The sequence below is a fragment of the Euprymna scolopes genome, chromosome 7 (genome assembly GCF_053919585.1).
Source record: "Euprymna scolopes isolate OS-2025 chromosome 7, ASM5391958v1, whole genome shotgun sequence".
NCBI lineage: Eukaryota > Metazoa > Mollusca > Cephalopoda > Sepiida > Sepiolidae > Euprymna > Euprymna scolopes.
This window is the reverse complement of record NC_136488.1, coordinates 33448678-33677403: the sequence shown is the minus strand read 5'-3', so window position 1 is coordinate 33677403 and position 228726 is coordinate 33448678. Positions and strand designations below refer to the sequence as shown.

At 34.0% G+C, this 228726-nt stretch overlaps 1 protein-coding gene across 4 annotated transcripts; it reads left to right on the top strand.

The window, feature by feature from the left end:
* Nucleotides 1–44605: 44605 nt before the first annotated feature.
* Nucleotides 44606–209291, top strand: LOC145279670 (chromobox protein homolog 5-like). 4 transcript variants are annotated; one of them, XM_080130930.1, is made up of 4 exons: nucleotides 44640–45046; nucleotides 106584–106881; nucleotides 123382–123420; nucleotides 208846–209291. In XM_080130930.1, exons 2-4 carry the CDS (start codon nucleotides 106605–106607, stop codon nucleotides 209073–209075), a joined length of 546 nt encoding a protein of 181 aa, XP_079987056.1. In that variant the 5' UTR covers nucleotides 44640–45046; nucleotides 106584–106604; the 3' UTR covers nucleotides 209076–209291. The 4 variants fall into 4 exon arrangements, with proteins under 4 accessions (XP_079987058.1, XP_079987056.1, XP_079987060.1 ...); XM_080130931.1 differs by having other exon boundaries at nucleotides 44647–44923; XM_080130932.1 differs by lacking the exon at nucleotides 123382–123420 and having other exon boundaries at nucleotides 44606–45046.
* The last annotated feature ends 19435 nt before the right edge of the window (nucleotides 209292–228726 follow it).

Here is a 228726-nt window from a genome sequence, read left to right as displayed (position 1 = left end):
CTTAACACGTTTGTAAAGTTAAGCCTAACAACACGTTTGTTATAATTGACCATCTTAATACGTTTGTGATAATTGGCCCTCTTAACACGTTTGTAATAATTGACCCTATAAACACGTTCTTAATAACTGCCCTTCTAAACATGTTTGTATAAATTGACCTCCTGAACACATTTGTAAGAATTAAGACTCTCAACATATTTATTGTAATTGACCTTCTAAACACGTTTGTAAAATTGATCTTCTAGACATATTAGTATTAATTTACCCCTCAAACACGTTCCAGGTCAGTTTTAAATTCATAATGTTTATATATTATAAATTATAAATTGTACTTTAATCTGTATCTTATGGGTAAGACGATGATAAAGAAAATCCCAAACATTTTTGTATATTCGCTCATTAATCACGATAGTATATAGAAAACTTCCGAGAGTAACATAATCATTATTTATCTAGCATATAAAATTACTTTGTCGGATTTTCTTAAATACGATATAAGCTTGACAAATCATGTTTTGTTTGTGGCTAAACTATTTTCAGTTGTTATTGTTGTACCGTGTTGTTTTTAAGATAATTACGTACTTTTTTTTTTAATTATTTGATTCGATCCATATGACTGCTTATATGAAACACTTTTAAATAATCACCTAAAAATCAGTAAGGAGGATTACTCCTTTCGAATTAAATGATATAATTGTTGCTAGTCTTAAGTTTGAAAAAAAAAATGTGCGAACAATTCAAATTAAAAACTAAAATGACTTTATTCTATATTGAGCAGCGCCGGATATCAACAGCTAGTATCATTATTCTTAAGACATTTATTGTCATATTTATTGATAACATTTATTTACAATTCAAAATAGCCACTGATTGTTTTTACGACAGACTTTAATCTCTTATCAGTTGAAATTTTTGACTTTTTCCTCGTCTATTCGTTAAAGTTGAACAATAGTGTCATAACGTATCCTTACGTACTTATTTATTTTTTAAATATTTAGTTCGGTCCGGAGAACTGCTAAAATAAAACCTTTTTAAATAATCACTTAAAAAATAAAAATCAACAAATTTCCTTTCAAAGTGAACAATAGAATAAAAATTTGCAAATTAAAAACTAAAATTACTTCATTGTATCCTGGGCAACGCCGGAGATGTACAACTATTATTATTATTATTATTTACTCACTAGGAGTAGTCACACAGGTCATCATAAAATATTTATCTTTAAGAACGACTTCTGACGTTCTCTGGGGCCTGAGTGACAACAAGTCTCCCCAAATTTCCAGTACGCTGCACCTTTTTCGATAAGCTTTGCAGATTAATTTGCGTTATCATAACAGCCGCTTATCATTGATTTTTCGTTGGCAGCGACCATTGGTATTCACTGGAATTTGGGTGGCAAAAAGCCTTCCCAGGGTCCCAGTCCTCTTTGCACTCACCCAGCGCAAGTCTGGCTAGTGCTCTCTCTCCTCGATTTTTCCATCCTCCTTGACGCTCCCTGATTATTTGGTGCGGTGTTAGTTTATGGTAACATACCCATACAAAAATAATAGGGAAGGCAAGGGCCCGGGGGGGTAGATTATAATTGTACCGTTTCAGTTTTAATGATTCCATGCGACGTTCCTTTGTGTTTTAGATCTCTAGCAGTTTCTGTATGTTCGGCTTGTGCCTGTAGTTCATGTGTGTTAGTCTCTGCATTTAAGGGTTTTCCTTAATATTTAAGCTGTTTTCATTACTATTATCCGTTGTATCTTATCAGCCATTATTATTATTATTATTATTATTATTATTATTATTATTATTATTATTATTATTATTATTACATTGATTGTCATATTTTACATTTATTTGTCATGCAAAATGGCTACTAATTGTTTTTAACTATAGACCTAAATCTCTTTGTAGTTTACGACTTTTTCACCATCTATACATAAGATTCTTTCATGTCTACCACACTTTCGTATAAAGTACTAAAATTTAGCTATCAAATATGAACCGAATAAAAAAGTCCATAAGATTAATACATGGACTTAATAAAGGCTACATAAACATTAAAAATTCCACAGAAAATTTTCTTGTATGAGTTGTGCGTCAAATTGGCTGTGTGCCTGGGTTCTTCAGTCTCGTAAGATTATGAAGTTGTAGCAAAAACCTGGGTAAGTAAATATGGAAGCTTATGTAATGAATACGAGTAAATGTGGGTTCTTCCTCACAAGAATATGATTGGTTGGTGTGAGACATAAATGCCAATTGATAGACCAGTTTGGAGAGATTTCGAAAGGTACTCTATAAGCCTCACCCTTAAGGATGTACCAGCTTCGATCAAAAACACCCATTTAGTAAGGCAACTTATTAGATTATTAGATGCTTAAAGAAATAAACGTTAAGATGAACAACATCTTGAAATTTGGTATATAGCCTTTTTGTCATATATATATCAGCAGTTCAGCCCGGCTTTGCTCAAGCCCTATGTACCGTTCATAATTTTATGTGCATATGTACATATATATATAAAAATGTTTGACTCATGCCCAGGTAATCTACATCTAAATTTTCAAGTGTTTAAACCCAAAATTGGCGGAGGAGTTTGGTAGAGTCTGCAAAAATCAACTCTTTCAACTTTGACCTCTTGGCAGCCAAAGTTTCGCTCAAAAACTGATTAAAAAGCTTGCTGCAGGTCTGAATACCCTAAAAATGTAAAATTTCAGTCACTGACTAATTTTGTAGAGACTTCAAAGGTCACATCTTTTGAACTTTGACCCCTTGGCAACCAAATTGTCGGCCAAAAACCGATTAAAAAGCTAATGTAAAATTTCAAATGTTTGGACCAAAAATTGGCTGAGAGGTCAATTTTTTTTAAAAACTTTGACCCCAATTTTGACTCCCTTAACGTTGAACTTTGATCCCCTTAACAGCCAAATTTCTGACCGAAAACTGATTAAAACGATTTTCCCAAATCTCAATACCCCTTGTCAAATTTCGATTCTGTAGACTGAAAATTGACGGAGTAGTTTTGTAGGGAAATGTACATACACAGACACACAGACACACACAGACAATTTCTCTTTTATAGATATACTAGCAGTTCACCCCGCTTGCTCGGGCCCTATGAACTGTTCATAACATTATGTGCATATGTATATATATATTAAAAAGTTTGACTCGTGTCCAGGTAATTTATATCTAAAATTTCAAGTGTTTAGACCCAAAATTTGCGGAGGAGTTTCGTAGAGTCTGCAAAGTTGACCTCTTGGCAGTCAAATTTTCGCCAAAAAAATGATTAAAACGCTTCATGCATGTCTAAATACGCTTTTTGTAAAATTTCGAATGTTTAAACCCAAAATTGAATGAATAGTTTGCTAGAGACCACAAAGGTCAAATCTTTTGAACTTTGACCCCTTGGCAGCCAAATTTTCGGCCAAAAACAGATTAAAACACTTTCCCTATGGCTGAATACACTTTATGTAAAATTTCAAATATTTACACCAAAAATTGGCTGAGAGGTCAAAATTTTTTAAACTTCGACCTCAATTTGACACCCTTAAAATTCATTGTTTTGGGCTAAAATCAAATTAAAAAGTTTGATCCATGTCCAAGTAATCTACATCTAAAATTTTAAGCATTTAGACCCAAAATTGGCGGAAGAGTTTTGTATAGTTTCCAAAGATCAAATCGTTGAACTTTGACCCCTTCACAGCCAAATTTCTGGCCGAAAACCGATTAAAATATCCCTTATGTCAAATCTCGATTCTGTAGAATGAGAATTGACAAAGTAGTTTTGTAGGGAAATGCACACATACACACACACACACACACACACACACACATACTCATACTCATACACATACACACACAGACAATTTAACTTTTATAGATATACTAGCAGTTCGGCCCGGCTTTGCTCAGGGCCTATAAACTGTTCATAACTTTATGTGCATATCTATATATTAAAAAGTGTGTATATGTACTGTAATGCCTTTCTATATAATAGGCTTTCTTAACTACTATAGAGAAAAGTTAGTAGAGACTGCAGAGGTAAAAAAAATTAAACTTTGACCCCAATTTTGACCACCTTAACATTTATTCTTTTGGGCTCAAATCAAATTAAAATGTTTGACCCATGTCCAAGTAACCTACATCTAAAATTTCAAGTATTTAGGTCCAAGGGTCTGCAAAGGTCAACTATTTCCACCATAACCTTTTGGCAGCGAAACTTTCGCCCAAAAACTGATTAAAAAGCTTGCTGCATGTCTGAGTCCCCTTTACATAAAATTTCAAATGTTTAGACCCAAAATTGGCTGAATAGTTTGCTAGAGACCGAAAATGTAAAATCTTTTAAACTTTGACCCCTTGGCAACCAAATTTCCAGCCCAAACCCAATTAAAAAGCTTGCCCGATGTCAAACTTTCAAAAATTGGCCGATTAATTTGAAAGATACTGCAAAGGTCATATTTTTTTTAACTTTGAACTCAATTTTAACCCCTTAGCATTCAAATCAAATTATAAAGTTAGATCCATGTCCAAAGAACCTATATCTAAAAGTTCAAGTGTTTAGACGCAAAATTGGCCGAGGAGTTTGGAAGTGTTTTCAAAGGTCAAATCGTTGAACTTTGACCCCCTTAACGGCCAAATTTCTGGCCGAAAACCGATCCAAAAATTTTCCTAAATCTCAATGCCCCTTATGTCAAATCTCAAGTCTGTAGACCGAAAATTGATAGAGTTATTGTGGAAGGAAATATACACAGACAGACAGACGAACATACATACGTACACACACACGCACATTTTCACTTTTGTAGATAGATAGATAGATAGATAGATAGATAGATAGATAGATAGATATTGATGAATTCTCTTCGTGAATATTTCTGAATATTTCCAATATTTTTGTATAAATATTAATATGGGCAGAAACAATTGTCTGTCAATAGAGTGTTTTTGAAGTCAAATATGGAGTATGTGCTCGAATAACTAAGATGTATATGATACTAGACAACCTGTGACCCGTTGGGTCAGTATGTTATATTAGCTATGGAATTCATATATGATCGTGACACTTGTGACGTAAAGAAAATAGTTTTGTTTTTTGTTTTTTTACATAAAAGAAACATTTCTATGAAAGTATATTAAAATGAAAAAAGAATATATATAGATTTCTATGAGTCGTTCTGTTTATTATAATTGATTATTTTTGAAAAAAAAATTTACAGTTACAGAATTATAAGTGGTTGGCCATACTTATAGGTAAATGTGCACTGAACAGATACCATAATACTTATTATAGTTAAATTCAAATTTTGATATATCTGCTTTTTTTTCCCATCGTTCATTTCTGTATTACGTTTGAGTTATGTTAAATACTAATTTCGAAATAATAACGTTAATGTTTCAGCGTCGCAATTGTTCTTTTGTTTTGTTTTTTTGTTTTTTTGTTTTTTCGCGTTTAAATTATCCAAATAAACAATTGTTAACACTATCTGCTTTTTTTTACATCGTTCACTTCTGTATTACATTTAAGTTATTTTAACCCCCACTCTTCCCATGTTAAATAATAATTTCGAAATAATAATATTTCAGTGCGCAGGTCATGCGCGCATGCGCAACCGGATGTCATAAAACGGAAAGTGGGTTACATACATCGTTACAAGGTCATTTGAGTTTTATAATTATATAGATTGCATTAGAAGTTCTATTTGTACACTATTAAACTACTATGATTTTGTCTTGAATAAAGTTATAATATATATATATGTGTGTGTGTGTGTGTGTGTGTGTGTGTGTGAGAGAGAGACAGAGACAGAGACAGAGAGCGTGTGAGAGAGATATCAGTAGGAAAGAATCCCAGCAGAGTGCTTGATTATTACGAAAATTCAAAAACCACATCATATTTATCTATACATGTATTACATAAAGTTAGAACAACACCGTACCGTCGGTTTCAAATTCGATAAAAAGGAATAGCGCCTGATCATCCGGTTTCCCTTTGTCGGATTTGAAATCGACAGTATCAATGTTGTTCTAATCTGTGTGTGTGTGTGTGTGTGTGTGTGTGTGTGTGTGTGTGTGTGTGTGTGTGTGTGTGTTTGTTTATATAATAGGGGGAGGACATTCTATCTCACTTAAAGAAAAGTGTTTAAGAATACATTCTTTCGGCTTTCATAGCTAAAATTGTTTATTTTTCAAATATGATAAGAAAACAAAAGTATTGTCGACACTTTTATAATAATTCTTCCTGATGTTTTTATTATCTATTATTTCAAGAGAAATAGCATCATAATTTGCAGTAAATTTTACAGATTGCTGAAAAAAAAACACTGTGGAATTTTCATGGAGTCCCTCTAATCTATTGTTATTAATGATGTAGGGGAGACAGAGTATACCTTCGTAATATTGTTTGCAAAACAGAGAATAAAATATTTATTGTTTTTTTTTTGTTCCGTTTTTTCTCCAATTGTTTTAATTGTTTGTTATTGAAAAATATCCATTTTAAATTATGTTTCTATCATTAACACAATCGATACAAATTTGATTATTGAGTATCAAACAACAGAATCGATTTATCCAATCAATTATTAGTGTTGCGTAATCGACCAATTACAACTTAATTGCTGATGATTTACAGAAATGCGCTGATCGATATTTAAAATGATAATTGGGATGAGAAAGGAAAAATAATAAAATAATTTAAAAAAAAAAAGAAATACATACTTTATATCACTGTTATATTTCTCCTTAGTGTGACTGTCTGTTCATTCCACTTTTTCTAGGACACTACTGTGCTGATCTAGCTGAAATTTTGTATAGACATTTGTTATGATAAAGTGCAGCGAACAATGTATCATGGCATCCGTGTGATGCACAGTTAAGAACTATTAGTGATTAATATGAATTAGTAACCACAATACCATGTTTACTCTAGAAGTTTGGCATGAAGCACGTAGAACGAGCTCATTATAAGAACGGAAAATACTGGGCCGATCTAGCTGAAATTTGGTATGCACTTTTGCTATGATGGTGTGCAAAGAATTAAGTATTGTGGTATCTGTTCGACGCACAGTCATATTGTTCATTATATGCATAACACATAGGCGTATCTTCATTTTTTATGTGTAATTGTGGATAATAATCGTGTATCCAAGTTGGAGACGGGTTAGTGCTGATTGCTCGAATGTCGCTATATTAATGTTCCCATTCTTTGATGTCTGGTTGTATATTATGGAAAGTCGTGGAGCAGTATTTTATTTCAATATAAATTTTGGAGCAAAGAAAACTTATATGCGTTTCTGGGAAAATTCACACAATCTCCAGGCATGAATTCAAGCAAAAGTTAGAAATATTCAGGAAATTACCAAAACCGTAATTGGCGAAATAGGGGTGAAACTTGGTTCTCAGTTTGACTGTATATTGTATGGTTTTCATTAGTCAACAAATTCTGAAGACGGGGTGTTCATGTAACTGCTTGAATTTGTTGAAGAAACCAAACGAAATTGAATACGATAAATTTATCCTACATTACGAGGGGCGTGCAATATGTAATGCCTCTGACCCACTTCCAGTTGTCTGATCTAGCTGAAATTTTGCATCTGCAATGATTTATATCTCTACGGCTTATGTGGCAAATTACAGCTCTGAACTAATTGTGGTTTCTGTTTTATAGCTGTTTGAACTGAGTCAGGTGTGAAATGAAGCCTGTTGAATGTATGAATGTAGAGCAGTGATCCGGTTTTTGTATTTGAAAGGACGAACACCACAGGAGACTTTTAATGAAATGAAAGAAACTTATAGTGATAATGCCCCATCATATGATCTTTAAAACGCTGGCATTGTGAATTCAAACATGGCCGGAAGTCTGTGGAAACAGTTCCCAGACCTGGTCGCCCCCCTTCTGCCATTAATGAGGAATCTGTCCGTCAATTTGGGGTTGCCATTTTGGAAGATCGGCGCATTACTATTCGCCAAATAGCTCAAGATGTCAAGATTAGTACAGGGTCTGTGGAAACTATCATTCATGGCCATTTGCATATGCATAAGGTGTCTACCAGATGGATTCCCAGGTTGCTCACACCATTCCAGAAGCGAGAACTCGTCGAGTGCTCGAGGATGAATTTGGAGATGTGCCAAGAAGATAAGTCTGATTACACAGGATGAAACCTGGGTCCATCACTATGATCCAGAGACCAAAGCCCATTCAATGCAATGGAAGCACTTGGACTCACCACCTCCAAAAAAGGCAAGGGTGCAACCCTCCGCTGGCAAGGTCATGCTCACACTCTTCTTGGACCAGGACGGAGTAATGATGACAGATTTCCTGGCAAAGGGTACCACAATTACAGGAGCCTATTATGCTTCGCTTTTGAGGAAATTAAGGGAAGCTATCAAAATCAATAGGCGGGGCAAGATCAGAAAAGGTACCCTCCTCCTGCAGGACAACGCTCCAGTCCACAACTCGCATGTCGCCAGATCAGAAACACGGGCTTTTGGTTATGAAATCCTTCCCCATCCTCCCTACTATCTTGACCTTGCACCCTCTGACTTTCACCTCTTCCTCGCTATGAAGCTGTTTTTGAAAGGAAAGCGTTTCCCAGATGATGCAGCCTGGATTTCTGGAGTCACGTCGTGGTTGGAGGACCAACCTGGGGTGTTCTACAAAAACGATCTCCAGAGCTGCATCAAACGATGGGAGAAATGCATAACTCTGTGTGATTCCTATGTAGAGAAAGACTAATAACTGTGCCAAGTTTCTTTGCTCTACTGCTATGGGAAGTGGGTCAGGGGCATTACTTATTGAACGCTCGCAGCCGGCATTGAACAATCAGATGCATTTTTCTGAATTTATTAGAATTGCCGTTTTGATCCACCATGAATGCATAAAAAGCCAAATTTTTTGCTTCAATATAAATTCTGAGCCAGGACAAAGCATCTTTATGACAACTCTCATCCCCTCTCTTCTCTCACACAGTCATTATCATCCACACCTTGGGAGGTGACGGTGGTCGTAGTTACTGACATGGACTCACTATCTGGGCGTTTCAAGGTTGAATCCAGTTCGTTCCACAAAAATCAATTTCATTTAAGATGTTCGCAACCTTCGCGTAATCTCTCCCGTAAGTATCTCGTCTTTCTAGAAAGAATTCTGACTAGAAAAATATTTGGGAAATCAATGCCGAGGATAAAATTTTGGAATGCATACGATATGATGATGGTGACGATGATGATCAACATAAGTTTGTTTTTTTTTTTTTTTTTGTTGTTGTTGTTGTTTGTCATTCTTAAACAAGTTATCTTGGATGATTCTAGGTTTGTTTGTTTGTTTGTTTTTGTATTGATTTTCACAATAAATCGTTTATTCATTTGAGGGATCAAATCAAGTTTGCAAGCATCCATAATAAAACTGGTTTTATGAACCCAACAGGACTCAGCTCGTAGGATACTAAGTCGTTCCATTTCACCTCAACCTATTCTGTTTTAGAAGGAATCTTGGAATTTTCTAAAAGGATATGCAAGCCACAATGGACTCCACAGAAGGAAGTACCGTGCATCGGTAATAATGTTCCTGATTCAACCATATATCTGTGTAAGATGATGATGATGATGATGATGATGATGATGATGATGATGATGATGATGATGATCCACATTTGGACACTAACACAAGCACAAATATACAATTACTTAACTCTTTCACAACTTGATAATATCGGCGTCACACACACACACACAGACACACACACACACACACACACACAAGTGTTGGGAAATGGGGTAGAAAAAGAAAAAGAAGTATGACAAAAACTGGCTCACCCCCAAGAATCTTCTCCCACAACTGGGGCCCTAAAAGTTCACAGGATTGCCGTACAGCGTCTCTTTGTTAGTATTCATCTGACTGAAATCATCCCTCTGTAGAGTTGTTAATAGGATATAACTAGCAATGCTTTTTCACCTATAGTTCAAAGCAATTAGTTTGAACGTGAACGTAATGGTCCAGGCCATCTCTTGAATTCGGTTCAGCAAGTTAAGTGTTTGGTTTTTATTTATGACTAAATGGTATAGAACCAACTGTCTGTGTGTTTGTTTTCGTATTATTTGGATTCTTTGGACAACGGTTTTTATTTTGAGCGTTAATTTCACAACGTTTCAGTCGATGTAACCTCCGACCTTCTTCAGGTGTATCTTTGTCAAAATCAGGAATCTTCACGGAATTTGAATGGAACCCTTTATTTAATCCACTGGTGTAGCAAGCTCTCATTCCGTCAGCCATGACTAAGTAGATGTCCTAAGTAATTCGCAATTGTATTTTGAGTGTCGTCTGCATTGAGAATTGAATTTTCAACCTCCAGAAGAGTGTAACTTTACAACTGAATTTTATTAAGTACTTTATCCATTACGCCATGCGTCCTTACGGAAGAGTGGTCCAAAGAATACAAATAATGCGAATCATCATCTCAGAAATTTAGAAATATTATTTTTGTTTGTTTTGTTTTTGTTTTTGTTGTTGTTGTTGTTTTGGTTTTTTTGGTTTTTATGTTTGTTTTGTTGTATTTTGTTTTTTGTTTTGTTTACATATATGTATTTTTTTACTATCGGGGAGATAAAATACGCTTAAATATATTTTAATTGGTGCAGATTTCGTATTTATTTTTACAGAACCAATTCTCTACTGAATATTATATTGTGCCTAATATAGAGTGCTGATTCCAAAAGTTAAACAAAAATGACTTGAGTGCTATGCGATAGAATCGAAACCAAAACATTTAGCGCTCCAGCCGCGTTCCCTATTCGTTTGAACTATCAGTAGACAGATAAGAAAAATTTCAAATTAACCCACTTCAAGCTATGAATGAATTTGCGCATGCGCAAAAGTAATAATAATATGTAGGCAAGTTGAAATGAACATTTTGCATTTTTACTTGCCGGCATATTTATGCATGAGTTATTGATCGATCCAAACAAAGAGTTTACTCATTAAAGCTTCTGGGTTTGACCTTACTCCTGATCTAAAATGGAATACGTACATCAAATCTGTTGCCAAAGTTGCTGGGGAAATGGTGGGATTCTTCTATCGATCCAGTAGATGCAATGCTGATGCAATACTCTACTTATATAAGAGCCAGGTTCGTCCAAGAATGGAGTATTGCTGTCACATCTGGGCATGAGCTGCTAGGAAGATCTTATCTTGCCTTGACAGAGTTCAGAATAGACGTTGTAGCCTAGTAGGGGATGCCCTTTTCTCTTCTCTGCAACCTCTTTCTTTCAGAAGAGACGTTGCGAGCCTGTCTCTGTTTTATCGTTATTTTCATGGCAATAGCTCACCTGACTTCTAATCTATGGTCCCCCTTGCCAAACATTTACGAGAAACACTCGTTTGACTGTAAACACTACCAATAATTTCCCCCACTGTTTATCTGTGCCTAAACCTAAATGTAGATTCCATTAACAAAGCTTCTTTCTTAGAACGGCACACCTGTGGAACTCTCTTCCGTTTGCTTGCTTTCCAGCTGACTACAATATAGTCGTCTTCAAGTCCAATATAAACAAGCTCCTGATCAGCCGTTCTCCTTAAGTAATCCAATTTTACCAAATTTACAAGTTTAACGATTACTATGATATTGTCCTTTTGACCACTGTACACTCTTTAACTCTTATCCTGGAGTGGCCTCTTGGCCTTGATAAGTAGTGATTCCTTTGAAAAAAAACCTTGGCGTATGATTACCATTTCCTGTTAATTTCAGTGTTATATGACCAGTAGTTTAATGGTTTATCAGTTAAATATTTACACACATACATACATACATCTACTGTTTTATTTATATATATTAATTTATTGTAAAATCTTTTCTTACAGTATTTTCACTATTTCTTGCGTGTCTTTAAGGCTAAATGAAATATCTGGTTTTGTTTCTTTTTTGTTTGTTTTTAATTATTCTTACCACATTATGTATACCAAATACCACATTCTGTCTACTTATTTTCCAAAACCGTTATTTTCTTTTGCGGGAAGGAAATCTCGAGAAACTAAGGTCGTCATGGAACAAGGTAAAAACCAATCAATAAACGCATTAGATTAATTTGAATAATAAAACCCATGTATGAAATAAAATTGAAAGAGAAAGACAGAAGGGAGGCAAAATGACAATATTATTTCGTAAATAAACCGATTTATATTCAAAACGAAAATTGTCCGACTTTTTTTTTTCTATCTACAATTTCTGATGATCGGAAAGAGGTTAAAAAAAATTTAAATGCAACTCTCAAAATACAAAGTTCTTTATTTCATTTATATATGCATTTCAGAAAGATTTTGCGATGAAACTATTTTTTTTAGAATTCACTAGAGATGCGTTTCTGGGTTAGATGTTAATTTGTTTACAATAGAATTAAAACAAATAATTCAAACAATGTTTTTATGTATAAAGTAAAGTTAACGAAAATGTCTGTATTATTTGGATTATTCGGACCTCTGTTCTCATCTCGAATGTTATTCGCACAACGTTTCGGCGGATGTAACCTCCGCAAGGACCCGTAATGTAACAAATTAAGTACTTGGTAAAATTCAGTTTAAGTGAAACTCTTCTGGAGGTTGAAATTTCAATCCTCAGTGCAGACCATACTAAGAATGCAATTACGAATTAAATAAGATTTCTACCCGACTATGGCTGACGGGACGAGAATATACTACCTTCGTGGATTAAACTCTGGAAAAAAAAGTTTTTAAAAAAAATGTTATCTTTGTCGTCGAGGACAACCTGTATTTTTCTCTTACTTAAGAAGGGTTTAATTACGTTATGTATTCTTCCAGTGATACCATATGATCTGATTTTCCCGAGAAAACCTGAAATGAATTGAAATATAATATTTATGCGTATTTTACGACTTGGCAATGCCGGGCGGCCTGCTAGTTATTTATATATTTAAAAATCATGGGCTACATAATAAGAGTTTTGCATAGGCACAAGGTCATCGTCAAGATAAATCTATGAAATCATTCAGTTCTTAAAGTATTCTAATTCACTGAAAATCCGCATGTTGCTTGCCGACGTCATCATGCGTATGTGCATTCAATGAGCAAGACTAATTTCGTTAGCTACAACAAAAGCAATCTATAGTTATTCGATTAGTTCAGACAACAACTGAAAGGTCAAGGGGGGGATATTTATGTTTTAATCATATTACTTAATTTGATTTATTGAACCCTCTTAAACGTGCGCTCTTAGTTTAGTCGTTTCTATTTGTCTATTTTATCCAAGAAATCCTGGGAATATGTGGAAAGTGGAAACCTTCGTTAAGTTTCGAAAGACAATGGATACCCCCTGTAAGGGTAGCTGCGCATGTAACTATAAGGCAAAGGTTGCACAATCCCCGACCACACCTCTCTTGAATCGACACTGCTTGAGTCTCGTGACAAGAAGTCCAGGACGATTAGAAACAATGTGGAGATCAGTGAAGAGCACATACAGTACCTGGAAATCCTAAATGGTCACTCATTTTAGTACTGGCCAGGCTCAGCGCTGCTTAACTTCGGTGATGTAACGGGAACCGGTGTGTCAACGTGATCATACCGGAAATATGGGGGTGCTATAATTATTCGCTTTGTCTGGTTACGGTTCTTACGATTCCACAAAGTTAATCCCTTCATGACCCCTTGTCTGAAATATTTCCTGTTTTCCAACAATATATCTATAGAACAGATTCTCAACCAGAGGTAAATTTACCGCTAGATGGCAAAAAAAAATTATATAGTCGGGGGGGGATAATTGAAGCAACTTATAATTAAAAAATAATTATTTCTTTTCAGATTGTGTCTAAAAAATGTAATACAAATTAATTTCATAATTTTTTATTTAGAAAAAAAGTTTGATTTTCTTTATTTTTGTGATACGAATGTATAATACTGTTTTTATACAAAACCTAATGCCTTAAACAATAAAAAAGTTTGATTTTGACTTCCTTGTTTTTCTGTCACTTTATGATGAATATGAATTTTTGTATGGGAGTGAGGGGGTAAATGGGGATATCCATAAAAGCTAGGGGTCAACGATGCAGGAAAGGTTGAGAATGGCTGATCTACTGCATCAGGTGATGTTATTTTTTTCTCCCAAGCAACAATACCCCTTATAATTTATACATTAATCTAAGAATGCAGCATAATATTATAAACTATAACTACTGGTACTTATCCAGTTTACGACACAATCTCTGGCAACTTTGCGTCGGCATCTTCCAGCAGATTATCTAAGCAACTGCAAGATGCCGATTAGCCAATCAGCTGTTGGAAGACAAATGTTAATGAAATTGTGAAATCATTGGCTTTCTTATTTTTCTGTCACTTTATGATGAATATGAATTTTTGTATGGGAGTAGAGAGTAAATGGATAAATCCATAAAACCGAGCGGTCACTGATGGAGGAAAGGTTGAGAATGGCTGCTCTAGAATAAGTACTAGCCAATTGTTACCAGTAGAGTAAACCTAATTGTAACGTTAACCCCTATAACATTTTCAATAACAAAATGCTTTTTATGCATGCGGTTGTTTATACATTATCATGTTTTATACGCTTTCCTTTTCTCTTCACCATCGCTGTTTCTCTTCACCATATTTGATGAGTGGTCACCAACCGTCTCATCTATTTAATTACAAGAATAAAACCTTTTTATGCCTGAAAAACATAAGGAAGACGTCCGCTGAGTTTTCTTCGAGGTTTTTATTTGGAGAGAATTTACTCCGAAGACAAAGACTAATGTTATCATAGCTAATTGTTGACTTCTTTAATTTATTTTCTAACTTAACAAAATAAGTAATGCAGACGGACAGACGTCGAAGATTCATATTTTCTACATTATTGAACGTGTCTCGGTCGGATGGCTGCTTGATAGAGACTAACTGAAAAAACTTCGTTTCTTACGCTCGCAAACGTGACGTCATTCATCATCGTTTGATTGTTTTGTCTACGGCGCTTGATCGCTACCTCGTACCTCAATTTCATGTCACCGTCTTTGGGAACGACTCTGTATACAGATTAAGGTCATCCTGACAGGCACCAAATGTGAATCTTGTTAAAATTCACACTAGCTTACTTAATCGCTAGTGACGTATTTCTGATATTTTTATTAAATATAAACTAAAAATAAAAATGCATCTATATATAAATGATAATAAACTTTAAAGAATAAGAAAAATAGAATAATTAACATTTTTTCTGATTGGTCTAAAAGTTTTGGTTATTTGAAGCCGCCATAAAAAAGAAGTAAAAGAACTGCCATCTGTTAGCATATCTAGAAAGCAATCGTTCGTTTTGGAAATTAGAAGAGCATCGTCACCTCCTCCCATCCCCCACCCCCGGGCAGCTATACTCTGGTAAGTTGGCCCATTATATTCTACTTTTTTTTTTTTTTTAATTTTTCAAATTGGATCCAATTTTTTTTTTTTTTTTTTTTTTTTTTTGCGGTGCATTGGTTTATTAACAATGAAGATACAGAACAGTAAAGAATGGATTTCTACATAACACCGTTGTTCCAGCGCGGTTCGTGACTGCATAAGTGCCGAAGCGTGTTAAGGTCCTTTCCTGATCCTGGTGAACTTGAAGAAAGAATCTGATGAACTTTAATCATCCTTCTAGTATAAGGGAGTACCTGGACAGATAAAAACCAAGTGTATTAAGTTTTGAAGGCCTATCTAATCTCTTGAAAGTATTCACAAAACCTACAATCCTTATCAATATTTAGCATTTTTCTTTCTTTCTTTTTTTCTGCACACTTTGTAAAACAGAAGGATTAGTAATTAGTGCACCAGCACAGATGTTGCAATAAGACTCCATGCACAGGCGAATGGCAGTTTTATTATGATTTAGGACACTAGCAAATATGAAAAGTTCTCCAGATCAATAGAGGGGTCTACTTTGCAGCAGACTTGTTAGCATCTTCTATGTTCTTATTCAAATTCATTTTGCTAGAGAATGATCGATCAAAAAGTTTGATCAGCTTCTCAGGTGCTATTTGCCATAATATTCTGTCGTTGGAAAGATTTTTCATACTTATGTTGAAGGAAGGAAAAAATAATGGAAATCTGGGGAGATTTGTTGTCATTTAAACTTCAGATATGGCGACTGTTTTTACCAATGAGAGAGAGCACAGCAAATGATTTGTATGAGAAGTACTTGTTTGTATAAAAATCTAATAATTATTATTATTTTACCAAACAAAACCTAAAACGCCTGCAACGGAGATAGAGTAAAAACAGCCGGTATACTAACAAAAGATATACACTTGTATATATTTGATAGAATGAGTGAGAAAATAATTTTAGGAGAGGGACTAATAAAAAGATTGGCCACTTACAAAAATCACATACATGTGTGGGGTGGGTGTTCTTTCGATGCTAAACTGACAGTCATATTCTCAAAATGCCATAAAATAAATCCTATTCAGTCTTTGAATGATTGTCAAGGGCACAGCATCTTTTTTATCACCCATTTCTTTTTTTTTAACTTAATCGCTTTTTTCCAATGTTATCGAACCCAGGAGTATTTTTCAATTCACTCTGGAGGCTTTTTTTTTATTGCTCAGAAAAACAAGAACCGGTCTTATTCTAAGTCTATCTATCTAATTTTGTTTATATGGAATCCCCCCCTCTCTCTCTCTCTCTCTCTCTCTCTCTCTCTCTCTCTCTCTCTCTCTCTCTCTCACACACACACACACACACACACACGCACACTCTTGTCTCATTCTCTCTCTCTCTCTCTCTCTCTCTCTCTCTCTCTCCCTATCTCAATATATATATATATATATATATATATATATATATATATATATATATATATATATAATGTGAGAATTGTATAACTGTTTCCACAGTAAAATAACGTCGTAGCTCACAAGAACCATTAAAGTCAACAAACCGGAAGTTCAAGAGTTGAGTTTCGCACTTATTTGGGTTCATCAGCTAGACAAATCCAAACTCGGAATTTGAATCCTGAGTCGGTTGCATGTGAGGCGAGTTCTCTGCCACCTAAGCAAATACTCAACACACAAGAAAATCTATTAACTAACAAAGATCAAGCAAAATCGGCTCGGTTTCTAGCTGGTTAGAGGGCCACATGCTTTGTTCGAGATGAAGTATGTTCATTCCATAGTCGTATTTCGCTAAAGGCACTCGAGGATAAGGGTTAATTAATGTAAGGTGGTAGTGTAGTAATCGTTGATTGTGTAAATTGGGTAGACAACAAGAACTTGGTTATATTGGATTTGAAAGCTACCACGTTGTATTCAACTGGGAAGCAGGCCAGCAGAACAGGGTTCCACAGGCGGACAGTTCTGAGAAAGAAGCTTTGTTCATGGAATCTGCATTTAGATTTTGGCTCAGTTAGAGAGTAGCGATAATCTTATATAATGGTCATAGTTAGTCAAGTATTTTTTGTGAAAGTTTGGCAAAGGGAACCATAGATTGGAGTTGTCAAGCACTTGCCATGAAAATAAAAATAGAGCAGAGGCAGGCTCGCAACATCTCTTCTGTGGGAAAGAGGTTGCAGGGAAGAGAAAAAGGCATCAGCTACTAGGTTTCAAAGCCAGGGATAGGCAGGATAGGATTCGCGGAGCAGCTCCTGCTCAAATGTGGCAACACTACTCCATTTTAGGGTGTACCTGGCTCTTATACAGATAGAGGATTGCATCGGCAGTGAAATACCTACTAGAGTGGTAGAGTGATCCAACCATTTTTCCTGTGATCTTGGCAACAGATTTGATGGGTTCCATTTCAGATCAGTAGTGAAGGTCAGTCCCAGAAGCTTGTCAAGACATGCTGTTTCCCCAAGACAAAAGCCATTCATTTTAATTGCGGTGTGATGGGGGTCAGAGCGATTATGATGAAAGGAGAGAAGCTTGGTTTTCGATGCATTAAAATTAACACATTTTTACCCATTTCACTATGTTCTAAGATCAAAAGGGAGAGAATCGGAAAGATTTTAGTCATTGCTGGTCTTTGAAGTGTTGCCATAGATTGTGTTGTCGTCTGCATGAATGTCTATGAATGATTCAAGAATGTGATTTAGGAGATCATTAATGAAGATTAGAAAGAGAGTTAAGTCAAGATCTATTGCTCTAGAAACGAAGCCCCTGTCGAGAAATCCTGTGTGATATAACAGTTAGTACACCAGCTGTAGATCTCGCAGAACAGAAACCATATTGCATGTCACTGAGCAAGTTATTTCTGCTGAGGTGGTTTACCATTTATCTTGTGAAAAGTAATAAATTATCAACTGAAAAAACTTGATATTTGGAACTTGGAAAACTATTATATTACACTATATATATAACTATTATTATTATAGAACTATTATATTACATATATATATATATATATATATATATATATATATATATATATATATATATATATATATATATATATATGAGAAATTTAAGCCCAAATAAAAGAAATATAGGTACATATGAATTCATTTGTCAAGGAGAAACATTAAATAGAAAGAGGGATTATAAACGCTCTTTTCTCATTTTTTTAATTTTACCTATTATCCCTGTTTTTTGTTTGTTTGTTTTTTGAGGGGGGGTTACCACATTCAGTTGGAGTTTTTGTTCGTCATTTAAATAATTTTTGCATCCAAACTCTAGGTTTTTAAATATCCTAAACTTCCACAGCCCATTTTTGGCTTTCACAGTATATGATTTCCTTTATTACATCTAAATCTATACAGCACTGAAATCCCTAATTACTGGTGATTTTGAACGCTGAAGAATCCTACAACACGAATATCAGAACTTAAATCCCTCCTGACACATAAACTTCCCAGCATTTTTACCTGTACCTAGTGGACCAGATTTTCAGGGATCTACTTAATGGATCATATCCTAATTTCATTTTGGTCTACTGTCCGAAAAATATGACTCCCTTCACTATTTGCCAGATATGTATATGTTAGTATATATATACTATTTATATGTATATATAGCCCTAAGGTTTTTATATACTTTTATATGTTTTTTTTTTCATCGCTCATATGCCTATATGTTGTTTCATCTCTATTCCTTTATCTACTATGTCATATTATTATATTTCGTTTTTGACACTTTTCTCCATTTTCTACCTTAAAACACCCCGATGCCTTTTTCTATTAGAATTTCATCCCATTTTTATCGCCCTCCATTGCTCCCCTCTAACCTGAAGAACCCCCCCCCCCCCAGTTATATAACTACCACACTATCTCCTTACTTTTTGTTTTGTTTTTTCTTCATCATTTACGTTTTATATTTCATTTATCTTCCTTCTGTTTTATTTTACATTTCCATTCTAATGTACCCTAAGCTAGATGTCACATTTCCCTATATCTGTAACTTAGCTTCCTTCTCTTCTGATGAGAAGCATTAAGCTTCTAAGTGCCTAGATATAAAGAGTGTCTATAACCCCTTTTTCTGTTTCATGTTTTTTTCCTTATTGAATTGAAAAATTAATTCATATAAAATGAATAGAATGATAAAGAAAACAACACTACAGCTTTATTTTAAAACTTTTATTGAAAAAAATCAATTCAGATAACTTGATTATGTAGTAGAGTTGACATCTATTCAATGTAAGCGCCTTCAGCCTAAATCACCGCCTTGATACAGGTCTGGAACTGGGAGCATGCTCTTCCGGCCGGCCAGCCAGCGGGAGCTCAATAAATACTCAGTGGATAGCAGCGATCAAGCTGGCTTTAATGTTGTGGTAGGTCATGTTGGTGATGTTCTTAACATATAACCAAACGAAGTAGCCAGAGGATTAAGGTCGGGCGAGGAAGGGGGCCAGTGAGAAAAGGGTACAAAGTCGTAGCGTTCTTTCTGAAACAAAGACTGGGTCTCTTTGGACTTGTGGGCTGGTGCTGAGTTTTACTGCCACACCCAGGATCTGTCAACGGCCACCTGATTGCACCAGGGGATCACCATACTCTTCAGCACATCCAGGTACACTTTGGTGTTGACTTTCGAGCCGATTTCGAAGATGTGAAGTTGCCTGATGTGGCCCTCACTCGTAACCACACCAAAGACCATAACCACGGCCGGAAACTCAATCTCTACACCAATCATCATCGGCTTTCATTTTTTTCTTTTACCCCTTTTCCTTTTTCTTCTTCTCCTTGAATTAGTTTTCTTTCTCTCCTTTTCGTCATGTAAGAATATCTTCTAAAAACCGGAATGATCGGTCCAGCATTATGAACCCATAATTGTGCGTTATTTTCTGTGTCAAGCTTACATCCGGGTCGTTTAACTGTTATGTACTTCCATTTCCTGTCATAAATAATTTTACCAAGAATTCTTCATAAGTTTTGCTTTCAGTTTCAACTTCCGGGCTTCACCGGGCGTCCCTGCTAGCTTAGATAAATACTTTTGCAGTTTAAACAAAAGATCTACAATAATATCAGAGCGTCTCCATTTACGCTAAACATCTACAGAATGCCAACATCAATATATTACATATGAATGAGTCCCCTGTGGAAGTTCCACAGGTCTCGCTAGTATCAAATGAATGTTATAGTTAAGTTATAGATTTGCAGGTACTGGCATAAATTGAAATTCCATTATATGAAAATTAGTCATCTAATATATAAACGACTATAAGTCTGTCTGTCTCCATATTTTTCAAACTCTATCTCTACTTAAGCTAAAAGTCGCAGAGCTAGGGGCCTCAAATGATTAGATTTTTTACGGACCGTTCGTTTATGGGTCTTTAGCAGGTTAAAATAATTTTTAAGGAGTCAAAAGAAATCAAAATTTAAATAATCGTTATACATTTTGCACATTCATCTTAGTTTATTTTTAATCAGTTCATACGCGTGTCACGTTACTACAGTGGTAACGTGACCAGCTTTGAATGTTACAGTTTTGCTTTCGGTTTTGATTCTAGCTGATGGCACCCAAATAATTTTTTTTTACTTTTTAAATCACGACTCTGTAATAATATATACGAAATCTGGACAAATTAAAATATCATATTTTAGCGTATTTTATGATTGGGCAAAGCCGGGCGATCCCCTTTATCTAGTATAAGTTTTTAGTGCAAAGTGTTCATGAAATGGAGCAAAAAAAAAAGAAATGTGAAAAAAGTAAATTAAAAATTGAAGATTAAAAATTTAGATGAAATGATATGGAGTGGTTAGATGAAATGATCATAAGAGTCAATGTTCTTATGAGAAGAAATTGGATTTACAATGTTTACAAATATATAAAAAAATCCAAAAAGTGTAGAACGCTCTCGTTTGCAAGCAGTCGAGGAAGAAAGATTATTTCAAATTGTTAAAAATTATTTTCCTTTATGGATTATGCGACTGGCATAACGAATGCTTCCATGGCTAGCTATGATTTTGTAATGACGGAAAACTAGTTTCAAAGATACAACAGAAGTAAAAAAAAAAAAAGAAAAAAATTACAACAGAAGTATAAAAAGAGTTATGTCATTGTGACCCAGACATGTTATCTTTGAAATAATTAGACTATACGTCAAAAATTGTGCATCCGAACAAATGCGTAGGCGTGAAGGTTTTCCACTGAACGGAAGTGAAATAGACAGCAAGCGTGATTTCAGAATAGATAGAAGAAAAATAATTGAAAATTATTGACACTAATGTAGATATTACCTTAATAGCAATACTAATACAAATACTACTACTACAACTAATAATAATAATAATAATAATAATAATGATAACAACAACATACAAGCTAAAATTAATTATAATAAAATTAAAGACATTTGCAAAATATAGATAGTTTCAAACAAATCTTAGCATTAGAAAGAATAGAATTTAAATAAATCTTATTTTTATAATATTTAAAAAAGTTTACAAAATTATTTTAAGATTATAATTAAATGTACAAATATTAAAGGAAGCTAGAGAGTCTAAAAAGTGAATGTTTCCAGATTTTATTTATTCTTTATTAAAGTCGTTAAAATGTCCCTTGGTTACTATCTATATTTATATTATTAAATGAAGATATGTGATTAGAGATTCTTAGCTTAATTACAGTAGAAGTAGATCCAATGTATGTGTATATTCTGAGCGGAGTCTGGCTATTTTTGCTGGAATGGTGATTTCTATAATGATTCTGGGTGGGGAAAGAAGGTAAATCATAATTATTGAAAGAACTAGAAAAGAGATACTAATGGGATACGTAAGGAGAGATGAGTTGTCGGTATTCCTATTATGGGGATTATCAGGGAAAATGCTATTACTATTCATACTGTTAGTGTTGTTACCTGGTGGGATAGTTGGTACAATCAAAGTTGGTAGTTGATTGACTAGAGATTGGAGGTTGCGAATGATTTGTAGTGTTTATTTGAGGTGACTTTAGTTGGTATCTCAGTTATGGTGCAGGAATAAAAAGCATTTTTATGGATCCAGTTATTACAAGCACGCTTTTTTTTTGGCAATTACAATTAGTCCTAGGAAATAAGGGGAAAGGAATTACCTTTGTTGCTTTAGTTTTCTTAATATTTGATGAGATTAATGTCTATGCTAAGTTAGGCATTGTTGTGTAAGAAATCTTAATGGAATTTTTATTAAGTATAGTGCTGTATCTATGTATGTATGTAAATGATTTTTCTAAAATACTGAAAAATTCGTTAGAGATATTTGTTTTGACATTAGAGCTGAGAGGGGGGTTAAACCAGATATTCTTTTTCCTCAATCTTTTTCGTGGGCGAGAGTTATAGCTAGAGTGATGGTTAGTGTTGTTGGGGAATTAAAATTATTATTGTTATTAAATTTAATATGATGGTTAATAGGATGGATAGTCTTAGACATTCGAAGTTAAACGACAAGTTGTGGGGTTATTATGGTTATACTTAATCTTCTCAGTATATTCTAAGTTCCTTAGGGCATTATTGGAGTTTTGTTCGAAAGTTTTTATCAGCAGAGAGCCTAGAAATTCGAGTAAGGAGAGATGGTATTATAGATTTATTGATTGAATGAGGGTGATTAGAGAACTTGTGAACATATAAAAGTCAGGGGTTTGGCTTATGATACGAACTGCATGATTTGAAGTTAAGGTTTAGAGAAATGTCTAATAAGTTAAAAGTTTTCTTGCCAGGTTCAATAATAATAGAAATATATATAAAAGCTAATATTTTATAAAAGGAACTTTGTCTATGCATGTGTGTGTGTGTGCGTGCGTGCGTGCGTGCGTGTGCATGTGTGTATGTGTGTGATTTCGTTTCCTATGGACTAAAAGATGGCTGGGCCGATTTTTATAAAATTTCACACAAAGGTACTCTATGTGCTTGGCAGTGTTCTCAGATAGATTTTGTATCAGAATGTATTCAATAAGTATCAATAATTGATTATCGAAATAATCCAATGAAAGGAAGAACAGGCGATTTTGACCAAAGTTAACACCTTACACAGCCTAACATCGCAAGTGCATTTGAGAAGTTTTATTACCACACAAGCCGAAAGGCCCGACATATAAAATCAACAATAGGTTCTTTGATATGACAGGGGCGCGTTTGAAATTAATCTTTCTGTTTAAAGCACAATTGCAACATGCTACTTTACTTTTTCATTTTAAACTTAAATTCAAGCCAGTATCAACACATCATAAGCAGTAAGGCTAGGCATATAAAATCAACAGTATCTTCTTTGATATGACAGGGGTGCGTTCGAAATGAATGTTTCTGTTTAGAGTACAATTGAAGAATGATCTTTAACTTTCATCTTAAATTTTAATTCTAGTCATTACTTATAAAAAACAGTAGGTTCTCTATGGTGCAATGTAGACTACAATGTATGGTGAACTAAGTTATTGTGGGAGGCATGTGAAGCTTCCTCCCCGTGCACCGCGATGAGTCCCCAACTAGAGCAGGCAATCAATCGATTTGATTGAAAAATGGGTGATTTCACCAATTTTGATAACAATAAAAATATGGGAGTGAAACATTCATTGATCATTATTCAATCCCGGGCAACAATGGGTCTCCCTGCTAGTATATATATATATATATATATATATATATATATATATATATATATATATATATTAGTCCTAGCGCGAAAGAGCAGGACACAAAATGTTTTAAATAATAATAATAGAATAATAATAACAAAGACTTTCGCTGGCGAGGACTACTATTGAGCATAACCAGTTATACAGTCCTTTTGAAATTTTCATCTCTATTTTTCTCGTTATGTACTGAATATTTGTTAATGAAACCTATATAAAATATGCTCCTTGTTAAATTGTAAAGATTTTCTATTCCAAAAGAAGTTTTAAAAAATTTAGTCTAAAAAAGTTATTTTAAAGTTTTTGTTAAAAAAATGTCAGATTTTCTCATTATTCAGACATGTATGACAAAGAGGGAGTTACAAAAAAGAGTTGTGGTGTGAGGAGAAATACAAACTGAAAAAGAGAGAATATTCAGACCTGTAATAATACAAAGAGGGTGTTGCAAAAATGAGTTGCGGTGTGAAGAGAAATACAAACTGAAATAGAGAGTAGGAGAGTTTTTATAAATACATGCAAAACCACATTCATTTTTTTAAATCAAAATTAATAAATTAAATAAAATATAATCTTAAAAAGATACGATAGAAGTTAGAAAAGCATTTCATCCAAGGCATAAAAATTGTTAAACAAAATGTTTTTACTATAGGCTTTAAAAATAAAGATACAAGATTCAATTTGGAATTTATTTATCTTCAAAGTGCACTTTTATACATATTACAAAGTAAGGTATTAAATTTTTATACCTTATTTTGTAAAATTTATAAAAGTGCACTTTGAAGATAAATAAATTCCAAATTGAATCTTGTATCTTTATTTTTAAAGCCTATAGTAAAAACATTTTGTTTAACAATTTTTATGCCTTGGATGAAATGCTTTTCTAACTATATATATATATATATATATATATATATATATATATATATATATATATATATATATATATATATATATATCTTTTCCATTCGCCAAGCAGTCTTTTTTATTTCAGCTTGCATGTTGTATAAAATGGCGCTCAAAAGTTGTTGTTCAGCCATTTTCCTCTTAAGCGCTTTCTATCGGTGCATCCGATTATCATCAGGAGCAATTGTTGTTGTTATCGTTTTCTTTTTCTTTTCCTTTGAGGCTTGGTGTATTTCTTTTTTATTGGTTATAAAGGTGGGTGCCGGAAGGTTAGGGGCGAATTATTTTATTTTTAATTTCGAGTTTCTTATTTTATAGCAACTTAGTCATGACGCACAGGAAACTTATTGGCCTATACTGAGAGGGAGATCACCTAAATTCTTAAATACTGATGAGATTTTCCAAGGTGTTGGGAAGCATTTCTCCTTAAGACAATGCTTAGATAGCTTTTTAAATATGTTTTGTTTGTTTAGTTTTGGTTGAAGCTTTTTGAGCACTATAATTGGAATAGACAATAAGTGCACAAATGGATGGCTCTAGTCTTGGGGAGGCTCCATGTTTTGACAAGTTTCTGGGTTTGTCCTTTACTCCTGATCTGAAATGGAACACGTACATCAAGAGTGTTGCCCAAGTCATTGGGAAAATGGTGGGATCCTTCTACCGCTCCAGAAGATATCTCACTACTCATGCAATTCTCTATCTGTATAAAAGCCAAGTACATCCAAGGATGGAGTACTGCTGCCATATCTGGGCTGGAGCTGCTAAAAACAGCCTATCCTGCCTTGACAGAGTACAAAATAGACTTTGTGGCTTAGTGGAGAATGCTCTTTTCTCTTCCCTGCAACCTCTTTCTCACAGAAGAGATGTTGCGAGCCTGTCTTTGTTTTATCGTTATTTCCATGGCAAGTGCTCGTCTGAGCTCCAATCTCTAGTATCTCCCTTGCCAATCTTTCACAAAAAATACCCATCTAGCTGAAACCACTGTCAGCAATTTTCCCCACTCTTTATCTGTGCCTAAATCAAAACTTGGATTCCATGAACAAACCTTCTTTCTTAGAAGTGCACACCTGTGAAACTCTGTTCAGTTTGCCTGTTTCCCACCTGACTACAACTTGGATGTCTTCAAGTCCGACATTAACAAATTCCTGATAAACCGCCCCCTTTAGTAAGACACTTTATCAAATCTCCATTACTAGCAATTACTATGATATTATCCCATTGATTACTGTACACACAATAACCCTTTTCCCCAAGTGGCTTCCGGGCCTTTATAAGTGGTGACTACTATGTAAAAAAAAATATATCAGTGTGGGAACTGTACACACAATTATTCACAAGGAACTGAAGATGTGGAAGATTTGCCTGAAGTTTGAACTTTTTGAGAGAAATGCAATTGAAGTTCAAATTTTACAATCTTCTGGGTTAGATAAGAGAGCTTGATATAAATATCTCTCGTTTATACGATTCTATTGGACAGCTATGAAACCACAAAGTTTGAGGTGTTCGATCACTACTGGCAGGAGTACATCACAATTCATTCTTGCTGCAACATGTGCTCTCTACAGCAAACTCTCCTCTTGAGTTGTCTTAGCTGGTTTGGTCATACTCTTCGTAATGATTTTAGCCACAAAGCCGTTGAACCAGTCCCTCATCAAGGCTGGAAAAAATGACACAGAGATCAGCTGAAAACCTTGCTCAGAATTTTGAGACAGGGTGATCCTGGGCTCTCGTTCCTATGGGATTCACTGCTAGCACTGTGATTGGCTATTGTGGTGGACCATTGCACTTGATCAGCATTCGTTCAGGATGCTATAAATTCCTTGAGTGTAGTCAGCTCAACGGCTCCAGGGTGAATGTCAAAGTAAGTACAAGTAAGACAGATATGAATACGGCCTGTTTCTCATTATTGCTACTGAGTATAGTTTGCTGGATATCAAGTATATCATTTTGGATGGAAGATGCTGGTTTATATGAGTTTACAAATGCATGGAAGTCTGTCATCATATTGGCAAGCAAACTCGTAAACAAAATTCAAGTGGTAATGTTAAGATGAACATGACTATATATATATATATATACTAGCAGGCTGCCTGGTGTTGACTGGTCATGAAATACACGTAAATATGTTTTAATTAAACTACATGCAAGTATTGTTTTTTCTAAACGGTTCACTTCTTGTAAGTAATAAAAAAAATACTTGAGCTGAGATTGAAACCAAAACCTAAAGAACGAGAATCAAGTACGATAACCATTAGGCCAGCTTAACACAATCATAAAAAGTGTTTTCAAACCTACTTATTCTTAACATAACGAATATGTCATGTGAACCATTTATGCATATGCATTCATGAAACACTTAAAAAAAGCAAAACATCTGATGATTCCTCCCACGTTCTAATTTTTCAATTTTGACTCCTTAGCAGCCCTTTTTTCTTGATGAAAACCAATTAAAAAGTTTTCCACATGTCTGAATACCCTATATACCTAATTTCACGCCTGTAGATCAAAAATCGTTGAGTATATAGGTTGAGAAGTATCCTCACACACATTCTCACTGATATATATATATATATATATATATATATATATATATATATATATATATATATATATATATATATATATATTAGTGTTGGGACGATTAATCAGAATCGGAATCGGGAATGGAAAAAAGAAAAAACAGAAGTTTTGGGAGAACCAAAATTGGAAAAATCTGTGCCTTGTTTCCGATGCCTTAAACGATTCTTTGAACTGTCTTTTTTATTTGATTTTGCTTAAAACAAAATCTTCAACTGTTGCTAGTAATGATAAAATAAAAAATATTTATTGATTTTAAACTACCAGTCAAATAAAACTAAGTTGCTAGAATCTGTGTTAAATAGAGAAGTAGTCAACCATCTCAGCAAAAATAACCTTTTTGGTGACATGCAATATGGTTTACATTCTGCTAGATCTACAGCAGATGTGCTTACAGTTATATTTCATAGGATTAGTGAATCTCTCAACAAAGGCTTCCTTTCTAGGGCAATTGCTCTTGGCATATCAAAGGCCTTTGATAAGGTATAGCATAATTGTCTACTTCACAAGATCTCCAGCTATGGTGTAGCTGGAAATGTCTTCTCAATTATTAAATCATTTCTCTCTGATAGGTTCATAAGAGTAGTAGTTGATGGACAGAAATCAGAAGCTCTCAATATTAATGCTGGAGATGCTCAGAGGTCCATCCTGGACCCAACTCTCTTCCTGATCTACATTAATGATTTTCCAAATCACATCCTTACATCATTCATAGATATTTATGCTGATGACACTACCATCTATGGTAGCACATCAAAGATTGTAAATGACCGAGTTGTCTCTGATTCTCTCTCCTTTGATCTTGAGCATGTGGTACAATGGGGAAGAGGTGATTGGTTACTTTTAATGCATCTAAAACCAAGCTTCTATCTTTACATCATCAATGCTCTGATCTCCATCTACCATCAATTGAAATGAATGGCTCTCATCTTGGGGAGGCCTCAAGTTTTGACAAGCTTCTGGGTTTGACCTTTACTCTAGATTTGAAATGGAACACATTCATCAAATCCGTTTCCGAGATCACTGGAAAAATGGTGGGATCCTTCTATCAATCCAGTAGATATCTCACTGCTGATGCAATTCTCTGCATAAGAGCCAGGTACGTCCAAGAATGGAGTACTGTTGCCACATCTGGGCTGAAGCTGCTAGGAAAACCTTATCCTGTCTTGATAGAGTTCAAAATAGACTTCGTTGCCTAGTAGGAGATGTCCTTTTCTCCTCTCTGCAACCTCTTTCTCATAAAAGAGATGTTGCAAGCCTGTGTCTGCTTTATCATTATTTTCATGGCAAGTGCTCGCATGAGCTCCACTCTATGGTCCCTCCTCGCCAAACTTTCACGAGAAACACTTGTCTAGCGGAAAACACTATCAATAATTTCCCCTACTCTTTATCTGTGCCTAAACCTAAACGTAGATTCCGTGAACAAAGTTTTGTTCTTAGGACGGCACGCCTGTGGAACTGTCTTCCATTTGCCTGCTTTCCAACTGACTACAATATGGTCGTCTTCAAGTTCAATGCAAACAAATTCTTGATGAGCCGTTCCACTTAAGTTAATAAATTTACCGAATCTCCACTACAAACGATTACTAGGATTCTGATACTGTACACTCTTTAACCCTTATCCTCGAGTGGTCTCTGGACCTTAATAAGTGGAGACTCCTATGTAAAAAAAACAACAACAAAAATGACACATGACGGTTCTTATCCATGACATTCTTTATTTAGTCAATTAATTCTGTTCTGACTTCCTTACTCCTCCCACCCTTTCATCATCCCTCACAGACTTCCTGCCTTACTTGAATCTTTTATGCCACTCAAAAACTGATGTTCGATTCATGCAAGATAGTCCAAAAACAGTCTGAAGTATTCTATACGTTTCTGTGGTATTTTTTCAAGCTTAAAACAAAATATTATTGCACATCATTCTTCTAAAGTATCCTCACGTCCAGATTGCATTTTTGAAATTCACCAGCTGTGACAATCAGACTTTAATATAGTGTATTCCAATTCCTGCTGTAGCTATTCATTTGAACCTGAGATCATATAAATTAGTCAGTCATTTCATAAGATGTATAGCAATATACTGAATTTCCAAGAGTCTACGACAATTTTAAATGCCTGTACAAAAAAAAAATGTCTGGAAACTTATTTAATGCACCTAGTAATTACTCTTGAAAGAAAAAAAGACCTAGTTATTTCGCTTTTTATTTAAATCCAACAAGGAATAAATAAACGGGGTAATCTTTTTCTCACTCATCCTTCACACCCCTCTCCTGGAGTCCCAGAACCCTGAGGAAGAGAAAAAAATAAGAACGTTCATCAACTATTGAAATATTTTGTTCTATCTTTAAAAACTTTTTTTAGGGTCTTTTTTTTCCATTGTCTTTGGGGGATTCTGTTGTTCTGTTTCTTTCTTAATGGTAACATTAATGTCTGCCTAAGAAAGACTTCGCCTTCTTTAACGTTCAACGAAAACAACAATGAAATAACTTAAAAAGGAAAATTCCAAGTAATTGACCAAGAAAAATCAGTTTCTTTCAAATGGATAGGACACGTCGGATATCGGTAAACAAAATATCATTTAAAGACAAAAATATGTTTAAGGCAAGAAATGAATGAACTGAAATAAAAACTATCTGACCCTTGACAATTCATTTTTTTATTTTCATTTCACATTTTTGATTCAATGTTGTTTTTATGGCTAAATCTCATGAAACCTAAAACCGATAAAACAAAGTAAATAATTGCAACACATAACAGTAGTCAATGATTTCTAGAGACAAAGAAAGATTACCTTTTTAATTTCAAAATGATCGCAAGGTTTTGATGAGAGGAAAACCATTTGAATGAAGCTAGGCTCAAATATGTAAGAAGTATAAAAAGTATTTTGCTAAAGTCTGACTCAAATAAGAAGTGGATAAGATATTTGGCTAGTAATATCTAATTCAATGATGCAAGTAGGAAAAACATTTGGATAACATCTCGTTGAACTATGCAAGCAGTTTCAAATACATTTGGTTAAACCTGGTTGAACCATGTAAACAGGTTAAAAGACATTCGGCTAAATTTGACTCAAAAAGGTAAAAAGAAACACATTAATCCCTACAGTCACTTACCTTGAAAATGCTGCTGTCAAACCTAACATAGTTATATGGAATGTCAGAGAGAGTAGCAACCTTAATTTAAGTGAGTTTCCCTAATTATGGAGGTCTGAACAGAGCTGAAAGGGAGAAACAGATCAAATATCAAGGTCTCAAGTATGATATGAAAAGAAACTGGAATCTTACGGAGATATCAATCATACCAGTTATTATAGATGCCACAGGACTTATGAAGAAGAACCTGAAGTCCTACCTAACTAATATTCTGGTGAAACAAATGCAAAAGAGATCCAGACAATTGCACTTAAGGGAACAATGAGGATACTAAAAAGATTTAAGTGTAAAAATGAACAGATATTTCACTACTCAACTCTCTATGTAGAGTGTTTCCGTATGCATGGTCTCTAATTCACAATAGCCCCTTACGTCTGAGTGGAAATTTTCCTTGCTTGGGTTAAAAATGATTTTTTTTAATTTTAATCAAGAAACTTCTTACAGAAAAACTTTCTTAACCTAGAGCGTTCTTGGACACTAAACTCTCATTAAATCTCAGCTTTTATTTTTGGTCTTGAAACTTGATACTCAAAAATAACAAAGTTAACACCTTACACAGCATAACATCACAAGTGCATTTGAAAAGTTTTATTACCATGCAAGCCAAAATACTCGACATATAAAATCAACAATAGGTTCTTTGATATAACAGGGTTGCAGTCAAAAGGAATGTTTCTGTTTAAAGCACAATTGAGCCATGATACTTGACATTTACATTTTAAACTTCAATTCAAGCTATTATCATCGCACAACCAGTAAGGCCAGGCATATAAACTCAACAGTAGTTTCTTTGCAATGACAGGGACACTTTCGAAATGAATGTTTCTGTATAAAGCAACATTTAAAGTATGGTGCTTGATTTTTACATTTTAAACTTTAATTTAAGCCATTATATATAAAAAATAATTTTATAAAATCAACAGCAGGTTCTCTACAGTGTAATATAGGCCACAATATATTGTAAACTAAGTCACTGCAAGAAGCATGTGAAGCTTCCTCCAGATGCACCACTTTTTGATGACAATAAAAATATGGGAGGATGAAACATTTATTGATTATCATTCACACTTAGGCAACGTCGCTAGTATATATATATATATATATATATATATATATATATATATATATATATATATATATAGTGTGTGTGTGTGTGTGTGTGTGTGTGTGTGTGTGTGTGTGTGTGGATGGACTCGTGAGGTAACAGGCACCATGATAAAGAGGAGAGCAAGTGCAGTCACCAAAGGCAGAGATGATGAAAAAACAGACGATCTGTTGGTTTGCATGAAGGAGACCATTACAAGAGTAAAGCAGGATAACCCCGCCAAAGGAGACTGGTGTGTGCAGGGAGACGAACTGAATTTGTGGGTGGATGCGAGCTCTCTGGCGATTGGTGTGCTGCTGGAGAAGAATGGAACTGCAATTGAGAACGCCTGCTGGTTGCGACCATCAAATGATGCTTATATCAACCTGGCAGAGCTCAATGCAGTGATAAAAGGCATCAACCTGGCACTCCAGTGGAAAGTCAGGAAATTACGCATACACGCTGATTTGCTATGCATGTACCACTAGATATCGGACACACTGACAGGCAAGACTAGGGTGCGCACAAAGGTGGCCACCAAGATGCTGATCCGACAGAGGTTGGAGACCATAAGAAAGCTGGTAACAGAGTACAATCTGTTTGTGGATGTGATACTTCTGGCTTCAAACTGCAACCTTGTTGATAGGCTCACTCAAAAGCCAGAGAGATAGTATGATGCCATGAAGGAGGAGGCTGAGCTAGTACCATTACTATGTGCTGTTTCTATTGAGGCAGCAGACAGGGAGATACACCACAATAATCACAATAGTCAGAGAGATACACCACAACAGTGGGCACTCCGGAGTGAAACAGACATGCTACTTTGTGCAACTGACCAATCTGTCAGTGTCCAAAAGTGCAGTAGGAGCAGTGATCAAGGAATGTCAATCGACCCCATCCCAGCTAGATGATGGAAGGGTCACTAACAATAAAAATATGGAGTGTGAAACATTCATTGATCATCATTCAATCTCAGGCAATGTCAGATCACCCTGCTAATATATATATATATATATATATATATATATCATTCAACCACGGTAGTGGTTGAATATATGCTTAAGTCCGAAATTGAATGAATCGAGACACATTCAAACCCCCACCACTAATTCCGTTCGCAACCAAATTTCAAACAGGTTATATAGTTTGATAGAACACCTCATTAGCTACAGTTTGAAAAAAAGATTTCGAAAATTGGTTCAGTAGAAAAAAAGTTACAACAAAATATGTGGGTTCACAAACAGGAGAGTAAGTACATAAGTGACTAACGCTTTTTTTTATTTTGCATAACTTTTTTTTTGTATATAAATATTTTTTACTGCGATTTTGCCAATATGACATGTTAGCGTAACGGTTAGAGTACCGGGGGTTGGTGGAAAGATTTTAGGTTCAATCCCGTGTATCGTTTTTTTTTATAATTAAAAAACCGAACTTTAAAAGAGGATTCAACATACAGTTCCATAGTAAAGGTGATAAAATCCCACTTTGGGGGTTCATTTAACTACTTCCCTTTTAACAGTTGCCCTCAGTAATTCTACTTGAACTGTTCTGTGCCTCACCATATACTCAATCCATCGGATGAGTACTGGTAACACATTGAGTTCTCGTAGCAACTTGAACATACTACTGAAGGGTATGTTGTCAAAAGCTCCAACAATATCTAAAAAGACACCGAGTGCCATCTTCTTTTTTGTTAGTTTACGCTCTATACAGATCACGAATTCATGAACCGCAGTCTCGGTAGAGACCCTGGCTCGGAAATACTGTGATTGAATGATAAATATTGCATAAATGTGTGTTTGAGAGCTAATTTTTTTGACAATCATTAATAGATATTATAAATTTATATATTAATACAATAGCAATGCCTGGAAAAATCATGGATTATATGGAAAAATGCGCGCATGAAAAGTAATATTCTTAAGATTTTATTAAACCTGGAAAAGTAAAGGACAAGAAATTCAACCTGTAAAAGTAAAGAACAAGATATTCTAGTAAAGTAAAAAATAAGAATTTTTCAGACTTAAAATATTGCAGCTAAAAAATGAATTAAATGATCCTAATTATGATATAATAAAATTATTAATTTTTATGTAAATTATAAAATTATTAATTCCATCTACTAACTAACTAATGAATTAATTTTATTCAAACAATTTTCACTATATAAATATATGCAAATAATAGGGGGGAAATAAGTTCAATCCAGCGACTGACACCCTTTCTAACTCAACAATAAACAACAACATATGCAAATAATAAATAAAATATTTATCAATATTTAAATTTTATTTTTGTGCATTTTTCCATATAATATAATCTTGTTTGTGTGCGTCCAGAATGGTTTCTACCAAATTAATCTGTCAATTTTTGGTCTGCAGACTTGAAACTTAATATATAGTGGATTTGGACATGTGAAATAAATTTGACTTGGTTTTTAGCTGATAAAAATTCTGCTAAGGAGTCAAAATTGAAAAATTGCAACTTAGAAGGCATAATTCCACTTAATTTGTATTTTCTATGCATGCGCAAATATACATTTATACATTTAACTGCATTAATTTTTAAAGTTTTGAGATTCATGTAGCCTCCGGTTAGATGGTTGTGAATACCATTGAAGAGTTAAATGTTTGAGTTTTGATTCTAGCTAATATTTTTTTCAACTTTTCAAATCCCTACTATATATTGCATACAATATAATAATCAATATAGAATTGGTTCTATAATTATAAATATGAACTTTGTATAAAATAAAATATTATATTTAAGCATTTTATGATCCTGCAACAGTGTGTGGCCAAATTGTCCAGCAGGGACAATGATGTCAGGTTTTAATGTGAGGGAAATCCAGCTTCATAAAAGTATCACTCTGAATTTGGATTTAAGTAAAATTGCCTTAGTCTAGAAGGATTTCTCCTTCACTGTCCAAAGACAGAATGGATGAGTGTGAGAACAGATACTATACTTTGAATTATTTATTTACAGAAAATATAAAAAATTTACATTCAAACAAATTAAGCCCAATGGCATCAAAAGTGTAATGGGTGTTGCTGGTCATCCTTGGTCTAAAGTGTAGATTCACGAGAGCAGAAAGGTGAAACCAAAACAAAAAATATTATTATCGAAGTCAAGTCAACCCAACAACAACTGTAACCCAATTGCTTCCATCTGCATGACTTAACATGAACAGTACCATTTTTATGACCCAACATGGTACTAAACACTTCTGTTAACACGACCCAACATGGCCCCAAACAATTCCATCGACATGACACAATTTGATCCTGAACAATTCTGTCAACACAACCCAACAAAATGCAAACAATTCCGTTGATACGACCCACCATGGTCCCAAACAATTCCGTCAACACAATCCCGAACAACTCCGTCAATGCGACCCAACACACTACCAGAGCAACCTCAGCTGTTACTTGATGAATGACTCTGGTGTCGTATTTTCTACAAGGTGGAACAATAAAATTATCACCCTAGAAAAGACGACATGATTCCATTTCAGTTTGATGAAAATTAGTTTTCCTTTTTTGTTGCATACCATTTACTAGTTGGCCAGTTGTGTACAAATCCCAAGAGCGATGGGAGCCTTCTATAATGTCTGAAAATGACACAATGTTCAATGAACAAGATCAGAGGTACGCCATAGTACAACTCATGCTCTGTACCAATTCAAGTTATGATAACAGGACCATAGCCAGCATCCTCAAAATGGATTGCTGGATTGCTACAAATAACAGGGACATGTACAGGGTGATTAAAACAAAGTTCCGGCCACGGTTATGGTCTTTGGTGTGGTTTCAAGTAAGGGCCGCATCATGCCACCTAATATCTTCAAAGTCGGTTTGAAAGTCAACACCAAAGTGTACCTGGATGTGCTGAAGAGTGTGGTAATCCTTTGGTGCAATGAGGTGACCGCTAGCAGATTCAGTGCCGACCCATAAGTCCAAAGAGACTTAGGCTTGGTTTCAGAAGGAGTGCTACAACTTTGTAGCCTCCTTTTTCAACCTGAACCCGTTGGACTACTTCGTTTGATCATACATCGAGAACATCACCAACATGACCTCCCACAACACTAAAGCCAACCTGATCGCCGCCATCTGCCAAGTATTCATCGAGCTCCTGCTAGCACTGTGGAAAAGGCATGCTTCCAGTTCTGGACCCATATTGAATTGATGATTGAGACTGAATGTGGCTACATTGAATAGATGTCAGTTCTACTACATAATCAAGTTATCTGAATTGATTTTTTCAATAAAAGTTTTAAAATAAAGCTGTAGTGTTGTTTTCTTTTGGGCGACACTTTTATCGTTCCGCCTACTGCTGTTGGATAATTTCATTTTCACTGTAGGTAGGCCCAGTTACGACACTGACACAATCCTTGAGCACTTGCATGCATGTCCATCACATAAAGTGATAAAAAGGCCTATCTTACTTGTAACTAAAATCATTTCAATCACGACAATACTACATTTGCACTTTGATTCACGTCCTGAAAACCACCGCACCCACACAACATTCCATCTCAGCCTTGAAGTTCATCACATCAGACCTATTTTGGATTGATTGGCAGCAATTCCTGCTCACCATCCACAGGTACTCAAAGTATCCAATTGTCGATGAAATGTCAACACCAGTAATCAGCAAATCAGTGACAGATAAAATGTTTTGGTTGTCCAGAAGAAATCATGATGAACAATGGTCCACAGTTCTCTGGACACGCTTTTTAAAGCTTCATCAATTCCTGGAACATCAGGTACATTACAAGCTCATCTCACTATGCCAGAATCAGTGGCTTCATAGAGAGATATGTGAGACATATTGAATCAACAATAAAAAAAAAAACATGCAAAAAAGAGAGAACTTACATCCAGCTTGCTTTTCTACAGAATAAGGCAACACCAATAGACAGCAAACTACCATCACCAGTAGAAATATATTTTGGAAGACCTATACCAACCACCTTGCGCAGCCGATCAGAACCAGGAAAGGAAGAACATTGCAAACAGTTAAATTGAAGATCAGCAAGTATTATGACCATTATAGGAAAACCAGAAAATTACCAACATTTTTCCTAGGTCAGTTTATACACGTACGAAATAAACTCAACAGCACATGGCACCCTTGAACAATCATCAAGAATGACGAGGGACCTAGAAGTTACACAGTAGATTTGCCTAATGGAACTACACTCTGTCACAATCACACCCATTTGTATGCCATTCCAATTCCGATGGCAAAAAAAGGTTCACTTTGATATCACTGGACCTGACATCATACCGGACACGATAAGACCAAAAGAGATTGATGTTGGAGACAAAATCACCAAACCCAACATAACCATATAGAACTGCACTAGACAAAACAAATACGGCCCACTTCAAACTAAATCGGGCAGAACTATAAGAACATCATCGCAGTACAAAGACTGATCTTATCCCATCAATCATAACACCATCGCACGCTATAAATCAAAGACAAAGCAAACAACAAATATGCAATATAAGAACGGGGGGAGGGGTATAGTACCGCAGATACTAATTGCCTTCGATTGCCTAGGATTGAATGTAAACCTTACCGGCCTAACGCGCTCTCCTGAATAAAGTTGCTATCATGCTTGCTCTATCGTTCAACTGATTTTTTAACTAAATACTAACAACTATCACTTCAATGTACATATCCATGATGAAACAAAAATATCATATTCCAAAAATCACGTGAGTTGATTGAGTAGTTTTATTTTTAAATAAAAAGATCAAATTTCATCAGTAACTGAAACTGAAGAGCGTCTGTCTTGTCTGCCATTTTGAAAACAATCGAAAATACAAAGGGAGATAACTCAATAATTCAAATTTGCAAGATTAATGTTGTAATGCCTACGAATTCCTATTAAAATTAAAACTGATTTTCTTATTTAAAAATAAAACTATTTGATCAATTTACATAATTTTTGAAATATGATATTTTAATACATACGTCATGGAGAGTTTTCCTTCTTTTTGTTTATTTAAATATAGGGAGAATCTTGGACAAGAACCTTGGATTTGTTTTAATTATGAAAATATTTTGGTACAATCTACTTATATAGAATTATACTTATTTAACAAAAAAAATTTTTTTTTTTAACAAATAGCCCAAGCAAACATTTCTTTAATAATTGAAATGTTATGTTTTATATTTTTAAAAATATTTTTTTAAATAGTTAAATAAATCATTAATTGTTAGCCAAATATATTTATATTACAACGTAACAAACAATCATTAACAAATAATAAATTAAAACTGCTTTTATAAATATATGAAATAAAAAGTTCCACTGAAAGTTACGCAGTCTAAAATAATTGACTATTATTATTATTATCATTATCATTATTACTATTATTATTATTATTATTAAAAAATGGTGCTTTTTTTTAACAAAGGAGTCACCACTTATCAATGCCTGGAGGCCACTCGAGAATAAGGGTTAATAAGCATATTGTTAGTAGTCTAAATTTGGTAAATTGGATTACTTAAGGGGAACGGCTCATCAAGAACTTGTTTACATTGGACTTGAAGATGACCATATTATAGTCAGCTGGTGTCTACTTAATTCTTATGTCACAGTAATGAACATATCCAAAAATATATCGATACTCTATGGCTGACTGGGGTAGCTTCCGTACATTCATATCTGATCTACCTCTGCATTCCATGTTTTAAAAGGATGTATCCTCTATAGTATCAGACCTGACCGAATGGTTAATTGTAGGCATAGACCGATTCATACCATCCAAAAAATTCCAATAAAAACCTAACAGCCAGTCATGGTTCTCCCCTGAATGTGCTGCTGCCATCGCGCACAGAAATCACTTTTACCCATTGCTACCAACGTAATAGATGTACTGAGACTAAAGCTGCTTTCAGGACTGCTAGCAACCACTGTAAAATAGTATTAAAAAATGCAAGAGAGCTATATGCTCAGTCTGTTAAATCCAAAGTAGCTGAGCAGCGGCTTGGTTCCCACCAGTTTTGGCAAATAGCAAACAGAATCCTGAACAGAAGCGTCCGTTCTATCCCAACCATCATCAATGGACCTGAGATCATCTCGTCAGCATCAGCATCAGACAAGGCCAAACTATTTGCCAAGAACTTTGCAGCTAATTCTACCCTATGCGACGAAGGCCAGCAACTCCCCGTATTTCCACCTATAACAATCAACACGCTATGCAACATACAAATATCTGTGCATGAGATTGCCAAGCTAATCAAGAACCTTGATTCCAGTAAAGCAACTGGCCCTGTTGTAAAAACTGAAACTAGAACTTGCCACCATACTTATAAAGCATTTTAAGCGTTGTCTTAAGGAGAAGTGCTTCCCAACACCCTGGAAAACCTCATCAGTATGCGCTATATTTAAGAATTCAGGTGATAAGTCATCAGTACAGACCAATAAGTCTCCTGTGTGTCATGAGTAAGCTACTGGAATCCATATTAAATAGAGATGTAGTCAATCATCTCAGCAGAAATAACATTCTTAGTGACATGCAATATAGTTTCCGTTCTGATAGATCTACAGCAGATGTGCTAACGGTTATATCTCATAGGATTAGTGAATCTCTCGACAAAGGCTTCCTTTCTAGGGCAATTGCTCTTGACATATCAAAGGCCTTTGATAAGGTATGGCATAATGGCCTACTTTACAAGATTTCCAGCTACAGTACAACTGGAAATGTTTTCTCAATTATTAAATCATTTCTCTCTGATAGGCTCATAAGAGTAGTGGTTGATGGGCAGAAATCAGAGGCCCACAGTATTAATGCTGGAGTCCCTCAGGGGACCATCCTGGGCCCAACTCTCTTCCTGATCTACATTAATGATCTTCCAAAACACATACTTAAATCATTCGTTGACATCTATGCTGATGACACGACCATCTATGGCAACACATCTAAGGGCGTAAATGTAAGTTCTCTGATTCTCTCTCCTCTGATCTTGAGCGCGTGGTACAGTGGGGGGAAGAGATGGCTGGTTACTTTTAATGCATCTAAAACAAAGCTCCTATCTTTACATCATCAACGCTCTACTCTCCATCTGGCATCAATTGAAATGGATGGCTCTAGTCTTGGGGAGGCTCCATGTTTTAAGCTTCTGGGTTTGTCCTTTACTCCTGATCTGAAATGGAACACGTACATCAAGTCTGTTGCCCAGGTTGCTGGGAAAATGGTGGGATCCTTCTACCGCTCCAGAAGATATCTCACTACTGGTGCAATTCTCTATCTGTATAAAAGCCAAGTACGTCCAAGGATGGAGTACTGCTGCCATATCTGGGCTGAAGTTGCTAAAAACAGCCTATCCTGCCTTGACAGAGTACAAAATAGACTTTGTGGCTTAGTGAGAAATGCTCTTTTCTCTTCCCTGCAACCCCTCTCCCACAGAAGAGACGTTGTGAGCCTATCTTTGTTTTATCGTTATTTCCATGGCAGGTGCTCGTCTGAACTCCAATCTCTGGTCCCCCCTCGCCAATCTTTTACGAAAAACACCCGTCTAGCTGAATCTACTGTCAAAAACTTTTCCCACTCTTTATCTATGCCTAAATCAAAACATAGATTCCATGAACAAAGTTTCTTTCTTAGAACAGCACGCCCGTGGAACTCTGTTCCGTCTGCCTGCTTCCCTCCTGACTACAACATATCTGGGCTGAAGCTGCTAAAAACAGCCTATCCTGCCTTGACAAAGTACAAAATAGACTTCGTGGCTTAGTGAGAAATGCTCTTTTCTCTTCCCTACAACCTCTCTCCCACAGAAGAGATGTTGCGAGCCTGTCTATGTTTTATCGTTATTTTCATGGCAAGTGCTCGTCTGAGCTCCACTCTCTAGTCTCCCCTCGCCAATCTTTCACAAAAAACACCCGTCTAGCTAAAACCACTGTCAGCAATTTTCCCGATTCTTTATCTGTGCCTAAATCAAAACTTAGATTCCGTGAACAAAGCTTCTGTCTTAGAAGTGCATGCCTGTGGAACTCTCTTCCATTTGCCTGTTTTCCACCTGACTACAACTTGGATGTCTTCAAGACCGACATAAACAAATTCCTGATGAATCGCCCCCTTAAGTAAGACACTTAATCAAATCTCCAATACTAACGATTACTACGATACTATCCCATTGATTACTGTACACGCAATAACCCTTATCCCTGAGTGGCTTCTGGGCCTTGATAAATGGTGACCTCCATGTAAAAAAAAAAAAAAAAAAAATTATGAAAAACGATAAGGTAGAAAATTAATTATCTATAAAAACAGTTTTTGAAGACAATTATCGAAAATTGAATTTTGCTAAAAACTAAACCGAAGAGTTAGAATGATAACAAGGGACAACATTACTTTGTAAAAACTAAAAAGGCTGATTTAGCATAAATCAATGTTCGCTTATTGCTTTTGAAAATTGTGTTTATTAATAATTCATTTTCTACCTTGTCGTTTTTCATAGTTTTTGGATATATTCATTCGAAGTAGGCACCATTGGGGTTTTTTTTTTGTGTGTTTTTGGGTTGTTTTTTTTTAATTACATTTTTACCCCAAACAAGACACATTGTCACTTTGATGTAGGGGGCTACTATCAGGGACATAAGCTACAGAGGTATTATGTAGGGAGTTGGACAGCAAGATGTCTGTTCACATTACACTTGAACTTCTGCATGTCAGTACAGTTAGGAAAGCAGGGATCCGGAAGGGAGTTCCAAAGTCTAGCAGTTCTGGGGAAGAAACTACTGGAGTAGAAAGTTCTCTTCTATCTAGAGATCTCTACTGTGAAGGGGTGGGATTTAGCTGCTTGTCGGGTTTATCGGAGGTATTTACGTCGAGGGGGTAAAAGTGCTTGCAGTTCATCATTAAAATACTTGTAGAACAGGCAAAGAGATGCAACATTTCGTCGATGGGACAGAGGCTGAAGCTTAGATAACAGTTCAGGACCTATCAGGTTAGCGACTCTCTTTTGAACCCTGTCTAGGAGCAAGAGACTATTAGCAGATATATCAGCCTTAATGTGACAACAGTACTCCATACAAGGGTGAATGGTGGCCTTATAGAGGTACAGGATACTTTCAGGCGTTAGTAGTTTTCTAGCACAGTAGAAACAGCCTAGCTTCTTCGCAGCAGTCCTCATGTTCCCTGTGAACGTTAGAGGAGTTTAAAAGAGGTACTTTCAGGTAATGAGTCTTTGGCCATTGCTATTGGTGGTAGAGAAGATTCCTTGTAATTATTGAAGGAAGGTTTAGTCTTTATTTTACTTGATTTTACTTGAAATTAATTATTAATTAATTAATTTAATTAATCAAATTAATGATTGGTTTTACTTGCTTTTACTTGAAATTAATGAATAATTGAGATTACTTGAAATACTTGAAATTACTTGGTTTTACTTGAAATTTAATATTTCTATTTTTGAATTTCGTTCTAATAACGAAGCACCGAAAAATGTTATTATTTAAGTGATTATTAAGATAGAGTTGACCCATCAATTTTTAAATAAATCGTTTTGAGCAAAAACAATATTACGTACTCCATTGCCGTGTCGAAAATAGTAATATATCCAAAAATTACGAAAATTCATCAAACAGAACAACTGCTATTGTGTTTTCAGTAAAAAAAAAAGTCTATCGTTATAAACAATATTGCACACCATGAACAAGTCATCTAAAATGTTCATTCCAAGTTATGTGCCCTGTGCATGAACTCTTTATACTATCTACTTTATAACGTCTTAAAAATGCAATTATACCTGTAGAGGACTAGGATATATAAATCCAAATCCCGTTACAAAAGAAAATAATGAAATGAATGGAATGAAGGAAACAAAAACTCAATTGCTGGATGAAAAAAACGTGTCGTTTATTTTCTGCTGAAAAGTGAATGTTTTAGGTATAACACGTGTTCATGTCCACGTTCGGGTGTAACCATCGTTTGTTGCGGGACTGGTAGTATAGAAAGAAATGGAAATGTGTTTTCATCTCACGTTCGGGTCACTATCGTTTGTTCACGCATGGAAAAAGGAGTGAGTAATGTAGTGGAAATGGGAATGACAGTCCAGTGTGTAGACAAAGAAAAATATAGAGGGTTGACATCAGTAAAGCTGCGCGCCATGTTAGCAGTCAGCTATGCAAAGGTATTCTAAGGCACAAGTTGTATATGTAAAGAGTGAAAGAGTGAGAATGTCAATCCAGTTCATGGAGAGAGAAAGCGTATAAAGTGTATGTACTGTCTGTTAGCTTTTACTCCTATGCGAGCCTTTTCTAGTCTCACACAAAAACACACATTCACATTTCAAGCTATATTACTTGTTATATACATACGCGCACACAAACATATGCGCCCACGTCCACACACGTACATATATTCACATTCACTTACATACACTCACATTCATGTGTATATACACACACGCTAACGTACACACATGTACTCACATACACACACGCATGGACAACGTCACTTCCGCTTTCAAAGGAAATCCACACATGCACAAAAGACCACCAGAAACAAGTATAAAACAAAGAACAATAAGCGGCTCCTTCTTTTAGGACCAGCTCTCGGGCTGAGAGGTTCAACGAACCGTCGCCTCCCTTTTGGGAGGTGTGTACCTCACTCCACTTACTACTATGTGGGACAAAAAGCTAACAGACCGTACGTACACATTCTCACTCTTTCTCTCTCTATCTACTACTGGTCCCTGAGAACACCTTCGCGTAGCTGACTGCTAACTGATGTCAACTCTCCATTCTTTGTCTTTGTCTACACGCTGGACTATCAATCTCATTTTCACTACGTTACTCCTTTCTCTTCCCACGCGCGAACAAACGATAGTGACCCAAACTTGAGATGAACACACATTTCCTTTTCTTTCTACAACACCAGTCCTGCAACGAACATTGGTTACACACGCGCGGACATGAACACATGTTATATCTGAAACATTCATTCTTTCAACAGTAAATAAACGATGTTTATCTTATCCATCAATTGAGTCTTTGTTTCCTTCAATTCCATTCGTTTCATTATTCTTTTCTAACGGGATTGGGATTTATATATCCTAGTCCCTTACACCCCACATAGTAGCAGGTGGTGTGAGGTGCGCGTGCCAAAAGGGCATGCTGTTGGTCCGTCGACCGTTCAGCTCGGAAGCTGGTCCGAAAAGAAAGAAGCTGGTTATTGCTCTTGCTTTTATAGTTGTTTCCAGTGGTCTTTTGCGCATGTGTGGATTTCTTTCAAAGGGGAAGTGACGTTGTCCGTGTGTGCGTACGTATGCGAGTATGTGAGTACATGTGTGTACATTAGCGTGTGTGTGTATACACGTGAATGTGAGTGTATATACGCAAACGTGAATATATGTACGTGTGTGGACGTGTGCGCGTATGTTTGTGTGCGCGTATGTAAATGATAAGTAATATAGCTTGAGATGTGAATGCGTGTTTTTGTGCGAGACTAGAAAAGGTTTCCCGTAAAAATTACTTTTAACTATAAATAACTTTTTACTCGATCAATTTTCGTAATTTTGGGATATATAACTATTTTCGACATGGCAATTATGTACGTCATATTGTTATTGTTTTTGCTTAAGACGACTTTTTTTTTTAATGACCTGTCGATTCTATCTTATTTATCATTATTTAACATCGGTTCACAATTTTCTGTCGAAATTTTTTCACTCTAAATAATTTACGTGACTAAAATATAATTTACTAAATAAATAACTTAAGTACCGAGAATTAACATTTTTCTAAACGTGTGTACTTCATGCTATAACGATTTGAATGATCGATTTTGCTTGATTATTAATAATGTTTAAATCGATGTATATAGTATCGTCATTGACGACTGGCTAATAGCCAGAAGAGAGAGTCGCTTATTATGCTCTGGTAAACACTTTCGCCATGTGGTTCAAACCGGAAGTGTGTATCAGGCATCTATGGCTGCGACTTCCGGTTTTTTAGTTGCGGACGGCGGTCTTTTCTATCGGCTTCCGCTTTTACTTACGTAATATACAAAAAAGAGGAAAAAAACGAACAAACTTTGTTTCATTTTTTTGTTTGTTTGTTTACGATTATCTGATCAACTTGATTGTTCGTCGTTAAATACCTAGGTGCACCAGGGGTGCTGAGAATCTTTACAAGACACAAAGGAAACATCGCTCGTTTATAGGTAAATAGACCTCCTCCTCCGAGAGAGGGCGGAAATAATAGGTAAAAAAGCAGACTTGTTACTTCAGTTGTAATTATTATTATACATATTTATATTTATATACATTTAAGTGCGACAAGAGAGAGAGGAGACAAATTTGAAAATCAACAGCGAAAACCAAAAAGGTAAATAATGGTATATCTATTAGTATTCCTTCCTCCTCTCACGTTTCTCTTCTTAACATAGTAGTTTTAAAATGAGTATTTATTATTATAACCAGAAAAAAATGTCTACACGTTTTTCTATCTCTCCATTCATTAAATAGCGCCCGAAAAAAGTCTGTTTAATTCTTCATTCATTAATGTCTATTGTTTGGACACCACGTGTCGATGTGGTCCTCTATCGACGTTTAAAAAAACGAAAATCGTTATAGAAGAAAGCTTATTTAACTGAGTAATACTAAGAAACTTCTATACCACCCCCCTAAAAATATTAAGGTAGGAACAAGATAGGTAACAAAGCCCCCTATCCTCTCATCCTTATATTAAGAATAAATTTCTAAATGTTATTTAGAAATCCATTCTTAACAGTAGGAGGGCGGGGGCCTTTCTTAACTTCATCAAAATACTTTCGTTTTTTTTTTGTTTTTTTTTAATCATTACTTTTTTTTTATTCTACATAACAAAACGACTAGAAAATGGGAAAATAAAAAAAATTCATGAATTTTTGTTAAATCCTATTTCAGTCACGTAAATTATCGTACTTATATAATCAATCTGTTATCACGTTATATTTAAAAGTGGGTACTCAATGATCGGTGCTGAAATAATAACGTTATTTAAAAAGCCATTCTTAACATGAGGAGGCGAGGGTGTTTTGTACCTATTCTGTACTTTAACCTTACAATTGAATTTTAAAAAAACATAACTTTAATTAAACGTGGAAATACGATTTATAAAATAGCGCGGATCACTCTCTGCATTAGCACTTAAAAGGTTATGAGTTAAATTCAATTTTTACGATATTTTTGTTTATTAAATGAAAGTACAGAATAAGTTACAAAACAGTAAAACACCCCCCGCCATGTTAAGAATGGCTTTCTAAATAACATTATTTCAGCCCGGATGCATAAGTACCGGTATAGTCGCCGTCTTATTAATTCAAATTAAAAACTGGAGACTTTTTATTTTGGAAAAAAAAAGGGGGGGGGTCCCTAAACTAGAAAATTGTTATGTGCCCCAGATAGTTTTACATATTCGATGAAATTACCTGTAACTGGATGATTTTAATGTTTACTAAAACGCGTTTTTAAGTAAAAATAGCAAACTAAATAATTTAGGTGACTGAAATAGGAAGTTATTACGCTCTAATCTCCAGAATGTATACGATTGATTTTTAAATATTTCTTCGGATATCGCCCCCCCCCCCAAGTTTTTCTTTTGTTTTTCTTTTTCTCAAATTAATTCTATTCTCATCATTTCTCAATTCATCCGGTTTAAGAACCATTTTATTTAGTGCTAGTGCACTTTGCACTTATTGATCCGCGTTTTTTTTTTAATAGTATTTTCAAGTTTAATTAAAGCTTTATGATATCTGTTTTTATTTAATTGTGAGGTTAAAATACAGAATATGTATAAAACACTCTCCCCTCCTCATATTAAGAGTGGCTTTCTAAATAACGTTATTATTTCAGCACGGATCAATTAGTGCACTAGTATCACAGTTTTAACTATTAAATGCCAAAAATATATTACTCAAAAAATTAAAAAAAAAACATCTAATTGTTGGAAGATTTAAAATCTTATTTCTTAATAATCAAAAAAAAGCGTTTAACATTAATTTTTACTATTAATCGTCTCGTCAATTATTGAATTAAACTGATCTTGCATTAGCATCGTATATTTTGGCCTTCGGGACAAGATCACAGTGTAGTATCTGTTCTTCAGATGCTGCATTTCAATTTCTTGTTCTCTGTCAATGGAGGAGATATCCTTCACGACTGAGACAATTTTTATTTTTATTCCTTTTCTCCACGTTAAAAAACGACCCTGGTGTCTAACACTGTCCCGTGGGGAGGCAATGTAAATAGGAACATCGTATATTTATCTTCACGTTAATCCGTTTTAGTAAATTTAAAAATATGCATGAATTAATAATTAATTTAAAAAAAAAAAAAAAAGGTTTCGAAGTATTTGAAATTAGGATTGATTTTTTTTTTTTTTTTTTTTTTTGTGTGTGTGTGTGTGACTACTATTCTCATCTTTGGTTGTTATGTTTACGTTTTGGCCGATGTAACCTCCGATTTTCTTCAGGTGCATCTTTTAGTTTACTAGCAGGTTCACAAATTCAGAAAGACGCACCTGAAGAAAGTCGGATGCTGCATCGGTCGAAACGTTGTGAATGAATGTAACAATCGGGATTATAACAATAATATAAATTATCATCAATCCTCATCTAAAAAAGTTCCGGAATTTAATATCGTCTTTTATTTCGTTTTAAAATAATTTAAACTCCTGTATATTTGAGAAATAATACCAGATTCTTAATTTTTAAATATTAAACAAAAATCCATTTTTTTTTTTTTTTTTTTTTTTTTTTTTTTTAAATTTTATGAAATACGCTTAATATTTTATGAAAATCGTAGCTGTTTTTTCTTTTTATATTTATTGTTCTTTGATAACATTTAAACAAAAAATCATTCGATTCTTAAAATATTTTAGTGTTCCCCCCCCCCATAATTTATCTAATTGCGGCAAATTTAAAATAATCCATTTAAAATCTGTTAAAATACGATAGAAAACGCGATTCTTATAAAAGCTGATGAGAAGCGTCGAAGCGAATATTTATCATTTTGATTAATGTAGAAATCATTTATTTCGCTTTTTATTTTTTTAATTTAAAATAACCAAATACCAAACGATCGTATTTTCATAAAGAAATATTTACTTATTTCTCAATCTTATGACGTCATTGTTAGTTTGTTTTGTTTTTTTATGTATTCAAAATGTCAACGTGACATTTTGAAACTTTATGCACTTTTAAACAAGAAAAGCCTTTGCGGTCACCACTGCTTGATTAATAACAAACTTCAGAAATCTATAGATTTCGAACAGAAATCAATATTTGATCTTGGAAATTGTTCAGTTTATCAATTTTTGTTAGTTTCTTTGGTTTTAAAGGGAATTGAATCGAGAGATAGTAGATTTTAAAGGGAATTTCATTTAAGTGCAAAAATTCGGAAAATTTGCCACCGAGAAGTGGGGTAGTGGTATTTTTTTTTTTTTTTAGACTTCTTCTGAAGGTAGTTAGACACAAGGTCAGGTCAGGCATTGTAATGTCAGCGCACTTGGTGAAGTGCACTCTAGTCTACTGAAAATGCTGCAGCAACCCTGTCCGCAGTCGCTGATAAGGAAACCTCCGACAATTAGAGGTTAAAGCCTAGGAGGATTATCCTAGGACTGAGCAGAATCCAACCTCATCTTGTGACAAATAACACATTTGTTTGAGGACAGGGGGCTAATAAGTGTACGTTTAGATGTGTACAAAATTACTGATGCATTTTTTTTTTTTTTAGATATTATACAGTAATAAGGTGTTTTAAATTAGTACCGAGCGACATTTTTAAAGATTTCCCATCCCATAAACTTACTGTTAACTCCAGATAACAGTGAAACACCAGTTTTCAACAGACTACCAAAGTTAAGCAATATTGGGCTTGGTTAGTCTTGAAATAGGTAGATACTTACATGCATCCCACACAGCATGATGTGGCACAAGGTGGGGAGTGTCAAGCCATTGCCCCTAAGAAGGAGCACTCTGGCTTAGCAAAAATTGCCTGGACAGCCCTGTTGGCATTCTCCGATAAGGACGCCTCAGGCAGTAAGCCATGAACTTACTCCACCTGAAAGCTAGGTGGCAAGGCCTAGAAGGGTGTACCTCTTAAGTACTAACCAGGCGGCTATCTCAATCCAACAGGTACTGGCCAGTTTCTGGCCTTGCGTTTGTCAGGCTGATTGTCGAAAATGGATTATATTTCTACCCACATCTCTGAACAACCAAAGCAGCGAGGAGTCCCACTCTACTCAAATGAGAAGCATGTTAAAAAAAAGTACTGAGATAGGTAACTGGTTGAATTTATTTATCTCTCTCCCATAGCAGGAAGATGTGACACAAGGTTGGGAAAGTTTCACCCCAAACAAGGCGCAGTGCCACTGACATAAGGGACTACTATTTGGGACCAAATTTGAAGGGATACTATGTAGGGAGTTGGGCAGCGATTACACTTAAACATGTCAGTACAGTCAGAGAAGTAGAGATCCAGGAGGGAATTCTGAAGTCTAACAATTTGAGTAGACAGTTTTACAGCATCTAAGGATCTCTAGTGTGTATGGGTGGAATTTTGCTGCTGGTTGAGTTTGTCAAGAATATCTACGTCATGGGGGAGTGCAAGAGCTATGTTCCATTAAAATTCTTGTAAAACAGGCACTGAGATGCCACATTTCAACAATGAGACAAAGGTTTGGTTGCTAGTGCAGGATCTATCAGGTTGGCGACTCATTTGTGAAGCCTGTCTAGGACAGAGAGAGAGACTATTGGCAGATGTACCAGCCAAGATGTGGTAACAATATTCCGTGCATGGACAAATAATGGCTTTGTAGGGGCACGGGATACTCATGTGTGAGTAACCTAGCACAGAACAGAGCCAGTTTTTATTTTTATTCTCAATCCAGATAGCCTCTTTTTGGGAGCAATATTTTCCCCTGTATTAATAATTGATCTTATATCTAACTCTGCCCTCGTGGGGAGATGAGCAATAGAGACAGGTTGGAAATACCGAAGTCTAAAGATGGTTTTTCATCAATAACCAGACACTGATTATAGCTTTTTTTTTTCTTTTTACCTATTTTAAAAGTTTTACATTTATTAGTGTATTAATTTCTAACTATTAAAGCAACATCTGCTTATTAATACAACTTTGTCAGTTTAGTCACAATGGGAGGTAAAAGAAATTAAGTAATGCCCTGAAAAACGCGCATTCATCTTATCAACAATAACATTTAACACTGTATACCAGAAGCAAAGAATTTACAATTGAAATACATTCAGTGCTTTTTTGTATTTTTATTCATAACCTTTTCATCCTTGGTTTGATTAGAAGAGATTGAACCATTTTGATTAAATAAAATCTGGTTCAATTATAATCTACCATGCTAGAAAACTACTCGCATCTGATAGTATCCTGTTTCTCTACAAAGCCACCATTCACCCATGCATGGAGTATTGTTGCCACGTTTTGGTTGGTGCATCAACCTCTTACGGTACACAAGAGTCTTCAACCTCATAAGTCCCATACTATCAAATAAACTTCAACTACTGTGTTTGTTTTACAAGTATTTTAATTGAATGTACTGTGATAAACACCTAGCACTTGTGCACCCACAACACAAATGCACCAATTAATCCAATAAGCAAAATCACACCCCTTCACTGTATAGGTCCCTAGATGCCGGAAAGCTAATACTTCCTTCCCTTGAACTGCTAGACCTTGAAATTCCCTTCTGGTCTCCTGCTTTATAGACTGCAGAAATTTAAATCTAATGTGAACAGACAACCCGCTGCTCAACTCCCTACATTGTGTTCTTGTAGATATGATCTTAAATAGTAACTCGTTACTTGCAAATAGGACTTTGCCTTGTTTGGGGTGAATAAGAGTTTTAAAATAAAAAATATTACTGTTTCTTTTGAGAAACTCGTCTTTTTGGTTTGTGAGTACATTTTGGGTATGATGTCATAATACTTTGTTTTGCCAAAAATTTACTAAAGTGTAAATTCTTGATCATAAGATATGTTTATTTTGGAAATGTTTATTTTTCTTTTATTGAGTAGCCATATATTGATTTTCACTATTACTGAATGTAATTCCTATTTTACAGGTGTTCAGAATAATTCTGATAATATTTTTTATATTCTCTTGTTTTGGAACCAGTGGTAAATTGCAACAGATGTTTCTCTGGGTTTAATAGCTGGAAACCAAAGACAACTGGAAAGCATAAGAATATTGGAAGAAAGTATAGTTGAAGCTCAGTTTGATGTAATTATTACATTTTTACCCCAAACAAGGCACGTTGCCGCTTTGACGTAGGGGACTACTATCAGGAACATAAGCTACAGGGGTACTATGTAGGGAGTTGGGCAGCAAGATGTCGGTTCACGTTACACTTGAACTTCTGCATGTCAGTACAGTTGGGGAAACAGGAACCTGGAAGGGAATTGGCTTGGTTTCTCTGGTTACAGGCGCAGCTGGTAGCCTCACGCATAGCTTTTCTATATCCCATTCCCAACCTGTCTCCCAGATCATCAGGATCAGTAAGTCCCACTTCTAGACCTATTTCTGAGGATTGTATAACAAATGCCCATAGCCCACTCAGAAATGTTGATCACGCAGTGATATTGATAGACATCATCTTACACTCTTGACCTCAAGTTGAAGAGATATTGCTCCAAATGACACAGCACATGTTCCTACATGGAAATTTTAAAGCAAACCTCACTCTTCCCAGTAGTTCACTTTTACTTATGTACCTGCCATCACTGAAAGGGGTTTGTGTTCTGCTGATTTATCCGACGTAAGTCCAGTACAAATAAGCAAAAGTATATCGAAGCTACAAAGAAATATAAGAGTGAAATAGCTGCAAGAAAGAGAAGGCATGCTGAAATCACCAGAAACCGTATTGAGCCGTAAAAATTAGGAACTCTTGATTTCTTGGAAATTTATAACCGTGTAGTAAATAGGCAATCCACAATCCAATCCAACAACCTTGAGGTTGTTCGCACGGCAACCAAGAAGGCTAACCTACTTGTCCAACAGTTTGCTTCTAACTCCACTTCAGACCCAACAAGCCAATCGTTCTCAAAATTCCCTTGGTGGACAAGCCACACTTGATGATCTGAAAAATCACTCTTTCCCATGTTCGTGATATCAAAAAAAAAAAAAAAAAAAAAAAAAAAAAAACGCCTACACACCTTGAAGGCATGTGAGCCTGATCTCATTCCTGCTATATTCTTAAAAAAATACTCTGCTGAGGTTGCCCCAGTTCTCTCCAAACTTAACAAATGCTTTACTGATTCTTGCTTTCCTGACTGGAAAATTGCTTCTGTGGCACCACCTTTCTTTGGTGTAGGAACTGACCCATTCAATTATCCTTCCTTTTTTCGCCAAAATCTTTTTTTAATCAAGCACTAGTCCATCACCTCATAGATAGTAAACTTCTTTCCAACCAACAGTATGAATTTAGATAAGCTTGTTTTACTGCAGATATCCTAACAGTAATTTCTGAACGTATAGAATATACACTGGATAAGGCAGGGAATATACATAAGACCTTTGACAGGGTCTCATATGAAGGTCTTCTCACAAAAATTTAATCATGGTATTATTGGAAAAATACTTGATATAATCAAATCCTTCTTAGATAAGAAAAATTTAGGTTAGCCTCTATGGTTGCACATCAAAACGTGGTATAAATGCAAGTGCGCCTCAGGGTTTAATCCTTGGATCTTTATTATTCCTCATATTTATTAATGACCTCCCTGATAGGATCGTCTCAGAATTGGGTATATTTGCTGATCACCTCATGCTTTGCAACAGACATGAGGCAAAAACGAATGACTACATATCTAAAGCAATGGCTGAAACCTTAGAAAAACAACTCGTCTGTAGTATATAACGAGGATGTAAATTAATAACATCATTTCATGCTGCCAAAATTAAGTTTTTTAACAATTACAAGAAACCTTCTCAACCACTACATGAAAGGTTTTCGTTCAAACTCCTCAGCTTAACATTCACAAGTAACATGAATTGGAACAAGTACATTGCCAAGGTTCCTGTGAGGAAGGTGGGCTCTCTGTACCGTACTAGAAAATTACTCTCACCTGAGAGTATTCTGTATCTCTATAAAGTCATTATTCACCTAGGTATTGAGTATTGTTGCCACATTTGGGCTGATGCATTTGCCACTGGTCTCTCTCTCTCTCTCAGACAGGGTTAAAAAATAGTTGCCAACCTATTAGGTCCTGCACTATCAGTCAAACTTCAACCTCTGTCCTATCGCTGAAATGTTTTGTGTCCTTTTGCCTGTTTTACAAGTATTTTTATTTATTTTTTATTTTTTTATACAGTGATCACCACTTATCAAGGCCCGGAAGCCACTCAGGGATAAGGGTTATTGCAAGTACATTACGTTAGTGAGGAGATTTGCTGAAGTGTTTACTTAAGGGGGCGGTTCATTAGGAATTTGTTAACATTTTAATAGAATGCACTCTGATCTCCAAGCTCTTGCACCTCCATCACATAGATACCCTTGACAAACCCAACAAGCAGCAAAATCTCACCCCTACACTGTAGAGATCCTTAGATGATGGAAAGCCTTATACTCAAATAGTTTCTTCCCTCAAACTGATAGATTTTGGAATTCCCTCCCAAGCCCCTGCTTCACTGACTGTACTGACATGCAGAAGTTCAAGTGTAATGTGAACAGACATTTTGCTGCCCAAGTCCCTACGTAGTATCCTTGTAAATTTGGTGCCAGATAGTAGCCCCTTACGTCAAAGTGACATAGTGCCTGACATAGGGATGAAATAAGAGTTAAAAAAAAATGTAACAGAGATAATGTTTTGGAATTTTTGAGATGAGGATTGATGATTTGGATTTTTTTGGACTACTGTTTTCATCTAGATTTTTCTTTTAACATTTCAGCCAATGTAACCTCCAAATCTTAATCGAAAAAAAACATTCCAAGAAAACTTTTAAAAAGCCAAGGAACTTCTCAAAGTAAACGCTTGTTAGATCTTGGAAAACTCTGGTTCTTCTCGGAAGTAATTGCACAACGCAACAAACAATAGTTGGTTTCCATACAGTCCATACTAAAGTTTCACGTGTCATGATGACCAAGTTTCCTCGAACTGTAGTGGCGTGTTTTCAACAAGTTGTGTCGTAGCATCACAGTTATATAGTTGAAAAGCCAAATTTGGAATTGGCACCTTCAATCTGATTTCCTTATGAGAATTTCTGGGACCTTTTTTTAAAAACTTATTAATTAAAAAAAAAGAAAACATAAAAATTTTAAAAACAAATGTTTCAACATTTTTAGTGTTCTCTTTCCAGTTTAATATTTTCTCATTATGATTATCATACGTATTTAACGTACTATTTTTTTCTTATTAAAAATGAAACCATTGTTTCATTATTTAGTTTAGACAAACTATTTTAGATCTATTTAAAGAAAATATTTTTTACTTTGTATCTCTATGCCAAATTCATAAACTGTTTAAGTAGATTAAAAAGATAAAATATTTTCATTTGATAGGTGACCTTTTGGATAAAGCGTTTGTTTTCAGTTCCAATATTTTATGCATCTTTCAGCTTTCGAATCTCCCTTAAACCGAAATAATACATGTTTCTATTCATAATCCATTTCATTCTAATAATTAATTTTTTTGTTTTAATTGAATTTAAATTTATTATAATTATTTTTTTTTACTACAAAATGTACTGACTGAATGTTGCCAGGAATTCAATTCGTTTTGTAATTTTTTTATTCAATAAATTGTAACAAACGGTGTTAGTCAGTAACATCCTACTACAAAAAAAAAAAAAAATGTAAATTGACTAGTTTTGAAAAAGTTTTTATTCTTTATATCTTTATATCTTCAAAAATGTAAATTGGCTAGTAAAAGTCATAGTGTTATTTTTGTCCAACTTTTAAAATAAGGATTTTTGTCAAAGTTAATGACATTTATGATACATCTTATGCGTTTTGTACTTTATATGCATCGGTAATCATTTTAACTACCTATATGGAAGTGCATCACAAGCCTATGTGATCGGATTTGTGATGTTTAAATGTTATCAGATTTTATCGGGTTGTTTATGTTAATATCACAGTTTCACTCTGCTATGGATGAAAATAACTTGTGTTCACCTAATCGTGTACAGTTGATAATATTGTCTACTAGAAAATGTGACCTGTTGAATCATCAAATTGGTTCGTGTTGGATTATGTGAATCCGTAAAGTAGTTTGCAAAGCCAGTTCAATCCTGAAAAAAAAAAAAGTAGACCTAATACAAAACAATTATTCACTTTCTGTGCACTTATCTTCTCTCCAACTATAGGTTAAATACTATTGCCTATTCTTTATAATGGATTATTCCAATCTTTTGTTTTCTGCTTAGTTTTATTACCTTCGACTTTTGGTAAACACTATATGCAAAATGAATGGTCAATCCCCAGAATATAAAAACATTTGGATCCCTCCCTTCATTTAAAAATTCACCAAAATTCAGAAAATCAATTTTAATGAAATTTTCAGTATTTATTAATTAACAATCACAGAATATGATGATATTAAAAAACACATAAATTTATTTTTTTATATACAGGGTGTCCATAAAGTTCGTGTGCACTTTGAAAAATTTATAACTTTATTTATATTTGCGATAGAAATAATCTGTAAAAAATGTTATAAAGTTTCATGTATCTAGTTTTAAGTATATATTGAATAATTTTTCACCGCAAAATTCGTAACAATTTTTAGATAAGTAAAAAATCTTTTGTCTTTCAGAATCAATTTGATCCCATGGCTTCAATTGAGGAAAAAGTAAACTGTGTCCTTTGGTTCGCTGAATTGAAATCTACTATTGCTGTACAAAGAAAGTTTAGAATTCAATACAATAAAAAAGGGCCTCATAGGAACACCATTGTTAAATGGATTAAAAAATTTAAAGAGACAGGCTCTGTCCATGATAAACCACGGTCTGGAAGGCCATGTGTCAGTGACGAAAGTGTTGCTTCCATAGAAGAATCCTTTACTGCAAGTCCAAGAAAGTCTGTAAGACGGGTATCATTGGAGCTCGGGCTTCCAAAGTCTACTGTGCATAAGATTCTGCGGGCAAAACTTCATATGAAAGCTTACAAAATTCAATTACATCAACAGTTAGAAGAAGATTATTATGCACGGCTAACTTTCTGTCACCAGTTCAATGAAAAACTTTGCAATGGTGATGCATTTGTGAGTAATTTACTGTTTTCTGATGAAGCAACATTTCACATTAGTGGCAAGGTCAACAGGCATAATTGCCGAATTTGGGGAACTGAAAACCCAAATTAAACTGTTGAACATGAAAGGGACTCTCCTAAAGTTAATGTGTGGTGTGCTTTGGGAATAAATTGAATCATAGGGCCATATTTTTTTGAAAATCGTGTTATTAACAGTGACAGCTACTTAGATATGTTGCAGAATTACTTTATTCTGCAACTTGAACAATTAAACTTGAAAGATGATACAGTGTTTCAACGACATGTTAGATATTTTTTTTATGGGGACATGTGAAAACAATTGTGTATGCAACCAAACTTAGTTCATTGGAAGATTTGAAAGATAGAATAACTAATGTGATTTCAGGCATTACTATTAATCATTTGGCAAATGTTTTTTGTGAACTGCAAAATCGTATTATTACCCTTTGTATTGCTAATGATGGAGGGCATGTGGAAAGTTAAATAAAATTTCAATAAAAGCTTAAAAAATATAGATTTACTTCTTTCAAATCCATTTTACAGATTATTTCTATTGCAAATACAAATAAAGTTATAAATTTTTTTTAAGTGCACACGGACTTTATGAACACCCTGTATTTCATATATATTATGAGAAAAAAGCCCCTGTTAATGAAATCAATATAGTTTGAAGAAAAATTTTCTGAACTAATAATATAATTGAATTAAACATTTTTTTTAATCAATATTTTCACAAAAATGTGTGTGTGATTTTGATAGATTTTCGGGAAATCTTAAAAACCAACATTCAATAAAATTACTGCAGTAGACATTTTGTACTAAAAACAAAATTTTGCAGAAGTTTTATTTTAAATTCTAAACATTGATAAGCAGACATCTTTAATTTCAGAATTTACAGGTATATAAAGTTAAATGAATTTTTTTAGATAAAAATAAAATCATAATTGTGTATATTAAAAATATTTTAATTAGAATTTCATTTTTTATTAAAACAAATAGGGCAGTCCAATTAACTTTTTTATCTTCAAAAATGAAAAATAAAGTATAATTTTTCAATTTTTATAAAGTATTACAAAACCATTTTTCTTCTATAATTAAAAATAAAATGAAGTATTATTGCATACAATTTTTGCATATTGATAATCTTTTTACTTTTTTGAGACATGCATGCAAATATTGTTTTTTCTAAACAGTTCACATCTTGTAAGTAAAAGCAAAATAAAAAAAAATAAAGATGCTCTAGCTGAGATACACCAAAACCTAAAGACAATGAGTCAAATATGATAACCATTGGGCCAGTTTGACACTATCTTTTAAAAATTGTTTTCAAACCTACTTATTCTTAACATAAAGAATCTGTCTCCTAAACCATTCACGCATGCGCATTCATGAAATAGTTGACAAACAGATAAAAATTTGATGGGCCGCACATAGCAATTTTCAATTTTGATCCTTTAGCAGCCCTTTTTTCTGGAGGAAAACCGATGAAAAAGTTTTCCACATGTCTGAATACCCGTTATACCAAATTTCAAGTCTGTAGACCAGAAATTCGTTCAGTATATAGGTTGAGAAGTGTCCTCACACACACATTCTCACTTTTAAAGATATATATAGATTTAAAATATTTTACTTGTATGTTGTGTTACTTGTCTATATTATGACCACCTGATTATAAAGTCATCCTTGATATCTTGCATACCTTTTTCTGGATAAAACAGTTCATCCGAAATGTAATTATTTGCAACAAATGTGCAACAATCTTCATCCTCTAAAACAATTGCATCATAAAACATAAAAAAAAAAGTGCTATTCTTTGATACGATTGTGATGCATTGAAAAATGTAAGTTTTCTTTTGTTTTGACTGTAAATCAATCCTAATACTGGAGTTTTGCCGTTTTAATATTTAAGCCAAAAAATATTTTCTAATTAAAACTTTAATGCATTTATAATCACTTTCAAATTTTGAATGGCAGTCATTTTTTTTTCTTTAAGCAACGTTTAATAGATTTTTTTAGAATTGTCCAATCTATTCGTAATCGTTTAAAATTAAAAAATAGTTGAAGTCATTGGCTAGTAGAAAATAATTTTGGGCTTGAATTAAGTCAAGTATTATGGTTGGTTTGTGTTTGTAAACCAAAGGAAACATCTATATATATAAAAGCGAAAATGTATGTGTGTATGTTTGTGTGTGTCTGCTAAAAACTTTTGACAGACATGACGAAAATTCACAAACTCTGTATCATATCGAAGCCCCATCCTTCGCTTGAAAAATTGGCCAAAAACGTTCATTTTTTTCACCCCAAAATCAACAATTTTCGACAGGGGGTGGGGTCAACAAAAACGGTCTTCTCGTGACAACGAGCGGTTCTACACATGCGGCAGATGACGTCATGACCTGATTTACTTTAAATAGTTGAAAAACTGAACAAATTTCATGTACGTCGCGTTAGGTCAGTTGATTAGCGTGTTGGTTCGTTATCTAAACGTTTTGGGTTCGAATCGTGGTATGAGATGTCTTTTTTCTTTCTTTTTTTTTTGATTTTTTAAATTTAAATATTGAACCAGTGTTATTTAAGCCATTTTTCACGTAACGTTCGTTTTTCTGTTTTTTTTTTTTTTTTTTTTTTTTTTCTTTTTTTTTTTTACTTCGTTTATCCACCCACGACCACACACCCAAAAACACCCGGGTACCCACCGATTTTTTTTTTTTATTTTGATATCGAAACAGGCATTTCTAAGCCATTTTTCACGTGTTCGTTTTTGTTTTCATCGTTCGTTTGCCTTATGTTAGTTTTTTTCCGATGTTTTGATACCCCCCCCCTGCTTAATTAAAACGTTTTCTTTTTTTACTTCGCTTATAACAAACAAACCTACATCGTAACACTCGACGACTTCCAGGCGCGCACCTGTCAATTTGGTTCTTACTTAAATAAATTCAAACCTCTTTCAGTAACTCATTCTAGCTGGCCGATTTTATTTTCAAACTTCGCCTCAGGGCTTCGGGTTCGATCCTACACCAAACACCCGGGCAACGCCGGGTACCCCTCGCTAGTGAATTTTTAAATATAATTCTTTTATAATCAAAGAAAAAAAAAAATTATTTGAAAGGAGTCTTTAAGATTCACAAACCTTAAAATGACAAGAAATAATTTAGTTTACAAACATATATATATATTAAATGGAAAGAAATTATAACTAAACCCCCTCCCCCTTCTATTGAAGTGATCTTATATCTATTCTGAATGACTGGTTCTCTGGATCTGAATTCAAACCATCATTTCTTATATATGAGGATTTCAAATGATGCTGGGATTTTACCGGATTGTTAAGTGTTGAATCTGAGGTAAGTTTTGATTTTTATTATTTTATTTTCCACTGATTGCTGCTAATCTGCCTTTTTTGAAATTGGAAACAACTTGACAATGAGAGTTTTACAGTCATTTTTTTTTTATTTTGGTAAAATTCTCATTAATTGTAAAACGTTATTAGCAGAGGAGAGACAGTTTATTTTCTTTGAAACTGAAATATTTACTTTTGTGATAGCTGTTATAACTTTGGTCAATAGGTACCTCCAAAACATGCCACAGAATCCCACTCATCAGGCTTTTATGAAATTTTCAATAACTTACTCGATTTTGAATTAATTTATATTTAAAATGCAGTTTTTGTAAAATATATAAGGGAAAATATTTTTTGGTGCGGGTTCACTCTCTCCATATTTCATTTTATGAAATCGAAACAAAATATATTCGAATTGAGCAAAATTTCAAAATAGAAAGTTGAAAATGTCAAACATTTTAAACATTAAATTTTTTTTTACTTATCTTGAACTCATTAATAGGAAATGGAAATAAAGTCAATTTTATTATATTTTGTTAAAAAATTACAGTATTTCTCAGTAATATATAATATAGTTGAACTGCAAAGAAAAAATATTCTCGAAAATAATTAAATTTTAAAAGATTTAAATAATTTAAATTTGATAATTCAAAAATGGTTAATTTTAAACATAGAATTTAGAGTACATTTTTACAATTTTATAAAATTATATTTTTATATATATAAAAGTAAAAATGTGTGTTAGTGTATGCACTTTTTCTGAATGTCTGCAAAAGGCTTTTTTCGGGGGGGGGGGGCGCTCGTTCGGCTCATGTCTTAAAACTTTATGCTGTCTAAATCATAATATCTACGAGTTAAGAACGGGAGTCGTGTCTATCTTTAATCTGTCCGACTTTTACACGCTATTTTCAAGATTTTTTTCGATCGCCACGTCTTCGTTAACGCTTTTCAGTATAAAAAAAGGTGAATGCTGGGGCGGGGGAAACAAACTGGCTTGCAGCGCCAAAAGGTCAAACATCACGCGACTTAATTTTCTCGCACCTGTCAATTTCACTTTATAAACATTAAATTAAGACGGCTTTCACTTCCTCTCCCCTCGTGGCCGAGATGGTTAGGTGCCTAGGTTTTTTTCCCTTTCGTTTCCACCTTCGCGTCAAGGCTTCAGGTTCGAGCCTACCTTCCTACTAAAACTTTTTTTTCTTTTACACCTCCAAACACCCGGTCAACGTTTTTTTTTGTTGTTTTTTAACAGGGTTGTTTTGACCCCCCTCCCCAACACACACCTCCAAACTCCCGGGTAACACCTGATACCCCTGCTAGTATTTATATAAAAGGCAAAAGCAGTGCGCGCATTTTTGTCTGTCCAGTAAGGCTTATTTTGCCACGGTTTTCCGGGGGGAGGAGGGGGTACTATGCCTTAGAACTTTTTATATAACCCCTAGGTCATAATATCTACAATATAGGGAGGGGATGGCGTGTCTAGATTTATTTTGATCGACTTTTATAAAATTTGTGCTATTCCGTTCTGTCGCATGTTAGTTGGTGTTTTTCGTATAAATAAAGTGAAACTAATCGCAGAGAAGGCGGTTCATCAGCTTTCTTGCCAGGGACGTCTAGAAAGTAATCAGCTTTGATCAATCCGGTGAAAATCCGTCATATCAGACAATTGCTATTCATTTGGACACTCCACTTTTTATGGGGAGCTGATTTTCCCCCAACATCTTGAGGAAACAAAACTAAAAAAAAATGCCCCGCAGCCAGTTAAGTGCGGGATTTCATTCCCCTATGGCGTGATGTTTGACCTCATTAAATTGACGCACCGATGTGAACTCATTCAAATTTTTAATCATTTAATTTCAACCATTCTCACTTCTCTGCCTTCTTAGCATCGTGGTAAGATGTCAGACTTTCTTTTTCTTTTTTTCGCCTTTGCCTCAAGTCTTCGGGTTAGAGCCTACCTGCCTACCAAAACTTTTTTTTTCTTTTACACCTCCAAACACCCGGGCAACGCCAGGCATCCCCGCTAGTATAATATAAAAATGATTACAGGGTGGAACGATAACTGTTGCCCTAAAGAAAACTACACTGCAGCTTTATTTTAAAACTTTTATTGAAAAAATTTATTCAAGGTAACTTGATTATGTAGTAGAGCTTACATTTATTCAATGTAGTCACCTTTAGCGTCAATCACAGCCTTGATACGGGTTCAGAAATGAGAGCATGCCTTTTCCACAAGCACCGGTGGGAGCTCAGCAGATGTCAGCGATCAGGCTGGCTTTGGTGTTGTGGGAGATCATGTTGGTGATGTCCTCTACGTATGACCAAATGAAGTAGTCCAGCGGGTTCAGGTCGGGAGAGGAAGGGGACCAGTGAGAGAAGCGTACAAAGTTGTAGCACTCCTTCTGAAGTCAAGCCTGGGTCTTTTTGGACTTATGGGTCAGTGCAGAGTCCTGCTGCCACACCCAGGGTCTGCCAGCAGCCACCTGATTGCATCAGGGAATCACCACACTCCAGCACGTCCAGGTACATTTTGGTGTTGACTTTCAAGCCGACTTCAAAGTGTGAGGTGGCACAATGTGACCCTCACTTAGAACCACACCAAAGACCATAGCAGTGGTCAGAAATTTTTTTCATCACTCTGAGCACATCCGTGTTATTTGTGGCAATCCAGCGATACATTTTGAGCGTGCTGGCAATGGTCTTGTTGTCATAACTTAGATTGGTAAAGAGCATGAGCTGTAACAGCAGCATATCTCTGATCTCACTCCTTGATCATTGTGTCACTTTTAGACATGATAGATAACTAATGTAAATGTCTCCTCTCATCACCTAGGACATAAGCTAACCAACCCTCCTCTCTATTGTTTCAGAGTGTAGAGTGAACAGCATTCTTTAGTGGAACTTGCTCCTCTCGCTCTTGGGATTTGTACACAACTAGCCAATGGTCTGCAACAAAAAAAAAAGAAAAACAGTTTTCATTAAACGGAAATGGAATCATGTCTTTTCTAGAGTGATAATTTTATCGTTCCATCTTAAATTGTCAATTTTAAAATAGCAAATTCAACACCAAATTTTAAAATATTTAATTGTAAATACCTTTGTTAATTATTGTTGGTAAAAATTACTTTCAATGCTTTTTTACCATGACCTCCTAACTGTAATCTCTGAACATATATACCATTCACTAGACAAAACGGGAGGGTAGAGTAGTAGCCCTCGATATATCTAAGGCTTTTGACAGGGTGTGGCACGATGGTCTTCTAAGGAAAATTAGATCATATGGTATCATGTAAATGCGGGAGTGCCTCAGGGGTCTATCCTTGGGCCTTTATTATTCCTGATATTTATAAATGACTTCCCTGATAAAATTGTTTCGGAGATGGGTATATTTGCTTATGACACCACACTCTATAACAGGCACAAGAAGAAAACAAATGAACACATATCTAAGGAAATGGCAGAAACACTAGAGGATGACCTCAAATCTGTAGTGGAATGGGGACAAAAATGAATGGTCACATTCAATGCCACCAAGACTAAGCTTGTCTCCTTCAATAATTACAAGAAACCTTCTCTACCACCAACAGAAATGGCCAAGAACACATTACCCAAAATTACTTCCTTTAAACTCCTCAGCCTAACATTTACAAGGAACATGAACTGGAATAGATACATTGAGAACATTGCCAAGGCTGCTGCGGGGTAGGTGGGCTCTCTCTACCATGCTAGAAAACTACTTACGCCTGAAAGTATCTTGTACCTCTATAAGGCCACCATTTTCCCATGTATGGAGTACTGTTGTCACATTTGGGCTGGTGCATCTACTACTTGTCTCCCACTCCTGGATAGGGAGAGTTCAAGAGTTGCCAACCTGATAGGTCCTGAACTGTCTAGGTTTCAGCCTCTGTCCCCATTGACAAAATATTGCATCCTTCTGCCTGATCTACAAGTACTTTAATGGTGAATGCTCTGATGAACTACAAGCACTTGTACCCCCACGACATGAATACCCTCGACAAACAGCTAAATCCCACCCCTTCACAGTAGAGATCCCTAGGTGTAAGAAGGCCTTCTACTCCAATAGTTTCTTCCACAGAACTGCTAGACTTTGGAATTCCCTTCCGGGATTCTGCTTTCCCAACTGTACTGACATGCAGAAGTTCAAATGTAATGTGAACAGACATCTTGCTACTCATCTCTCTTGATAATACCCCTGCAACTTATGTCCCCGATAGTAGCCCTCTATTTCAAAATGGCATTGTGCCTTGTTTGGGATGAAAATTGAATGAATAAATAAATTTTTTTTTTTTTTAAATATACAGAAACTATAAAATATCGAAATTTACATGTTAGCTTGTCATGTGCATACCTGGTAAAGCCATCTTGGAGCATATTTGTGTATAGTCAAGAACCATTTCATCCAAGGCATGAAAATTGTTAAACAAAATGTGTTTACTATAGGCTTTAAAAATAAAGGTACAAGATTCAATTTGAAATTTATTTATCTTCAAAGTGCACTTTTATAAATTTTACAAAATAAGGTATAAAAATTTAATTTAAATTGAATCAAAAAATTACCTTGGATTTATTCTATGTAATGTACATTCTGTTGCACTTTTGAAAAAAAAAATCATTGAAAATTTTATATCTATATCATTAATTGCTAATGTTTTTAAATGCATCAAAATGTACATTACATAAAATAAATCCAAGGTAATTTTTTGATTCAATTTAAATTAAATTTTTATACCTTACTTTGTAAAATTTATAAAAGTGCACTTTGAAGGTAAATAAATTTCAAATTGAATCTTGTACCTTTATTTTTAAGGCTTATAGTAAAAACATTTTGTTTAACAATTTTCATGCCTTGGATGAAATGCTTTTCTAACTTGTATCTTATCTTAAGATTCTATTATAAAACTCTCCTTCTCTCTATTTCAGTTTGTATTTCTCCTCACACCACAACTCATTGTTTGCAACCCCCTCTTTGTAATACAGGTCTGAATAATGAGAAAATCTGAATTTTTTTTTTTTTTTAACAAAAACTTTAAAATAACTTTTAGATTAAATTTTTTAAAACTTCTTTCAGAATAGAAAATCTTTAAAATTTAATAAGGAACATATTTCATATAGGTTTCATTAACACCTATTCAGTACATAACGAGAAAAATAGAGATGAAAATTTCAAAAGGACTGTATAACTGGTTACGGTCAATAGTAGTCCTCACCAGCGAAAGTCTTTGTTATTCTATTATTATTTAAAACATTTTGTGTCCTGCTCTTTCATGTGAGGACTAATAGTCAAGAACCATACCAACATTAAATATGAATTATGTCCATATTTGATATATGTTTGGAAATAAGCAATATGTGTTTAAATCGTTGGCACCTTTTTAATGTATAAGAAAAATATTAGCATAAATATTTTAAATTAATAGCTATCAGGTTGACAGGCAACTTCTTGCGGTTTTTAACTTTTAAATACAGATAGAATGTATCGATTCAAACAAAAAATTATTGGTCAAAATAAACACCATCAGAATCAACACACTTTTGCCAACGCAAAACAAATGTATTTATGCCAGTAAAAAATTATTCTGGTGGCAATGAAGTTGTTTTTTATATCGCTTAGGTATTTTTTTAGCATTTTTCATGCGGAAAGTTGCCGAGGTGCTTGAAAAAGTGATAGTCAGTAGGTGAGAGATCTGGAGAATATGACGGATGAGGCAGTTTCGTAATCTAATTTATTCAACTTCTGCAGGGTCGGTTTAGCAACGTGTGATCAGGCATTTGTTATGGAGGAGAATTGGGCCTTTTCTGTTGACTACTGCTGGGTATTGTTGTCATCGAAGTTTCTGATGCATTTCATCCATTTGTTGACAATACTTCACTGTAATGATTTCGCCTGCATTCAAAAATCTAAGCAGTTAGCATGACCTTCTTTTGGTGCAACTCTGGCTTTGGGAATTGCTGTGGAGCTTCATCGGTGTCTAACCACTGAGCTAAGCATAGCCGGTTGTTGTAAAGAACCCACTTTTCATCACAAGTCACAACTCGGTCAAGCAACGGGTCGTTCTTGTTTTGTAAAAGAAGGGAAGATGGCACTTTGAAACAGTGTTTCTTTTAGTTTTCCGATTTATGAGGCACCCATTTATCAAGTTTTTTGTCTTTCCAATCTCAAGTGGTTTGAAATCGTATATTTTACGTCTAATTCAGAAGCTCTTTTTAAAAAATAAATATTAGATCAGGGTTAAGGTTTCGCATGAAGCAGATTTCATTTTTTTCCATCATATTTTCCCTTTTGGCAATGGTTTCAATCATTTGTTTGATTAAAAATTCGATAATATGCGTAAACGCTTACTTTCTTAAATGGTCTTATGATTTTGACCAGGACTGAATATATATATATATATATATATATATATATAAAATTTTGGTAGCAAGTCATTATTTAGACACATTTGATTGAACACGACAGAGTTATTCCTTTTTCCTATCTTTCTGGATATCTTTTCCATTTGCCGAGTGGTCTTTTTGATTTTGGCAGGCATGTTATATAGAATGGCACCCAAAAGTTATTGTTCAGCCATATTTTTCTCAAGCGCTTTATTGGTGCATCCAATTATCATCAGGAGCAATTGTTGTTGTTTTCTTTTTCTTTGAGGCTTGGTGTATTTATAATTTTTTTATTTTAAAAATTTTTATTAAAAAATTCCGGTTTATGCATATCATTGTTTCACATATATGCCATACAAAAGTTCTTTCTGATTGATGTTTACCATATCAAAAAATATTCTGTTATTCTGAACAGCCAAGTTCGTTTGCTTATTTTAAAACTGGTAAACATTAATCAGAAGGGACATTTTTGGGCATTCAAGTAAAGCAGAACTGTCCGCACTAACCAGAAATAAACCATCTTAAACAATAACAGCGTTAACTTGATCCAATACAAAAATAAAATAAATATATTAAAACAATAAAAAAACAATACTACTTATGTGGAGAACTTTTTGGAAACCTATTTCTTAACATGTGAAGAGGGTGTTTTTCTAACTAGTCTGTACTTTCACCTAACAACTTAATAAACAATGCAAAACGAGTGATTTGTGCCATAATCATTGAAGGACAACTGAAGTTTTTTTTTGTTGTTGTTTTTTTTTTTCTCTCTCTGTTTCACTGGGGAAGGGGTTGAGGGAGCTACTTCAAATAGACAAATGTAATTGGTGTCAAGCAAAGAAATACCAACTGTATAAAGAACTCTATGGTTGATACATGCAGCTCTCTCTTTTATTAAAATTAAATTGATATTGAATACGTACGTTTACTTAAATAAATCGCCATGATTAACAAAGTGAAAAACACTACATGAAATTATTACATTTTCTTGAGGATATTATTTAAGAAGTATATGGTATAAAGAGCATATATTTGGATATAGCATTGTACAATATGTATTGATTAGGCAGGCAATATTCCATATTCTGTATCTTTTAACAATATGAGATTTTGAAAGTAGTATATGTTTATGACATTACTTTAGTTCTGCCACCAGAATTGAATATCTCAGCATTTTTATCAACTCATAATTAAGTGGCAGCTGGAATTGTTTTAAAAATAGGTATAATAATCATTATAATATATAGAATAATATTGAATGTTCACATTTACTGTTTTTTAATTCAGTTTTATTTGATACTTAAAAAAAAAAAAAAAAAATGGTCCATCAGCGCAATTTTGCTATTATAAATGATGCAATGTTCACTTTTCACGCCTCAAAAAGTTAAGCCGAAATTCAATTAGAAATGTTTGAATATAAACAGCAATCATTTCTCTTCTCAGATAATAATGGATCTCTTGGTCAATTCCATAGCAGTTTCATGTTTTGCTGAAAGCTCATAGTTGCTGCCACTTGTTCCTGAAATGTTCTTGGGATTGCCACCAAAATACTTGCAGCAGAAACTTGTTGACATAATGGTTGAAGCTTGTTAATAAGTTAATTTATTATATATTGAAATTTACATATTGGCTCATTCCATGGAAAGTGGTTCAAAATCAGAATTTTAAATCCAATATTTTCTAACATTGTTTTTTTTTTTTTTTTTTTTTTAATTTTTTTTTTTTTTTTTCTGAAAAATAACACCCTAAGCTACAAAAAATAAAAAATTCCAATTCTGATCTTTTGTGTTGTCTGTGCTAAGGCTATAAACATCGGCTATTTATTGCAGTCAGAAAATGAAAGAATTGCCTATTTTTCAGGCATTTATTTTTACTAATAAATAACATAGAATTATGTTTAATTATATTTTTCATGATTGAGACCTATATAGATTTCAAAATAATTGGGGCCCTGAATTTCTGTTCATCATTTTGACATTAAATTTTTATAAATTTAGTCCTGTGTCTATGTAACACGTGTGATGCTTAATCAACATTTTTTGTTCCTTATTCTTCAATAAAACCCCCAAGAAAAAAATCCTTTCTGTTTATAAGCTAGTATATTACTGCAAACAAAATAATAGCAAAAAAAAAAAAAAAAAAATCTAGCTATTTTTTTCTTGAAAGACCATTTTGAATTTGTGTAACACACGTGATGTCACATGTGTTGCATGCCAAAATATCACTTCAAAATCTTCAATAATCAATGGATTTAAACTTAATAAATAACATACTCACACAATGCTATAAAAGATTTATTTAAGAAATTTCAGGTTGAAAATGATGAAGCACATCCTGATTTCTTCTAATATCTACCATTCCTACTGGAACTGGTGGTTTTCCAATCACATTCTCGGGCCGGTATGCAATTATATCAACTTTATCTGGCCAAAAAGTCATTAGCCTTTTCTGGAATACTTCATTACTAATACCTCTATATCAGTATATATAATTGATAAAACTTCACTAGGAAATGAACTTTCTATTCAATTTTTTTTTTTTGCTTTTTTTTTTTTTTTTTTTTTTTTTTATTACATTTTCACCCCAAACAAGGCAAATTGCCACTTTGGTGTAGGGGGCTACTATCAGGGGCAACAACTACTGGGGTACTATGTAGGGATTTGGGCAGCAAGGTGTCGGTTCACGTTACACTTGAACTTCTGCACGTCAGTACTGTTGGGGAAGCAGGGACCTGGAATGGAATTCCAGAGTCTTGCGGTTCTGGGGAAGAAACTATTGGAGTAAAAAGATCTTTTACATCTAGGGACCTCTACAGTGTGGGGGTGGGATCTAGTAGCCTGTCGGGTTTGTCGAGGGTGCTCGCGTCGTGGGGGCACAAGTGATTGCAGTTCATCAGAGCATTCACCACTAAAATACTTGTAGAACAGGCAGAGGGATGCAACATTTCGTCGATGGGACAGAGGCTGAAGCTTAGATGCCAGTTCAGGGCCTATCAGATTTGCGACTCTCTTTTGAACCTTGTCAAGGAGCGAGAGACTAGTAGCAGATGCACCAGCCCAGATGTGGCAGCAATACTCCATACATGGGCGAATGGTGGCCTTATAGAGGTACAGGATACTTTCGGGTGTTAGTAGTTTTCTAGCACGGTAGAGAGAGCCTACCTTTCTTGCAGCGGCCCTGGCAATGCCTTCAATGTAATTGTTCCAACTCATGTTTCCTGTGAACGTTAGGCCAAGGAGTTTGAAAGATGGACTCTCAGATAAAGGGTCGTTGGCCATTGCTATTGGTGGTAGAGAGGGTTTCTTGTAATTATTGAATGAAACTAGTTTAGTCTTGGCAGCATTGAACGCGACCAACCACTTTTGTCCCCATTCCACTACAGATTGGAGGTCTTCCTCTAGTGTTTCTGCCATTTCTTTAGAAATGTGTTCATTCGTCTTCCTGTCGTGTCTGCCATAGAGTGTAGTGTCATCAGCATATATACCCATCTCAGAGGCAATGTTGTCGGGGAGGTCATTTATGAATATCAGGAACAATAGAGGTCCAAGGATAGAACCCTGGGGCACTCCCGCATTTATATCATATTGTTTAGATGTGCGACCGTCGAGGACTACCTGGATTTTTCTCTTATCTAAGAAGGATTTAATTATGTTAAGTATTCTACCAGTGATACCGTAAGATCTAATCTTCCTGAGGAGACCCTCATGCCATACCCTGTCAAAAGCCTTAGATATATCTAGAGCTACCGCTCTGCCTTCCCCCGCTTTGTCCAGTGATTGGTATATACGTTCAGAGATCACGGTGAGGATGTCTGCTGTGGAACGGGCTTGTCTAAATCCATATTGTTTGTCAGTCAGTAGTTTAGCATCTGTAAGATGATGGACTAGAGCATGGTTAATTATGGTCTCAAATATTTTGGCAAAAAGTGGGAGGAGGCTAATGGGGCGATAATTTGATGGGTCTGTCCTTTCGCCAGAATTCTTGAATACTGGTACAACAGAAGCAGTTTTCCAACAGCCCGGAAAGCAAGCTTCATTAAGACATTTGTTGTAGAGTTTGGAGAGAACTGGAGCTACTTCGGCTGAACACTTTTTTAATAGCACAGCTGGGATAAGATCGGGTCCACATGCTTTTGAGGTGTCAAGGTTTTTTATGATAGCATGCACCTGAGCAGGGGTGGTTTTCAGATCGTCTAGTGTGGCGTCTGTCCGCATAGGAAAGTCAGGTAGGGGGTGGTTGGAAGGGTCCAGTGTGGAGTTTGAGGCAAACCGACTGGCAAGCATGTTAGCCTTGTCGGTTGCTGAGGAGACAACCTCGTGATTGTTGGTTAGTGGGGGAATTGTTGATTGCCCATTATTTACTACACTGTTGTAGATTTTCCAGAAGTCTCGAGTTCCTAGTTTTTGTGCTTCGATGCGCTTTTTAGTGGTTTCCGTAAATTCTCTCTTAGCTGTCGCTATTTCTTTCTTAACGTTATTTCTAGCTTCTATATACTTCAGTCTGTTTGAACTGGACTTATGTCGGTTAAACCTACGGTATGCATGCTGCTTTTGAGTAATGGCAGTTGCACAAGTCGACGTAAACCATTGGGGAGAGTGGGGCTTACTATAAAATTTCCGCATGGGAACATGCGCTTCGATTGCAGTTTTGAACCAGTCAGTGGTCTCGTTTGCACACTGTTCAGCAGGGAGAGAGAAAATATTTTTCCATGGAGCATCTCTAATTAGTTCCCTGATGGCTTCCCAGTCAGCCTTATTATAATATCTCGTTGTTTTGAGCACTGGCTCTTCAGTTTTGGGACTAGAGTTTAGGGCGATTTCAACCATTATCACTGCATGATCAGCGTTCCCGAGTGGGCTGTGGGCCTTCGCTATGCAGTCATCGGGAACTGTGGTCAAAAACAGATCTAGAAGTGATGCGTGTTGTTCTTCCTGGTCAGGGAAACGGGTTGGAAACGTAACAATTTGTGATAGGGAGTGAGATATAGCGAAGCTATGGGTTGTGCTGCCCGCTGCATCTGTGTGAGTAGAGAATCCAAGCCAGTTTTTGTGGTGGACATTAAAGTCACCAAACACATGTATTTGTGCGCTAGTGTCGAGGGACAGTGCCGTGTCTATGCTGTCAGATACTTTGTTTATTATGGAGCAGTCCTGAGTCGAGGGAGAGCGGTAGAGAAAATAATAGTAGCTAATACTGTGTTGCACGTTTAGTCTAAAGCACATAAAGGCTTGATCATCTGTTTCTAGGTTTGTTTCTCTAGTCAAGGGAAGGGTATTACGAATGTAAACTCCAAGTCCGTGCATATGTCTGTCAGAGTCCTTACGGCAGAGTGGGAGATATCCAGGCATGTTAAAGTGGTTAGAGGGAATGGAGGAGTGTAGGTTAGTCTCACTTAGTGCTAAGATATCCGGGGTATTTGTTAAGAGAAATGCTTCAACATCAGCTAAGTTAGTTCTAAGCTCACGGATATTTGTGAATGAGAGCCTCAAGGGAGGAAGCAAGTTGAATTTGTTTGTCCCTAATCCTGGTTTAAGCTTATTTTTAGATTGTACTGTCGTCATATTTTTTTTTTAAGAGTTTCGGTAAGGGGGAGCTAAACAAGAGGTTATGCGGACCTTCAGACATCCATCACAAGTAGACCATCAGCTGACCTTTCTCCAATTAGGATTGTGGCCTCAGGAAAGCCCACCGGGGATGAGTGCAGGGTCCCTTTCCATGCGCGTCATGGCACTGCAAACAACCCGATATTATTCAACTGTTGATGGAGCAGCCGCTCTAAGCGCTACCAAAGAGTTAGGCCGCCTGTACTACCAGTCGGGAACAGCAGCCAGGAACTGTCAATCCGGTACCCTCAACCCTTTAGAAGAAGGTCAACCCAATCTAACCGCTCAGGCATATCTTATACTCAAGCACTCCCAAATGTTCAGTTATAGGGGTGGGGCATGCTGGGAATGGGGAAGACGGCGTTCATTGCCCTAGCCAGGAAACAAGATCTACCGCTGGGTGTTTCTGTCGAATCACTGAGATAGTGTCTCTGCGCTTGACTAATTGAACATTTAAAAAAAAAAAAAAATTGATGCTAAAATAGGACATTACCAAACATATCTATTTTCTAAATTAACTCATATATATATATAAAAACCCACCCAATATTTTTGCTGATGAGGAGACTGTTTCAAAAAACTATATGATAAAATTATTGTCCAAGACTTATTTTATCTTAATAAAAACATTGTTTCCGAAATGATCGTACAATTTATTGATTTTGTTTGTTTTTCCTTATGAAACCGATTTTTAATTTTAATTATAAATTATCAATCTTACTCAGTAAATATAAAACAATGAAATCTGAATAAAACTTTTTATTCAAATGTTAGAACATTGTAAAGTTGAGGCTTTCTAGTACAAAAATAAATCAAGATAGAAACTTCATTCAAAAGGTATATAATTGCCAATATACATTTTTTGTAATCACACACTTGTAATGTTTTCTAAATAATTAAAAATTAAAAAAATGTATAAGTCATTGCTGTAAACCACTTTGTATGCATTTACATGACGGTAGCGTACATTGCAGTCATGTAAATTCATAACAAAATTTCTGTTTACAAAGTGGTTTACAGCAATGGACTATACATTTTTTGATTTCTATTTTTAATTATTTAGAAAACATTACAAGTGTGTGATTATAAAGATAAACAAAAATGTATAATTCATTGGTGTAAACCACTTTGTAAACAGATGTTTTGTTATGAATTTACATTAAAAAAAAAAAAAATCATGCTTGCTATCATGATACATGCGTGCAAAGTACTTAACCAATGTATTTTAAATTTTATAACAAAAGCAATTGTTTTATTTGTCGATAATTGCAAACAGCAGCATTTGGCAACCAGTAGTTTTCAACTTTGTTGATATTAAATGTTTGTATTTTAAATAGGTCCTTGTCTAAAAGTTAAAAATAAATTATCAAAGAAAAAATTAAAATTTTTCTTTTCATCACATGTTAAAATATTCAAAGGTTGAGAAAATAAATTTATCAACTGTGTGGAAAACTAAGTTGACTTGTCGAATTTTTTTTTTTTTTTATATATATATATACACTAAGTCACCAACGTGGATTATTACTGCTTTGCTCCCGCTTTAAAAAATGAACGCTGTCTGAAAAATGTCTACTCCAAAATTATTTTCAAAAAACTACTTGATATATTTTTATGATACATGAAAAAATAAGTGTTTTCACACTAACCTGTGCATGTTTAAAATCTTTTCAATGAAAATTATTTATGCTATAAAGCCTGAACTTTAAGGCACGGTATGGTCCAAACCAAATGACCAATCTGCTTAGGACAAAAACTAAGAATAAGAAAATACTTTATTCTGATTGGTTGCTAAATTTGAGTATTTTCCCCCTTCATGGAACTTTAGAAATTGATGAGATTTTGCATGGTTAACACACATGACGCTACCGTGTAGCACTAGGTGTGTCAGAAACCGGCATTAAAAATGCATGGGGAAAAAAATTGAATAATCCGACCTCCTATCTTTCCAAGCTTACCTATAATTACTTGAAAAATATAATTCCAACCCTAATTTTTTTTTTTTTTTTTTTTTTTTTTTTTTCAATTAAAGGAGCAAAGACCGAATTTAAAAAAAAATAACAGGTTTAATAGCAAATTATGCAATATTTGTGTTTTTAAATCAGTTTTCTTTAAAAAAAAAAAAAATTTAAAGAAAATCAACAAATTTGAACTTGCTTCAATAAAATAAAATAATTTTTTAAAACCACTATTTCAAAAACCCACCATTACGTAAGCATTGTTACATTGTTAGCGAAATGCCGGAAGTGATGTTTGTTCTTGTTTTGAAATATGGATGGATAGAAGGATGTAAAAACCACACGTTCGCATTACCGTCTAGCCTTGTGCATGAAGAAATATGTGTCACCATAGTTTAAACTAGTCAAATTTTACTTATCAGTTTTTGCCTTTAAAAAAAAAAAAACGAGTCAAGGAATTTTTTTTTTTCTTTTCTTAAAGAAATACACGAGTTTTTGATTTAATACATTTTATTTCTTCTTTATGGAGTGAATTTTTTTTTTAATATCTAAAAAAAAACATTGAATAAAATAGAAATAATTGTTGTAATTAAACAAAACTTTCTGTGCAGTATAAGAATATTATAAAGTTTCACTTAAAAAAAAATTCAACGTGTTTTTTTTTTTTTTGTTTTTAGGTTTTAAACTTCGGACTTTATGGGTAAATTTGCAAATAACTGTTTGTTTTTTTTTTTTAATTAGCTTTTATTTATTTATTGATCTTTTTTCTTCAATTTGTGATATATAAATTTGAGGTGAGAAAATTTTCATTTTAATAGACATTTAAAAATGGGGAGAGGGTGAATTTAAAAAAAAAAAACCTTGTCTAGAATAATATGTTCGGTTTATTGGAAAGAGCATAAAATTTCACATTGAACCTAAAAATATCGTAAAAATCGAACCAATAGAAAAATTTTGATAGATTTTTAAAGTGAAAAAATTGAAAAAAAAAATAACTCGTAAAATTCAATTGATTTCATTATGTAAACAAAATGACTACATAAAGGCACGCAGGCATTTTGTAAACACTGTTTTTGAAAAAATAAAAAAATATTTGTATTTTTTAAACGACTTGAATAGTTTTTTTTTTTGTTGTTTTTTTTTTTTAAGTATATTCCATAAAGAAAATAAACAACCCACTTTAAAAAGAGAAATTACAAGTTTTTTATATTTTATTCGCAGTTTCGTGTTAGGGGTGTCAAAAATTCCCCCCAAATTCTGACACACCAAGTGTAGCACACATGACAATAAATACCTTAATTCTCAGGGGTTCAGTGAATAAAAATTTACTAAAAGACTATTGTAATAATTAGAAGACTCCATAAAAATTTAGAAAAACACATTTTTAGAAAAAAAAAAAAATAGTAAAGGCACAATATGCACAGTTTATTTAAAAATGTTTAAAATATCCTTCTGATCTAAATGTAATGCATGTGACGCTAGAAACAAGATTATTATATTAAAAAAAAATGGCCATAGGTATATATTTTTTTTGTTTTTATGTACTACATGAAAGAGTAATGGCTTAAGACTAAACAAGCCAAAAAGAAAAGAGTGAAGTATTATAAAAACGATTTTAAATAAATGTTATCGCTGAAAACCCTTGGGAACGGTGACATGGAATGGCCCTGTGTCTGATATCTAATTAGTAATTTATCTTAATAAAATATTATCTAAACCAGAAAAATAAAAGCATAAGTAATGAGGAACAAGAGTATGACTGAAGAATGCTTTATTTTCAGTTTGCACATCATTGCAATTTATTGTACAATCTCTCAACATGAAAAGTGAAGGATGAAGTAATAATTTTCTTTGGCAGTGATTTAAAGTAGAAAATAATAATGTTAATTTGATAGGAAGAAAAAGGAGGGAAATTTTCCATATGCTTATTCCTCAAATTCAGTGCAGTTGTAAAAATCTACATCTTAACAATGAGTCATCCCTGTTATTTAATAATACTGCTTGCCAGTCGGTTTATCTCAAATTCCACACTGGACCCAGCACACCACTCCTTCCCCAACTTTCCTTTGCGGACAGACGCCACACTAGACAATTTGAAAATCACCCCTTCTCAGGTGCATGGTATCATAAAAAACCTAGACACCTCAAAAGCATGTGGCCCAGATCTCATCCCGGCTGTGCTAATAAAAAAATGCTCTGCTGAGGTTGCTCCAGTTCTCTCCAAACTTTATAATAAATACCTTAACAGATCTTGCTTTCCCAACTGCTGGAAAACCGCTTCTGTGGTACCAGTCTTCAAGAATTCTGCTGAAAGAACTGACCCACTAAATTATCGCCCCATTAGCCTCCTCCCACTTTTCGCCAAAATATTTGAGTCATTAGTTAATCAAGCCCTAGTCCAACACCTAACAGTTGCTAAACTCCTGACCAACAAACAATATGGATTCAGGCAAGCCCGTTCAACAGCAGATATCCTAACTGTAGTCTCTGCGCATATATACCGTTCACTGGACAAAACGGGAGGGTAGAGCGGTAGCCCTAAGGCTTTTGATAGTGAAGGCACGATGGTCTTCTAAGAAAAATTAAATCATATGGTATCACCGGAAGAATACATAATGTAATTAAACCCTTCTTGAGTAAGAGAAAAATCCAAGTTGTCCTCAACGGTCGTACATCCAAACAATATGATATAAGTGCGGGAGTACCCCAGGTCTATCCTGGGACTATTCCTGATATTCATAAATGACCTCCCTGATAAAATTGTTTCGGAGATGGGTATATTTGCCGATGATACCACCCTCTATATCGCATGAGGCAAAAACAAATGAACACATGTCTAAAGAAATGGCAGAAACACTAGAGGATAACCTCCAATCTGTAGTGGAATGGGGACAAAAATGGACGGTCACATTCAATGCTGCCAAGAGTAAGCTTATTTCCTTCAATAACTACAAGAAACCTCTTCTACCATCAATAGCAATGGCCAAGAACACACGCCCATGTATGGAGAGCTGTTGTCACATTTGGGCTGGTGCATCTGCTGCTTGTCTCACACTCCTGGACAGTCGCCAACCTGATAGGTCCTGAACTGTAATCTAGGCTTCAGCCTCTGTCCCATCGGCAAAATGTTGCATCCCTCTGCCTGTTCTACAAATACTTTAATGGTGAATGCTCTGACAAACTGCAAGCACTTGTACCTCCTCGACGTGACTACTCCCGACTAACCCGACAAGCAACTAAGTCCCACCTCTTTACAGTAGAGATCCCTAGGTGCAAGAAAGCCTTTTATTCCAATAGTTTCTTCTCCAGAACTGCAAGTCTTTGGAACTCCCTCCCGGGATACTGCTTTCCCAACTGTACTGATATGCAGAAGTTCAAGTGTAATGTGAACAAGCATCTTTCTACTCATCTCTCTTCATAATGGCCCCGCAAATTATGTCCCCGATAGCCTCCTACTTCAAAGTGGCACTTGCCTTGTTTGTGGTGAAAAGAAAAATATGGTGTAGATGATGCATGTCCCTTGTTGACAAGTAAAACTTGTCTTCGTTTACAATATAATTAATATTAGTATCATTTAGGACAACAAAATTTGCTGATAAATTGGCATTAGAAAACCTATTAATCGGTTGATTATCAAAGGCCGATTAATTGGTAATCGGCCTTTGATAATTGAAAATATTTAAGCTTACCACCTTCATCAGTTGAGAGTGAGAGGTTCTTTAGTACAGGTCGTAATGTGTATTAACCTATGAGCCACAGGCAGCCCTAAGAATGGAGAAACTGTAGTGTTTTTATATTCCAACTTACAACTGAGGAGACTATGAGAGCAAAGCAGGCAAACAGCAAGAATAGAAGAGGAAGTAGAACAACAGCAGGTGCAGAACTTCAACTTAGTTATTCGCTTAAAGAATTATTTGTACTTCGTAGTTGGTTTATAATTTTTTTTTTTTCTTATCATATTTAATTATATTCATTTAAGAATTGGAAATTGTACTTTGCATTTTGTCATTTTATTAAATGAAGGCAAAAAGCCATAATAGTGGTGAGACACTCAACGAATGTTAAGGTAAATTAGCAGTTACTATGTTAATGTGCCAAAGCTATCTGATGAGTCACTTGGCAATGCTGAAATGGTTTAAATTTAATAGGAAAGAGAAAAAGTAATTAATCGGCTGATTAATTGGCAAATCAGTCAATTAACAATTAATCGGCAAATTGGCCGTTTACTGATTAGCTGCCGATTAATCGTTACACCTTTAATATATATATATATATATATATATATATATATATATAGTAATTTATAAAATATATATGGTGATTAAGCTACACTGAATATTCTGCGTTTCATCCAACTATACTATATATATGTATATGTATGTGCATTGTTGTGTGCACATAGGTATATTTATATGTATAAAAAAAAAAAAAAAAAAAAAAAGGAGAGCGGCCACCTAAAACCACTAACCTAGTTCTAAAACAGATCCTTTGTTTGATAAAATGCATGCCCATTGGCTGGTAGGAAGGGGCGCGGTGGATACTAGAAAGCTGATTGGCCGACTAGAAATCCTCAACATATATAAAAACAAGAAGCAACGACAGAATTCGCGCATAAGCCTGACGAATCCTATAGTTGGATGAAACGCAGAATATTTAGTGTAGCTTAATCGCCATATATATTTTATAAATTACTAACTAGCTCTACCTACGTATTGAGCACTTTTGAAGTAAATACTTAAAGTTTACGCATAAATCTATACTTTCGTATATTAAATTTATGCAAATAAATGAAGTAGTTTATATATATATATATATATATATATATCATCTGCTATGATGTATACTGTGAACAGACAGGAATATTACTTTATATAACTTTTCTGCAAAAAATATTAAAATAATTTGGTGGGAGTCAACTGCCTTTGTAGAAGGCTAGAATGACTTTGAAATTGCATTAAATTTATATGCAAAACTGATCTAAATTTTGCTTCAGGGTGTTGAGATGTAACCACCTAAAAAAATATTATTTGTAGATTCCATGAACAAAGCTTCTTTCTAAGGAGTGCATGCCTGTGGAACTCTCTTCCGTTTGCCTGTTTCCCACCTGACTACAACTTAGATATTTTCAAGTCCAACATGAACAAGTTCCTGATGAACCACCCCCTTAAGTAAGACACTTTATCAGATCGCCATTACTAGCTATTATGATATTATCCCATTGATTACTGTACACGCAATAACCCTTATCCCCGAGTGGCCGCCGGACCTTGATGAGTGGTGACTTCCTTGTAAAAAAAAAAAAAAAAAAAAAAAAAAAATTGATGGCTAGAAAGTCATTTCTTATTAGAATTAAAGTTTGAAAGTCTATTATTTGAACCATATATATATATATATATATATATATATATATATATATATATATATATATATATATATATAAAGCAAAAATGTGTGTATGTCCAAGAAAGGATTTTTTTCGGCAGCTTCTCGAGGCCGTCGCTCATTTTTAAAACTTTTTATATCACGTCAAAATCATACTATCTATGAGGTATGAACTGAGGTCGCGTGTGTATTTAATTTGCCCGACTTTGAAAATCTAAATATTCAACATTTTTCGATTGCCGCGTGTAAATTCGCCTTTTTCGTATAATAAAAGCGAAACTAATACGAAGGTTGTTACATTGTTCCCAGCATGATTCGCCAGGAATGTCCAAAAGCAATCGGCGTTGATCAATGCGGTTTTTTCCTTTATATCAGACAATTGCTATTCAATTTGGACAATCCCCTTACAATGGGGAGCTGGTTTCCCCTCCTCCCATCATCTTGAGGAAGCCCAAACTGTCCCGCAGTAAATGAAAAAATGATCCCGCAGTGAAACAAACGCCAAAAAACTGCCCCATCATCGTAACGCTCCCGGGTTGACCTCATTAAGCGGCGACCTGTCAATCAAACCTCCTTGACTTGACTCCCTTTAATCACTCTTACATTAACATTGTCGCCGTAGCACAGGTGTTCAGGCTCAGTCTATAGCCCTCAAGGCTCCAGGTTCAAGCCCACATGCCCCCCCCCTCTTTTTAAAAAAATTTTTAAATTGCTATCGTTAAGTTTCCTTTTTGTTCTGATTCCCCCACCACCACCACCAAACACACACCTACAAATACCCGGGCAACGCCGGGTACCCCTCGCTAGTTGTTTTATAAAAGACAAAACTTTTTGATGATTTATTTATTTGAAGAATACATTTTGTTTTCTTTTTCCAAAATATTGTAAGTAGTTTGTTTTCAATTTAATTATGTATTATCTATATAGTAAGTATATATCCTGTGATAATAGGTATTTATTTGCTTCTCTACGAAAGCAAAATGTGACACATGGTCGTTTTTTGTGGTGGGGGGGGCAGCTCCCCTAAAAGAGGCACTCTTTTTTTTTACACAGTGGTCACCACTTATCAAGGCCCGGAAGCCACTCAGGGATAAGGGTTATTGCAAGTACATTACGTTAGTGTGAAGATTTGATGAAGTGTTTTCTTAAGGGGGCGGTTCGTTAGGAATTTGTTAATGTTGGACTTGAACACATCCAAGTTGTAGTCAGGTGGGAAGCAGGCAGACGGAACAGAGTAGGCAAAAATGAAATTACCTTAGTACAAAAGGGTTTCCCCTCTATTGAATAAGGACAAATTAGTGATAATAGCTCTAAACATTTAAGAACATTTTGTTCACAAATTGAAATAACAATTTTGTTTAGAGCTGCTAATGCTGCCTGATAACTTATTTGCTGATAATACATGCAGCAAAAAAAAAAAATTTACAAGAATTAACAGATTTTTCCAGTCAGATTTTCTTGGTGTGTCTTGTTTATGAAATTTCTAGACAAATATTTATGATAATTACATGGAAAACAAATTTCAAAACTTGTTTCACTGATTTAAACATTAAAAAGAAATTCAAAAATGGAAATTTAGTGAACCACTGTGGTCAAACTTTAATAACTGATTATAGTCAAACTAGGAGGTCCACCAGGCTTTGTCATCTCATCCTTGTAAGAAATGGTTAGGTTATTGCTAATTGCCTGAAGTCCTTTACCAGAGAAACCAATCGAGCTGCCCAAACATTTTTTTATAGACCAGAGTGCTCTTCTTCTAGTGTGCTGGATTTTACCTGATTTTCCTGACAGTCATATCTTTCCATCATGAGCAAGAGATAAATACCAACAGTGTATGATGTTTTTTGTCTGGTTTCATCCTACTGTTGGCATTGGTTTCTCCAATTTTTTCTAGAATCTGTTATTTACAGGAGGGACCACAAGAAGGTTGCCAACAGGCATAAATGACAGTTGTGCTATGTAACTGACTGAATTCCAACTTGACACACCCAAGTTTTCAGTTCTGTCGTTATCCATTTCGCAATGCAACCTCATTTAAAGTTATATAATTTCTTTCATCTTTCACTAAAAGATGAAGTTATATAAAGGATTCAATTAAAGAATTCAATTCCTTTTACGTAAGAGTCTTGCTTTATGCTAAGCGAAAACCTCTCCTTTACCAGAGTGCACCACTAATAAGAGAACATATATATATTTTGTTTCAATTGACACTATTGTAGTGTTCTTTGAAATATAAATATGGTTTTATTTAATTGAGCTCTCTGGTCGGGTGCCTTGTACAAAAAACACCACACTAACCTGTATCATTATCTGTATATCAAATATATGAAGTAAAAACATGTCTGATTCTTAAACTGTTATGATTAATAACTTTCTTTCTACAAAACACTGATTCTGGTTTGCCCGTCTTTTTTGCAAAGCGTTAGTCCATGTTATTAAGTGTATTTGGTTTTAATTTCTTTTTTTATTAATACTATCTGAAATAATGACCTAGATAGCAGTAGCCAGCACAAATATTAAATGTTTAGCATAGCAAGATATAACTAGTTGAAATTCCAATCCTAAGTCTCAGCATTTACTCTTTTCATTTTTGTTATTTACTAGTGATACATGATTTCCTTAAAAATATAATAGTATAAAGTAGTAAAACCAATGTATTTCTGTTTCTTTGTAAAAAGTTATTTTAATATTTTATTAGCTTTATTTATTAAAGTTGTCCCCATAAATCATCAAATTTTACCCAATTTACACCATTACTGTACATTCATTAACCCTCAACTTCGAGTGACCTTTGAGCCTTGATAAGTGGTGACTCCCGAGGGGAAAAACAATTTTTTTTTTTTAATTTGACTTTTCGGAAATTCAGTGATAATCTTAGATTATCTTCCATTGATAATCTTTAATATAAATCTCACCTGTCTGTTTAAATGTATGTATGTTTGCCTAAAACTTTCGGCAGGGGCCACAGATTTTCACGAGATTGGTATCATTTTGAACCTGTACCCTTCGGATGACAAATATCGAAAAATTAGATAAAAACATTAATTCCTTCACTGGGCACTTTTCTGGGGGGAGGGGTCGCTTTTTTCGCCCATATTTTTGAAAGTCATCCCCTCTTTTCGATTGACTAGTCTTAATTTAAACCTTCGCCACTTCCGGTTTGGCGATGGATGTAATTTTCACATTTTTTTCCTCCTTCACAGTATGGGTTCAAGCCCGCCTACCTACTACCAATTTTTTTTTTTTTTTTTTTTTTTTTGCCGGGCACCCAGGCTAGTTTAAAATAAACCGTAAAAGTAACATCGTTATAAAAAAAAATCTTTTATGTTTGTATGTGTGTGAAAAGGATTACTCCAATGGGCATAGGCGCTTAGAATAATTAACTTTCAATAATGTTCAGGGTTTTTTTATTTTATATATATATATATATATATATATATAAATTTTTTTTTTACTGTTTAAAATTTTATTTATTATGATACAATTACATGTTGCCATCAGAACTGTGAAGTCTGTAACTAAAACGTTTGGTTTTGATTCTAATGATTTTATATATTTATAGCATTTTTATTTTGAAAAGGACCGTCCATGTTTTTCAACTATTTTTCTTAACTAATGAGCAAAGCTAAATAATTCAAATCGATAAAAGTGATAAACAATGAAATCGGTTCTGAATTTTTGAGATGAGGTATGAATGTTTGTATTGTTTTGATTGCTTGGACAATTATTCTCATCTTTCATCTTGGGTTTGTTTCGGTCGTTGAAACCTATGACCTTCGTTGGGTGTAAAATCTGGGGGGTTTTTCAACGAAGGAAAAGAGGTTAGCTCTGTATTGTAAGAAATTGGACTGTGGGTTTGAGGGTGTGTCCGCAAAGTATATAAAAAAAAAAAAAAAAAAGGTCAATCCTCTGAGGTCACTAGGGCACCCCTTAAAACTTTCAGGATTCAATTTTGAGTTGAATCCTTATGCTAATTGTCAATATTAGTGAAAAAAATGTTTTACGAAATCGTGGATAGACAAGTTACATGTGTTTTCATAAAAACGGATAATGAGAATTATTGTCCGCACAATGAAAACAATACAAACAATGAAATCAGACTTGTGAAATGAACAGACCAAATATTTATTTCCTCCAAATTATGATTTCCAGAAATGTTAAAAGCTCCAACTTTGCAAAATTTCTCAGATGTAATTCCGAAATCCTGTTCACCATCTTGTTTGTCTCTATATTAAGGAAATATTTTACTTTTTATTTTATTTATGATATTAGAATTATATAAATTAAAGAGTAAAAAAAAATCTAATTGTAGAAATGGGGTTTGCGGTTGTGAAATGCTGGATAATGGGTGATTCCAGGAAGGCCATATATACAGCAACAGGACTCGGCTCAGTGTCATCAGTTCCAATGTCTACATGCCTCCCCAAAAATCACATGGTTGTAATCCTATGGATTATTGTTTGAGCACAATTTATAATGACACAATCATACACTTTAGAACATTATGGATGACCTGACTGCCAGGATCAAACTGAAATCAGTTTTGTATCCTATCAAGGCAAGGAGGAGTGCTCGGAGCAGTGCCTCAATAGATGTGACAGCAGTACTCCATCTGAGGACATACCCGATTCTTATGTAGGTAGTGCATTCCATCTCAAATCAGATACTTTCTAGATTGGTAGAATGATCCAACCATTTTTAAAACAACCTTAGGAACAGATTAATTTAAGATTGGAAGTGAAAGTCAGTCCTAAGAGTTTATTAAAACAATGCTGCCTCAAGGAGGAAAATGAAGAATCTTAACGTTGGAGATGAAAAGTGAAGGATGACTTCAGAGGTGTTCAAAATAACAAGCTACTTTTTTTTTCTTCATTGCAACGCATGCTTTTGATCTGAAAAGAGTCTACAAGATCAACAATGCTCTTTGAAATGCTGCCATAGACAGTTGTCATCTGTATAGATGTCAACAAATATGATTTGGAAGATCATTGAGGATCAGGTAGTCAAACCCAGAATAGATCCTTAAAACACATTGGTGTTGATATGCTTCAGACTTTTGTTCATCAGCAACTATTTTTTATAAACTTTTCAGAGAGAAGTGATTTAATAGTTGTGAAGACATTGCCAGATTTTCCATATGTCAGCCTCTAGGAAAGACTTTTGGATATGTTGAGTTCTATTGCTCTACAAAGCCTCATCAAAAGATTCATGCTTCTATGCAATATTAAAGTCAGATGATTTTGTAGAATGAAGTCTATATTGCTTGTTACTAAGTAGATTACTTTTGCTTAAGTGATTAACTGAACTTTTCTGCATCGCATAAACTATGTTCCTCTCTTTATTGCAGATTATAATTTTGTTAATAACTTAATATAGATTTGAAAAATATTTTGGTAGCTTACTTTCTTAGGAGTACTCTATCAGTGTGCAAAAATATTTTGGTAGCTTACTTTCTTAGGAGTACTCTATCGGTGTGCAAAATTTCAATTTTGTATGATTAATATTATTGAAGGTATCAACAAAATTATGATTTGCAATAAAGCGAGAAACTGTTTATAGACGCCTCCCAGGCACATCAGTTTGAAGCTGTGGTCGATATTAGGTCCAGCCAATTGCGATTCCAGCGGCCGGCATCTTGCTTCACCGCGCTGAGCCAGGTTTTCATCTGATCACTGCGTCATTTCTTCCAACTATGGAGTGAGACTGGGTTGATAGTGGCATGGATGAAATCATCTGGTTGCTGGCGCAGAATGTGACCAAACTATTGGAGACGTCTCCAAAGGAGGGTCTGTTTGAGGGTTGGTATCCAGCAGTGCAAATGGATGAATGAATGGTGGTGATTGGGACGAATTGGTGTCGGCAAACCTGAAGGATGCGGCGTAGACTTTGAGGAAAATTGGTTGTAAATCTTTTGGAGAGAATCCAGCCGCTAGTAATTTTGTCTTTGTCGCGTTGATTTTCATTCTTACCTTGAAGCAAAAGTCTGCATATGAGTAATGACTGAATGTCAAAAGTTTTTGCCTAGGATAGCTATATCATCAGCATCATCATAAGATAGCTATATCATCAGCATAGTTAAGATCAGAGATGCATAGGTCATGGCTCACCATGACACCTGGGAAATTGACTAGAGAGTTGGAGATGATCCAGTCGATAGCATAGTTAAAGACTGTGGGTGACAGAACACAGCATTGAAGGACTTTCGAGTGTATTTCAAAGAAGTTAAACTCTTGACTGTATGTGTGGGCCTTTGTGTGTGTGGATAGGTAGACAGCGTTGATCAAGTTCAACAGTTTCGGTGGGATGCCATCTGCCTGCATTATCTGCCAGAGCTTCATGGTTGATTGAGTCAAAGGCAGCAGCAAAGTCAGTGAAGCACACAAGTATTTTCTGCTGAAAGCTTCAGCAATGTTCAAGGATTTGCCGCAGCGTAAAACTCTGATCTGTGCGGTCATGGCCTAGCCGAAACCCATATTGGTTGGTTTTGGTGTCAGGTTCTCTCTGAAACCTCTTCAGTAATATAGAAGCAAAGATTTTGGCAGCAACATCAATGAGGCTTATTCCACGGTAGTTACTGCAGCAGCATTTGTCTCCCTTTTTGAAGAAAGGGAGCAGAACCACGTCACTCCATGGACATATCTTTTGCAAGTTTTGTCCAGTAAGCATTTTGATCAGCCCTTGCAGACTGGGCAGCTGGTGGAAGTCGTCGCATTCAGAGCAGCGAGCTTATTTTGTTGGCAAGCTCGATGATGTGGCCAAAGATCCAGTCTTTTGCATGCCGTCTGGATGCCGTTCATTCACACTGTTTTTGAAGGACTGCCAGATATCCTCAGCTGTGGACACTTATGAGATGACTGACCAATTTTTATGATTTCAGGTTTAAATGAACAGTTACAGCAGGAATTGGAATACATCCTAGTAAAGCTTGATTGTCACAGCTGATGAAGTTGTTCAGATGAGGACACTTTAAAAGAACGATATGCAATAAAATTCTGTTTTAAACTTGGAAAAAATGCCGCAGAAACATGAAACGCTTCAAACTGCTTTTGGACCATCTTGCATGAATCGAGCATCAGTTTTTGAGTGGCATAAGAGATTCAAGGAATGCAGGGAGTCTGTGACAGATGATGAGATGTGTGGGAGGAGTACACAGTGGGTTCACAAGCGGACATATGGAATTTTTGCAACTTCCCCAAATGACTATAAAACTTAGAAAAGTGCAAAGTTCAGTTTCTGTAGTATCAAAAAATGGTATTATTTATCTTCTAAAAATGATTATTGATCAAGATATGCCAGCTGGAAGCTTGCGAATTTTGATCGTTCACAACCTTGCGATAACATAAAAATTACCAAGCAGCAACTTTGGGTGTACCTGAGTAATTGTCAAAAATTTCTTCCAAAACCTCTGTACATGTCCCATAAGTCCCCGAAATATAAGGCCAGATGTCTAAAATTGAATTAAATGCGAAAAGTTGGATCTATGGTCAGCTATTGGGCCTCTTTTGTGGGATTTTCCGGAAAATTTATGACACAGATTAACAGTTTTTTCCTTAAAAAAAGCCCGAAATTTGACCCCGATCTGTACACTTTCACCGACGATTGCAAAAAAAGCCCGAGATAAAAAAATTTATGCTTCACATATAAGAATCTAGACAAATAACACTATCATAATCCAATTGGACAAAAAAATTCATTCTCAGGCACCATATTAATTCTGACGTAATAAAAAATATTGAGGATACCCAATTATTGTAATTTTGTGTATCCAGCAAAAATCGTCAAACGCATATATTCATATAACTAATCAAATTCTTTTCCACATATATGACCCAAACCACTTTTCCTATGTTTTTGGGGTGTAGAATCCAAATCTGGCCTTTAAAACACCTGAAACTTAACTGTTTTCATGATAAATCCAAATTCTAGCACATCATATGGTGAATTGGTATGGGAGAATCCTTCGCATGCATCTTCCTCGTCTTGTCGCCCAGTGATGCTACTGATGGGAAACGAAAACAGAGAGAACCTTGATATCGTTACAGACATCCAGAAAGAGAGAAAGGATTGTGAATTCATTGTCCAACATCACAGCAAACCGGTGAATATCAAGGTCGATGCAACTATGTCTATGATTGATGGTAAGATGCATAGTCTTATATCTGGTTTGGGTGGGCCATTTTGTTGCTTGTGTACATACAGTAAAGAACAATGTCATGATTCTGTCTGTATCACCACTGGTTTCAAAATTGATCGTTCCTTGGAACAAACACTAGCCCTCTGTGAGAAAGGAATCCATCTTCCAGAAAACCGAAAGGTTGGTGATTATGATGATCGCAAAGGTATCACCCAGGATCCTATTACCATCGAAGATATCAACAACTTGCATCCTCTCCATAATTTGCTGAGATGCTTTGGATGGATCTTCAAGATTTGTTATCATGCCACTGCAGGACATTATTCATGGTCAGAAGCAAAGATGGACGTATCCAACCGTATCGCTAGAGCATTGGCATTTCTAAAACAAGCGAAGGAACAGATCCAGACCAAGGTAAAGGAAGAGACATCAATCACCATGGAGAAACCTGATCCAACAGGTCACGGGGGTACGTCTACGACAGGAAATGTGGCGTCACTTATACTCAATACTAGCAACAGAAGGTTGTTGACTGATGGAATTGATAACACCGAATTGAAGTTAAAGATTGACCGCATTATACTTCGTATGGCGGTTATTCTAACGATAAACAACTCGAACAAGAACGTCAGGGTTGCTGAATTTCAGGAGTTTTGCCGTGAAACATACCTTCTTGTCAATAAGATATCGTGGATTCAAATCAGTCCAAGTGCACACGTTGTTCTTGGTCACAGTGCGGAACTTATTGAACAGAACGACGGCAAAGGTTTGCTGAACTTTACGGAGTGTGGCATCGAAGCAAATAACAAATTCCTGAGGCAGTATCGAATGAACTATGCACGGAAAACAAGTCAATTTGACAATTTATCCGATTGTATTAACAGACTGTGGGATAAAAGCGACCCTATGGTGTTGAAAGTATGTGAACGACTACAGTGCACTCATTGTAAAGGAGCAGGTCACACAATACGAAGCTGTGATGAGTTGAAGGAAGCACTTCATCAATGCAACAGCGAATATGAAGCACTAGTTGCCTTCTTGTCTTACTGATTCTTTTTATTTAGGGTCTATTTTGTTCCAAGTTACGTTATTGATCATTCTATTCATAGTTCATTATGTTTTTCAATATTGAATTACAGTGCGTATCGAATTGTTATTACATAGCTGCGGATTTATTATGAACTTTCTTGCAAATTCTGTTCAAAAACGCATTCTTAGGCCTTTTACGTCGAAAAATCTGTTTCCCGGAATGTTGACCCGATTTCTCAAAATTAGGGGTTGAGGCACCCAGACTCCCAAAAATTTGAAAATTATACATGTAAAATTGACTTCTCTACATTCCACGCCTTGTACGGTTCTAACAAGCCCAAAATGGCCTCCGTATCAGTATTATTTAACAAGTTCTGTCAAAAAACGTGTTTTTTGGATTTTGGCCAGATCGCCCAAAATCAGGGGTTTTGGCCCCTTTGACCCCCCAAAATTTCAAAAATTTTAGAGAAATGTTTTTTTCTGTCTTCTACTCCCTCATTCGGTTCTAACAAACCCTAAATGGCCCCTACATCGATATTATTTGACAAGTTCTGTCAAGAAACTCGTTTTTTTGGATTTTGGCCAGATTGCCTAAAATCCAGGCTTTCGGCCCCCTTGACCCCCCAAAATTTCAAAAATTTTTGGGAAATGTTTTTTCCTGTCCTCTACTTCCTCATAAGGTTCTAAAAAGCCCTTATGGCTATAAATGAAGTAGTTTTTTCTAATTTATAGTTAAATGTCCGCTTGACCCCCCCTCTGGGCCCACTGTGGAGTAAGGAAGTCGGAACACCAGAGTTGATTGGCTAAATAAAGAATTTCATGGATAAGGATCGTCATGTGTCTGTAGAAACAATAAGTGCACAGTTTGATGTCAGTGTGGGAACTGTACACACAATTATTCATGAGGAACTGGAGATGTGGAAGATTTTAACAGTTTTCCCCAAGGGTGCTCAGAAAAAGACCAAAAAGAAAGACATTATGGGCGTCAAGACAGTTCCTCACCCTCCCTATAGTCCAGACCTTGCTCCCTGTGACTTTTGGTTATTCCCTAAGCTCAAGGAAAACCTTAAAAGCTGTCGTTATGAGACAAAGATGGAAAAGACTTGACACAAGAGGACTTCCATAGGGCCTTCTAGAAGTTGTTGGAATGGTACAAGAAGTGTATTGCAGCTGGAGGAGATTACTTCGAAGGAGACTAGAGTTTCATGTGTGTACTTTCAATAAAAGTGCTAATACAAGAAATCTGGAAACTTATTTAAGGCACCTCGTAGATGTAACATCATCGATTTTACAAATGATTAAAGCAAGATGGTCACAGCTGCATTTGCAAAGCCTTCAATTTTCTATGGTGGCGGTAAACGATATGAAAACTTTTTTTTAGTTACTAAAAGAAAACTGAGAGAAGAAAAAGTGAAAAATGCATGTACTTTTAGTATTAAACTCACCTGGGTGCCCAGCGTTGCCCGGGCTGTTTGGAGGTGTGTGTTGAGAAAAAAGAAAAAAGAAAAAGTTGTGGCAGGCAGGCTAGAACCCGTGGTGTGAAATTGCAAGTGCAAAAAAACAAAAAAAAATAGTAGTAAGCAGGCTCAAACCCATATCATGCCAGAGGAAAAAGAGGTGAAAAAAAAAAACTGTCTTACCGATGTGCCTACCGTGGTTATGACATCACGGGCGGTCGAAATAATGTCATTTATGCGACATGGATGTGACATCGGAAAAAAACACAAAAAAAGCTAATGTAAGGCAAACGAACGATGTTAAATGTAAAAATCGAAAAAACAAAAAAGAAATGGCTTAAATAAGCCTGTTTCGATATTAAAATTTAAAAAATCGGTGGGTACCCGGGTGTTTTTGGGTGTGTGGTCGGAGGTAGATAAGCGAAGTAAAAAAAAAAACAGAAAAACGAACGTTACGTGAAAAATGGCTTAAATAACACTGGTTCAATATTTAAATTTAAAAAATCAAAAAAAAAAAAAAGACATCTCACACCAAACCCAAAACGTTTAGATAACGAACCAACGCGCTAACCAACTGAGCTAACGCGATGTACATGAAATTTAGTCAGTTTTTCAACTATTTAAAGTAAATCAGGCCATGACGTCATCTGACGCATGCATAGAACCGGTCGTCGTCACGAGAGGACGGTTTTTGTTGACGACTCTCCCCCCCGCCCTCGGATTGAACCTGTAATCTTATGATAACGACGCTGTCATTTAATCCATTGCGCTATGGACGCGTATGCGAATGTAGGTCGGTTTTTATGTTTAAACAAATTTGAGGTACGTCTTTTGCGCGTGTTGATGCATGCATAGAGGCCATCTTACGATTTTTTTCCCACCCCTCATGGTAGAAAAGGGTCTGGTTGAGGGTGAAGGAATTAATGTTTTTGCCCAATTTTTCGATATTTGTCATCCAAGATGTCGAGCTTGAAAATGATACTAATCTCGTGAAAATCTATCACCTCTGTCGAAAATTTTTGCGAGACATACAAACGCACACACACATTTTGGCTTTTACATATATATATATATATATATATATATACACACACACTAGCGGGGGGTACCCGGCGTTGCCCAGGTGTTTGTAGGGGGAGGGGGTAAGTAATAACCCTGTTAAAAAAAATTGGATAAACCAAAACAAAAAAATCAGAAAAAAAACCCTGCAATCTTAAGATAACAACGTTGTGTGTAGGGGGGGGGTGAAGAAAAAGTGTTTATAGGTGTAAAAAAAAAAGAAAAAAAACGTTTTGGCCGGAAGTTGGGCTTGAACCCGAAGCTTCGAGGGTCCGCGGAAAACAAAAGTTTGACACGTTACGCGTACGCCAAAGAGACAAACAGATAAGTAGTGACAAAACCAGCACGTTAAACTAACATGAATGTTTTCTAGGTCAAACATGACGTCATGGTCGCAATAGTTGTGGAAAAGGCAAAATGAAGGAAGGATTTTTTGCTATGCCCTCTCTGTACAAAACTGATGATTTTAGGGTGAAGGAATTAATGTTTTTGGCCAATTTTTCAATATTTGTCGGGCAAAGGTTGGAGCTTTAAAATGATACCTATATGGCAAAAATCCGTGGCCCGTGTCAAAAGTTTTTGCGAGACATACAAACACTCACACACACACACACACACACACACACACACACACACACACACAAACATTTTCGCTTTTATATATATAGACTAGCGGGGGGGGTACCCGACGTTGCCCGGGTGTTTGTATGTATGTGTGTGTGTTTTTTGGTAAATCGTTGGCCAGGTGTTTGTTTTAAAAAAAAAAAAAAAAAAAAAAAAAAAAAAAAAAAAAACAAGCCTTGACACGCAGTTGGAAAATAATAAAGTGTGAAAAAAAAAACGTGCGACGTTTAACGGCAGGTGCCCGTTTTTGACGAGTTAATAACGTCAACTTTGAGTGCGGGACAGTGTTTTATTTACCACGAGTCTGTTCACTTCTTTTTTATAAGAAAAAGCTTAATGCACATGCAGCGATCGAAAATTGTTGAATATTTATCTTTTCAAAGTCGGGCAAATTAAATAGACAGGCGACTCTTGTTGTTAACTCGTAAATATTATCATTTAGGCATGATATAAAAAGTTTTAAGAAGTTGTGAGGGGACCGATCGGTTCTCGAAAAGAAGCCTTTCTTGGACATAAACGAACACACACACACACACACAAACATTTTCGCTTTTATATTTATAGATGTTTGGTTGATTACAAAACCTGCTAAGTATTTTAACATTATGGAGTTCACAGTAAGAGAAGTCTAAAAGATAAAATAATAAAACAGTAAAATAATTTTTCTGAATTTTTGAGATGAGGATTGTTCAATCATTATTTGGATTATTGTTCCCCTCTTGAGCATTATGTTTCGGTTGCTGTAATTTCTGATCATCTTCAGTTAATCTGTCCACAAGGACCCAAGACATAGTGGATAAACTACTTTATAAAATTCAGTTGTAAGTTACACTCTTATTGAGGGTAAAGGTTCAAGTCTCAGGGTGTGTGATACTCAAAATACAATTACGAATTACTTAGGACTTTTACCCAATCATAGTTGACAGGTCGGAAACATGACTCTGTATGAGAAATCAAGCCAAGTTTTATAAGGTATGCATAAAGTCACCAAACGCCTGTCTTTGGGTGTTACTAAGGAGAGTGCTGCATCTATAGTATGAGGCATGATCGATTAGGGTACAGTCCTGACTTGAGAGGATGGTAGAGAAAATATAAGTAACTCACATAATAATGAAAGTAAAGTCGAACGCACATAAAGGCCTGATCATCCAATTCAAGCCATTGCTCTCTAGTTAAGGAAAGAGTGCTGGTAGCATGCTACTCCAGTGGATTAAATAACTAGGTCCGTTCAAAATTCCATGCAGATTTCAGAGATTAGCAAGATACATCTGAAGAAAATTGGCAGTTACATTGACTGTAACGTGAAAATAGCACAATATAAGAACAGTAGTTTCAAGAATCAGAGAGAGCAAGATAAGTTAAAAAGATAAAACGAGAAAAAAGAATTTACCCCCCCCCCCCATTCTCCTCAGAAGAGTCTGTGTCCGTGATGAGACTATTCAGTTGATAGACTTCTACCAACGAATGGAAATTAGAAAATGTCTTGAAAAGAAGGACTGTGCAACAGTCAAAGGTTAGATGAAAAAAACAAATTATTACTTGCAAACATGTAAAAAAAATTTACTACTTGCAAAACATATTTTTTATTCAAATGAAACTATCAAAAAATGCAAATAAGTGTTTTTGAATTTCCAATGCTGAGACTCAAATTGAGCAGGTCGCATAAATGTTACAAGTCTTTTTTGGATCTTATCTAAGAGTGATCAACTAATAGTCAATGCATCAGCCCAAAGGTGGCAACAATATTCAATCCATGGGCAACTCGTGGCTTTATAGAGTTATAAGATACTTGCGGTTTAAGTAGTTTATTAATTCTAACATGATAGAGGAAGCCAACCTTCTTTGCAGCAGCCTTGGAAATGGCGTTTATTTGTTTCAATTCATATTACTCATGAATGTTACATACCTGTTGAAATGTAATAGAAAATTGACTCTCCTAGGTCTTTAATGTGAATCTCTTTAAGCGGTGTGTTTTCCACATAGATCTTTTTCCAAGCTCTGGAGGAGCACTTGGCACATTTGTCCAAGCCAAACCTCATTCCATTATCCACTTTAGAGAAGGTATGTACAATCTGAAAGAGTCAACTTGGTTTAGTGTCTGAGCTGGCCTATAATTTAAGGAATAAAGAAGGAGAAATAGAAGTCATTTGAACCTTTGTCTGAGAATAACTTATTGGCTAATGAAAACATTAATTTATAGACAGGAATGGCAATAAATTAAAATGATTAGCTAGCTAAACTTAGCACTACATGTATATATAAAAACACTTAACATGAATTCCATGCATTTTAGTCTGAGTCTTCACAAGGATTAACCACAAAAAATTTTGTTTAGCTTAATGACCATGTATTTTCATACATTACATAGGCTGATAAACTGGGCATTACACATGTCTAAAAGATTGTTCAAGTTTATGCAGGTTTCATGCTTATTCTGGTATAGCAATTATACAACAAATTAAAATCTTCTACAATTTTAAAATTCATAAAACTATCTTATTGCCATTTGTATAGCTTGAATATTGTTTTATGTTTAAAAATGTTCAACAAGACATTTAAAGAAAAAAATATGAAGAATAAGAATTTAAAGAGAAATAAAATTGAAATAAGTCAAAATCTGGTCAAAAGATAGGGAGGGGAGATGAGGATTGGAAGATTGAAACATAAAACCCATAAACCAAAGAAAGAAAACATATGCAAATTTTAGCAGTAAAATACCAAATCAATGTTTTTCTTTAAATTTCATAAAATAGAAGATAAAATTTTCATTTTAGTTTTGTGTATATGTTTTTATAATTTGAATAGAAACTTAGCATTTGGGGTGACGTCTTTTTTTAGTGACTAGGGTTACAGTCCAGTTCTAGATTTTTAAAAAAAATTTTTTCTTTCTCTTTTTATGTAGTTTATGGTTTTGTTTTTTTTTGTTTTTTGTTTTTTGACAAAATGGTAACTTTTTGAAGAAATATTGTTTTTGTTAAGTTTTTTTTTTCTTTTAATATACTCAACTTTTGAACTTTTATTCTTGTAATAAATGACTGCCTAGCTGCAAATGATTAAAAAAAAAAAAATTCTAGTGATTATGTGTGAATACTCTAAAAAATCTTTGTGAAGAAAAGAAAAAAACAAAAAATAATTTAGAGTAGAGAGGGGATCAGTTTCGCATATAAATTTAATGTAAAGATCCCATATTTCCTGACCACTTTTGCCTTTTAGAGCAGTTAACACTACAAATTCTTTTGAAATGTTTTCAAGTTGAAAAGTTAGTATAAAAATTTCCCTACCATTAACTCATGGTTTGAGTATGACAAGCCCACCTCCTAAAAATGGCTTCTTTTTAAATATGTCCCTGAATTTGAGTGATAAATTCTTCCCTCTAAAAAAAATCTTTACCACTAACTCTAAGTCTGAATGTTTCCACCCCATCATCATCATGACGGGCTCCTTGCCCGGACCAATGTGACTCTTCCTCTCCAGAGTTTCCTGTCTTCCATCAGTTGCCTCAGATCTTCAGGTTCACAGTTGGCGTCGTGTGCTATTTGTTGGATGTACGTGGATCTAGGTCGTCCTCTGCTTGTGTGTCCGTGTCGTGGAGTCCATAGCAATACATCACTCACCAATTCATGCTTGCTCCTCAGACAATGACCGGCAAATCGTAGGCGTCTTTCTCTAATGGTATTAGATATGGCAGGTAGATTGCCATAAAGTTGCTGCTTCGTGGGATGATTTTGCCAAGATATATTTAATATTGTTCTTAGCATACGGATTTATGTGTCGTCTAGTTTTCTTTCCAATCTTTTGGTGAGTGTCCAGGTTGTAGCACCGTAAACAAGGACAGACTCTACGACTGCCCCGAAGAAGTGCCTTTTCAGTTCGTCAGCCAGTCTCGAAGTCCATACTGAATGTAGCCCATCCAATGCGATCCATGCTTTTGAGATGCGAATTCCGATATCTCTCTCTCTGGAAACTATGTTGCTGCCCAGATACGTAAACTCAGCGACTTCTTTCAGTGTTGATCCAACCAAAGCCCTGATCTCTCCTTTCACATTGAAAGTCATAAACTTTGTCATCTGCATTTATGTGGAGACCAATGTCATTTCCACCCCAACAGAAAAAAAAAACCTTTTCAATCCTTTAGTTTGAGTGGCAAGTTCTCATCCTACAAAATCTCTCTTAAAATCACACAATCTTCTAAAACAAAACTCATATCTCTTCATCAAAAAATGTTAAAATAGATTAACTGCCATTAACTTCAACCAGACTTACAAAACTGTTTAAACGTTGTCTTAAGGAGAATTGCTTCCCATCACCCTGGAAAATCTCATCAGTATGCCCTGTATTTAAGAATTCAGGTGATCGTTCATCCCCCTCTCAGTACAGGCCAATAAGTCTCCTGTGCGTCATGAGTAAGTTGCTGGAATCTGTGTTAAATACAGAAGTAATCAACCATCTCAGCAAAAATAACCTTCTTAGTGACACACAATATGATTTCCGTTCTGCTAGATCTACAGCAGATGTGCTTACAGTTATATCTCATAGAATTAGCGAATCTCTCGACAGAGGCAACCTTTCTAGGGTAATTCCTCTTGACATATCAAAAGCCTTTGATAGGGTATGGCATAAAGGTTTACTTCACAAGATCTCCAGCTATGGTATAGCTGGAAATGTCTTCTCAATTATTAAATCATTTCTCTCTGATAGGCTCATAAGAGTAGTAGTTGATGGACAAAAATCAGAAGCTCACAGTATTAATGCTGGAATCCCTCAGGTCCATCCTGGGCCCAACTCTTTTCCTGATCTACATTAATGATCTTTCAAATCACATCATTACATCAGTCGTAGATATTTTTGCTGACAACACTACCATCTATGGTAGCACATCTAAGACAGTAAACAACCAAGTTCTCTCCGATTCTCTCTCCTCTGATCTTGATCACGTTGTACAATGGGGAAAGGAGTGGCTGGTTACTTTTAATGCATCTAAAACCAAGCTTCTATCTTTATATCATCGTTCTGATCCCCATCTGGCATCTATTAAAATGAATGGCTTTCGTCTTGGGGAGGCCTCAAGTTTTGACAAGCTTCTGGGCTTGACCATTACTCCTGATCTTAAATGGAATACATACATCAAATCTGTTGCCAAGGCCACTGGAAAAATGGTCAGATCCTTTTATCGATCCAGTAGATATCTCACTGCTGATGCAATTCTCTATCTATATAAGAGCCAGATATGTCCAAGGATGGAATACTGTTGCCACATATGGGCAGGAGCTGCTAGAAAAGACTGGTCCTGCCTTGATGGGGTTCAAAATAGACTTCGTAGCCTGGTGGGAGATGTCCTTTTCTTTTCCCTGCAAACTCTCTCACAGAAGAGATGTTGCGAGTTTGTCTCTGCTTTATCGTTATTTTCATGGAAAGTGTTCGACTGAGCTTCAATCTATGGTCCCCCCTCCCCAAACTTTCACAGGAAACGCTCGTCTAGCAGAAAACACTATCAATAATTCCCCCCACTCTTTATCTGTGCCTAAACCTAAACATAGATTCCATGATCAAAGCTTCTTTCTTAGAACTGCACGCCTGTGGAATTGTCTTCCGTTTTCCTGCTTTCCAGCTGTCTATAATATGGTTGTCTTCAAGTCCAACATGAACAAGTTTCTGATGAGCCGTTCCACTTAAGTTAACAAATTTACCAAACTTCCATTACTATCGATTACTATATTGTCCTTTTGACTGCTGTACACTCTTTAACCTTTATCCTTCAGTGGCCTATCGGCCTTGATAAGTGGTGACGCCTATGTAAAAAAAAAAAAAAAAAAAAAAAAAAACTGCCCTAAAAACCCAGAAATGTATTATTTTACATCCAATTTTTGTTAAACTAATCACCGACTTCAGGTTCTAAAATTTTTTTTTCTGTTAAGTTTCAAGGTGTTTACACATAATTGCCTTAAAAAGGGGGGAGAATCACATTTTGGGATAAATAGTGGTTAAATTAGCAAGAGTATAATGCCAAATATATTTTGCAATAGTTTCATTATTAAACAGTCCTAGTATTTTTGTTTCTTGTACATAAAATGCATTACAATTCAACTTTTGAATTCTTTCTTTTTTAATGGACACGTGGAAATTACAATGGTATTGCAACAAAATTGTGTGCATTTATTAGAAACCATTAATTTCTGTAGATTTTCAGGCATATTTTGATTCCTTGCACAAAAGTACACTAATTTGACAACTTCTATTGCTTTATCTTGTTTTAACAGAAAGATAACATTTTTACTGAAAAAGTAGGCTTAAAAAATGGAACAAAACACGTCTGCTCATAAAGACGGAAAAATATCCAATGTGAAACACAGTCATAACTTCTTTGGAGTCAGATTTTAAAAATTAAAGATTCTTTCTTCGATCATCAAGCTCTTTATATATTAGGGCTATGACAAGAGAATATTCTTTTCATTTTGTCTCGCTAGTATATATATCAGTTAATCTTGTATGTTTTTAGACAGCGATGTGGTTCTCGATTGATTAACTGTGTCTGTCTTAGATATATACTAGAGAGTCAAAACAATAAAAAGAATATTCTCTTGTCATAGCCCTAGTCATTATTGAGATATTTTAAACCATTTAAATGTTTGGTGTATTGCTATTAAAAAAAGGTTAAGAACCATTACAGTAGACTGCATTTATTGGAATGGATTCAACATCAGGCTAATCCCATGAATAGAATAATATTAGTTTATAAGTAGTGTACTTTTCTTTTGCAGGATGATACTAGAACAAAAGAAACAAAAATTGTTTTAAAAAATTTCAAAATTCAAATCATTTCCATTCTGTGTTTTACAAATGTTGTTGTACTATATTTTAAAAATCTTTTATAACACAAATCGTAAACTTTCTTTATTGGTCCCCCGACAAAAGAAAGGTGAACCTGTAAATTCATCCTTGTCCGTTTGCACTTTTCTCAATAACTACATCTTGGATTTTTTTCTTTAATTTTTGCACAAACATTAAACATGATATGAGTAAAAAAGTAGAAAAAAAAAAAAAAAAACGGATTTTCCAGGAAAACTCCGGTTGCCTAGAGGTGTCTGTCGGGTTAAAATGGCTAAAATTGAGATTTTTGTGCTTATTAAAAAAAAAATTGATGTCTTAGATTTTTATAAAACTTTCTGAAAAGTTGTAACTAACTGATTTCTATATAATTTTGTTTGCCTATACTTCGCGATAACTCTTGGGTGTGCCCCAGGGGCTGTTTTAGGACTAATAAAAATACTCCATTTTTGGGACTATTTTACCATATTTGTCCAAAATTTTCTGTGTATGTTTATTTAGCAGTTTTGCATGGTGCTGAACTGAAATTTATATATGTTAAGGCCTTGGGAACTTTGGGGGCTAAAGGAGGGAGGGGGTGCAAATGATGGACTTAGTCATTTCTTTTTTTATATAATGCAGAACTCAAATTTACCTATGTTAAGGCCTAAAACTGCACCGTTTGTTCATTTTCACCAGAATTTGATGTCCCTCTGGGCTCTTTTGGGGCTAAATGGGGGGGATGGGGGCAAGTGCTGAATTTTGTCTTTTTTTTTTTTTTTTTTTTCATGCCTCGTTCACTGTGCACTTACGGGGAGGGGGGGCGTGCATGGTTCACTTGTCCAAATCTAAAACAATCTTCCAGGTTTTCATGATGAGTTTCATAATATTTAGAAACTTTTTCTTATAATACTGTTTGAATTGCTTAATAGTATTTAGGATATTAATTAATTTCTTTTTTTTTTTTCTTTTTTTCTTCCCCAGGTATTCCAAAGCAAGGGGTAACCGAAACTCCCAAAAGCCAAGAAATGCAGATTGGATTCCTAAGCATGAAATCCTGTTGTCTGTCCATAATGTACTGGTTGGAGAAAATTGTGGATGATGCAAACAGTATAGTCAAATCTAGATGATACTGACACGTGACCCGATACATTTTCCGTCACAAGTATTGTATCTAAATCCGTTGATCCTGGAACAGTTTCATATAAGGCAGAAGAACATAAAATTACAAATTTAAGGGAAAAAAACTTTTTTTGAACTTGTATCTGCTAAAACTTCAGTTTTCTTTAAGCGAATGCAATCTGATTGTAATTGTCCCAACAAAAGTCATAGATGTTGGAGCCTGCTGGGATTTCAACATTATTTCGTCTTCAGCTGATTATTCAGTCTTCAAATGTTTGTGTGTTGTACGGCATTCATCCTAGTCAGGTTGAACCAGCTTCCTCCTAAGGAGGAAGTGTCAAGGGATATTAAATTCAGTTAGTCCTCAGTCATTACAGGTAACTGGGGTCTTCAAATGGTTAGAGGATTATGATGAAGCATGTTGGGTCACCTGTATCATGACAAAATGCATGGTCAAACCAACACTGTTTCATATGCGGATGGCGTCTCGTGTGATTGGAGAAAGCTTTTCTGTCTGGTGAGCATGTACTACAAAAGAACAAATTAAAAACAGAATTCAAACAATTCATCAGAACTATTGGTTCATCTTTTAGAAGATTACTGCATGAATAATAGTGCTTTTTTTAATAGTCATTTTTCGTTTGAGTCTGGTTCAAAGTTTTAATAGAATAAAAATTTGATATAATAGTGGAACCACTCTGGAAAATAAATATAAGAGGTATGTGTGAACTGCTTTTAAACTTTTAGACCTAATAATGTGAAATTTGATAGATATGCTCTTCTGCCTGCAAGCATTGTCATTACAAAAATTTTAATGTTTTTCTTCATATAAAAGAGTCCTGAGGGCACGAAGCTATTTCAAATTCCTGACTGAATTTTTTTTGTAGAGGTCAACAAAGCTGACTTGAAAATTTTTATTCTGTCTTGTTGATAACTTGTACACAATCCAGCCTTAGTATCATCCAAAATCCACTTGGAGACAACCTGTTATTTAACTGTTATTCTTCGTACTAGCAAGATTCTAGCAATCTCATAAATACTAATTCTGAGAATGGGAAAGCCAGAAAATCTGCTCTTGAGATTATGACAACCACTAACAGCACTTCTCTTCTCAGAGTGGAATGGGTAGGGGAGTGAAGACCAATAGTTGCAATTTTTCCTAGTCTTTTATTTTTATTATTTTTTAATTTAAGGTGTTATGTGCTGTAAAACAAATAAACCAAACACTTCAAAGGCCATAAATGATGTTCTCTCTGATTCTCTCTCCTCTGATTTTGAGCACATGGTGCAATGGGGGGAAGAAGGTGGCTGGTTAATTTTAATACATCTAAAACCAAGCTTCTATCTTTCCAACATCAACGCTCTGATCCCCATCTAGCATCAACTGAAATGAATGGCTCTCATCTTTAGGAGACTCCACGTTTTGATAAGCTCCTGGGTCTGACCATTACTCCTGATCTGAAATGGAACGTACATCAAATCCGTTGCCTAGGTTGCTGGAAAACTGGTAGGATCATTCTCCCATTTCAGTAGATATCTGACAACCAATGCAATTCTCTACCTGTATAAGAGCTAAATACGTCCTAGAAAGGGGTACTGTAGCCACATCTCGGCAGGAGTTCCTAGAAGCAGCTTATCTTTCTTTGACAGAGTTCAAAATAGACCGTAGCCTAGTAGGATATGTCCTTTTCTCTTTGCAACCTCTATCTCACAGGAAAGACGTTACGAGCCTATTTTGGCTTTATCATTATTTTCATACGTATTCGTCTGAGCGCCAATCTATGCCCCCCCCCTTGCAAAACTTTCGCGAAAAACACTCGTCTAGCTGAAATGACTATCAATAATTTCCCCCACTCTTTATCTGTGTCTAAACCTAAACGTAGATTCCATGAACACAGCTTATTTCTTAGAACTGCATGCCTGTGGAACTCCTCTGTTTCGCTACTTTTCAGTTGACTACAATATGATCGTCTTCAAGTCCAACGTAAACAAATTCTTGATGAGCTGTTCCCCTTAAGTAATCTAATTTACCAACTTTCCACTACTAATGATGACTATGATATTGTCCCATTGACTATCATACACTCATTCACCCTTATCCTTGAGTGGCCTCCAGGTCTTGATAAGTAGTGACTCCTTTGTTAAAAAAAATATATATCATTCTGTATTGTTTCAACATTAAATAATTCAAAAGGGTTGATATGCTGTAAAATACACACCTAACCAAATAAAGTTGAATAACATGAACTTCTATATTTGCTTAATATGATCAGCTGTTTCTTATCAAATAATGATATTTTCAAAATGATTACAATGACGGAATCTTCTTTCAAAATCTTAATTTTTGTTCCCTCTCGCACAGAACTTAGAAATTTTTATTTTACTTTTGAATTTAGTTTTTATATTATTAAAGGCGTCTTATCTTTTCTGAAAACGCAAGGATAAGTAAAGGATAGAATCCTTTGCATTTTTTAAATTTTATTCCTCCCCCTTTTATTCTAGGTAGGCAAGCCTTGTCTTATCAACTATGATGGTATTTTACAGGCCAAGATTTAAATGTAAATATTGTTACCATATAAGCACGAATAACAAGATTTAAGTTTGATTAATTTTTTTCCTTTTCTTTACCATACGAAAAGCACCTTTTTATTTGTTATTTTACTGTTTCTTTAACAAAGCAAAAAATGTACGGAAATATTTTAGATTCGTAAAAAAAAAAAAAGCTTTATTCCATTTTGTTTTTGTTTGTTTTTGTTTTTAATAAAATGTGTGTAAAAGCTCACATTTTGATAATGCGACAAAATCGTAATCCTTGTCTTTTTCTGAGCTCTGTTAGAGTACATCACCATTTGTTATTGAATTAAAAAGTTCCATTACATGAAAACTAACTTCACTTAAAATCATGATGTTGAAAGGTTTAAGGCAGTCTTTTTGTGTTTTCAATATACAGATGAAAAGATGACCTAATGGATACATTGCAGACTATGGAATCGGATAAACCTGATTGAAATTGTAATGTATCCATTGTCTTCAATTATGCATTAGTACTGTTGAAAAAAAGTATGAACATGTGAAGTAGCAACTTGCGTTCAACAAGCCGTTTACAATATCTGGTAAATATTAACAGGGAAGGGATGATTTGTTGTAAAATGTCCAAACTAAACACAATATTCATAGGTATGATTACATAAGATTGGATTAACTTTCATTACAAAAAAAAAAATGGTTGGTGAGGGTAGGACACTATCCCATCTCCAACCATTTTTTTCTCTTTTTAAAAAGGTTTTTCATTCTTGAACTATGCCAACAACAACCAAAGTATTCTGTCTGATGAAACATTAACAACTACAAACAGTTAATAGTTTCCTTTTTTTCTTTCTCTCACTCCGTGTCTCTCTACCTAAAAGTAAACAAAATTTTCATGGGCAAAGTTTCTTTTTTAGAATACAATACTGCTGGGCTGCTTCCCAGCTGACTACAACATAGTCGTTTTCAAGTCCAATGTAAACCAATTTTTGTTAAGTTGCCATTAAATCAAATTCTGTTCAATCATCATTACAACTGTCCATCTGATGCTCAGTTAACCTTTATCCTTGAATATGGCCCTTGATATGTGGTGACACCTTTTCTATTGTTAGAGCTATTAAACTGCAGGAGAGAAATAGCGAACAACTGTATTCACAGAATAAACTTTACTCTAGGATAGCTATACAAAATAACTTTAAAATTAACAATAACAATAGAAAGGTGTGGTTGGAGATTGCGCAACCCTTGCCTCACAATTACATGTGCAGCTGCTCCTACATGGGGTATCGTTTATCTTTCGATACTGAACGGAGGCATCGAGAGTCAATATTTTTAGATGCAACACCTTTAGACGTTTTTTCACGTTTTTCTTATGGAATAATGTATGGAAAAAATGTGGGTATATTTCAATTGGTGGTGTGTACATATGTTCATCAGTTGTGCTAAAAATGTTTATGTGCGGGTGTGGTTGTGCAGTTAGAATGCTTGCATTTTAATGTTATGGGTTTGTAAGAAACACACCTGTTCATAAATCTCATAGCACAATAAAATCACAATGATACAAACTTCAGGAGGAACACCTTTTCACATAACACCAGAACAGCACTGATAAAATTGCTAAAAACCAAGGCTCACTATAAAATCTGTCTCATCTGTGTGTTTTTGTTTTTTTGTTTGTTTTTTAATTTGTTGAGGTCTACACATGCAAATTAGTAACAATTATAAAATCCAAAAATTCCAATATGTGATTTTTTTCCCCCCTGGCAAATAGTCGCTCAAGACACACAATATCTGGCATGCTTTGAAGTTTTTTTCTCGATTGTGACAGGGTTCAATTTTGCTCTGGGGCACCTTTTGACAAATATTTAAAAACCTTATGCCCTGATTTAGCTTAAGCCTTCTAAATGAAATTGGATATAATGAAACTGTTAAGAAACCATTGGATGGCATGGCTTTGACTGAGATCTGCTCGATATTGTAAGGCTTTTGTTCAAGCCTACGAGAAGCTTCATAATTGTTACCCATAATGCAGTGCACTCTCATCTGGAAAGAGTTATAGAATCATTTACTTTAGTTCTTGTTAAACTTTTCACATGAAAATTGTATAATGTTCAAAGTTTTGAACAACAAAAAAAACTTATTTGAGAATTATTGAATAATCAGTTTCTCATGGAACATTTAAAAAAAAATTCTATTTAAAATTTTGTGACTCAATTTGCAGTCATGGAATATATATATATAATGATTGATATGTAGTTTGGTTGAAGCATTGTGTGGGATAGGTATGTAGTAGAGATTTAGAAGGCTATCAAATTAATAATGGATATTGCCGCAGACATAACAAGACATTTGTACCTAATACAACTGAATAAATGTGTGTGTGTATATATATATATATATATATATATATATATATATATATATATATAGACATATATGTATGTACTTATTGATTTGTAAATCGCCACTTGTTTTCGTCTCCTTTCACTAATAACGACTATATTTCATTCCTCGCATTGTGATAGCCTTCTAAATCTCTACTACATATATATATATATATATATATATATATATATATATATATGCTCATTGAATGTTACTCTATATTTTAATTTTAAGTAAAAATTTTACTTAAAATTAAATTTAAAAAGTAAAATAAAAACATCTTTAGTGTATGCATTTTGAAAGTTAATTTCTTTTCTTCATTAGAATGTTGTTTTTTGTTGTTGTTTTTTCGCTTTAGCATCTATACATTTTCCCTCTAAACAAAGACAAGCTTTTTGCTAATTTTATTTTTTTATTCCAAATTTCCATAAAAAAAAAAAAAACAGAAAATTTGGCAATAATTTTTGCAAAAAGTAAAATTTAATTTTCCTTTTTGTCTATTTTCAAAATATGTAAATAATAATATTGTTCAAGCATTTACTTAAAAATTGTAAATATTTAGGGTAATGCAGGGGGAGGGGGAGGGCAACCAATGAACTTTCATTTGACAAAAAATATTTTACTCCATTAAACTAATTTTTCTTTAATCCTTATTGATAATGCAGTAAATGATATGTTGAAACTTTTTTTTTTTTTTTCTTGAGGGATGTATTCATTGTACATTATTTCAGACAATTTTGCTATTACTAAAAAGAAAAAGTTTCTGCTGAACAAAAGAAAACAAATTCAGTTAAATGTTTCCTGTACAAAATATTTAAATAGATTGAATGTTATCAGTCTTTTATTAATCCAAGTAATATGTATATGTAATTTAGTCGTTACACTCTAACCATGTTTGTTACAATTCAAACTTCTCTTGAACCCCCACGCCATCCAGCAGTGTCAAAAAGGAACAAACAAAAATAAATCCGGATCGGCATTTTTCTCTCTTTTTACACAATCATTTATTACCATTACTCTCCTGTCTCGGCACCACTTAAAAAGTCCCTTGCTGTCACATGTCTATCTAGCTTGGACATTTCTCTTTCCTCCAACCACATGCCAGCCACAGCTGGCTCATTCTCATCCTCAACTTTACACAGCCATTTTCTTTGATGCATACTTTGCTTCTCCTGACCACGTGGTGCATTTTTCTCCTTTTCTTTTTCTTCTCACGCACACTTCCTAATTTGCATATGTGCTTGCTACTGCTAACCTCTTCGCAAGCCAGCTATCCTTTGCTGCTTCTACCCCCCCCCCACTCATTTATTTGCACTGTTACATATCTATCTATCTATATATCTATAAAAGTGAGAATGTATGTGTGAGGACACTTCTCAACCTATATACCTAACAAATGTTTGATCCAGACTTGAAATTTGGTATATAGTGTATTCAGACATGTAAAAAAAACTTTTTAATCAGTTTTCATAAAAAAAAAAAAATTAAAAAAAGAAAAGCTGCTAAGAGATCAAAATTGGTGTCATCGGATTTTTATCTTTGTCAACTGTTTCACGAATGCACGTGCGTGAATAGTTCATATGACAGATTTCTTAAGAAGTAGGTTTGAAAACACTGTTTTAAGATTGTGTCAAGCTGGCCTAATGGTTATCATACTTGATTCACTGTTTTTAGGCTTTGGTTTCGATCTCAGCTCAAGTATTTTATTTTTTACTTACAAGAAGTGAGCTGTTTAGGAAAAACAATACTTGCATGCACGACTCTATGAATTAAAATATTATATTCATGTGTATTTTACAACCGGGCAACACCAGGTGGCCTGCTAGTATATATATATATATATATATATATATATATATATATATATATATATATATATAATTTCTAATATTATGTCTAATATTTTATTCCCAAAGAGCTAGTGCTACCATGTCAGGATGTCTCAAAATACTGGTTTCCTAACCTAAAATGCACCAAACATTGATGTAGTTGCAAAACTTGAGTCATGTTCTGCAAAATCAAAAACAAAAACAATAACAATTTTCCTCTACAAAACAACCAAACTAAACCCCATAAATAAATATTTCAAGATATAAAGAATTTGAAACATAAAAACTTACCAAAAGTACTGGTTTCAACATAACTCAAAGGGTTGATATACCGTAAAACAAACTATTTCCAAATAAGTTCTTGTGATATTCATTTATGATTATTCTGAAATGATTAAGTTTTTTATTCATTTCTATAATAATTGGATAAGTAGTATTTGTTCAGGCTCAATTTTAATTTAATTTCCAAAATTGTTCACTTTATAATAGAACTTCTGGTGCATGTTAACATACAGTCAACAAAGCGATTTTTTTTTTTTTTTAAATATATTAAGCAAAAACAATATTACGTACTTACTTGTCATGTTGAAAATAGTAATATATCCAAAAATTTAGAGTAGAACAGCTGTTATTGTTTTTAGTAAAAAAAAAAAAAAAAAAAAAGAATAGTCTATCGCTAATATTGCAGCCATGAAGTAATCTAAAATGTTTCAATGTCCCCTGCGTATAGCTTCCTACTGTCTACTTTATAACATCTGCAATTTTCTGTAAAAATTGCTTTTAACTATAAATAACTTTCTATTCAATGAATTTTCATAATTTTTGGATATATTACTGTTTTCGGCATGATAAGTACTTAATATTGCTTTTGCTTAAAATGACATATTAAAAAAATTAATCTGTCTACTATCTTAACAAGCACCAAAGTTTTGCTACCATATTGATATTTCTGATGAACAAACTTTCTGTTTTATACATAGGTTTTATTTTTCTTTCCAGTATAAACAAAAAAAAAACATTATGGATGAGCCATCTCCAGAAGCCGGCGGTCGTAAACGGACCTTCTCTGACCGTCAGAGAGTCCTTGAGGAAAAGAAGCTGCAACAGCAGAAGGAAGAAGCTGAACGGTTGAGAGTGGAGGAAGAGAAACGGATGAAGAGAGAAGCCAAAAGACGTGAGAAGAGAGATAAAGAGCGGAAGGAAGCGATGCGGGTTCAAAGGGTCGATGAACAGAGTCGGAACGATATGAGCAACTACTATGGACAAAACTTTTCGTCAGCACAATCGACATTAGCGAGTGAGTTGCACATTTTGGTTGAATGTTGTTCATGCTAATTTCTTTCCTATTATCATGATCAAGCATGATTGGCTGTCTTAGTGCACAGTAATTGTCCACTGCTCATTTCTGCATGTTTTCACCAGATGGGGGTGGGCAATATTTCCAAACCGTTATTTGGTACGAAGAAATTGCACATCTGTGTGAAAAGATGGAAGAGTCTCTACTATTATATAAAAGGAACTTTGTCTATGAATTTGTTCCCTATGGATTCCAAAATGGCCAGGTTGACTTTTATGAAATTTCACACAAAGATCCTTCATGTGCCTGCCAGTGTTCTTAGATAGGTTTTGTGTCGGAATGTCTTCAATAAGTATCAGTAATCGAAATAATCCGATGAAAGAAGGAACAGGCGATTTTGACCAAAGTTAACATCTTACACAGCCTAACATCACAAATGCATGTGAAAAGTTTTACCACACAACCTGAATAGCCAAACATAAAATCAATAATACGTTCTTTAATATGACAGGCGCATTCGAAATGAATATTTCTGTTTAAAACACAATTTCACAATAATAGTTGACTTTTTCATTTTAAACTTTAATGCAAGCTATTATATATAAAAATAATTTTCTAAACTCAACATTAAGTTCTCTACAGTGCAATATAAACTACAATATCTTTGTCACTGCGAGAGATATCAGAAGTTTCCTCCATGTGCATCGTGATGGGTCCCCAATTAAAGCAGGTAGATAAAATCAGTTTTAAAAAATAGTTTGTGTTAGAACTGTAAGTCAATGGAGATAGAGAATTCAGGTGTAGAGAAAGTATATTTGGCGAAATGATTAAAATTGCACAGGATTTTTATTACCTTGGTGATATCATTGGAGCACAGGATGGAGTAAGTACTAGTGTGCAAAAGTTAGAAGTGTATGGAATAAGTTTAGGAAACTTTTGTCATTACTAACCAGCAGAGAGTTACCACTGTCGATCAAGGGAAGAGTCTATCAGGCATGTGTATGCAGTGTGATATATGAAAGTTAAATCAAGCCAGGAAGGTTGAGGACATGCATTGCATGGAGATAAATTATATAATGGATCTGTAATGAGTCTTAAAACGGGCTTAGATCTGATGACCTCAGAGGAAGATTAAATCTGGACAATATAAGGAAATGTGTGCAGAACAGTAGACTTTGATGGCATGGCCACGTTGAAAGAATGGTTGAGAAATTTTGTGTTGGTATATGTAGAACAGTTCACGTAGCAGGTTTAGTTCAGAGGAAGGCCAAAAAACGTGAGGAAATGATAAGAGATAGGTCATTTTATATCATATTCTGGTTTAGAAACAACCAGGCATGAAATGCGAAACCAATGATAAGAGACAGGTCTAGGATGTTGGCTAACAGATACGCCGTTACGTTAGCTTGTCGTCCAGTTTTAAAAAAGTAATTCATTGTTTTGGTGTGTACCTTACAGGATGTCTTGCTGTATCCTGTACCCTCCTAGGCCGCCCACCCAAAACTTTTGAGGGGTATATAAGTAAATGATATGACAGAGGGCGTTCCATAAATTTTTTTTTTTTTTTTTTTTTTTTTCCCCAAGATCTTCTCATCTCTGCTTCCTTGTAGACTATAACATGATTACCTTCAGGTCCAATGTCAATACTCTAGAATTATCAATTAATATCTATTGAGCTTAAGTTCTGAAAGTTTGTATACAAAAGTACATAAACATATATAGACATAAACCAGTATGTCTTATTATATTGGGTTGTTAATTTAATCGTGGGGATGGGGGTGTATAACATATCCGTTAGACTATAAATGTTTTCAGAAAAGCCAAAACAAACTCTTTATATAAAGGAAATACAATGCAAAGGTTTAATGGATCAACACAAACTGGAGCAAAGATATAATGATGTAATAAACTATGCAGATTCAGCTATACTATAATATAATACTACTAATAATACTATATGTATATATATATATATATATTATTATTATAATTTTTAAATACCTACAGACATTAGTGTTTCATTCTTCCAGGAATCATCAGTGCAGAGTGTCACGATTATAGCCGGTCGGGAGATTCTAACCCGGCGAGGAAGCCATTTCTGACTCCATTAGCAAGGAACAAACTACACAGCCAACTTTAACCGTGAAAAATATTGTTGAAATTTAAATATTTATTTTTAAATGTTGAGATGTCTGTCCATAGTTATTTAATTATTATAACATCATAATATGCACATGCAAACTATATATATATATATATATATATATATATATATATATATATACTAAATTACATTGTGTTTTTACTTGCATCAGCATGGTTAGATAGAGAATCATTCCTGTAATATTTCGGGAAATCACCCTTCGTCAAATATGTGTTCGACTTTCAAATGTGCATATTATGGCTATTGCAAAAATAAAGCATTTAAAATTTTGTACAGTCAACTGCAAAACAAGAATATTAATTAAATATCGCAATATAATTTGTCAGTTTAGCAATCAAAATTTGATTTCACGTTTTATGCACGACAGATGAAACTGCTATTTTAAAACAAAAGTGTGATAGACCATTTGACTGAACATATCTAAATAGTCAGTAATGTCAACAATGAGCTTTTTAAATAATCAAATTTTGTCTTTTCCAATCCTCTCATAGTATTGTTTGTCATTCAACTGATAATCTCATTAACTTTTATCCTTCAGTGGTTTTTGACCTTGGTAAATGGTGATTTCTTTGAGTATCTTTTCCTGTATATACTAACTGGAAAGGGGTGGAGGTCAACTGGTTCCTTATTTGGTAATCATTTATTTAGCAAATGCAAACTAGTCTTTTGTATTTCAGTTGTATCAGACTATTTTCCTATATACTTTTTCGACATCAGGTAAGGTCTTCCTGAAGTTCATCTTCTGAGTCAAATGTCAATTTTACATTTCTTGGCTTCAAAATAATAACGGCTGTGTTTATTATGAAACTTGACTCGTGCAGTAAACTAGACTCACTTTATGTGTGTTCTATTTAACATGGTTTGGTTTGCAGTAGACAGTTCCACAGAGCAAAATATTCTTACCGTGTCGAGACGGAAAAAACACGCGAAATTGCTACAGAAAAGGTTTAATATTTTTGGAGCAATTCTGGTTTCTGATTGGTTGGTAGCAGAACGTGAATTAATTCGATTTGTCAGTTCCTAGCAGCATCGTTTATAAATAGAATCGCCCGACTGTGTGGGATCATACCCCATTATGAGTCAAAAATATTGCAACAAGCTTGGTTGATAGTGCGGGATCTATTAAATTGTATATTCTTTTTTGGGGTCTTGTCTAAGGAGAGATTAGTGGTAGAAGCACCAGCACAGGTGTGGCAACAATACTCCATGCAGAGTACAACACTATGTTCATTTTTTTTTTTTTTTTTTTTTTTTTTTTTCACCCCATTACCCAGAATCTTAATCTTATCTGTTAAAACATTTTCAGATTATTAGAAAAAAAATTTAAAAAAAGAAAGAAAAGAATTACAATTTTTTAGCAGGGGGTTCAATTTCCTATCAAATACAAATGTTTTCTAAGTAATTATATTACATTGAATAATCAGTTTAGTTCTAAATTCTTCATCAGGCACAACAGATGGCTAAAGGGTACAATGGTCGAAATTTACTATGACTATAAACAAGTCTAAACAAATATATAATGATGACAATTCCTTATCTTCGCCAAATTTGATGGAGCAATTTCGCTATTAGCTCTCAGTAATTGTTCTCTTGTCTGTGTCTCTTACTGTCTGATACTATTGGATTTTTTTTTTTTTTTTTTCACATCTTTTATAAGAAACTTTGACCACTATCTGTCCAATCCAATGTAACTTTCAAGTAGCATTTTCTTTAGTCAGTCTGGCATAAGTTTGAAATAGTAATTTCTATAGTCTGTTGGCTGTAATTTTGAAATAGTAATTTCTTTCGTCTGTCTATTGTAATTTTGAAATAATTTCTTTTATGTCAACCGTAATTTTGAAATAGTAATTTCTTCAGTTTTTTTACAAAGGAATCCCCACTTATCAAGGATGGAGGCCACTCGAGGATAAGGGTTAATGAGTGTACAGTGGTTATGGGGAACATGTCATAGTCATCTTTAGTAGTGGAAATTTGGTAAATTGGATTATTTAAGGGGATGGCTCATCAAGAACTTGTTTATGTTGGACTTAAAGACAACCATATTGTAGTCAGTTGGAAAGCAGGAAAATGGAACAGTTCCACAAACATGCAGTTCTAAGAAAGAAGCTTTGTTCATGGCATCTACGTTTAGGTTTAGGCACAGATAAAGAGTGGGGAAATTATTGATGGTGGTTTTAGCTAGACAAGTGTTTTTTCATGAAAGTCAGGAAAGAGGGGGACCATGGATTGGAGCTCAGATGAGCACTTACCATGAAAATAACGATAAAATAGAGACAGGCTTACAACATCTCTTCTGTGGGAAAGAGGTTGCAGGGAAGAGAAAAGGGCAGCCTCCACTAGGCTACAAAGTCTTTTTTTTTTTTTTTTTTTTTTTTTTTTACACAGTGATCACCACTTATCAAGGCCCGGAAGCCACTCAGGGATAAGGGTTATTGCAAGTACATTACGTTAGTGTGGAGATTTGCTGAAATGTTTACTTAAGGGGGCGGTTCATTAGGAATTTGTTAACATTGGACTTGAAGACATCCAAGTTGTAGTCCGGAGGGAAGCAGGCAGACGGAACAGAGTTCCACAGGCGTGCAGTTCTAAGAAAGAAGCTTTGTTCATGGAATCCGCGTTTTGATTTAGGCACAGATATAGAGTGGGGGAAATTTTTCACAGTGGATTCAGCTAGACGGGTGTTTTTCGTGAAAGATTGGCGAGGGGGGACCAGAGATTGGAGTTCAGACGAGCATCTGCCATAGAAATAACGATAAAACAAGGACAGGTTTGCAACGTCTCTTCTGTGGGAGAGAGGTTGCAGGGTAGAGAAAAGGGCATCCCCCACTAAACCACGAAGTCTATTTTGTACTCTGTCAAGGCAGGATAGGCTGTTTTTAGCAGCTCCTGCCCGGATATGGCAACAATATTCCATCCTTGGACGTACTTGGCTTTTATATAGATAGAGAATTGCATCAGTAGTGAGATATCTTCTGGAGCGGTAGAAGGATCCCACCATCTTTCCAGCGACCTTGGCAACAGATTTAATGTACGTGTTCCATTTCAGATCAGGAGTAAAGGTCAAACCCAGAAGCTTGTCAAAACACTGAGCCTCACCCAGACGAGAGCCATCCATCACAGTTGATGCCAGCTGGGGATCAGAGCGTTGATGATGCAAGGATAGGAGTTTGGTTTTGGATGCATTAAAGGAAACCAGCCACATCTTCCCCCAATGAACCACGCGCTCGAGATCAGAGGAGAGAGAATCAGAGAGAACTTTGTCATTTACAGCCTTTGATGTGTTGCCGTAGATGGTCGTGTCATCAGCATAGATGTCAACAAATGATTTAAGTATGTGTTTAGGGAGGTCATTGATGTAGATCAGGAAGAGAGTTGGGCCCAGGATTGACCCCTGAGGGACTCCAGCATTTATATTGCAGGCCTCCGATTTTGTCCATCTACCACTACTCTTATGAGCCTAACGGAGAGAAATGATTTAATGATTGAGAAAACATTTCCAGTTATACCGTAGCTGGAAATCTTGTGAAGTAGACCGTTATGCCATACCTTGTCGAAGGCCTTTGATATGTCAAGAGCAATTGCCCTAGAAAGAAAGCCTTTGTCAAGAGATTCACTAATCCTGTGGGATATAACCGTCAGCACATCTGCGGTAGATCTTGCAGAGCGGAAACCATATTGTGTGTCACTAAGAAGGTTATTCCTGCTGAGGTGGTTGACTATTTCTCTATTTAATATGGATTCCAGCAACTTACTCATAACACACAGGAGACTTATTGGTCTGTACTGAGAGGGAGATGACTTATCACCTGAATTCTTAAATACAGGGCAAACTGATGAGGTCTTCCAGGGAGTCAGAAAGCACTTCTCCTTAAGGCAGCACTTAAATAGTTTCGTAAGTATGGGAGCAAGTTCTGGTTGAAGCTTTTTTAACACTATAATTGTGATGCCATCAGGGCCAGTTGCTTTACTGGAGTCTAGGTTCTTTATTAGCTTGGCGACCTCATGCACGGATATTTGTATGTTACCTAACTTGTTCTGTGTTATAGGAGGAAATATGGGGAGTTGATAACCTTCGTCGCATAGGGTAGAATTAGCTGCAAAGTTCTTTGCAAATAGTTTGGCCTTGACTGACGCTGACGAGATGACCTCTGGTCCATTGATAATGGTTGGGATAGAACGCACACTTCTGTTCAGGATCCTATTTGTTATTTGCCAAAACTGGTGGGATCCAAGCCGCTGATCAGCTACCTTGGATTTAACAGACTGGGCATATAGCTCTCTTGCATTTTTTATTACTCTTTTACAGTGGTTGCTGGCAGACCTGAAAGCAGCTTTAGTCTCAGTGCATCTATTACGTTGGTAGCTATGGAAAAGGTGATTTCTGTGTGCGATAGCAGCAGCACATTCTGGGGAGAACCATGGCTGGCTGTTAGGTTTTTGTTGGAATTTTTTAGATGGTATGAATTGGTCTATGCCTACAATTAACCATTCGGTCAGATCTGATACTATAGAGGACACTTCCTTTTTAAACATGGAGTGCAAAGGTAAATCAGATATGAATGTACGGAAGCTATCCCAGTCAGCCATAGAGTATCGGTATACAGTACGGTGGAGGGGTACGTCTGGGGGCTTCTTACATTTCGTTTTTATCTTAACTGATACGACAGAGTGGTCGAAGGATCCTAGAGGAGAATGAACGGAACATGAACATAGCTTAGGGGAAGTTGAGAGAAAAAGGTCTAAGAGGCTTGCATATTGACCGGGTGTATCGGGCACACGGGTGGGTTCGCGAACAATCTGAGTGAGGTCATAAGCAATGGCAAAATCATGACAAAACCTTCCCTCATCATCTGTCTTATTTGAATGGGTCAGCCATTCCACGTTATGGACGTTGAAATCACCACATATGTGGATGTTAGCCGAGGGATGTGAAGACAGTATGTGGTCAATTTTCTCAGATATGCTCTTAAAGATAGTAACTCCGCTGTTGTGGGGCCTATAGAGGGCAAATATAAATGCAGTGGTGTTAACAAGTGCAACCCTGAAGCACATATAGGGTAAATTAGGATCTTCTCTAGAGATATCCCTGCCACATGGGAAGCCATCCTTAATGTAGGCACATATTCCATGCCCATGGCGATCTTGGAGGTCAGATTTAGCTGTTAAATTTGAGTATCCGTTAATTATGAACTCGTCTAGGGAAGTGGTCGGCCCTATTCCAGTTTCACTTAGAAATAATATGTCCGGTTTCGTCTCCTGTAATTGGGTTTCAACCTCTGGAAGGTTGGAACGTAGACCCCTGATGTTGGAGAAGGAGACCTGGTAGTAGGGGTCTACGTTGAAAGATGGGGTTCTAGGTTTAATCGAGTTTTTATTCTGGAGATATTTCATGTTGAGGTTTTGGGATTTGTGGAATAGGTCGGCATACTTGGTTAGAGCAGTACAGAGAGGGAAAGTAAGAGAGAAATAGACAGGAAAATTTTTTTTTTCTCAGATATGCTCTTAAAGATAGTAACTCCGCTGTTGTGGGGCCTATAGAGGGCAAATATAAATGCAGTGGTGTTAACAAGTGCAACCCTGAAGCACATATAGGGTAAATTAGTATTTTGAATTCTGTGAAGTCAAAATATGCTGCCTCTAGCAGCTCCTGTCCAGTACTCCATTCTTGTACATATTTGGCTCTTATAACAGTGCTCCATCGTAGTATGTACTTGGCTCTTATACAGGTATAGAATTGCATCAGCAGTGAGATATCTACGGGAGCTGTAAAATGATTCCACTATTTTCCCAGCAGCCTTGGCAACAGATTTGATGTATGTGTTTCATCTCAGATCAGGAGTAAAGGTTAGACCTAGAAGTTTGTCAAAACATGGAGCTCCCCTAAGACGAGAGCCATTCATTTCGATTGATGCCTGATGGGGGAGGGGGGGTGCTCAGAGCATTGATGACGCTATCCCATTTTTAAGTATACTTTTCAAATAGACATACTCACCTAGTGTCAAATGTAAGCAATGTCAGGCATAAGTTTAAAATAGTTCTTTGGTTTGTCAGGCATAAGTTTGAAATAGTATTTTCTTTGGTTTGTAAACAGATTTTTAAATAAAATAATTAATTTTTAAATTTACAATTTTATAGATGCAAGAATGTTATTTCATACTCATACACTTAATTCATCATTTATTTTCCTGGCAGATCTTTTATTTATGTTTTATATAATTAGAAGTTGATAAAAGAAAACAGAATGGCCACGTCTGCCTTGAGCAAACGAAGGTGTTGTTTACTTAAATGTGCGAGACGTGCTTAATGACTCGTTCTACTTAAATGTGTCCAAATTCAATCTGGTTTTTATATCATGTACTGTAGCTCGGGAGCCAATGCCGTTGAGAAAGGGGACAGCCAAGATTATATCTCTGTTTTAACAATTATTTGCTAGAAGGCTAAAGAAGAAAAAATGATTTGTTTCTGAATTAAAAAGAAGACCCAATAACCAGTATATAAAGTTTTGGAAAGAGAAAAAACTTAAGGTACTTCTTCATTATTAAAGCAAAATGAACATATCCAAAAATTCTGAAAAATAATAAGCTAGAAAATGAATTATTAATGAAAACATTTTTTGAAGGCAGCAAAAATTGAATTTTGCTAAATTGGCCTAAGATTTCAGAACATAATTACAAGTGGAACTCTCCAGTTTCTTTTTTTTTCTGTTTTTTTTTTTTTTTTCTTTTTTTTTTTTTTTTTTTTCCTTTTTTTTTTAGCCAAACTCAATTTTCATTAATTATCTTCGAAAATATTTTTATTAATAATTAATTTTATTGTTTTTCATCATTTTTGGATACGTTCATTACTGCAACATAACAATTAAGTAGGTACGATTAGTTTTCGAATTTCACTCTAATAACAAAGCACCAAATTTTGTTTACTGGCATATTGATCTGTTCTCTAACATCTGTATGACAGTAGAGATGAAAAATATTTTTAAAATTCAGTAATTTTTTATTTTTTTCTTCATGAATAGTAATGATAGAAAAATATGGAATTGTTTTGTTTTTTTTTCCATCCCAAACAAGGTGCATTGCCACGGAGACGTAAGGTACTACTGTGAATTAGGCGCCATGCCTAAAAGGGCATCCAGTGTGTGTGTTAGCAAGATGTTTGTTCAAATTACATTTAAACCTCTTCATGTTGGTACAGACAGGGAGCAGAGGGAATTCCAAAGGCCAGCACAGTTTGAGAAAAGTTATTAGAGTATAAAGCCTTCTGGCATATAGGGGACCTCAATAGTGAAGGGGTGGAATTTTGCTGCTTGCCAGGTTGGTTTAAAAGTGATGAGTCCATACCTCTTACAGTCATTTCCACTTACAAAATTTTTAACTAGTCACCCATTGAATTATGCGGTGCACATTGTCTAACTTTCATGATTTGAAAAAAAAAAATCAGTGTTTTAACGTAATAGTTGTAAGATGCCATCAAACATATTCATAAGAACTAGAACATTTCAAACAACTGGTTTTACTATTAAGATCCCTGCTGATTCTGTGTTCTTGTAGTATTTAGGCACCTCATTCAAGCAACCTAGGATTCTTATATCAAGAATAACAAGATTTAATCGATTTTAATTTAGACAAACTCATGCTGTTTTTTATTGTTTTTTTGTTTATTTTTAATCTTTGCATATGTTTTTTTTTAATTTTTTTTTTCAGACTTGGTAATATTTAAAAAAAAAAAGTTTTAATATTTAAAAAATATTTTTACTTAAGGGAACAGTATGGCAGTCCATCTTAATTTAAATCTATTTCTTCTTGTTCTTGACATAAGAATCCCACGTTGCTTGAATGATGTGCATAAATATCACACAGATAAAGAATCAGCAGGAGCTAGTTGTTGTATGTTGTTTGGTGAACATAAAATAGTAAACGTCTTTAAAAAACTTCAGTTTAGTCCCACCCCTCCTCTTTGTCAATGAAAAACAGGAAGATCAATTTGATGTTACATGTCGAGATGCAATTTAATCCGATATAATTAGTGTCTTGGAGATCAAATGATTTTTCATGCTGATTATTTCCTGCCTAATGTGACTATGTGCATCCATATTTTACAACGTCGTTCTTATCTTTTACAATTAATAATTAGTCATAACTAATGCTGCTGCCATCTTTTGTTGTAGATAAAATATCTTTACGAACTGTCAAGTGTTGCTCATCATTGTTGGCTCATCTGAATCTTAAGATGTGTCCATCAGTCAAAAAGTCTATCACATTTCTGTTTTCAAATTGCATTTTCACCCGTCTGTGGTGCATAAAGTTTGACAACAAATCTTGATTGCTAAATATGAAGATTGTATGAAGATATTTAATATTATTCCTTGTTTTGTATTTGGCTTGGCAAAATTTTAAATGCTGTCTTTTGGCTTTTCTGAAAACGCTTATAGTCTAATCCACATGTCACATTTCTGCCCCGCCCCCCCCATCTACAATTGATAACCCAATGGCAGAACAGGATTGTTTATCTATTTGTAAATTGCCACTTGTTTTCGTCTTCTCTTACCAACAACGACTATATTTCATTCCTCGCATTGTGACAGCCTTCTAAATCTCTACTACATATATATATATATATGCATGTGTGTGTAATTTTCGTAGTTTAATCTTCAGTTTTTAAGCGCAATAGATTTTTTTACTACTTATCAAGGTCCAAAGGCCACTCGAGCATAAGGGTTAATAAGTGCACGGTAGTCACTGAGACAACAGCAACAACATTAATAGTTATTGGTGGAAATGAGGAAAAATTGATTATGGGGGGGGGGGTCTCAACAAGATTTTGTTTACATTGGACTTGAAGATGACCACATTGTAGTTAGCTGGAAAGCAGGCCAGTGGAACAGTTCCTTTGGTGGGCAGTTTAAGGAAAAAAGATTTGTTCATGGAATTTGCGTTTAGATTGAGGCACAGATAGAAAGTGGAAGGAAACTGTTAATAGTTGTTGGAGATAGACAAGTATTTTTTAATTTTTTTTTTTTTTTTTTTTTGTGTGAAAGATTGGCAAGGAGGGATCATAGACTGAAGTTCAAATGAGCACTTGCCATGATTTTTAATTCCAGAGCATCTATATATATAAAAGCGAAAATGTATGTATGTTCGCTTTTTCTGTATGTCTACAAAAAGCTTTTTTTGCCGTCATTCTCGGTTGGCTCGCTCCTTCTTAAAACCTTTTATATGCTGTCTAAATAATAATATCTACGACTAAGGATCTCGGGTCGCAGCTATCTTTAATTTACCCGACTTTTACAAGTTATTTTGGAGATCTTTTTTGATCACCGCATAGCGGGGAAAACAGAAACTGGTTTCCAGCGCAAAACTAGATCAAACATCACGCGACTTTCTCGCACCTGCTAATTTTACTTTATAAACGTCAACTTAACACACTTATCAATTTATCTGTTTCCGTGGTCGAGATGGTTAGGTCGCAGGGTTTTTTCCATTTCCTTTCCACCTCAGTGTCAAAGGTTCGGTGTTAAAGCCTACCTTTCTACTAAAATTTTTTTTTTCTTTTACACCTCCAAACACCCGGCCAACGTTTTTTTTCTTTTTAACAGCGTTGTTTTGATCTACCTTCCCCCCCACCCCACCCACCAACACACACCTCCAAACACCCAGGCAACGCCGGGTACCCCCGCTAGTTTATAAGTACATAATAGAAAAAAAATGCATAGATTTCAGCGATTATATCTTTATTTTTCAATAGACTCATGTTAGGCTGTTTTTTTTTTGTTTTTTTATCCAAACAATCACTATCTCCAAGATGTGTAAAACTGGCTGTAAAAAAGTATTTCTTTACTGGAAAATAAGGATATCATTACTGAAAAATATCTTGTCTATTTAAATATATAAATTGTCACAAAACAATGTCCGGATGAGACATTATTTGTTATGACCTGCTGGGTGTACATCATCTAGTTTCCCTAGCGTTTGTTTGCATGATGCAATTAAATAAAACAAATCAGGTTTCTTTTCAAATGGCCATTGGAATATAAATTCCAGGTTAATATTTTCCAGAGGTAAAGTAATCAATGAAGTTTTAATGAGGTTAATACAAGAGTGCTCAATACCAAAGTAGGGCAAGAGATATTTTTTTTTTTTTTGTTGCATATTTTGGTCTGTCAGTTACTAGTAACCGGTTAACCGAAACATGCTCATGAATGTGTAGCGACATATTAATGCTTATGTAAAGCAAAAAAAAAAAGTATAAAATGGCTGAATAAAGATTCTGGGCAAGTCTGGGAATAACAGTTAAAAAAGACAAAATAATATGGACATCATTTCCATAAAATATACTTGAAAAAGCAAAAGTTTGAAGGTCCTTGGTAATAGCTTACAATAGGTTTACAGTGTTTTCATGTGAACGTTTTGCCTTTTATTTCTGTTTTTTTTTTCTTTTCTTAATCATTTGTTGGTTTTCACATAATCATTAATCTTTGTCCAAAATAATTTCCATTCAAATGTTAAGTCAATCGTGAATTTTATTTTTCAATACAATTTATAAAACTTAGTAAAATTATGTCATAGTAGACAAATTCTCGTCTCCTCTCTAAAAACATATGCAAGCCTTCAATCTGATAAAATTCTTTCAAATGATAGTTTTCATGCATTTTTATATAACTATTTTAGTAAGAACAACTTTTTTTGATTATTGCTTCCTACTCATTTGCCTCTATCACCTGCTCTCTTTCGTCTGCTCTCTTCCTCTCTCGTCTGCTATCTCTCTCTCTCTTCCTCTCTCATCTATCTCTCTCTCTCTTCCTCTCTCGTTTGCTATATCTCTCTCTCTTCCTCTCTCGTCTGCTATATCTCTCTCTCTTCCTCTCTCGTCTGCTATATCTCTCTCTCTTCCTCTCTCGTCTGCTATCTCTCTCTCTCTCTCTTCCTCTCTCTCTCTCTCTCTCTTCCTCTCTCGTCTGCTATCTCTCTCTCTCTCTCTTCCTCTCTCGTCTGCTATCTCTCTCTCTCTCTCTTCCTCTCTCGTCTGCTATCTCTCTCTCTCTCTCTTCCTCTCTCGTCTGCTATCTCTCTCTCTCTCTCTTCCTCTCTCGTCTGCTATCTCTCTCTCTCTCTCTTCCTCTCTCGTCTGCTATCTCTCTCTCTCTCTCTTCCTCTCTCGTCTGCTATCTCTCTCTCTCTCTCTTCCTCTCTCGTCTGCTATCTCTCTCTCTCTCTCTCTTCCTCTCTCGTCTGCTATCTCTCTCTCTCTCTCTTCCTCTCTCGTCTGCTATCTCTCTCTCGTCTGCTATCTCTCTCTCTCTTCCTCTCTCGTCTGCTATCTCTCTCTCTCTCTCTCTCTCTCTCTCTCTTCCGCTATCTCTCTCTCTCTCTCTCTTCCTCTCTCGTCTGCTATCTCTCTCTCTCTCTCTCTCTCTTCCTCTTTCGTCTGCTATCTCGCTCTCTCTCTCTCTTCCTCTCTCGTCTGCTATCTCTCTCTCTCTCTCTTCCTCTCTCGTCTGCTATCTCTCTCTCTCTCTCTTCCTCTCTCATCTGCTATCTCTCTCTTCCTCTCTCGTCTGCTATCTCTCTCTTCCTCTGCTATCTCACTCTTCCTCTGCTATCTCACTCTTCCTCTGCTATCTCACTCTTCCTCTGCTATCTCACTCTTCCTCTGCTATCTCACTCTTCCTCTGCTATCTCTCTCTTCCTCTCTCGTCTGCTCTCTCTGTCTCTCCCCGCATATAATCTCCCCTCACTTCCACTATATCTCTCTCCCTTCTGTCGTACTCTTTGCTCTCCCTTACTCTTTTTTTTTTCTTTTTAAATTTTTCATCATCTTTTTTGTCTTTCTGGCATTGTCATCGCCTTTCTTCCATTGTTTCTGCGTTTTTCCCCTTTTTCTTGTAATTTAAGGATTAAAATTATTATTTTTACAGCAATAAATTGGATCTTTTTTGTTTTAACCAAAATACATGGAATGATGTAGCCTGTAATCGTTCACTTTAATTCTCTTCTCCAGCAATCTGCAATTTCCTTAGTCCTATACATAAGGAATATATAGCATGTATAAGTAAATTTTTAGCTATTTATTTTAACAGTGCTCAATCTTTTTAATATCAGTGTGTTTAGAATTGTTACACAATCGCAAACATATTTAGACTTCAAATTTTATCAGACGACTAAAATTTTAATTTTTGTGAAATGCTTGAGAATCCCTAACTCTCTTCACCACCAAACTCTAGTAACTCACTAAAATGTTTAACCCATTGGTTAGTCAGCTGGGTTTTCAAGTATCTTTTAAAAGAATTTGATGAGATTTGGAAGTCGAGACCTGTATAACTGTTGAGAGATTGTTTTAATTGAATGCAACGTTTTTCTAAATTTTTTGGTACATGAAAGTTTAAGAAGTCTAATTTTGTTTTTTAGAATTTATATATTTTTATTGTAATTTTGTATACATTACCAATATGCTAGCTTTTATCATTTTGAGGTGCTTCTATATTATAACAAAAATATCAAATTTCAAGTCAAACGAATGGTACCTACGTAATTGTCATGTCACAAATAGTAACGTATCGAAAAATTACAGAAAACTATATGGTAAAAAAATCATTAATTTTAATGAAAAGCTTTCGATAACGTTTACATGAGGAATAAAATTTGTCCAATTTTTAATTTTGCTTGTTACATAAGCAACAAAACTTAATTATCTCCCTTGTCAACTTACCTTTTTTTTTTTCTTTTTTTTAGTAATCCTATCATAGTGATTTTACTTTATTTCACAAATTTCTTTTTTCATTAATAATTATTTTTCTACCTTATTTTTCGTAATTTTTGGATATGTTACTATTCAAGACTTGATAATTACATAAATACCATTTGTATCACTTGAAATTCAATATTTTTTTAATATTATAATAAAGAACCACCCATTTTGATTTGGTAAATGATATGCAAACATGCAAGAGTTTGAGAATTTTCCAAAGAATGCTCACTGGTTCTAATAGGTATGGGATGATTAATCGGAATCAAGAATTAAAAAAATCTGAATCTTTTTTTGGTATCAGAAAAGTTTGTGCCTATTTTCAAAGGCCCAAAAACGATTCTTTCGATTGTTTTATTTGTTTATGTGTAAAACTTAATTTTTTCATAGCTCGTATTAATGACGAAATGATTAATATTTATTGATTTTTTTTAAACTACCAGTAGAACTAAAATCTATAGATCACTTCTACAAATGTATTTATTAGATTTGCAAAAATATGCATCCATATTACAAGGGTTCTACAGCGACTACTTCCAAGATAGCAAGCTTCAGAAAGTCAACTATGTTGTGGGAATGTTTGTTGGTCTTGGCTTCTATTATGCTCAAGAAAAAATAGTTAAGAGGGTTGGAGTGTGGAGCATCTTGTCCATCCAGAATTTTACCACACTCCTCAGCATCACCCCTTATTTTGCTGACTTGTCAGACTTTGCTGCAACATTATGTGTGTGTGTGTTGCTCAACGTTGCTTAAGTTAAGCAACGTTGAGCCTGGCTAGTACCAGATGAGTGACCATTTGGGAATTCTAGGCACTGTTTGTGCTCTCTGTTCATCTCAGCATTGTTTCCACTTATCCTGAACCTCCACTTGCCATTAGTATTTTACAGTGCTGACTCAAGAGAGGTGTGATTGGAGATTGTGCAACTCTTGCCACAAAATTTCCATGTGCAGGCACCTTTACAGGTGTTGATAGTCTGTCAAAACTGAAGGAAGCTACCGTGTATATATATATATATATATATATAATTTTTTTTTTTTTTTTTTTTTTAATTCAATTTTCACCCCAAACAAGGCGCAGTGCCACTTTGAAGCAGGGAGCTACTATCGGGGACTTAATTAGCAGGGCCATTATGAAGGGAGATGAGTAGAAAGATGTTTGTTCACATTACACTTGAACTTCTGCATATCAGTACAGTTGGGAAAGCAGAATCCCGGAAGGGAGTTCCAAAGACCTGCAGTTTTGGGAAAGAAACTATTGGAGTAAAAGGCTTTCTTGCACCTAGGGATCTCTACTGTAAAAGGATGAGACTTATTAGCTTGTCGGGGGTGGTTACGTCGGGGAGGTACAAGTGTTTGCAGTTCGTCAGAGCATTCACCATTAAAGTATTTGTATGTATGTATGTATACACTCACTCACTCACACATCCTCATATTAAGGATTATAATTAAATCTCTTTAAACTAATTTGTGTTTTTTGTTTGTTTGTTTGTTTTCTTTTTTTGTTTTTTTGTTGTTTTTGTTTTTCTTTTTTTATGTGCTTATATTTGGCTTATGTATAAATTTCCGTTTTTTGTATTTTATTTTTAAATTTATAACAGAAACTGGTTTGGCAAAAGGAAACAGTGTCTCCATTTCAGGTAGATATTTTTTTGTCCCTATTTGCTTGCCTTCTCATAAGGGCAATAAGACATAAGGTTGCTTTTTTAAATGTAGGAAAAATCTAGTTCCTCGAAAATGGCATTCTGAATTGAGACAAAAAATTGCCTCAGTATAGAAGAATTTCTCCTTCACTGATTGAGTAGAGAACAGATGAAGTAGAATATTAAAACAGATACTACACTTTAATTCTAACAAAAAGACCCAAGATTGTCAACGGTGGTGGTGGTGGTGGTGGTAAGGATGCAGTCAATGAAAGTTACTGTTGGTCATTTTTTTTTTTTTTCATTCTTACTTTACAAAAAGTTATTTTTATAATTTTATCTGATTAAAATGCAAACTGTTTCTAATTAAAAACTAATTATAAATCATTGAAAAAGTTATTTGAACCTTTTATCGGGCATTTTATTGTTCAATGAATTATTAAATAACAATTAATATTCTCCAAATTTCAGGGTTTTTTTTGTTTTTTTTGTCATTTGAAAGGGTTTTGGAGACATAACATGGGCATGATATTATGACATTCAAACAGTTCAGACTTGCATTGTCATCTATAACCATTAAATATCAATTAAGCAAGATTCTATGCATTTGATTTCTTTAAACTTTTAATTTTAAGCATTTTTCCATGTAATGGATTATGGTCAAAATTAGGTTACCATATATTTCGGCGTATAAGGTGATCGTCAGATAAGATGAGGTACAAAATTGGAACAAATTTTAATAAATTTATCATATATCGGTTGTATAAGACAACTGCTAAATCATGAAACATTTGTTTAGCCTAGGCTAGAGATTGCAACACCCGGTATCTTATGAAATATTGTTTTTAAAAGATGATTTTTTTTTACTTAAAGGGTCATCTTATACACCAAAATATATGATAAGTACTCTAGGCATAATGATTAGTAGCATTATATCTTGATTACTGCAAAACGGTTTCAATTTTATTTTTCTAGTGTATGTATATATATATGTCCACTATCTTGCTGACAAGATTCTCTCATTTCTGAAAGATCAAACTATACCTAAAAATATAGCGTCAAGCCCTTCCAAAAAAACTTTCAATTAAAACAGATAACCTTGTGTCCCTATCCAAAAATAAAAAAATAAAAACCTAAACAAACACATGAAATAAATAAATAAAAGAAATCAAAACGATTTTTAGAATTAAATGACCCAACGAAGGTTGATATGCTGGTTAAATAAAACAAGTAACCTACCTATCTTGCTGAATTAATTTTTTCTTAGTTTGGCCACATTAAACAATGAATTGGTTTCTACACCTAGTTTTGCTAAAATTATAACACAAGAAAATAAAATTAATGAATTATAAAAATATTTATTTTTTGCACTACCATAGTTTATATTTCATATTTTTTTAAAAATATTGAGCTCTTCATATGTACAAACTCTGCTGTTTTTAATTGATTCAGTTTTGACATTCACATCTGAACGACCATTTTCAAGAAGTTGAATTTTATGTTATACTAATACTGATGTCAGTGATGAAAAGGTTCAGATTTTAGCATGTGGAAGACTTCAAATTAAAGAAAATAAGCTGAAGAAAGCAAAACTGTCACAAAGTCACCTAAAATACAAATTCAACAACTGGCACAAAAAATAAATTTAAAAAAAATGAACCAGTTAAAATGATAATTATTAGAAGTATTCTTTAAAAAAAGTCCAACATATGTAACGTGAACTGAAGTTGCACCTTTTCCAACCATGCAATTTAATAAACAGATCCTCGTAGTAAAGTTTTACATAATCATCGCTTTAATATCAATGCAAAATATGGTTTTGGGAAAATTGTCACGTTCACCTACATAATGTAGAATTTCTAAATGTTTTAAGTTTTTTAATTTTATTTTGCACCTGTTGTTTAATTTCTAATCGGAGTCAATTTTCTACAAAATAACATTTCTAGAATAACCAGCATAGATTGTCTTGAAACTTTTCCAACAGTAAATCTCTCCTCAACCTCTTTATGATAACTTAGATATCGACTAATCTTACCTTGGTCTTGTACAGGGTTTTCGTTTTATATGGCATACTAATGATGTGCATAATGGATATGGTTACAGACTATGTAATCAGCTACAATGAGATCTCTTATTACATCAAGAGTGTTCAATTGCACATTGATGCTGTTTGGAAAGGTATGAACCTACAATTTCTGCCTAGCCATCGGCAAAATAATAACTGTTGTTCAATAGATCTTGTATAATGGAATTTGCCTTTTGGCATTAAGTAACCTTTAATGTGGCTATAAAACACAAGACGGAACTAATCGTGAATTTAAAAAAAGCATCAAATATATTTGACAATGTATTGATTTGTTTGCAGACTGTTATCCTCATCTTCATGGATGTTGTTTCACCACATTTCGACCAACTCACCCTCTGGCCTTCTTCAGGTGATTAACCACAACAACAACAATTATGAAGATGAGGATAAGTTTGCAAATAAATAAATACACAAATGACTCACCTCAAAGGATAAAAAAGATATATATATATAATATATAATTGACAATATTGTCCTCATTAGCGATACCACGTGGACACAAAGTTAATTTCTTGGCATAAAGTCTCTGAAGTTACATGATTATCACCAAGGACAGTAGTTTGTTGCTATTTATACTTCCAAGATTTATACTCATTTATGCACTTGAGTGAAATGCTTTACAACATATATCCAAGTACTAATCAGGCTCAACATTGGTGATTTTATGAGGCGGTTCCAAAGGTAAGGCCTCATATTTTTTTAAACTCAAAAGCTAAAACGTTTAAGAGTTACAAAGACAGTAGTGGTTCCATTAAAATGAGTAACCTTTTGTGCTATAGAATTTATTTTGATGTCTGGGACGTACTTTATCACTCACACGTCACCACTCTGAAATCAACAAACCCATCTCCTAACTGTTGATATCTACTGCATCAGTAAGTGCTAGCGAATGTTAATTGGTTAAATTTTTTCTACATGGGAAAATTCCATGACGCGTCTCTGCTTCTGATACACGTCCATGATAAGAGTTTCTTAGCATCTCACACTGTCAATATCTGCAACAGAGAACTGAAACTTTCAGATTATGAACGTATAAGTTCAATCATTATAACGATGCCATTTACAATCCCTTCTGATCCATTTAGGCGGAATATAAAAGCAGCATTACTTTTGGAATGTTCCTCATATAATAACCTGTATATCAACATAATTCAGAGTAGATACTCGTACTAGGTACATTTTTAGTTTTGTTTTGTTTTTATTTATTTTTATTTTTTGTTTTCTTTTTTTTTTTTTTCTTTCTCTCACATGCATGCACTCTTTTTCTAAATCATTTATTAAATTTGTTCAAATCTCAAGTTTTTGTTGGTCAACACACATTGGTTAAAAAATAAAAAAAGAAAGTATTTCCATTGCTAATGTGTAGATTAAGTGTACACATTTTATTTTAAATGTGACCGTATATCTCTGTCTGTCCATCGTCACATTTAAGTTTGAAACAGCAGTTTTGTCATTCAGGTTGAATGGATACATGTCAAAAATACTTTTTTATTTTCATTACCAAAACATCTAAAGTGTGAGAATTTTCTTCCTGAAAATGTTTTTTGCTAGTGACCATCTCTGATTTTAAAGACGCCATTAACCAATATGATACCAAAATGTGGATCATATCTGAAAGTATTTGTAAATCTACCTTTAACTTTGATGTTTTTCCCCCATTTGCTTTATTGAACCAATTCCAACTTTATCCTCTGAAAATCTTAGTTTAATTCTATTTTCCTTCTTTCAAGATTTTTCCAGTCATTCTTCAAACTTGGAGAAAATCTAATCTTCATATAATTTCTATAGTAAAAGTAAGTTTTATAGATGCTAAATATTTTAATTAGTTGTTTGTGATTTTATGTTAGTATAAGAAGAATTACCTGCAGGGAGTTGGAAAGAGTACTAGTAATAATTTGTAATAGCTCGTATTATTTGAATTCTTCAAACTATTGTTCTCATCTTGCGTATCATTTTCACCGTGTTTCGGTCAATGTAACCTCCAACCTTCTTCAGGTGTATCTTGTAGAACTCATGAATGTTTCGGTCAAACTCAGGAATCTGGACAGAATTTCTAACGGAAACCTTTGTTTACTTCACAAGGGTAGCATGCTCTCGTTCCGTCAGCCATGACTGGATATAGGTCCTAAGTAATTTGCAATTGTAGTTTTTGGTCGCCCACACCGTGAATTACTTAGGACCTCTCTCCAGTCATGGCTGATGGAACGAGAACATGCTACGCCCGTGAAGTAAACAAAGGGTTCCGTTAGAAATTCTGTTCGGATTCCCAAGTTCAACAGAAACATTCCAGACTTCGATAAGATACACCTGGAGAAGGTTGGAGGTTACAGCAACCAAAACGTCATGAAAATCTCACTGAAGATGAGAACAGTAGCACGATGGATCCAAATAATATGAATAACCAATCTTCATCTCACAAATTTAGTAACTTAATTTGTAATAGGTATTATGATGACAAGAGTTGTTTTCATTATGAAAGTGAGACATTCAAATATAGGTCGGAGATTGGAATGTAAATTCTCAGTTGGATTTTGAATTCAAAGCTGTCCATTTTAATAGGTTGTGCTTTTATACTTTGTTTTAAAACTTTGATGGTATAAAAAAATGGATGAGAATTCTTGGGAAAGATGTAGAACAATTAAAGTAGCAGGTCAAATTCACAGCAAACTATGAAGTGGTATGATGATGATTTAAAGAATGTATAAAACAGTTTGTGATAAATACAATAAGCAGTCGAAAAATAAATCAATATTTTCACCAAATATAGATGACCCCCTTATGCTTTGCTCTCTCTATATTATATGGAAATAAATGTAATAGTCGGATAATGCTGGTATATATATATATATATATATATATATATATATATATATATATATAGCGTTTGTGTTTTCATTTGTGATTAAACTTGAAGAAGAAAGTATTTCTTAAAATGCCAGATTAATTTGTTGACCAAAAAAAAGTTTTTTTTTAATCAGTAAATGCTGCTTTGCAGTTTTTCCATAACATGGATCTGCAATTAAGATAATTGTGTTGTGATACATAACCATAAGAAGAAATGTTTCACATAATTATTTGAGAAATATTGCATACTTTTTGTTCTACCAGATCAGGCTGTTTGAAGATAGCAACTTCTTGACTTAAAATGCACCAAAGATTCATGTTTTTTTTGTTTTTTGTTTTTTTTTTTGTTTTTTCCCCCTTTGCAAAACTCAATCCTTTTTTTGCAAAGTCAAAAATAGAACAATCAAACCGAACACCACAGGTAAATATTTAAAGATATAATGAACTTGGAACATAAAAACTTTTAGCAAAACACTGGATTCAGCGTTAAATAACTTGAAACAGGTTGATATGCCGTAAAACAAAATAGTTAAATCCAACTTCTGTTGTCCATAAAGAGAATAGGGAATCACAACTTGACAGTAGGAGAGAGGGCTGTTTAGAAATAGTATGTAGTTAAGTAGTCGGTTGGTGTCTAGTAGAAGTGCTTGCTGAACCCTGTCCTCGAATTCTGTGCTTGTACTGCCTAGAAAAGGACATGTTAATGGAAAATTCCTTCGAGCCAATCTTAGCTAGAAAGATTGGTTTGCAAAGTGAGATTAACTGATGTGCATATTTAGCATGTCTGCATTAATTCATTGAGCTTCTTACTATTACGAGAATGAAGAAACAATATAGTGAGAAATGAATACCAGAGCGAACTGTGGAGATGGTCAGTCGGGAAGGAATATTCAAAAATATTCTAATTTGTTGTGACCATTGTAGCATGTAATATGCTGAACGAAAATTTTTCTCCACTTTATGAAAACTGCAACTTTCCCATGTAATTATTTAACAATGTGTAAAACCAAACAGATGCCATCTTTGGTTTGTGGATAAAAATATTGCCTTTTTTATGCCAAAGCAATAGATTTAAAATCAGTATTCTTGTCCTACAATTAAGACACCCAAATAAATTACCTGGCATGTGAAACAAAAACATTGGCAGTGAAACACTTAAAACAAAAAAAAAGGTAGAATATTCAACTTTGTGCCAGTTGGTGTTGTATAGCATCAATTGTATTTGGGCCAATTTATACAATGTAAATGAAATTAGATTATTTGCTTAGAAAACAATATTATTTGGCCAGAAAGATTAACGTTTGATTATATGTCATTGAACCAAAACCCTTTGATATTTATCTATAAATTATTTTTGGTGCTTGTGCAGAAAAGTAATCTTTAAACCAACGCATTTCAATTGAAAACATTAGATATTTGTGTGTCATGTCAAAATTAGTATAAATTACAAAAAATGATCCAGTAAAAAAATAATTACAAATAAAATAGAATTTATCGAACTATCAAGTTTTATCATGTTTTAATTTGGAAGAGTTGTGCGGCCAATTTAGTCTGACAGAGGAGATAACCTTTGATTTAAATTTAGAGTTCACCATTTTAAAACACACAATCTCAAAACCTGATTGTGGATGATCTTTTGTTAAAAATACATCTAGCACATCGTCTACTAGATCATTTTTGTGTAATTTTTGTAATTGATATCAATTTTGACATGATACGTAAGTATGTAGCGTTTTCGCCTAAAATGTATTAGTTAAAGATTACTGAGCTTTTTTTTTTTTTTTTTTTCCTTCAATTCTATTTAATCTTCTATGCTTTGCTTCAGTTTCACATAACAATTTCATCACTAAATATGCTGTCCTTGAAATGACTCAAGACATCCAGTGGTGAGGCTTCATTTAGAGGAATGGGAAATATGGAGTTGTCCCTTAGTTATCATTGTTCTTAGGTTAATTTTGGACCAGAATAGTAATACCTATTAGGGCATCTGGTGCTACCAGATCAGGTTGTCTGAAAATACTGGCTTTCTAACCAAAAATGCACCAAACGTTTTTTTTTCCCTTTTACAAAACTCAATCATGTTTTGCAAAACAAAAAACACTTTTTTTTCCTACAAAACAAACTAAACCCCATAAAAACGTATAAAGTTTGAGGAGTAAAGGCTTTTTCCAAAATTACTGTATTTGGTGTTGAATGGCTTGAATGAGGTTAATGCGTCATAAAGCTAAACAACCAAACCAAACACCATACATATTTGAATATATATAAAGAACTTAAAGCATGAAATATTTTCCTAAATTACTGGATTTGGCATGAAATAATCTGAAAAAGGGTTGATATGCCATAAAACCATATTTCAAATGATTCCTGGTCAACGGAGATAGAAGCCTTTCGTAACATAATAAATACCTTGCAGAATTTGTTTTTATTGCCATTTTCATGTCAGGGGCTACTATTTGGTATATAACTTACAGGGGTACTATGTAGGGAGTTGAGCAGCAAGATGTTTTTTTTTTATATTACACTTGAACTTCTGCATGTCAGTATAATCAGAAGCAGGAACCCAGAAGGAAATTCCAAAGTCTAGCAGTCCTAGGAAAGAAAAGGCTTTCTTACATCTAGGGATTTCTACTATGTAGGGGTGGGATTTTACTGCTTGTTAGGTTTGTCGGGATATTTATGTTGAGGGGATGCAAGAGCTTGTAGTTCATTGGAGCACCTACCATTAAAGTACTTATAAAACAGGCAGAGGGATGCAACATTTCGTCGATGAGACAATGGTTGAAGCTTAGCTAATTGTCCTAGACCTATTAGGTTGGCAACTCTTTTTTGAGCGGTATAAGAGGGAGAGACTAGTCACAGATGCACCAGCACAAATGTGGTAACAGTACTCAATACATGGGTGAATGGTGGTCTCGTAGAGATACAGGATACTCTTAGGCTTAAGTAACTTTCCAGCACAGTAGAGAGAGCCCACCTTCTTTGCAGCAGCTTTGGCAATTTCCTCAATGTATGTGTTCCAATTCCTGTTCCCTGTGAACATTAAGCTGAGGAGTTTGAACGAAGTACTTTCAGGTAATGTATCATTAGCCATGACTATTAATGAATGAGAAGGTTTGTTGTGAATATTAAAGGAACGGAACATAGTCTTGGTAGCATTGAATGTTACCATCCATTTTTGTCACTACAGACTGAAGGTCTTCCTTTAGAGTTTCCACTATTGCCTTGGATATGTGTTCATTCATTTTCTGCTCGTGTCTGTTATAAAGCATGGTCAACAAATATGCCCATCTCAGAGACAATTTTATCAGAGAGGTCATTTGTGAATATCAGGAATGATGTCCAAGGATCGACCCCTGAGGTACACCCACATTTATATCTTATTGTTTAGACTTACAACCATAGAGGACAACCTGGATTCTTCTCTTATTTAAGGATTTAATTATGTTAAGTATTTTGAAATATCTTAACTACTTTTAGAAATGGAGAATATTGCATGAATAGTGAATAATAGATTCCCAACAATTGAAGCCAATGTCATAATGAAAAACCGAAACATTAAAATTTGACAATCTAACAACTGAACTAATTTGGGGAAACATAAAAACTATTCGAAATTATTTTAATCGTCAAAAAACACTTTTTGTTCTTAAACTCCATGTTGGCTTTTTAAAAAAAAATTTATATTTTTGGCTTTAATTAGATATTTGCATTAAAATCAATATGAGGTAATAAATAGTAATAGATAATAAAAATTATATATGAAAATTTCCTAAGAAAAAAATAACCCGATTTTTTTTTTTTTTTTTTTTTTTTTTTTTTTTTTTTTGTACAAAAGTCTATCACAGTATTTTTTTTTTAAATCTTGAAAGAGTGTTTTTACTTGGATGAAATTTCATTTTTAAAACAATTTATTTATTGTTGCTTTAACTATGTATAGATTAGCACTAAAAACAATTTAATGTAATTTAAAAAAATTTATTTATTGTTGCTTTAACTATGAATTGATTAGAACTAAAAACAATTTAATATAATTAAAAAAGTTATTTATTGTTGCTTTAACTATGAATTGATTAGAACTAATAACAATTAAATATAATTAAAAAACTTTTTATTTATTGTTGCTTTAACTATGAATTGATTAGCACTAAAAACAATTAAATATAATTAAAAAACTTTTTATTTATTGTTGCTTTAACTATGTATTGATTAGAACTAATAACAATTAAATATAATTAAAAAAAGGTTATTTATTGTTGCTTTTACTATGTATTGATTAGCACTAAATACAATTAAAGATAATTTTTAAAAAAATAAATGTTATTTATTGTGGCTTTAACTATGAATTGATTAGCACTAAAAACAATTTAATATAATTTAAAAAAATGGTATTTATTGTTGCTTTAACTATGAATTGATTAGCACTAAAAACAATTTAATATAATTAAAAAATGTTATTTATTGTTGCTTTAACTATGTATTGATTAGGACTAAAAACAATTTAATATAATTTTTAAACAAATAAATGTTATTTATTCTTGCTTTTACTGTGAATTGATTAGCACTAAAAACAATTTAATATAATTAAAAAATGTTATTTATTGTTACTTTAACCATGTATTAGCACTAAAAACAATTTAATATGATTAAAAAAAAGTTATTTATTGTTGCTTTAACTATGTATTGATTAGCACTAAAAACAATTTAATATAATTAAAAAATGTTATTTATTGTTACTTTAACCATGTATTAGCACTAAAAACAATTTAATATGATTAAAAAAAAAGTTATTTATTGTTGCTTTAACTATGTATTGATTAGGACTAAAAACAATTTAATATAATTAAAAAAGTTATTTATTGTTGCTTTAACTATGTATTGATTAGCACTAAAAACAATTTAATATAATTTAAAAAGTTATTTATTGTTGCTTTAACTATGTATTGATTAGCACTAAAAACAATTTAATATAATTAAAAAATGTTATTTATTGTAGCTTTAACTATGTATTGATTAGCACTAAAAACAATTTAATATAATTTTTAAACAAATAAATGTTATTTATTCTTGCTTTTACTGTGAATTGATTAGCACTAAAAACAATTTAATATAATTAAAAAATGTTATTTATTCTTGCTTGTACTATGAATTGATTAGCACTAAAAACAATTTAATATAATTAAAAAATGTTATTTATTGTTGCTTTAACTATGTATTGATTAGCACTAAAAACAATTTAATATAATTAAAAAATGTTATTTATTGTTGCTTTAACTATGTATTGATTAGCACTAAAAACAATTTAATATAATTAAAAAAGTTATTTATTGTTGCTTTAACTATGTATTGATTAGCACTAAAAACAATTTAATATAATTAAAAAATGTTATTTATTGTTGCTTTAACTATGTATTGATTAGCACTAAAAACAATTTAATATAATTAAAAAATGTTATTTATTGTTGCTTTAACTATGTATTGATTAGGACTAAAAACAATTTAATATAATTTTTAAACAAATAAATGTTATTTATTCTTGCTTTTACTGTGAATTGATTAGCACTAAAAACAATTTAATATAATTAAAAAATGTTATTTATTGTTGCTTTAACTATGTATTGATTAGCAGTAAAAACAAGTTAATATAATTTAAAAAATGGTATTTATTGTTGCTTTAAATATGTATTGATTAGCACTAAAAACAATTTAATATAATTTTTAAAAAAATAAATGTTATTTATTGTTGCTTTTACTATGAATTGATTAGCACTAAAAACAATTTAATACAATGTTTAAAAAAATGAATTTTATTTATTGTTGCTATAACTATGAATTGATTAGCACTAAAAACAATTTTAAATAATTAAAAAGTTATTTATTGTTGTTTTAACTATATATTGATTAGGACTAAACACAATTTAATACAATTAAAAAAGGGTAAAGGGTATTTATTGTTGCTTTAACTATGTATTGATTAAAACTTAAACAATTTAATATAATTTAAAAATGTCATTTATTGTTGCTTTAACTATGTATTGATTAGCACTAAAAACAATTTAATATAATTTAAAAAAATATAAATGTTATTTATTGTTGCTTTAGCTATGAATTGATTAGCATGATGTAAATAAAAACCTTATTAGAAAGAGGTTGAAATAAGTATTTTTAATCCTAAAGTCAGTGGAGTGTGTGTTCGCACTTGGATATCCATAAACAAATGTTTTTTTGTTTTTTATTTATTACAATAATATTGTGTGACCTGATGTTTGTATATTTTGAGATAAGGATTGATAATTATTGTTTGGATTATTTCGATTGTTTGGACTTTTGTTTTCATCTTGTTTTTTACACAACATGTCAGCCAGAGACGGTCGAAGGTTACATCAGCCGAAGCATTGTGGGAAAAACAGCCAAGATGAAAACGATAGTCTAAATAATACAAAACATTTAAAAAAAAAAAAAACCTGGCAAATATAACCAGTCAACAAAGTGCAAGAGAGATTCAAACCATTGCACTTAAAGGGACAGTTAGAATCTTAAAAAGATTTCTCGGTTGGAATATGAGATAGCAGGTGAATGTCTGGCATCCAGTAGGATGTGCCATACCCAACTTGAATAAAGTGACAAAAAAAAATGGAAAAAAAGAAAGAAAAAATAAGTAAATGAATGGATAAAGATTGTTAACAACATAGGAAGTTATTCAAATAGTCTACAGCAATTTATTTTAACTACGTATTGTTTTTTCTTCTTTCACAATGATGTAATTCTTCCAACCTAGCAAATGTATGCAACCAGATCATATTTTTGCTAGACTATTAAATTTTGAAAATACTTTTTATTTCTATATAAATTAAAGCTTCGATATTAAAGTACCTTATTTCAGTAAGTATCTCTCTCTTATTTCTCAGCCTTCTTTTTCCTCTCTAACACAGGTAACGTCACCTTACTTTCTGTTTATCCAAAATTGACTGATTCAATGAGTTTCATATTTTTATTTTTAGTTCTTGTCCAGAATTCTCCCTCTATTAAAAAGACAAAAAAAAAAAAGAATATGAATGATGTACATGCAAATTAATCAGGTAGTTTTATTTTTCAATTACATCAAATTTTATGAATAACCAAAGAGCAGCTCTCTTGTCTGCCATTTTGAAAAGAATATAAAAAAAAAACAAAGGGCAATAACTCAATAATTTAAACTTACAAAATTTATGCTGCAATGCTTATGAATTCTTTTTAATTTCTTAAAAAAGATTTTCTTTATAAAATAAAACAATTTCTCAATTTACATTATTTTGGAATATGCTATTTTTCTTTCGTCCCAGCTACATAGTTTTTCTGTATTTTTGTTTTTAATATAGGGGGAATTCTGGACAAGAACCTTAATTTTTAATCGTGCATCAAATTCAAATAATAAAATGCAAAACTTTTATGTTTGCAAATATTTAAAATAATTTTCTTAAACTTCTAAATTTATAAAACCTTTTTAATATGTTGTGTTGAGTTTCTGTAAAGCTCTCTGTTATTCCAATATAGGAAGAGGGGAAGGGGTTGGGGGAAAGATGGGTTAGATTTTTGGAAGGTCTTGCAGTGCACTTAAGATTGGCTTAAAACTAAACTGTCTACTCTTCAAAATCGTCTGCTTCCTACTCCACATGGAAAATTAAAAAAAAGATTGATCAGAAAGTCTAAGCTTTTTAAGAGACAACTGTTTTTACTCCTATCTCTTTCTCTAATCTCTTAGTTACCCACAGAGATTGGTGATCTTTTAAACCAACACATTTCAGGTGAAAAGATTATCATGTACTTACGTATTATATGGAAATTAGTGTAGATTCCAAACCTTATGAAAAATGATACAGTAAAATAAAAATAATTACTAGTAAAAATAGAATTTATCAAGTTTTATGTTTTAATTTTGAAGAGTTGTGCGACAAATTTGGGATGATAAAATGATTTATCTCCTTTGATTTAAATTAGAATCTGCCATTTTTAAACATATAATGTCAGAATGTAATTATAAATGATTTTCTGTTAAAAATACATTTAGCACATCTACTGGATAATTTTTTGTAATCTTTGAAATTTATACTAATTTTGACATGACATGTAAGTACGTAATGTTTTCACTTGAAATGGGTTGGTCACCAATCTACACGAGCACCATACATTCTATCTAGTCACTTAGACAGATTTATCACTTTCACCAAACTGCAATTGAAATAATAGGGTTGACTAAACTTTCATAATAAAATTAAATATGAAAGACTCAAATGAATGATACTTCTTTAATAACTTTGAACTGATAAAATTAAATTTGCATTAAAGCTTTCTTATAAAGTAAAAAAAAAAAAAAAAATTCTTCTATTTCTTTGATTGAAATAGCTTTCTTAACATAAGTACCATGTTTAAAAAATATTGTCATTCAACTTTGGCAAATATTGACCTGTATCCTAAAATAGAAAAATTTAATTTCCAATCGATTTCATTTTTAATCTAATAAATAATTTTTGTTTTCTTAATATAAGAAGTCGGAGGAGCTCTCACTCTCGCAACCATAAGTCCTTTTTCAGCAATCAATGACACCATGAAAACATTTGGAAGAAATACAAATAGAGTAAATATTTTGGTTTTAATCATTTATACTCTAACTCACCTTCCTTTTTGATAAATCATTTTCCTTAATTTAATGTTATTTGACCTATACAACATACGATAATGTTTCTTTCATTCTTACAAGACAAATACTTAAAAGTATTTATTGGATTTAAACTTCAACATTTTTTCAAACATTGTATCGATTTTATTACAAAACAATGAGTTAGATTTCATTATTTTCTAAAAATGTAAATATTTTCTTAGGACAAAAGGTGAAACGAGGTGTGTGTAGAGGGAGGATGGGCAATAAGTGAAATGAAGAGTCCCAAGGTAGTGTTGAGAAAATTGTATGCATAATATATATATATATATATATATATATATATATATATATATATATATATATATATAACAATTATAAGAAAATATATATTATTGATGTATATGTTCTATAAATTTCGAAAGCTAACAAAGCTCAATGAAAGTTAATTTTTACCATCAGAGCATTAGTTATCATTCTAAAAACCAAAAAATATAGTTAATTCACACTGATAGGGTTTGTTTTTGTTTTTTATTGCTTGGATTCTTCGAGCTGCTGTTCTCATTTTAAGTGCTATTTTCACATTTCAGTTGAATTAACCTTTGACCTGCTTCAGTTGTATCTTGTCGAACTCTGGAATCTTTCTGCCAAACTCTGCACAGAATTTCAAACTAATTTTTTATTTAATCTACAGGGGTACTATTCAAAGGAGCTAAAAACTTTGTCCATTGCTAAATATGACAAAAAAGTGTTGATTAGGACATAATATTAAAATCTATGTAAGCAATTACTAAGGTATGATTAGATGGACACACTGGTTCCAATTAGATCACCAAAGTTAAATGACATTGAGCCTGGCAAGTACAAGATGTGTAACCAGTTGTAAATACTAGAAACTGTATGTCATCTCTTCTAACCAGGATATACTTGCTTATTGATTGGGAACAGCATGTGAATTCATATTTCTCCTTTCTTGGGACGAAAACCATTCTTACTTCCAAAAAATTATCCCAAAAGTGATGGCAAAAGAAAATCATCTGATTGTGAATCAGTCAGATTCAGCAGTGTTCTTCATCTCGTGTCAAGAAGAAAAACTATGATTGGAAATATTTTATACATCGATTCTGATATCTAATTGACTTGTTCTTAAATATAATCATCTGAATGTTTCTAATCATGCCCTCTACGACCGTGTCGAAATATTGCAAACTTGGGTTTTCAATAAAAGGTGGAATGTATGTCGCTTTGTGAATATCGCAAAAAATAACATGAAGCAATAACAGGTCTAATTCAGACAAAACTGAATTTTTAATCTTTCTTTGGTTATTAATGCTATTCTTATTAAACAAATGAACGATAATCAAATTTTACTTTATAAGAAGATATTGCATTGTGTGTGTGCGCGTGCGCGAATGTACTGGATATTAACTTCCATCTCATTTTATCCTGGAGTACACCTTTTCCCGATGGATTACTGTCCAAGAATTTAACTTTTTCTTTTCTTACTCTTCTTACTTCATTGTACTTTATTTATACTTCATAATTTACATTTTTTTTATCAGAACTTTATCAGTTTGTTTTAATTTTGAAAAAAAAAAAAAAAAAATTATATTTTTAGAATTTTTAAAAAATATTTTCAAGTTTTTGAAATTTTTAAATATTTAAAAAGAAATTTCATAATGTTTCATTTTATTATATTATTTAGAGTATTCTTTTAGCCTTTATTGTTTTTTGTTTTTTTTTCGGTCTCTTTTCTTATTTTCATCATATCACATTTTTTTTTTTTTTTTTTTTTTTTCCAATTCTAATTTCAAAAATTTTTCCATTTCTAATCTGAATGTTTTCAAAATCGGTGTTTTAGCTTTACTTTTAGCCGGAATTTTTCCTTCTGACAAAAAGCATTTAGCTTCGAAATGCCATGGCCTAAAGAGGTTTCTCTCTTATTCCTATTTCTGTAACCTTTATTTACTTGATAATGTAATAAAGTTCTTATACTTTATCTTAACTTTATATGTTTAGTTATATTAAGAGATGAGGAATAAAAGTTACATACCTTTATTATATCATTAGATTAATAAGAAAACATAAAATGGAGAGAGAGAAAAACTCTTTATGATATGCCATTTCAAAGCTAAATGCTGCTTGTCAGAAGAGAAGAAATTTTATCTTCTTTCCTTATTGATCTGATGATATAATAAAAATATATGCAAATTTTATTTTACATATTTTATTTAATATATTTAATTGCTTCTCTTTTTCTATCTTGGTAAGTTTGCTTTGTTACTGATATAATCTTTGTTAGCTTCATTTAATGGCATTCAATGTAATTTTTTTTTTTTTTTTTTTTCCAAATTTACCTCTTGCTGTACAAATGGAAATCTGTATTGCACACTCTCATTGTTATGCATTTATCTTTATTCTTCCCTCTTCCGAATGTTGATTCACTTTCTTACATGATGCAGTGGTTAATGTTTTTATGTTCAAAATTTTGACTAGTCCACAGCGATTTAAAAAAAAAAAAAAAAAGAAATTAAATATACAACAAATAAATGTTACCATGCCAATAAAAGTTACTACTTAAAAAACAAAAAAAAATAAATGATGCAGGGAAGTTTCCCTGCATCATTTATTTTTTTTTGTTTTTTAAGTAGCTTTAAATGGGTTTTTAATTTCATCTCAAATATAAACTTTCTTTACAGCTTTTAAATTGCCAAACAAGATGGCTTCCGTCTTGTTCATTTTTGGTAGCCTCATTTTGGAGTTGCAGACATTAGAGAGGGGAGGGGGTCGATGGGAGTTCTGTCCATGCCAGGACAGTTTTTTTTTTTTTTTTTTTCCTAGGGGGGTTGACTCAATTTGGGGGGGGGGGTTCAATACTAATACATACATTTGGTTAATGTCATTTGAATAGTAGATAAAAAGTTATACAAACACGGTGTATCTAATTTACTTTTCCTTAATTTTACACCATATTTTCTCTCTATATTCATCTCTCTCCCATATCTTAGCCAAAGTTTGAAGAATTTCCTAGAAAACTTCCAAAAGTGAACATTTTTTGCCCAGAATTAAATGCACTCAACCAATTAATAGCAATATGGAGCTGTCACTTAGATTTTTATGCACCACATAAGATGCACCACAGAGACCGTCCAACATCTTTGTATATCATATATAAAGTTTTTCCAGTCATATAATTTTTCATGTATAAATGGATAAAATTTATGTCATCTCATCTCTCCCTTTGATGCTTGCCTGTCATGACTTGTGATTTTTCCTCCTGCTTTTCTGAAGTTCTTAATTGTAAAAGCTGTTTGTTCTGTCTCTGCTCGAAGGATATTCGGTCATAAATTTGCCGGCACTAAATGTTTGAGTGTTGTCTTTCTGACCCAGGTCATTATTTTGACCCAGACCTCGATTCATCAGAAAGTTGCACATTTGTCTCAATCTAATGAAAACAATGCAGCTCTCTGTAATGGCGCTGGCGATCTAATTGACATTGGTCATTTTGGTGCCACTACCCTCCTTGCTTCCATCTTTCAAGTGTGTCAATTCAGCAACCATTCTTTTGTTTTTGGGAACCTCAACTGACTCGCCTTTTGTTGTTGTGTTTGCTGCAATGGGCAAAGTTATAATGGCCTCTTCAATTCCTGATGGTAAATTCCTCTATCAAAAGACACTAGCATTCTAGTTTTGGCTGTTTGACCTCTACTTAATCTTGACCTCTGACATCATCTCGGGTGTGGTTGTCGGGTAGGGTTAAGGTTTTTCTTTCATCTGAATACTTCTTTGACAAACTTTGTTTACATGTAATGAATTTCAAATCCGTTACCCAATTTTATTTTTCTTATGTCAGCTATGGTTCCACGATCATAAATAAAATGGTGACAGTCGCTTCAACTCGTCACATGCAAAGGTTACAGGCTGTATAAATTCCAAGCTTGATTAAAGGAAACCGTTTTATTATATTTAATTAAATCTAACAAAATGTGTATTTTGTTTCTGAATTTTGAGATGAGGATTGATCATTCCTATTATTTAGATTATTTGGACTATTGTTCTCATTTTGAGTGTTATTCATACATTTCTGATGTAACCTTTGACCTCTTCGTGCGCATCTTGTCGCACTCAGAAATTTTTCTGCCAAACTCTGAAATCTGCACAGAACTTTGAACAGAACCCTATTTTTAATCCACATGGGTAGCATGCTCTTGTTCTGTCGACCATGACTGTAAAAATCTTAATTTGCAATTGTATTTGTATCATTTAAGGATTGAACCTTCAACCTCCTGATGAGTGTCACAACTAAAATTTACCTAATACTTTATCTGTTAGGCTATGCAAGGACCCATGGCATAACGGATAAAGTACTCGGTAAAATTCAGTTGTGACACTCTTATAGAGGTTGATGGTTCAACCCTCATGCTATACAAAGAATACAATTGCAAATTACTTAGGTCATGGTTGACAAAAAAAAAAAGCATGCTGCCCTAGTGGATTAAATAAAGGATTCCTTTCGAAATTCCGTGCAGATTCCCCAAGTTCAACAAGATACACCTGAAGAAGGTTGGAGGTTATATCAGCTGAAACATTATGAGAATAACATAAAAGATAAAAACAGTATTCCAAATAATATCAAAAATGTATTGTTTGCGTTGTTCGAACTACTGTTTTCATCTCGACTGGTATACCTACGTTTCAGCCAATGTAACCTCCAACTTTCTTCAGTTGTTTCTTGTTAAACTCAAAAATCCATACATAGTTGTGAACTGAACTTTTTAATCCATGGTGATATAGTTTTTGCTCTGTCAGCCATGACTGGGTAGAAATCTCAAGTACGGGCGATACTAAGAATATAATTAAGACTTTCACCCTATCATAGCTAATGGAACAAGAACAAACTACCCTTAGGGATTTATAAAGGATTTAGTTCTAGTTGTTTGATTATATGAATATATAAAGATATATTAGTAAAGATTAGTAACTGGCCTGGCTGTCCGGCGTTGCTCAGGTGTTTGGAGGATTGTGTTGAGCAAAAAAAAAAAAGGAAAGTAGTAGTAGGTAGGCAGGCTTGAACCCGTACCGCGAAGGAGGAAAAAAATAAATGTGACATCTTTGCTGTTGCATCTATCACCAAACCAGAAGTGGTGAAGGTTTGAATTAAGACTAGCTAATTGAAAAGAGGATGACTTTTGAAAATATCGGTGAAAAAAGTGACCCCTCCCTGTAGAAAAGTTCCCAGTTGCGGGTGAAGGAATTAATGTTTTTGGCTGATTTTTCGATATTTGTCGTCCGAAGGGTCAAGCTTCAAAACAATACCAATCCTGTGAAAATCCGTTGCCTCTGTCAAAAGTTTTTGCAAGACATACAAACAAACATACATACATACTTTTAAACAGACAGGTGAGATTTATATTGTAGACTGGCGGGGGGTACCCGGCGTTGCCCGGATATTTGTAGGTGTGTGTATTTGGTGGAGGAGGGGGGGGTAAATTAGAACAAAAAGGAAATTTAATGATAGCAATTTAAAAAAAAAAAAAAGATGGGGGTTGGTGGCATGTGGGAGCCTTGAGGCCTATAGACTGAGCCTGAACACCTGCGCTACGGCGACAATGTTAATTTAAGAGCGATTAAAGTGAGTAAAGTCAAGGAGGTTTGATTGACAGGTCGTCGCTTAATAAGGTCATCGCTGGAGCGTCACAATGACGGGGCAGTTTTTTGGCGTTTGTTTACTTTGTTTCACTGCGGGATTGTTTTTTTCATTTAGTGTGAGGCAGTTTGGGCTTCCCCAAGATGATGGGAGGGGGGGCAGCTCCCCATTGAAAGGGGATTGTCCAAATTGAAAAAACCACATTGATCAAAGCTGATTGCTTTTGGACGTTCCCGGTGAATCGCGCTAGGAACAATGTAACAACCTTCGTATTAGTTTCGCTTTTATTATACGAAAAGGGTGAATTTACACGCGGCAATCGAAAAATGTTGAATATTTAGCTTTGGGAAGTCGGGCAAATTAAATACACCTGCGACCCCAGTTCGTAACTCGAAGATATGATTTCTATGTGATATAAAGTTTTAAAAATGAGCGACAGCCTCGAGAAGCCGCCAAAAAAAATCCTTTTGCGGACATACACAAAAAAGCGAACATACATACATGCACACATTTTCGTTTTTATATTTATCGATTACAACATTAAAAAAATGTGTCAGCCAACGATTCTATTTTTAAAAAGTGAAAAAGTTTTCTGTAAATAAGGAGGAGTGCATGGATATAAAAAATATTAACTTCATGATTGATCGAAGAGGATGCAGTGGTTAGAAATATGATGTTTTTATATATATATATATATATAATGACAAAAGTATATTCCAAATTTCTAGATGTTGACCATCTTACCGTTTATTTCTTTAAGTACGTTAAACTGCAGAATTCTTGACAGCCCGTTTTGTAGCACAGAATCATTCATGTAATTATGTCCATTTTTTTTATTTTTTTATTTCTTCCGCCTTTAACTCATCAGAAGAAAAAAGGTGAAATATAATTATGCACATTTCCTCAAACATATATGTACTAGTTTACCTATGTGACCCACACTTTACTTTCACATAACAATTTAATACACAAAAATATTCTAAAAGTTGAATTTAACTTTAAAAAAAAAATTAATAAAAATAACTCTGTATAAATTTAAGAAGTACCAAAATACATATTTGTGTATATTTACAGATAAATTTGGTGGTATTTAACTTTTTTGTTTTTTACTTTTGCAGTTTACAAACTACTTTATATAATTGTGTACAAGTTGAATTTCTGGGGGCGATTTTTAGGCTATTTTTTTTGGGGGGGGGTCAACTTATACATAGATACTGTACTTTGGGATAATTGCGCCAAATAAAATAAAGTGCTCTTTATATGCATGGCTGTCAAAAGAGCACTTTTAGCTAGTTGGCGCAATTACCCCAAAGTACGGTAATGTTTTTAGGGAGTTTGCGCTCGTTCATAGCAAAAGTCAAGTATCATAGTCCAATTGTCTTCTAGGCAGAAACATTAATTTTGAACGTGCCCCTGTCATAGAAAAGAACCTGTTGTTAATGATATACACTGAACACATTTGTTTATTCAGTGATAAAACTTTTCGGTGCTAATCCAGAGAGTGATCCACGCTATTTTTTAAATCGTATTTCCCCGTTTAATCAAAGTTTTATGATATGTTTTTTTTATTCAATTGTAAGGTTAAAGTACAGCATAGGTACAAAATGCCCTCCCCTCCCCATGTTAAGAATGGCTTTTTAAATGTTATTTCAGCACGGATCACTCTCTGCGTGAGTACCAATTTTTCAAATGCACTTGTGATGTTAGACTGTAAAAGTGGTAATTTTGGTCAAAATTGTGCTGTTCCATATTTAATGGGGTTTTATTTTTTCAATAATTATCTGAGGCATTCCGATACAAAACCTATCTAAGAATACTTTCAGACATAAGGTACATTTGTGTGAAATTAAAAAAAAAATGGCCCAGTTGTTCTGGAGTTAATAGGGAACAAATTCAGGCATACAAAGTTCTTTTTATATAATAGTACTAGTAGGAGCCGTTACCCGGCGTTGCCTGGTGGAAGCCCCCCCCCCTCCCCTCGTATAAAATTAAACTACAGCTTATGTTAAGAACAGCTTTCAGAATAGACACTACCTCCCAACTACCTCATGTTAAGAACTACTTTTGAAATTGACACCCTCAACCTCGCCATGATAAGAACGGCTTTCAGAATAGACCCTCCCAATCTTGTCATGTGAAGAATGGCTTTCAGAGTAGACAGCCCATTTGTGTGCAGTGGGGGGGGGGTCAAAGTATTTAACCTTGATATTCGTTGTTAACATACTCACCCGCAACGACTATAATCTCCCACACAAAAAAAAAAATTAGTGGGTGGCAGTGTTGGTCAGCGTAAATTATTTGAGAGACACAAAAATTATTAAAAAAATACTATTTGTTCATATAAAACACATTATTAGATCCAAAAGCTGAAATAAAAGCAGGAAAAATTTCATTATTTTTTCATAATTTTTATTAGACTAAATCGAGGCCGCCATATTGCTTTTAAAATTTGGCCTTTCTAAGTTTTAACAGATTGGCCTTTTTTATGTTCTTTCATGGAACTGTTTTAAGAGTGTATAAAAGGCCAAATTTGGCCTTAAAAAGGCCAATCTGTCACAGTTTAGAAAGGCCAATTGTTAAAAGCAATATAACTGCCTCGAATGTCGTAAATCTAGTTTAATATAAAATGCTGAAAAAATAATAAAAATGAAACTTTTTTTTTTTTTTTCTGGTTTTATTTCAACCTTTGGGTCTAATATTTTATATAAAAATAAAGTTTTTATTATTTGTTGTCTGTCAACCAACGAAAATAAAACAAAAATAATAGCATCATGTAAGGGTTGGAAGCGGTTGACACGATAAGTAACATGGTTGAAGCCTAGGTAATTATTGGAAAATATGATTAAAATCATCCACAGTAACAGTAAATGTAAAAAAAATTAATACATGCATTAACCCCCCCCCCTCCAAAGAAAAACAAAACAAAGAAAAATAGCATCGTCTTAGGGTTGAGAAGCTGCTCTCAAATCAAAAAATAAATAATAGTACCCATAAATGTTTTTTTGTTTTTTTTCTGTTGGAGGGGGATGTTGGTGTGTAGGCATTTTGTGCATAGATAAGTGTATGGTTAACGGTATTTAAATTTCTGTTCATGAGCAGTTACTATTTTTATATTTGGTATTATTTTTTTCAGCATGATTGCATCATGTAGAGAGTGCTGCCATATTGGAACATTTCTAGAGCGTTTGTTTATGTATGAAGAAGTGGATTCTGGAATAATAGAATTGGCTGGTCTCAGCCAATCAGATGGGGCAGATTTTGAGAAGGGAGAATTTATTTTTTTTTAATTGGCTAATGGAAAGATCATGTTATGTATATTTAGCTAATAACCAGTTACAATGGGTGCAATGAAAGTATCATAGGAAAATGTAGAATAGGTCCCAGTGTCAATTAGTAATAGTGTAAGGACTAAATATTTATAGAGAAAAATAGGAACTCCTTCCTCTATAGATGTTGCGATTGTGATGGTGTTGCTCCTAGGATGTAATGTACCATTTTATTATAATGACTTAATGTGTCTAAAATTGTGTTTGAAAATTACATAAGATAGTGGCTAATGGCATAGACGTAATGAATTAGTATGCAGCATCTATTAGTGCAAACCTATGATACTTTGGTCCAGAGGGAAATTTCTGCAGTCAAAATATTATATAGATGTGTGTATCATATATATACACACACAAGCGTTTTCAACCAGACTTTGTTTTGCTGTTATGATATTTATTGTGATAGCAACTCTGAAGTATTCTTTTCTTCATTAGTCAACTTTCAACGGAGGCAAAAAAAAATGCAGTAAAAGAAAAATAGATCAGACAAAAATGATGCTCAGCCTTAATTTGAAGAATGTAAATACAATCTGTTGACAGCATTTCTTTTGTGTCAACTTCTAAAGTAAGAAACTATTAAACAATGGTTTTTTGTTTTGTTTTTTTTTTGGGGGGGGGGGGTTCTCAAACCCTAAAAAAAAAAAAAAATGAGTTGAACAAGCGTCACTTTGATTAAATACTAGCCTGAGTGCCCAGCATTGTTTGTGTGTGTGTGTTGAGCCAAAAAAAGGAGGGGTGGTAGGCACGCAGGCTCAAACCCATGACACAAAGGCAAAAAAGAAAGTGAAAGAAAATCTGACGTCTTACCAATGCTCCATGATGCGACCGGAAGTTCAAACGTTAAAATTAGGCAATCCAACTGATACGATGACTTGCAAAAATTGACCCCTTCTTGTACAAAATTGGTCAGTTAAGGGTGAAGGAATTAATGTTTTTGGCCAATATTTCAATACTTGTTGTCCGAGATATCGAGCTTCAAAATGATACCGATCTTGTCAGGATCCATTGCCTCTGTTGAAATTTTTTGTGAGACATGCAAACATACATACATACATAAATTTATACGGACAGATGAGATTTATATTATAGATGGCTATTTCAGATGCTTTTTATCTTGGGTTTTTAAACCAGTTGATCATTCAACAAGCCACTTTTTTTATCAAGTGCAAGAGATCTTTTTAAAAATTCATGAAACCTCGGTAATGTAAGTTCTCTTATTTGGCTGTTTTTGTATATTTGCTTACCATTTTTTTCTCCTCCTTCCTGTTTCTTATCAAATGGGTAGATTATCTACTTTCTTTCAAATTGAAAAATATACTTTCACTATAAAGTCTATTTCTGCCTTATTATTTTCATGGTAGGTGCTCAACTGAGCTTCAATCTATTGTCACCCCTCTCTGCAAAACATTCACGACAAACACTCGTCTAACTGCAACAACTGTCAACAATTTCCATTACTCTCTATCTGTGCCTAAAACTAAATGAAAATTACATGAACAAAATCTCTTTCCTTGAACTGTGTGTGAAACAATACTGTGGGGCTGCTTCCCAGTTTACTATAACAGTTGTGTTCAAATCAAATGTAATTAAGTTCTTGTTGAGTCGTCCTCTTAAATAATTAAACCCTACCCAAGTTTCACCATTACTGATCATTAGTGTTTCCTTACCGTCTACATGAAACTTATTAACCCTTATCCTCAAGTGGCATTTGGGCCTTGATAAGTGGTGATCACCCACCTCCTAGTAAAAAAAAAAAAGAAAAGGTTCAATTATATACTGCTAGTATTAGGTTGAGAAGAAAGTTCTTGCGGAATTTTAAATTTTGATTTCAAGTGATGTATTTTCAAATAAGTTTTCATTATAATAAGGGTGTTTTTCGCTCTATCTAATCATTTAAATTATAGCCGTTTTAAAACAATTATCTTCTTTTCAGAACATTGAATACAAGATGGAAAAAAAGCAAATTTGCACAATTTTCTCATTTCAATTCAAGCTAGGCCGAAAAGCTGTTAAAACAGCTTGCGATATCAACAGAGCATTTAACCAAGGAACCACTACTGAATGCACAGCACAATGGTGATTTAAGAAATTTGTGGTGGTGACAAGTCTTGAAGATAATGAATATAGTGGTCGGTCATTGGATGTTATTTTGATTAAAAAATTTTTGAGCCGAGATATAGTCATCCTAATTTAAAAGTTAAAAACTGCAAGAACTTTCTTGTCAATCTGATATTTTAACCACAAACGAATTTCAGTGTCTTCTTGGCAACAAATGTCGATAGGTAGAAGATGCTTGATGGCTTCAGCTGTTGGGGTCAGAGAAATCTGTCTTGTCCACAGACCATCTCTTGCGTGGTCGGACTCCAACCAGGGATATTTTCAATTCTCTTTGACCCAACCAAACTTTTTCTTTGGCCGTGCATCTGTCACCTGCAACATCTACCATTCATATACACCACTAAACGATGCAACTCAATGCATGGTTATATTATTTAGGGAAAATAATTAAGCTATCAATAATAAGTTAATTTACTGTTTCATAAAAATCTATTAAAAAGTTCCAACATTTGAGATTTTTTTTTTCTGATAAAGTCATCACTCTATAAGATCTTATGTCAGTTTATGACAGGTGTTTATTGACACTAGATTTGTTGTAGCATGCAGGGAAACAGTATTTTGGTAACACATTTCATGTTCTGGAAAATTCTGTTTTATGTTAAGCACACAGGAAGAAGCATTCTTGGTGGTAGAAGGATGAGTTCTTGCTGTGAACATTTTGTAAGAGTGAATTCGCACTTTCTGTGGAAATAATAAGAGTAGAGAAAGACTAACATTTCTTTTCTGAGAAAAAAAGCTGTAGTAAATAAGAGATAATCCTCCATTAGATTGTAAAGTCAATTTTGTACCCAAAACAAGAAAGAGTTCTCTCTGACATCAGTACTTGTTCTCAGGGCGTTTCTGACATTATACAGGAAGAGAATTGCATTAGGAGTCTGGAGCAGTAGAATGATCCAACCATTCTACCAGCAACCTTTTCATTTTAGATTTGGAATGAAGGAGTTCTTCATTTTATGAGCTTTACTCTATGATGAACTTAGTCATTTCTTTTTTTGCATGGTGCAGAACTCAAACTTACATTTGTTAAGGCCTAAAACTGCACTGTTTGGTCATTTTCAACAGGATTTGACATCCCCTGGGAACTTTTGGGGCTAAATAAGGGGTGGGGATGCTGAACTTAGTCTTTTTTTTTATGCCTCGTTCACTGTGCACTCACGGGGCACCATGCATGCTTCACGTGTTTCCCTTATTCTCTATCTGTGCTTAAAACTAAACATAAATTTTAGGAGCAAAGGTTTTTTTTTCCCCTCAGAACTGCCAGTTTGTGGAACACAATACCACGGAGTTGCTTCCCAGCTGACTATAATATGGTTATTTTCAAGTCGCAATGTAAGCGAGTTTTTGTTCCATCTTGAATAATTTCTACTCAATTTCCATCATCAGTGATGGTGTTGATCCACCTGACAATCATTAATCCTTATTTTTTGAGTGACCTCGGGGCCTTGATAAGCAGTGACTCTATAGTAAAAAAAATAATAATAATAAACTATAAAATATGGATTAATACTATTTCCATCCTTCAGAATATTATCCATGTTATGAATGCTGTATTTGCAATCTTTTAACCATTACAGTCGGTGTCCTTTAGGTCGTCTTCATTGTCAATAGGTTTGGTGGGTTGTTTTTGTTTTACAGCATATCAACCCTTTTCGGGTTATTTAATGCCGAATCCAAAAATTTTGAAGAAAAATTTTTTAATAGAATATATTTGTTGTTTTCAAGTCTGTTTCTATTTAATCCATAGTTGGGACCCTAACAGGTACTACCACTCCGGGTCAGAGTGGATCTGAGAGCAATGGCAATTAAAGGGTGGCTCCACACTCCCCAAAGCCCGCAAGCTGGGGTCTCACCACTAGGTATAGTTCAAGGTCATATCTTATTGTCAATAGAGAATTAAAACCGTGCAAATATGACAATTACTTGCAACATGTAAATGGCATTTCATTTCATGGAGAATTAAGTTCACAAAATACGGCATAATCACGTTGACACACCGGTTCCCGCTTGATCACCAAAGTTAAGCAACGTTGAACCTGGTCAGTACTAAATGGATGACCATTTGGGACTTTCAAGTGCTGTATGTGCTCTCCGCTTATCTCAGCATTGTTTCCAGTCGTCCTGGTCTTCTTGCCACTGGACTCAAACAGTGCTGATTCAGGAGAGGCGTGGTTGGGGATTGTGCAACCCTTGCTCCACAATTACACGCGCTACTGCCCCTACAGTGGATTTCTTTTGTTTTTCAAGACTGAACGGAAGCATGGGAAGTTCACAAAAATCTGGGCTTACTAGTCGGTTGAAAAGTATCTGACTGTTGTCTGGTTTAAAAATAAAGCCGGATTTGAGCTCCGGCTGGTTGAAGCATTTTATTCCTATTGAGTGTGCATTATCATACCAGGAATCTAGCATCACAGCCTGAGTAGATTATACTTGTACCAGTCTGGCAGTCTTGGTCATTTTTGAATATGAGATGACCTTGTATCTGTTGGGCTGAAGTGTGGTTTTGGATAGTCCTAGGAGGTCCACTCTCCCAGGTTATGGCCTCTCCTCTTTCGAATAGAGTAAGTTATACTGATGGAGATACTTGGGCAATTTTTAAAAGGCCAGGGTGCTCCTCCTTTATGGGATGCTGACTTGACTTTTCCCACCGTCTGACCTTGTGTCACATCATCTTCCTGCGGTGGGAATGAAATACATAATCATACCAGGAAAAGGTCTGGAACTGTATGATAGAATTTGGTAAGTTGCTTTGTTGGTTGTCATCTGATTTAAAAAAAAAAAAAAAAAATTCTTCTTTTTCATTCTGTTGTTTACTTGGACGTCATCTGTTGTTTTTGGTATTGTCATTTTTTTGTTACTTTTAACTAATTCTAAATGAAACAAAAACCTGAGCAATCTGGAAGGTCTTTCGGTCTTACTGTTTTTTTGTTTTTGTTTTTATGTGTCTGTGCATTTCTATAAGTGACACTGTCTGTCTGTCCATCATTTGTCTGATCCCCTTAAGTTTGAAACAGTATCACCATTACATTTCATTTTAGTTGTGTTCAAACAATTTTTACAGGAGGTTTTCTCTGCCATCATTCAACGTGTAACCCCTTAAATTTGAAAACTCCCTTTCATTGCTAAACTCACATATTGAATGGACGGATCTTAAAAATGTTGTTTATTAAGAGTCAGCTTCCATATCAGACTTGTTGTTGTTAACAGAAATCTAAATGAAAAATGCCTGAGAAACTAAAACTTCCGAAGAGAATGGATAAAAAAATAAATTACCAAAAGCTTCTCTAAATGAAGCAGAGCCGTTTTCTTGGAAAATAATTAGTTTATCTATTAATCCACATATACAAAAAAAAAAAATGCTAAGTTTGTCAGACGATATTTGAAGATGAAGTATTGTTATTTGGACGATTTACTGGTTTCAAACTCGTTTATCTTTACTTTTTTAATCACTTTTATATTCTGTGTGTTCCTTCCTTAGCTAGTCCATGTTACACTTTGAAACAGGCCATATACAATTTTTCAAGGCCAAACTGTTTTTTTTTTGTTTTTGTTTTTTTTTTAAAGAGAGCCAAATTTGTGAAATTTAGCTTTAAAAAACAATCAACCCTGGATAAGAATATTTGAGTGACCTCCCTTATGTGTCCAGAATCCCCCACCCTCACCCATAGTAAACATCGACAAAATGAAAATATCATATTCCAAAAATCACATGAATTGATCAAGTAGTTTTATTTTTAAATAAGAAAATCAAATTTTATGAATATCCGAGAAGTGATTGTCTTGCTCTCCATTTTTTTTTTTTTTTAAGGTGCTTGTTTAGTTTAATCAAGACCTTAAAAAGTGAAAATATTGAAAAAATATATATACATTGTATGTATCTGTTATGGAATTAAGCTCTCATAAAACAAAATTTAACTTAATTTGATCAAGTAGTTTTTTGTTTTTTTTTACAGAGGAAAATATAATTTTAATCAGATCGATTGTCTTGTGGCCATCTTGCCTATTTCATAGATGAGAAGGGGGTGCCTTTAAAAGAAAAAGAGATTAACAAAGGACAAAATGAAAAAGGGATTAAAAAAAGAGACAGAAACTGTAAAATAAGTGAAAAAAACTAAAATATTTATCTATGTATTTTCTCTGCCCGTGTTGACAAACTTTAAGCGGTGATGGAGTTATCTCCCTTCACGCCCTCCTCATGGTGGGATACGATCGATCTCATTAAAAGTTAATTTTCCTCTGTAAAAAAAAACAAACTACTTAATCAAATTAAGTTAATTTTTTATGAGAACTTAATTCCATAATGGGTTCATACAATATTTTTTTTTCAATATTTTCATTTTTTGATATCTTTATTAAACTAAACAAGTACAGAAAACAATCTGAAAAAAAGGAGATAACTCAATAATTCATACTAAATTTGTCATAATACCTACAAATTTCCATTAATCACTTAAAAATGATTTCTTTATAAAAAAAAACTACTCATGTGATTTTTAGAATATGATATTTTCATTTCGTCATTGCTACATACACCATACAAATTTTTCTCTATTCTTTTTTTTAATATAAGGGGAATTCTGGGCAAGAACGTAAATTTTTTTTTCATTAGCTGTAATTTATAATTAATTAAACAAGTTCCCTTCCCATCCCTCTCTCTTGGTTATCAATGTATTTCTATCACCCCCTCCCCCCACTGTATATTCAAACACTATTATTTTTATGCTTTTTTGAGCATTGAGAGAAAAACTTTTTTTTTTTTTCCAACATAATCATCTAATTTTATATCTGTGCATCTGTAGACGTTAGTAATGTGTGTGTAAATTAGATGGCAAAATGTCTCTTCACTTTTATATAAAGAATAATAAAAATATTAATAATTGGAATAATAAATACACTTTTCATTTTTAGTTTGTAAGAATGTTTGCTGCTTATTCAGATTGGCACTTATGGCGGCAATTAAAAGTAAATAAAATACAGAAAAGTCTGTATGATGTACGTACTAGTCACGGAACAAAGATGAAATATTCCAAAAATCACATAATTTGATAAAGTAGGGGTTTTTTTTTTTTTTTTTTTCAAGAAAATCAAATTTTATTCTGTGGTAATTAGAGGGAAAAAATAGTGGCTATAGTAGAATCAAAGGCAGACAACTGACTTTCATTTCATTTTTTTTTTTTTTTTTTATGTTGAAAAAAAAAAAGCAACCAAAACTCAAGATTTAAAAACAAACAATAATTTTACGTAACATTTTTTATTTTCATATATTTTTTTTTTTTTTTTTTTTTTTTTTTTTCCAGAAAATGTTTTCAAATTATGAAAACATTTTTAGAAAGGTCATTTTTAAAAAGTGCAAAACAAAATTTAATATTAAAATGGCTTCAGCCTTCACTTATCAGTAAAAATCGACCAGTTTGTTTTACGAAAATAAAAACTACTTCATCAATTTTTGTTATTTTTGGAATATACTATCTTCATTCAATGACCAGTCGTTACACAATAAAATTTTTTCTTCATTTTTGTTTATTGCCGTGAGTGCCAAATGTTTTAACAGGTATGCAACAGTTTCTGAATTTTTTAATGAAATCAAAGAATAAATAGTGATAATAGTTGTAGCCTACTGGGGTCATATAAATGGCAATTGTTTGTGTGTGTGTATGTATGTATGTCTAGCTAAAAGTCAAAACTACAACACAAAGACCTACAAAGTTATGTTCTTGATCAGTGTTGTCCTGAATGAATATCTAAAAATTATTTAAAAAAAAAAATAAAAAAAAAAATCATTTTCTGAAGGTCAACTGAGCCAGGTTTTGTCCTTTTTTATATATATATATATATATATATATATATATAATCCTTATTTAAAAAGAAAAAAATGCGGTCTCATTCCGTGTGGAATCCATTATATAAAAGAGGGTTCTATGTGTGTCCAGCTAGAAAGGAATGGACTGGATGAAGAGAAAGACAAAGAGGCGAATAGAGAGCAGAAAAGAGACAGAAGTTTTAATAGAAATTTGTTGTACTTTTGCATTTGGATAGATTTCTCTAACCCAACAGCTAAGTTTTTAAATCAAAATGTGAAATTCCTAGTGATAATATGCACCTGAAAAGACAAGAGTGAAATAAGCAAAATATTTGTCATCTTGTATTTCTGTTAATTATATTTGAGCTGTTAGATGTAGGAACATGAAATTTGGTAGAAATTATCCCATACTTCTACGTATTCTATGAGGGTCGTGTTTATTCTCTATTCTTACAAAGGAATTTCTGTACAAATACAACTATTTCCTCCCATACACACATACTGAAGCATATTGATTAAAGCCAAAATTAAATGACACACAATTTTTAAAAATTTGTAGCAAATATTTTACTGTTCTTATACCTATTAACGGGTGTTTATTTTCACAGAAGTAATATTTCTTCAGGCCTATAACTTAAATTATGTAAGATGTCTTTTCAGTTTTTAATGTTTTTTATTTCATTTTTTATTTTATTTTTTATTTTTTACTTAGGAGTTACCACTTATCAAGGCCCAAAGGCCACTCGAAGATAAGGGTTAATAAATGTAAGGTGGTAATGTAGTAATCATTAATGGTGTAGATAGGGTACAATTTGATTATTTATGAGGGCAGCTCAACAAGAACTTGTTTACATTGATTTCAAGGCTACTGTGTTATATTCAACGGGGAAGCAGGCCAGCAGAACAGCAGGCAGTTCTGGCAAAGAAGCTTTGTTCATGGAATCTGCGTTTAGATTTAGGCATAGTGGAAGAAATCGTATATAGTGGTTGTAGCTAGTTGGGTGATTTGTGAAAGTTATACAGATTGAAATTCAGTCGAGCACTTGCCATGAAAATAACAATAGAACAGAGACAGGCACACGTCATCTCTTCTGTAGAAAAGAGGTTGCAGGGAAGAGAAAAGGGCATCAACTCCTAAATTTTGAACTGTGAAAGTGATCTAACAGGATCTCTGATCAAAACACGATTATGTCTGGAACCATTCAACTTTCTTAATTTTACATATTAATATATAAAAGTGAAATTATATAAACAGTAGAAAAACTCAACAAGGATTAATCTGTTTTGACAATATTCATCTCTTCAGGTAGCTTTACATATGGATTGAGCACTTTTTGAACAATATTAGTTTTCATTTCAATACATTTGAACCTATTAATATACATAATGTGAAGAGAATTAGAGTAATAAACTATTACTCATTTATTTTAATTAATATCACCTCTCTATATAATGTATTGTTTCTTTAATATCACCTCTCTATATAATGTATTGTTTCTTTATTTATATATAATTTCTGTAGTACTCTTATTTGTTCATTTTTTCATTTTTCAGCAAGATATGAATATATGAACACACACATACGTGTGTGTCAAAGTTACACCAGTATTATTTCCTCAGTTATTTATTGTCTTCTTCATATTTCAGGAAAGCTCATTACTTAAGCTATGCTGTTCTTGCCATTCTCCAAGATTTATTTTGACGCCAACCATTTCTTATGATTTCCTTAAATGTCATGTAGGTTAATTCTTTGACTTCTCCTATGGATGCTGCATTGGCAATTTTCATTTGCAGATCTTAACACTTCATAAAACATTGTTCTTCATGAAAAGATGATGGACAATAAAATATGGATCTTCTGTCACTTAAACAAAAAAAAAGTATCAATGAGGAAAACTATATATATATATATATATATATATGTCTGTCTTTAATTTACTTTTTTGTCCTTTCTCTTTTTCCCCTCCCTTCCTTTATATTTTCCCTTATGACCATGCCAACTCCTTTTTTTCCTTCTCACCCTTTTGCATTCTTCCATCCAAATTGAAGTTGCTGGTCATTTACACTGTCCTTTAATATAGATACTTGGTTATTCATGTCTGCTGGTTATTGGGATGGGAGAGGGCTTTTATTTAATTCATACTTTTATATTTATTTTAGACACTTTTTTGCTCGGTAAAAGAGGAGCTCACTAATAAAAAGTTATATTTTGTCAAAATGGGCATACTTAAATTCTGTTAATATTTTCAGTCTGGGTGGCATGAAAAATTATGTGAGAAAATTTAAAAGAAAAAAAAAATCTTTGAATTCATGGAATGTTTTCAACTTTAGATTTACACAATCTAGAGAGAGAAAGTTACTATGATAGACATAAGCTAAAGGAAGTTGACTTGTCTTCATCAAATGATAAGTTAAAATTTAATAAAAACAGAGCGAAGACATGTATATGGCAAAAGCTGTATGCAAATGACAGAGCTGTGTGCAGGGAAGAAAAAGATTATAAAAAAGAATGTGGACCCTTAATGTTAGAAAAGGACAGATAGACATGTTACATATGTGACCCGAGAGTGACAGGAAAAGATGCATCCGAATAATGATCGAACAAAGACAGAGTACCACAATATGGCAGAGTCTTGTTAAGCACATTGGAATACAAGAAGACAGAAACAAGGCAGGGATTTAGCAGAGAAGCCAAAAAAACGAAAAAATTCAAATATGCCATAAATAAATGTTACCATAGCCAATAAAAATTACTTCAGTACCTACCTGACTTTTTTTTGTGTATGTTTTAAAGTAGTTTTAAATGCTCTTTTTTTTTTATCTCAAATATTCAGTTTTTACAAGCAGTTTTACAAACAAGATGGTGGCAGGTTTGTTTAACTATGAAGAACACTAGGTCACCATCTTTGCGAAATAGTTCGTAAAAAAAAACATGAGATTTACAAAAAGGTATTTAAAACTAATTTAAAAATGAAAAAAAAAAAAAAGCCAGGTAGATACTAAAGTAACTTTTATTAACTATCATAACATTTTGTTTTGTTATTTTTATTGTATATTTAATTTTTTTTATCCTTAGTAGTTTGAGTTCTCTGCTAAATCCTTGACAAGGTGTTATTTTGGAAGTACCTGTACATAAATGTCTTTTTCAATTGAAAAAATGAGTTGAATTCTTTCCTTGTCTTTGTTTCCTTGCAACTATTTGCATATAACATGTGGGTCTCGAATGTTGACATGTAATGACTGTTATAAAGTGAACATGGAGAATCTAGAAGTAGGTATTATAAAAACTGCTGCCATTAAACATATAATTCCACTGTTTTCTCTCTCTCTCTCTCTCTCTCTCTCTCTCTCTCTCTCTCCCCCCCCCCAAATCAATTTTTGTTTTTCTTGACGCATCCAGCAATCTTTATAAGTAATCTGTCTTTTCATCAGTTGGTCTGCTATGCTTAATTTTGACTTCTGGTTTCTGCTATCCACTTGGTTAACATGGAGAGTGGAGGGGATGTTATGCTATGAGAGAAAGATAATCATTAATCAAAAGAGACCATATCTGGCTTGTCACCTTCCTATCTGCAGAGCATAAACTGGAAATAAAAAATAAAAAAAATAAGCAATTTTGATTATAACCACATTTTTTTTAATGCTTCTAAGAATTTCTATAAGCATCTCTAGCCATCGGTCAGTTTGCTCCATTTAAGTTTTCATTGCTGAATGCCAAGATTGAATAAACACATCTTACGAATGATGGTTCCTCACTGTGTAATCTGATTTAGAAAAAAAAACTCTGGCTTTTTTGTTAGATTGTCTATCAAAAATGTTCATTTTTAGTAATGTCTACTTCCGATATTTTTAAATGCTACAACTATTTTGTTATGTGTATTATTTATATATGAGGAAATATATTTATTCAATTATATTTCACCTTTTATTTATTACAGTCGTTGAAATTATTAAGCTCAATGTAACTACAGAGCATATAACAAATAAATGACAAGCCTATATTCCAAATTTCAAGATATTGACGGTTTATTTCTTAAGTTCGTTCAATTGTGCATGTCAACGTACTTAAAGAAATAAATAGTAAGATGGTCAACATCTTGAAATTTAGAATATATACTTTTGTCGTTTATTTATTTTATATATGTATATATATATATATTTTTTCAAATGACTCTTTCATGTGATTTGTAAAAAGAAAATTTGAAGATGAATTGTGTATGTTAGAATATGTATTTCATCTCTTGGCTTTCTTCCCAGTTCATATCCCAAAGACGGATAATAATGACCATCTTTATTTTGTGTATGTCGCATGTTTACTTTGACGAAGGAGTAATATACTTTTTTAAATTATTAGGTATGATTGGCATAGTTTGACTCCAAGGGTCGCTTATGATCTCGTGTACAAAGGTAAATGTCAGATTGGTTAGTTTAGTAATGTGACTATACATAGAATGATTAGAAAATTATAAGCAGTTACAGTTGTAGTGTAGGTTCGTACAAGATGATGGCTTTAAATCCCCCCCCCTTTTATTTATCCACTAGCAATAACAAAAAAGGAATTGGATGCTAGTTAAGTATGATAGAATATGTTATGAGACTGAGTTATGTCCATCTCTTTCTTCTTTGAGTGTCTCAGCTATTTAGCTAAGAGAAAACAGGTGTCTAAGCACAATCACCCTCGATTTTGTAAAATGAATATCAGAAACATAAAAGCATTTAAGTTATAGATGTTCATTTAATTTTTAATATTTCAGACCATCTGTGTTAGTTGAATTATTCGGACTACTGTTCTCATTTTTTGTATTTTAACATTTCTGTCAATGTAATCTCTATATATCTTATCGAACTCTAGAATCTTTCTGTCGAACTTGGGAATCTACACAGCATTTTGAATGGAGCCCTTTATTTAAGGAAGGTGGGGGTACGATGTTTTCATTCCATCAACCATGATCGGGTACAAGTTCTAAGTAATTGTCAGTTGTATTTTTTAGTGTCTCCCACACTGAGGATTGAACTGTCAACTTCCAGAAGAGTGTAACTTACTACTGAATTTACCAAGTAATTTATCCATTACATCATGGTTCCTTGCAGGCAATCTAGTATGAATTTTGTGTCTTATTTTTGTTTTTAGATGTACAATCACTTTACACTATAAATAACTCTTTATTACTACAGATTACTATAATTTATTTTTAAACTATGACTGAAACATAATTTTATAGTTATGTTCTTTTTTAAAAAATGTATAATTGATGAAATAAGTTTATAAAGCAATCTCTATAAAGCTAAAGATCTGATAATTTTGCCTTGTTTGCACATTGAATGTTTTTTATGCTGGGAGCAAATGCAGATGAAAAATGGTAGAAAGAAGGGAAATAGAGGGAATATTAGTAATTTCATACAATACAGAATTAATATCATTGGATTTGTTATAAAATTAAACTTTAGAAAAGATGTTTTGATTTTCATATAAGACAGAAGACGGACACCACAAATGAAGTTTGGATTTAGAAAACAATCATTTTCAAGTTGATGTATTCTTTTTTAATGACAATAAAATGTATAGAAATTGCCTGAAATTCATATATCATATTCATACAGAGCTTTAAAGCAATATTTTTTTCAGAAATGAATCTAAAAACATGAAACCTACAAAAATTTGAAAACTTTATGGAAAAGTCGTAATATAAATTGATTAACGTGTGAAAGTATTAGAAATATATTTTAAAAAATCTATTATAACTAATTGAAGTGTTAAGCAATCCGTTTTTTAAAAAATGGTTACATATACCAACGATTATTTTTAGATTTTAAAAAATATACTTATCAAAGGTTTGCACACCAAGAGGCCTCCTTAAGGTTAAAAAAAAATAAAAAAATGGAAACACAAGCTGGTTAAAATTTGGTGTCTTCTCACCCCCCCTCCCCTTCTATTTATGCTGATGAGGAAACGATATCCAGAAATACTTTATTTCTCGATGGACTTATATCAAATGAATAAAAGCTCGTACATATAAATTTGATTTTATGTTTACTCCTATGAAAACTTGATTGATAATTTCATAGGTAATTACACCTATTGAGCTTATAACTGCAATACTCCAAGCACAGCACCTTTTAAATATATTTTACTGAGGCTTTGCTCATTTATACACTCTCTCTCTCTCTCTCTCTCTCTCTCTCTCTATATATATATATATATATATATATATATATATATATATATATATATAAAATCTCAGTAGTATATATCTCTACTTGCATTGACATAAATATGAAAAGTATCTTTCTCTCTTGACACTGCTCTCCCTTACCTTAAATCTAAGTTGTTTTGAATTCTTGGAACATATGTCAATGATTTTGTATTAATTTCGTTTACCTCCAATTTACTCTTTTAGCACTAGAAAATCTAACTCCTCTTCTTTTGAGCTATTCATATATTTGCAGTATTTTGAACGACAGCAATTTCTATACTTTGCCCACCATTATATTATTTTCGTGTTCTGGCTTCAGCCAATTATTTCTTTTATTTATATATATATATATATATATATATATATATATATATATATACACACACACACACACACACACACATGTGTATATATACACACACATAAGTACATATACATAAACACATACATGTGTAATGAGATATTTATTTGCATAAGTTTTTTTTAATTGAAGAGCATTAAGTCCTCTCCCCCACACGATTAAGTAGCGATGATTCTATTAACCTTTTCTCAAAAAGTCATGTTATTGTCTTTGATCTGTTGCAGTTCTTGCATTGTTGTCATTTTTATGTCTTAAAAAAAATTCACTTTTAAAGCCAACCATACCGTTTCATACCACTTTTTTTTCTTTTTTTTTTTTTTTGAGACAAAATAATTTACCTGAAGTAAAAAAAAAAAAAAAAATCCCAGACCAGATTCAATTAACCTTTTAAACTGCTATAAATTTAAAGAATAGATTCTTTTTTCTTTAAGAAGAAAGTAAAAAGTTGTTTTTAGATGGTTTCTTACTATCTACCTGTCTTCCCACTCTCCAGACATCTGTCCTTTTTTTTTTTCCTGTATTTATTTTATACTATCAGTCTGTGTTTTGGCGTTGCCCAGGAAAGTATATTAAGAATCTCTGACCCCCCCCCCCCATTGTTGACTATGGAGGAAGTTTATCAATCCAAACTAAAGGTTGGTGTTGTGCTTAAAAAGTGTTTTTGACTTAAAGATGTGGGATTCAGACGAATAGTGGGTGCTTAATTGGCAGTGTCACTGAAGGTTTAAAAAAAAAAAAAGGAGGGGAGTATTAAGACAAAGTGAAGAGTATGACTAAAAAGACGAAAAAAAATGTAAAAATCAATTGTGACTTAGGGAGTGATTCTATAAAAAGGACAATGAAAAAATTAGTTTTGAATTTTTGAGATGAGGGCTAATTTTTATATTGTTTGGATCGGACTATTGTTCTCATCTTGTTTGTGCAACATTTCAGTCAGTGTAGCCTTTGACCTTCATTGGGCATGTTGGTCGCCACTTTGGAAAAGGAGAAAAGTTACATAGATAGTTCTGTATTCTTGGAGTTGTTTTTGTTTTTTTCGTCATGGTTTCATATGTGTGAAAAAAATTTGGTTGGTAGGAGCAACTCTAATAAAGATCACCCCGTCTAATTTTATTAGAGTTGCCTCCTTTTTATCAATCAAATTTTTTTACACACATACGAAGCCACGATGAAAAAAACAAAATAATATGAAACCATCTACAGAGCCAGTAACTTTTCTTTCTTTTCCAAGATGGCGATCAACATGCCTGCCAAAGGTTGAAGGCAATACTGACTAAAACGTTGCACAAATAACACTCAAGATGAGAACAATAATCCTATCAAAACAAGTAATACACACAAAAAGATTACCTCTAAATAATAAAACGTAGAGATGGGATAAATACTTTTCAGATGATGGTCTGTTTTTTTTTTGGGGGGGGGGTTGTAATGCTGAACAGGTATTTCTTCCTGTATTCATCATTCTAAAATATGCCCTGAAAAGAGAAAGTATTTGAAGTGAGCGATTTGTATTTTAGAGTTAAAATCTAGTGTATTATGTAGACAATAGTAAGAAGGTAAATATGAAATAATTGCTATTATTAAGCAATATGTAATCCTCTTAAAGATTCCTCAGTGATTCTGAGGGTAGTAAGAAGGGATATTAATAAAAGTTAAAAAAAAAAAAAACGTCACGTTTACTTTGTCTTATCCCTCCCCCCTTTTTTTTTTAAAAGACTGAGTTTGGAGATGCAGCTTATCCAGAAAAAATGTAAGAAATTGTGATAAATAACAAAACATATTTTCATCAAAACTTGGCCCAAGTAGCTATCATAACAATAGCATATACAGTTTTTGTTTCTAAATGGCCAATGAAATAGAGGAAAATCAACTTTACGTTATAATAAAGAAAAGCAAGATTTTGTGCATGTGTTGTGTAAAGATAGACGTATAGACTAAACAATACTATCAACTCGTATGATGAAATTTTATAGTTGACTTTATTAAGACTTCATCAAAAATGAGTGAAGAAGGGAAGTTGTTTTCAAATTTTATAAAACTTACTGTCATTCAAAATAGAAAGTGAGGTAAAAAAAATATTGTTTTCAAATTCATTTATACAAATAAAGGGGGAAGCTGAATTTTAGTTTCTTAAGGTCCCTTAAGCTTAAACCTTGAATTAGACATTTTTCAAAATTGTTATAAGAATTCTACAGAAGGTTTTAGTATCATTTTTTTATTTTATTTTTGTAAGAGAACATAAAAGTGGTGCAAAACAGATTTGTCTTGGTTCAGGTATGTTATCTGTCTATGTGTGTGTGTGTGTTTATAAAATTGAGAATGTGTGTGTGTGTATAAAATTGAGAATGTGTGTGTGTGTGTGTGTATGAGGACCCCTCTCAACCTATATACTCAATGAATTTTTGATCTACAGACTTGAAATTTGGGATATAGGGTAGTCAGACATGTGGAAAATTCATTCGGAAAAAAGGGATGCTAAGGAGTCGAACATTGAAAAATTGGAATGTGGGTGTGATCAGATTTTTATCTGTTTGTCAACTGTTTCATGAATGCGCATGCATGATATGTTCATGTGACAGATTCCTTATGTTAAGAATAAGTAGGTTTGAAAACCCTTTTTAAAGATCATGTCTAGCTGGCCTAATAGTTATCGTACTTAACTCACTGTCTTTAGGTTTTGATTTTGATCTCAGCTCGAGTATTTTTTTTTTTTTTTTTTACTTCTAAGAAATGAACTGTTTAGAAAAAAGCAATACTCTCATGCACATATTAGTTTTTTTTTTTTTTTTTTTTTTTTGTTTTTTTTCATGGGTGTCACCACTTATCAAGGCCCAGAGGCCACTCGAGGATAAGGGTTAATAGGTATACATTAGTCATTGTGATTTTAGCATAGTGAACAGTGGGAATTTTGTAACTTGGATTACTTAGGGGGACGATTCAATTAGAACTTGTTCACATTGGACTTTTTCTTTTTTTTTTCTTTTTTTTTTTTTTTTTTTTTTTTTTCATAGGTATCAACACATTATCAAGGCCAAGAGGCCACTCAAGGATAAGGGTTAAAGAGTGTACAGTAGAAATTGGACAATATAATAATCATTAGTAATGAAAATTTGTTAATTTTGATAACTTATATGGAACGGCTCATCAAGAACTTATTTACGTTAGACTTGAAGACAACCATATTATAGCCAGCCGGAAAGCAGGAAAATGGAAGACAATTCCACAGGCATGCAGTTCTAATAAAAAAGCTTTGTTCATGGAATCTACGTTTAGGTTTAGGCACAGATAAAGAGTGGGGGAAATTATTGATAGTGTTTACAGCTAGACGAGTGTTTCTTGTGAAAGTTTTGTATAAACTAAAATATAATATTTATGCATATTTTACGACTGGGCAACACCAGGCAGCCTGCTTGTGTGTGTATGTGTATATATATATATATATATATATATATATATATATATATATAGCACGTACTAAGATCTATAAAAATGACTGGCGCTTTTAAAGTGTTTTTGCTTTAGAAAGAAAGAAAAAGCAATCCTTTGTCCATATTGTATTTCTCAATTTGTTAACCTTTGCCGTAACGCTTGTCATCCGATTGCATTTGTTTTATTAAAGGGGTTTCAGCTAAAAAGCTCAGAGTGAAACTAACAGAGTTATGCCATCGTCATTCTCAGACTTCATTATTTTCATGACAGCCTCTTTGTTCCTTTTTTTTCTGCCTGTGACCTTCTGCCATTGTCCAGAAATACTTTTTGTCCACTTCATTCGTCACGAGCCAGTGGACCGTATCACAGCATCGTCTTCACCATGGAGTTTGGCCCTCCATCACCCTGGTTGCCATTTTTGAATATTTTTTTCGATTAAAATCACTCTCATCTCTTATATTTTTATCTATTCCTCTCTTGGACAGCTGTCAATAAAACAAAACCTAACCTTGCCTAATTTCATAAGTACTTTTAAATGTGACTTGGCCTTGTTTCAGACAGCCTCCATACGTTTTTCCATCACTGCAACGTCAGCTGCAAAGTTCCTTTAATTTTTTTTCTTATTTTTTGTATCAGGCTAACCTCCACATCAAATTTCCATCTCGAGTCAAAAATGAAAGTCTCTGATATTGACAATAAGAAATTGTTTGAGAAAAGGGGTTACAGTGGCATCAAAAGTTGCTAAGGCCTGTCTTTTTCGTCGCGTCCTCTTGGATTAGTGTGATTTTGTAATCTTTTAGAGATGCCTGTCTTTGGCTCTCTTGGGAGGCTGCTAGCAGAAGATACCTCTCTTGCTGCTCTTCTGTGCACCCTCCCATCATTCACCCCACTCCCCTGACTCCTTTTGGCTTTGTAAACCTCTCCATCTAGGCCATTTTCCCTAACCTATCCTACCTGTGAATCTCATCCAGTTAGCCAGAACTGTCTATAAAAAATGTCACTAACGTAAAGATGTCACTAACGTAGAGATTTTGGATAAACTTTAGTATATATATATATATATATATATATATATATATATATATATATATATATATAATATATATATATATGCATGAGCATTTATATATATATGCATGAGCATTCACAAGGTATTTCTTCTGACAAGTTTATAATCGTAATGGACCATTGAACCCATGTTTAAGTGCAAACTGTCTTCAAAATGCTCCAAAGCAATCTCTGGTGAAAATTGGAAATCAAGTTTTATTGATTAATGTTATCACCTTGGAAAAGTTTTAATCTTGTCAATTTTAAAGGCTTTGTTGAAGGGGTTGAAAATAAAATTTTAAATTCTGAGAACTTCTATATTTTCGTTTCACTTCTGTATGGCTAAAAACTTGTTAAAATCAAAAGTAAAAAAAAAAAAAAACCTTGGCTCAAGTTTGATCTGCCAAAACCGATGTACCAAATATGCTTTTTTTTTTTTTTACATAGGCTTTCGTCATAAGTCTAGAATAAAAAAAAATAACTGAAATGAGACTGTTTTATATATTTGGTTGATTTGATGAGCAGAAAAACATTCAGTTGTTCAAAATGTATTTTCGTAAATTTTTAGTGTTTTACTGCACCAAGTGTTAAAGAATCCATAAAAGCAGAAACCAAGCATCAACTTGCTACTTTGTGTCGTATGGTTTTCATCTTGGATGTTATTCTTGTTTCAGATGATGTAACCTCCAACCTTGTTCAGATGCACGTTGTTGAACTCTGGAATCGAATGATAAAATGAGAAATCTGTTTTATGATTGATGGGGAGTCATGAAATAGATTTCTAATTCTATCGAATGTAAACTTTGTAATAATTCAAACAATAAAATTAAGTCAAGCAACATTTACAACACATTAAAAACTAGTTGATACCATAATGTTGAAATGAAATATAAAGAACAGAATACTAATAGTTATAAGATCAAGAAATATAATCTGGTATACATCACCCTATAATCAAATGCTAAAAAGTAAACTTTGCAAGAAATTGTTAAATTTCATCAAAAAACACTTTGCACAAAATTTTCAACAAAAATAAACTAAAATTGTGAAAACTTAGAAATGTAATAGAATATTTAATAGGAACACTGAGAAAAAATAACAATACATAAAAAGTGGCCAATACAACAACAATAAAAAATAGTGTTATTTTTTATTGTTGCTGACAAAAATATAATCACTTTAAATAATAATGTTCATGTGTTGGAACAATTACATTGAGAGTATTGCCAGGACTGCTGTGAAGAAGGTAGGTTTTCTCTACCGTGCTAGAAAGCTACTAATGCCTGAAAGTATCCTGTACCTCTATAAGGCCACCATTCACCCATGTGTGGAGTATTGTTGTCATATTTGGGCTGGTGCATTTGCTACTAGTCTCTTGCTCCTGAACAAGGTTCAAAAGAGTCACCAACCTGATAGGTCCTGAACTGTCATCTAAGCTTTAGCCTCTTATCCCATCGATGAAATGTTGCATCCCTCTGCCTGTTTCAGAAGTACTTTAACGGTGAATGCTCTGACTAACTGCAAGCACTTGTACCCCCTCAACGTAAATACCCCCGACAGACCCTACAAGCAGCTAAATCCCACCCTTTCACAGTAGAGATCCCTAGATGTAAGAGAGCCTTCTACTCCAGTAGTTTCTTCCCCAGAACAGCTAGACTTTGGAATTCCCTTCCGGGACCCTGCTTCCTCAACTGTACTGACATGCAGAAGTTAAAGTGTAACGTGAACCGACATCTTGCTGCCCAACTCCCTACATGTCTCTGATAGTAGCCCCCCTACATCAAAGTGTCAATCTGCCTTGTTTGGGGTGAAAATGTAATAAATAAAATAATAACACTAACCCTAATGGCAATCAGGAAGTTAATAATGAAGAGAAAAATTGCAACTGTAAAACTTGTGCGCACTGTTCTCTATGACCCATGCAGATTGTGTCTGAATGAGAAATTAGAAATTCTAAATTTAAGATACCCAAACCCTATTAAACTGTAGAAGTGAAATAGCAAACAATTATATACACAGAATAAACTTTGAGGATAACAACATATAAAAAAAAAAAAAAATTTACCTCAAACAAGGCATATTGCCACTTGGATGTGAAGGACTACTGCTTGGAACCATGTTTAGGGGAGATAAGAGATATCAGTTTATATTACATTTAAACTTTTGCATGTCAGTACAGTCAGGGAAGCAGATAACAGGAAGGGATTTCCAAAGTGTAGCAATCCAAGAGAAAAAAAATATTTATGTAGAAGACTTTCTGGCATTTAGAAATGGTGTTCATCAGAGCTCCTTTCATTAAGAAACTTGTAAACAAGCATAGGGATGCAACATTGCAATTATGGGAGTTGGAGCTTAGTTGACAGTGCAGGACCTATTAGATTGGAGTTTATTCTTTACACCGTGTCCAAGAGAGAAAGACTAGTAGTAGATGCACCAGCGCAGATATGGCAGCAATATTCCATGCATGGGTTAATGCCATGGCTTTCCCCATTTTCTCCAGTGCATGACATATGCAGTCAGAGATGCCCAGATGCAGTGGAATTGTATTGCTTTAAATCCATACTGTTGGTCAGAGAGATTAGCTTTTGCAAGGTTGTGGACTAGTGCTTGATTGATTAATGACAAAGAGTTTAACAAAGAGGAGACAACTGATAATTGAGTGCATCAGTTTTTTTCACCAGAATTCTTTTACACTGATACGACACGGGCTGTTTTTCAGCTATTTTGGAAGTAAAGTTCAACAAGGCATTTGTTGTAGAATTTAGAAAGTATGGAAGCTAGTTCAGCTGGGCATTTTTTAATTAGTATAGCAAGTATGAGATCAAGTCCACATGTCTTGGAGGTGTCTAAGTTTTTTTTATAATGTTGTGGACACGAGAAGGGGTGATTTTCAGATCAGGTGTGGCTTCAGTCCACATAGGGAAATTTGGGAGGGAGTTTTCTTTTGGTTCTAAGGTGGAGTTGGAAGCGAATCACCAGGCAAACAGTTCAGCTTTCTTGGTTGCCATGCATGCGACCATTTGGTTGTTGGATAGCACACGTGTTAAAACAAGGTCACTTATTAATTCAACACATTCACGACAAAAAAAAAAAAAAGCTATTGCGCCTTTTTTTTTTCTCATCCAAACAAGACATACTGCTACTTGGAACATAAGTGTTTACTATTTGAGATTGTTTCAAACTGGTGACTGTTGGAAGTTAAGCAGTGAGATAAAGCAGAACAAAGGAGTAGGAAGTGCAAGTAATCTTGATCTTTGTCTGAGAGAATCCCTGTCATTGGCTAGTGAAACACTAACCCATAAGCAGGAATAATAATGAATCTGATTGGTTACCTCACTAAACTAAACACCAAGTTTATATATAAAAACATTTGGTAACACAGATTCTATGCATGTTAGCCTGATGGTTCCCTACATGGATGGAATGTGGTAGATTTACTGTAGTTTAATTGCCATTTTATATATATATATATATATATATATATATACACACGACATACTCGCGTTAACACACCGGTTCTCATCAGATCACCAAAGTTAAGCAACATTGAGCCTGGTTAGAATCAGATAGGTTACCATTTGGGAATTCTGTATGTGCTCTCCGCTTATCTCGGCATTTGTTTTCAGTCGTCCTGTACTTTACTTGCCACTGGTATTTAACAATGTCGACTCAGGAGAGGTGTGGTTGGGGATTGCGCACCTCCTGCCACAAAAATTTAATGTGCAAGCAACCCTTCGTGGGTATTAATAGTCTGTCCAAGACTGAAGAAGCCTGCTTTGCTTATATATATATATATATATATATACAGTGATGATCATATTTATTGGCACGGTAAAATAAAAGTTAAATTTTGTCTAATAAATTCTAAAAAAGGGATTAAATTAAAGAAAATAACAAAGTATATTATGTATTTTTAACTGGCCTTTCCGATGCAGCAATCGGATTTTAGAAAAAATAAATAACAAAGGAACAACAAACATAATTGCAAAAAACCCTTGTTCAAAATTATTGGCACGATTTATTTAATAATCAATTGTATAGCCTTTGGCCTTGATTACCTTCCTCAGTCGCTTTTCATAGTTTACAACCAAGTTGTTGCACTCTTCAGTAGTAATTTTAGCCCACTCTTCCTGACAATAATCCTCCAATTGAATAAGATTCTTAGGCTTCCTTTGCATTACCCTCAATTTTAATGTTCTCCATAAATTTTCAATTGGATTAAGGTCTGGGCTTTGTGATGGCCACTCCAAAACATTAATATGATTGTCCTCAAGCCATTTCTTAGTCAGTTTAGCCGAATGCTTTGGGTCATTATCTTGCATGAACCACCAACGACGACCAAATGAGAGCTCTTTAGCAGAGTCTTTCAGGTTTTCATCCAATATTTTAACATAATCTTCCTTTTTTATGCTACCTGTGACCTTAACAAGTCGCCCTGGTCCAGAGGCAGCAAAGGATCCCCAAAACATCAAACTGCCTCCACCGTGCTTCACTGTGGGTATGGTGTTCTTAGGCAGGAAAGCTTCGCCAGATTTTCTGTAAATATAAGACACTTTATTATGGCCAAATAACTCTATTTTCGTTTCGTCAGTCCATAGAACACGTTTCCAGAATGCAACATCTTTATCAATATGACGTTTTGCAAAGGCTAGCCTTGCTTTCAGGTGCATAGGCTTCAATAAGGGAGTCTTTCTCGGACGACATGCTTTTAAACCAGCTCTCTTCAAAACTCTACCAACTGTATGTCGAGATACATTCACTCCAGAGGTGCTCTGTTCATCAACAATCTCCCCAACAGAGATCCTTGGGTTTTGTTTTACTTGTCGAACAATTTTCCGTTCATCTCTTGGGGAAAGAATCCTTTTTCTCCCTCTACCCTCTAAACTCATAACGTGGCCTTGCGATTTGAACTTGTTTATTATGGCTCTAACAGTAGATTTGGGAAGGTTTAGCTTCTTTGAAATCTTATCATAGCCCTCCCCATTGGTATGGCATGCTACAACAAGCTTCCTGACGTCTTCGCTGTGTTCCTTAGTTTTAACCATGGCGATTGAAAATTATAATTTAGTCACTTATAATAGTTTAAATAAATCGCTATCTAAAAATTATCTGAAAAAAATTATTCACTGAATTAGCGTTAAACAAGCATAATATGGCTATAAAAAAGTTCAGAAAGCACGTAAACCGGAAATTGATTGATATTATACTGATACTAAAAGAAAAACAAAGCCGTGCCAATAATTTTGAACAAGGGTTTTTTGCAATTATGTTTGTTGTTCCTTTGTTATTTATTTTTTCTAAAATCCGATTGCTGCATCGGAAAGGCCAGTTAAAAATACATAATATACTTTGTTATTTTCTTTAATTTAATCCCTTTTTTAGAATTTATTAGACAAAATTTAACTTTTATTTTACCGTGCCAATAAATATGATCATCACTGTATATATATATATATATATATATATATATATATATATATGACGGGCCTGAACGAGAATCATCCCACCCACTATAATTTGAACCTGTATTCTACAGTTGGTATTTTTTTTAATGACCTAATCCAGCAAAGTATAAATACTCCCAACCTCTTCATGTTAAGAACGGCTTTCAGAACACCCCTGACCTTGAAAACTATACTACATACTAAAACATACTATAAAAGTGTGTATGTGGGGGGGGGGTCTCGTTCAGGTCCCCCATTTTCATAACTTATTACCTAACTCTGCTCAAGTGTTGAGCAGTGAAGTAAATACTAAGCATCGATACATAAAATATCTCTTCATAACATTTTATGTGAATACATGAAATCTACACTCTTATATAAAAGTGATTTTGTGAGTTCCTTTCTCATAGGTTCTAAAACGGCTGAACTTAGCTTTTGCAAATTTTACACAAAGCTTATTTATATGTCTGGCAATGTTCTTAGATATGTTTTGTACAGAATTCATATAATAAGTATCAAAAATCGAAAAAAAAATTATCTTTAAAATAGTTTATCTTAAAAAATAAGTTAGTTTTCTCTCTTATAGATAAAAAAGAATAATTTTTACAGGGAAATATTTTACGTTACAACAACCAAGGGAGATAATAAAATCTCTGCAAATCATTTCTTAAAAAAAAAATTATCATTTGGAGATATAGTTGACTGGTAGAGGATTTGACTACAGATCAAATGATCCCCTGTTCAAGCCCAAGTGTACCTCACCATTTTATTTTATAAAATGAAAGAGGTACCATTTCAAACCGCCACAAATCATTTCTTTGTTTGCATATTTTAAAAGTAAAAATTAATCAGAAAAGACTTTTCCTGGGCATTCATTATCAAACCCAGATATCAACTGATGTGATATTTTAAACAAACAGATTGAATTTGATGAACAACATTATTTTTGATTTTTTTTTTTTTTTTTTTCTCCAATTTGTCTACTGGGCAAATTATTCCTTGTAATATACAGGGTGTTTCAAAAGTCTTGGGAACATAAAGATTTTTAATAACTCAAAAACTATTAGGAGTTAAAAAATGAAATTGGTACCGTTGGAAAGGTTAAAGTTTCAAGTTTTGTGGGGAATCTTCAAACTTGCTCAATATGAGCACCATTCGTCACACGGCAGACATCTAGTCGATAGTCCATTTCCTGCCAAACGCGTTCCAGCATCTTAACGTCAATGGTTCCCACAACTGCCGTTATTCGAGCCTTTAGTTCGTCAATATCTCTTGGAAGGGGCGGCACATAGACTTGTTGCTTGACAAAGCCCCAAAGGAAAAAGTCACACTCAGTACCCCATATGCGAGTGCTATGCTTGTTAACTTTGCCATTCAGATAGAAGGTCGCCTCATCGCTAAAAACAAGCCGGTCATCAAAGCCGTTATCTTCCAACTTCTCTTGCATTGCAATGCAAAAGTCACGGTGAAGTGGCTTATCAGTGTCCTTCAACTTTTGGACCAACTTGAGCTTGTAAGGTACCATTTGCAGTCGTTTCCTTAAGACACGCCAGACAGTTGCTGGAGCAAGCTGAAGTTCCCTGCTGGCTCTTCTCACTGATTTACGGGGGCTCTGCTGAAAGGCTTCCAGACTTGCTCAACTGCATCTTCTGAAGTTGAAGGGCGACCTGTTCGCTTACTTGGGCACAAACACCCATCTTTCACAAATTTAGCATGCCATCTGACAATGGGTTTCCTTTCAGGGACTTCTTTTTTAAATTTCCTGCGAAATGCACACTAAACACATGTCCACGATTCAGTCTTTGCAAATTGGAGGACGCAAAACGCCTTGTCTTGTTTAGAGAACGCCATTACTGCACATGGAAAGATAAGACGAAAATCATTAGTATGACCAAAAACTTGATTAAGCAAGCTTTAAAATGACACCAGTTTCATTTTTCTACCTGGAATAGTTCATGAGATATACGAATTTGTAATGTTCCCAAGACTTTTGAAACACCCTTTATAATACTCAATAGATGATTGATTCTAAAATAATAGATACGCAATCTGCATAAATTAAAATATCATGTTTAAGTGTATTGTATGACTGGACAGCCTGTATGGACAGTAATGTATATAATCAAATTCTTCATTCAAATTTCTGACAGTATACAATTTTGGATAGTTTTAAGATTTTCTATTCAAATTTTGTTTCATTTGCTTTGATTGTTGGATCTCCTCCCTTTCACAATAACATAAAGACTACCTGTGTTCTATTAACACTTTAGCAATTACCTCCAACTTGTTAAAGTTTTGTAGAAAAATATTTAAAAACAAATATTTAAAACCTATTTTATGTTTCTGAATTTTTGAAAGAATTGATAATTTTGATAATTTGCACTACTCTTCTCAACTAACACTCAAAATGAGAACAGTAGTCTCTAAATGAAACTGACTATAAAATCCGAGAATAGCATTTTTATCGGGATAAAACTTCCAATATTCTTGGTCCCACATGAAAATATTTTAAGATTATTATCAATATACTTGCTGAATTCCCAGACAAAAATGTCTGATTTTTAGAAATCTAATCACAAATTCAAAAAAAAAAAAGAAAAAGATTTCTGTTTTATAAAAACCAGACCTAACTCCTAATTTTTGATAACAAAAAAAAACGCTTGGATAGTTGTACAATGTCCCAACTGGGGTTTATTTCGAGAATCTGAACACTATTTCCTTGATAGTCTATTTTATTCTGTTTTCATATTAAATGAGCGGATACCTTCCAGACAGAAACTCATATGGCTGTTAGGTTTTTATATGAAATTCTGTCTGTCATATCTATATTTACCCATCGGAGGAGAGTGAAATTTTTTTGTCCAGCATCAAAGATGTTAGTTTTCTCTCAAAATAAAACTTGAAGATTGCCTTTGCATCATTTCATTGCTAGCCCGAAATTAAAGGGATTTAATACTTTTTTTTTTTTTTCTAAATTTAACATCAGTTTTTGGGTGTGCCTTTGATGTCGGCAAAGTTAGAGTATAAATATCCGGTAGTGAATCAATAAGTCATTGGCTGGACACATTAATTATTGGCTATTTTCATCGGAACATTTTTCATTATGTGATGTTCGCTCTATCAAGTAGATATTCCTTATCGTATTAAGTGCATCGATAAATAAATTTAAAAAAGAAAGAAAGAGATCATGTTGGAAATATGTAACAGGAAATAAGGACCTTTCTCTATCATTGTACATGTAGATCAGTATTGGTTAAAAATAATAATCTATATATTAAGATAGCGTGTGTGTTATTTTCTGTGTCACGTTTACATCTGGGTCGTTTAATTATTATGTACTTCCATTTCTTGTCATAAATAATTTTACCAATAATTCTTCAAAAGTTTTGGTTTCGGTTATAGCTGAAGGAAATATAAGTTTGGGATTCGGTTTTGATTCAAGCTGATGAACCCAAGTCATATGAATATATTTTTTAATATGAAATCGCAACTTTATAATATATAAAATCGATAGAACATTAATTCTATAATAATATATACAAAATCTGCAAGAATTAAAATATCATATTTAAGCGTACTTTATGACCGGGCTTTGCTGGGCGTTTGTGCTAGCTTGGATAAATACTTTTGCAGTTTTAATAAAAATACTAAAATATCAGAACATCTCCATTTAAACTGAACATCTACAGAATGGCAACATCAATATATTACATATGAATGATTCCCCTGTGGAATTTCCACAGGTTCCTCTACTATGGGATAAATAAAAATGTTTAAATAGTTTTTTAAATTACATGTTTCATCAGTGGACATGACTTTATTAGTGTTGATATTTTTTCTTTCAGTTTATTATGACACTCAAATGAAATCTTATGAAAATTATATATATTTCTATTAGGTTGAGAAAGTTCTTGCGGTTTTTAACTTTAAAATTCAGATGAACCTATCTCAGCTCAAACAAATTTATTGAACAAAATAAGCACCATCAAGATCAACACATTTTTGCCAACGCAAAACAAGTGTATATATCCGAGTAACATAAAAGTCTTGCGTTCTGATGCCGCTGAAGTTGCTGAAGGCGTTTTTGATATCACTTAGGTTTTTGACGCATTTCTCACACAGGAAGTTTTTGAGATGCTTGAAAAAGTGGTAGTCGGTAGGTAAGAGGTTTGGAGAGTTTTGTGGATGAGGTAATTTTGTAGCCCAATTCGTTTAACTTCTGCAGAGTCAGTTTAGCAACGTGCAATCGGGCATTGTTGTGGAAGAGAATTGAGCTTTTTCTTTTGACTAATGCTGGATGTTGTGGATGTTTCTAATGCATTTCATCTATTTGTTAGCAGTACTTTTTTGCCGTAATAGTTTTGTGCCGGCATTCAAAAAACTGATGGATGAGACCAGTCACAGACCACCGAAAAGTCAGCAACTTTTTTTGGTGCAACTCTGGCTTTGGGAAATGTCGTGGAGCTTCATTGGCGTCTAACCACTGAGCTAAGCACTGCCAGTTGTCGTAAAGAACCCACTTTTCATCGCATATTCTTGTTGTGTAAAAGGGAAGGTGACACTTCATAACGGCATTTCTTTTTCAATTCGTGAGGCATCCATTTGTCAAGTTTTTTGTCTTTCCAATCTCAAGTGGTTAGAAATTCTTGTATTCATTGCGTCTAATTCAGAAGCAAGTTCTTGAACAGTTGACTAAGGCACTTAATGGTTAACATCCGATGGCCGACCACTATGCTCATCTTCAAGACTTTTGTTGCCGGCACAAAATTCTTAAATAACCATTGTGTTGTGCATTCAGTGGTGGTTTCTGGGCCAAACGCTTTGTTCATATAATGAGCTGTTTCAACAGCTTTTCGACTTAGCTTGAATTGAAATAAGAAAATTAAGTGAATTTGTTTTTTTTTCTTCCATCTTGTATGCAACGTTCTAAAAAGAAGACTTAATTGTTGTAAATAGATTGTAATTTAAATGATTAGATAGAGCAAAAAATGTTTATTTAAAATGATATATAAAGTAAAGGTATTATAATGAAAACTTATTTGAAAATACATCATTTGAAATCAAAATTAAAAATTCCGCAAGAACCTTCTTGTCAACCTGATGTGGAAGATTCTAATAACGTACCTATATTAGGTTGAGAAGACAACTTTCTGTGTGAGAAATGTTTAAAAAATCGAAGCGATATCAAAAACGCCTTCAGCGACTTCATACCCATCAGAACACAAGATTTTTATGTTGCTGGCATAAATACATGTTTTGCGTTGGTAGAAAGTGTGTTGATTCTGATGGTGCTTATTTCAATCAATAAATTTTTGTTTGAGCCAAGATATGTTCATCTAAATTTTAAAGTTAAAAATTCCAAGAAATTTTTTTCTTGTCAACCTGATATTATATAAAGAGCAGTTGTGTGGTTGTATGTTCAATTAAAAGTAAAAAAATACGAAACAACTACCCAGAAAGTTGGTATATTTTGATTAGTATTGCTCAAAATAAATAATATCTAAAATTTAGCAAAAAAATTTTGTACTCTGAGGGGTCAACTGGGCAGGGTTTCATCAAAGAGAGAGAGGGGGGGGCATTTTTCAAATGTTATGTACTAATTTGGGACGCAAAAGCAAACTAATTCCATGAAGAATATATTACATAAAGGAGTTTTGTATATGTATGAGATGCCTTAAATTTCCTGACTTTTTAGTACAGGTTCTTAAAATTGTTGTAGACTCTTGAAAATTCAGTATGTCATTGCTATATAAATCTTAAAAGATGACTGACCAATTGTTAGTATTTCAGGTTCAAATGAACAGCTACAGCAAGAATTGGAATACATCCTTCTATTACCTGATTTTTACAGCTGGTGAATTTCAAAAATGCAATCTGGACGTGAGGACACTTTAGAAGAACGATATGCAATAAAATTCTGTTTTAAATGGAAAAAATGCCACAGAAATTTATGGAAGGCGTCACATTGCTTTTGAACTATTTTGCATGAATCAAGCATCAGTTTTTGAGTGGCATAAGAGATTCAAGGAAGGCTAGGAATCTGTGAGGGATAAAAGTGAAGAGAAGGAAATCAGAACACTAGAGTTGATTGGCCAAAAAAAAATTTATATATGATTGTCTGAATTTAAAGCCTGAGAATGGCAAAGGGTAATTATATAGCTTTCACTTGTGAAGAAGGGTGGAGCATATGAATTTAAAAACCAGTTGTTAAGAATACTGCAGATATAAGATCAGTTAATTAGGGGGAATTGACGTATTTCAATTCTTCAGGTTACTGTTCTCATCTTGAGTATTATTCTCACAATGTTTTGGTTGATGTAACCTCTGACCTTCTTCAGATATATCTTGTTGAATTCGGAAATCTGTACAGAATTTGGAACGGAACCCTTTATTTAATCCACAAGGGTAGCATGCTTTCGTTCTCTTGGCCATGATTGGGTAGAAGTTTTAAGTAATTTGCAATTGTATTTTTGGGTTGCCCACACTAAGGCTTGAACCTTCAACCTTCAGGAATGTAAGTTTTACAACCAACTATTTCCGAGTGTCTCTCTTTAACTTCACACACAATCTTGTTCAATTACAACTTTGAATTTTCCGGTCCTGTCCCTTACTCTTTATGGCAGTAATTTTCTGGCATAGTTTAAGCTAGCCCCATGCATTGCTTTTATCACATTGTATTGCTCCACTGCTAGAATGACAATTGACAGCTTACACTATTGCGATGTCAAGCTAGTAATGAATTCAAAATGGACACCATAAAGACATTGGTTGAACATAAGCTCCAAATCAGTTTTCAAAGTGGCTAATCAGATCTTCTGCTGACCACTTTGGCATTTTCTCATGTTGGTGATATTGCTTTATTGGTCAGTTCAGATTATGGTGCAAGGCATGTCCGACCTGTTAGAATGTGCGGCATAACCCCCACTTCACCTGTTTAGTATTTAACAGATCGTCTGAAACAGATTTTTAAAAAAATCTACTTATGATTTGTAACCAATGTTTTTTTTGTTTTTTGTTTTTTTTTTTGCATTTGTAAACAAAGATTTTTCTCTCCAAAAAGTTGATTGCTTCAACAAAATAACACTAACTAGAAATGCTGCAAAAAAAATAATCTGTAGACAAAGTAAAAGAATCTTTTATGTTTTCTTTTTGTTTTTTTTTTTGTTTTTTGTTTTTTTTTGTTTTTTTGTTTTTTTTCTTGGTTTCACTTTGTTTTTTTCCATCTCTACTTCTTTGATGATTGACCTTTAAATTGTGTTGGAGAATTCACCTTTCAAGATTATCAAGCGTCGTGATCTCAGCATTTCTTCTTTGTTTTGTTTTTTTTAAGCTATTTCTAGATGATTCTTTTGAAAAAAAAAATGTGACCACCACTAACTCTTTTCTTTCTTCTGTGTACATAATTTATTTAATCGCCTAAGAAGAGTTCAAATCCAATCAAAGTTATTTTAGTCAATTATGCATTTATCTCGTTTAGAATTATGAACCCACAATTCTTACCAAGCTATAGGTAAAAATAGCAATTTGTGTTCAATGAATTGTTACAATAATTGTGTTTTGGCATTTACTAACTGGTTGATTTGTTGTTAAAATAGTCGAACTCGTTGGGGTGGTCTTAAAGCAAAATTAATAGGATGCAAAGAATGGATGTAGGGGTAAAAGATTATTTTAAATTTAAATTTTTTTTTTTTTTTTTTTTTTTTTTTTTTTCCAACAAGGTGAATCTACATGTTTCTGAATTTTTGAGATGAGGATTGATTCTTGGTATTATTTAAATTCTTTGGATTACTGCTTTCATCTTGAACGTTATTTTCACAATGTTTCGGTCTATGTAATCTTCTTCAGATGTATATTGTGGAATTCTGGGAATCTGCATGGAATTTCAAACAGAACCCTTTATTTAATCCACAGGGATAGCATGTTCTTGTTCAGTCAACCATGACAGATTAGATGTTTTAAGTAATTCCTAATTGTATGTTGAGTGTCACCTGCTCTGAGGATTGAACCTTCAACCTCCAGACGAGTGTAACTTACAACTGAATTTTACCATTCACTACACCAATTATCCTTGCGGACAATTCTAGTCTGAATTTTAGGAGCCTTAAACCTATTTTTTAGATGTACATTCTCGCTACGTATCACTATACATCACGGCATGTTATCACTGTATGTTATTGTGTCCAAATAATACAAACCATCCTTATCGGTTAAACGTCTAGTATACATGTTGGCATGTGTTGGACAGCTTTTAAAAACTGACTTCCATATTAACCTATCTCTGGCCAGGTCTTTATTTATTCCTTTTTATCTTCAGCTCATTCTTATCACTTTTTTCTATGTTTTCCTTGGCCTTGGGATAGATGTAGAACAGTTGAGATAGCAGGTTCACTTTCCAGCTGAGGGCAAAAGAAAATATGGTAGGAAGTGATAAAATGCACTTAATAGGAATAAAGACTTGGCCAGAGTTAGGTTAGTTTGGAAATTAAGTTCTTAAAGCCGTCTAATACATGTCCCCATGAAAAACAGGTATTAAAATGATGGCAACTTAACATTTCAAACTAATCTTGTACCCGTAACAAGCTATTATGTATTATTCATAAGTTATTATATCTGCAATGAACTATTATATTTTATTAACATCATTATAGTTATTATATCCGTAACAAGCTATTATATATCATATCCGTAACCCGCTATTATATATTATCATTACAGTTATAATATCTGTAACGAGCTATTATATATTATTATTATTATCATTATAGTTATTATATTTGTAATGAACCAGCTGCTGTTTTCCCTATTAATGCAGGTGCTTTTTGTCGTTAACTGTCTCGTAATTTCAATCTAAAGCCTTTTATTTAATCAATTGGGTTAGCTGCTTTCATTCTTCTTTGTATGTTACGCTTTGAAAAAGTCCAAATATAAGTTTTGAAGACTAAACTGCTTCAAAAAAAGGCCAAATTCAAAAAATTTGCCTTTTTAAAAAGTCCAATCTGGCAAACTTGGATAAAAATGAGTGACACCCCTTTGATGTAGCCTTGTTTTTGAATATCAGCATAATAATAATATGATCATTGCTGTGATGTTGTGAGAAAGGAACTTGTAATTTTGACATGCAACGGTTCTTCAATGAAACCTTACATGAAAAAAGGGAATATTTGAAAGAAACAGGGGAAAATAAAAATATTGTGTGTCAAGAGTTGCTGGACTGTAAATTAAAGATTGTCTCTTACAATGTGGTTTTATTATCTGTATTGAACTATGTAGCACAATATTACTTTATTATTCATTAGTACTTATTAATTCATCTCATTTGGATTGGGTCTATATTTAAAATACAATGAACACTTCAACCTTCAGAAGAATGTCACTTTTGCAACTGAATTTTTTTGAAGGTTGAAAAGAGTCAATCCTCAGCAACTATTAAAATACAAATGCAAATTACTAAGTATCTCTGTGCTACCCCTGTCGTAAAAAAAAAAAAGAGTTCTGTTCAAATAATGTGTATATGCAATATACATATCAGTAAATAAAACAACCAATCCTCATCTCAAAACTTGAGAAACGTAATATTGCATAATCACGTTAGATTGTAATACTGCAGAGAACTTCAATCGATAAAGATCTTGGTTGTTTCAGAAGTTCAATCTCAAATCTAATCGGTCCAGCATTATCAGCCAAGCTCTAGCAATGTTGCATCTTGTGTTTGTTTTACAAGTATTTTAGTGGAATATACTCTGAACTCGAAAGCACTTGTACTCCCTCAACATATATACTTCTGACTAACCCAACATGCAGCAAAATCCTGCCCCTTCACTGTTGAAGTCCCTAGATGCCAAAAAACCTTCTACTGTAATCGTTTCTTTCTTGTGACTGCTACACTTTGGAATTTTTTCTTTGTTTCTACTTTCTTGACTGTACTGACCTGCAGAAGTTTAAATGTAATGTGAACAGGCATCTAGCTACTCGGCTCCCCACATTTTCTTGTTAAACATGGTCTCAAATAGTAGCCCATTATGTTCAAGTGGCAGTAATCTTGTTTAGGGGTAAAAATGAATAGATAGAAGACATCTAAAAATGCATGAAATACAGAATAAGAACCGTCTACCAGATTAAAGATTAAAGAATTTGGTTTAAAAATGTTCTGAAGGTTACGATAATGCAAAGCACTTGAAGAAGACCAAAGAGTATAACAAAAATGAGGACAATAGTTAAAGTGTCTTACATCAATAGAAAAATGTATTCTTTAATTAGATGAGTGTGCGGAGGTATAAAATACTGATTGGTTCAGTATGATCAAACACGCTCGGAGAGAAGCTAAATTTGAAATAGTTATTCAGTTAATGCTTTGCAGTGGTGGCCTAGAAATGGAAAGAATTTAGGTGCTTATGCAGTATAAGGACTGTGTTATTGTCAGAATCATCCGGGTGGTGTACTGAAAATGCCGGAAGGTGCTGAAACTCTGAGTACCTTAACTCTAATACAAAACATAATAAAAAGAAAATATTTGGTTTATTATAAAAAAAATTTAAATATTTATCTCATTTGAACGAATAAAAAAAAAAGCATCAGAAAGATATAAAATTTTGTTGTCTGCTATTAAAGAAATAAATATTTAGTCATAACACTTACCTTACAGCGAATGTTTTGTTTTTTCTTGATTTTAACTTTTCACAAAAATTGTCCAATTATTTTTCCAGAATATTATTTTCAATTAATTTTTATTGAAACTTTTCATTTTTCATTAAATTAGGTTCATCTTTGAAAAAATTTGGCCAGTGTTTGCGCAAATTTAAAAAAAAAAATCACAACACTTTCATTCAGTATTTTCTGTAAACTGCCTGGACAATTCCAACGATCATATGGTCCTTATATACTGCATAAGTACCAGAATTAATATTCAATTAACAACCAGGTTAAAGATATTTGTTTGGAGATGAAATAATGTTCCGAATATTAAGCATGTTTGTTTGTTTTTATGTTTGTTTTTTTGTTTTTTTCACTCGAAGCCAGCAATAAACTCCAAAATGGCTATGCAGTTAGGTGTTAGGTTCAGAATAAAGCCACTAGATAATCATTGAGGAGTATCTAATACAGACACAGGAGTATCTGCTTTGAAAATTAACAATAATACAAGCAGTGTACTCTTGTGACATATTACATTTGTAAATGGCTCTTTTGGCAATTTCTCTTTTTTGATTTTTTGTTTTTGGGAGAGGGGATGGGGATTCTATTGAATTGAGAAAATGTCTTTGTGTCAAGTCTAAGTAAATTGTGTCCTTTTCGATTCATTTTTTCCATGTCTATATATTTGTAAGCACAAATGAGAAAGTGACATATTTACTTGCAACCAAAACGTTTTTATATTCTTGGTATTTTTTGCTTATTTTATCATTATAGAGTACATCATTTTTTTTTTTTTTTTTTTTTTTTTTTTTTTGCTGGGGGGGGGGGCATGCACATACACACACCGAAGGGTGGTATCTCAAACCAAAGTGGGCACTGTCAATTTCATAAAGAACATTGTACATAAAAAATTTTGCATCTGTCTGCAAATAACAATAATAATAATAAGACAAGTCCAACTCTGCAGGGTGAATGCATTTCAATTAACCTAACGGAACCGCCGGTGCCAAATCCTTTCCTTTCCATGTGACTAGCTTTCGGTTTTCCTTTGATGTTCCCCTAACACCCCCACCCCCACCTCAAATTGGACACTACAAGAAAAATGATTGTGACACTGATGTGTGTGGCCCAATAATGCCGGTGTGTTAACTTTGACCTCCCACAATATTTTTAGTGCCAAAGTCCATTTCAATTTAGGGAAATCTTCAGAAAGACAAAAGCTTTTATTTTCCGACGCCTTCATATTTTGCTTTTGCATTTTCTGACTTTATTACCATCTCCTTATCTTATATAATTGTATTTATCTATGTCCATATAGATGTGTGTGTGTGTTCCTCTGCAAAAATGATTTCCTTTGTACGTATTTTTCATACATTGTACAAGATAAATTTGTTTGCTTAAAGTTTACTCTTAACATGCAATCCATTCATGGAAACGTTAGCATATTGATCTTTTGGTTTGCAGTCTAACATAGCACGTGGCAGGGTATAAATTGACTTTACTTTATTTTATATATAACTAGAAGGGGTACCTGGCGTTACCCGGGTGTTTGTAGGGGTGTGTGGTGTTAAATAAAAAAGAAACCGGGTTGGATCGAACCCAAAGCCCTGAGGCGAAGTTTGAAAACAAAATCGGCCAGCCAGAATGAGTTAGTAAAAGATGTTTGAATTTATTTAAGTAAGAACCAAATTGACAGGTGCGCGCCCGGAAGTCGTTGAGCGTTACGACGACGACGTAAGTAAAGTAAAAAAAGAAAACGTTAAAAGTTAAGCAGGGGGGTGGGGGGTGAAAAAACTTAACGTAAGGCAAACGAACGATGAAAACAGAAAAACGAACCCGTGAAAAATGGCTTAAATAAGCCTGTTTCGGTATTAAAATTTAAAAACGGTGGGTGCCCGGGTGTTTTTGGGTGTGTGGTCGGGGGTGGATAAGCGAAGTAAAAAAAAAAACACAGAAAAACGAACGTTACGTGAAAAATGGCTTAAATAACACTGGTTCAATATTTAAATTTAAAAAATCGAAAAAAAAAAAAAGACATCTTGCAGCCAAAACGGTTTTATATTCTTGGTATTTTTTGCTTATTTTATCATTATAGAGTACATCATTTTTTTTTTTTTTTTTTTTTTTTGGCTGTTAAGTATTCTACTAGTGATACCATATGATCTAATTTTCCTGAGGAGACCCTCATGCCATACCCTGTCAAAAGCCTTAGATATATCTAGAGCTACCGCTCTGCCCTCCCCCGCTTTGTCCAGTGAATGGTATATATGTTCAGAGATTACAGTTAGGATGTCTGCTGTGGGACGGGCTTGTCTAAATCCATATTGTTTGTCAGTCAGAAGTTTAGCATCTGTAAGGTGATGGACTAGAGCATGGTTGATTAAGGTTTCAAATATTTTGGCAAAAAGTGGGAGGAAGCTAATGGGGCGATAATTTGATGGGTCAGTCCTTTCGCCAGAATTTTTGAATACTGGTACAACAGAAGCAGTTTTCCAACAATTTGGATGTTTATTTACATTTATGGTATACTAGAGTATTACTTTTATGTATTGTTTTGTTTGTTTTTTTTTAATTACTGGCGGGGAGTACCCGGCGTTGCCCGGAAGTGTAAAAGAAAGTGTTCGTAGTCAGGCAAGTTTGAACCTGTGACGCAATGATGGAAAAGAAAGTGAAAGAAAACATGACATCTTACCGTTACGCTACGAAGCCATAGGAAGTGAAAAACGTTCAAATTTAGCAATGTCAATTAAAAAGTTGACTTGCTAATTGAATACGCAGATGCAGAAATGAAGGTTGGCTGAAAGCCAGTTAAGCTTTCCGTCGTTTCATTTATTTGTTTCTTCACAATGTTGGGGAAAGTAAACTCCCTGAAAAAGGGGGAGCTCTCAAATGAAGAGCAATTCTGCTATGAAGGATATTCCCCACATTGATCAAAGCTGATTGGCTTCAAGACGTGCCGGCCACGAAGGCCAGCAAGATGATTCGATTCAGTTTTGCTTTATTTATTCAAAAAAACTGGAAACCTGGTGTTTATTTATTTTTTTTAAATTCGCTCAAAATAGATGTTAAGATGACGACCGTTCGCAAATCGTAGATATTACAATCTAGGGATTATATAAAAAGTTCTAAAATATAGTAACATCCCCCCCCCAAACCCCGAGAACCCCTGCTAAGGTAAATTTATTTTGTGTATACATACGTTTGCTATTTCACTCCTAAATAATAAATTTTGGGGGTTCTTTAACTTTTAGGATAGTAATTTTTCATTCAAACATAGTCTGCATGAATCGTCTGGGTTTGTACATGTGCTGACTTGTCATACTATTTTTCACTCTTCTATCGGTGATCGTCCACGTTATTTGAACCTCCAGTAGTGGTTCACTAATACTGTTTTTATTCTGCATTGTTTGTGTTTGAATGTACTTTTGTGATCGTAATATCTGCTTTGAAAATCTAGAGGTAATTCCTATATATTTTTTGTTATTCGGGCCATGCTTTTAGTTAGGCATTTATTTTGAAGTGGACAAGCATATCTGATTTTTACAGTTTCAATTTTTTGCTCATTGCAGTGGGGTTTTTTTTTTCTATTAAGATTTGCATCAGTATTATTTGTAGTAGTTATTTTTTTGTTCTTTGTTATTTTTAGTTATGTTTTTTATACATTTTGTTATTTTCTTTCTGATTGCTATTTAATATTTTATTATTATGTGCTTAAATCATCATCTCTAGGTTTTCACTGCAACGATAGGACAGTTTTAGGTTGTTTTTATTTAAAATTTTATGTCAGGGTTTTTTGTTTGTTTGTTTTTTGTTTTTTTTACAGTGAAATGTTTTTTGATAAGGTTCAAGAATTTTTTGCCAAATTTGTTTTTTACCATTTGCTTATAGGGCGGCATATACCAAATTATATTTCTTTTTCATCTATTTTAATCTTATAACTATTGGTGTTCTGTTTATATTTTATTTTGATATTATGGTATCCACTACTTTTAGAGCTGTGTTGCTTGATTTCTTAAATACATTTTCGTTGCTAGAATTTTTGCTACCTCTGATAATATTGTGTCCAAGATGGGTATATTTGTTGATGATACAATGCTTTATAAAATGCATGAGGTAAGAACAGATGTACACAAATTCAAGACAATTCCAGAATCATTAAAAAATAACTTGCAGACCATTATGAAATGGAGCTGTAAATGGATGGTACCATTTAATACTAGTAAGACAATCTGCTTTCCTTTAACAATTACATCTCTCAACCGCTGATATCCATGACAAATAACACCCTACCTAAGAAATCCTCCTTCAAACTCCTCGGCCTAGCATTCACTGGAAATATAAATTGGAACAAATACATTGAGGACATTGCGAAAACTGCTGCAAAAAAGGTGGGTTCCCTCTATCGTGCTAGAAGACTACGCACACCTGAGAGTATCTTGTATCTCTACAAGGCCACCATTCGCCCATGCATGGAGTATTGTTGCCACATCTGAGAATTCTTCCTTCAAACTCCTCGACTTAACATTCATGGGCAATATGAATGAACAAAGATTGAGGAAATTGTGAAGGTGGGCTCCCTTTATCGTGCTAGAAGACTACTTACACCTGAAAGTATCCTGTACTTCTACAAGGCCACCATTCGCCCATGCATGGAGTATTGTTGCCACAGCTGAGCTGGTGCATCTACCACTAGTCTATCTCTCTTGGATAGAATCCAAAAAAGGGCCTCCAATCTAATAGGTCCCGCTTTGTGGCGATGGGACAGGAGTTGAAGCTTATTTGACAGTGTTGCATCTCTGTGCCTGTTTTACAAGTATTTTAATGGAACATACTCTGATAAACTTATTGCACTTGTGTCCCTTGACATACATATCCCTGACAAACCTGCTTAACGACAAAATCTCACCCCTTCACGATTAAGATCCCTAACTGCCAGAAAGCTTTCTTCTCTAATAGTTTTTTCCCTTGAGCAGCTAGACTTTGGAATTCCCTTCCTGCTACATGCCTCCCTTACTGTACTGATATGCAGAAGTTTAAATGTAACATAAACCAACATCTTGTTAATCTTTCTTAAGCATGGTCCTAAATAGTAGCTCCTTACGTCCAAGTGATGATATGCCTTGTTAGGAGTGAACAGGAGTAAAAAAAAAAATAAATAAAATAGGAATCTGTTTTATAATTGATCGGGGGTGGTTGAACTTTGGATTTACGCATATTAGATTAGTGGTAATATGTACATATAAATTCAAGCATTATTGGAGTTTTTAAAATTATTTTTTAGTATGTGAATAATCTGGGGAAATATTTTTCAAAACATTAATTTTAAAAAAATTACTTTAGATTTGAGTGTGAATCACTTCCCAATAGAAATGTTACATTAATGATCATCTATTAAAGGATCAGATAATGTATAAACACCAATTTGAAGTATTATTTGCAAGGGCTTTAGAGCAACAAAAAGGAATTTTGCTTAAAAGTTGTTTTATTAGACCTAATTGAGTAATGAATATAATATATAAAGCAGATGAGCGTAGTTAAAGCTCACATCTAGTATATTCTTGACTTCATGTCACAAATTTGAAGGCTTTTGAAGCAAAAATTAAGGTATTCATAGCATATAACAAACATAAACCGTAACGACACCATCTTTGTTGTTAGTGGAATGGTGTCGCATATCATTGTATAGAGACTGATTGGTGATTAGTCTGTTGTTATCCTGTTGTGATTTTCAGATGTGTAAAATATATGAATCTACCAAATATGAACAAATACTCGTATTTGAGAATTGCTTGATTATTTGTGAATGAGTTGCTCTAATGTGACCTTTTAGCTCGACTAGAGAGTTCGATTTTCAACCATAATTGTTACAGGAACAACTCCTGCAATATTGTCATCATGTATTTCAAAATGTTGTTTGCAGCACTTTTAAATACCTTTCTACATTCATTACATTATTGTGATGTTCCTATTTACAATGCCTCCCCACGGGACAGAGTTAGACACCAGGGTCGTTTTTTTAACGTGGAGAAAAGGAACAAAAATAAAAATTGTCTCAGTCGTGAAGAATTTCTCCTCCACCGACAGAGAACAAGAAATTGAAGTGCAGCATCTGAAGAACAGATACTACACTGTGATCTTGTCCTGAAGGCCAAGTACGGTGTTCATTATTGTGATGTTAGGTAGATCAGTTGAATCTATTGTAACTTGATACGTGTGTTTTTGTGTAGCTTTTCAAGCCAACTCAGGTTAGACACCGCTGATCAGATATATCACATATGATAATCTTGTCATTTTTTTTTTTTTTTTTTTTTTTTTTTTCTGGCTCACCAGTCTTCTGGCTCATTCATTCTTAAACCTATTTTTTCATACCTTGTGCAAAAGCAAATCTAGTGTGAACTTTGTTATAACTCCCCCTTCACCCTTCTTATACACATGCAAGTTTATCTACGACTAGCAGAAGGTGCCCAGCCTTGCTGGGTCATAAAATACATTTAAATATATTTTAATTGATGCAGATTTCGTATTATTACAGAGACAATTCTTTATTGAATATCGTATTGTACCTAATATGTAGTAGTGATTTCAAGTTTAAAAAGAAAATAATTGGTGCTATCAGCTAAAATCGAAACCAAAACATTTAGCGCTCCAGACGCGTCTCCTACTGCTGTAACTATCAAGAGATAGGTAAGAAAGATTTAATATTAAACGATTTGAAGAAATGACTTGAATTTGGGCATGCATAGAAAGAAATAGAAATATATCAGTAAGTTGAAATAATTTGCATTTTGTGTTATTCATCCATCCAAACAAAGGTTTTATTCGTTATAAACAATTATTAGTGTATGATTACTATTTCCTGTTTATTTCAATGTTATGTGTTTAAGAGTTTATCAGTTAAATATTTAGAGAAACACACACACATACATCTACTTTTCCATTTATATAGATTTATTGATATTTCTGCAAACCTTATAAATGAATAATATTTAATTATAAACTTTCTATATCTTTTGGATCAGAAAATGGAAGTTTATTACATATTTCAACTGATGACTACTCATTGAGACATTAGTGGCCATTGCGAAACATCACGAGATCCTAAGCATTTTTCTGGTGTTCATTAATAACTACTCAGCATAATCGCATTGACACACTGATTCTCGTTAGATCACTAAAGTTAAGCATCGTTGAACTTTGCAAGTAACAAAATGAGTGACCATTTGGGAATACCAGGTGATTTATGCACTCTCTGCTTACCTTGGCATTGATTCCAGCTATCCTGGGGTTCTCCTTGCCACTGCAACTAAGCAGTTCCAACTCTGGGGAGGAATGGTTAGATTGAGCAACCCTTGCTTCACAATTCAGCATGTGTCATCCATCATCCTTCAAGATCATCAGATGATCATCATTATTCTAACAGACAAACATCCATCCAATGGCCACTCTTCACATTAAGCTTAATTGTGTTGCACATCTGGAGGAGGGGAAGGCGAATAAATAGGAATAAACATTAGAATTAAAACATTCAGTTCCGTAATCAAAATACTTTAAAAAAAAAATAAATAAATAAAAAAATCAAACACTGTTTATTTTTTTTTTTATTTATTTATTTATTTATTTATTTTTTATTTTTTTTTTTTTGCCGGATGTTGTTAATACAATCATTTTATTCATTCAGTTTAACTTCCATTTTACATGCTCGCATGTGTTGGATGGCTTTTAGAAATTGACCCCCCCCCCCCAAACTAATCCATTTCTGGCCAGTTCTTTATTTATCTGGATTTCTCTAAAATCCATCCTTATCAATTCCTTTCATGTTCTCCCTAACCTTCCCCTGTGGGATGATCCTGCTATGTTGATTGTTTTACATCTGACACTGTAACCCCATATTATTGGAGCTTCCTGCTCTGTATACATCTTCCCCTAACACTGTCCAGAATCTATCTTCCTCTGACCTCATCAGATTTGAGCTTGTCTAAGACCTTAGTTACCTCATTCATCATCATATGTTAACATTACCATCCTGTACTATGGAAAATGCTTGCATGATGTAATGGCTACCAAGACTATGAAATTGATTAAGCAAAGTTCAATTCCAATTAGATCTATTGTGTAAGGTATGAACCCTCCAACCATATGTCACCAATGTGTTTATGACATTAAGTGACTAAAAAAAGGGGGTGATAAAACAAAACCAAAATATCAAACCAAACGCCCCCTTTTTTTTTTTATGGAAATCACTCTAGACGAAGCATTAAGCCAAGTAAGAAGTTAAGAACGGAAAATGATTATCTCAAAGACAGGAGATGCTACTTGACCTTAGTCTTAAAAAGAATAAGACTATAAGTAGGAAGAAAACCATCAGCAGGAAGAGAGTTCCACAAGTTTGCAGAAAGAAGTTACTAGAATAGGAAGCTGTATTACAATTAGGTATCCAGAATAAATAGATGGAGACCACTAGACCAATGAGTCAAACAAGCAGTAACAAAGGAAGCAGGGAGTAGATCAGACAATTCTGAAGAACACTGCCCATAATAATATTTATTTGTGATTTCTTACCGAATCAGTACAACCAATGTGAAACCCAGATTTAGATGTCTATACCTTTCTCATTAAAATGAGGATGTGGTCAGTCAACCTCCATCCCACGTTGTGTTGCATGCTGAGGGAGCCGAGATCACTTTTTATCTCGCCATTATATATGTCAAAATAACTAGAATCCTACATTAAATTAATCTTGAGCCATAATTGTCCTCATTGGGATAAGTGGGGGGGGGGGTAATCAAGTAAAATATTGAATAACCTCAGCCGGTTTGAATATTTTAAGTGAAACCAAAAGTTCACTGGTCCCTGTGAATCGAGGAATGAACAGCTGATTTTGAGATGAGTAATCATCACGCCGACTGGAAATGTGGATGGTGGAGACTGGATAGATAAGATTGTTGCAATATTTTTAATTTATAATGGGGTATCCTCCTTGAAAGTTGGGAGATTTTATTTATAAACATTTCCGAACGGAACTGACAAATCAAATTAATTCACATTCTGTTATCAACCAATCAGAAACCAGAATCGCTTCATAAAAATTGAATCTTTTAGCATTCCAGCACATAATTTTTTCGTGTAAACACGAGAAGGATCTTTTGCTCTTTGCTTGCAAAATTATAAAGTCCAGATCCTGTACAGAAGAGCGACCCACCTAGAATTCTTCATCTCCAGGACTTATATAGAATAACTACCAATCAGAAACTCTTCTGAAATTAAACATGGCTTCCAATTACAGAGGTTATGAGTCCAGCAGAAGACTTTACTTTGATGGATCAGAATCCAAATTTGAATTGTGGCAAGTGAAATGTTTAGGATATTTACGAATCCAAACGTTACACAAGATAATTCAGGCAAAACATGAAAACAGAAATGACCCCGAGTTTATTGAAAAGAATGCAACTGCCTTTGTGGAATTAATACCGTGCTTAGATGACAGAAGTCTATCTCTGATAATGCGAGAAGCCTTGGACGATGGCTGCAAAGCATTGAACATATTAAGAGAGCATTATTTATTCATCGGAAAGAAAACCCAAAATTATCTCTTTATATATTGAACTGACATCTCTAAAATGTATGGAAGCAGAGACAATTACAGATTATAAGGGCTGAAACAACAGCAAATTCATTAAGAATGTCTGGCGAAGTTATTAGCGACAGTCTATTAATCTCCATGGTCCTTAAAGGGTTGCCAAGTAAGTTTAAGCTATTTACCACTGTGATAACTAAGAAAAAACCATGACTTTTAATCAATTCGAGGTAGCACTGAAGAGTTACGAGGAAATGTTCAGAGAAAAAAAACGAATCTACAAATATGAAATTTAAAAATGCCCACTTAAATAACACCAAAATGAAATTATACCTTTACCTTGAATAAAAACTACAACATTTCTAAATACAATTTTTCTCCTAAGAAAAGGACGAATAATATTTGCTATAATTGTAGCTAACCCAATCACAAGTATTTCCAATGTAGATACAAAAATTTCAAAGGAGACTTCATTAAATATGTGGAGAGGTTTGTTAGCAAACATAAATTTTTATTTTCATGCATGTTTGACGCTTCAACAAACAAAAACAACTTTCTTGTCGATTGTGGTGCAACAGCATATGTAATTACGAAAGAATCAGATTTTATCAATTTTGATCCCAATTTTAACCCTCAGTCACTTTGTAGAGCTAGTCAACGGCAGTCAACGAAACAATATCGTTTTGAAGAGAGGCGATGCTAAAATCTCGCTAAGGAGCAATAAAGGTGAACTTTTGTTTCTGTATTCTGGATAATGCTCTTCTCATCCTGAAATTTAAACAAAATGTATTTTCTGTACAAGCCGCCACTAAATGAGGTGCAAATATAAACTTTAGCCCGAATAAATCAAAACTAGTGTACCCAAATGGAACTGTATTTGATATTAAAGAAAATGGAAGACTATCTTATTTAAACAATGTAGTACCATCACAAACTGCCTGCCATGATTTACAGACATGGCAAAAAATTCTTGGGCACTGCAATATTCCAGATATTAAAAAGTTGCCAAATGTGGTTGGCAGAATGAAAATAAAAACTTTAAAAAAACTGCAACGTTTGTACACAAGATAAAATGGCAAAGTACCAAAACAAGGTGCCAGACAAGAAGACCACAAAAATCGTATCATTAGTGCATTGTAACTTGAATGGTCTCGTGGAACCAATGGGCAGACAAAACTTCAGGTATGCATTAAATTTTGTAGACGGGTTTGTTTCTTAAAGAACAAATCTGTTACCTTGCTAGCAAATAAAAAATATTTAGCTGAAGATTTGGTAAAGTGTATTCGCTTTAACAATGGTACAGAATTTACTAATAAAGATTTTAAACTTTTATTAATTAACCATCTTATGAAACAGGAAAAATCGGCCCCTAATTCCTCTCACCAAAACAGAATGGCAGGAAGATCGTGGCAGACACATTTTGAAATGGCAAAATGTCTACTCATTGAATCAAAACTCCTAAAAAAAACTCTGTATGTATGCATTCATGACTGCTGCATATATACACAACCGGTCCTTTAACAAGAGACTCTAGAACCCCATATGAAACTTTCTGCAGCAGAAAGCCAAATTTAAGCAGAATGCATGCATTTGATAAGAAAAGCAAATTAAATATCAAAACCGGTCAAGATATATTCCTTGGGTACGATAAAAACAGCCCAGCTTACTTAGTATATTTTCCAGAGAAAAATAAAATAAAAGATTTTAGATTTGTAAAATTCAGACATGTTTAATTTCAAAGACGAAAATCCATTATATGAAGAGGATGAATTAATATTTCCTCAAATTCATAAAACAAATGACGACAATGAAGTCGCCGTTGACGGGAATGATGCTGATGTTAAAATCGAAAATTCATCAGAACGTTACTCCATAAGAAGTAGATGACAACCCGATTTTTTTGTGGTTGACAATTTCATAAATGCTCCAATAGACTGTGAAACTTATAATACTCCTCCAGAGGGATTCATAATGAAAAATAAGTTACAGGTAGAGGCTTAACAAATCACTGTACGATCTAAAGCAAAGTAGTCAATGCTGAAATAAAGTATTTCGTGATTATATGATTGAACAATAATTCAAACAATGCCCAGTTAATCTCTGTTTATATACCCAAAACAAAGACAAGAAATTACTGATTTTGGTTTTATGGGTCGATGACATTTTAATCGCATCAAATTGTGACAATGTTGACTGATATTAAGAACAGATTAAATAAAAGATTCAAAATGACCGATCTTGGCAAGATATCGTTGTTTCTGGGCATTAACTTACTTAAGAAAAAGGAATTATTAAAATGAATCAATCGAGGTACACTGATAAAATCCTATTAAAGTTTGGAATGCAAGAAATGCTCTACAGCGGTCGAAAATGGTATCAATAAAAGTAGACACAGAATCTGAAATAATGATGATAAACTCTATTGAGAAATAATAGGAAGCTTTATATACTTAATGACTGCTACGAGACCTAATATATGTTACACAGTAACAAAACTATCACAAAAATTATCAAGACATGAAGGATTTAAACAGAGCTAAACAAGTCCTTTGTTATTTAAAAAGAACTAAGGAACAGCATTTAGTATTTAGAAAATCAATAAGTTCCCTAAAATTAGGTTTTTCAGATTCAGATTGGGGAAACAATGAAGATCGAAAAAGTATATCTGGATATTGTTTCAGACTATCAAGAAATGAGCCTATTATTTCATGGAAATCTTTAAAAAAAAAAAAAAGCAGTAGATTGTATATTTCTCTATGTGTGAGGTGGAATTCATTGCACTTACACATACTGCACAAGAAGCGCTATATGTAAAAGCTATTCTAGAACTAGAATTAACTAAAACTCCTGTAGTAATTATTTGTGATAATCAAGCAAGCATAGTCTTAGCACAGAACACAATAATTCACCAAAGATATAAGCATATAGATATTAAATATCATTTCATAAGAATTGAAGCAAAAAAGAATCCATTATTGTAAACTACATAGCATCAGAAAAAAATATCACTGATATATTTACAAAATTGATGACAAAAATAAAATTGAAACGTTTTGCCTCTAAACTTGTCAGAATTTGACTTTAAATAACTTTTCGCAAGCCCAGATATATATATTAAGAAAAAAAACTGTCCTGAGCAAGATGTTAAACTACATTCATTTTGTTTGTACATAACTTTTAACATACAGCATAACAGATGTTTAAACATTTAGCATAACAGATGTTTTAACATTTAGCATAACAGATGTTTAAACTTTTACTAAAATAAAAACAAATGAAAAATAAAAAATTATAAAATAAAATTTTTTAAAAATCTTTTTTAAAAAAATAACTTCGAATACATTTTTTTTTACATGCTTATTTTAAGGCGCGCATAAATTAACATTGACTTTTTTACTTTTATTTTGTGCACAATACTCTTTCTAATATTCCAAAATTTGACAAGTCTTTCCTATTTTCTCCTTTTGCTTTGTTTTAATTTTACTTAAAAAAATAAATATTTTTTTATTAGTACATTTCTTTTCTAAAACACACACACACACAAATATACATGTAACATGTATATTTGTGTGTGTGTGTTTTAGAAAAGGAATGCAAAATTAAAAATGGCTTCAGTTTTACATGCTCACCTTTTCAAGGTAAAAATATAAATCAATTTCCTTTATTTCTCTTTTTTTTTTTTTTTTTACACATATTTTTCTTTGACATTTGAATAAGATTAAAGAATGGCTTCCTTTTTTAGATGTTCAAATTTTAAGATCCAAATGTCTTCTGTTATTAAGATAAGTTAACATAATGCCACAATTTAATGCAATTAAAATCTCATCGACCCATAAAACTAAAATCAGTAGTTTATTGTCTTTGTTTTGGATATACTTTTAGCCAACGCTGTTGTGTATGTTCTATACCCTCCCCCCTTTTTTTTCACCATAAAGAATGTATCCTGTATAAATATCATTAAAATAAAAACTGTGTTAAATTTAAGGCAAAGCTATCATCATTTATTTTAATCAACCAACTTAAATGACAAAGATATGTTAGGCAGAGAAAGTTCCAGAGCAAAAGAACCAAAGATCTAGAGAAATGGAATCAACAACACAAGACAAACATCAAAGCATCTCTCACCTATATATGTCCCACCCACCTCCTCGGCTATAACATTCATGTTATTAATTATCTATCCGTCTATCTATCAATCTATACATTATTAGTCTGTCGGCAGTCTACTTATTAGTTGGTTTTTGATTTACCTGGGTTGTAAGATCTTTTTTGACTCCTCCCTCCATCCCTGTATCATCGGTATCATTCTCTCTCCATGTCTCTTTCTTATATATATATATATATATATATATATATATATATATATATATATATATATCTTGTAGTCTCTGCTGATAAACAGATCATTTTCGTTTTGATTTTCATATGCTGTCGTCCATGTAAACGGCTGCCTCACACCCATCTACACCCGTTCCTACTGAGGTTCATCACTGCAAAAGTCTGCGCTTGCTTGATCGTCGATACCCTTCCTATTTATGTATTTATCTACCGATACGTTTTGTAATGAAAAGTTGGTCTCGGATCTTCTAGTCTGTTCCCCCCTCTCTGTCTATGCTTTGCTTGTCGGACCCGCTTCAAAGTTGACGAACAAAAGCAATTAAGTCGTCTTCTGGTTATTATCATCCCAACGAGGCATTAATTTGGTTATGGCTATCTTCTTTTTGTCGGTTTGTGCTGCTCTCTGGGGACAATTGGCGGCTGACACAAAAGGGTCTTGACTGATAAAAATAAAAAGAAAAAATTCTCATTGAGTAGAGAGAAAAACAATCTCCAGAATAAGTAACGAGACGAAGAAAAAGCATTGACGACGATGATGATAATATCAGAATAGTATAAAGTGGGGATGCTGACTGAACCAAGATTAAAAAACAAAAAAGAATCGTTCACAGCGTAGTTGCATGCATGTGTACCCAGCATAAAGAAGAAAAAGACTAAAAAAAAATATATATATAAAGTTAGAATTGTTTATGGTTTTCTTGGCTCACAACTTCATTTTTTTCTGTGAAGTTGGAATTTCATTAACTTCACAGCCTTTTTTTTTATTATTAATTTCTTCATTTCTTGTACAGTTCCTGTCTCTGTCGGCAGCCATTTTTAGTGTTTTTCTTTTTTCTTCTTTTTTTTTTATTTCTCGTCTTTTTTTTTTTTTTTTTTTTTTTTTCAATTATTTCTCTCTGTCTCATATACCTTTCAAATGAGGTTTTCTTTGTCTTTCACCCCTCTCCCCCGTCTTTGTTTCTTGTTACTGTAATTATGATTTTTTATGTTTATCGGTTGCACTCATATTTTTCAAATAATATTGAAACTTACACGTGCATGTTTATGTAGCCATCAACAGACTTGTTTTGTTGTATCACAGCTCTTTGCGGCGAGACGAACAAGTACGTCAAGCTGAGATTCTAAATCTGATATACTATATATATCTTCAAAGTACCTTCAATAAGTTTCCAAATTTTTTTTTTTTTTTTACACGCATTTAAAATTGTCGTAGACTCTTGAAAATTCAGTATGTTATTGCTAAACATCTCCTGAGATGACTGACCAATTTTTATGATTTCAAGTTTAAATGAACAGCTACAGCAGGAATTAGAATACATCCTACTAACACCTGATTGTCACAGCTGGTGCATTTCAAAAATGTAATCTGGATGTGAGGACATTTTAAAACAACAATATGCAATAAAATTATTTTAAATGTGGGGAAAATGCCACAAATGTATAGAATGCTTCAGACTGCTTTTGGACCATCTTGCATTAATTGAGTCTTGTGTCTATAGAGACGATAAGTGCACAGTTTGATGTCAGTGTGTGAACTGTACACGCAATTATTCACGAGGAACTGGAGATGTGGAAGATTTGTGCAAAGTTTTTCCCAAGGATGCTCCATCCTTGTCACAAACTATTTGACCAAGATGGGCTTCAAGACAGTTCCTCATCCTCCCTATAGTCCAAGCCTTGTTCACTGTGCTTTTGGTTATTCCCTAAGCTCAAGGAAAACCTTAGAGGCTGTCATTATGAGACAATTGAGGAGATGAAAGAGGCTTTGAGGAGTCATTGACACTCGCATGAAAGGACTTCCATGGGGCCTTCCAGAAGTTGTTGGGTCGGTACAAGTGCATTGCAGCGAGAGGAGATTACTTTGAAGGGGACTAGAGTTTCATGTGTGTATTATCAATGTAAGTGCCCATACGAAAAAGTCTGGAAACTTATTGCAAGCACCTCGTGCATGTGTGTGTGTGTGTGTGTGTGTGTGTGTATATATATATATATATATATATATATATATAGTGGAGATGGTAATTAATAAAAACTGAAGAAAATGCTCAATACTGTTGTAGAGCAAATATGCGTTTTATTTTTTATTATCATATCTTTCTGTTAAGTTACATTATTGTTTCGGGTGTCCTCAGACTTTTACAGAAATGTTCTTGGGTGGAAGAGTGAATGAGGTCGGGGGGGGGGTTGCGAGGAGGGCGGAAGAGGAAGAGAGGAAGGGAACAAGGAGGGAAGGTGGGGGGCGTTTGGTATGTCTATAATGTTTTGGTTTTTTGGTTTAAGGAACTTGTGGGGGGGGGGTCTGGGAAGTTCATTTCTGGTGTGGCTGAGGGCATAGGGATACATGAGGGGAAGGGGAATATGTGGATGTGGGAGGAGGCGGGGTTACTTTAAAATTCGAGTCTTAGTGTTAAAGTTTTTAGCTCTCGTTGGTGAGGTGATTTCTTGGTAAGTATGTCTTGAGCTGTTGGGTGTTGCTTATGTTTGGAGGCGGGGGGGGGGACTATGATTCGGTTTATTTATTTTTAGTTTTATTTTGTTGTTAATTGTTTGGAGAGGGTCAGCTAGCGATCGCAGCCACTGGTACACATATGCGCACGTATGTGTACCCGTGACCGTTTCTTTTAAGTATATATGTGTGTATGTGCGCATGTGTGTACCCATGATACGGTAATAAAAAATAAAACGTATATAATATATATATGATGATGATGATGATTGCTACTTCTACTTCTTAACAGAATTTTTCCATCTCTGCAGATTGGCGTAGTGTCGATGCACATGTAGATGGCTCTTCAAACCAGCTACACTCTTGCAAAATCATTCAAAGGAGACATGGGAACTTGCCAGTATTTGGTGTTTGTGGTGGGACTTCATTATTCACCTGTGAGAATCTTGTCAAAACGCTTGCTGAATTAGAGACAAAACCAGAGATATTACTGCAATATCTGTGTAGTCTGGGAAGCTACACAGCCTCATACAATTGTTGGTCATGCCTGACATTGTGTGACCTTACATGGTTTACTAAACCAGCTTTAGACAGAAGAAATCTGCCATTGATTGTGCATTTCAGTTCTTTTTGCAATTCGGCAGGAATTGCGGATTCATCCTGCTCTATAAAAGCGTGCATCAATACTGCACGCTTCAAACGCTTTTGCTCAAATTTTCTGCATCTTTCTGTTATTTTTCTCCACTTATTTCTCACTATAAAACAGTTGTTTCGGTATCGTATCATCTCTCTTTCTCAGTAAGTGTCCAATCCAGTGCCATTTGATTTTGAATGATCTTTATTTTTATGCTACAGCAATTGGATTGTTCATGGGCAGGAGTATCAGGAGTGTAGGACCTCCAACTGATGTTGAGTATTCTACGAATGCACTTTTGATGAAACCTTTTCTAGAGTTTTAAGATGTCTTCGATATGTAGTCCAAATTTCTGATGTAGACAAGTCAGGGCCTATGCCTCATATACACTGATCTTTGTCTTCACATTGATTTTGCTACTGTGTGTGTATATGTGTATAATCGCGTTGACACAACGCTTCTCGTCAGATCAGTTAAGTTAAGCAACATTGAGCCTGGTTAGTACCAGATGGGTGACCATTTGGGAATTCTAGGTGTTGTATGTGCTCTCCGCTTATCTCAACATTTGTTTCCAGTCGTCCTATACATACACTTTACTTGCCACTGGTATTTAACAATGTTGACTCAGGAGAGGTATAGTTGGAGATTGTGCACCTCCTGCCACAAAAATCTCACACGCAGGCACCCCTACGTGGGTATCCATAGTCTGTCAAAGACTGAGGGAGCCCTTCTTCCTTCATATATATTTTTTATTTTATTTATTTATTATTTTTAAAAGACAGTAATCACACCCGATCTCCAAGGTAGAGACGCTAACCTTAATATCGTTAAAAAAAAAAAAGAACAACAAATATATACATATATGTTTTTTTTTTGTTTTTTTTGTTTTTTTTTTGACTGTCATGGCTCTTGTGGGCTGCGACGTCTCTTGCGAGATAAAGATACATACGAAGAAACTAATTCCAGTACAATACAAATAGAAACTGATAAGTTCAACAAAATATATAAGAAATTAATAAACAATAATAAAAACTGATCTGCCTACATAGAGCACCACCCTATAATTCCAACCTTATATGGACTTCTTAAAACTCATAAAATTAACACACCAATTCGCCCAATTATCTCGGGCATTGGCAGCACCACACATAAAATAGCACGAGCAATCTCAAAACTGTTAACTCCATTATTAGGCACCATCAGCAAATCCCACATTAAAATCTCCGGCGACCTACTCAATAAAATGAAAACCCTTAATATGAAAAACAAAACTCTAAACAGCTTTGACATAGAATCTCTATATACAAACATCCCCACTAAGAAATGCCTTAATCTACTTCATAAACACCTCAATAAAATAAAAATCGAATTACCTTTTCCAACTAACACATTAATAAACATTATAAATCTGTTTATTGATATGATGTATTTCACATTTGATGGACTCTATTACAGGCAGAAGTTTAGATTGCCAATGGGTAGCCCCCTACGTGGGGTCCTAGCGTGCCTGTTTCTAGAGTTTACTGAAATTGGTCCCTTAAAATATAAATTACCTAAAGGTGCATCATATTACAGGTACATAGATAACATTCTACTCTTTCTCCCCAAATCGTTGATTATTGATAATGTCACTAACAAACTTAATAAAATAGAACCTACCATCAATTACACTTACGAAACTGAAAATAATAATTCCATCTTTCCTAGACATACAATTAATTAATAATAATAATCAACTAAAATTCAAAGTTCATCGTAAAATAACTAATAAGAATGATTATGTACATTTTTACTCGCAACACAACGACAACGTAAAAAAGGCATTATAATTCCATTTTATCTAAGAGCTATGAGAATATGTAGCAAGGAATATCTGAACGATGAATTTGAATATATAGAAACTACATTCAAGAACTTACAATATCCCCAATACTTCCTACTTAACGCTAAAAAAGGCCTTAAAAATCTATCAAAACCGAGATCAAAACCACCCCCAAGAAAACCTAACACACAATAGAAGACTAATCGTTCCCACTAACGATAAAAATAACATTTATAAAAAACCTTAACAAAATCAGCTTTCAAATAGTACAGAAAACCTTCCTAACGATAAAAGATTTAACTCGGAAATCTAAAACTAACAATAATAAACCATTAACACAAGCCGGAATTTATACCATACCGTGCATTGATTGTGGCAAGATATACGTAGGAGAGACACAGCGAAACTTTGCTAAAAGATTATATGAACACAACAGAGACAAAGAATAACAATACACTTAATGCTCTTTTCGGTCACATAATGGAAAATGACCATCATTTCGATTTCGAAAATGCGACCCCCCTAAAGCATATACATAGTAGGTCAACACGCCGTCTGTTGGAATCTGCTCTTATCTCTAACTCTACTAACACTATAAAACAGAGAAAAGGATTTTTTTAACATTTCTTTCCACTTATCTAAAATAATATTGCACGAAAATAATCTAGACACTGGTTAATAAATATATATATATTTTTTTTTTTTTTTTTGTATATTTGTATAATAGTTCTATTTGCATACACTCCCCCAATATATATAAAACTAAAAACATCAACCCTCTTGTCAGTGACCACACCTCTTGAAAAAGCCCGCATAATACGGGCGAAACGTCGAGCCTCCGCTCTTCCGCTTCCTTTTCACATCATAATGTCGGATTGTATCCATTTTAAAATTCATATATATATATATGTATTTGGTGCCCATTACTCCAACTCTTGGTTTTTAATATCCATATGTAATCACAAATTCTTATAATTTATTTTGGCTTAAATTGTCTGATGACATGGGCTGGATAATTTGTTTATCCCATCTATAGAAACAATCTTGTAATGATTTAAACAAATACTCTCGAGGTTGAAATAATAAAAGCACATTTTTATATAACAGGATTCATTACACTGGCATGACAGTCCTGGATATGACCTTAAACTATATTTCATGGTGAGGCCCCAGCTTGTGGGGGGCGTGGAGCCACCCTTTAATTATCATTGCTCCCAGGTCCACTCTGACTCAGAGTGGTAGTACCTGTTAGGGTCCCAACTATGAGTTAAATAGAAACCGACTTAGAAACAACAAATATATTCTATTAAAAAAATTTTCTTCAAAATCTTTGGATTCGGCATTAAATAACCCGAAAAGGGTTGATATCCCGTAAAACAAAAACAACCAACCAACCGGCATGACGAGGTTTCCATCTGTAGTTATTGATAATTAAAAACTTGTTAAGTGAAAACCCAAAAATCTGTTCTTTCATTTAGGTGTTCCTATTTAAAGAGAAAGAAAGAATTGAAAAACTGAAAGTCATCTGATTTAAGGTATTTTTTAAAATATGACGTTTTAGATAAAAGGTTAAAAGTTGGTCTAGCTTTCGCATCGATATTCGGTCTGTGTTGTTTTTGGTGTGTAGGAGGGAAGCGAAATGTGTTCGTTGACATTCAATGAGAAATAGGGAAAGTTCTTATTAAGAGATGGTGGGGGCCAGACTCATTTATCTTTTAACTGTTTTATACTTTTATTAATTATTTTTATCTATTTTTTTAAAACTTTTTTCTAATTTTTAATAAAGGTGAACAGGGTTTGAAATTAAAATAAAATTCAATAATAATTATGGTGATGATCGTGATGTTATAAGTGACAGAAATAGTATTGGTGATAACAGATTATTAAGTGGTCAGAGTAATGATTAGGGCTGTGGAAACAGAATATTCTTGTTATTGTTTTGACTCTCGGGTATATACCCGACACAGTTAATCAACTGAGAACTACATCACTCTATATAAAAGCATATAAGATATCAACGGATACACACTCGAGAGTCAAAACAATAAAAAAGAATATTCTGTTAATGATGTTTAAAATAATAATAGTGTATATATAATATATATATATATATATATATACACACATTCATTTTCAGTTACTTTTCTCATATCTATAACTATCTCTTAGATGTTAGTTTGGCTTCTTTGCAAAAAATTTCTAAGAAATAAAACTGCATGAAAAGAAGAGTGTCAAATTGAATGTTCCACGGGTCCAAATCCCCAATATATTAAGTTTTAAGTTTGTAGGCCAAAAATTGACAGAGCAGTTTGATAGACCATTCTACACGCGCACACATACATACATATATATATACACACACACACACACACACACACACACACAATGTGCCCTCAATAAGTTTCTAGACTTCTTTTGTATGGGCACTTTTATTGATAGTGCACACATGAAACTCTAGTCCCCTTCAAAGTAATCTCCTCCAGCTGCAATGCACTCTTTGTATCATTCCAGCAACTTCTGGAAGTTCTCTTGTCAGCATGTCAATAACCATCATCACAACCTCTTTCATCTCCTTAGTTGTCTCATAACAATAGCCTGTAAGGTTTTCCTTCAGCTTAAAGAATAACCAGAAGTCACAGGTAGCAAGGCCTGAACTATATGGCTTCATTCCCATCTTGGTCAAATAGTCTGTGACAAGGATGGAATACCCTTGGGGTAACTTTCACACAAATCTTCCGCATTTTCAGTTCCTTACAAATACTTGTGTGTACAGTTCCTCCTGTATCTAAGAATATAGGACATACATTTGTTAAAGAAGCATTTTACTTTATTACTCCACCTAGTCTTGTTTTATTTAAGGGAAATTCTCTCTTGTAAGAATAGGTTCAATTCCTGTTTCGATATCATAATTCCCTGGTTTTTCTATGTTCATAGCTCTCTGGATAGTTTTATAACTATTCGCTTTCATAATGGTATTACTTACCCACAGTTATCTTTTTTTTCTTCTTTTTCTTGTATTTTTCCTTTTAATTATATTTTTTATAATTTAATTTGTTTCTGAATTTTTCGGATAATAATTTGGATGATTGGAACTACTGTTCTCATCTTGAGTATTATTCTTGCAACGTTTCGGTCGATGTAATCTCCAACCTTTTTCAGGTGTATCTTGCTGAACTCTTTTTTATCGAACACCGGAATTTGTATGAAATTTTAAACAGACGACTTTAATCTGCAGGAATAGCATGTTCTCGTTCTGTTAGTAATTTAAGATACATCTGAGGAAGGTCAGGTGTTGCACCAACTGAGAATTTATATGAATAACACTCAAGATGAGAACAGTAGTCCGAATAATTTAAATAATATAAATTTTATCTTAGTTTTGTTTTGCTTTAAGTTTAGGTCATCTTTCTTTTCTCTCTTTTTTCGTACCATATATTTTTTCCTCTGATTGTCTCTTTTTATCTTCCTGCCATCTTTACTCCCCACCTCAAGTGCAATAAACTCTTCCAGAAAGATTACCTCTCTCCTTTTCTCTCAAGACACAAACACATTTCATTACAAAAGTTAAGTAACGTCAGTGTTTTTTGTGCATTTCCTCTTGATGCTGGTGATGATGCATTTAGTTTCCCAATGCCATTTTTTTTTTCTGTAAACAAATCCCGTCCAGTCATTATCATCCTACTCATTCCCCTGTCCACTGCACTGATCTGTATTGTTGTCTCCTGTTTTCAATCAGCGTCATTATGAGCATTTTTTTTTTTTTTTTTTTTTTTTTTTTTGTCTCAGGACGCCAACACTACCTTCTTCCACCCATCATGGTGCTGTTGCTCCGACATTCAACATGATCATAATACTTCTTCGGTGATTTTCATTGATCCTAATATTATTAACACAACTTGGTTGATTTTTTTTGTTTCATATTTTATCAATCACATTGATTCGACCCAACCTGTTGAGAGTAAAGAACGAAACAAACATTACGATTGAGCTGTCAATTTTTGTTATCGCAGTTGCGTCGTTTATTGTGAAAGGACGTGCCTACCTTGAAACGTTTGAACTATCTAGGTGTTTGTTACGACATTATCAATACATCTTCACAACCTTGCTCTGAAGATTTGGTGGTGGAAAACAAGACTTTCCAGTACACACCTGTCCTCGATATCTTGTTGATGCAGTTATTTTATTTCAAACTGAGGCACGACAGACAAGGATGCATCTAAAGAAAGGAATCATTCTAACGAAAGGGAAAATTTGTCTTTCACGATCAAACCCCCACCTTACCCTCACCTGTCTTGTTTTGGATTGCGTTAGATTTACCAGTTTTGGTTCCTGCTGCATGTGCACTATTATGCAAATCTTGTTTGATCTTTCGTAAACAGACCGTTTCTTCTTTTAAAGTTTGGCGCTTCATTAGGCATAAACGAATGTTGCTATGTCTTTGTCTCTGGCTCGTTCCAATTCAAAAGACTTCCATGGGATTTGCTTTCTCATCAAAATGCTTTTTACTAGATTGTTTTTTTTTTGGCGAGGGGGGGGCGGATATCTAGTACATCTCTTTATTTATTTTTTATTTTTTAAGCCTTCAGTATATATTTATATATATGATATATGTTATTTGAATTACAATAACATTGTCATAATTTCAACCTATGGTTTAATTTAGAACACTATCAGATTGAATAGATGCTAACTTTATTGCTAACTAATAATCATTTAACACGCACACATAGATGTTTTCTGGGAGCATTATGTTAAAGTTCCTAAGAATAGGTCCTGGATATGACCTTAAACTATATCCAGTGGTGAGGCCCCAGCTTGCGGGCTTTGGGGAGTGTGGAGCCACCCTTTAATTACCATTGCTCCCAGGTCCACTCTGACCCGGAGTGGTAGTACCTGTTAGGGTTCCAACTATGGGTTAAATAGAAACCGACTTGAAAACAACAAATATATTCTATTAAAAAATTTTTCTTCAAAATCTTTGGATTCGGCATTAAATAACCCGAAAAGGGTTGATATGCCGCAAAACAAAAACAACCAACCAATCCTAAGAATAGCTTGCGTTATTTTTGAATTGATAGATTTTATACTCCCAGTTTCTGTTCTAGTATATTAAGAATGATTAAACAAGGTGACCAAAGTAAAACATTTATCCTAATATCGTGGTGTTGTAAATCATGTCAAAGAACAAATCCAAAATTATATTAGCAATGCAGTATAAAAAAGATAACGTATATAAAATGATACCTATATGATAATATATAAAAAAAATGTATATATTTAATTTTTATATATTTTTAAATAAACTATAATAAATATAAACATGTTATAGAGTAAATGATGAAAAAACATGAAAATAACCTAAGAAAAGGTGTGATAAATAGTATTCATTTGAATTCTATAAAAATACAGCAGTTTTGTAAATAATAAACACACTTTTAAATGACATGAGGAAGACGTTTTTTAACATAAGTTAGCAAAATAATTAATCTGGAGCGAAAATCTAGATCTGATGTTAAAAACATTTCCATTTTTTTAAGGGAGGTGGTGTTTGATTAACACTGCCGGTGAATCATGATATAATATACTGTTTTGTTTTTAAATCCACAAAAGTTTTTCATTGTAAACAACTGATGATCCCTAAAATAATGTTAGGACTGGTGTGAATTCTTGGAAGCAAACAAATACGATGATTGCCAGAGATTAATCGATTTACAAGCAAAATAGTTTTCTAACAAAGGACTTGGGATTAAAAAAAATTTTTTTTTTTTTTAATCCCCCCCCCCTCCCCATATAATTTTAAAGTTTGAAAAACTTCAAAGACTAATATAGACTAGTGGAAATACTCAACTTTACCATAGGCATCCCAAGAATAATATGAGTAAACAACAAAATTTTAACAAAATACTTTATTTCGATGATTTGGGTGATCTGTAGATACTCTTCATAAAAGAAAAGTCAGAATGTTTACGTTTTCCAAATGTCACTATTTTCACTTGAATATCAACCAGTTGACTACTGATATATAGACACAAAAACATCTTTGCTTTAATATATACTAGCAGGAGTACCCGGTGTTGCCCGGGTGTTTGTAGGTGTAAAAGAAAAAAGTGTTTTGGACCCATGATGGACCCGAAGGCAGAAAAGTAAGTGAAAGAAAAAAGTGTTTGTAGGGAAGGAGGCTCGAATCCGCGACGCATAGGCAGAGCGGAAAAGAAAGTCAAAGAAAACGTGACATCTTACCGCTACGCTATGAAGCCATAGGAAGTGAAAAACGTTGAAATTTAGTGATGTCAATGAAAAAGTTGACTTGCAGAAACGAACGTTGGCTGAAGGCCAGTTCAGCTAACGTTCGTTCCTTCCCCACAATGTTGGAGAAAACCAGCTCCTCACAAAAAGGGAGTCTCCAAATGAATAGCAATTGTCTGAGATGAGGGGTTTCCTCCAGATTGATCAAAGCTAATTGCTTTGAACGTTTCGGCACAAAAGGCCGGGAAGATACTTTCGCTGTTGATTCAGTTTCGCTTTTATACAAAAAACATGCGAGAGGACGGAATAGTGTGAATTCTATAAAAGTCGATGTAAATAAATCTAGATACGACATCTCTTCGCAAATCGTAGATATTATGATCTAGAGCGTATATAAAAAGTTCTAAAGAAGAGTAAAATCTATGATGTTGCGTATGATGCTCTCTCTCACACTAGAACCAAAGCGATGCTGGATAACCCTGCTAGTATATATATATATATATATATATAAAGCTGAACGTCTGTGTGTGTGTGTCTGGTCATAAATAGGCTCCTATATGGTTGACTATTATAGAAAACTGATCACATATAATGATAGAAGATGTATCAAGACACAGGAATTGGTATGTTTGATCTGGCATAATGATGATTCATTAAAATTGTGGGGTCTGCGTACGCGCCTGGTCCACAAAGTATGGAAATAAAAAATTTAAAAAAAAAAACGTTTGCAAGTGTTTTTGATATAGTTTAATAAAGACTTTTCATATCTATCTGCGTAAGTATAATTTGATAATTATGTTTCAGTTTGAAGAAATATGGTATAATAAAATTAAGGGGTGTTCGTTCGCGCCTGACCTCCATAGAATGGAAATATGTCACAAAGTTTAACAAGGTTTTTTAATATAGATCCACAGAATATTGTGATAAGTGTTTCAGTGTGAACAGGTATGGTATAATAAATTATGGGGTTTATCTATGTTATTTTTACTTTCATCATATTTTGCTATGGTTTTGATACCCCCAAATTCGAAGCTCTCTCTTTACAACTCTTCCTTTTCATAACCTATCATACTTTCATAAATCAGTCCATTTTCTGTAGGCTGTTTTTGAACCCAGTCAACGACGGGTACTTTTGCTAGTATATATATAATGTACACAAGTTGTGCCACAACAAAGAAAAATTTGGCAACTATAGGTTATATATTTCCCTATTCATGCCAATCCTTTTCCTGGCTTACTCTTTTCAATTGCAAATGAAAGTATAAGTTTTCTCGGCTTATATGAAAAAAAGTAATGTCCCTAAATAGGGTTTGCAAGCAATATGAGAAACATAAGGCATTCAAAATGAACCATTTTTATTTTAAATGTAATTTTTTCTATACTTTAGAATGATAAATAATTTTAGCAACTTTTATTTTTATGTAAAATTTAGTTTGAATTTAAAATGAAAAAAATTTATGTAGAATAAATGAAACAGTAAAGAATTTCAACAAATTTAGTTGTGCTACTCGCTCTCTCCACATAAATTTATAAAGATATAAACTAAATAGATTCATCGAAGTTCCGTTGGTTTGTTCCGTTTCACTCGATTTAGTTTTTGATCACAAGATCAAGGCTGCTACTTGATCTACGAAATTGCAAGAGGCAGCCACGTTGATTTTTTTTTTACTTGTTCAATGTTTACATATTTTAATCGTGCATTTCTCGACTTTGGATAGATAAAATAAATTAACTTTTTACATGAAATAATGTTTAAGATAATAAAAAAACATTTTGAATGGCTTATTTTTCTCATATCACCCGCAAACCCGATTTAGCGACATTACCAAAAGTAACATTCAAATAAATGGAAAAACAACCAAATTCAAATTTATTTAAATGCATTTAAAATTATCTAATCAGAAAAATCCCTTACAAATGAAAGTAGAAAATAAACAGATCAATAATAACCTGTGACTCTGACACATTACCCCAAGCTATTCATAGATTATTAGATCATGCTGTTTAAGTTCAATGTTTAATTGACTTAAACTATTTTCTAACATTCATGATTCAACTAAGGTATGTAACTCTGATTCAAGTTGTATAACTTTCTCCTCCTGAACACCCAATGTGTAAAAATATTATTTTTGACTCCTTTTTGTTCAATTAATGTCATCATTTTATTTCTCATAGTATGTCTGTAAGTTCGTTCAACCTTTTCTCAGAATCTACTGGGCCGATCTGGCTGAAATTTTGTATGAACCTCTTATAAGCTGCAACAAACTAAGTATTATGGAATGCGTTCGATACACAGTTAGAGATTAATAGGGATTAGTTACCACATTTACACTCACTTTTTTTCTGAAACTACTGGGCTGATCTTGCTGAAATATTGTATGGACCTTTGTTATGATAAGGTACAGCAAACTTAGTATGATGGTAACCGTTTGATGCACAGTTGGTGATTGATAAGAATTGATAATTTAACTATGTTAACCGTCAATTTGGTATAAAACACTACTAATCAATAGGCTATTATAACTTTTGCCTATTTTAAGACACAAAATGTCTAGTGTGTGTATATATATATATATATATATATATATATATATATATATATATATATATATGTGTGTGTGTGTCAGAATAAAACATTCCCACTAGATGTATAAATAGGTATTAGCATTATTACAAATTATAATTGGTGATTATTGTCGCTGGAAAAAAAAAACAATTTGTTTTGTTTCCTTTTATGCAATTTAATTATTTTTAAAGTACAAACTGACTTTTTTCTAATTGTATTTTTTTCTTTCGCTGTTTCAGATAAGACCCCAGCTAAACCATCAACGGTAATCATGCCAGAGTATGATGCCTTCTCCGAAGGGATGACTCCTGAGTGCATCATGGGAGCTACGGATGAACTTGGCGAGCTGTGCTTTTTTGTCAAATGGAAAGGCACGGATGATGCCGATTTTGTTCCAGCCAAGAAGGCCAAAATTCACTGTCCTCAATTGGTGATTAGGTATTACGAGAACATCATCTCCTGGAAGTAGAAGAAAAAACCTGCTGAGCGGTATGGAAGGCCATGATGACGTCCATGACAGCAACCAATCAGCCAGTGAAACGAACCGGGAGGGATTAAACCATCATTGGGTTGGTCGGGGGAATTTTCAAAGAATTAGGGGGGTTTTTTTTCATCATCAATACAAATAAAGACATTCAATTTTTTCGGTGATGCCAATAAACACCTACAGCCAATTTTGCCACAAGTGTTTTTACTTGAGTTTTTTATCTTTTTTTTCTTTTGTCTTGTTTTTTCTTTTTTGTTTTATTTCTTTTTTCTTTTTTGTTTTTGTGTCTTTTGTTTCTGTGTTTTGTCTTTTGTTTTTTCTTGTTTCTTTTTCTTTTTGTGTTTTTTCTTCCTGTTTTTCTTATTTTTTGTTTTTCTTATTTTTTGTTTTTCTTGTTTTTTGTTTTTCTTGTTTTTTGTTTTACTTGTTTTTTTGTTTTCTTGTTTTTTTGTTTTCTTGTATTTTTGTTTTCTTGTATTTCTTGTTTTTTTTGTTTTTCTTGTTTTTTTTGTTTTTCTTGTTTTTTTTGTTTTTCTTGTTTTTTTTGTTTTTCTTGTTTTTTTTATTTTTCTTGTTTTTTTTATTTTTCTTGTTTTTTTTATTTTTCTTGTTTTTTTTTGTTTTTCTTGTTTTTTTTTGTTTTTCTTGTTTTTTTTTTGTTTTTTTTGTCTTTTTTTGTTTTTTTGTTTTTGTTTCTTCTTTTCACTATAAATTTAATTACTAATAAACTTTCCTGTATTTTAAAGAGTGAGCACCAAAACATTTCTTTATTTCTGACAAGTATTTAATGTAAACTGATTGTAATATACTTCTACATCAATAACTGCCAAGTTGCATCGTTTCATGTGGTATTGGCTTGTGTCCCAGACATGGCTCGATTTGCACTATACTCATTACTTGGCAAACAGTTTGCTTAGCATGATCGAATTTACTGCATCTTTTCAAGTTAAATTAGTGTACCATTTCAGGTCAAATGTTAAAGGTCACCGCCCTAGCAGAAGACAAGAAAAATTCAGTATTGGGATTAAAAATGGTTTTACGTTGTTTTTTTCATAATTGTATAAAGAATCATTTTGATTTAAAATCATTTAGTATTATGCATGTAAACTTGAAAAAAGCATGCTTGAAATATGTCAAAATGAACTAAATAAACAAATGACACTATATCAGATAAAATTTAATCGCCATTTTGTTTTTATTTTACTTATTCAGATAATGTGAACACATTTCAAGCATGGTTTTCTCAAGTTTACATGCAAAATACTGAATGGGTTTTAAATCAAAATGATTCTTCATTTAATAATATATAAGAAAAACAACATAAAACTATTAATTCCTACACAGAATTTTCTCACATTCTCCTTTGACTGCCACCTTTAACATTAGTTCATTTAGAATGGATTTGATAGCCAACAGATCCACGTGAAATTTTCATCTAAGAAAATATGCTGCATCATCACAAGTGTTTGTTTGAGCAAATTGCAAAATGCATCAGCTGCGTAGTTGTAGGGTAAAAGCTAATGAAGGAGTCGGTTACTGAGAAGTAAGTTTCAGTTTCTGAACCTAATGGTTATCATATTTAGAAACTTTACTTTACTACTGGAAATCAGAGTTTTTGTCTGCTTATACTGTATATCATATATGTATTAGTGCATATTATATATATATATATGTATATATATATATATGTATGCATGCCGTAATATTTTGATATTAGTTTAGCAATAAAATAATAAAAAATGACGTTATTTAAAAAAAAAAACCCAAACCATTGAGGCAAAGTAGGAAATTAAAGTGTGGAAAAAAAAAAAAAGCATGCAACGTTAACCATTGGGCCACCGTGACATACAACGGAGACATGTTTGAATTTATTTATTTATTTAACTATTAAAAACAGGTGTCCACAATAAAAGTTAACTCTGCTGTTTCGATTTGACCTAATTAAGAAGGTCAAATAGAAGTCACGCAGCGTTTGGGTTTGTTTACCCAAATGTGAGTGTTTTTCCCTAACAGATGTTAGGGAGGGGGAAACCAGCTCCAAATTGTCCAGATTGAATAGCAACTGTCTGATATACAACATTGATCAAAGCTGATTGCTTCTGGACGTTTCCCGGCGCGATGCCGAGAACGTTGTTAACTTTGAATTAGTTTTGCTTTTTATACGAAAAAACTGAATCAACATGTGAGAAGCCAAAATAGCAATAATTTTGTAAAAGTCGACGCAAATAAATCTATACACTACATGCGTTCCCAAATCGTAGATATTATATAGGGGGTATATAAACAGTTCTAAGCAATAGTAACCCCCCCCTCCCCGGGAGCGTGTGCGAAAGAAGCCTTTGCGAGACCTACACGAAATGGTCACACACATTTTGCCTTTTATATATATAGATAACATTCGTGACTTTTATTCCTTTCTTGGTTAGTCCAGAATTTGCAAGACATACAAACACACACGCATTTCGCCTTTTATATATAGCGATAAGATTCTTGACTTTTATTCCTTTCTTGGTTAGTCCAACATCGCCTGTCAGTTTTGTTAGTTGATTTCTCATTTTTGCTTGTATTGGCGTTGCTCGCCATCATTATTCAACATAAAGACCATCACTGTTCAAAGGAACATGATCTACCCATGACGTGCAGGACATTAATTAACAACCTATTATGCAACTAATTTAGGCAGAAGTTCTTCTCTGAGAAGGCTCAAAGCATCCTGATTTGACTGAATGTATAATGTTGAAGAGCTTCTTGTTTTTCACCACATGCTCTCATGCTTAACAACAATCGCCAACCCCATCAGTGGGCCATGGTTTCCTTCTCCTTCGTCTTCTCTTTTCGTTTTGGCCATGTCATCGTCTCTCAGATTGGTGGCCACTGAGGAAACAAATATTAAGAAATAAAACAAAACACTAATTGCAACACATTATGTATCAGTTGAGTTTGTTTGTTGTTTGGGAAAAAATATAAAGGCAACTAGGGGGAAATTAAATGCGTTAAACGGTAACCAGAAAAGGTTGACCGAACTTGCAAAAGAGTGTGTGTCAGTTCTGAATGTAACCAGAGTAGATTTAACTAAGAACAAGCACTGGATCAACTGGTTGGCTACAATGATTCAAGAGTTGGGGTAAGAATTAAGAAATCTGACAAATGTAGTGGAAACACAGCTAGGAGAGCTGAGGATATTCGTAAAGAAGTATCTCCAGTTATCAATCATCAATGATCGATTATGTTACATATCATGGTCATCGCTGTTGCTATTGGAACATGTGTAGGTTCAAGTCAATGTGTTTTCTCTGAGGCAGTTGTCTCCAAGTATAGTAATCCTCAGAGCATCTGAGCGATCTGCTAATTAAAATTCAGACCAAATTGGCTCATCAACTGAGACTACCATGAGCAGGTAATGACACTACTAAAGCTCTCTGGGATGTATCACTGTGAAAGATGGAAATAGACTATTAGTGTTAGTTTCCCTACCATTGGTGGACAGAGAACATACCTTTGAAGTTTTTGTGAACCTGAACGAGTGTCATCTCCTCAGTTTCTTTCCTTTTTTTTTCAAATTTCAAATTATTATCTAGTAAATCAGGTTATCTGAAAAAAAAAATTTCAAGTTATTATTTCGACAGTGGAAAGAGGTGCTTACTTTTTACTTACGTTATAGCAAATCGATCCCCCATTTTGTAAACACAAAAAGGAATTATTGCTCTTTATTTTGCTGGTACTTGTGCACTTTTGCTACCGTGCTGAAATAACGTTATTTCAAAAGCCGTTTTTAACATGGGGAGGGGAGGGTGTTTTGTAACTATTCTGTGCCTCTACCTAACAATTTAATTAAAAAAAAAGATATTGTGAAACTTGAATTTAATCTGAAAAAACTATTTAAAAATAGCGTGCTATCAAAAGTTCAGGTCCACCAAAGTTTTTAAATAATGAACCTGCACATCTGTATCCCAGTTCCAAGAACAATATCTAGACTGAGAATATTGCTTTTAATGGGGATCAAACCTGTTTTAATATACTAACCTCTGAAGAAGTCAGATGTAGGTTGGATTCCATGGGAGCATGTCCTTGTCAGGAGTCCCATTAACGTGACTAGTGTTTATAGGTTATGTGTGCTAGGCCTGTATGAGAGAGAAATGAAGAGGGAATAAAAGTAAACTGCCAGGTAATAAAACTGATGACTAACAAAATGCTACCCCAGACAGTTGGAGTGTCAGATCAGATATACCCAATAGCACTAGAAAAAGTATAGCATTATCTTAAGTGAGCAATAGTCAATCATCTTTACTATTGGCTTGCCTATAGGATGTGAGGCTTTTGGAGAGGCCCTATCTCTATTATCAGGCACAGGAAAAATATGAGATCCAAGACTTTATTGTCTCTTGTGAGCATGTCAACCAATATATGGATCAATCTATGGGAACCACTAGCAGCAATAAGTAGACAAACTTAACACTGTATTCGCAAGTCAAATCACCAGTGTTGAATTGGGGGTGAACGTAGAGTCACTCTGTCTAGAATCATAGTTGTTCTAACCATAAAAGCTCTGGTGATAGGATTAGATTTAAGAAAAAGGAACTGAACCACTGGAATCCCATTGGATGGCATGCGGATGCAGAGGAATGTGTAGCAAATATGATTGTAGGCAACATCAGCAGGAACGAATTATTGTGGCTCAAGATTTTGAATATACTTTGTTCTTGGCTTGTCCAATCAGAAGCTAGCTCTCAGTCATGTGACTGTTTATGAAGGCTAAACACGACAATTCTCTCTCTTTCTTTCTCCGATCTTGGATTGACAACAACTTCATGTGATATGGACCTGTCGTCCCTAACTTCTCTCTTGGGACGTAACAGAACTCACTCAGCCTTTGGACCTGGAGTTTGACTAAGATTGAATACAACTTCAACACGGCACATAAATAAACTCCTTCCTACAGTGCTGTCTCTAACCTTTGTGTCCATCGGTCGCTAATCTTTCATGCTCCTACTACTTACTTCTAGGAGACAAGTAATTCATCATGGCTACAGATCATCACTTCAACACACACACATGAACTCTTCCTCTTTCAACAGGTCTGTAGAATCATTCATCTTTATCCCTACACAGGAACTCTTTCTCTATACAAATCTACTAATGAAGATAATAACGATGTTATTTAATGTTAGAATAGTTAAAATCACATTAGTTGTCGTCTAACGCTATGGACCGGTTAATGGTGTGACCGACCCGCATGTTATGTAAATGTCCTGGGAACGGTACTAGACTGACAAAATGACCCGGTCAATAGGATCTGTCGGTTAGACGTCTTTTTGTCAAAATGAAGAGTGAATGCATACCTTAGGATTTGGGGTGTGGCTGGCTCCTTCCTTCTCTCAGGATGTCCTCTCTGGTGGTCTTCCACAGGTTGGAGTTCCTCTAACTGGAATTTTCTTCAGACACAATTTTGACATTTAAGGCAGACATAATGCGACACAAGTTGTATATAGAAATCTTAGCTATTTATTTTTTTACAAAAATTATCATACAATATGTTACAATATTTGTAACTATTAACTTAGAGTCATCAGCTATCTAACTACTTAAACTTAACTAAAATACAGAGACGCACAATTACCTATCTTCACCTCATTATTGCTGGCTGAAAAAAAGAGAGAGAGGAAAAGAAGGGAACAGCAAAATTGCATTCTGGTTGCTTAGTTCGGTGTATCCCTCTGCTTACGGCCAATTCACCTGGTTAGGGGGTAAGGGACCACGACGGTCAGTGGTACAGCACATAGTACAGTCGGAGATGATGGAGATTCAACTTAGGACTCACATGGTGAAATATCCGCTGTAAGTGGGTAAAAAGGAAAAAAATGTGTGTTGTGTGTACAGATTAAAAAAAAAACGGGAGAAGAATGGACCTTGTTGTTAAGATAAAAAAAAAAAAACAACTATGCAAATATATAAACAGTTCAGAGACCAATCAGAATGCAATTTTTTTTTTAAATAAACTCAATTTTTTTACCCATATAAGTCTTCATCAGGAAAACATTTTTTTTTTTTAAGTGGCATGTTGTTATTGATTTGTGTGAAGTCTTCTGTTGTTATTGAAGATCAAGTTTGTTTTTATATTTCTGAGCAGTAGTTTTGTGCCTTGGTATAGATGTGTGGTTAATTGTAGAATTATCTCCACTGTTTGAAAGCATTGTAATTGAAGAAACAAAAAAACTGTTTAGAGATCAATCAACTATGTTTTAAGTGTACATGGTTTCACAGCTATAAGAGAGTAATAGTAAAAGTTTGAAGAAAGTGTATATAGAAAAAATAATTGAACCTTATTCTTGAAAAAAAAAAAGCAACTATATTTGGAAAACTGGCCCCATTTTTAGGGGACTTCCTCACCTTATCATTCTCCTGAGGAATTCCCCTGAAAATAGGGACGAAATGTTGAGAATTTTCTGAAAAAGCCACAGGTTTTCCTTCCTTTTTTTTTTCCACAACTATATTTTGCTTGCAGGTGGTTTATTAGTTGTATAGAAGAATTAGTAAAAAAATTTTAAAAAAGAAGAAAAAGAATGGAACGTATTGTTAAAGAAAAGAATTTAGCAAAGAAAATAAACCAGTGTAGACAAAAAAATAAATAAAAATAGTTAAAAAAAAAAATAGGATGCATGCGTAAACAAACATCCTTGAACTACTAAACTTTTTTTTTTCTACTTGGTTTTTTTTTTGGGGGGGGGGGATTGAGTGAAATAGTGCAAGAGGTACCATTTCACTGTTAGTTAAATGCCGGGCAACACTGGGTAGAAAGCATTTATTCAGTTATCTGTTTATCTATTGGACTATCTAATTATCTATTTGTCTAGCAGAGTAAATAACAGATTGACTCATGGAAAACAATAAGTTGAGCGAACATGCAAGTGCAGAAAGGGTAAAAGGATCATGTGCCATGCATCAAACTTTGGTACCAGATGTTTCGTGTCAGGTGTTACAGTTTGAATAAGCTGAGTTAAGTTTTGACTTGGGATTGAGAATTCGAGGAAGCATATGGGTTAAACAGGTCTCCCTATAAGGGGACGACGGTCTCGAAATGGATGCAGAGAAACGCGACAAGTCGATCATCGATTTCACTCCGTGCTGCAGAAGACGGAGTGAAATAACCCAAGATATAAAAATGTACAGCGTTTTGCGTGTTTTATGTGCATGCTTGTTATAGCAGAATCCAGCTCCTTAAGACATTGGCAAATCCCCCAGGCAACGGTCAAAAGACAGAAAGCCACGCAGCAACAGGTATATTGCTATAAATATACTGTGAATTAAATGTAATACACACACACACACACACATGAGCACTAAACGAGACACGGGTCGTTTATTAAATAGACATTAAGAGATCTGTGGACAATAATCCGTTAAGTAAGTAGTTAGAAACGCACAGTTTGATAACACACACATTTTTCAACACCTATAGTGATGGGTAGGGATGTAAACATGCACTAGGCTGCATGTTTTAAAGGCACATATGAATGGCAGACGTTGCAGGTGATAGATACTTGGCAAAAAAAAAGAGGCGGGGCACAGAGAATTGAAAGTGTCTCTATCCAGAGTCTGGTAATCTGAGATGTTATCTTTGTCTGAAATAAAATAAGTACATCACTAAATAGGGAATCATGCTAAGACCAACCTATTTGATAAAAGTAAAAGTATTCATGGATGGGCTCCAGATAAACCTCCTTGAGTGGGCACTGTCTAGCCGTTATCTCCAGTGGATATCCCGGGTGGTCGAATGGTGGCCACTAACAAATGTTAAAATCTAAGATTTCCAGTTAAAAAGGGTTAAAAGATTTCAAGGAGATGAGAAGAGGGAGCAGTCAGAAATGAGGCAGAGTTTGACATGTTTTTCTGATGGCTGTTGATCAGTTGTCGATGTGCCTCTCTGGGCAAGATGAGTCCTTGGAACCCTCAGCTAAAGGATTTTGTTGATTGAACTTGTGTTTCGCTTTGGCCAGGCAAAACTTTCATTTCGCAAGTCTGTTATTATTCGACTCAGGAAAACGACGAGTTGCATTTTAACCTTTAAATAAAAATAAACCTTTGTTAATTGTTTTCAAATTGGAGGTGTACGTTTTTTGTTGCAGGGAGAATTTGCTGCAACACTAACTCAATTCAACAACAACTTTGGACTTGCACAACAAGTGAGATGATCATGACTTTTGCTTTGGATGCGTATGTGTAAGTTCATAGATATAGAAGAGTTAAGCTAACAGGTTTAGTTTACAGGGGAAGGTGAAGCATGGGAGGAAATGATATGAATAAACTTGAGAGAACGATAAAGATCTCACCAGATATAGTTTAGTTTTCAAATAAATTTGCAAGATAAACAATAAAATGAAAAAGTGAGTGAAAACAAATATATAACAAATAAACGTCACCAAAGGAAAGATAAGTTACTCTGCTACCTACCTGAAAAAAGTTTTCTATGTTTTAACTCATTTTAAAGCGTTTATTTAGAAACACAACTAGTGGCAAGTCAGAACAAGAAAAAAAATGACTGACATGAGGTGATCATTTGAGCAGTCTTGATAATCGCTAATAATAATGATGATATTTATTGGGTGGGTTTCTACCAGTATTTTGTTTCGTTTTCGTTTTTCATTATCAAGTGTGGGCACATGTATGGCTTATGGTATCCACGATTATTTTCCACTCTAACTAAACACAATGAATATTTAGAATTGTATGATTACATCACTATAAATTAATTAGTAGTTGAAAATGTGGCATGAAATGAAAAACAAAACATCTTTTAAAACAAAACAAGGAAAGGTTTATTTCAGCAGTAAAAAGAGAGATGCGAAAGTACTTTGGTTGTTGCAGGTCGGCCAGCTGTAAGCTTCAGGTGAAAATCGTTGATACTGAAGCACCCAGTAAACTGGGAGAAGATAGAGAGAGGGTTTTTTTATGTTTGCTGGGTACTCTCTGCTGACAGATGTGATTCCCAAAGGCACTGAAGAAGTTGCTAAAGGGACAGATGGAATCACTCCACCCTGCAAGCTGATTGGTCAGTGTGTGGCCAAATCACTTAGCAGGAACATTGATTTGTGAAAAAAAATAAAACGGCTCATTTTTGACTCCTACATCCACATAAATTCTTTTGAACTGAAAAACGCTTTAGAAAAACTTATCCAGGTAGATATTATAAGAGTAACTGATCTTGCCTTTGGTAACATTTATTTGTTATACACTGCGTATTGTGAAAGTTTCGTACTGTTCCGCACAATGTAAACAACTTGCAATTGTAATTGCTGAATCCACGTTATTTGAGGTTGTCAAATTATTAACAAGGCAGTTTGCTTCATCAATAAAATGGATCGTAAAGGTAGATAAAGTAGTTCTAAGAAGGTAAAACTACCCTCGAAATATCAAAAATGATAGGAAGATACCATCAAACTGTGAAGAACTTTGTCAAGTACCCTATAAAGGTACGTAAGAGAAATAATAAAGGTAAATCTAGAGTTGTTTCACGCCGTTCTCTACTCCAAATTAAACGTGAAGTTGTTAAGAACCCTGGGCAGACAAGTCAAGAAGTCTTTAACCAAACAAACAAAGTAAAAAGCTTCAACCAGAACTTTCTCCCATACTTACAAAACTATTTAAGCGCTGCCTTAAGGAGAAGTGCTTTCCGACTCCCTGGAAGACCTCATCAGTTTGCCCTGTATTTAAGAATTCAGGTGATAAGTCATCTCCCTCTCAGTACAGACCAATAAGTCTCCTGTGTGTTATGAGTAAGTTGCTGGAATCCATATTAAATAGAGAAATAGTCAACCACCTCTGCAGGAATAACCTTCTTAGTGACACACAATATGGTTTCCGCTCTGCAAGATCTACTGCAGATGTGCTGACGGTTATATCCCACAGGATTAGTGAATCTCTTGACAAAGGCTTCCTTTCTAGGGCAATTGCTCTTGACATATCAAAGGCCTTCGACAAGGTATGGCATAAGGGTCTACTTCACAAGATTTCCAACTACAGTATAACTGGAAATGTTTTCTCAATCATTAAATCATTTCTCTCCGATAGGCTCATAAGAGTAGTGGTAGATGGACAAAAATCGGAGGCCTGCAATATAAATGCTGGAGTCCCTCAGGGGTCAATCCTGGGCCCAACTCTCTTCCTGATCTACATCAATGATCTCCCTAAACACATACTTAAATCATTCGTTGACATCTATGCTGATGACACGACCATCTACGGCAACACATCAAAGGCTGTAAATGACAAAGTTCTCTCTGATTCTCTCTTCTCTGATCTCGAGCGTGTGGTTCAGTGGGGGAGTATGTGGCTGGTTACCTTTAATGCATCCAAAACCAAACTCCTATCCTTACATCATCAACGCTCTGATCCCCATCTGGCATCAATTGTGATGGATGGCTCTCGTCTGGATGAGGCCCCGTGTTTTGACAAGCTTCTGGGTTTGACCTTTACTCCTGATCTGAAATGGAACACATACATCAAGTCTGTTGCCAAGGTCGCTGGAAAGATGGTGGGATCCTTCTACCGCTCCAGAAGATATCTCACTACTGATGCAATTCTCTATCTATATAAAAAACAAGTACGTCCAAGGATCAAATACTGTTGTCATATCTGGGCAGGAGCTGCTAAAAACAGCCTATCCTGCCTTGACAGAGTACAAAATAGACTTTGTGGCTTAGTGGGAGATGCCCTTTTCTCTACCCTGCAACCTCTCTCCCACAGAAGAGACGTTGCGAGCCTATCCTTGTTTTATCGTTATTTCCATGGCAGGTGCTCGTCTGAACTCCAATCTCTGGTCTCCCCTCGCCAATCTTTCACGAAAAACACCTGTCTAGCTGAATCCACTGTGAAAAATTTCCCCCACTCTATATCTGTACCTAAATCAAAATGCAGATTCCATGAACAAAGCTTCTTTCTTAGAACTGCACGCCTGTGGAACTCTGTTCCGTCTGCCTGCTTCCCACCGGACTACAACTTGGATGTCTTCAAGTCCAAGGAGTTGCCTGCAAAGTTACCAGATTTTAACCCAATTGAGAACCTTTGGAGTCTCATGAAGCGATGCCTCTATGCAAGTGGACACCAATTTAAAAACGAAGATGAGTTGTGGGATAATCTCCAAGAGGTATCACGAGGAATAACTGTTGACGAAATCACAAATTTAACTAATTCTGTGGACCAACGTCTTTTACAAATCATTCATAAAAAGGATCGCATGTGCCCTACTAATTATGTCAACGTAGAAATTGCTATATAGTTATTGTGTTCTAAGCATTTTTCGTAGATTATGCAATGTTTGAATATTATTTCAATAAACAAGTTATAGGTATATTGTGTTTTTTTCTCAACCTTGTTAATAATTTGACACACTGAAATCAACAGATATTCCTATCTTTTGCCATAGTTTCGCTAATACTGCTTTAAATACTTTTATTTTCTGACTGGAGTAGCTGAATAATATCGTAAGCACTTTCTCAAAGTTCCATGGATTTTTAGTCACTCGTTCCTTAAATATTTAAAAAAATGTAAACTCGTTAATAATTTGATAAGCAGTGTATATTTGTTTTTTTAACTGCTAATTTCTGAATGCCAGCATGTAAAATAAATGCTAAACTGAATATGATGATGATCTGACTTAACAAAATGTCCATAGTTTTAATTTCCAAAGTTGTTGAATCCATTGCAAAAAGTTATTTTTTCTTAGTAACAAGAATTCTATTTAAAAGTTTTAAACTAGATTCCCCAAATCTTGTATCAACTTATAACTGTGTAGCAGGGAAATTTTGAACTTTTATTGATGTTATGGTTCTGAATTTTTTTTTATTCTTTCTACCACTGTTCTCATCTTGAGTGTTATTTTTCATAATTTTTTGGTAGATGTAACCTTCGACCTTCTTCAGATGTCTATCTTGTCAAACTCTGGAATCTTTTTATCAAACTCGGGAATCTTTATGTTCATCTTGAAAATCTGTATGGAATTTTGAACAGAACCCTTTATTTAATTCACAGGAGTGACATGCTCTTGTTCCGTCAGTCATATCTTGAGAAAAAGTTCTAAGTAATTTGCAATTGTATTTTTTGTTTGCCCGCACTGAGGATTGAACCTTTAATCTCGAGGGATATAACTTTCATCAAGTACTCTATTCAGTGCCCCACAGGTCCTTGTGGAGTTCCACAGAAATATTCCAGAGTTGGGCAAGATACACCTGAAGAAGTTTAGAGATTGCATCGACCGAAACATTATGCAAAAAACACCTTTGTTGATGTTATTTATTATTTGTTATTGTATTTATTATATGATTTAAAAGTAGATTTATTCATGTCATTTGGATTATTATGAATACTGTTCTCATCTTGAGTGTAATTCTCATAATGTTTTGACCAATGTAACTAATGACCTTGTTCAAGTGTATCTTGTTGAATTCTAGAATCTGTACAGAATTTCGAACAGAACCCTATTGTTAATCCAGGGGGATAGCATGGTCTTGTTCCATCAGTCATGACCTGAATGACTGCTGGCATTGGTCCTAAATAAAATTCAATTCAACAACAGAGAACTGCAACAGAGCTTTTGTAACCAGACACCACCTACATCTGTGGCAACTGCAATAGAGCTTGCCGATCTAGGATAGGCTTGCACAGTCACAGAAGACACTGAAATTCGGCAATGGTCTAATCTGGGGAACATAACTTCATTGTCTCCTGAGACAGACAGGAGCCAACAATATCTAGCTATTGGATTCAGGAAAATGTGTGATAATTATTCATTTGAATGTCGACCGTATATGCTATTTGTATAGTATTTATGATTTTAAATGTTGCTCAAATGGCGGCTTTTAGTCTATAATTTGCATTGGGTTGCCATAACGAAATGATTAAAAGTAGGGAAGAATTAGTAACAAGAATGAATAAGAATTTGAAAGTTAAGAAGCAATTACAATGCAATATTTTTTTTTTTTTAATAAACATTTAAATATTTAAAAATTAAAAATCAACTTAGTTTCAATGATAAACTTCGTCAGGCATGGAATCATTTTGTGTTTTTTTTCTTTTTCTTTCTTGTGGCATGATGTCACGAGCAAAGCAAAGTCCATGTTGTTTTAGCTTTTAAACTCACAAATTCTAATTCTAATTCTAATTTAAAATTACAATTTAAAAAATGCTTACATCAAGGAAAAAAAATCACTAATTCATTTCATGCGAGCCATATACGATCCGCCTGATTGGAAGATTTGAAAAAAAAATCACCGTTTAAGACCACACAGACATTGCTTTGCTAGTGACACCATGCCAAGAAGATAGAAAAAGAAAAAAAATACAAGCTGATACCAAGCTTGATGAAGGCGTATATCATCGAAACTAAGTTGGTTAAAAAATTCTTAAATTCTGTATTGCATTGGTTTCTTAACTGACAAATTCTATTTGTATTATTTGAATTCATCGGAGTACTGTTCTCATCTTGAGTGTCATTTTCACAACATTTTGGTCGATGTAACCTCCGACCTTCTTCAGGTATATCTTGTCGAACTCGAGAGTGTCTACAAGGACCCATGGTGTAGTGGTTAGAGAATTTGGAAAAATCAATTGTGAAAGTGATATTTTCCGAAAGGTTGAAGGTTCAATTTTCAGTGTGGGCGACCGAAAAATACAATTGCGAATTACTTAGGACCTTTATCCAGTCATGGCAGACAGAACAAGAACATACTACCCCCATGAATTAAATAAAGGGCTATGTTCGAAATTCTGTCTAAATTCCAGAGTTCGACAGAAATATTCTTGACTTTGCCAACATAGACCTGAAGAAGGTCAGAGGTTACATCGACTGAAACGTTGTGAAAATGACACTCAAGATGAGAACAGTAGTTTGAAGGATCCAAATAATACGAATAGTCAATCCTCCTCTCAAAAAGTCAGAAACGTAATGACAAATTGTAATTCAATTTGAAGAAAAATCTCTAAGCAATAAATGTTGTCCAACTTTTAGTATAGACTTTTCAGATGAGAATATTTTTAGTGCTTATTCAGATTGGCACTCATGGCAATAAACAAAAATGAAGAAAAACTTTTCTATTGTACCTTCTTGTTACAAAATGAGGATAGTATATTCCAAAAATCACCAAAATTGATCTTGTAGTCTTTTTTTATTTACGCAAAACAAATTTGCCATTTTTTACCGATAAGTAACAGACGAGGCAATGTTTTACTAGAGGACATAATAAGGGGAGTGATCAGGGTTTATTTGACAGTTTCCATGTGCATTATGTTTGTTTGTTTTGGTCGCTTTTATCATCTTCATCGAAACAGTAAAATTTTATTTTCTTGAATAAAAAAAAAACTATTTGATCAAATTTTGTGATTTGGGTAATTTTTCGTCTTCCTTCCATGTATCATACAGACATTTGTGTATTTTCTTTCATTTTAAATGTCAGCATAAGGACCAATTTGAATAAGCACCAATTATTCATTTCTTTACTCCAATTTGTCTATTTCTTGTTGTTTAACTACCAAATATATTGTAGAGTAAAAAACAAAGTTGATCACATTTTTAGAAACATTGTTTTGCATTTTTATCCTTTTGGAGCAGATGATCCCACACTTTGGTTCACACATGTAGATGCCAAATTTTATATGCAAAGGATCCACAGCGAGCTTATCAAACTAAACCACATGAAGTACTGGCCAAAGTGTGTGATTTAATCATGACCCCTCCTGAATCGGTTACATGCGACACTTTTAAGTCAGAATTGATTAAACTAATGTTGGATGCACAGCAAAAACGCCTCCACTAGGTTCTCATGGAAGAAGCCTTCTCAACTTTTGAGAAAGATGAAGCAATTACTAGGTGAGAACTCACGGCAACTGGACATTTTGAAAGCTATTCATCAATAGACTGCCATCCAGACTCCAAATGATACTCACGTCCACTCAGGAGACAACACCAGTCAAAGGCTATGCCGAATTTGCCGACAAAATTATGGAGGTCACAGCATCAGTCTCCTCAGTCAACCAAACTGCAGCCCCGACCATCTCCTACACCATGAACATCAGAGAGATGCTCAAAAAGCAAGCTAAACACATACAGTAGTTAAGCAACCAGATGCAGATTCTAACCATGAGGCAGCGGAAGACATACTATCCTCAACAGGATGACTTTCGCTGCCAACGCTCTGAAAGTCAGAACAGATACCCTTATTGAGACAACAATGATGATATGCAATTATGCTATTATCATTGGCATTATGGAGAAAAAGCTGTGAGATGCCGACAGCCATGTGCATTTACACAAACATCTAAATCTTCAGGAAACAACACGGCAAGGTGGTAAATGTAACTGACACCCTGGCTGGCATCGTATGTGTCACATTTTTTACGTCACTGACAGGAATTCAGGCAAACATTTTCTCGTCGATACAGGTGACATGAGTGTTATCCCAAGCAAGTTGGTAAATGAACGATGCATGCAGACACTGTTTCTTTTACAAGCCATAAACCACTCCCCCATTCCAATGGTCACGAATCGATGACATTAGACCTAGGTTTAAAACGCACATTTCAATGGATATTCACGGTAGTTTCTGGTGATTGTTATGAAAATGTTCTAATGTCACTAAGAAGGTTGTTTCTGTTGAGGTGGTTGGCTACTTCTTTATTTAATATGGATTCCAACAACTTACTCATGACACACAGGAGACTTATTGGTCTGTACTGAGAGGGAGATGACTTTTCACCTGAATTCTTAAATACAGGGCATACTGATGAGGTTTTCCAGGGTGTTGGAAAGCACTTAAGGCAACGCTTAAACAGTTTTGTAAGTATGGGGCCAAGTTCTGGTTGGAGCTTTTTCAACACTATAATTGGAATGCCGTCAGGGCCAGTTGCTTTACTGGAATCAAGGTTCTTGATTAGCTTGGCGACCTCACGCACAGATATTTGTATGTTGCATAGCGTGTTGTCTGTTATAGGTGGAAATACGGGAAGTTGATGGCCTTCGTCGCATAAGGTAGCATTAATTAAAATACTATTAAAATACTATTAAATATTAAAGTACTATTAAAACATTTTAAATATTAATTAAAATACTATTAAAATACTTTTTAAATATTACAATACTCACCTTTCTCATACAGTACTCGTGATGGGTTGGGGTTAATTCCTTTTCAGAATTTTCTCAAAGCAATGAGAGTGAAATGTTTGCAGCTAAAAAATTATTGGATGACTGACTGGAAATCTTTTATTAATGAATAATATGTTAACTGGAGAAAGTATTCTAGTGACCCCAGTAGTGGTACTTAGGTCTCATAAGACCCCTTTTTCCGCCACAAATAAAATAAAATAAAACATGTGAAATAAACGGTGTTTATTTACACAAAAAATAACAAGTAACAAACGAATCATTTTTTGGTTTCCAAAAAGTGTGTCTGGATAGACAGTTCTTGCAAATGTGAAAGTTATTGAGACTGTTCGTTGTTTTGACAAGAAAAAGCAGAGAGTGTCTGTTGTTTTCTCAGCAAGAAAACAGGCTTAATTTTTGTGTGTGCTAGGAGAAATAAAGAAGAAGGTAAATGTCCTTGCGTATGACTGAATATCTGCATTATTCGCTGTGTGCGTGTGTGTGAAAGAGCGCTTCTCTGTATGTGTGCTTGTGCATGCATGTGGATAATCGTGTCTTGTCATGCTGGCGGAAAAATGCGTAGCAACGGAGTTGTTGATGTGAATAGGGAAATGAGTGAAGAGTAGTGAGCGAAGAGTGAGGAATGCAAAGTGTGGAGCGCTGAATGAGAAAGAGTGAGTGAGTGAATTTGTTTAAGTATTTGTCGATCGGTTCCCAGGCAATGTAAGAAAAAAGGTTTTGAAACTTAAATCCTTCTTTGAGCGTTGATTGGTTGGGAAGTGCACTCTTTTATCACGTGGTATACTTTCAACTACGTCCGCCGAACAAAACGCATTTTAGGACAAAGAGGTATTTAGTAGATAAACTGGCCAACAGCATCTGGAGAAATTTCAAAGACTGGCTACTCAAGTGGTGAAGGATCTATGGGATCTGCCCTATAAAAGCCAACTCAAGAAACTTTTTTTATTAATTGTTTTTCACTCCAAACAAGGCGCAGAGTCACTTTGGCATATAAAAGTCTACTATTTGGGACCAAATTTGCAAGGATATTACATAATGAGTTAGGAAATGAGATGTCTGTTCATGTTACATTTGAACTTCTGTATGTTAGTACAGTCAGGGAAACAGTGACCTTTTTTTTTTATTACATTTTCACCCCAAACAAGGCATGTTGCCACTTTGATGTAGGGGGCTACTATCAGGGACCTAAGTTGCAGGAGTACTATATAGGGAATTTAGCAGCAAGATGGAGGGAATTCCAAAGTCTAGCAGTTTTTGTGAAGAAACTATTTGAGTAAAAGGCTTTCTGGCATCTAGAGATATCAACAGTGTATGGGTGAGATTTTGCTGGTTGTCAAGTTAGTCGAGGGTATTTATGCCGAAAGGGTGTAATTTCTGGAAATTCTTGAAGCACATCCCATTAAAATACTTGTAAAACAGACACAAGGATGCAACATTTCGGTGATCTGACAGAGGTTGGAGTTTGGTTGATAGTGCGGGACTTATTAGGTTGGCGACTCTATTTTGAACCTTGTTTATGAGCGAGAGACTACTGGCAGATGCATTAACTTAGGAAAATAAGTGGACAAAGTGTGATTCCAACATATAAAGACAACTTTATTAAGTTGTCTTCATTAACATGTAAGTAAGGTATGAAAGAGAAAGGTGTTAGCAAATGAATACGTTCGTGAGTTTAGAAAAAACTCCGCGTGGTGTTAAGTAAATGTCCCGTTAGCAGGGAAGAGAGAAGCGTTCATATATGAAGGATAGTTTTATATTACGTGTTGATACAGGTGAGTATCAAATGAAACCATGTTAGTAACTTGTTAGTGAAGCATTCATGAACAGAGGCGAGACGCACATGGTAACGTAACAAAGAATTTATTAACACTGAATAGATAGCAGTTTACCACTAATACAAGTAGTGGGAGGTTGCAGTCAAGAGTGACGGTGGCAGTCACTAAGTCAAAGGGAGATAACTCGTGCTTATGTAACATCTCCGGGGTTTTTTTTCTTTTGTTTTAACTGAAAAATAAAAGTATTTTTAGAGTTTTCTCATTTAGTCTCTGTATCGGACTGGACATTTAATTGGTCTCCCTTTCTTTGTGGAGTTTGGTATTATTTTGTTTTCCGAGCTTGTTTTTGATACGACTTGTTTTTGACTATTTTCTTGGTTAAATATGTTTTCATAGTCGTGTTTGATTTTGAACTTTTGATTTTCTTTTGTTTTTAAAATATGACGTCTGTTGCGCCGTACATATTTTCCTTGTTCTGTTTTTATTAGATATGAACGAGGCTCTTTTAATTTTTTCACAATCTTACCTTTTAGGTTCCATTTTTCTTGTGAAAGAATACGAACAGTATTGTCTTTCTTTAGTTCTGATAGTTCTTTGGACTTTTTATTTATTTCATGCTTTTTCATTGTTTTGTTGTGCATGATATTTGGAAGATTTGTCCTTAGCGTTCTTTTCATCAACTGTTGAGCTGGTGACGGGGTTTTATCTTTTAATGGTGAAGTGCATAACGCTAACATTGCTAGGTATGGGTCTTGTCTACTTTCAAACGATTTCTTTAATGTTCTTTTAATTGTTTGAATGTTTCTTTCTACTAATCCATTCGATTGTGGGTAGTTCGGACTTGTCGTGATATGCCTGAAATCCCAATCTTTAGCAAATTGTCTAAATTCTGATGATCGGTACTCGGGTCCATTGTCACTAATCACTATTTGTGGAATGCCAAATTTTGCGAAGGTGTTTTTTATTTTATTGATTACCGTACTTGATTTGCAGTCATTAAGTTTGTGGATATCAAAATATCTAGTCATGTAGTCTATTATCACTACATATGCTTTACTATATAAGTAGAATACGTCTGTCGCAACTTTGGTCCATGGTGTTACGGGTATTTCATGGTGTATTAGTGATTCTGACGGTTGTCGGTTTCTGTGATCTAGACAATGTGTGCATGTGCTAACCATTTCTTTTATTTGATTGTTTATGTTAGGCCAATATACGACCTCTTTTGCTCTTGCAATGCACTTTTCTATGCCCAAATGTCCAGTGTGGATTTTTTGTAGGGCTTCCTTCCTTAGGGAGGTTGGGACCACTATTCGTGTACCTTTCAATACTAGTCCTTTCACAACCGATATGTCATCGCGGACTGGCATATATGGTGCTATTGTGGGTGGCACGTCCATTTTTTCTGGCCAAGTTGATGTCGCATATTTCATGAGCATTTTTAGTGTTGGGTCTTTCCTAGTCTCCTCACGGTATATGTTGAGTTTTTGGTTGCTCATTGGATATTGTTTTATAATGGTATGGATATATTTGTCCATTTCTGTATCCGATATTTCTTGTTCGCTGTCTGTTATATATGCACGTGATAATGCATCAGCAATTACGGATTCTCGCCCTGGAATGTATATTACTTCAAATTCGTATTTCTGAAGCGCGAGTAAGAATCTTTGTATTCTCGGAGGGCTCTTTGTAATGGATTTTTTAAAAATTT

Coding starts and splice junctions, on each gene's coding strand:
- LOC145279670 (XM_080130930.1), top strand. CDS start 106,605: ATGGATGAGCCATCTCCAGAAGCCGGCGGTCGTAAACGGACCTTCTCT. Junction 106,882..123,381: donor AGCACAATCGACATTAGCGA/GTGAGTTGCACA, acceptor AATTTATAACAG/AAACTGGTTTGGCAAAAGGA. Junction 123,421..208,845: donor AAACAGTGTCTCCATTTCAG/GTAGATATTTTT, acceptor TCGCTGTTTCAG/ATAAGACCCCAGCTAAACCA.